This window comes from Myotis daubentonii, chromosome 16 (assembly GCF_963259705.1).
Source record: "Myotis daubentonii chromosome 16, mMyoDau2.1, whole genome shotgun sequence".
Lineage (NCBI taxonomy): Eukaryota > Metazoa > Chordata > Mammalia > Chiroptera > Vespertilionidae > Myotis > Myotis daubentonii.
In genome coordinates, this window is record NC_081855.1 from 38539060 (window position 1) to 38789209 (window position 250150).

Consider the following 250150-nt stretch of genomic DNA (forward strand, 5'->3'; position numbering starts at 1 on the left):
GGGGTCCTTCCTTCACATCCACCCCTGCAACTGCCAAAGGAAGAGAGTTTTTTCTCTTTAAAACTGATGTTACCATTTCGGAGGAAAGAGAGCATTCGATGCTTCAAAGCGGCTTCAAGGAAGAGGGAGGGGCACTTCCTTAATCTGACATTTGAAGGGCCTCACCCAGTGCAGGGCACCTCACCCCTGAGGGGCTGGCAGGGGGGAGCTGCCCGGCTGCTGCACGTGCAGGCTGAGAAGCACCATGAAAACCCAGGTTAGAACCACCCGCTGGCCCGGCCACTCTGGCTGCCAGCCAGGATGACAGGGCAGGGGCTGGGCTGGCTCTTGGGTTACCTGCTCTTTGGGTATTAGTTCCAGAGGTAAGGAGACACCGCAAGTCATGTTACAGAATAACCCCTCCACCTCCTTTCCTGCCAAAGGTGAGGTCCTTAGTCTGGACCCCTGGTGGTCCTACCCTCAGGGGGCTGGACCCCTGGTGGTCCTACCCTCAGCACCTTGTCCTTTCCAGCCCCAAAGTGTCTGGATGGCCACAGGCTAAAATGAACAGTCTCTAATTTTCAGATAGTTAAGAGACAAAAATCTATTCTGGGCTGCAAGAAAGAATTGGTGTGCTGTGAGGCCGTCTGCTAAAGAAAGGTCACGGCTGTGCTTCCGTAAGCACCTGTGGCACCGCTCTCAGATGGCAGGGCCCCGGGTGGAATGAGACGTGGCTGAGCCTGTATGGGCGACACACAATGATGCACTCCCCAATGGGTTCTCTGAAAATTTTAATTTGTTCTGACAATAAAACAAACACGGTGTAAGGACTTACGCCCTCTGGCTAGGCAAGACATTAGGACCCTTAAGAGAAAGCACCAAGGCAACGGCAGGAGGCGGTGGGATGGACTTGGTGGGAAAGGAATGCACTACACAGATCAACTATGGAGGAAGGGCCCAACGACAAGGGTCAGACAGACTGCCCTAGCCTTGACCTGGTGCTTAAAAAGAGAATCACACCCTTCCCCCAGTTACTAGGGAGAGGTCCGAGGGGAGGGGGCACAGGGTGCTTATTGCTGGCCTCTTCATGGGCCTACAGCATCTGGGAACACTGGAAAAGAATGGAATTTGGCTGGTAGGAGAGCATGAGTGGGAAGAGGAAGTCACACAGTTCTCTGTGTCAATGAGTCAAACCCTGGACTTGAACTTCAGCCCCCAGGGCCAGGATAGCATCTCTTCCTTCTGAAGAGGTCATTGAACTCCCAGGACTGGGAATATCCGCTTTCTGGCTGGTCCGGATCCCTGGTTGGTGTCTCAGAAGCCTTGGAGCAGTAAAGAAAAGTTTCTCTCCGGGAATTTCTTCCCCACCAGCAAGCAGGCAACTCTCCTGGCAGAAAAGTCCTTTACCCAGTCTGCACCCCGGAGGGTGGGAATGTGGCCAGCCCTCAGGGAGGGCCCCGGAGGCTCGCACGTCCATCCCGTGCTGGGAAATGTGCACCTTCTTCAGAGGCTCAGAACTCCCAGTCGTCCACCTCCAGCTCTTCCAGGTTAGTTACTAGGCCGAAGATCCCACTGTGACCCTGAGACTGGCTGCCCTCAAAACTGGTGATGGGGGTGACAGGACGAAGTAACTCAGGCAAAGCCTCTGAGGCTCGTCGCTTGATCTGGGGGAGGAAAAGGGGAGCGAGGGGTGGATCCTGCTGCTCTGGTCCCAGGACATCCTGAGTGAGGAACCATGGCCTGTGACAGATGGGCCTTTGAGTCAAGAGCTTCTCTAAGAGGAAGGAGCAGCGCCTTTAAGGGGCTTCAGAAATGGTCATTTCTCTGATGCGAAGGAAGGAGGAGAGAATACCTAGACCCCAAAGCTAAGGGTGTTGGGGGAGTCAGAACCATAGGCAAGAAAACGGGGAGCCTCAGCGAAGTGCTACTGTACCTGCTTGAAAAAAGAATGGCTCAGGAGGGTGCTGGCACTTGGTCTGCAGAGAAAGGGGAAGAGAGACCAGCATCACCCCTGTGCCCCAGATTCCCAAAGTCCTGCTGCTTATACCTCACCCTCAAGTGCCCTCTGCTTCATCCCTCAGCTCAGCCAGAAAAGCAGCCAGAGCTACTCAGCCTGGCTTCTTAGCAAACCCTCAGGCCGACTCCTCTGGCTGTGGGGGCTTGGACTCCTCCCCGGAACCCAGACCCTTACAGGACAGATGCACCCTCTCAAACCCTTAACCCCCAGAGCCCACCTGCTCCCTGGAAAGCCCAACCCCAGGTCAGCGGAAATACCTTACGTCCGGGTTGCGCTGAAGGCACTGCTCCACAAAGTGGTGGAAGTGGGGGGAGAAGGTACGGTGGTAGGGGTGGGATAGCGAGTCTCCGTTGGAGGTCCGGGGGGTGCCTGTGGCCAGGCTGTCACTCAGGCCAGAGTTGGCCGCTGAGCGCGAGGTGCTCATGGTCAGCTCCTCGGCAGGGATGGTGCTGGTGTCCAGCAGGCAGGGCACCGAGCCATTGAGCTTCTCCAGCAGCATCTGCAGGGGACAGACCGGGACTGGGCTGGAGGCTGGGAGACCTATAGAGTTTCTTCACAAACACTTTTTCCCAAATACACATGGGATTTGGGGGGAGTACAGAAGAGACAGAAGTAGAATAAGTAACTTTTCCAAAGGAATGCTTGGCAGCCACACCCTCGCTCGGCCAAATTTTTGCAGAGGGACAGCAAAAAAGGGTCCCCTTCAACGTGGCTGCAAGGAAGGGGCTCACAGTCTCCTGTTTATAGGCATCAGATCCTCTTTGTAGAGCCCTCACCCTCGGGTGAAGGCAGCAGCCGGCAGACTTTCTTTGAAGCCCAGCCCCAATTTGCCAAGCCCAGGTGGGTCTGATGGGGCCCATTAGCAGCACCTGCAGCGCCACGTCCTGGGCTGGCCCTGTGGCAGGCTACACAGGAGCAGCACACCCAGGAACAGGCCAAGCTTGGACAGCTGTTTGAAAGCCCTCAGACTCAGCGAATGTAAAACCCACCCCATCTTGGGGATCTCTGTCTGAGTCTGTAGATTGCTGTCCAAGCCAGAAATCTGAAAATCTCTCTCAAGCTGCAATAGTATGGTGGCCACTTAGTATATGTGGCTATTTATATTTAAACTAGAGGCCCAGTGCATGAAATTCGTGCATGGGTAGGGTCCCTTAGGCCTGGCCAGCGATCAGGGCCAATCGGGGCCTTCCGGCTGCCAATCAGGGCGTTCTGGCTGCTGGCTGGGGCCTTCCTTCGTTCCGCGCTGCCCCTTGGTGGTCAAGTGCACATCACAGCAAGCGATCAGTCTCCCAGTCAAACTCCCAAGGGGACACTGCATATTAGTCTTTTAGATATATAGATATATATAGATGAATTTAAATATAATTAGGTTTAAAACTCAGTTACTCAATCTGACTGGCCACATTTTAAGTGCTTAATAGCCACAGATGGCTAGTGGTTACCATACTGGACAGTGCAGATATAGGACATTTGGGTCATCTCAGAAAGTTCTATTGGACCAGGCTGTTCTGGATCTGTACCTCTTATTCACCTTAAACAGCCTTTTAACTCTTTCCTGAGCATCTTTCTGTCAGTGTCTTACTTAGGTTTTCTAGATTCCTAACCTAGATTTCTACACCTTCCTGATCTCCCAGATCTAACCTACCTGCTAGAGTGAGCTTCCTCAAATATACTAGCAGGTCTGATGCTATCACTCTGTGCTTAAAAGCCTTCAGTGAGTCTCCACAACCTTTGCAAGAGGCACCAGGTATCCTGACATGGCACACAAAGCCCTTCATGATCTGCCCTAGCTCCTCCTCTAGCCACATCACCCAGCACCCGCGCCCAGGTGCACCTATACTTAGGCCATTTACCACGACTTGCTATTGCCCAGATCCTGTTCTTTCTTGACTCTGGATCTTTGCACATGCTGTTTCCTCAGCCTAATAGAGTTTCCTTCTAGTTCTCATTCTTCAGTTAGTTCCTATTTACCTTCAAGACTCAAGTGTCACCTCCTCCCAGAAGTCTCCCTGGGCCCCTTGCTCTACAGAGTTCCCCTTTGCCATGCTCTAGCTGCCCTTCTCCACAAAGGGCGAACAGGATGTGGGTTCAAGGGAGAGGCTCACTCAGAACTTGTAATGCACCCCCACTCCCTCCCAGTTCTCATGCTCCGGAGACCGGGGCAAACTTTGCCCCAATGACCCAAGACCACTTCTTGGACTTGATAAAGCCTGGCTTGATAGGCCTCTTCTGGGGTCTGCCTCCCAAGGGTTGACTATGCCACTGGCTGGGTACGCCTAGGAGTGGCCAAAGGCAGGTATTTTAAGTGGCATGAACAGAGGTCTGAGAATTCTGAATTAGAAACTGGCCTTCCACGTATATTTATCAAGGTAGGAGGACAACGTATTTTATACATTTATAAATGTGTGAGCTTGATTTACACATTTTAAAGGCACCTGGTCAGTGGGCCTCCTTTTGCACCCGTTCCAGGCCCTGCAGCTGTTAGCAGTGGGCCTGCTCCTGAGCTCCCCTGCCCTGGTCTGCATTTGCACAGCAGTTACCACACAGAAGCAAACAGTTACACAACCACCTCCCTGGGTGCGGCTCTTGAAGGAAAGGCCTGTCTTTTACCCGAGTATCTCTGCCGGCTCCTGAGTGTGTGGGTAATCAACAAGCATCTGTGGGAGGCAGGCAGGCAAGAAGGAAAGCACTGGGGTGCAGCTCACCTGGGTGGCAGGCATATCCTTAAAGGGGACATGGCCGTTGGCCAGCTCACAAGCTGTGATTCCCACGCTGTAGATGTCGGACTTGGCATCATAACCCTGCAGATTCTAAGTCAGGAGGAAAAGGCCACACATCACTCCATTTGTAGCCTTGGTCATTATTCCTTGAGAAAGAACGGGGTGGAGCTATCACTGAGGAGAGGGAAAGAATGCTTCTCCCCAAACCAGGGCCAGCTGCGATGACTCCTTGCCTACACCACGAAGAGCAGCTGCTAGTTGAGAAGGAAGGACTGTTTGAAATAAGCAGCAGGAAACGGAGCCCCAGGCTCCAGCTTAGTACAGGGATGGAGAGAGTACCAAATGCTCACTTCCCACAAGATGCGGAGATCTCTGAAGGGAATGGAAATGGCGTCAAGCCGTTTAGGACCCCACAGAGGGGCACCTACTCCATCTGCCAGGGGCACATCATTGCCCTGCGAGGGGCCTTCCAGGTCTACCTGCCGACAGGAGAGCCTCCCTCCAGGAGCCCGTACTGCGCTCGGAGGGAGGCAGAGAGCTCCCCCTCCCAGCTCCGGGGGACCCAGTACAGACCTGCTGGAGGACCTCCGGGCTGAGCCAAGGCAGAACCTTGATACTGTACTTGGGGAAATCGTGGACCACCCGCTGCCGCTGCCCGTGGCTGATCATGCTGAGGTTGCTGCGTAAACCAGACAGGTAGACCTTCCCATCCATGGAGATCAGAATGTGGCTGGCTTTGACACTCCTGTGGGGGTGTGGGGTGGCAGGTGGCGGGAGGAGGGTGTCACAGGACAGCAGGAGCCCCTCACACCTTTGGTCTTTACACACTAGATCCAGTCAGCTCTCGCCCCGGCAGCGTGTGTGTGTGTGTGTGTGTGTGTGTATTATACCTGTATATACATATTATATACAAATACCTATTTTTGTGAAGTTTACAACATTCCCCCAAAAGAAAAAATAAGCCTGACCCCACTTACATATCACCAACTTTTTGTTAAAGTTCTCTTATGCTCACAGACCACTGCTTCCTCCACCACCTACTACTACTGACCTGTTCTTTTCGTTTGTTCTTATAAAGTGTATCACTGTTTTGTTTGCATATATGTTCGGTTTACTGAATGCTACTGTGATATGCATCCCATTCTCAGTGCTGTATTTTTGAGATCCATTCATGCTGCCATCTGGGGTGGGGTCTGACACTTACTCATCCATTCTTCCAGCAGGGGACACTCCCACTGTCTCCCACCATGAAAATGAAGTGATGTTGCATACAGGACCCGATGGGCCCGTGTGAGGTTTCTTTGGCGTGCACACGAGGCAGCACTGATGGTTCTGGTTCCCAGTGACCCTGGCTGGCTGTATCAGGCCGTCATCCACTATACAGACGGGCGAAGTCACCGCCTCACCGCATTGGGCCTCCCTCAGCCTCCAAATATGCCAGTGCCTGGTATGTAGACGCACATCCTCCTGTTTTGCTTTTCTGATTGTTGCTCATATGGCTCTTAGCCTTTAGGCTTCCTCTTTTATAAACCTCATATCCTTCACTCATTTTCCTATTGTTTGGCTATCCTTTTCTTGGTGATTCACAAGATTGCCTTGCTACCTACCAACCTCCTGTGTGTTTTAGACAAAGCTAACATCCTCCATGCTGTCACCTAGAGAACAGGTCTACTTACCGAACAGGTCTTAACTTCATTTAAGGTGTCCTTTATTGGAGAGAAATCTTTAATCTTGGTATAATCAAACTCACCAATTTTTTGTCTTATGTTTTGTGCTTCTAAAACATTTAGAAGTTCTAAATATTTCCTTATGTTTCCTTCTAAGTCTGTAGTTTTATATCAACATAAGGCCTTTAATCCGTCTGAAGGGCTCCTTTGTATGGGGGGGTGAGGTAGGGGTCCCGTTTTATTATCTTCCCTACGGTGAGCCGCTTTCCTGGCACCATCTACTAAGCATTGTCTTCTCCCCAGCCTCTCAGCATAGGGCCGACTCTGGGATGCACACACCAGTTTGGGTGCCCCAAGGAAGAAGGGGGAGAGACAGGTGCAGTGGTCCACCTCAGATGTCCCTCTCACCCAATCAATACTCAGGGCCAAACTGCTCAGTGAAGAGGAAGTCAAGAGCTCCAGCACTGACACGTTGGATGCTCTGCCCACCAGCTCAGAGGCAAGGGCAGAATCCCAAGTCTAGCTTCACTAACTTTAGTCAGCCTTCCAGTGTTTACTTGAGGGCTCCTGGGCACAGATCCCTGCTCCTGTGAAGGGTGAATAGGCTTAAGAATGCACCTGTGTACATATCCCATGTGGTGGATGTAGTCAAGGGCCTTGAGCACCCCCTGCAGGATGTAAGCAATGGCCAGTTCATTCATGCCATCCATGAAGTGAGTACAGATGAGATCCTTTGCAGAACCTGAAGAACAGAATTGTGGGGAGGTGGGAAGGGTAACAGAGAAAAAATACAGCATGTAAGCCAGCTGGCAACAGATTCTTAGAACGCCCCTCTGCGGGGAGCCCTTTCCCACTCACCGTATGCCATGAATGGCGTGACAACCCACAGCTCATTGTCTGCAATAAAGGTGGCTCGATAGGGCAGGATATTGGGATGACTGAAGAGTTTAGACACATGAAGCTCCCCCTGCAACCAATGGTAACTGAAGTCAGGATCAAGGGGCACAAGGAATGACACTCAACAGGAAGGTGGCAGCATGAATAAGATGGGTGCTCTTCTGAGAGTCCTGGGAGCAGCAGGAGCCTAAGCAGGTGCCCTCTGGAGTGAGAGAAACCAGATTCTGCTCTCTCTGCCAGCCAATGAGAGGGCCTCCAGAAACAATCCCGCCAACAGGGAGACTGCTGATAACAGTTCCTAACCACGGAGGCGCTGAAAACAAACTGTTGATTGAACATTTCAGAAGCCTAAGCTTAGCTCAACTTCAAGGGCCACGGCACAGAACTCCTCCTCAAGACAGAAAAACAAGAAATGCTTCCTATTGTTAAGGAAAAGGTCATAGGCAAGGGAAGAAAGCATTAAAGAACAAACAACTACTAAACATGGGAAGCTATTTCTCCAGCTAACCTCAGATTGAGAGATCCCTTCCTTAGAAACAGCTATAGAAAGTGTCAGACCTACGAAATTTTAAAATAAATTTGGATTTATTTAAAATAAAAGATGTTTAAAAAAAATGGACAAGAGGACTATAGAAACTAGGGTCCTGGCCTTTGGGATGTGAGCTAAGGCCAGATAGACAGTACCTCCTGCCTGTCCATTGCTCTACAGAATAAGAATCTGGAAGTCCAACATGATCTAGAATAAAGTCAGGTATGTATGTTTTTTTCCCAAATAACTCAGTCAGGACTGACTTTCTGTCACATCCTCAGATCTGCAAAACTGCTCCGAGCCTGTGGAGCAGGATTACAGCACCATTAGATGAGCATGAGTTCAGGAGAACATTGTACACGAAGAAGGGAAGGGGTGCAACTACCTGTACTGAAAATACGCTAACCCAGGCCCTAAATCGAAGGAGTTCTCAGTGCAAGCCTTCATCAGCCAAGGAGAATTCGGTCCCCAGCCAGTTATTAGACCTGTGGTCTCTCCAGTTAAATGAGAGGGTAGCTACTTGCTTCTTCAATAGAAAGGAACCTCAGGCCAATAGGGTGCTAAAAGCAGGAGAGTGGCCTAGCCTCTCTGAATAATAAATAAATGAGGCAGGAAGGAGTCCTTGTAGAAGAGAGGAATATAGATTGGGCTGGGCAGCATTACGGAATCCTCAGTGCCCAATGCCCAAGGTTATTCACTGAGAGCTTCCGTAGCTTATCGGCGTGGTCTACCTTCATTTCCTGCCAGCTGCTTTCAGAAGATAGAGGGAAGAGATGCCTTGTAATTACTACTGGAGCAAAGAGCCCACCCTCCAAGTGTCACATCCACAGTCTTTTTTACCTGCAAGAACGTCACCATCTCATTGGAACAAGCTTCTAAGTTAATCCTTCGTACCGTCACATACTCTCCCGTTGATTTGTACCTTGCTAGATTCACTGTCATCAGGTCCTCAAATCCTTTGCCTAAAAGAACAGAGGAATGCCATAAGTAAGGTGAACAACAGCAAAGGTTTCCTTCTTCCTTCAAGAAACTTGATTTCAAAAGAAAATGCAAGTTAAGACTTGCACTACTGTTACTTTCATGGCTGACAGTTCTTGACTCTTCTCCTAGTACTTCCTTCTCAGCCAACCATTCTGACTGACTCTGGCCCAGGACACCAGAAGCATTCAGTCAAAAAGAAAAAATTATAAGAGCTCCTTTCTTGGGAACATGATCTCTTTTCCCATACTAGGAGAAACAAACCCAAGAAGACACAACAAAGCCAGTTCTGTCACCACAGTCTTCTAAGTAGCTGACAGCCTCAGGCACACATTCATGGCGATGAAGGGAAGCTGCAGCACCCGCCCCCTGGAGCTCCAAGGTCCTGGCAGTCCCTGGACATTACCTATAATGGTGAGCAGCTCATAACACCCTCCCTCCGGCAGAAAGCTACTCATGATCTCCTGCTTGGAGAAGGATGCTATTGACTCTGAGCTCGCTTCATTGGTCTAAAGAAAAAGAAAAATCGGTTAATAAGAGAAAATTGGGGGTGGGATGGGAGTGGGGAGGCAGTAATTCAGACCCACGAGGAGACTGGCATCTAAACAAGCAGAAATTCTGGCTCTGGTGCCAGCACTCTGATGAGGAATGTGAAGTAAAACATCAGGTGTTTGATGTAGCACCATCCACAAATGTGGGTGGGGGACAAGGGCCAGTTCCAGCCAGCTGTTGATTTGCTTGTCCTTACAACAACTGGCGCATTTGCTAAGAACTATAAATTTCTTTTAAAAAATTGTAAAAATGGCCGAAACCGGTTTGGCTCAGTGGATAGAGCGTCGGCCTGCGGACTGAAAGGTCCCAGGTTCGATTCCGGTCTAGGGCATGTACCTGGGTTGCGGGCACATCCCCAGGGGGGATGTGCAGGAGGCGGCTGATCGATGTTTCTCTCTCATCGATGTTTCTGACTCTCTATCTCTCTCCCTTCCTCTCTGTAAAAAATCAATAAAATATATTTAAAAAAATAAAATAAAATAAAAAATTGTAAAAATGTTTTTCAGTTACCGATGACATCCAATATTAGTTTCAGGTACACAGCATGGTAAACACGATGAAATTCCTACTTGGGGGAAGGATTTCTGGATAAAGGACATTTACAGAAGAGAAGGGGGATGGAGAGGTGGGAGGTTCTCTTGAGTTTCCTGTTGCATGAGGGTTCTATTTTTAAGGTCCTGACTATAAGATCCCAAAGATCAAATGCTGAACCTTACTATAGGGAAAATGTGGCCATAAGAAGCCCTTTCTCTAGCAAACCAAGACCTCAGACCAATCAGTCCCTCAGACATTTCCAAGGGAAGCAAGAACACAGCCAACACACTGGGCTGCGGGCGAGAGAGAAAGAGCTGTCAGGTCTCAGCTATCATCCCAGGCAGCAAAAGTGACCTGCTCCTCATTCCTGCCCATTCGCGCTGCAAATGATGCTGGATCCCAGCCATTTAGGATGTGGGCGTCACACCATTGGCCTTCGAGGTACTGAAGGAAAGCGTCCAGCAAAATACATGGCCGACCAGCAGCTCTTCTTTCAGTTTAATAGGCTCAGTTCCTTCTTCCAGACTGAAATGTATTTGTATGACTGGGGGACTGTGTATTTTTCTGAGTATTTTCCTTTCTTTTGGATCCTCTTTCTTTGGATGCGTGTCTAACTGAAATGGAGAGCCTCAGGCCAGCTCAGATTTCGTATGCTGACCTCTAGTCAGGAAAAGGTCTTTGTGAACTACGAAAGGACCTTGGATCAGCACTAACCAGAGGAGTGTGAGCTGAGAATGCTCTAATATGGCAGAACCTCCGTGTTGGGGATCCCTGATGTTTCAAGTGCACCTGGTTTCAAAACAGTTGACACTGCCAATAAAAAAAGAAACTAAGTGGGGTTCTGCCTCCTGTACCACTTACGCTGACAGTAGAGGAGCCTAGTCAAGCAAAATTGAGCTTTGTCAGCAGGTTATTATTCTAACTCAATTTCTACATTCCTAAGATTCATTCCTGTTGTTGTATTTAGCCTTTGATACACCCATGCTGTGTCATGTTCATCTTGGGGACCTAGCTCAGTTTATCCATTCCAATGCTGATGGGCTTTTTGGGTAGTTTTTCAGTTCTGCTACTCTGAACTGTGCTACTAGAAACATTTGAATGTGTCTCCTGTTCATATATGCAAGAGTTCCTCTAAAGCTTGTACCTAGGAGTGGAATTGCTGGGTCACAGAGTATATGCACAATCAACTGCAAGATAATGCCAAATTGTTTTCCAAAAACGGTTATACCAATATATACTCCCACCAGCAATGTATGTATGTTCTTGTTGATCCATCTTTTCCTCCCCAACACTTGTGTTCAGACTTAATTTTTGCCAGTCTCATTGTGGGTTTGATTTACATTTCCTTGATTGCTAAAGAAGTTGAACATCTTTTCATGTATTTATTGGCCATGTGGGTTTTCTCCAAGGTGAAAGTGCCTCTTTCTGTCTCTTGTCCGTTTTTCTACTGAGTTGTTTTAAAGTAAGATTTCCCCAAAGTTTACAAGTCCAATTAAGTTAGCAAATGCAAACATTCTCTCATGGAGAATCACCAGGCATACCTACATATTCAAGGCTCTGAGAAGTCCTGTAGTAAGGAAACTTGTTCAACTTTGTTCAGCCTAACACTTCCCCAAGGTACTTGTCCACAGAACCCTTTTGTGCCTAACATCTGTTAAATGTTGGAAAAGATAATTTGGGAAAGGCTACTTTAAGTAAAACATACGGTGTAACACAAAGACCATAGGCTTAGGAGCCAGCCAGAGGCAGAACTTGAACTCAGGTCTATCACATGTTCTGTGATCCTGGGTAAGTTACTCTACTCTCATGGGATCTCCACTGTCTCATCAGTGGAGTAATTCCCACTTCATAGTGTTGTTGTGACAATGTAATGAGATACAATATGTAAAGAGCCTAGCACCGCCGGGTTTTCAGTAAATGTGAATTCTGTTCTTCTCCTCCCTCTTTGGTGCTGCTTTTTGGGCACTCTCCTGCTCAACAAATAAGGTGGAACAGAGAAAACAGAATCCTAAGCAGAGCCTGATCAACAGTTAAGGTTGGTTTGATTTTGTTTTTTACATTTGTGTTTTACCTGTGTTTTCAAATGTTCTGAAATCAAATTCTAGGATCATGTAATAGCCACTGTAGCTTCTTGAAACTACTTTGTCTTTGGAACAATCTGCAGATACTGGTTACTACATGCTGGGTGCCTCACACAGGTGAGAGAGATAAAAATGGAGTAGCAATTTGAGCAAAAAGCTTAAACCAAGAGCTCTGAAATGATGACTCCCCCTTTATTTAGCATTTACGAGCTGCATGCTAAGTTATTCTTGAAGAATCCCATCTTTTTGCCATTATACCTCTAACCGCCTGCACAGTCTTGCTCTGCAAATCCTGTGTTCTCAAGTATCAATCTACTCAATTAAACCCGCACCACCCGTCAGCATGAATCCAGGGGTTGCTTTCAGACCCAGCTTCCCCCTCTGGCTGTGAGTGCCCATGAGCTGGATCCTCCCCGCTTCTAGGACCTGCCGCCAAAGCACCCTCCGTGACTCTGTTGCTCCATCTTAGGAAACTTGCCCCAGCTGCCCTGCCCCTGCCCCTGCCGTTTTCTCATGGCTGGTTATCCTTCTTACTGAGGTCTCGACTTAAACGTCATTTATTCATTGAAGACTGTCCAGCTAAAGTAAAATAGGCTCCTAGTCACTTAATTATCTTGCTTTCCTTTCTTCATAGTAGGAATTACTGCAGTTTACCTATCGCCTGTCTCTCTACTAGGATGCAGGCTCCATGCGGCACGGACCTGATCGGTCTTGTTCACTGATGTATCATTCCCCAACGCCTACAACAATGCAGGCATTGTCTATGGAGGCCTCAGGCCAGCTCCTATTTCCTATGCTGGTCAAATACAACAATGCTGGAACACACTTAAAAAGTCATTTAAACAAAGTTTAATGAGGAGGTTTTCTGCCCATGATCTCATCATTCCTACCGGCTGAAAAGGAGAGCAGGGTAAAGGTGCCAGCCAGTTCCATTGGAGACAGGCTTCAATATAAGGACCTATACCAGAAATGCCAGCCCTCATATAACACGTTCACTAGGGGCATGTTATAGATCAGAATCTGTACCTGCATGTGAGAAAGTACAGCAGGTCCTCAAAGAACACTGTTTCATTCAACGTTGTTTCGTTATAAAATTGATGAGATGCTGTATGAACTTAACTCTTGTGTTTATCAGTTAGCCTATGGTAATACGCTGTTTCTCTTAAAGTTGCAGAGCCTATTGACAATGTTAAGTGAAGACCTACTGTACTGCATATGTTAGCAGGTAACAATATGGTCTCAACGAGGACAAATCTAGGGCTACTTTGAAGTTCTTCTCTGATCTTCAGGCAAACTCCTTAATGTTTCTCTAATTTGAACGAGACTACAAAGTTCAGCTGGAGTCCTGAGATTAAAATATTTACTACATACATTTTAAATAACTCCCTTTGGAAAACTACAGATAGATACTTTTTTATTACCCGTGTCTCTCTTCCTTGCTAGGAGTGCATATAAAACAACTGCTACGCTAGGCTACACTCTAAAGACACACACTTGTTGAGTCTATGTAGGGGATGATTCATTAAACTACTGATGTGAATAGTTAATAACTTGACAAATATTTCTACTATCTTTGTTGACTATAGAAAACTACTCAATGAATTCTTGGGCAATCTGCAATTGCATGAAATGAACTAGCCTAGTGGTTGCTGTGGTTCCTCGACCACTCTGTCCCCAGCCGACTGGAAACGGCACTGCATTGAGGCTTTCTACTTTGTGGAGGTCCTCTAGGTTTGAGCTCAGAGAAAAACCAGCCTTTACTGAGGAAAACAAAGGCGGTATTTTGAAAGGAGGAGATCTGGTCTGATATTGCCTCATTATGTTGTTTCAGATTTAGAAAAGGTCAAAATTCAGATGAAAAGGATGAAATACTTAGTCCATTTTCTTTAAACACAGCACAGCATAGGTTTATTCGTGTAATGCGTAATCTCAAGTTGCCTAGAGAAAGAAACTGATTCTAGCAAAGCCTAGTCTTAGTTCCCCCATCATGAAAAGCAATTTTTTCATTTTGAAACATTTAAAAAATACATAAGCTACTGATATCCAGAAATGACCATAACATAACTTTGTTTAAAGAGTTCAGAACAAAATACAACAAAGGACACAAAGACAATACTGCTACCAAATGATCACATTCAACCACAGGTTTCACACAGGATAACTTTTTGGTGTAACATCTGCAGCTGTGAAAATAGAAATATTATATATAATTGGCACTGCATTCTGGAAAAATACCCAATTGAGCCTATAGAAAACATGTTTGGTCTCCTGACTGGAAAATATTTGGATCTGAGAGAGAGGTGCGTACTCTTGGCTAGCAGACTAAGTAAGCACAGCCATAGCTTTCCTCAAAATTCCTAGTCAACATCATCATCCTTCACTTGACTGTGGGGCTGCTCGCAAAGGTGCACATGTCTGTCATCTGGAAAGTGTAGGAAGTCGCCCTGGCCGGTGTGGCTCAGTTGGCTGGAGTGTCATTCCGTGCACCTAAAGGTCGCAGGTTTGACTCCCGGTCAGGGTACATGCCTGGATTGCAGGCTTGGCCCCTGGTCGGGGCTCCTGTGAGAGGCAGCCGATCGATGTTTCTCTCTCTCCCTCTCCCTTCCTCTCTTTCTAGAATCAATAAAAATAAATAAATAAATGAATGAAAGAATAGGAAGTCTATTTAGAAAAGGCTTCTTACCCTCTCCCTGATTCACATTATCAAAAATAGCTTAGTATGCTATGTGCATTGTGTGTTATTTCCTTAGGTAAAATAAGCTAGAAGAGTTGGAAGGAGGGCAGGTCTTGTAGCTTTCGCTAATGATAAAAAATGCATTTTCTGTTTTATAGTTTTTAATTTTGGGCTTTGTTTTTCAGGTAGGAGATTTGAGGTCCTGCCTTACAATCTAGACAGAGATCAATGTCATCGCTGTGGACTACCATCTATTATTCATAGGCTAAGTGTGGAAAATGTAATACCACTGGCCACTAAAAGGTAACCACATTTCAGATTGTTGAAACGTTCTCCTTTTCTGGAGGGGTGGCGGGCGACTGGGAGGGCTGGGAAGGGGAGGAGACCTTAATCCCCAGGAGAGAGGCAAAAAGTGCCTGAGATTTTTTTTTTTTTTTCCAGTTTTCAAAGTCTACATCAAAATCTTTCCAGGGTGAAACCTGAATCTCTACAAGGGAAAGGATTACACTTAAAATAAAGCTCAATGACAGATAAGCAGAAACATAAAATGATAAGCCAACAAAACACATGAATTGCCACAAGAAGTCATCTCCATGCAGCAGCCACAGGGGTAGAGCCTAGAAAGTCACTTACTTTTCTCCGAGTGTCACCCGGAGGCTGCTCTGGAGTAGAGAAATGGGTTGTTGGCATTTTGTTTTTTAGTAAAAGACACACCCACATTCAGAACAGCAACTATTGCACTCAGGACTACATTTATTAATAGAAAACACTTAAGAGTCATTACAGCGAAAAGTGCCTGCAGTGCTACATATAAACACACACACACACACACACACACACACACACACACACACACACAGTAAAAATGCTGCAGATAAGATGGGATTTTAAAATGAATTTATGGCTCTTCAAAACTTGACCAGGGAACTATTCTATGGGTATATTTTACTGAGTATAACTCAACTGCTATAATTCTGGTCATACATTGACTTTTCCTCAGCATTCAATGTTACTTTCAATAACCTGGTTTCAGAGTCTAATACTGTGAACAAACAATTCATTATAAAGTTAAAGTGTTAGCTGGCTATTTCCCAAGGAGTGCAGGACGACAAAACAGGTTTTCTAAAAAAAGTTTTAATACAGCAACACGTGTATGTGGGACCATTACCCAATTAGATTCTCTAGTCAGACATTCTATTCTGAATGCAAATAGAGCACAGGCTTTGGAGCCCTCTGCTGCTTTTGGTGAAAACGAAGAAAGCAAAAGACAACTGAAACAACTTTCTCCTCTTAAAGTGGACAAATTATGTATCTGTGCTTTTGATTTTCTCCATTCTGTAAAAGTGATAAAAATAATCAAAGCAAGATTTTTAACTCTAAAATATTGGAATACATTTCCAAATATTTTATATTAGAAATTATATAACATCCAACTGTGCTAGAGGAGAGTGGCTGCAGAGTCAATTAGCCTCAATTTATCAAAATAATATATATATATATATATATATATTTTTTTTTTTTTTTGCCTTGGGCATCAGTTTTCTGGTACACAAATGGCAGGAGCAGTGCTTGCTTAAGACAGTCTGCCAAAGGTGACTAGATTAAAGGAAATCAAACCCAATCTTCCAGAGTAGAGGGCAAATTCCAAGTTGTACAAAACTTGGTAACATAAGTATGTAAGCAATATACAGAAGAATCTCTTCATCCGCCTCAGATGAGAGACCAGGGAACTGTAAAAAGATAGCCAGAGATCCTACACTCAGGATCCTATACTGAAACCAAAATCCATAAATTCAATTCACATACACTGGAATATTTTAAACTAATTGATTATACACTGGATTCCCAATTCAATTTCCATCAATGCCAATGTTTACTTTTTTTTAAAACCATTGTATCCCCATTAATGATGGGAAGAAATTGAGGATAGGACCAGAATGTAGTATTTCTGTTCTGTTAGCCTTTCCTTTATTGTACATCTAATTTTTGTTCTTTATAAGGAACACAAAAATAACTCATCATTTTTCTGAACTCATTTATCTAAAACACAATCCTTTGACAAAGTTGATAAAAAATACTGCTCCAGAAGTATGTTGAGTGGCATTAGGGAAAATAAATTCATAGGTATCACCTAGTAATTAACAAGTTTGAGTTTTCAATTACTTAGGCCTATTCAGGGTATTCTGGATCTGTCACCAAATGCATTCAATCTGATAACCTGTTTCTTTAGCTACAGGTGCCAACGAGAGTATCTTGGTGTTCAGACACAAAGAATGCAGCCCTGCTGCTATTATTTTTATATAAAAGGATTTTATTTACTGTAAATTAAGGTCACAGTTCCCCAAATGGCTCAGTTTGAAAATAGCCAAAGGAAAATGCCTGTGCCTGTTAAACCTCCAAGTTGCAAACCTAAATAACTTCTGAAATCAGCATTTGGGTTTTCCAATAGGAAGTTAATATTTTGTTCTGATGGATCTTTTCCTTGGTTCTCTTAAGTCTCATAATTTCTGCCATGAAAAGGTGAGTCAACTAGACTGATCAGTAAAACCAGAACTTGCATACCATTGCTACCTTCATCCTAACTAAAATTTTACTTTTAAAATCTTCAAGGCTAGCAACTTTTAAACACTTATATTTTCCTTTAAGAATATGAATTTCAATTGGACAAATACTTAGGAGAAATACATGTGCCTTTGAGTAAATACTGGCTTTCTAATAATCAAGACAGGCTAATGACAACTGCCAGATTAGTCCTCAAGTTTTTGGGAAACCATGGATTCAAAAGGAGCCAAATAAATATAGCAACTATAGTGTGCACTTTCCCTTAGAATTGTTAATTTCTGTGAATTGATTTAGTCAACAAAAGAGCAGTGAGATTTATCCTGAAGTGATGGCTAAATGCCATACTGTACTTACCTCCAAATAGTTCCAAATCTCTTAAGCCCTCAACAATGAACTTTTCCGAGACCCACCGCTAAAGAGGAAAACCCCAAAGAGAATTAGTATTTCTTCCAAACCACAAAAAATTAGCTCTCAGCCGTTAGAGAGACAAACAAAACACAACTACAAAAACAGAATCATGCATTACAGTTAAGATACATTTCTATGGAAAAGTTTTGAAAAGAATCTTGAATTTAACAGCAGAAAACAATAGATGAATTCCTTTCTCTATTCCTCTTTGCCTAATTTGATGAATTATTCTTAAATCTGGCAAACTGAGAAGAACCCAGTACTGGCCCTGATAATGAAGAATGTTTTTCTCCTTTCTACATGTAAAACAACCTTTTGGCTCCATCTTACTCATTCCATGGCTACTTATTACAGATTCTCAGGCCAATTTGAAAATTACTAGAATTCACAATATAGAAAATAGGGATGAAACAGAAGTTTTTCACAAGCCTCTAATAGTTTGTAAAAGAAAATTACTAGCTGCATATCCTTCATCCAGTAGGATCTCTAAAGTCATTGCTGCTAACATTTGCTACCAAATGCTACTTTTACAAGGACGGAACTAACATGATCAATCTATGGTTCACTTTACTGGCCTATTTCAACCGAGTATTGGGTTTCCACATACTGATCAGTGGTCTGGTTTCACCTGTATCAGAGTGGGCTGAAATAGAAAAGAAGCTCACATTTAAAAGCAATGGAATCAAGGTTGTATTTCACATAAGGACTGGTGTTAAAGTTTGGCTTGGACACATTCTTTCCACTGGGCAGAGTTCTGGCTAAGGAGAGAATCTGTTTTTCCTCTCAGCTGACAGTGAAGTTTACTCTTTACAATGTAAATTGTTCTTATATATATAAACATAAGAAAAAAGATTAAGCAACATTCAGAAATAAGCTGCATAATACGAATTATAATTTGGAACTATAACATCATTCTCTCCCCTTCTCCAAATTAAATTTTTTTCCAAATTAAAAAACACAACACTATCAATTAAAAAACACTTGATATAAAAAAATCACATGCACTGTGCCACAAGATAGTAAAAATAAACAATCACTTTAATATTTAAAGAAAGTGATATATTCATCATGTATCATAGCATTTATACATTGTTGCAAGATTTTAAAATAATTACTATTGCATTCAGAAATTAAATACTTGATAAAAAATAAAATATACTCTTTTATGAAATCATGGTAGCTTGTAAAGAGGCTAAATCTAGTATTCATTCTCAAGGTCATTTTAGCTGGTGAAGTTTTTGGGTATAATAAATTTTTTCACGTTAAGAAAGTTTTCAATGAAAACCTTTGATTATATTTAGAAAAAAGTGTTCCAAGGATTACAATTTGATACTGATTTTTCAAACACACAAACTCGCTGAAAATACATAGGAAATGGGCAGATGGTTAGTGGTTACATACCTACACATTCAACTAATTTAATGTTGAATGATGGATATTCACAAAACACACCACCTTGTTTCTTCTCTATCAGACAAGCTGGTGGGTGTATTCTGTGTCTCTGGTCAGCCTCTGCCTGCAAGCTCTGTTCTCCGAGTGGAGGCTGCGATACCCGGTTTACTTCCCACATCCCTCTCTTCTGCATGATTCTGAACCTCATATAACAAACCACCTACAGTACTGCCAAAACACTTTGCTCTTCAGGAAATAAAAACAGTAAAGCCAGAAGAATAGAAACACTCACCCTAATTCGCTCTGGTTTACTTACAAGAAAAGACATGAGTTCCTAATGTGTAGGCCTATTTCAATTTCAAAAATTTAAACCTAAAAGGAAAATAGAAACAGGTGGAGTTAGTCAAATCTCCTTTTGTAGAAATATCTTTTGATTAATAAAAACTTACTGCAACTCTACCATTCAAAGTACTGTACTAAGCCTATAAATTGTAGATTCCAAAGATTTGCTTAGAGAAACTTTCAGTGACAATTGACCTGGATGTACTTTGGCCAAGTACAATCTGAAATACTGCAACTTCTATAAGAAAGAAGTTTATTATATGGTTTTCTTCTTTAATGTTTAAACCTCTCTTGGCTCAATCCCCACTGACTCCTTCCCAGAAATAATTATCTTCTATTCATGTGCCTGTTTAACATCATCATTTTTTAAAATTTTTAATGTTTTTATTAATTTTTTTACAGAGAGAGAGGGTGAGGGCAAGAGAGAGACAGAGAAACATCGATATGAGAACAAAATATTGATTGCCTGCCTCCTTGCATGCCCCCTACCGGGGATCAACCCAGGCATGTGCCTTGATCAGGAATCTAACCAGCAACCTTACTTTCGGTGCATGGGATGAAGCCCAACCAACTGAGCCACATCAGCCAGGACTCATCATCATTCTTCGTGTATATATGGCCATGATTTACCCATTTTAGACATTTATCTTCTAACTTCCTACCATGGTAGATGGGGACTAAGCCTCCTGTGTCACCTTCTTGCACTCCACTTTCCTGCCTTCATTCTTCTGATGCTGGCACAATGTTTGATTAAATCGGTGTCCACGTTTACATGACTGTGACTATGCAAACATGGTTTGCAGCTGGGCAAACAGGTAAAGATGACCATGTCTTCTTTCTTTATAAACATTTAATCATTGCCTCATTTTTTTCACTCTCTTGGTTTTCCATGAAGCTATTAAGTTTTTCCAAATATTTCAACATCTCTGCTATTTGTCTTACCAGTGTATTTTTCCATACACTCAAACTCCCCTGGAGAGTGCCTTCCAGGGCCCTCCATCCTCCTCCTATAATCTGAACCAGCTGCTTTCTAGCCCATCTGCACTTTTATATTTGAAAAGTTCTTGCATTATTTCTTTTTTTATTATTGTTGTTAATCCTCACTCGAGGATATTTTTTTCACTTATTTTTTTTAGAGAGAATGGAAGAGAGGGAGGGCAGGGAGGGAGAAGGGGGGAGAGAGAGAGAGAGACAGAGACAGAAACAGAGACACACACATCTATGTGAGAGAAACACATCAATCGGTTGTCCCCCGTTCAGGGATCAAACCTGCCACCTAGTTATGTGCCCTGACTGGAAACTGAACCTGCCACCTTTTGGTGTATGGGATGACGCTCCAACCACTGAGCAACCCAGCTAGGGCAAAGAGGTGTTTCTCTCACTCTCTCTCCCTTCGACTCTATCTAAAGTCAATGGAAAAATACCTCCAGGTGAGGATTAACAAAAAACAAACAAACAACCTATGGATGCCTGGCCCACCTTTAAAAATTTTAAATCAGGAGGTTGGGGATGCACAAGTAGAAATGGGCAACTCCCTATGGAGCAGAGGTGGATCTGCATGGTTTCATGAAGGGGTGGGGCTTGAGTGAATTCTAAGCATGAAATAGGATTAGCTGTTGTCTGTTGCTTACTCTGTCTTGTCCAGAGGCGTATATATCTCCTAGTTTCTAGAACAGTGCCTACCACATAGCAGGCACACAGTACTATTGAACGACTGACCAAATGTGCCGAGAAGTGTGTCAGCACCTCATGGGGGGCAGTTAGAGAAGTAGAATTCCACATATAGGAGAGCAATGAGTAGGTCTTAAGTGATGCTAGAGTATGGATTTTATTCAGCAGAAGAAAGTCACTGTAGGTTTTGAACAGAAAGGGGACAAACACAAAACTGTGGTCTAAGGTAGTGTCTCTCAAACTTTATTGTACATGCAAATCACTTGAGGATCTTGTTAAAATGCAGATTTTTATTCAGAAGGTCTGGTGGTTCTAACAAGCTCCCAGGTAATGGTAATGTGCTGATCTGTGGACCATTACATCTGAGAAGCTTTGTTCTAAGGAACATATAAGGAATATTAACTTGAAAAGGGATGGGGGGCGGGGGAGGGAGAATGGAGTGTAAAAATAACCGAGAAAGGAATGCCAGTTAGAATACAATTATAGTGGACCATATTTGTGGTGAAAGAGCCTGTGGTAGAGGGAATGTTAAGAAATTGACGGATAGGGGAGAAGAAAAATTAAATGTATTTAGTTAGTAAGGACACCATAAGTTATCTAGCCCATCCTGCACCCTTTGGAGGAATAGCTTTTACAGACTCCTGGATATAAGGTTATCTAGCCTCTGCTTGAAAATGTCCCAGGTCAGAGACTCACTACCTTATCAGGGAGCCCATCCTATCTGTGGACAACTCTGATGACTGATTTTTTGTGTGAGCTCAAGTAATTGGGAAAAGAGTAGTGTGTCAACAAGAAAACAGGAAAGCTCAGAGGTGGAAGTGGTTTTGGTGGAAAGATGAGTTCAACTTTTTAAATCATATTTCAATTGAGAAAAGTTATATATTCCAAGAGGAAATATATAGCATTCAGTTAGAAAAGTTAAGACTGATGCTCAAGAGAGGTTAGAGAAGGCTACGTGGAGTCAAAGTTAGGAGCTAAAGCTATACAAGTGACAGGAACTCACTAAAGGAGAAAATGGTGAGAGAAAAGCAGAAGGCTGGGAAGAGCCTTGGGAAAGTGAGGACATGGCGCTTGAGAGGCAGGGAGGAAATGGAGCCCAAAGGAAAACTTTCAAGATCCTGCTTTCTGCCTGGCTGGTGCGGCTCAGTGATTGAGCATCGACCTATGAGCCAGAAGGTCACGGTTCGATTCCCGATCAGGGTACATGCCCAAGTTGCGGGTTTGCTCCCTAATGTGGGGCGTGCAGGAGGCAGCCAATCAATGATTCTCATCATTGGTGTTTCTATCTCTCTCTCCTCCCTTCCTCTCTGAAATCAATAAAAATATATTTAAAAGAAGAAAGAAAAAATATCCTGCTTTCCCTTCAGATCCACCTTCCTTCCTAGACCTGTCCCTCTCAGTTGTCCGGTGCTATGGGAAGTCCTCCCTCACTCCCCTCCCACCTATGGTAGATGTTTGGCCTCTGTATTATTTAATATGTTTTTATTGATTTTAGAGAGGAAGGGAGAGGGAGAGAGATGGAAACATCAATGCCCCATAATGGGGATCAAGCCAGCAACCTGGGTATGTGCCCTGACCGGGAATCTAACCAGCGACCTCTTGGTGCATGGTTGATGCTCAACCACTGAGCCACACAGGCCAGGCTGGCCTCTGTATTCAACCCTTACACCTATCACACTCTTAATTCCCCTGAGGGTAGTGAATAATCTTGTTCACTGTTGCATTTCCAGGGACTACTGTGCCCAACACATAATATGGGCACTCCCGTATCTGCTAACTTAATAACAGTAAGAATAAAAGCAGCAAACATTTGTGGTGAACTTACTGTGTGCCAGGATCTGTGCTAAAAGCTTCGCAGAGATCAGCTCACAATAAGTATTATCTTCCCTGTTTTATAGATCAGGAAATTAAGGCTCAGAGAGGCTCAACACCCAGAGTCACACAGCCAAGTGGTAAAGGACTGATGAGGTCTGTTCCAATGCCTGTGCCCCAGAAACCTGTCAAGAGATGCCGGGGAGACCTGTCAAGACTGTGTGTGCAAAGGCATAATGATGACTGAGAAGGCACCAACTGATTGGACAATGCTGATGACCAGGCGACAAATGGTATAGCAAGGAGGATTCATTTACCCATCCCTCCCCCCCACCCCCTATATTTGACACTGGTTTTCTAAACTTCCTCCATGTCGGAGGTTACAACTATAAATACGGCATTTGAGCCACAAAACCTCTAAGAAACCTGGTTAAAGGCTGGGGGAACCGATTAACTAGCTCAGCACTGTAACTAATGGCGGGAGAGGCTCCTGGCCGGAGACAGGTAATCGGGTAAGATTCAGGGAGAAGAAAAGGCCCTGGGTGTCCCTAGAACACACCAATCCCTCCATGAAGAGCTGCCTAATGCCGCAGATGCCTACTGGAAGATGGTTCTATTTCAACAGCCGTTGCGACAAGAAAGGGACCGATTCGAACGGTTTCTCCCCTTTGGGGGATACACTTAGGCTGTGTTGGGACGTCTTGGCGGAAGGCTGGGCAGGGAAGTTGGTCGCCCATCTCCCGGGAACTCGGACTATTTTCGTTAGCCACGCCCCTTCCTCGCACTCCCTTCCATACCCCCGCCCGCGGTCTCCACCCCAAACCTACCGCGGACACTGCACATACTAGCAAAACAAGACGCTGGGGAGCTCTTTGTTTTCGCTAATTCGGGGAGTCACCCGAACCTCTGTGCTTCCAGCGTCTCGACCCGCTGCCTGTCCAGCCTGGGAAGATGGGGATGAGGGCGAGGGGGCGGAGAGGCAGGATCTGCCGTCTCTGGGCTCGAGGAGGACACACTGAACCTGGGCCCCGAGTTCGCCACCTGTACGTCAGGGGGGGACGAGGGGGCGGGAAGGCAGGCGCTCGCCTCTCCCGCCCGGTAACTCCGCTCCGGTGTCGCCCCGCCAGGCCCAAGCCTATGCTGCTCTCGGGATGCAACGGCTCACGGAGGGAATGGAGTTGGACTCGCTGAGAGGGGGCCCGGGATGGCCGATCGGACGAAGGCCCGCCCGGAGGAGATGGGGTCGGAGGCAGGGAGAGGATGGACGGATGATCCCTGGACCGCACCAGACGGCCGGCCAGCCCGGTACCTGGTCCTGGAGTTAGCGAGCCGTCCCGATCGCGCCTCAGCTCCGCCTCCTTAGTTTATGGCCTCGCCGCCGCCTGGCCGGTTGCTGGGAGGGAGGGACGCTACGTGCCATGCGCAGTCGAGGGGCCCGGGCAGAGCTGGAGCGCCCCGCCACGCCCCGCCACGCCCCGCCCCGCGCGGGGGAAGCCCCGCCCTCCCCGCTCGGCCCACGCGGGTCGGAAGCTCCGCCTGGTTCCCCGGTCGCTCGCTCGGGCCGCCCCCACCGGCTCTCGGTGCGAGTCATCTCCTTCCGCGCAGACGTGCGGGAGGGCACTCCGTCTCCAACGAAGGGACCCGTTTCCCAGGTGCGTGGAAGCCACAAAGACCGAGCCTTTGGGGTCGGAAAAGGGCTCCCCAGAACCTCTTGCCGCCACAGCAGGAAGGAAGTGGGATGGTTTCAATAATGAAGAGTTGGGAGGACTAGACTGCTGACTGGGCTACTTTGAGAATTTTACTTCCGAGTGGTGGGACTTAAATGGGACCACCTGCCCTACACTTTAGAGAGAGGAAAGGGAAGGGAGACACACCTGTTCCACTTATGGATGCACTCATTGGTTGATTCTTGTAGGTGCCTGACCCGGATGGAAGCGACAACCTGCCTGGGGGTCCACACTCTAACCAAATGAGCACCCAACCAGGGCACACTTCTTTATATATATATAAATAGATATATATAGATATATAGGTATATAGATATAGATAGATATAGATATAGATAGATATAGATAGATTTGATTTTTTACAGAGAGGAAGGAGAGGGATAGAGAGTTAGAAACATCGATGAGAGAGAAACATCGATCAGCTGCCTCCTGCACACCCCCCACTGGGGATGTGCCTGCAACCAAGGTACATGCCCTTGACCGGAATCGAACCTGGGACCCTTGAGTCCGCAGGCCGAGGCTCTATCCACTGAGCCAAACCGGTTAGTGCCAGGGCACACTTTAAAAATATTTTTATTGATTTCAGAGAGGAAGGGAGAGAGAGAGAAACATCAATGATGAGAGAGAATCATTGAGGGCTGCCTCCTGCACGCCCCCTACTGGGGATCAGCCCGCAACCCAGTCATGTATGTGCCCTTGGCAGGAATGGAACCCGGGGACCCTTCAGACTGCAGGCTGACGCTCTATCCACTGAGCCATACCGGCTAGGGCGAGGGCACACCTTTTAAAAAAAGACATCGCAAATGCCCCCTCACTTTGGCCTCTAGGGTAACAAGCTGACAAGTTGCAAAGGGAAACCCACACTTTCTATGCTTCAGGTTACTTATCTGTAAAAGGAAAACAGCTCAACTAATGGGACTATCATTTTCTTTTTTATTCCCTTGATTTTTTTTCCATTTTTTTCTTTTATTTATTTTTTAATGCTTAAAGTATTACAAAGGGTATTACATATGTGTCCATTTCCCCCCCCCACCCTAGACAGTCCCCTAGCCTCCCCTATCCCCCAGTGTCCTATGTCCATTTGTTATGCTTATATGCATGCATACAAGTCCTTTGGTTGATCTCTTACCCCCTACCTCCTGCCCCCCAACCCTCCCAGGCCTTCCTGCTGCAGTTTGACAATCTGTTTGAGGCAGCTCTGCCTCTGTATCTATTATTGTTCAAAAGTTTATAATGGTCTCTATTATCCACGAATGAGTGAGATCATGTGGTATTTTTCCTTCATTGACTGGCTTATTTCACTTAGCATAATGCTCTCCAGTTCCATCCATGCTGTTGCAAATGGTAAGAGTTCCTTCCTTTTTAGAGCAGCATAGTATTCCATCGTGTAGATGTACCACCGTTTTCTAATCCATTCATCTACTGATGGGCACTTAGGCTGTTTCCAGATCTTAGCTATGGTGAATTGTGCTGCTATGAACATAGGGGTGCATATATCCTTTCTGATTGGTGTTTCTGGTTTCTTGGGATATATTCCTAGAAGTGGGATCACAGGGTCAAATGGGAGTTCCATTTTCAGTTTTTTGAGGAAACTCCATACTGTCTTCCATAGTGGCTGCACCAGTCTGCATTCCCACCAGCAGTGCACAAGTGTTCCTTTTTCTCCACATCCTCTCCAGCACTTGTCGTTTGTTGATTTGTTGATGATAGCCAGTCTGACAGGTGTGAGATGGTACCTCATTGTTGTTTTGATTTGCATCTCTCGGATGATTAGTGACTTTGGGCATGTTTTCATATGTCTCTTGGCTTTCTGAATGTCCTCTTTTGAAAGGTGTCTATTTAGGTCCTTTGCCCATTTTTTGATTGGATTGTTTATCTTCCTTTTGTTTTTTTAAAATATATTTTATTGATTTTTTACAGAGAGGAAGGGAGAGAGATAGAGAGTCAGAAACATCGATGGGAGAGAAACATCGATCAGCTGCCTCCTGCACATCTACTGGGGATGTGCCCGCAACCCAGGTACATGCCCTTGACCGGAATCGAACCTGGGACCCCTCAGTCCGCAGGCCGACGCTCTATCCACTGAGCCAAACCGGTTTCGGCTATCTTCCTTTTGTTAAGTTGTATGAGTTCCCTATAAATTTTGGAGATTAGGCCCTTATCAGATATGACATTGGCAAATATGTTTTCCCACACAGTGGGTTTTCTCGTTGTTTTGTTGATGGTTTCTTTTGCTGTGCAGAAGCTTTTTATTTTGATGTAGTCCCATTTGTTCATTTTCTCTTTAGTTTCAAGTGCCCTAGGAGCTGTATCAGTGAAGGAATTGCTTCGGCATATGTCTGAGATTTTGTGGCCTTTGGATTCTTCTAGAATTTTTATGGTTTCCTGTCGTACATTTAAGTCCTTTATCCATTTTGAGTTTATTTTTGTGTATGGTATAAGTTGGTGGTCTAGTTTCATTTTCTTGCATATATCCGTCCAATTTTCCCAACACCATTTATTGAAGAGACTATCTTGGCTCCATTGTATGTTCTTGCCTCCTTTGTCAAATATTAATTGAGCATATTGGTTCGGGCCGATTTCTGGGCTCTCTATTCTATTCCATTGATCTATATGCCTATTCTTGTGCCAGTACCAGGCAGTTTTGAGAACAGTGGCTTTGTAATACAACTTGATATCTGGTATTGAGATCCCACCTACTTTGTTCTTTTTCAGGATTGCTGCAGCTATTCGAGGTCTTTTTTTATTCCAGATGAATTTTTGGAGAGTTCATTCTAGATCTATGAAGTATGCCGTTGGTATTTTAATGGGAAGTGCATTGAATTTATAGATTGCTTTGGGTAGTATGGACATTTTGATGATGTTGATTCTACCAATCCATGAACACGGTATGTTCTTCCATCTGTTTATGTCTTCCTCTATCTCTTTTTTCAACGTCCTGTAGTTTTCTGAGTAGAGGTCTTTTACCTCTTTAGTTAAGTTTATTCCTAGGTAGCTTAATTTTTTTGGTGCGATGGTAAACGGGGTTGTTTTTATAATCTCTCTTTCTGAAAGTTCACTATTGGTGTATAGAAATGCCTCAGATTTCTTGGGGTTAATTTTGTATCCTGCTACATTGCCAAATTCATGTATTAAGTCTAGTAGCTTTTTGATGGAGTCTCTAGGGTTTTGTATGTATAATATCATGTCGTCTGCAAATAAGGACAGTTTTACTTCCTCTTTTCCAATTTGGATGCCTTTTATTTCTTCTTCTTGCCGAATTGCAATGGCTAACACTTCCAGTACTATGTTGAACAGGAGTGGTGAGAGGGGGCATCCCTGTCTTGTTCCTGTTCTTAGGGGAAATGGTGTTAGTTTTTGTCCATTGAGTATGATGCTGGCTGTGGGCCTGTCATATATGGCTTTTATTATGTTGAGGTATGATCCTTCTACTCCCACCTTACTGAGAGTTTTTATCAAAAATGGGTGTTGAATTTTGTCAAATGCTTTTTCTGCATCAATTGATATGACTATGTGGTTTTTTTTCTTTCAATTTGTTTATGTGATGTATCACGTTTATTGATTTGCGGATATTGTACCATCTTTGCATCCCTGGGATAAATCCTACTTGGTCATGGTGTATGATCTTTCTGATGTACTGCTGGATCCGATTTGCTAAGGTTTTGTTGAGGATTTTGGCATCTATGTTCATGAGGGATATTGGCCTGTAATTCTCTTTCATTGTGTTGTCTTTACCTGGTTTTGGTATTAGGGTGATGCTGGCTTCATAGAATGAGCTTGGAAGTGTTCCTTCCTCTTGAATTTTTTGTAATAGTCTGAGGAGGATAGGTTTTAGTTCTTCCTTGAATGTTTGGTAAAACTCCCCTGTGAAGCCGTCTGGTCCTGGGCTTTTGTTTGATGGAAGCTTTTTGATGACTGCTTCAATTTCTTCCATAGTTATTGGCCTGTTGAGGTTTTTAGATTCTTCCTGATTGAGTTTTGGAATGTATTTTTCTAGGAATTTGTCCATTTCCTCCAGGTTGTCTAGTTTGTTGGAGTAGAGCTGTCCATAGTATTTTTTAACAATCATTTGTATTTCTGTGGGGTCTGTTGTTATTTCACCTCTATCATTTCTGATTTTGTTTATTTGGGTCCTCTCTCTCTGCTTCGTGGTGAGTCTGGCTAGAGGTTTGTCAATCTTGTTTATCCTTTCAAAGAACCAGCTCTTGGTTTCATTGATTTTCTGTATTGTTTTTTTGGTCTCTATGTCATTTATTTCTGCTCTAATCTTTATTATCTCCTTCCTTCTGCTCACTCTGGGGTTTTCTTGTTGCTGTCTTTCTAATTCTTTGAGTTGTAGAGTTAGATGATTTACTACCATTTTTTCTTGTTTTTTGAGATAGGCCTGTAGAGCTATAAAATTCCCTCTCAGGACTGCTTTCATTGTGTCCCATAGGTTTTGGATTGTTGTGTTTTCGTTGTCATTAGTTTCCAGGATGTTTTTTATTTCTTCTTTGATCTCATTGGTAACCCAATCAATATTTAATAGCATGCTATTCAGCTTCCAGGTGTTTGAGTATTTTGGGTTGTTTTTATTGTAGTTTATTTCTAATATTATGCCATCGTGGTCTGCGAAGATGCTTTTTATGATTTCAATCTTCTTGAATTTGGGGGTACTTTGCTTGTGTCCCAATATATGGTCTATTTTTGAATATGTCTTATGAGCATTTGAGTAGAATGTATATTCCCTGGCTTTGGGGTGAAGTGTTCTGAAGATGTCTATTAAGTCCATCTGATCTAGTGAGTCATTTAGGATTGCTGTATCTTTGCTGATTGTTTGTCTAGCGGACTTATCCAGTGATGTCAGTGGTGTATTTAAGTCCCCTACTATGATTGTATTGTTGTCGATCTCTCCTTTGATATCTTCCAGGAGTTTTTTTATGAATTTGGGTGCTCCTGCATTGGGTGCATATATGTTTACCAGAGTTATATCTTGTTGTTGTATTGATCCCTTTAGTATTATGAAGTGGCCTTCCTTATCTCTTGTTATGGCCTTCACTTTGAGGTCTATTTTGTCCGATATAAGTATTGTTACCCCAGCTTTCTTTTCCTTTCCATTGCCTGAAAGATATTTTTCCATCCCTTCACTTTCAGTCTGTGTGAGTCCCTTCTAATGAGGTGGGTCTCTTGTAGACAGCAGATGTATGGGTCATGTTTTTTTTATCCATTCAGCCACTCAATGTCTTTTGGTTGGAGCATTTAGTCCGTTTACATTTAAAGTTATTATTGAAAGGTACTTGTTTGTAGCCATTTCTTTTTTTGTGTGGCTGTTTTCTTTCTGAGTTTTTTTTTTTTTTCATAGAAACCTAGGTTTATTTCGATAGAGACATGCTGAATACAAAAAAGCTAAAATAAACGAGTAATCGTTAACATAAAATAATAGAACATTTTAATAAAAATTAATATTTTTTCTTGAACATTAACTTTTTTTTCTTTTTTTTATTAAATCTTTATTGTTAAGATTATTACATTTGTTCCTCTTTTTCCTCCCCCCATAACTCCCCTCCTCCCAGTTCCCGCCCCACCCTCCGCCCTCACTCCCCACCCACTGTCCTCATCCATAGGTGCACGATTTTTGTCCAGTCTCTTCCCGAATCTCCCATACCCCTTTCCCCCCCAAGGATAGTCAGTCCATTCCCTTTCTATGTCCCTGATTCTATTATAATCACCAGTTCATTCTGTTCATCAGATTATTTATTCACTTGATTCTTAGATTCACTTGTTGATAGATGCATATTTGTTGTTCATAATTTGTATCTTTACCTTTTTCTTCCTCTTCCTCTTCTTAAAGGATACCTTTCAGCATTTCATATAATCCTGGTTTGGTGGTGATGAACTCCTTTAGCTTTTCTTTATCTGTGAAGCTCTTTATCTGACCTTCAATTCTGAATGATAGCTTTGCTGGATAAAGTAATCTTGGTTGTAGGTTCTTGGTATTCATCACTTTGAATATTTCTTGCCATTCCCTTCTGGCCTGCAAAGTTTCTGTTGAGAAATCGGCTGAAAGTCGTATGGGTATTCCCTTGTAGGTAACTGGGTTTCTTTCTCTTGCTGCTTTTAAGATTCTCTCTTTGTCTTTTGCTCTTGGCATTTTAATTATGATGTGTCTTGGTGTGGTCCTCTTTGGATTCCTTTTGTTTGGGGTTCTCCGCGCTTCTTGGACCTGTAAGTCCATTTCTTTCACCAGGTGGGGGAAGTTTTCTGTCATTATTTCTTCAAATAGGTTTTCAATATCTTGCTCTCTCTCTTCTTCTGGCACCCCTATAATTCTGATGTTGGTACGCTTGAAGCTGTCCCAGAGGCTCCTTACACTATCCTCGCATTTTTGGATTCTTTTTTCATTTTGCTTTTCCGGTTGGGTGTTTTTTGCTTCCTCTCATTTCAAATCATTGACTTGATTCTTGCGCTCCTCTGGTCTGCTGTCGGGAGTCTGTATAATATTCGTTATTTCAGTCCGTGTATGCTTAATTTCTAGTTGGTTCCCCAACATAACATCGAGGGTCTCATTAGTTTTCTTGTAGATCTCATTAAGTTTATCGGCGGCTTCTAAACAGTTCTTGAGAGACCTTAAAAGTGTGGTTCTGAACTCTATATCTTCCATTGACAATTTTGTCCTGTTTCTTTGTCTCCGCATTTTGTTATGCTTCCTTGGTGCACTCCCTAGTGGTCTTTGTTCGCAGTCTTATAGTTAAACCTTGATTGTTGTAGCTAATACCAGGGAGGGTTTGACCTCCAGGCCAAGTGGCTATGAGAATCAGCTGTGTCAGCAGTGAGAGAACTTCTGTCCTCTAGGGAGGTGCTAATCTAGCCTTTGCCTGAGGCTATCCGGCAAATGCCTCTGTGCAGGGCTTGGGTAGGGCGGGTCGCACAGGATCAACAGGGTGGGCCAGAGAGAGCAGTTATGGCGGCTCTCAGTCCTGTCCCCAGGGGCTCTGCCTCTCTGTGTCCCAGCACCCGCTGCAAAGCTCAGAGAGAAAGCTGCACTCGCTCTGACTGAAGCCAGACAGTCCCGCTTCTCCCGTTTTGAGTCTGGGTCCCTAAAGACTCGCCTGTATCTGGAGCTCAGAGTCTGCGACTCCCTCCCGATTGAAAACAACAACCCCGCCCTCCGCCACCATCCCGCTCTGCGCACTCCGCACCTCAGAATTTGACTTCAGCACTGCGCCTCCTCTGAGTGTCCATATGCGTTTCTCTTTCCTCCTAGTTGTAGGACTTCCACTCAGCCAGCGTTCCTGTGGTTCTGGGTGATGTCCCTTCCGTCTTTTAGTTTCACTTTTGAAGTAGTTGTTCAAAGCAGCAAACTCTGGCGTTAACCTATGCCGCCATCTTGGTTCTCCTTCTCTGAGCTTTTTAATTCTTCATTTTACACCAGTCCCTTTAGCATTTCTTGCATTGCTGGCTTGGTGGTGATAAACTCCCTTAGTCTTTTTTTGTCTGTGAAGCTTCTTATTTCCCCTTCAATTTTGAATGATAGCCTTGCTGGATAGAGTATTCTTGGATTCAGTCCTTTGCTTTGCATCACTTTGTAAATTTCCGTCCATTCTTTTCTGGCCTGATGTGTTTCTGTTGAGAAGTCATTTGATAATCTAATGGGAGATCCCTTGTATGTAACTTTCTGTCTCTCTCTTGCAGCTTGTAAGATTCTCTCTTTGTCCTGAACATTTGCCATGGTAATTATGATGTGTCTTGGTGTGGGTCTTTTCGGGTTCACCTTGTTTGGGACTCTCTGGGCTTGTGTGACTTTTTTCTTCCCCACCTCAGGGAAGTTTTCTGATATTATTTCTTCGAGTAGGTTTTCTAATTCTTGTTCCTCTTTCTGTTGTTCTGGCACCCCTATTATTCATATGTTGTTTCGTTTCATGTTGTCCCAAAGCTCCCTTAGGCTCTCCTCCTGTCTTTTAATTTTTTACTCCAATTGCAGTACAGTTTTGGTGTGTTTTGCTTCCTTGTCTTCTAATTCACTAATTCGGTCCTCCGCTTCTCCTAGTCTACTGTTGATACTTTCAATGGTGTTTTTTATTGCAGCTATATCACTCTTCATTTCTTCTTGGGTCTTACTTAAGTTGTTGATTTTTTCATCTGTTTCTTCTAGCTTCTTGCATATGTTATTGATTTTTTCCTCCGTCCAGTTTATGAACTCTAGGACCCTTATTCTGAATTCTTTTTCGGTCATGTTGCATGCCTCTGCATCACTTAGCTGCTTTTCTGGCGAGTCCTCTTTTTCTTTCCTTTGGGGGTTTCTTTGTCTACCCATGTTTGATCTCACTGACATATCTAGACGTTGAGTCATTCAGTGGCTGCTCCCTTGGTGGCAGTGACTCCTTGGGCTGTGGTTGCTCTTCGGGCGGTTGAGGTAGCAGCTGCTTCTCAGTTGGCAGCAGCTCCTCTGGTGGGTGCTGTTCACAGCTGTGGTAGCTCTTCTGGCTGGTAGGGGGAGGTTTCACGTACAGCTGCTCTTCCTCAGACAGAGGGTGTGGTGCTCAGGAGGCTGCTGTTGTTTGGATCTGCTGCGTTGATTTAAAGGCACAAAATACAACACAACAAGGCACCACGTACCAGGCACCACTCTGTGGGACTATCATTTTTATCTTCTTTCCCCCTGGATCCTTCCTCATCTGCAGCCCTTAGCAGTGGTTCTCAACCTGTGGGTCACGACCCCTTTGGGGGTCGAACGACCCTTTCACAGGGGTCCCCTAAGACCATCAGGAAACACATATATAATTACATATTGTTTTTGTGACTAATCACTATGCTTTAATTATGTTCAATTTGTAACAATGAAATTGGGGGTCACCACAACATGAGGAACTGTATTAAAGGGTCGCGGCATTAGGAAGGTTGAAAACTACTGCCTTAGAGATTTGCTGTTTGCAGACACCTGTAAGGTTTGCCTTGATGAGGAAGCTAGCCTAAGCCAAGTGCAGGGCTTGAGAAATGATGAAGCAATTTCAAGTGATGGAACAAACCTTCCTTTTGTGCGTTGTTTTGTTTTTTCAGTGACTTACTCCAACGGGGGGGGGGGGGGGGGCGATTTTTCTAAAATTGGATATATACCCAGAGGTCCTCGGTTGGATTCCCAGTCAGGGTGCAGGGATTTGGGCTTGGTCCCCAGTAGGGGGTAAGCAGGAGGCAACTGATCTATGTTTCTATCTCTCTATCCCTCTCCCTCTGTCTCTAAAATCAATAAAAACATATTTTAAAAAATATCTAAAAACAAAAAGGTATGAATGCCTTTTATTTTTAAAACTTTATTTTGATATTTTTAAAAATATATTTTATTGATTTTTCACAGAGAGGAAGGGAGAGGGATAGAGAGTTAGAAACATCGATGAGAGAGAAACATCGATCAGCTGCCTCCTGCACACTCCCCACCTGGGATGTGCCCACAACCAAGGTACCTGCCCTTGACCGGAATTGAACCTGGGACCCTTGGGTCCGCAGGCTGACGCTCTATCCACTGAGCCAAACCAGCTAGGGCTATTTTGATATTTTTTATTGATTTTTAGATAGAGATAGAAACATCGATGACACATCGCTCACCAAACTCCAGAAACTAAAAAAAATACTTTTTGCTATTGTTTTAGCAGTCTGTAATAGAAGCCACTCCTATGGGTATAATTGTCTCCCCCTTACATCCTTTCAAATCATTCAAAATGAGTGAAGGCAGGAACAGTAAAGGAGAGAGAATCCCAGATGATAAACTACCATATTTCACCCTCCCCACCAAAATAGATCCTGTAGACACTGCTCTAAATAATTTTCACATTGCCCATTTCTATTGGATGCGTGGAGTGAGAGGACCAGTCAATGGATTTCTTTGGTCTAAGACCCATCTGAAGGAAAGAGATTCACATCTCGGTGCTTGACAGGAAAAGGTCGTTACTAAGGAAACAGAATTATAAACGATTGTCCTGCCCCACAAAAAAAGTCAAATATTGCAGATAAAGTTAGAGAACTCTGAAAGGATCTGCTTGGTTTCTATTAGGAGAAACACGAGAGGAAAGCAAAAATGCACCACTTGGAAAATAGTCCTAGGTGATTTATTTTTTTGAGAGAGGGGTGGGGGTGCAGGGGAGACATGGATTTGTTGTTCCACTTATTTATGCATTCACTGGTTGATTCGTTTATGTGCCCTGACCCTGGATGGAACCCCAACTTTGGTGTATTAGGACATCGCTCTAACCAACTGAGCTACCTGGCAAGGGCACAATTTAATTTTTAAACTTCATTTAATTTTTTTTCAAATTATGAGAGGTTTTTTTAGAAAGTTACATAGATGTGAGCCAGTTGGGCTGGGCAGGCTCAGGAAACAAGTTATAGAAGCAAAGAAGAACCCTTGAAGCGGTTCTCAACCTTCTGGCCCTTTAAGTAGAGTTCCTCATGTTGGGACCCAACCATAAAATTATTTTCGTTGCTACTTCATCACTGTAATGTTGCTACTGTTATGAATCGTCATGTAAATATCTGATATGCAGGATGGTCTTAGGCGACCCCTGAGAAAGGGTTGTTTGACCGCCAAAGGGGTCGCGACCCACAGGTTGAGAACCGCTGGCTTAGAGGGAAAAGCAAAGGTAACACACTGGGGGAAGAGGGGAATGGGAAAGATGCTGGCGTGCTTCGGACAGGGAGAGCCAGACGCCACTAACATTTTTTTGAAAAGCCTCACCTGAAGATATGTTGTATTGATTTGTTTTATTGAAAGAGAGAAAGACATCCACTGGTTGCCTCTTGTTTGCTCCTTTACCGGGTATCAAACCCGCAACCTAGGTTTGTGTCCTGACTGGGATCGAACCCATAATAACCTTTGGGTGCATGGAACTACACTCCAATACTGAGCCACCTGCCCAGGGCACATCCCTAACATTTTTACAATGCTATCGTTTAGAAGAGAATTTTACAGATACTATCTCTTGGTGTTGATATACCTGTGAGGTAGGTAGAGAAAATAATTACTATCCTTACTTTGTAGAAGGAAGAACAGAACAGAGACTCAAAGAGGTTAAGGACTTGCCCTAAGTCAAAGGATTTGTTATTGGTTTTGTTGGCACTAAAAACCAGGTTTTATTTCCCAGTCCAGCGCTTGTTTCAGCATTGCTAAGTGCCCAGGCAATGCAGACAAGATTGGAGAGCTTAGTGGTTTTCCAATGTGACAGTTAACATTCTCTTCTCTCTGTCCTCTGATTCCTAGAAGATAATGGTGTCCTCTAACTCAAGAGGGGGACTTCAGGGAGTAGCCGATCAATAACAGATGGAGTTCTAAAAATAGAAATATTTAAAAAAATAACTGGCAACAATTACGGGATTCTTGTCAAGGCCAACTCTTGAAGGAAAAGCATTTAAGTGATTTTTATTGAACAGAAAAAACATTCCTATGGGCTTATACTGTTGTAGAGAAACCCGAGAAAAGTAAAGGCGGCACTCTGAGATTTTTGTCAATGAGTTTAATATATGTCCATAGGTTATCATTCATATGAATGCTTAAATTACAAAATTAGCTGCCATGGCCCAAATGTGTGGGACTTTAAGAAAGCTTTTATTAAAGATAGCTAAGCATATCAATTTTGATTTCTAAAATGTATTTTAAAGGTTTGTAAAACAAGGCTAATTCTAGAATTATATAGCATTAAGTTTTGTTATTTTTAATAACTTAATTTCATGAACTGTTTTAAAAAATTACATTTGCATTTCCCAGCTGACACATTTCTGCATTAACTAAGAGAAAACCCATGTGAAAAGTTTCCATGCAGTTTCAAAGGCAGCAGCACATTCTGTTTCCACAGCAACTTGTTATTGCCTCAGAACACACCTGCACATAAAGCATCAGCAAAAATATACCCGCCCACCCGTCTCCCACCAAAAACCCAACCCTTTCCCATCCCCAGCAAAAATTACCTGGTGAAGCAGTGACTTAAAAAAATGCTTTCTTACTAGGAAGCATTTATAAAATGCAGAAATCTGAACAAGCTAAATGCTCGTGCAGATGAATGGGCCTCCCCCCCAAGAGTTCCTTTCTCAAGAGCAGGGGTGGGGATCGTCTGGCCCAAGGGTTGTATAAGGCCCATGAAATCATTTGGTCTGGCCCTGCCAGGCATTAGGGATGAGTTAATTAAATGCCTGACCAAATATAGCATGATAATTTTAAATATACATATTTTTATTGATTTTAGAGAGGGAGAGGGATAGAAACATCAATGAGAGAGAATCATTGATCAGCTGCCTCCTGCACACCCCATACTGGGAATCGAGCCCGCAACTCTGACTGAAATCAAACCTGGGACCCTTTAGTCCGCGGGCCAACACTCTATCCACTGAGCCAAACTGGCTAGGACAGCATGCTAATTTTTAAGTTGATAATTTTGTATGGCCCAAGAACGATATAAATATCCAAACGGCCCTTGGCAGAAAAAAGGTTCCCCACCCATGCTCAAGAGGCAGACAGAACTCTCAATAGTTTAGGAAAGCTCATTTTTAAAAGTGTATTTATGCATATTCATGGCTATTTCTCTGAAAAAATATACCCAGCCTCAGCTGTGGAAGAGATAAGAGCAGGAGAAGCAAAGGGACACAGCCACAACACAGAGAACTTCTCCATGAACAGCCAATAGGGTGAGGAAACCAAGAAGGAAAACATCTTCGACTTCACGTAGACCATTGATCTGCTCTAGGTAAAGCAGGTAATTTTTCATGCATTTAACTCAAGAAAAACATACAACCACTTAAAATACAGCATTCACAATGTCATTAGCTTATGGTATCAGGTAAGGAGAAAACTGTGCTCCTGTACTATCTGTAGAATTTTCCAGTACATGTCAGTACCCTAAAATCTGGATACCCTATAATACTGTCATCAGCACCCTCCACCTACAAAACAGATAGAGTGAACTACACTGTTCTGAGTCCCTGAAATTTCAACACCACAGATAGTGTTCTAAGTTTTATTTTTTTACAAGTTTAATGTAGACACACAAGAAAACAAGCAATGTTTATTGTTATTTGTGGAATCTTGGTTTAGGGTCATTCTTTATAGCCATTTCAACTGCCTAGTTTAAACAAAAAGCAATAATCTAATTGTTTATCTATAAACTCATGATATTTCTTCAAATATAATAGCACTAAAAGCACTGATGATTCATGTTATAATTTTAAAAGAATTTTAAAACTACAGAGTTCATATATCATTCCTTTTGTAAAATAATCAAAATAATGTGATTATCTGGAAGAAAATTACTGAAACAGAGTCCTTCCAATGTATTTCTAACTTCTGTAAATTCCAAACCAAAAACGGAACAGATGATGAAATAAGGATTTCTCAGTCACTGGGAGTGTTTAAACTTTCCAATGAGAAATGGACTGATATTTTTAACGCTCCCTGTGAATACAGAGCTTATAGGTGGCAGCAGGACTCAGATCTCTGGGATGACTTTACATGGCTTTCACCTTGATTTGTTTCATTTTCATTTGCTTCTTTTCCAATTTCTTTTGCTCACGTCTCAAGGCAGCTTCCTAGAGAGACAGGCAGACAGACAGAGATAATCCAAACTAAGCTCTAAGCACAGATTTTTAAAAAATCAAAACTAGAATACTGCCTATAATATTATTCAAAAACCTAGACTTGCACTAGAAACAACATTCCAGAAGATAGTTATAAAAATTGCTAATATCTACATTGGTTAACAAAAATTAACTTGAAATGAAGCAAAGGTAACTACAATATCAAATCAGAAACTAAATACTATATTTAAGTTGGCTTTGTTAGTCTGGTCTGATTTTTCCTATACCCAGGAAACACTAGGTCCACTTTCAATATAACAATTATATGAATTTACCAAGGCTTTGTACTTCATTTCAGAAAAGCATAAGATCTTTTTTTAAAAATTTATTTGAGAGAGAGAAACATCAATTTGCTGTTCTGCTAATTTATGCACTCATTGGTTGATCCCTGTATGCACACTAAACGTATATAGAGTTGGGGAACTAAAGAAGCTATATTTAGTTACAAGCTAAAAGGTAACAGTGGTTACCTTTAGGCATGAGAGTTGTGTAAAGGATTATGTTACTTTTACATGGTAGAATTAAGGTTAGTTCACTTCTGACTTAAGTTCTGGGCCCTCCTTTTTCTTAAACCTATTGTAGTTTCAAACCCTGGAAAGAACTAGAAAACTTTTTTCATAGAAAAATGAAAGGCATTATCTATTAGTGATTCCATGTAGAGTGTTCCAGTGTATTAATTAAAAAGCCATTTTTATTTATACAGAAGGTTGCATAAACACAGAGCTCTATTTTCAGAGGAAAAATTCCCATAAACTAAACTAAAGAAAAAATGATGAGAAATGATAAGATGGGAGGAGGCCTGTGGTATCCTGGGCACTTGGCTCAACAGCTTTAATGACTCTACAGGCAACTAAAGTGCCACATCACCCAGAACTTTGTTCTCCTCCTCTTTTTCTGATCAGCATTTATAAGATTTAAAATTTTAGAGCTGGACTATGGTATCTTATTTCACAAAAATGTGAAAACATACTGGTATCTGAAACATAATATACCACAGTCTAAAAAGCTCTGAAGTTTGAAAATCTAGTTATGTACAAAATAGACACCAAAAATACAAAAAAATAATTTAAGTCTCTAATTCTATAATGAAATTAGAAATGTTATAAAACAAGTTTATTTGAACCATAGGGTACATGTGCTGGCTTCTATTAAAATTCTTACTTTCTACTTCAGTAAGTATTTGGCTTGAAAGATGATAGTTTAACTTGCAAAATGAGATTGTGCAGGGGAAATAGGGTAATTCAGATCATTCTCCAGGATCAGACTCACTCTAACATGGTTTGAAGCCCTATTCTTCAAGTGCCACTAACTAACTGAAGGTCCCAAGTACTGAGAAAATGCTAAACTTTTAGCCTGTGTACATTCCTCCACAAAATTACCTTAAGAGCCAATTTGGTACAAATAGGTATCCTTACAAACCTTAGTTTTTACCCCAGTAATAAGAAAAGCTGGTCTTACCTCGAGCCTGCGCTGTTTCTCAGGATCCTCCTCATTCATGATCCGCTCCTTCTCTGCTCTTTTCTTCTCTTCACGCCGAGACTGTGCAGCTTCCTGTCTTTGCACATGCGTCAGCTTCAAGAATTTCTCTTCCACTCTAGCTCGGTTCTTATCTGCTTTTTGTTTGCCCTTTCCCCAAGAAACAAAGAGTTTCATAAGAAATCCATTTTAATTCAACAGAAGCAAAAGCCCATTTAGTATTCTTTCATAAAACTACTCCCATTTAACACTTTCAAGTAAAGTAGCAAAGATACAATCACTGAAATCCTCGATAGATGATTCCCCCAGAGGAAAAAAATAACAGGTGCCAACTTATGATAAAGGCTGCAGTCTTACTTCTCTGTTGAGTCGGAACTTTTTGGCTTTGTCAATAGAGTAAATCACCATGTTCATCAGGGGTAGCAAAGCTTCCATATCCTTTGGGTAAGTGTTACCTGAGCCAGGCACTGGAAAACAAAGCCATTTCCTATTGAGTTAACAGAGCATTAATACTTCTGAGTCGCCAACTCCCTCTCTTTTTTTAATTAATAAACTCCTTTTTTCTTAGGCAGCTAAAATGCAACAGAAAATATAAATTAAAGTATATACAAGGATCTCTTATTGAAGAAACCCAACAGCAATAAGAAGGCATGGGGTTTGTTTTAATATAGTTTGTTTTTTAATGTATTTTTATTGATTTCAGAGAGGTAGGAGGAGAGAGAGAGAGAGAGAGAGAGAGAGAGAGAGAGAGAGAGAGAGAGAGAGAAACATCAGTGATGAGAGAGAATCATTGGCCACCTCCTGCATGCCCCACACCGGGGATTGAGCACGCAACCCAGGCATGTGCCCTTGACCAGAATCGAACCTGGGACCCTTTAGTCCACAGGCTGACGCTCTATCCACTGAGTCAAACCAGCTAGGGCTAATAATTCAGTTTTTAAAAATATATATTTTATTGATTTTTTTACAGAGAGGAAGGGAGAAGGATAGAGAGTTAGAAACATCGATGAGAGAGAAACACCAATCAGCTGCCTCCTGCGCACCCCCTACTGGGGATGTGCCCGCAACCAAGGTACATGCCCTTGACCGGAATCGAACCTGGGACCCACCCTTCAGTCCGCAGGCCGACTCTCTATCCACTGAGCCAAACAGGTTAGGGCTAATATAGTTTTTTTTATAGCTGTCACTTAGGAGGGAACAATACTCTCCTTAAGGTCATCTCTCAGAAAACAAAGAACCCAGACAGGACATGGGATACTTACCATTAAATGTAAACAGTAGTGTCCTCTTAGTTTCAGGTAGCTTTAAAGGCTGACCTTCTCTGTCATGAAAGAAAAGGCTATTTAGAAAGAACACAAGAAAGATATTCTCTACGCATATAAATTACCCAGTTCACTTAGATGAATAGATACCTACAATTAATCAGCATAGTATTTGGCTTGGCATCCCATAGTCAAATATAATCTCAGAGCCTGAAGGAGCTTTACAGGTCACCTGATCCACTTGCCTAACTGATGAATGCATTCCCAAGTGACCTTTATCCTATACTTGAACATCTCCAAGTGATATCCCCTCCAGGCAAGGTATATTCCATCTCACCTGGGGAACCAGAAATAAGCCTACATTTAAGTAAGAGGCCCATATTTTAAATAACATTTCTGCTTATTTTGATGAGTTTCTATGTTCTATTTCCAACTCCTATTTTAGCTTCCTTCCTATAATGAAGTATCTTATTTTTGAGCCAGGCTTAGAATAAGTTTAGAAATCATCAACTATAGCATATATAATTTAGTTTCGACTCACCAAAGATTCCCTTGTAATCTTTGACTATCAACTCGCCTCTCCCCCACCCCAAAAGGTTCCACAGTTACCATAATGTGGTATTTTGCCCACGGTGTTGATACTGAGTAAAGCAAGGCAAGGATGATGCAACACCATCTAAAGGCAAAAGGACCTGAGTAATTCTGACACACAATGAAAACCCAGAATGGCTTTTAATTGTACTCAACTCCACAGCCTATGAGAGAGTAACCCTTAATCAAAAATTTAGGCCAGAACCATTTCTACACCAAGGGTGAACTTAAAATAAGTATGTTCTCCTGAAATGGGAACATACAACAAATCGGAATTCAAACAACAAATTCAAGCCCTGAATATGTACATTTGAAATATATTACTATAAATATTACTATGGGTATTTAACGTGTTTGATAATATACTAGGAAAGAATATAAGCATCCCCTACACAAAAACAGAAGCCAGAAAAGGCCAGATTTGCAATCAATCAAACATTACAGATTCATATCATAAATTGAAAAAGGAAAAAAAAGAACATAGACTACAAAGGACAGAGAGTAGCAACTGCATTTTCTTATATGAGCCATTTTGTAAGATTCTCTTCCACGTCACTGAGTGCATGGTGCACACGTGCAGCAACACATGCAAACTGAGGAGGCTTGTTTATCTCCCATAGGTTTCCAACTACCTTCCTGATGCATGTAGTCAAAGCAAAAGGAAACTTGGGCTTCATGAACTTCCCTCACTCATATGGCAAGGGAAATTGCAGAAGCATCTTGCAGGTGTTTCAACACAGAAAGATAAAGAAGAAAATCATATTTAGTATTTTTATTTCATACGTACTCTTGCATAATTTTTGGACCCGAGAACTGGTCTGAAAAATGAACGGATTCAATCTTGTCAGCGTAGTGTGTAAGAAAATGGACCATCTGAAATAGAGAAAATTATTATATTTTAAAGTAGGGTTTGATGTATTTCCCTTTTTTCATAAAGATATCTACTCTTCAGTCCTCCTTGCTATTGTACAAAATGTCATTAAGGCTAAAGCTTTTAAAAAATTAAATTTAAATAAGGTAAGGAATTTCTCTATAATGAAACTTGTACCTTTTCTTTAGTAACACCAATGCTTAAATATTCTTATTGAGCAGCTGAAAATATGTCTCAAACTAATGTTCTAAATAAGAATAAAAGCATGGAGATAAAATCTTAAATAATTTTAGGAGATTCTTCATGAACATATCACCTTGAACTTACATTTATAACTGTCTTTGAGCTAGCCTACATTTTTATGATATTAAGATGTACTGTTACCATTATACAACCAATAGAAAAAAAACATGGCTCTTTATACATCCCTCTTCTCTTACACTAGTTGAGACTAAAATAATGGACTAAATGACATGGTGATAAAGATAAAAGTTGTAGTCCTTTTTTTAAAAAAAAACAAACTAAAAGCCATCAGCAATCCTAGGAACAATTTGCTCTGGATTTAGAGAGCATTCTTCACTAAACAATTTTTTTTGACAAGTTAATCTATTGCTTAAAGAAAGAATTAGAGTGTTTTTGGGAAAGGAACACATAATCAATACACTGTGATAAATGAAGAACTCGTACAGCAGTGGTTCTCAACCGTCCTAATGCCGTGACCCTTTAATACAGTTCCTCATGTTGTGGTGACCCCCAATTTCATTGTTACAAATTGAACATAATTAAAGCATAGTGATTAATCACAAAAACAATATGTAATTATATATATGTTTTCCGATGGTCTTAGGCGAGCCCTGTTAAAGGGTCGTTCGACCCCCCAAAAGGGTCACGACCCACAGGTTGAGAAACGCTGTTGTACAGCGTGAGTTTTAGGGAGAGTACCTTGCAAATGCCAAGGTCTGCAAATGTATGCCTTCCATCACACTTACCTTTGTATCCATCATTCCCTCTGTGACTTCTCCCATCTCTGACAGGATGGCTAAGGAGTCTGGCAGTCCATACTTTGCGCCAGACTTAGGTTTGTCACTACAAAACTCACTCTAGAGGAAGAAGTAATTGAAAGTAAGATGTGACATTTTATTATGCACAGAAGTTTTCTTCTCAAGAGAATATGTACTGACCTATTTCAAAGTGATTAATTATGCTATGCTCTGAAGCTGAACATCTATGTAATAATTAGGCACAATTTCTATGTATGTTTGAGTTGTAATAGTCAACATACCAGATCCTGCATCTCTTTCTGCAGTCGTACCAGGGCTTTCCGAGTACCAATAGCAAACACATAGGTATCCATGTCTTCATCATTCATGGTTACTTTTATTTGCTATTAAAACAAAAACAAAAACCACACAAAACTCACCTGTTAGGTTCTGTGATAGGCCTATTTCTAAAATGGCCCCGAAGATTCCCCTGGTGTATGCGTACATACTCCCCTTGAATGGGAACAGGACTTGTGAAATGATGGGATATCACTCCCATGACTCTGTTGTGTTATGTAGCAGAAGGTCCCTAATCAGCTGACTTTGCTATCAATCAAAAGAGACATTATCCAGGTGACTGACCTAATCACACGCACCTCCACTCACAGCTACACACTGAGTGGACAATGATCTGTGCAAATAGAGAAGGGCCCATTTTCTGACGAAGTACACAAGTTGTCTGTAACTCCAAACGGAGTCTAAACAATAAATGGAATAAGCTCTAAGAAATTAAGAATTCAATCTGTAGAGAGAAAAACAGCAAGAAGAACACATACCACTTGATCACTTGCTGGCCTCATCATACGGGCCAGGACGTTCAATAAGTCCTGTCTCTTGAGGAACTGGGGGGAAAAAAAAAGAACAGCTGTAACCTCCACTAACTACAAAGAAGAGACCCTGGAGGGGGAATCAGATGTATCAAATATACTTGACATTTGCCAGTTAGTAGTAGAAGATGACTTTTAGACCTCCTTGAAGACACTAAACTTAGAGGATTTTGAATCATGCTGGAAAAAACAAAAGGTAGACATATACGTTGCACCAGAAATTCCCTACTTACCCTGAGCTGGATAAGCATCCCTTCACAGCACACTCTACCAGAACACCACAGGTTGTAGATATGCTCGTTCTCCTGGTTCAGCTTTCCTGTACTTGTGGCTTCTTTGTTCGTTCCATCATCCCCTAGGAGTAAACCACTTAATGTGATTCCCTAAAAGTGTTGAGGCCTAATTACCACTCCCTCCTCCACTCTGACCCCACAATGATCAGAGTTTTAGGGTGGCAATACTTTGAGATCATATAGAACTCTCCTTTGAACATACATGACAACAAATGGGCATTGTTCCTTTTACTTTTAAAACTCTATTGTCTCCATAAAAAAATCATACTCTAGCATTACTACTATGTTCTTGTTAGTTAGACAGTCAGCTTCAGTATAAGTTTCTTAAGAGTAGGTAAAAAGTGGAGCAAAATCAGTTTAAATGTTTTTCCCCAAAGTTAAAAATACTACCCTAACCGGTTTGGCTCAGTAGATAGAGCGTCAGCCTGTGGACTGAAGGGTCCCAGGTTCGATTCCAGTCAAGGGCATGTACCTTGGTTGCGGGCACATCCCCAGTGGGGAGTGTGCAGGAGGCAGCTGATCGATGTTTCTAACTCTCTAGCCCTCTCCCTTCCTCTCTGTAAAAAATCAATAAAATATATTAAAAAAAAAATACTCCCAATGTAATGAATAAAAAAAAAAAAAAATACCATCACTACAAACTATTTAACACTCCCTCACCATATGTATGACTTAACTTTGATCAAGTTTGCTTTTTCAACAGCAAAATAATAGTGGTATTAAGAGCTGTATTTTAGATCTAGAAAAAGCTAAAATTCCAACCATTCTCTCACTTCATTTAATTAAATGTACGGAAGAAAGTGCAGAACCTCACAAGGTAAAGCAAGACTGACACATCAAATGAAAACACATGAGAGAAGTCGAAGGCTTAAAGGCGGCTTATTATTTTCCTAATGTCCAGGTGAATAAGTACTCTGAAATAATATGGTACAGCAGAGACAGCATGGAATTTGAAAGCATGTATACTAAGTTTAAGTATATCATGGTTACAAGAAAATAGCATTTCTGGATTTCAGTCCCCTCCTTAGGAAAAAAGAAACTTTCCAACTGACAGTATTCTTACAAAGTTTAAATGAGAAACAATATATGCAAAGTACCTAGCACAACACTAAACAGTCTGCTAAAGAGCAGAGCAGATGCATACTTGCTTCCTATTAAAGGGAAACAAAGTGTTAAATGCCAAACAGAGTTGAAGGTGGGCAAGTCCACCTTACCCTTTACATTATACAACTGCACGGGCTCCTCTCCTGTACTTCAGTGTACATACCTCTTCAGTGGATCAGAAAGAAACTCAAGTGCCTAGAACCTGAGAGAATTCTAATTTCTAAAAGATGAACTGAAAGTATTTATCAAGCTACTTAAAATGTTAAAATTCCTTGCTTTCAGCCAGACTCTTATCCAAATGTGTTTTGAAACAATTGCTCTTTAGCAAATGTTGATTAATAGCAGATGAGAAAATCATTTCATAAATACAATTTATTCAGCATATAAAACCTAACAAAAACAGGATCCCTTGAAAGAAAATAAAAAAGCACCCTCTTTGGCAGTCCCTGAAAGCAGTTAGGTACTTATACTGAGGGGAATAAACAGTTCTTATTAGATGTTGTCCAAGCCCACAGCAGGACTTCTATTAGCCTAACTTACCTACTAAGGTAAAGTTACTCTCCAAAAGTTCTCTATGAGAGTTAAACCAGGCCTGAGCAAGGCGACTGTTTTTATTCTTCCCGATGATATAGTTCATGATGTAGGCGAGCAGACCAGTCACCATCAGAATTTCTAGATAATAACTCTCCCAACTGTTCTGGAGGTGTGCAGGAACCTAAAGAAAAACAATTATTCCATTGAATGTTAGTTGAGGCTGAAGGATGGAGTCTAACTCATGGAATGAAGGACAATGAAAAAACCCATAAACAGAAGTAGATACTTTAAATAACTGTCACTAAATATGATTATACTTTGAAAAACATGCCCATTTTGATTTTCCAGGCTGGCTTTGTAAAAGACTCTTTAAGGAAATGTGAAGACAGTCAAGTAGGATAAAAGGATGGAAAGCCCTTTGTATTAAACTTGATTCTGACTCCCACCCCAAAATAAATCCAATGGCTATCATCTTCATCATTCCTTAATAAATAAAACTATGAGGACTAGAACAAAAACACAGGGATTGCCTCTATAGGTGTGGAGTTTTATGAGAAGAATTGATGTCAAACTCTTTCACACCTACCACTATTATATCAACACCATCTACATGTCACTGATTATATTTCTGGGATTAATAACAGTAAGATATTTTGTTGGTTAGTTTGGAATTTAGAATCCTGTATACCTACATCAACAATTGTTATTGGGTCTTTATTTTTGCTAGAAGAAGTATCTGGTTTGTCTTCATAACCTTCAAATTCTTCATCATCATATGGCTCACCCTCGGTATCTCCCTCCTACAAAAATGAGGCAGCAATCTGTTTTTCTCTACACATGTCACCAGCAATTATATCTCTTTCTTGTAGGCAACAATTGTAGAGGAAAATAGAACATGTTAGCAACAAGTACAGAACACAGAGATATTACATGTTTTTAACAAATGACTCTCCAATGCTCTTGAACCCTGAGTTCAAAATGATATAATTCTCATTCAAACATAGAATCCATCCTCTATCACTTCCAACCCCCCACCCCATGCTTTCCAAAGAGGAGAAAGACAATTCATTTTTCCATCAATGCGAAAGGTGGGAAAACACCACAAAACATTTAGAAGAACTCCACATACTAAAAAAAAAATAAAGATACCAGAGAGTAAACGTCTCCCTAGACCTGGGTTTTACTTTTAAAGTTTGGGAAAAGTGCTAGTTAAAAATGTTCCCATCCTTCCAATTTCCCAAAAAATCAATAAAAAAACCCTCACCTGGGTATCTGCATCTTCAAAATCTCCTTCTTGGTTTTCATCCTGCCCTTCTAACTCCACAGTGGTCTCGTCTTCGTCATCTTCAGTGGTAATCACCCGTTGAGGAGATTCAGTAACAGAATCTTCTGTGACATCTTCAAATTCGGCAAAGTCATTATCATCATACTCTACTATGTCTTCCTCATCCTCAAAATCATCAAACTTAGCTTCAGAGACACTCCCGAACACCAAAAGGACAACACAGAAAGCAAGGAAGACTTTCATGGCACCTTAAAAAAACACACAAAACCTAAATGAACTGCTACTCTATACACTGATCAAATTTGGAAACAAAAGATATGTCTATGACACTCTCCTACTTTTCTCTTAATATTATTCATTTTAGAAAGCATCACAAAAAACAATGAGGTGGGGGTAAAGAGGCCTAGGTTCTCATCTGGATTCTGTCACTAATTATCTGTAAAATCTTTTACACTATGCAGTCAGTAAGCATTTTTTGAAAAACTTTATATAGGAACTGGGGAGGGATATAATAAGAATGAGATGCAACTACTTATCTGTTGGTGGTAATGAAAACAATACATGAGCAAAATAAATGAACAAACAAAATAGAAACAGACTCCTAGATTCACAGAACAGACTGATACTTGCCAGAGCCTGGGGGGGGGGGGTGGGGGGGGGCGGTTAGAGGAGGGGATTGGGAGTTGGGCCTGAGGGAAAAAGTGAAGGGATTAGGAACTACAAATTGGTAGTCACAAAAATAGTCATGGGGATGTAAAGTACAGCATAGGGAATATATTCAATAATCCTATATAATAAAAACGTAATATGCTAAGTGTCTGACTGATCTGTCAAACTTTTGGTCAACACCTCGACTAGTCGCTATGATGCAGACTGACCACCAGAGGGCAGATGCTCCAACGGTTGGTTAGCTTGCTGCTGGGGTCTGGCAATCGGGACTGGGCAAGAGGGCCTGGGCGAGAGGGCTGGACATGCCCTGGAGCCCTCCCGTGGTCCCTCCTGGGCCAGCTGACCCCCATCAGCCTCAATTGGGACTGGGCGATCACCAGCCAGGCAGAGGGACCCCACCCGTAATAACTATTATTGTAATAACTATATATGGGCCAGGTGCGTACCTGAAATATTGGGGGGACCACTTTGTAAAGTATATTATTGTCTAACCACTATGCTGTATACCTGAAACTAACACAAAATAAAATGTTTATAAAACCTTTTAAAATGGGAAAAACCACTCTTAGTTCACAGGCTGTACAAAAAGAGTCCACATCTCAGTCTGCAGATCCCTCCTCTACAACTGTCTTAAAATCAACAGGTACCTGAATATCTCTATTTTTATATTAATAGTAACCCCATTTTCCCAATCTTACTTACTGAAAAAAAGCAAGATATCTAATTTTCACTTTCTTTTCCCTTTGAAATCTAATCAGCCACCAAATCCTGGTATTTCCTTTGATTCTCAAAGCCACCATAACCTAAGCTACCACCACCTGCTGAAGAACCGCAGTATTTTCCTAAATGGTCTCCCTTGTCTCAACTTTCCATAAAAATCATGGCCATTTTTCTAAAGTGCAACTTTTGCTACATAAGGATTCAATAACCATCAAAAGCTAAGCAAGTCCTGCAGAATAATATAAGAATTCTGGCTTTTACTGCTTTTCATAAAATGATCCTACCATATCTAAATGTACCTTCACTGAACATACTACCATGTCAGATATTAAGCCAAGAGAGTAAAACATGACTCCTGAATAATTGTAAATTTGCACAAGAATTCAGCTTCAAGGATATGTGTTACAGGATTACTTATAGCAGTGGAAAATTTGAAATTGTTTGGTTAAACTGTGGATATATACAAAAAGCAAATTTACTTTTTGTCCATTAAAAATTGTTACAAATGAAGTTAGAATCCATATTATTTTAGAAGCGAATATGTGTAAACAAAATAGTTTGGAAGGATGTATATACATCTACATATAAATAATAATTACTTTGTATGGTAGGACTATGGGCATTTTGCCTTATTTTTCTTTATGTTTTCTAATTTTCCTATGATGTGCTTTTGTAATAAAAAGTTCTTTAAAAAATTAAAAGCATGGTTTCTGCATGCAAGAACAGGCACTGCAGATGGAAGAATAGTTATGCATAAAGGCCTAAAATAACATATTGTAGGAGTTTGATAGGATGTTGGGTTTATAGACTCAAGAGGGGGAAATGAGGCTGGAAATACCACACTAATAAGTTTGAATAATTAGAATCAACTAAAGAATTTAAGTAGGAGAATGACACTATCTCTGACAGCTCATACACAAGGTGAACTGGAAAAGGGCACCTGAAGCAGGAAAAATTAAGTGGTTGAAATAATTAGATAAGAAAAAAAACAACGGCCCTAGCTGGTTTGGCTCAGTAGATGGAGCATCAGCCTGTGGACTGAAGGGTCCCAGGTTCAATTCCGGTCAATGGCACATGCCTGGGTTGTGGGCCCTATCCCCAGTGGAGGGTGTGCAGGAGGCAGCCGATCGATGGTTCTTTCTCAGCAATGATGTTTCTATCTCTCTTTCCCTCTCCCTTCCTCTCTGAAATCAAAATATATATTTTTTTAAAAGAAAAAAGCACACGATTGAACTGGCAGTGGGATTGGGAATGAACAGGAAAACAGATCTGACAGATTTAACACTTATACTTATCAGCATTGCCCTATCAGCGTGGCTCAGTGGTTGACCATCGACATATGAACCAGTAGGTCACAGTTCAACTCCTGGTCAGGGCACATTCCTGGGTTGCGGGCACATTCCTGGGTTGCGGGCTCAGGCCTAAACCGGCAGTCGGACATCCCTCTTGCAATCCGGACAGCTGGCGCCTAACCACTCACCTACCTGCCTGCCTGATGGCCCTTAACTGCTCTCCCCTGCGGGCCTGATTGTCCATCTATCCGGTCTAATTAGCATATTACCCTTTTATTAGTATAGATAGTCAAAAGTAGAAGACACATGAAAAATAGCAAGCATTTGGTATAGTTAGATTTGGTTTAATGTCAGCTCTACCATTTGCCAACCATATGATCTTGGGTTAATTACTGAAAATTTCCTGCTCCCCACTTACAAAAAAGAGATACCACTGCATCACAGGGCTGTAGTGTGGGCAGTACAGACTTGTGCCTGGCACACAGAAGGTACGCAATAAATATTAGGTCCCATTACTTCCTTCCCCTGTGCCTTATGAACACTCTTTAAGATTTAAAAACTTCGTTTTTAGTGTTTTTCTTTTCAGATCTGGTTTAAACTTTTTCAAGTAGAAGCAGATAAAAGTTACCACTGACACAATCAATTGCCTGCCAAAAGGTCTGATCATTTCAAGCTGGATTTCCACGTAGAATGTTCACACCATAGAAGCATTTCTAAGATAACTCAGCACTGTAACATAGAGCCTTCTAGGTTATTTAGGTTAAAATTATCCAAGCCATTTGTGCCTTGGCCTTCCCTATCAGGTCTCTCTGCTCCACCTGTCAATTCATTTCTCAGTTGCACAATTCCCTGCCAGGCCACCAGGCCTGAATGAGACGCCTGGGGCAGGGAACACAAACACTAACAAGTCTGGTTTCATTACCTTCTGCAAGCTCACTCGGCAGCCTCTCACAGGTTGGGTCTGGACTTACAAAACCAGCGGGGAATAAGTGGGGGAAATCATTACTTGTTCCAGTGGTTCTCAACCTTCTGGCCCTTTAAATACAATTCCTCATGTTGTGACCCAACCATAAAATTATTTTCGTTGCTACTTCGTAACTGTAATGTTGCCATTGTTACGAATAGTAATGTAAATATCTGATGTGCAGGATGGTCTTAGGTGACCCCTGTGAAAGGGTCCTTCGACCGCCAGAGGGGTCAGCCGCTGGTTAGGCCTTTCTGACAATGGCCGGACTTCTGGAAGCCACGCACACATTGAATGAAAACCCGTTTCGTGTTAGAACCCTACCGAGAGGACCAGTCAGAGGTGGTTGCTTCTGTCAAACAAACCACCAGGGTCCATTCCCCACCATGGAGAATCAATTCATCCTGACATCTGTACTCCATACTTCCTGCTGCATACTGGAAGCTTCCTCTACCTTTGTCCTTCGGGTCGGCATCTGCTCACAGATCTGTGGGGAAGTGCCGCAGAACCGTTCAAAATCACCCCAATCCGGAAGACCCACAGAACATGGGCCTTGGAGTGGGCGAAGCTTGCTTGTGTGGTTTCAGAAAGTCGGGAGAAGTGAGAAGGAACGGCGGGGGCCGGTGCATGTCACCACAGGCCTGACGTAGGGGTGTGGGTGGGAAACCGGACCGGGCTAGGCCACGCAACTCAGAGAGCGACCACTTGGGACTGGCCGGGCCCCCACCGACTCACACGCCATGGCCCGCTTCCTACCTGTACCGGGGCTAGAAGCCGGCTCAGCGCTCCTGCGTCTGCCACCTCTACCCCACGGGCCTCGCGGTCTGGCCGCCGCCTGCGCGGTCACCGCGGTTTTGGTGCCCCTGATGCCTCTAGGACACAGCAATACCCGGTAGCTCACTCACGCCGCCCCACTCGTCACGTCGCCTCTGCCATCCGTTACGTAGGCTGCGTGCAGCCCGTCCGCGCCTGCGCGCGGCGAAGGGGCGGGACGCAGCTTCCGGGACCGCGCGAGACCTCCTCCACCTACGCCCCGCAGAGGTGAGGTGGGGCTGCTGGGAAAATTACATAATCTCGGCCCCGGGGCCGGAACTGCTCTCGCCAATCCCATCCCTCTCCGCTAGGATTCAGTCAGGTTGTCATCACGCTGAAGTGGTGCTCCGGAAGCTGAAGGTGGCCATGCTCCATGGAACCACGCGGCCGGAGGCACGCGGAGAGATGTTGCCCAGGTCGGATTTGCAAAGGACCAGCGTTTAGGGGATCGACGGTCTCATGTCTATGCGGTTTCCGCCCCAGCCCCTTTTCTTGGAATTTTTGGGCGGCTCCTCGTCATTGCTACTCTTTCTCCCCTCCTAGGCCCATCTCCTATACAGGCTATGGACACCCCTGACCCAGCAGCAGAACCCCGTCGAACGGCCTGAGAGGTCTGCAAGGCATTCTGGAGCATTAAGGCCAGGAGCCCGCGGCGCTTTCCGGGAATCGCAGACCCAGACCCCGCCCTTCGGCCCGCGCTCTGCATTGCGCATGTCAGGTGTGTGCTCCCCTCCCCCAGTCAGCAACGGGTCGAGTGGCGGCGGCGAAAGGGGCGGAGAAGGAGGAGCGCGGCGGGACGCGGCCTGGACCGCGCGTACTCCGGGACGTGGGACTCCGCGCCGGCGGTAGTAGTTGCTGCCGCTACTGCAGCAGTTTTGCGCGAGGTGGGTCTGGACGCGGGGCCGCGACCCCTTGGTCGCCCCGGAGGCAACTGCGGGGCCTAGCGAAAGCCAGGGGACCGCGGCCTCAGTTAACAAAGAGTCGGCGGAGCCCCTGGGAAGACGGGGAGGGGCGGGAGTGCGGGGCTGAGGCCTGGAGGGGTCCTTCCGAGCCGGGTCGCCCTCCCCGGCTCCCGCTTCTCCCGCAACTCCTACGGAGGCCCAGTTGGCGGCTTTCCGGAGGCAGCGCCCGCCCCCTCGACTACGGAAGAGATTTCCAAGTTGCCGAGCTCCGAGGCTGGGATGGCCACCGGGAGGATTCTGACCCTAGGCGGCAGCAGTTGGCGGGCGCAAGCCTCCAAATCGGGGGGATCCCATCGGCAAAAGTTGCCAAATCGGAAGACAGTAAATGACAAAGTCTGTGCAGCCTTGAGTAGGTGGTGATTAGCATCGCCATCGTCACACAAACTTTTTTGCGGCCTACCCGATGTGAGTAAATAATTTATGTGGAGTTGCAAGCATACGTACCAATAATATAAAGAGAAACTACCTGCTGGTCGAGAGTTTGGGGGAAAATGATAGCTTCCTTGTCACTTTGGTGAAGCATTCCCCTTTTGCCCCTCACTCCTGTAGGCTCCAGTTTCCTTTGGCTTCCTTGAATGTTGCTTTTTGTTTTTGTAATGATGTTTCTGTATCTCTTCTCCCCGCTGTATACGCCCCGGAGTTCCTACAAGGCAGAGATTATTTCTTAGTCACTGTAACTTTTCAGAGCCAAGCCCAGTTCTGGCACATAGGAGGTGAGCAGTAAGTATTTCAAACAAAAATTAATGTTCAGACTCTGAGCGGTGAAAAAAAGGTATATTGTGTTTTCCTGTACCTAGAAGGGGCATTATATGGCCTCATTTGCAATTCATGCATTTAAGAAATATTCTTACTGATGCCTACTATGTGCCTATTCCTTAGGCCTGTTTTAGGCTCTGGTGCCCCCCCTCCACCGGCCCTCATGAAACTTACTTTTTTTTTTTTGAAACTTACTTTCTCGTGGAGGGAAGCGAGACAAATAAATCTATAAATTATACTGTAAGTTAGAAGATTATTAGTGCCTTAGGAAAAAATACAGCTGGGATGAAAGATGGGAAGATGTTGCATTTTGAGGTAGGGTGGTCAGGGATAGATAACCTAATATTTAAGCAGATTGAAAGCAGGTGAGGGAGTGTGAGCCCAGCCAGTGTCTGGGGAAAGGAATGTTCTAGGCAGAGGTTAGCACCCGGTTAAAGGCCCGGCAGAGGACCAGTTCGAAGACCAGTGTGCTGTAGCGCTGTGAGCAAAGGAGGGAGTGGTAGGAGATACGCTCAGGGGAGGAAAAGAAAAGAATTGGGGATGGGAGCAGAACTACTGGGACCTTAGGCTGTTGTGAGGATTTCACTTTTGCTGTGCTGGAGATGGGAACCATCTGAGGGTTTTGAGCAGAGGAGTGAAAAGATCTGACTTAGATTCTTTTGTAATAATTGAGTATAATTCATGGAGGAGTGCAGCTGTTTATATTTTAGTTTTTATCAAAATGATACTAATATAATCAGCTCTTATTTTCCTCTTTAAAAAGAAAAAAGACCTTAGGATATGTTTTTCACTGATTCCAGAGAGAGAAAAATGGATTGTTACCCCCTCTACCCCCCTCCCCCATGCACCCGGAACCAGGAATCAAACTTTGACCCGTCTGTGGAACTAAGAGTGGCCTAAGATTGAAGATTGGCATAGCATAAATCAAATTTAATACTAAAACTGAACTAAGTGCTAACAAAACCTGTAAGATATATGGGGGAGGGGAAGAGAAGCAGAAAAGTAGAGCATGTTGTTCTTGGTCCGTCATCATAAAGAGCCATTTTTGGAACTCTTTCTACACTTGCTTCAGAGCCCATTATAAGTATTTTAATTTTTATTATTAGTTGTAAACTTTAATACAAACATGAAAGTAAAAATCAAGTAACTGCAGTTAACATTTTGATTAACAGCCCTCCAGCTATCTCTGGATATGTTATACATGCTTTCACATTGAATTATGTTGAATCATATCGTCCACCTTGTTCTATGCCCTTTTTATTTGACTTAATGTGTAATGGACACTTTTCCATAAATGTAAGTTGTAATTAAACATTTTTTAAATTAGAATGCATTTTCCCTTTGACTAAGCAATTACATTTTAAAAAAGGATCCTAATGAAATCAGGGTACACAAAGATATAGCTATATGATGTTTCACAACATTATAAAACTAGTAGAGAAATATATTTATTGATATTCAAAGATGTTCATAGTGTATCATTAGGTGAGGAAATCAGTAACTAAATGTACAGTATGATTTTATTTTGTTTCAAATTGTGTGTGTGTGCCTATACAACTTAAAAAATAGTGGAGAGCTCTAGCCGGTTTGGCTCAGTGGATAGAGCTTTGGCCTTCAACCTGAAGGGTCCTGAGTTGGATCCCTGTTAAGGGCACATACCTTAGTTGCATACCTTAGATGACTGTCCTGTGCTGAAGGCAACCAATCAATGTGTCTCTCTCATATAGATGTTTCTCTCTGTGTCTTTCCCCCTCCCTTCCACTCTCTCTAAAAGTCAATGGAAAACTATCCTAGAGTGAGGATTAGCAACAACAACAAAAATAGAGTAGAATACATAGCAAAAGAGATCAACAAAGTTACATATCTGGGAGAGGAAATTTCAGGTAATTTTAAGTTTTGTTCCTTTATGCTTTCTGAGCTTCCTGCTTTTCTACAAAACTTAGGAAACTTACGTATATAAAAACATTTTTTTGGAGCCAAGACTAATAAGATGCTATAAAATATTGTTTTTAATTTGATTGAATTGAAGCTCAGGAAATTTCTTTGTAATCCTTAATCATAGGATTAACTGAACACATAAGGCAACATATCAATGAATAGGGGTTTCTTCCTAGTTAGTGTTCTAGTGTGCATTTGCTAAATAAATGCATGGTTCACAAGTACCCTTCAGAGATAATAACAGGTAATTTCTACAAATTACTATTTTTTAAATTTTGATTCTTTGAGTCTTCGAGGTGTCATTACCAGAGGAAAATCATTAATTTTGGGACAGCATTGCTGATAGCACCTCAGTCTCTGTTATAGCAAGCATTACATTAATTGTAGATTGTTTTAGTGGCTTTTGTGTGTTTTTCTTTTTGTCTGTTTTCCTGGTAGACTGTAAACCTCTTGAGGATAAAATTTAAGAGCTTAAGTCTTTTCAATTGATCTTCCAAAATATTAGTTGTCTTAGGAGTATTTTTGCAGCTTACCAAATATTAAATTAGCAATCAAATCCTTTTAAAGGGGATGATATTAAATGTTGCATCCCATTTAGATTGAGAGTCCAATAAAATAAAAATTTCTTCAGTGTTTTAGAAAACGTGACCATTTCATTGAAGTTAGCATACTGCATATCTGAAGTATAAAGTTAAAGTTAATTGAGAGGCACAAGTTGAGAATGAAATTGTTGGTAGAGGTTGGGAGAGACATAAAGTCAATGGCTATTTACTTTATAAAGTTAATTTTCTATTAATGTATCTTGTTCCTAACAGATCAATCATTGACACCATGAACTGGAATAAAGGTGGCCCTGGCACTAAAAGGGGATTTGGCTTTGGAGGTTTTGCCATTAGTGCTGGAAAGAAGGAAGAACCAAAACTCCCACAACAGTCCCACAGTGCCTTTGGGGCAACCAGCTCTTCTTCTGGATTTGGGAAGTCAGCTCCACCTCAGCTCCCTTCTTTCTATAAAATTGGATCTAAACGGGCCAATTTTGATGAAGAGAATGCGTAAGTGGTAACTTCTGATAATTTAACAAAGGTTGGGCTTTGAGATAATTCATTCCATCAACAGAAATTAAGGCAAAGAAACACTTTGTTTCCAGAATAATAACTTCTAAAATTGATTATCTCACTGAGTTGTTGCTAATAAGTTAAATTGTCGAGTTTACTCATTTGTAAGGAAAAATACTTGTGTGCTTACTTGTACCTTTACTTGTTCCAAAAAAGATTTGAGGCCAATGAGACCTAAATATGGCTAAAGAGATTTTAAATAATTCACGTGTTGTTGTTTTTTATGTTCTTTACTGAAGTCTTTTATTGACATCATATAAATTGTTTTGTAAACACAGGCTATTGTGAGAACGTAGGGATGGGATACAGTTTGCCTCAACACCCGAGTTCTTAAAGCTGTTATGTTTTAAGTTCTTAATAGTTTTATATAATACTTTAAACAATAAAGAATTTAAATTAAAATAAAAAAATCTTAATAGTGGTAGAAAAAAAATCTCAGATTTTTGCCCACAGTTCTCAGGAAACATATTTAGCAGTTATCTTTTTTTAACTCTAATAAGGTAGTTATTATAAAAAGATGGGTTTTGAGTTCTAATTCCTATAGATCAGTGGTTCTTAACCTTCTGGCCCTTTAAATACAGTTCCTCAGGTTGTGACCCAACCATAAAATTATTTTTTTATTTTTTTTTCTGTCTTCAAGTCCATTATTTATTTTATTTTTTTAATTAAATCTTTATTGTTCAGGTTATTACAGTTGTTCCTCTTTTTTCTATTAGCTCCCCTCCACCCGGTTCCCACCCCACCCTCTGCCCTTACCCCCCACCACTGTCCTCATCCATAGGTGTACGATTTTTGTCCAGTCTCTTCCCGCATCCCCCACACCCTTTCCCCACCCCCAGAATAGTCAGTCCACTCCCTTTCTATGCTCCTGATTCTATTATAATCACCAGTTTATTCTGTTCATCAGATTATTTATTCACTTGATTTTTAGATTCACTTGTTGATGTGTATTTGTTGTTCATAATTTGTACCTTTTTCTTCTTCCTCCTCTTCTTAAAGGATACCTTTCAGCATTTCATTTAATACTGGTTTGGTGGTGATGAACTCCTTTAGCTTTTCCTTATCTGTGAAGCTCTTTATCTGACCTTCAATTCTGAATGATAGCTTTGCTGGATAAAGTAATCTTAGTTGTAGGTTCTTGGCATTCATCACTTTGAATATTTCTTGCCACTCCCTTCTGGCCTGCAAGTTTCTGTTGAGAAATCAGCTGACAGTCGTATGGGTAACTCCCTTGTAGGTAACTGACTGTCTTTCTCTTGCTGTTTTTAAGATTCTCTCTTTGTCTTTTGCTCTTGGCATTTTAATTATGATGTGTCTTGGTGTGGCTCTCTTTGGATTCCTTTTGTTTGGGGTTCTCTGTGCTTCCTGGACTTGAAAGTCCATTTCTTTCACCAGGTAGGGGAAGTTTTCTGTCATTATTTCTTCAAATAGGTTTTTAATATCTTGCGCTCTCTCTTCTTCTGGCACCCCTATAATTCGGATGTTGGTACGCTTGAAGTTGTCCCAGAGGCTCCTTACACTATCTTCATATTTTTGGATTCTTTTTTCTTTTTGTTTTTCCAATTAGGTGTTTTTTGCTTCTTCTTTGACTTGATTCTTGCAATCCTCTAGTCTGCTGTTGGAAGTCTGTATAATATTCTTTATTTCAGTCAGTGTATTCTTAATTTCTAGTTGGTCCTTTTTCACAACCTTAAGGGTCTCACTAGACTTATTGAGGATCTCATTAAATTTATCGGCAGTCTCACTAGATTTCTTGAGTGTCTCACTAAGTTTATTGGCGGTTTCTAGAAAATTCTTGAAAAACCTTAAAAGTGTGGTTTTGAACTCTATATCCAGTAGTTTGCTTTCCTCCATTTCTGTCATTTGTGACCTGTTTCTTTGTCTCCGCATTTTTTATGCTTCCCTGTGTTGATAGAGTGGCTTTCTGTGCTAGGTGTCCTTTAGGGCCCAGTGGCTCAGCCTCCCCAATTACCTGAGGTGGACACTCTTGGTGCACCCCCTTGTGGGCTTTGTGCAAAGTCTTTTTTTAAAATTTTTTAAAAATATATTTTTTATTGATTTTTTTACAGAGAGGAAGGGAGAGGGATAGAGAGTTAGAAACATCGATGAGAGAGAAGAGAAACATCGATCAGTTGCCTTCTGCTCACCCCCCACTGGGGATGTGCCTGCAACCAAGGTACATGCCCTTGACTGAAATCGAACCTGGGACCCTTCAGTCCACAGGCCGACGCTCTATCCACTGAGCCAAACCAGACAGGGCATTGTGCACAGTCTTGTTATAGTTAAGCCTTGATTGTTGTAGGTATAACTGGGAGGAATTGACCTCCAGGCCAGTTGTCTGTGAGAATCAGCTGTGTCTGCAGTGGGAGAACTTCTGTGCTGGAGACACCCTTCTGGGGCAAGACTTGCTTCAGTGGGGCTTTGGTGCTCACTGAGTCTGCCCCCTGAGTGTGTCCCTTATGGATCTGAGGAGTTGTAATTGGATGGTCCCACTCTGACCACTGGGTACACTGGCTCTTGGATCTCTAAGGAGTTGCTAATTTAGCCTCTGCCTGAGGCTACCCTGCAGGAGCTCAGCTGTGAAGGAATGCAAGCTGCTGTGGGGCCTTTGGCCAGCTGCAGTTGGTTAGGTAATTTTCAGATTGCAAAGGGCCAGGCATTTCATATGCAAAAGCCGGCGCACAGCTTGGGCAGGGCGGGGCCCCAGGGGATCAACAGGGCAGAGCAAGCAGCTATGGCTGCTCCTCAGTCCTGCCCTAAGAGGCCCTGCTTCTCAGTGTCCTGGTAATCGCTGCAAGCACCTCTGAGAGAAAGCCGCCCTTGAGGTCCGACCCATGCCAAACAGTCCAGTTTCTCCCCGTATGAGCCTGTGTCCCCAGAGACTCACCCAGGACTGGAGTTCAGAGCAGTCGGGAGCTTGAGACTCCCTCCCGATTGAAAAAGACAACCGTGTCCTCAGCCGCCAGCCCTTTCCGCATGCGCCTCGTACCTCTGCACTTCCACATCACACCTCCTTTGAGTCTCGGTATGCTTTTCTCTTTCCTTCTAGTTGTAGAATTTCCACTCAGCCAGCCTTCCTGTAGTTCTGGATGATGTCTGTTTTATCTTTCAGTTGTATTTTTGAAGTGGTTGTGCGAGGCAGCAATTTCTGGTGTTTACCTATGCCGCCATCTTGGTTTCCTTCCATAAAATTATTTTCGTTGCTACTTCATAACTGTAATGTTGCTACTGTTATGAATTGTAATGTAAATATCTGATACGCAGGATGGTCTTAGGTGACCCTATGAAAGGGTCGTTCGACCAGCAAAGAGGTCGCAACCCACAGGTTGAGAACTACTGCTATAGATTATAATTTCTGTCTTTGCTGAGTCTAAAGAAATCTCTTAATTTCTTACCTGGTTGAGTGACACTGTTTGAGGTTTTTTGTTTGTTTGTTTTTAACGAAAATACTTCTTAAGATCAGCTTTTTTTAAGTACATGCTGCTGCTATGTTATTCAGGAATTCAATATAGAAGTAAGTGTTTAAAGTTCAGCAAAGAATCATTATTCTAGAGAGCAATTTACCAGTTCTTTAGTTAAATGAAACCTATATAAATGAATATGGGCACGTGCGTGTGTCACATAAAAGCTTTTAAAGTAATTCCTATAAAGACTTGAAGTGCTTTAAAATTTTAAGCTGCAGCTATTTAAATTTACAATTATATTTGTGATATCATACTATATTTAAATTTATTAAATAATTTGGTTATATGTTTAATTTTGAGGTAAGGCATAAATAATGTTTTTGCTTTGGTTTAGTTTATAAAGAGCTGTATCCTTTTCTGGGATTTTTGTTAGTGATAAAGTGATATTTTCTCCCGACTTTGAAGTTGTCGTTTCTGAATACTTAAGTAGTATGATGAATGGTTTCGGATTGAGAATTTATTACAGTGGTTCTCAACCTTCCTAATGCTGCAACCCTTTAATACAGTTCCTCATGTTGTGGTGACCCCCAACCATAAAATTATTTTCGTTGCTACTTCATAACTGTAATTTTGCTACTGTTATGAATCGTAATGTAAATATCTGATATGCAGGATGTATTTTCATTGTTACAAATTGAACATAATTAAAGCATAGTGTTGAATCACAAAAACAATATGTAATTATGTGAAATATTTATTTCTGATTACAAATAAATGAAATTTTGTCTTGAAGCATGGTGTAGCATGGGTAACAGTCTTAATATAACAACAGTAAACTACATTGCTACATGTTGCGACAGTGTGCATAAAAAGCCAACGTCAGTGCAAAGGTTGAGATTGCTTCTTTCTCACCAGATCAGAAATTCTTGGGGCAGTCTTTGTAAGAGCACAACGAAGATCATCTTCCACAACAAGTCTACTTCTGTATTTAGACTTGATAACCAACAAGCTGGAAAACCCTGTTTCACAAAGATATGTTGTTGGAAGAAGAAGGCGCAACACAGTCTCAGACAGAACAGGATATGACTGCAAACACTTGATCCAGAATTTTGTAACTGGCATTATAAAGAAATCAGTTCTCACTGCATTGTTGTTAATAAGTTCAATGAACTCCTCTTGTGATGTCTCGGGAACATCTTCAACTTTGTGAGTGGGCTTCTGGCAAGTGCAAATGGGGTGTCAGATTTGGAAAGTACGATGAAATTTCGCCTGCAAGTATGTGCAAGTGTTCTTTCACAGAAATTATCATAATCCATTTGTCTGGTTCAATGTCATGTTCCTCAAAGAAAGCAGATAAGGTAGGCAACATGTAAATTTTATTTTCATCTTTTTTTTTTTTGCCAAAGCTGAAGTTTCATTTGGAATGATAGGATCTTTTCAGACAAATTGAGGCATGTTGCATTTGGTCCTTGCAGTGATAAATTTAACTCATTCAAGATGGCAAAGATGGCAACCAAGTAAGCTATTTTCTGCAGTTTACTTTTATTGCTGAAAAGTGCTTCGAATTGTGGTCTTGCTTTCTGATTAAAAAACGTTTTGAGTTCATCACGAAGCTCAAAAACACGTTTTAAAATTTTTCCTCTCGACAACCATCTCACTTCAGTGTGAAATAGCAGAGCATTGTTCAGCGCATCCAACTTGTTGCACAGTTGCGAAAACAGTCGACGGTTTAAAGTGCTCGCCTTTACAAAATTGACACAACTTATGACACTTTTCATTACTTCTTGTAACTCTTGTGGCAGCGTCTTTATTGCTAATATTTGCCAATGAATCATATAGTGATGACTTTTGGTGACTCATTCCATACCAAACATTGAAATCCAGATCGACATCCTAGCATAGCTGGAGCACCATCTGTGCAAACACCACAAACCTTTTCCCAAGAGATCTTATGCTCTTTCAGAAATGAACCAACTGTGTTAAATACATCACGTGCAGTAGTTGTCGTTTCAAGAGGTTTGCAAAAAAGAAACTCATCTTTACAGTCGCCATCATTAATATACCTCACGTAAACCAGTAGCTGAACAGTTTGCAACGTCTGTAGATTCATCAAGCTGGATATTAAATATTGGAAGTGGAGCAGATTTAATTTCCTGGATTACCTGATCAAGAATATCAGCAGACATGTCATCTATTCTTCTGTGGACAGTGTCGTTAGATAAGGAAATTGCACTCAATTCTGTAACAAATTTGTCTCTCCAATCATAACTCAAAACAATGTCTTTGGCCGCTGGCAACAGTAAATCCTCAGCAATGGTGTGAGGTTTCATAGCTCTGGCGATTCTGAGTGCCACCAAATATGAAGCTTCAACGGCTGCTACATTTTGTTTGTGGTACTTGCCACCAGTGTCAAGTCTGGCTTTCTTGAGTCCATCAGCTTTGCTTCTAAAATAGTTGGTATCCTTGCCGGCAAAGCTCTGACGCTTGCTATCAAAATGGCGTTTTAGTTTGTTTGGCTTCATAGATTTGGCTGATAGAACTTCACAACAAATAACACATTGCAGTTTCTCAATTCCTGCTGTAATTATTGAGGTAAAACTGTAAAGTAAAAAAATCCTCACTATATATTTTTTTCTCACTATATTTTCTTAGCGTTCTTCTCTACACGATCCATTGTCATGGGATGGTTTGCAAATGAAAATAATATATAACAATAGCTTTAATAATACAAAAGATGATACATGGCATAGTTCAGTCAATTCAGTTCATTAAAGTTTCCTATGATTTATCATTGTGTTGTTGTTTTTTTTACATACCTTTTACTATCACAAGGGGGCAGTATTCACATCAGCCACAGCTGAATATAAAAAGACCGATCAGCATCCAGATTAAGTTCCCGTGGTACAGATTTTTTTTTTTTTTTTTTTGCAATAGTTGATGATTTTACATTTACCCAGTAATTATAATTCATGAAGTGTCGTTTTACCTCCAGTACTGCTGCTTTCAACACAGTAGCTGCTTTTAACAGAGTAGCTGCTTTCAACACAGCAGCTGCTTTCTACACAGTAGCTGCTCTTTACACATTTGTGACTGGTCTGCATAAGTACATTATGGTGCCAGCCTTGTCACATACACCTGTATTTGTACAGGGTGTATGTGATGGGGTTGGCGCGATGGTGTCATCATGCCGTGTACTCGTATGTGGGCATATCTGCATGTGGATGGACCCGCCTGGAGACAGATAGAGGAGCTGTGTCTCGGTTCCTAAGACCGTCGAAAATATGTGTTTTCCGATGGTCTTAGGCGACCCCTGTGAAAGGATCATTCGACCCCCAAGGGGTCGAGACCCACAGGTTGAGAACCACTGTTCTAGAAGTTTTCTGTTGGTCCTCAGGAAATAGCCCAGAACTTCTGATAGAAGTCCCTACCCTTATGAATATTTCTCTAAGGATTAAAGGATTAAAAAAATCTGCAGTTACTCCAGATTTATTAATTAAATTTTAAAGGATTATAAGAAAATTTTAGAGGTTTTTAATATTTCATTTGAAAGTAATTTTTCCCATAGCATACATTCTTTATATTTGCTGTATCTATTCAACAATAATATACTAAATTTGTACTGAAAACCTAACAGAACTGGAAATTGATTTGAACAGACGCTATTGAAATGGAGAATCTGCTGTGACTTTTTTCATTAATAAGTAATACTGAAGTCTTTAGACAAAGCCTGAAGGTCTCTAATTTGACCTGTGTAGTTTAAATCTCTCAATAGTAACATAATATCATAATAAACATTTCTGTTAAATGAAAGATTCATTGACCCCAAACTAAACATTCACTTTACCAGTCACACATCTTAATTTTCAGATACTTTGAAGATGAGGAAGAAGACTCTAGCAATGTTGATTTACCTTACATTCCTGCTGAAAACTCCCCTACCCGCCAGCAATTCCGTTCCAAGCCAGCAGATTCTGACAGCGATGATGATCCCTTGGAGGCATTCATGGCTGAAGTGGAAGCAAGTATCAACTCTGTTTTGTTAAAATTCTCAGTAATTAGAAATAGCCCAAAGTAACCTAGCGCTTCAGTCCTCATTCAGAATTTGTTTTCTGGCCTTTTTGGGGGGGAATTTTGTTCTTATACTCCAGTTTCTTAAATATACTTCCACTTGCCCTGTAAACCTTGAACATAGTAGCTCAACATTTTTGTGTGTGCTTTAATAATTCTTGGTATATTCTTAAGTGGAATGAACATCTCATTCAACCTATATTTTATTAAATACATATTTAAGGCAGTTACATTTAAGGAACTTGCTAAAATCACAAATTTTGTATTCTCTACTTTTAATGTTTAGTATTTCTTACTACCAACATTATCATCAACATTCATGACTTCCCTGTAGAAATTGAAACTTCTGGCTACTCCATAAAATTCTTCTTACTAGGCTCTTATGATTTTGCATTTTGTCCTTTTTTCCCCCCATCTCTGATTTTTCTTTTTACTTATTTACTTGTTATTAAGAAAAATTTTAAACACATACAAAAGTATAATAATAAAATGAGCCTCTAACACCAACCAAAACTATTCAGAACATAGATGTGCTTTTGCATCATGGTAGCAAGTTAGTAAATATATTAAATGATTCTCTCTAGAAGTAAAGGCAATAAATGGTTTTTCATGTTTGAGATATCTTTATATATGTATATAACCTTCAGATATGGACATTTCTCAAAGGAGTTTATTTCTCATTATTTCTTGAGATATCCTTAGTGATGAATTAGAAGAAAAATCAGCTATTTTCTAGGTTTAAAATTAGGTTTGATTTTTGGTAGTGCAAGCTGTCATCACCCTTTTTGAGTGGGAGTATCCAAGCATGGCCTAGATTCAGTTGCTTGGCATTTCAAGTAGTTGAAGCATTTTGGAGATTAAATCTTTTTGATATGGTATCATTCTGAATATTTTCTGGTGGTGTATCTAAAAGGGTCTTACTGGTTTTAGGACAGAGATTGGATATTGTCTGATCTTGGAGAAAGTGTTGTTGCCAAAGTATACTGATCTTCAGTATAAATTTTTCTATGATTGAACTCAAAGTGAGGATTTTATTTTACTTTTTAAAAAATATATATTTTATTGATTTTTTTACAGAGAGGAAGGGAGAGGAATAGAGAGTTAGAAACATCGATGAGAGAGAAACATCAATTAGCTGCCTCCTGCACACCTCCTACCGGGGATGTGCCCGCAACCAAGGTACATGCCCTTGACCAGAATCGAACCTGGGACCTTTCAGTCCGCAGGCCGACGCTCTATCCACTGAGCCAAACCGGTCAGGGCTTATTTTACTTTTTGAGATATGATTTTTGTTTTTCTCTTCTCAGTCATGTGAGGATTTATTTTTAGCCAGTGTTTCAATAAAGGGTTTATGTGGGCTTAACAAATATGTTCTATAAGTGTTTGCCAGCCATTTCTTATGTTACATTGTTTATGTCGTCTTCACTTTAATTATAGCCTTAAATGCAGGTGGATCCAAAGTAGATTTACAGTTGTCCGTATGGAAAATAATGCAATAACTAATAATAATACAAAAATAGTCTGTTTCACATACAACTGTAAACCTACTTTTTGCCCCACCCTGTATATCTTATATGTGGCTCAATCCCTTGAAAAATAGATTGTGTATAATATTTTTTTAAAATATATTTTTATTGAATTTTACAGAGAAGAAGGGAGAGGGATAGAGAGTTAGAAACATCGATGAGAGAGAAACATCGATCAGCTGCCTCCTGCACACTCCCTACTGGGTATGTGCCCGCAACCAAGGTACATGCCCTTGACCAGAATCGAACTTGGGCCCCTTGAGTCCGCAGGCCAATGCTCCATCCACTGAGCCAAACCAGTTGCAGGGGTCCTTAAACTACGGCCCGCGGGCCACATGCAGATACAAATATTGTATTTGTTCCCGTTTTGTTTTTTTTTACTTCAAAATAAGATATGTGCAGTGTGCATAAGAATTTGTTCATAGTTCTTTTTTTTAACTATAGTCCGGCCCTCCAACGGTCTGAGGGACAGTGAACTGGCCCCCTGTTTAAAAAGTTTGAGGACCCCTGGTAGGGCTATAATATTTCTTTTAAAAGTAATTTCTCTTTGTCAGGACCACTTGATTAAATAGGATGCCAGGTTTTTTACACTGGCATTTTTTAAATGAAAGAAGTCAGAAAAATTCATGTTACTTTATAATAAAAAACTTGTGCAGAACGTGTTTAACTTTGCGAAAATTTAATTTTTCTAACCTTGATATTCACACATAAAACAAAGAATTAATTTAGATCAGTGATTATAAATTTTCTTTGTATAAGAATGTGCCTGTGGAAAATGGGAAAACTACATGCAATTTACTCTATCCACAAGGATTCTGATCTAGGAGGTTTGGAGCAGGGTGTTGAGCCCCAGAACTATTGGGGCTCAGTCATTCTTTGTTGTAGTGACTGTTCTGTGCATTGTTGGATGTTTAGCGGCATCTGTGGCCTTTATCCACTAGATATTACTAAAGGCCTCTCCTTCACTCCTCCTGCCCCCAAGTTGGATGATCAAAAATGTCTATAGACATCACCAAAAGTCCACTAGGGACAAAATGTGACCCTTCTAATCAGTGTCAACTTCTAAACTTGGATTGACAGCAACCTTTCCTCAGCCAGATCCAGAAATCTGCATTTTTTACTATCCCCAGTGATAATGTGAAGCAAATTTTCTTACGCTGCACCTTGAGAAAGCCTGATTTGCCTAAGTTTAAGGTCTTTTACAGCCACTAATAGTTCATTAACTTAAAAAAAAAAGTGACCAAGCATTTTTACTAATTTTTCTATGCATGTTATAAATTGCAAGTAAAAGTCATCCACGTGATGTATAGCCACGGTTTTATAACATTTGGGTATTTCTCTGGAAAATTGTCAATGTAGTTTGATTGCATCCAAATGCAATTGTCAAAATGCATAGCTAAAAGTATGATGGCATTTGTTTGAATCTAAAAATTCTTTGTAAAGAAATTTCTTTTTTAGTTGCTATGATTGTATACATCCTTTTGTTTCATTAGGATCAGGCAGCAAGAGACATGAAGAGGCTTGAAGAAAAGGACAAGGAAAAGAAAAACGTAAAGTAAGTTGTTTTCTTCTCCCTCACAAAGATTATATAAAAATCAACTATTGCAAAACCTATATCTCTTAAAATTTATAGAGGAAAAATTAAAATACATAGATTCTTGACTTGAAGTTACCCCTGTATCTTGAATAACATTTCTGCAGATAGTAGAAATGACAAAAGTCTTTAAATTTGCAGTAATTAGCATTTTTTTTTTTTTTTTTGGTAAAATGGTATTTGATGTTCTGTAGTTTTTGTTCATTTTTTGGTTTGTTTTTTGGTTTTGGTTTTAGTAAACTCAAGAATGAGTTACAGTTGGAGTTAAGAGCGCATGATTAATAAAGTTTGGGTTCACTGTTCTGAGTTTTGTTCCATAATTAATAAAGAAACAGGTAATGCCTATAGGATTGATTATGAGAAGTAATGGTGATTATGCCATTTAAAAACTATGTATATTGTTAATAAATAACAGTCTAATTTATTTAAGGAGTTACACCATGCTTTAGCAATGAGTCAGAACTTGAAATACATTATTTTCTGGAAAAATGAGTTTTCCTCTGTCCCTTGCTGAATATACTCCTCTTAAAGTTTTTGCTACCAGACAAAATAGGCATGGTTGGACTTTTCCCTCTGCTTGGTAATCAGTGCTTCAGGCCCTCTCCAAGGTTCCTGTGCCATATGGAGGTTCAGCCCTCTCTTTGGTGCTTACTGTGTGTTCATCCTCTTTCAGTAAGCCTACACTGGCGGTGTAGCTTGCCTTAGGAAGAGTAAGTGCTCTAGATTAGACAGAAATGGTTGATTAGAAAGAGATGGTTGTGGGAACTAAGCAACCACACTTTCTAAAGCTCCTGATAGAGTCAGCAAAGGGACGTTTATCCCCTTCTCTAGGTGAACTGCTTAGGAGTTTTAGTCTCAAACTTACCAAGAATTGATTTAATTTTTTTTCTGTCTCCAAGTATTCTATAGCTGAATGCAGTTACTCCAGAGCTAGGGGACATTAAGAAAATTGTGACCTATTTTAGTGTACCAAAAGCAGGATTTTTTTTTTTTTTTAATATAAAATGCTTTTCACAACTGCTTGGTGTTTGTTGTATGGGATTGACAAGGCTAGGGTCCTTGTGTATATATCTTCAGAAGTTTTTTACTCCTTATACCTTGTTAGTAATTGATGTTTCTAGGGGTACCCTAGCACCCCATTCAAAAGAAATGCAAACTGCCACATATAGAGTGAAATTACACATATATGATGGATGGATAGTTTACAGTGTGCTTATTGCTGCTTTGTTGTTATTAGTGTTGAGAATTCCTGTGCTGTATGGAATTCAACACTAATCTGCTATAAGTATGGAGCTGGGTATGTGGAACATTTGCAGGGAAGTTTGTTTCTCCGCTTGTTTTTCCAGGGGTATTCGAGATGACATTGAAGAGGAAGATGACCAAGTGAGTTCCTATGCAGATTTCTATCTTTTATGTTTACCCCACAAAGTCTACACTGAGGACAAGCTAGAGCTTGCCTTCACTGAAATGGCCATTCCTGATACTCAGCAGGGAATGTCATTTGACTTGCTCCTTTTCTACATGTGTGACCAATTGGTAATACAAAGATTAACATGGCCTTCCTCCATGTTGAAGATGGAACTTTTGATCGACTATGACGTCAAAAACAAATATGAGCTTTATTCAGCTTGATTTTTTACAATCCAACCTAATGTGTATTCTCATAAATCAAGAAGTAGAGTGGTATGGGATCTTCTGAGGCCTCTAGCAACATCCAACCTCTACCTCTTTCTAGGGGTTCTGTTTGTGATTTTTATATTTCAAGATGGAACATTAATGACTGTCCTTTAGTATTTTTTTTCTCATTGGTCAGTTATGGGATGGTGAGAAGGGAACCAAAGTGAGCAGTAGCCCTTTCCAGGTTTATGACCCTTCTAATTAGTGGCACCTTCTAAAATTGGATCGGTAAAGCCACAGCATGTGTTCCCACAGCTCTGGGCAGGGTAGGTAGACACCCCACCCCAGGAACGCTGTGCAACAGACAGATTTGTAAGTCTTCTGTTCAGTTAAATCATTTTGTAGTACTAACTGTCTCACTCATTTCTTCTGATTGTCCCTCCGAGTACTGCTATTGTTAAAGGAATCATTGCTAGTAAAAGTCTTCTTACTTGGTAGGTATTTAAACTGCAGTTATCTGGTACGCAGTGTGCACTAATTACAGGAGCAGAAATGTTCCCAGTTGTACTTGGTATGATTATGTTCCTGTGCTTTCCTGCAGGAAGCTTATTTTCGGTACATGGCAGAGAACCCAACTGCTGGTGTGGTTCAAGAGGAAGAGGAAGATAATTTGGAATATGATAGTGATGGAAATCCAATTGCACCTTCCAAAAAAATCATTGATCCTCTTCCTCCCATTGATCATTCAGAGGTATGGTGTTTTTTGATGAATTTGATTCTTGTTTCAAGCCAATAGTTTCTTCAGTGTTAAAAATATCTGAGTACTCCTGATTTATACTCCTTATATCATAAGAATATTTGTTCTTTGGGATCTTGTCAGCTCTGCTAAGTGGTTGAAACAAAAAGTAACTGAGTGATTGAGGCTTTATAGCCTATGTTGTTCAAGGTACAGCTGAATTGCTTGTTCACATTCAATTATATGTGAAGAATTTTTTTTCAATAAATTGTACTTCTTTTCTAGACCAGTGGTCGCCAACTGGTGGTCTGTGGACCACTGGTGTTCTGTGAGATCATTTACCCATCTTCCTTTCAAAATGGACCGTTAGGCCTGCATTTATTTTATAATTGCTGTAAACCTTTACTATTTCTCACAGATATGGAGCAGATAAGAGACTGTTCTTTCAAAGGGGTACCAGGAATTACAGGTTCCTTAAATCAGGAAAAGGAAATGAGGATATCAGTATATTCACTTGAAAAAAATCATATTTCATCGAGGTTAAACATCAGACTAGACCTTTGATACCCTAGTGATTCTAGATCTAGAACAATGGTTCTCAAGTGTGGTCCAAGGATTCCTGGAACGATCTTTTCAGGGATTCTACAGAGTCAAAGAATTTTCATAATGTTAAGATTTTTGCTTTTTGTTTACTGTGTCAGCATTTGCATCAGTGCTTAAAATCAATGGTAGATAAAACTATTCTAACACCTTAGCATGAATCAACAGTGGTAACTAGCCCTGGCCGATTGCTCAGTGGTTAGTGTCAACCCCTAGACTGAAGGGTCACAGGTTCAATTCCTGGTCGAATGCACATATCACAGTTGCAGGCTCAATCTCCAGCCCCGGTCTCTTTCACGTCAATGTTTCTCTCTTTCCTCCCACTCTACCCCACCTCACTCCCTTCCACTCTTTCTAAAAAATCAATGGAAAATATATCCTCAGGTGAGGATTAAAAAAGACAGTGATACCAACTGTTCTTGTAGTCAGTATACTCTTTCCTGCTAGACCAGTGGTTCTCAACCTTGGCTGCACATTAGAATCACCTGGGAATCTTTTTAAAATTCTGATTTCTGGGCCTCATCCTCTGGAAATTCTGTTTCTTTGTTACTAATGTTGTGGCCCCACCCCATAACAAGGAAACAGAATTTCTGGAGGATGAGGCCCAGAAATCAGGATTTTAAAATGATTCCCAGGTGATTCTTATGTGCAGCCAAGGTTGAGAACCACTGTGCTAGACTATCACAGTTTTTTAAAAAAAAAGCCAGCTTCACTTAAGAATATCTTTGAAACAGCCCAGCTGGTGTGGCTCAGTGGTTGCGCATCAACCTATGAACCAGGAGCCCACGGTTCGATTCCCAGTCAGGGCACATGCCTGGGTTGCAAAATGGCCAGTCCATGATGTTACAAAATCATGCATGAATAAAGACTCCCATTCAAAGTGTATACGTTAGATTCATTGGTTATAATGTAACAGACTGTAAAAGTTCATGATATGATTTCAGATTACGCAGTGAAAATAACCTGTAAGAAATGACCTCTTGTCAAGTTTTAGTATAGAATTGAAGAAGAATAAAAATCCACTACAATCTGTAAAGGCTGTTAATAAATACTTAATTCCCTTTTCCAATCACGTATCTCTGAGGAGCCAGATTTTTTCCTGGGCTGAAAGCAACCATTTTCTTTTGTCAGACATTAAAGAGATTTCTAAAAATGTAAAACAATGTTGTCAAAACTTATTTTTATTAAAGCATTTATGTTAAAGTGTAATGGGTTTATTGTAAATTTTTTAAAAATCTATTTTTATTGATTTCAGAGAGGAAGGAAGAGAGAGAGAAATATTAGTGATGAGAGAGAATCATTGATCAGCTACCTCCTGCACCCCTTACATTGGGTATCAAGTCCACCACCAGGGCAGTTGCCTTGACCAGGAATCGAACTGTCAATGCTCAACCACTGAGCCATGCTGGTCGGGTCGTTGTTATTTTTTAAATGAATAAATTTAAAAATTTTTTATTTTAATGTTAACACAGTATATATCAATAGATATAACCCACATATCTAGTTTTGTTAAGTGTAAAGGGTACCTGAAGCTAAAAAGTTTGAGAACCACTAGTCTATTCAGTTTTCTAAATGTTTCCTTTTGCATAAATGCTATCACATAATGCCTTCGTATTTTACATGTGACAGATGAAACGAAATACTTGAACCTGATCTAGGAAGAACTATCCATGATAAAGAGTGAAAATTCAATAAGGAAAAACATACAAGTACTTGAAATAATCATCTAATAAAAAAATCTTTGACAAAGTGCTCAAACTTCGTCATCCTGGGGTATTCCCAGTTCTTATGTAATGGGTAGTCTGCCAGGAGAGACCAGAAGTAAAGGAAGGCTATCCCTTCTACTGAAAAGTAGCTTTCTTCTCATTCTGTTTCTTAATATAAAAATTTACATGTTTATATGTAAAATTTGTGAACAAATATAAAAATTCTTGCTCATGGAGCTTCCATTTTGATAAAGAGAACTAAAGGAAATGGGTAAAGACTCCATTATGTGCAGCAGCATTGTGGGTCTCATAACAAAAGTTCCCGCCTAAAAGGCAAACTGTAAGGCTTTTTGTTAACAGTGCTATAGAGAGATAATTAGGCTGTGTCCAGAATTAGGAAGTTTTTGACCACCTAGTAAAGACTTAGAAGATTCTCCTTAAATAAGTTGTGGACATACCATGTTGTCAAAAAGAAAATCATTTAGCCAAATTCATATGTGGTGGTTTGCTTCTGTTCTGTATTATTAGTACAGTAAGCAATGAAGAGTAGCAGAAATTACTTATTCCCTTCCTGGAATTGGAAATGCTTGGTCATTCCTTTTTTAAAAGTTATGTAAACAGGTCCATGTTTTTAAAAAGAATAGAACTTCCTCTACACACAGATCTGTCCCCAAAGGAAATATTGGAAATATTTTTAAATGCTTAGAGCTAAGTGAGTGAACAGCTTACTCCAAAACGTTTAAATGTTATAGGGTGGGCTATTTTCTTTTAAAATCTGAAGCCTTTGGCTTTGTAAATTCCTTAGTCTTCATCAGAGTTGTTAAAAATCTTTTTTTTATTATTTTTTAAAGTATTACATATGTCCCATTCCCCCCCTTGACCCCCTCCACTCTGCTTCCACCCTTCACTCCCCTGGAGTGTGGTGTGTGTTTTTTGTGGGTTGTTTTTTTTAAAATATATTTTTATTGATTTCAGAGAGGAAGGGAGAGGGAGAGAGAAACATCAATGATGAGAATCATTGATCGGCTGCCTCCCGCACACCCCCTCCTGGGGATCGAGCCCACAGTCCAGGTGTGTGCCCTTGACTGGAATTGAACCTGGGACCCTTCAGTCTGCAGGCCAGTGCTCTATTTACTGAGCCAAACCAGCTATTGCTGAAGTGTGTTCTTACGAGTCTCTTTAGAAAGCAGGTTGGTATTTATATTGAAAATGGGATTAGGGAATGATACTAGTTGTACTTTGGGGATGTTTGTCATGAATGAGTGAATTCCTTTGTTCTCTGGTTATGGCTTTACTTGTGTAATATTTGTAAAAGGTTATTTTGCATTAAAGTCAAACTTACAGGATTGACTCTTGAATTCTAGACTAACTTTGAATAATTGGACCTGCAGATTGACTATCCACCATTTGAAAAAAATTTTTACAATGAGCATGAAGAGATAACAAACCTCACCCCACAGCAGCTAATAGATCTCCGGCATAAGCTCAATCTTCGGGTAAGTTCAACCATTAAGCTAGATATTCTTAATCTTGAATTTCTTTTCTAATGGTCTCTGGACTGTCTTTGTTAGAGCAATAATTATATCCCTTGGGCTCATGTGTCTTGTTTTTATTGTATTAGTCTTCCAGCTCTTTGAAGATAGGATTGTATTCTTCCTGCATGTGACACACATGAATGCTAAATGTGTTCAGTCAACTCTGTATGTTGTATGGAACAATATGTCATTGCACTCTTAAAATTAATCAAGTATTTCTCCAACGAATAGTGTTTTGAGAACTGTGTTTGGTGGGCTAAAAATGAATGGCAGGAAGAGAAGACAAGATCAGTAGATGTGATCAATACATAAAGTCAGAATATTTCAAAATTAAGATACACTTGCTTCTCAAATTACATACAGCACAGTTGTGTGTTGTTGTTTTTTCAATTAGAAGAAATGAACACCTTTTAAAAACATGAGTGCACTAATTTCACAGTAATAGTTTAAATTGCCCACCCAAAAAGTTTAGGTTATACATTGGCCATGTTGTTTAGGGTGCTGCTAGATGTTAGTAAAGTGAAACACACACAGGTAATATGGTGATATCTTCTCTGGTGTGGACAGCTTTTTGGCCTATACCTTACCAGTTGTTATGTGTTATTTGAACTTCTGTTTTCTGACAGTGTATATATGTGTGTCTATTTGCCAAAAGTACCCCCCCCCCCCAAAAAAAAAAATACCTTTTACGCAAAATTCTGATTAGAAATAGATAGATAGCATCACCAGAGGAAGCACTGAGAGGTTATCACTGTTGGAATCAACATGGAAATTATAAGCTTCATTCTTTACCTGGGTACAGTGTAGTGCTTGACAATGTCTGGACCATCACTAAGTGGAGCATTAACTCTTCAAGCATGACTAAAAATGGAGATGGCAGGTATCTTTGTAACCAGTGGGTTACAAAGGCATACCATATCTAGAGCTCATTTGCACTCTTTATTTTATTTTAAGAGCAACTTTTATTTTTTTCTACCATCTGGCTAATAGTTATGCAAAATGGTAAAAAAATAAAATGACATTTTTCAATGAATTGAACAATGATTTTTTAATTTCTTACAGAAGATTAATTTTTATTAAAGAGATATCTAGGCACTTAATCAGTTTAAATCATGACATTTATCTCAGGAATATTTATCCTGGAGTCTTTTATATAAGGTTTTAGATCTGTTATTTTCTTACCTTTTTAACAGCATATGCTTTTGGCTACAGGCGTACATTTTCACATTATATTCAAGCTAAATGCTAGGTTCAGGTAAATATTGTTGAACTTCCAGTGCTGTTGATTTTGAAGTACAAATCATTCCTAGGAGTTGTCTTTACCTCTAGGTCTCTGGTGCTGCACCTCCTAGACCAGGAAGCAGTTTTGCTCATTTCGGGTTTGATGAACAACTTATGCACCAGATTCGGAAATCTGAATACACACAGCCCACTCCAATACAGTGCCAGGTAAGTAAAGCATACTGATAGGAAAATGAAGTAGAATGATAGTCAGTGACTGTGTTTATTTTACAAACAAGTCAAGTCAATAAAACACTAGTTAGTGCAGCCCTGGCCAGTGTGGCTCAAATTGGTTGGAGCATCGTCCTATACATCAAAAGGTGGCAAGTTTGATTCCCCATCAGGGCACATACTCAGGTTGTGGGTTCAATTCCTGATGTTTCTCCCTCTCCCTCTCACCCTCTCTCCCACTCCGTCTACCTCTCTCTAAAATCAATTTAAAAAACAAAACACACTGACTAGTACAGAACTGTATTGACATGAGTAGAATGTATCCATATATTCCCTCTGTAGCTTCGTCTTCAACCTTTGCCCTAAATAAGGGGAGAGGAGGGAAGACATACATGAAATAAAGAGTCTAATAAAAAAGATTATGTGTGGCCCGGCCAAAGATTTCTGGTTGAGTGTCTTTCTGTGAACCAAAAGGTTGCCCGTTCGATTCCCCGTCAGAGCACATACCCAGGTTGCGGGTTCGATCCCTCTTCCTCCTCCCCCCATCAAGGTCAGGGTGTGTACAGAAGGCAACTGATCGGTGTTTTTCTCTCACATCAATATTTTTATGCCCCCCCTCCCCCCACCTCCAGTCATGTCCTCGGTTGAGGATAAAATAAAAAATAAACATTTCTGTGGACAAATTTAGTATTCCTCAGTGACTAGGATCCCTTTGGCTGTGACCTGAAAATTCTCATTGTAACTGAAAGTAATAACTTCTTTTTCACATTTATATACCAGATTTATTCATTCCTACACCAAAATTGAGAATTTTATGTATGTGGATGGGGCAGTCTGTACCTTCTTAAGGGGACAAGATCTTAAAAATTTTAGTAATGTACTTATAAATTACAATTTTTTTATTTCTATATTTTAAGCAAAATGAAGTCATTCATATTTTGTAAGTGGTGGCTGATCCATATGAAGAGAATGATAAATATTTCTTCCAAATCAAGAAGTTTAGGGGAATGCCATGTATTTTTTGTTATTTCATAGTTGGCATGCATAGCCCAGGATAATTTTGTTCCAGTGAAAATGAATGTCATTAATAGTCATTTACTCCTTCCCCAGAATTTCCTTCAAAACATCTTCACAATAGAAGGTTGAAAGTGGATATACTTTCTTTTTCTCTAGGGTGTGCCTGTGGCATTAAGTGGAAGAGACATGATTGGTATTGCCAAAACAGGCAGTGGAAAAACTGCTGCCTTTATCTGGCCCATGCTGATTCATATAATGGACCAGAAGGAACTGGAACCAGGTGATGGACCAATTGCAGTGATTGTGTGTCCTACGAGGGAGCTCTGCCAGCAGGTATGTGCTTTGTATGGAATGCCTCCTTGCAAATGTGAACTAGCAAGGGACCAACCAGTCAAGTGGGTAGAATTACAAGAAACTTCTGTTTCAATTGTGAGAAAATACACATCAAATTTCCCATTTTAACCATTTGTAAATGTGCAATTCAGTGGCATTAAATACATTTACATTGAGCTACCAGGAAACTTTTGGATAATATTGTTATATACTTTCTATATGACCAAATACATACTTTCCTTTGAAAAACTACTCTTTTAAGACTTTTTAAAATCCTATGAGAATTGTTTAAGTATTTTCTAGCATTTTATTTTCTGACATTTATTCTGTGTTCTATAACTCCCTTTTTTGTGGTGACAAAGGTTTTTGTCAGAGTTTGTTAATGTGTCATTATGTCCACAACTTTTTAGATCCATGCAGAATGTAAGCGGTTTGGAAAAGCATATAATCTTCGATCAGTGGCCGTGTATGGAGGAGGAAGCATGTGGGAGCAGGCCAAGGCCCTTCAGGAAGGGGCAGAGATTGTTGTGTGTACCCCAGTAAGTATGTCTTGGATTTAATGGCTTCTCGGCCTCTCTTTGTATGGAAAAGTGGTTAGTTATTAGAGGGAATTCCCCCTAAAACGTGGTAGAGCATGGTAGAGAATACCCTGATGAGTCACAGCCTATGGCCATGGTTGGCAAACCGCGGCTCGCAAGCCACATGCAGCTCTTTGGCCCCTTGAGTGTCGCTCTTCCACAAAATACCACGTGCGGGAATGCATACAGTGCGATTGAAACTTCGTGGCCCATGCACAGAAGTCGGTTTTCGGCCTGGGCGAGTCTATTTTGAAGAAGTACTGTTCATATTTGGCTCTATTGACTAATGAGCTTGCCGACCACTGGCCCATGGCATTGGTTTAATTTTGATTAATTGACTAAAATAGCAGTCCAATAAGATTCTCTGATCTATATATTAACGAGAGGCCTGGTGCACTTGCAGGGGCGGGGTGTGGGTGTGTGTCCCTCAGCCTGACCTGCACCCTCTCGCAGACCAGGAGCCCTTGGGGGATATCCAACTGATGCGGGGGAGGGGAGTGGGCCTAAGCTTCAATCTGGCCTCCCTCTGCGGGAGGTGACCCGCAGGTCGATCGGGGAACGGCTCCAGCCAGTGAGTGGCAGCCCCTCCGCTCCCCCCCACCATTACCGTCCCCTCCCTCTGCCTGCTGGCACCTGCCTTGTCTGGCCTGGTGCCACCTGCTCACCAGCCCCGCCCCCTGCCAACTGGTCATTCCATCATTCAGACCATTTGCATATTATTAGGCTTTTATTATATAGGATAACTACAAATTCCCCTTTATTTAAAATAAGTTTTCTTATGTTTTCCTAGAAAATGGATGAGGTCACTGAGAGCATCAAGAATCAGAAAGGCATTCAAAGTATAGTCAGGCTGTCTAGAAGAGTAGTCTAAACATTAAAGCCCATCAGTAAGGTTTTAAATTAGGTCATTTCAGAATGCCTCACAAAAATTGTTCTGGCCATTTTCCCACAATTTAAATCACAATGTAAAGGAAGAATCTAATGGAGTTTTCAAAATTTCTGGGGTTTTTTAGGCTTTGTCAGGGCTGTCAGAACAGGGTCTGTTATAGTCTAAGACATATTAATACTTTTGCCAGGAATGCAGCTCTAGAAAGTTGTTGCAAATGCCTTTAATTATATTTACTATTCATTTTCTGGGTCTCATAGGGTCGACTGATTGATCATGTGAAGAAGAAAGCTACCAATCTTCAGAGAGTCTCTTACCTTGTATTTGATGAAGCAGATCGAATGTTTGACATGGGATTTGGTATGCTCTGAATACCAGTTTCTTCTGTCCCTGATCTCATGATTCTAGTTTTTCCCATGTCTGGACTTAGCAAATTTTTTTTTTTTCCTGTGAGAGGAGCTAAAAATATTCCTGAAGAGGGTTAGACTGTAGAGCTACAGCTAAAATATTAACTATTTTTAGGAGTTCCCTCAGGAAAAGTATGTTAGGTGTGATTGGGTTGAGGACAATTGAAAATGCCTTTGTATGTAGGGGGAATATTGGTTTTATGTTTTATTTTTATTCATATGCCTTTGATTGTGGATGTCAAGGTCTGAGTTCTTAGTTGGGTGGATGTCATGTCATTCAAGGCCCTTTGCTTTCCTGTCCTCCTTCACTTAACCTGGTTGTGTGAAAATTCTAGCTGTCTTTATTGATTGAAACACTACTGGGCCTACCCCAACTGGGTGGAGGACAAAATGTTTTCTGCGTTTCATACTGAATGATAGATCTAGGAGTTTCAAAGTTTCCTTATCCCCCCTCCCCCCCCCCCCCGCCCTTAATTCTTATAACCTTTCATATGAAGATTTTTACTAAAATGACTTTTCCAGGCATCCCAAACTGTATTGCAGAGTTATAATAATTGTACTGTTCTACTTCTTCCAGAGTACCAGGTGCGGTCGATAGCCAGTCATGTCCGTCCTGACAGACAAAGTATGTATGAAGCAGTTTATTAAGCCACATTTGTACTCAGAATAAGCTCCTCTATTTATTTTATGAGCACTCAGTTGTGGCAGCAAAAGTGATCATGTGTGTGTCCTGGTGAGAACTATAAAGGGTGAGTTAGTGACAGTTTATCTGAGCTGCACAGGACCTTAGAGGTCATCGGTTATAATTCACTCATTTTTATAAATGAAAATACTAAGGCTGAGAATTGAGTGACTTGCTCCAATATATACAGTTTTATTGGGTAGAGGCAACGCACAGTGCAGATCTGATTTCTGACAACCCTGTCTTAACAGAAAATGTATAAAAATAGAGTAAGATCAAGCCCTTTTTCCTTAGTAAATCAGTTTTTTTGGTTTGCTTTTGTTTTAACTAAAGTTAAAGTTCAGGTAGGCTTATTTTTTAAAAACAATATTTTTTAAAAACTATTTTGAATGTCAGTAGGAAGCTTAATGGTTATTCAAAAAAGAAGTCATAATCTTTAACAAAATTTAATTTACCTTTTAGCTCTCTTATTCAGTGCAACTTTTCGGAAAAAGATTGAAAAACTGGCCAGAGACATCCTGATCGACCCTATTCGAGTGGTGCAGGGAGATATTGGAGAGGTAACCTTAGCAGGGTTGGATGGGACTTCAGTGATTATGGAGACATGGAATGAATTTCTTAACTACTGAGAGGAAAAATATGTATTTATGGATGAGGCAGCATGTTTCAAACTTGATTTAAAGTTAAATATCCAAAGAGAAGGGACGTCCTGTTGGTTAGAGTGTGGTCTCTATATAACAAGGTTGTGGGTTTGATCCCCGCCAGGGCCCATATAAGAATCAACCAATGGATCCATAAATAAATGCATCCATTTTTTTAAAAAAATATTTGTGGGGAAAAGAGAAATAAGCTTTGCCTAGAAGACTACCACTCAGGATAGATCTGACATTTAAAATGATGGAGGGAGGAGACCTGCACAGCATGAAGTGGGGGACTTGAATGGCCTGGTGAAAATGAGTTAAGGGTTTTTTCCTTACCTGTATAGATGCGCTGTGTGGAAAATTTCTCTTGAATTGTGATTTGGAATTGAGTTAAGGCAGCCTTGAGAATTCCTTAAGTTGCTTGCCATGTTTATTAAAGTTCTGTGCAGTTAGCATTTTGACAGTGTCCATTCTTCACTTTTGAGTGCCTTCTGTGTGTGTGGATGAATTCTAGGAACAGTGAGTGGGAGGGGCAGAAAAGGAGCTTAATTTATTAAGAATAATCTGAGTAGTGGGCATATAAAAAATATTGCGGTTAGCAGATTAGTTGGTACATGTACGCATTAGGGGAGATAGAGAGCACAGTGATTTGAGAAAGGGACCTAAGTTTCGAGTGCACTTGACTTGCTGAAGGAAGGCCCAGGAGAAGAGAGATTGTTTACGGTTCTGCTAGATGCAGGTAGAAAATGTGATGTCTGGTCCTTGTTCAGGTGCCCTGTGGCACAAATGTCACAATCCTGTTTCATTTCTTCCTTTTCAGGCAAATGAAGATGTGACACAGATTGTGGAAATTCTCCATTCCGGGCCTAGTAAATGGAACTGGCTTACCCGGCGTCTGGTCGAGTTTACCTCTTCTGGGAGTGTCCTCCTGTTTGTTACGAAAAAAGCCAATGCTGAGGAGCTGGCCAATAACCTTAAACAGGAGGATCATAATCTCGGGCTGCTTCATGGGGACATGGATCAGAGTGAAAGAAACAAGGTCATTTCAGACTTTAAGAAAAAGGACATTCCCATCCTGGTGGCCACAGATGTTGCAGGTAGGATATGAATTTCCCCAATAACCTTAGGTTTCTGTGCTGTAAGGATGTTCTGTCTTGCTGTACAAGACCTGTAATACCTGATCAAGCTGATTGAGGGTGCTCTGCTGGCCTGGCTGGCCATACCCCATGGAGCAATTTAGAGTACACTGATCATAACCAGAAAGAGGTTAATTTCTCAGCCTCAAGGCATATTTGAAGCTGATTTTAATTTTTTATATATTCCTGGTACAAGAGAGGCAATGGCAGGTTATGAGGGCAGATGTCATAAACCTTACAGTAGGTGGCCCTGCGTCATAGAATCTATAGTAGTGGCATTTGTTCTAGAAGGGTAACTTGTATCTCAGCTCAGCAAACTATGCACTTTGCCTAGATAAGAATGGAATTTGGCTGCATAGATAAGAATAAGAATGGCTGCAGTGGCTCAGTGGTTGAGGGTCAACCTATGAACCTGGAGGTCACAGTTTGATTCCCAGTCAGGGCATATGCCTGGGTTGCAGGCTTGATCCCCAGTAGGAGGCTTGTAGGAGGCAGCCAATCAGTGATTCTCTTCATTGATGTTTCTATCTCTATCTCCCTTCCTCTCTGAAGTCAATAATATATATGTAATATATATGTAAAAGAATGGAAGCTGAGTTCTTAGAGATTTAGCATTTGGGGTTACTTTGCTTTTTTGTTGTTTTTTTAAAATATATTTTTATTGATTTCAGAGAGGAAGGGAGAAAGAGAGAGAGAGAGAGAGAGAGAGAGAGAGAGGAACATTAATGATGAGCCTTGACTGGTTTGGCTCAGTGGATAGAGCGTTGGCTTGCAGACTGAAGGGTCCCAGGTTCAACTCCAGTCAGGGGCATGTACCTTGGTTGTGGGCACATCCCCAGTAGGGGGTGTGCTGGAGGCAGCTGATGTTTCCCTCTCATCGATGTTTCTAACTCTCGATCCCTCTCTCTCCCTCTCTGTAAAAAATCAATAAAATATATTTTAAAAAAGAAACATCAATGATGATGAGAGAATCATTGATCAGCTGCCTCCTGCACGCCCCCTACTAGGAATCGAGCCCACAACCAGGCATGTGCCCTTGACCGGAATCGAACCTGGGACCCTTCAGTCCGCAGGCCGGTTCTCTATCCACTAAGCCAGACCAGCTAGGGAGGGGTTACTTTGGTTTTTGACTCCTGATGAAGAATAAAAGAATTTGGTTTATTATTTCAGCCCGTGGTCTGGACATTCCTTCAATTAAGACTGTCATTAACTATGATGTGGCTAGAGACATTGATACCCATACTCATAGAATTGGCCGCACAGGACGAGCGGGTGAGAAGGGTGTGGCCTATACCTTGCTAACCCCCAAGGACAGCAATTTTGCTGGTGATCTTGTCCGGAACTTGGAAGGAGCCAATCAACATGTTTCCAAGGAACTCCTAGATCTGGCGATGCAGGTGAGGGGCTGGGCACACTTCAGGTTGCTCCAAGTTGTAAAACTAAACTAGGTTACCAAATTCCAACAAGCCTGAGGCAGATAACCTAGAAACATGTCAAGAAAGGAGGGGGAGTGGAGGGAATAGTGCTTAGAGGTACTGATCAGTTTTGTAGGGCATTAAAATTCATCTGGTTATCTTCTCATCCTCTCCTTTCAGCAGCATCTATGTAAGTGTAATTTCAAAGATGGCTTCTATTCCTCCCAAACAGTCTTCTCTTTTGGGGGCTAAAAATGTGTGGCGTCTTAAAAAATTATGTATTTAACTATTCCTCATAGACTTAGATTTCAGATTTTAGACCACAATGATTCCATTCCAAAATTGAGTGAGCCATTCTACCGAATTAAATCTTAAGTCGTATTAATACATGCAGTCCCCAAATTACAAATGTGTTCAGAGTACACATTCTGATATCAGAGACTTACGTGTTTTTCACATAGGCCAGCCTACAGCACTGTTACCCATAATGCGGTTGTCATGTGGTCCTGAGAATAAAGGACCTGTAAGAGTAGTTTCCTTCCCTTTGCTGGGTGTAGAGAGCCAATCCTAAACTGAAAGTTTGAACAAGATACATCTCTTTTTGTGCCTCTGGCTTCCTGTGCTCTCATACTGTCAGCTTCTCATCACCTTTACCAAGCTTGCCCTGCCTCTCAAGAACTTTGGCATGTGTGATTGTCAGTCAAAGCTCTAACCTCCCCCAGAGGTGTTTGCATTCTGAAGAGAATGTGAATAAATCTGATTAGTAATATTCTGGCAGTGATCTAGTTCAGTGAAAACTTTTAGGCTCTGTGGGTAAAATTTTATTTTTATTTATGTGACTATCAGTCCTGGGCCTAGAGTTGATTCTAATAAACCTCACTTCACATAGTTTTTCCTCTACTTCTGAACCTAGTAATTCTTTAAAAGCTCTGAGTTTTTATGTGCAGTGGTTTGTATAGGTAAATTGCAAACTAGAAAACAAATTCACTTTCCTCAAGGAAGTTAGAAGTGGCCAGCGTAGCTAATCACTTCCCTTGGAGGCCTGGGGGAAGGAGCAATAAAGGAAGCCTTAGATAAAGATCTAAGCCGCCTGAGAAATTGGTGGATTAAACTACCTACAGGAAGAGAATCTGTGGTTCTTGGCTAAAGATGAAGCAAGAAGCTCTTCCCTCCCACTTAGTTTCCTCTTCGATCTTATCCTTTCTCTGGCCCCTTCTCTCTACCCTGGCTTAACCTTGAATTGTGTTCAATGCAGAATGCCTGGTTTCGGAAGTCCCGCTTCAAAGGAGGGAAAGGCAAAAAGCTGAACATTGGTGGAGGAGGCCTGGGCTACAGGGAGCGGCCTGGGCTAGGCTCTGAGAACACGGTGAGTCCATACTACAGTAGTGCCCTGAAGGCTGGTCCTGAGTCCTGAGTAATGTGGGACTATTCTCCTCTACCTGAGAAAACCTCAGTGAGTTCGGAACCCTGTCAAGAAGGAAGCTTGTGTTCAATTTGCTGGCTTACCTCTACGTTAATGCTGGTTCTTCGTGTTGTAACTTCTATTGAAGAAGCACCTTGATGTGCTCAGGAAATCAGTCTAGATTAGCAGTGGTTCCTGGACTAGCAGTAAATGTAGACTTATGCCTCCCGCAGACCTGGTGAATCAGAAACTCTGGACATGGGACTCCACAGTCTGTTTTCCCAGCACTCGCCTAGATAGAGCCTGCTGCTAGACATGCCACAGGGTCACTGTGTAGATTCTAGTTGTATCTTGTAACTAAACTCAGGAATGATTTCTACGTTCTCTGGGAAATTTCATCAGAGAGAGGAGAGAGAGAGCTTTTCTCACAAATCAGGTAACAAAAGCTCTCCCTGACTCGCTATCTTAACTGCCTGTTTCCTGTTACTCTGATTCCTAAGCCAAGTCTACATTTCTGGATCATTATAGTTAGCTTGGTATCCTTGATAAATAATCTGTTCCCACATTACAGTATTGAACACTTACTATATGCCAGGTCCATTCCAAGCAGGCATGCATATTAACTCAGTCTTCTCAGCCACTCAGTAAGAGTGAGTACAGATAAGAAAACTGAGGCACTCAAGGTTACACACTGGTAAGTGACAAAGCTAAGGTTCAGACTCAAGGGTCTGGATTCAAAGTATGTGCATACTGCCATGTCGCCTTTCCATCTTTAATATAATCTATACATATAAAAGTCTAAGCGACCGTTATGACCAGATGACTGGCTGGTAGCTATGATGTGCACTGACCACCAGGGGGCAGATGCTCAGTGCGGGAGCTGCCCTCTGGTGGTCAGTGTGCTATCACAGCCAATCTCCCACTGCCAGCCAGCCTCCCGTGATCCCTACCCCAGCCGGCCCAATCAGCCTTGATTGGCCCTGATCGCCAGCCAGGCCGAGGGACCCCACTGTGCATGAATTTGTGCACCAGGCCTCTAGTTTTTACATAATTACATAAACATGGTCATGTTTGTGTATAATGCCACATAATCAGCTTTGGGCATAATCTGATCTCATTTCTCATTATTTATGGTTAATTTCCAGAAATAGAAATACTGGGTTAAAAGGCATAGTGTTTCTGAATTATTCATCATTACCACACCTTTTCTCACAAAACATAACTTCCTAAAAAAAATCCTGTTCCCTTTCCCACTCGTTTTCAGTATGTTGAGGCCTAGTCTATAGCAGGGGCTCTCCTACTTTGCATCCATTCTTACAGTGTGCTTATTTTTTAGGACCGAGGAAATAACAACAATGTAATGAGCAACTATGAGGCCTACAAGCCCTCCACAGGAGCCATGGGAGATCGGCTGACGGCAATGAAAGCGGCTTTCCAGGTATGAGATCAGCCTTTAGTTAAAAGAGCTTCAGCAGTAATTCTTGGGCAATGACAAGGGGGCCTAGCCTTGAGATGTAGCTGGGCTTGTGCACTTGATACTGGATTTCTTACACTGCTTTCCATTTTGAACATAAACTGTAGCTAATCTAGAGATGCAGGTGTAGAGGCTACAGAAACCCCTCTTGCTGTCGTCTCCCTCAGGCACACTGAGCCCAGGACTGTGGCACTGCAGCAGGATTGCTGTTCCCGTCTGCCTCACCATCCTACTGAGTTGTCCTCCTCAAAGGCTACTGCTGTCTGGTTGACAGTAATATTTTAGCTAAGACAAATTTGATTCTGTATCTAGAGAACTCTTCTACCTTTACCCCTCCAGTTAGCTGGCCTTAATTTACATATTTTATCCATCTCCAGATTAATATGCACAGAAGCCACAGGATTGTGGGGCTGTCAGGATGCTAAAATCACAGGGCCAAGACAGTATGGATACTCTCGTGTGTGTGAACACCCTAGTTCCTGTATATCATTGCCAAGCTTATAAGTTTCTTGAACTCACCATCATAACTATTTTCATTCTTTTTCTCTCTTAGTCACAGTACAAGAGTCACTTTGTTGCCGCCAGCTTAAGCAACCAGAAAGCTGGAAGTTCTGCTGCTGGGGCAAGTGGATGGACAAGTGCAGGGAGCTTGAATTCTGTACCATCTAATTCAGCCCAGCAGGGTCTTAACAGTCCTGATAGCCCCGTTGCTAGTGCCACCAAGGGCATCTCAGGCTTTGGCAATACTGGGAACCTCAGCAGTGCCCCGGTGACCTACCCCACTGCCGGAGCCCAGGGAGTCAACAACACAGCTTCAGGGAATAACAGCCGAGAAGGGATTGGGGGTAGCAATGGGAAGAGAGAGAGATATACTGAGAACCGGGGTGGCAGCCGTCACAGCCATGGAGAGAGTGGCAGTGGCAATCGGCATGGTGATAGCCCACGTCATGGAGACAGTGGTCGCCATGGAGATGGATACCGCTATCCAGAAAGCAGCAGCCGTCATACTGATAGCCATCGTCATGGGGAGAACAGGCATGGAGGAGGTGGAGGCCGACATGGAGAGAGCCGAGGTGCAAATGATGGCCGGGGTGCAAATGATGGCCGGAATGGTGAAAGCAGGAAAGAAGGTTGTAATCGTGAGAGCAAGATGGACCCCAAGGTGGATAGCAGTAAGATGGATAAGATGGACGGCAAGACAGATAAGACAGCTGATGGTTTTGCTGTCCCCGAGCCACCCAAGCGCAAGAAAAGTCGATGGGACAGTTAGATGGTATGTGCTGAAGTGTGAAATCCTTTGTTATTTTTAGAAAGATTTTTGGTAATTAGGTGTCTCAGGGCTGGGTTGGGTGGGGCCCAAGATGTAAGGACCCCCTTCCCTTAGTGGGTAGCTGGCCCTTGGAGACATTACCCCTTCATCTGGATCGTTTTTTGGATTATTTTGGGGGGCTGCTTTGATCATAAGCAGTGAGAGCTGGGAAGCTTCTTTTGGCTCTGGGTTTGTTGTAAGGGCCTTATAGGATATAAAACTCTAGGTTTATATCATGTAGTGTGTATTTTTTACGGTCAGCTTATAAACATCTATAAGTAAAAATCTTTTTCTTAGCCATGTGCCCAGGCAGTCCCTTTTAGGAGTTGGCTTCTGCAAAGCCAGTCCTTTGAGGTGTTAGGGATGTTTGGGAAGCACTTTGGTGCTTCCATACATTTGCAGGGAAGGGAGGTATCTGATTCTAAGTGGAGTTGATGCTCAGGTTTGTATCCAGCCCTGAGACAGGAAGAAGCAGCCTGTAGTAGAAGCCCAGAGCCACTACTATTAAAAGGTGAAAGATGATCCTAAAAACAGGATTGCTCCAGGTCTGAAGTGTTGCTAAATTTAAAACCCCAACAGCTTTTAACTGTCTTCCCCTATTTCATTGTGTGTTGTTTTTTTTAACTTGCCACAATGGTAGAAAAATCTTTTGCTGAGATGATTTTGATGATTTTTGTTCTATGTTGTTTATAAAGGAAATATACATAATTCAAATTTTGTGACTTTGTGAAGGTTTCTTTAAGATGTGCATTCTTTTCTGCTTGCTCTAGTAAATGTTTTACTACTGGGACCTGTGAATTGTCTGTCATTTCTACCTCAGGAGTCAGAACATGCTAAATAGGATTTAGAACAGTGCAGCACCTAAGTTAGCACTTAATGGGACGGCAGAAAAGACATCTATAATCATGGTTTTATTTAAATGTCAATGGAAGAGGATGGAGAGACCTGAGAGGTCCAGAAATAGACTAGAGTGAATGCCACCTCAACACTCAAGTTCCCTTTCATGATTTAAAGAAGTACCGTCTTCTTCATGGAAGGGTTGTGGAGTCCAACAGGGCACTTCGGCAGTGCTTTCACAAGAGGCAGATGTCCTCAGAGCACCGTGAGAGTTCTAGGTACCCCACACCTCACTGTCTTTTCAGATGACTGTGATGCAAGCAGGGTGCAGCTGGTAACGGAGGCGGGAGTAACCTGCAGTCGCTTCTCCATACACTGCCTTCTCAGAGGCCCTGGTGGCTCTGCTTACTTCCGCCTGTTTTTCTTCTTCTGCTCCTTCCGTTGCTGTGCTCTTTGGTCTTTCTTCATCCTTGAGTCCACCACTTTGAAATGACCTCTGACTCCAGCTGGCCGGCGCACTTTGCGGCCCACACCTTTTTTGGCTACGACATAGGTGACCTGGCGTTTCTCCTTGCCAAGCCCAGCCTTCTTGTAGAGGCTGTAAATGGAAGGAACAGTTAGCTTTCTGGCACTTTTTAACCCCCGTGTATCTTTGTGGGTGACTTCCCCCAATTACCTTCGAAGCTGTGCCACCTTCTCTCGTTCTGAGATGTCCACCGTGTTCACCACAGCTTCTGCTTTCTTCTTGGTTTGTTCCAGCTTCTTCAGCATCTGTGTGAGGCCCTCAGTCAGGTTAATCTCTTCCCCACCCCTGCCCCACCCACCCCTCATCTGGGGCAGCCCCAATACCTACCCTGCGTTTCTTTCTGGCTTTAGCCTCAGCCACTTTCTTGATGGGACGTGCATTAATTTCTCGCCACCGTTTCCGATAATGCTCCACCTCCTTCTTGTCAATAGGCAACTGCCGTATCCTGTGCTGCTTTTCCTCCTGCACAAACCACTCTGGAAGCTCGCCTTCATCCTCATTAAATGTATACCTAGGTGGAGAGGATACAGCCCTAATGACACTCCATGCTTTGTAGAGAAGAAACCACCACTTACCCCCCACACTGGGCGACTTCTCGTGATTTTATTCCCCTTACCGGCTGAAGGAATTATCTATGAGGTCTCTCTTGGCCTTTTTGGAAGAGGCAATAATAGCACCTAACGCAAGGCCTTCAGGGTCCAGTATCCGATGTTTCACTACAGGGGGAGGAGAAAAGTCCAAGTTCGATTCCCAAACATCCATGGTCTCCTCCCATCCCACTGGGTGCAGACCCACTCACCTGGGTCCTCAATAGGCACTATCTCAAACCCATCATCCTCTGACTTGGACCCACGGCTTCGCTTCTTACCATGGCGTGGTTCCCAGCTGCAGAAGAGAAGAACCATGTGTCCACCATCACGCCACATCACTCAGACCCACTCCCACCTCGCCTCAACCTGGGTTCCTATTTAAGACTGCGTGGATAACTTCCAGAAATCCTACCATGGCGGTACCAGTTAAATCAGAATAATCAGTATTTTTAAAACTCTCAATCTACAGGCAAGGTTGAAAACACCCAACTTAGAGAAATGGTTAGAACCACTGCTTCCTCATTATCCCTTCTCCCATCAGCTGCAACCACTCACCTCTCTTCATCCTCACTGCTGCTACTGTCACTGTCGGAGCTGTCATCTTTCTCCCCACCCCCAGGGCCAGTGGCAGCCTCTGTCCCTGGTGGAGCCTGTGTCTCCTTAAGGGCCTCATCCGGGCACTGGGAAGGTTTTCTCTCTGTCTTCAAACCAGAAGATGGTGGTGGTGGTGGTGGCAGCTGCGACCGCCCCTTCCGGCGGCTCTCATACAACAGCTGGGCCTGACGGATCTCCAGAGCCTCGTCAGCATCATCCTCAATCCCACTGAAGCCATCCTGTGATAGGGGAAATCCTCAGGTATCCTTCAGCAGTGAATGCCAATTCCGAGTCTTGACCCGTAGCCTCCTCTTACCTTTGAGAACCACAGGCTGGCTTGTTCTTCCTGCAGGACTCCCTTTTCCTCCAAAGGCACCAGCAATGGGTTCTCTTCTTCATCCTCCTCTGCTTTATCATCTTTTGCTTTAGCAAATCGTACACTGTAGCCCCAAGGAAAGTGGGTTAGTGGACCAGTACCCTGGAGAACTCACACCCCTCCCCACCCAGTGCCTTTGGCAACACCTGCAGACCAGCCCCCACCTTACCACTTTTGGTCCTTTAGACTCTGAGGATCTCTGACTCCTGCCAGCTCCTCTGGATCCAGGTCACTATCCAGAGATGTATCATCCTCATCCTCACCATCTGACACATAGATGTCATCTCTTGGCAGATCGGACACAAACATGTCTGCAGCACTCATATCTCCTTGTGTTACCTCCTCTAACAACTAAAGTTTGACAGAGAAACAGATCGAGGGTACTTAAAAGAACATACTGCTTTTTTTGTGTCCATTATCTTGGTTTTAGCAAACACATTGTCTCCTTTTACAGACATGGAAGTGATGGGGTTGTCAAAACCATCCCATTCCAAACCAGATCACTCATCTGTTCCACTCAGTCTCATCTTCAACGGTAGCAAAAATAGGTTCATGGAAAAGTATCCATAGCCTATATAGCATCAAATTTTAAAATATTCTAACACATTTTCTTTAAAAACATTACCTCAAGAAAAAGGTTCCCCATCACCTTCTGAGAATGATATAATGTACGAATTTTGTTTCCACTGAATAAAGGAGCCCAGGCAACATTTTTATTCACCCCCAAGCCCTAGTAGGTAGGTTCTATTATTCTCTTTTACAGATGAGGGAACTGAGGCAAAACATGGATAAATGGTAGTCTGCTCCAGAACCACTACACTTTCCTGTACAACAAAGAAGACCTGGATCCCATTCCCACACAAAAGCCACAAATTGCCTGTGCCACTGCTTTTATTTAAAAGTCAAATTCCCTGTATTCACCATCCAGCAGCCAAGTGCGCCAAGGTGCTACCTTGGTCTCGGTGAACTGAGGAGCGTTGCTCCCCTCCAAGGGACGCACTCCATCACCGTGCTGGTAACCCAGTTACCCTGACTGCAGCTACCAGAAACAGCTTCTTGAAAAGAGTGCCTCTTGGTTCTTCTATTTTTACATATTATATGTGATACACATATGTAATATTCTTATAGTATTCACAAATCTTCCTGATTTCATGTTATGTTTATGTTTCTTCCTGGCCTTTGAAACAAGGCTCTTGCTTGTTTTCCCAGTCACCCCTCACCGAGTCATATATTTATGGGTGGACACAGCAGCCATGAGCGGTGATCACTTAAGAAACACTTAAGAAAATGTTTAATCCCCGATCCCCTTCCAAATACACAAACAGATCCTCTGGTCTCCTCAAACTGTTCCAATCCGCCTCACCTGGTGACCCCGGATGGTGCGCAGGGAGAACATGCCAGTCTCCCCCTCATCTGCGATGGAAACCCCGGGAAGATCCATCTTCAGCTCCACACGCTCCCGCTGCTTTCTCTGCTCACGCAGCAACTTCTTTTTCTTCCTGAGGGGACAGGTGGAGGAATTACACCTGCCCAGCTCTGAAAATTGCTCAACCATTTCCTCATTCTCTTCCTCCATCCCCACACAGAAACTCTGTGGGAGGTGAGGGGGGGCAGTTCCCCAAACTCTTCCCTGCTCTCCTCACCTCTTTAATTCTGCCACCTCCTGGGCCTTCATCTCTGCCAGGGTCCGATTCAATTGTTCCTCCTCTTCCTCCTCCTTGGAGAGCTGCCTCGGGGTCCCAGCTGTTGAGTCCTCTTCATCACCTTCCTCCTCCTCTCCTGAGCTGAGGCTGACAAAACAGCCCAAGGAGTTTGGTTATTTCCTAGACACCCCCCCCCCCCCAACACCCAGTCAACATCTACTGTGCTTCAGCTCCCTCCTCACCTGATGTCCAACGCCTTTGCTTGCTCTTTCAGCTTCTTGGCTACATATCGCCGAAGCTTCGTTCTCCAGTTCAGTAGGGACCTGTTCCAGAAATACCATTACAGACCTTCAATCTCCCTTTGTCCCTGCTTCCTCCTCTGTCATAGGCCCACACCCCAAATTTCCTATTTTGAGTCACAAATCCTAGGGCTCAGGTTCCCAGCCCAAACCTCTAGCAAACAGCATTCTGTTCTGAGATCAACGTCATGGCCTGCAAAGGCCTTTCCCTGCCTTTGGCACCTACACCACCCTCACATCATACCTAAGCTCCTTGCGCCCCAGCACTTTGATATCCTGACAGCACACCCGTATATCCTCAGTGGTAGCTGGATGCTGTGCCAACTCATCATCATCTAATGAAATCTGTTTGGAAGGGAAAGGAGTTGGGAAACATTCAGGCCATGTTCCTGAGGCTACCTTCACCCTCTCCCAAGTCTGGGACTCACTTCACTGGCTTTGGAGAGGAAGTCAACCGGATTGGCAGCTCGGAGGAAGTCAGTGACTGAGGTTCGATGATAGAGAGTGAGGTCACCCTCAGCATAGCCTTCAGCCTTAGGGAGGGAAATAAAGAAGGTTGAGTGGTCCCTTATGTGGTGTCTATTGGACCCATCAGGCCCAATCTCCCCAGAGATCCAGGACCTGAGAGTGACCACATTACTCAAACACACCTTTGGTTTCTTCTTAGTCACTAATTCAGTAACTGTCTTGGCCTGAACTTCAACCTCCTTGAAGGCAAATTTTGGGTCAAAGAATTTACTGTCAACCTTGTCAGGAGCCAGGTATCCTAAGATGATAGGATATATAAGAAAGTGTAAAAAAAAAAAAAAAAAAAAAAAAAAGTGTGCTTTGGTAGTTAAGAAATGAGTCATGAGAAAGATGTGGTGCCCACTCACCTTGGCAGACTACAAAGATCTCTGCCGATTCATGGCGAGAGGCCTGGGGCTTGGTGGCCTGGACATGGCGGAACAGCTGCTGGAAGATCCATAGCAGGGGCTGATAGTCACGGGAACGGAAAACCTTTGTGATGAAGCAGCCACCACGGGCCAGGAAATCACAAGCCAAACGGAGAGCCATCAGTGTCAAATGGGCTGTGGGAGAGAGAGAATTAGCCAAGGACCAATGCAGCCTGAAAGGGCATGCCCACCTCCACCATCTCCACGCCCCTGGCACCTTGTGAGTAAGCGTCATGGACCCAGCTAGCCCCGACATTGGGGGCCCCATCATTGAGCACAACGTCCACTTTCCAGGTCTTCAGCTCCTTCCTCAAGGCCTACAAAAGAGGGAAGGGGTTATAGCAACAGAAACACAGGAAGAGCTACAGAAGGAGGAGTCCCTGATTCAGTCATTTGTCCACCCAATCATTTGTTGAGTGCCCATCAAAGGCCAAATACTGTGCCTGGCACAGGGGATAGATATAAGACGTCTGCCAGGGTGGCGTGGCTCAGTTTTTGAGCTCAACCTATGAACCATAATGCCACAGTTCAATTCCCCATCAGGGCACATGCCCAGGTTGCGGGCTCCATCCCCCATGTGGGGTGTGTGGGAGGCAACCAATCAATGATTCTCCCTCACCATTGATGTTTCTCTCTCTCTTTCCCTCTCCCTTTCTCTCTGAAATTAAAAAAAAAAAAAAAAAGTAAAGAATACTAGTGAACCTTCCTGGAAATAACATCACTGAAATCTCCACACTTCTTCCAATTTCAAACACCTCATTCCTGACCAAATAAAGGCGAAAGTGCACGAGGCATATCCCAGGCTTACAGACATCATGCAAACACTGCCCAAGGCACAGTAAACATGAAAAGTCTCGCCTTCAGAAAATCTGGGTGAGAAGAGGACCCAGGTGGATGTTTGCATAGAAAGGGGACAGGAAGAGAGAGATTCTTATCACCTGCCTACAGCGTTCCGTTGTGATGTCCTCTTGGAGTGTCACCACATTGGGAAGAGGCTTGATTGGTACCAGATCCACCCCTGGAAGAAGTCAGGTCAGAGTATTCCAAAAGGTTGCCTCAAGCATGAAGAAAGGAAATGTAGAGCACAACGCCTTGTACTCCCACCCCTAAAACATCACTGAACCACTGTCACTCACCCACAATAAGACTTGATACAGGCATAAACTTGGCAGCCACCTGCAGCCTATGAAAGAATAAAGATTAAAATACCCAGGACTATCTATTCCTTCCCAACCCTTGACAATATAAACTCTCCTTCGTGTTAGAAGGAGCCCTGCCAAGTGCAGTGTCCCGAGCACGTCCTGTGTACTCGTTCCAAACCTCTGCAGTGCACGTTCTGGGGAGGAAGAAGCTGAGGCTGGTATTACTGGATCCCCCTCCCTTCCCCCAATGCAGCTCAGTCATCCCAGGCCGGATGGAGCCCAGAAACCAGCCGCCGGGAGTGACAGGTGCGGGAGTTACGCACCATCCCCCCGGCGCAGCACACAGGTCCAGCAAGGCTCGGGCTTTCTGCAGGAATTGAAAGCGACGGTTCAGCTGAATCAGCTTGAAGGCAGAGCGGGAACGATAACCTGGGGGCGTCAACAAAATCAAGTCCACGGGGTGCTTTCCCGGCGGGATTTCTGCGGCCTCACAACCCACTGTCTCTTTTGCGAGAAAAATTCAATGTTCGGAAAGGGGGGCGAACCTGACAAGTCGCCCGTCTAGCTCGCGGAAGGCGCGACTGTGGCTCACCTGTCTCCTTTGCCAAGTGATAGAACTTGTCCCGCCGGCTCTTCCCGACTTTGCCCTTCTTGCCCATGGTGGGGCGGGGGAGTGTCACTCAACCTGGGGAGAAAGGAGAAACCGGACGTCTCTTCCCGGAGCGCTAGACTCCGCTCGCCGTAGCAATCACACTCAGCGCCTTGCTGCACATCACTCGCTGCCAACACGGATTCCCCAACTCCAGGAGCAGCACATGGAGGCAGCAACGTACTTCCGCTTCCGCTTGCGTAGCACGCGTCCCCGGCTCCACGTTTTCTGTCACTTGGAGCGTGGCCCCAAAAAGTATTTTACTCTGTCGCCAGGTTTTATATAAACTGTAGGTTGGGACCAAGAGAGTAGACCACGTGAACTAAAACCGAGTTTCTAGAGACATTTAGGAGTTCTGTGCCTTCCCAAAGCTCCCGGCCTCTCGTAGCGGCGCCGAACCCCGGTCCCTCAGGGCCCTTGTTATTTGTTATCATTTCCGCGCGCACCCGGCCCATTGACCCGGAAGCACTCTCTGCCCCGGCTTCCGGCTCCGAGTCCCTGCTTCTGCGCCTGCGCGCCGAGGCGGCTGGGATGCCGGCGATCTCCACTACGGAAGAAAGATGGCGGTTGATGGGCCAGAGCAGGTATGTGGCGGCGGCGGCGGCGGCGGCGGCTGGGCGGGGGCCAGGGCTGGCTGCGGAGCAGGAGTGATCCGAGGTGGGCCGCCGGCTGGGGCAAGAGGTCGGTGGGTCGGGGGTGGGTGGTCCAATGCAGATCGGGCCCTGCCTGGGACCGGATGTGCTGTGTCAGCGGAGCCCCCGGGGGGTCAGGGCCGGGCCGGGAGAGAAGACACGGCGGAGGCGGAGTGACATGAGCGATGGGAGCGGGAACGGGCCCGTCTGCGAGTCGCAGGAGACAGGAAACGCGTCCATCCTCCCGGTTCCGCCTGTGGTAATAGCACCCGGGTCGGTAAAGCGCCGGGCTCGGGACAAAGCGCTCCGTGCGTGTCTGTCGTCTCTGGGTCGTTATGGTTCCTATGAGGGAGGCGGCATTCGCATTCTGCTTTTAGTTTAGTCATGGGGTCAGGGAGGGCTCTGAAGAAATGCAGGAAGAGTTAGAACCCAAATCTGAAGCCTCCGTCCAGGCTGGAAGTGGCTTGGCTATGTAGCCTGTTGTTTAATAATTACACTGTGTCATCAGATGGAGCTGGAAGAGGGGAAGGCAGGCAGTGGACTCCGCCAATATTATCTGTCCAAGATTGAAGAACTCCAGGTGAGACGGGCTCCAGAGGGACAAAGGGAGCTGGCAGGGGTATAATGGTTGAGGAATTTCAACAATCCATCCAATCCCACTGGGGCCAGTGGGAGAATAGTTTGTTACACATCTTCCAGAGTCAAACAGAGGAGGCCGTTCCTTTGGGTAGACGCCTGATGGAGAGGATTTCACATAAAAGGGAGGACACGGGCTCAGGAGCTGAGGTTTATCAGATGGGGGTTGGGGTAGAGTGAGCGCAAGGGGAGACAGAATTGAGTCTGAACATTGCTGACACCAGGGGACTGAAAAAAGGAATTGGCAACACAGTGCTCTTGCCTAAAGAGGGAGCGGGGACCACAGAAATGAGAATAACGAATACGCATTGGATGGAGGAAAGCCATAGGGAGTTTCTAAACTCCAGGTACATTTGTAGGTATTGTATATGGGTCTCATTTTTGAAATGCACTTGTGATTTCATACAACAGTCCTGAAAAGAGGCATGGTGTAGAGATGCTATGCCCACTTGCAGTTGGTAACAGAACTAGATGTTTTAAATGGCTCTACCTAGCAGTTACTTGGCAGCAGGAGGGCTAGAACTTAGGCTTCTGACTCAGAGATCTTCCCACTGGAGCATGTTGATAGGCCACCCTGCAAGAAATTGTCTACATGAGCCAGTTGTACTGTTGCCCCAGTAGGGTTTGTTCTTCCTGGACCAGTGTTAGACAAGTAGCCTTTTTTGATCAGAGGGGCTGCTGGAGGACAGGCCAAGGCCATCAGCATCATGGTGAATCTGAAACCTGCAGATGCTTGTCCTCTTCCCTCACTTGGTTCATACCAGCCTGAGGGTCTTGACCAAGATCTTAACCTCCTACTTTTTTCTGCCTCTTGAAACTTCTTGTCCTCCGCAGCTGATTGTGAATGATAAGAGCCAAAATCTCCGGAGGTTGCAGGCACAGAGAAATGAGCTTAATGCAAAAGGTGAGGGGGGAAAGGAAGAGGGAAGGTTGGCTGTGGGCAGTTGGTCTGACTTCTGACTGTTCAGATCTCCTTGAATTACCTTCACATTGGTGCTTTTGTTTTCTCCCAGTCCATGGATATGGCTTGCAACGTTATATAGTTATACACATGCACATCTCTTTCCAAGCCCCATAGCAACCCCCTTAAATAGAATTTGTATTTTCTTTTTGTGGCTTTCCCTTCAAAATGTGCTTAGTTCCTGGGTATTGAATTATCGGGGAGGGAACACCAAAGAAGCTGGGTGACCACTATGTCTGTCTCCCATCCAGTTCGCCTGTTGCGGGAGGAGCTACAGCTGTTGCAGGAGCAGGGCTCCTATGTGGGGGAAGTAGTCCGCGCCATGGATAAGAAGAAAGTGTTGGTTAAGGTAAAGGCAGCATCACCCCAGGCACCATCCGCTGCATTCCCATACCTTTGTGTGGCCTTCCAAGGACAGCATTCTGTCACATTATTCTAGGACTTATGGGTCTCCCTGGGGGGGGTTGGTGGTTTGGTGACGTCAGGAAAAGTCACGAGCCCTGTTTCTTTAGGTGCATCCTGAGGGCAAGTTTGTTGTAGACGTGGACAAGAACATCGACATCAATGATGTGAGTGCAGCAGATGAGATGGGAGTTGGGGTCAGTTCTCCCCACACAGCTTCCTGAAAGTCTCTCCCCTCTCCCAGGTGACACCCAACTGCCGGGTGGCTCTAAGAAATGACAGCTACACTCTGCACAAGATCCTGCCCAACAAGGTAGACCCACTGGTGTCACTGATGATGGTGGAGAAGGTGCCAGATTCCACTTATGAGATGATTGGTGGACTGGACAAGCAGATCAAGGAGATCAAAGAAGTCATTGAGCTGCCTGTTAAGCATCCTGAACTCTTTGAAGCACTGGGCATTGCACAGCCTAAGGTGAGAAGTAGGGCTTCTGTGGGAGGGCCATGCTGTTCCTCCTCACCTGTCCCAGGCAGGCTGGGTGCAGGGTTTGGGGAGGGATAAGTTGGCCCTCCCCACTCAAGAGGGCTGGGGGAGAGATACTATCAGGGCACTGAGGACGTTTGGATAGAAACACCAGAAGGGACCTTGACATTCATTCTTTTGTATCTCTAAGCTTCTAGTATGGGATCCAGCACAGAGCAAGCAGTGTGTGTTCATTGAATGAAACATGGGGCTGGCTTTCTGCCCTGAGACCTGCTGTTTCCCTCTAGGGAGTGCTGCTGTATGGACCCCCAGGCACTGGGAAGACACTGTTGGCCCGGGCTGTGGCTCACCATACAGACTGTACCTTTATTCGTGTCTCTGGCTCTGAATTGGTACAAAAATTCATCGGGGAAGGTAACTGTGGCTAGAAACATGAAAACCAAGCAGAAGGGGGCGGGGGGGGGAGGTAGGGTAAGGGTAGGGAACTCAACTCCTAATGCCAGCTTGGCCTCGGCACAGGGGCAAGAATGGTGAGGGAGCTGTTTGTCATGGCACGAGAACACGCTCCATCTATCATCTTCATGGACGAAATCGACTCCATCGGCTCCTCACGGCTGGAGGGGGGTTCTGGGGGGGACAGCGAAGTGCAGCGCACCATGCTGGAGCTGCTCAACCAGCTGGATGGCTTTGAGGCCACCAAGAATATCAAGGTGAGGTGGTGTTAGAGATGGGAGGAGCTGAGGGAAGGCCATGGGTGAGGTGCAACCTGGGGAGGAGCCTAGCTGATACCACATCCCTTCTCCACTCAGGTTATCATGGCTACTAATAGGATTGACATCCTGGACTCGGCTTTGCTTCGCCCGGGGCGCATTGACAGAAAAATTGAATTCCCACCCCCTAATGAGGAGGTTTGTGATGGGCAATGCTGGGCAGGATCTGGCTGAGGGGGTGGACAGTGGGGCTCAGGTTTTTCCTCTCATCTCTAGGCTCGCCTGGACATTTTGAAGATTCATTCTCGAAAAATGAACCTGACCCGGGGGATCAACCTGAGAAAAATTGCTGAGCTCATGCCAGGAGCATCAGGGGCTGAAGTGAAGGTAATCGGCGGGCCCAGGAAAAGGAAGGGGCAGAGGCAGGAAGCTCTGGGTTCAAGGACACAGCAACAGCCTGTCTTCCTTTCCCTGCTCAGGGTGTGTGCACGGAAGCTGGCATGTATGCCCTACGGGAACGGCGAGTCCATGTCACCCAGGAGGACTTCGAGATGGCGGTAGCCAAGGTACGGGTCTCCATCTCTTCTGCCTTTGCTGAAGGTGGCTCTAGAGCAGTGGGGATAGGGCCTGTGTTCACCCAGTTGGTAACTTAATGTTTTCTCTCTCTGCAGGTCATGCAGAAGGATAGTGAGAAAAACATGTCCATCAAGAAGCTATGGAAGTGAGGTGGATGGTGCATGTAGATCCTCAAATAAAGCTCTGCAGGACAAGGCCTTTAGGACTTCGGTTTATTAATGAGTGGCCGCACTGTTCAATGACCAGGTCTGGGCACCACCAATAAACAAGGATTTATTTGGAAATTTCCAAACCTGCCAGAAGTGGCACTTTCCAAGCCCTAGGCCCACCCTTCTTACCAGGCTCCAAATGGCAATGAGTTCCCCCTCCCCCCTGCCCTCCACCAAGCACACACACCCATGCCTCAGGCCAAGCCAGAGAACGGGAGTGTCCCCTTCCTCTAGGGGGCTTTATAGCCCTGGGCCCAAGAGCTGGAGTGGCAGCCCTCTGGCATCCCAGGAGATGATGGCGGCCAGAGCCGCTTGCATAGATTGAGGAAAGAAAATAGGGAGGAGGCACCAAACAGGGCTCCCTGAAAAACCCCAACTTGCCCCCTGTACAAAAAAGTGGCTCCCACATAGAAGAACCTGCTCCCCAAATAGTGCAAATACCCAAAGAAAAGGAAAAAGCCAGCAGCAAGGCTGGGCTGGTTGGAATGGCAAAGAACTTTGGTTTAGAAAGGGTAGGAAGAGTGAGCTGAGTCTCTCTTCCTTGCCCAGCTCCCCAGAGCCAGCTAGGGCACTTGCCCCAAGGGGGAGTCTGTAAACAAGCAAAGCCAATGGCCTTTGGTTCTGAACCTTCTCCCTTACAATGGCAAAGCCAGGCCCCCAGTAGTCCTACGTGGGCCTGCCTGCAGGGAGCAGAGGCATTTATTGTGAACCCAATTAAAGCCAACGCGTAAAGTAAGTAATAAGGCTTTGGGGACCAAGCAACAAGGAATCCTACTGCTACATTTATGAAACTAACGCTGGGAAGCTGAGGGTAACAGGACAAACCCTCACCCTGCTCCTTATCCTATGTGTCTGCAGCCTCAGATGGTGGTCCCTTCCAGGCTGAGAAGGGGATGATGCCTGGGCTGGGAAGAAAGGAAGGGATCCCTGAGCAGTTAGGTCAGGCGAATTCCCAGCACCTGTTCCAGTTCCTGCCTTCGCTGCTGCACCTGGAAGAGAGACCAGCAGCTCAGGCTTCTGCTGCTCACAACCACAGGAGGGCAAACAGGGCAGAGTCTCACCTTGGCAAAGATATGCCTCCCCACTGCTTCCTGGGCCCAGGGCTGGTGGTAGAAAGCAGCTCGTCTCTCCTCCTCAGGATTCCCAATCACATCAGTGATGATCTGCAAAGAGCCAGGAAAAAGTGGTAGCATAATTCCCACTCCTGAGCCCCTGGAATCAATAGTGATGGGGATAAAACCACCCAGAGTTTAACCTGGTCTCATCACCAGGAAAGAGGACCACACCTTGAGGTCTCGGCGCTGGGAACGGAGCCATTCCTGGATGAAGTCCTGGGGGTCAGTGCTAAAGCTGAGCATGAAATCCCTCTGGGTCTTCAGCTGGTTGATGGACTCGATGGTCTCATGGATCTGGGGGGGAGGGGTGTATATATATATGTGTCAGACTGGCCCCCACTTCTAAGGGGTCTATTTCCAGACCTAACCACAAAGGACTTGGACAGAAATCCTATCCCAAGGTGCTACATGTATAGAAATGCCCAAGAGAATGCCCACCCCCAACTTGGGCCCCAGAGGAGGTGAGGGGGAAGGTGCAGAGGGCCAACCTTGACATCAAGGGAGGCAATCTCCTGCTGATTGGTGGTAGAGGCCAGGAAATTGCTCATCTGGGCCTTGAGTGGGTCATCCACCTCCACATCAATGTCATAACAGGCTGTCTTCTTCTGGTCATTAGGGTCCACGCTGTAGGCAGCACGCAGAAAGGGAAGGATGAGTACATAGCAGTATCCATCCCACCCACCTGGGCCAAACCTACACACACTTGGGGAGCAAGAAACCAGACCTGCTGCTTCTCTTTAGATCAATCCAAAGGTAAATTGCTCTTTGCTCTTAGAAGAGCCTTCCCAGTGCCCTCTTCCCACTGACCTAATGACATGGTTGATAACAATGGGGTCTGGATGCTGCAGCAAGCCAGCCAGCTTCATGGGAATCTCGGAGAACCGGAGACGACCACAACTGAAGATCTAGAGAGAGTACCAAAGGTGCCTTTCAGGGCACGGGGGGAAGCGGGTCCTCGCAGGGGGAGTGTGAAGAATGTGGCCAAGAGCTAGCTCAGTGGGGCTCTGGGACAACAGGCAATGCAGGGGCTGCAAGACCAGGAGGAGTTCCCAGCTAACCTGGCGGAAGTAACGGTTGCAGTTGATGTACTCGCGCTCATGCCCATCCTGCAGCTGGTTGTGTTTGATGTAAAGCCACAGGGCCTGCATGATGGCGGCCCTTGTCTGTGTGTGCACTCCCAGCAGCCTTGCCAGTCGGGGGTCCAACTTGTACTGAGGAGGCTGGGGATAGAAGGAAGTCAAAGGAGGGGTTCTTGTGAAAAACCAAAGCCACAGAATAGGGCAGGGACAGGAAGGGTTTACAATAAACCTGCCCCTGTCCCTGAGACATGGCCCCAGTCACCTGATGATCCAGCATGAGCAGGAGGGTACACTTGACATTGAGGTCTCCAGGCCGTTTCACCTGGAAGCCATCCGTTTCCTGGGTGGTGGGCATCCGATGCCACTGGCAGGGAGGAAGGGAGCACAGTTCATCACCAAGGGGTGGGCATGAACATACACTCGGCCCTCTCCAAGGGGACCGAGCCTATTTCTCTGTGCACCTGGCACATCAGCCTGTGCTCCCATGCCCAGGTCCACTCTCACCTCCACCAGGTGGTTGTCAGGCCCGTACAGCTCCTTGTCTAGCTCAATGACGAGGCTCTTAAAGAATGAAGAGAACTTCCTCTTCTGTTTGCTAGGCTGGGGAGGGAAAGGGGTGAGATGGGAGTGCTGCTGAGCTGTCAAAGCTAAGCTATGCTAAGCCCCCAAAAGAGGAATACTGTTTCAGCCCTGAAGTTCAGGGTACTGAGGATTCTTAGGCCCTGAAGGAAGCAGGGAAGTGTGAATGACTGGAAGTAGGAAAAGGACTCTCTGTGCAGCCCCACTGTTAGCCAACATAGGATTTTTAATTAAAAAAGGGACACCCTAACTGGCTTGGCTCAGTGGATAGAGCGTCGGCCTGTGGACTGAAGGGTCCTGGGTTTGATTCCAGCCAAGGGCACATGCCCAGGTTGTGGGCTCGATCCCCAGTGGGGTCATGCAGGAGGCAGCCAATCAATGATTCTCTCTCATCATTGATGTTTCTATCTCTCTCTCCCTCTCCCTTGCTCTCTGAAATCAATAAAAGAAATATATGTGTGTGTGTGTGTGTGTGTGTATATATATATATATATATATATATATATATTTTTTTTTTTTTTTTTAAAGGGAACCCCTTCAAGACACTTTACTGTCACCTGTAGGAGAACTGTTGTAATAACCATACAAATCTCCCAACCTCTGACTGGCCTGGCCCAGTGCAAAGCTTGACCAGGAGCATTGCCCTTTCCCTCTGGTAGGACTTCCCAGAAGTGCCCAAGTGGCTGGCCCCAGTCTTAAAATCCACACAGGCCATGTCCTCTCCAGACAGCTTCTTCCCCAACTCACATCATCCAGGAGTTTTCCTTCCACTCGGAGTTCCCAGGAAGCCACCTTGTCCCCTGATGGGGTTCCCCCAGGGGTCCCTGCAGTTCCTGCACTGTCACCTTCCGCCTTGCTGGGACTGAACGTATTGGAAATGTAGATCCGCAGCTTTCGTTTTTGCTGAAAAGAAGAAGACAGAGGTGGACCAACATGTTAGAAAACAATGCTACCCCTGTCTTCCCATCTGAGCTCATTCAACATCAACACTGGTGGCAGCTATGGGCCAGCACCTTGTTAGGCTCCTTATCTTGGCCTTCAAGGGACTTCCAGTTTTATGGGGGGAACAGATGCACTATCCACAGTTCCAACACTGTGGAATCAGTGGACACACAAGGTGCTATCAGGCAAATCAGAAGCCTCCAGCTCTTAGCTACACTAATAAAAGACAAAGATGCTAACTGACTGTACCTTCGCTATGCCCTAAGCCACACCCACCAGCAATCAGAGTGACTATATGCAAATTAACCCAACCAAGATGGCGGCCAGCAGCCACGGAGCTGGAGCAAGCAGGAGACTTGGTTGCCTGGGCGATGGAGGAAGCCAAGCTTCCTGCCTGCCCTGAGCCGGCTGTGGCCTCTGCTCATGGCAACAGTTTCAATTATAGAAGACAAATAAATCCCAGATACCTGCTTCCAGCCAGCCTCCACTTAGAGCTTGTGACCAGCCTGCAAACAGCCATCAGCCCCTCACCCAGGATGGCCACACCCTCATGGGGTGAGGGTCCCTGCTGGGGGGCTTAGCCAGCCTGAAAACGGCCCTCAGCTCCTCACCCAGGCTGGCCAGGCACCCCAGCAGGAACCCCCACCCTAAAGGGGCTGTGGCCAACCTGCAAACAGCCATCAGCCCCTCACCCAGGCTGGCCAGGCACTCCTATATAATAAAAGGATAATATGCAAATTGACCCTAACAGCAGAACGACTGGGAATGACTGGTCACTATGACACACACTGACCACCAGGGGGCAGATACTCAATGCAGGAGCTGACCCCTGGTGGTCACTGCGCTCCCACAGGGGGAGCTCTGCTCAGCCACAAGCCAGGCTGCCGGTTGCCAGTACAGTGGTGGTGGGAGCCTCTCCCGCCACCTCAGCAGCGCTAAGGATGTCTGACTGCAGCTTAGGCCTGCTCCCTGCTGACAAGTAGACATCCCCCAAGGGCTCCCGGGCTGCCAAAAGGATGTCTGATTGCCAGCTTAGGCCTGATCCCCCAGGGAGCGGGCCTAAACCAGCAGGTGGTCATCTCCCAAGGGGTCCCAGACTGCGAGAGGCACAGGCTGGGCTGAGAAGGCACCACCTCCCCCCCCCGCCCCGAGTGCACAAATTTTTTGTCCCCAGGCCTCTAGTTTTAAATAAAACTCATCATAGCCCCAAAACATTCTCGTCTCCTAGAAAGCCTTCACCACTCAGGGGACTGTGCTAGATTATTATTAAAAAGAAAGAGGAAGAAGAAGAAAAAGAAAAGCTCTAGGGATGGGTAAGGAGAGAAGAATTATCCTAATCCTCCAGTTTTACCTTTCAAACTTCTGACCATGATCAACATGATTTGCATTTTATTTACTTTTTTTAACTTTTAAAAAAAGTATAGCCCTAACCAGTTTGGCTCAGTGGATAGAGCGTCGGTCTGCGGACTCAAGGGTTGCATGTTCGATTCCGGTCAAGGGCATGTACCTTGGTTGTGGGCACATACCCAGTAGGGAGTGTGCAGGAAGCAGCTGATCAATGTTTCTCTCTCATCGATGTTTCTAACTCTCTATCCCTCTCCCCTTCTCTCTGTAAAAAATCAATAAAATATTTAAAAATAAAGTATATATTTTTTATTGATTTCAGAGAGGAAGGGAGAGGGAAAGAGAGATAGAAACATCAATCATGAGAGAGAATCATTGATCAGCTGCCTCCTGCATGCCCCCAACTGGGGATCGAGCCCGAAACCTGGGCATGTGCCCTTGAGCAGAATCGAACTCAGGACCCTTCAGTCCACAGGCCAACACTCTATCTGCTGAGCCAAACCGGCTAGGGCAGTGGTCGGCAAACTGCGGCTCGCAAGCCACATGTGGCTCTTTGGCCCCTTGAGTGTGGCTCTTCCATAAAATACCAACTTCTGCGCATGGGCCACGAAGTTTCAATCGCACTGTATGTGCACTCCCACACGTGGTATTTTGTGGAAGAGCCACACTCAAGGGGCCAAAGAGCCACATGTGGCTCACGAGCCGCAGTTTGCCGACCACTGGGCTAGGGCAACATGATTTACATTTTAAATCATGACCCAGAATCCACACACATCAATATAAACACCTGAAACAAAAATGTTATGAATAATACCTCTACTACTCTGATAAGTACTTTACTATGGAGAATTATTTTAATTTCTACTATTTTATATTTCATAAAAAACATGCTGGTCCCACCACATTAACTGAGTTCATGCTCCACTAAAGGCTGCATCCGCAGTGAAAAATCCTGCTCTACTCATCACAGACCCTCACTTAGCCCCCAAAAAACCAGGCCGAGGAGAGGCAGAGAGCGTGGGAAGGCCCAGGATTAGCCAGGGCTGCACACACCGTTAGAGGCTTTTTGATGGCCTCCTGGATCTCCATCCGCTTGCGAGCAATGGTCTGGTCCAGCTTCCGCTCAAAAGCCAAGAGGTCCATGTACGCCTGAGACTCTGGGACAAGCTCCCGAATCTGGAGGAAGGGGGAAGGAATTCATCCGTTGTTTCAGCTGCAGCTCTGGCTCTTTCTTCTCTCCCTTCCCCATCACAGGGCTGGGGGAGATTGACTCCATCCATAGCCAGCCCTTGGGTGAGCCCCCTAGGCCCCTCCCAACATACTCACTCGCTGAGGTAGAACCTTATCTGCCATCTTCCTCCTCTTTAACCTGGGGAGGACAGAAACTCAATTAACAGGTCAATGGTCCAAAAGACCCCCAACCCCATCCATCCCTCCAGACCCCAGGATCCTCCCCCAGGAGAACAAGGAGCCTTCCTCAGTCATAGCAGTTCTTAGGACGGAGGAAAGCCTTCTGTTGCCACTACAGCTGTGCTAGGTAGAGTGGGAAAAACAGGCTTACCCCCGGCGCTGGGCAGGCATCGGGGGCTGGGCCTGGGGCACAAGCAGGCGTTTTCGGAATGGGTCCATCATGGTGGGTGGCATGCCAGGTCGAAGTGGAGTAGCTGTACCAAATGGGGAGCCCGTAGGGGGTCCCACCTGCAAGCCAGCCATGGGCATCCGGCTCCCTGGTGACATGCCCGGCCGCTGGGGGAAGTGAGCCAAAGGGGGTGCACAGGTCAGTGGCAGGGCCCTGTGAGGCCCAGAGCCCAACCCCTCCATCCCTGTCCTCGGCCAGGTCCAGCCCTGAACAGCACACCGCAGAGGCCAGGCTGAAGTGCCAGAAACAAAGGGAAGCAGGCGTCTGGTAGCAGAAGTGTAAACCACACCTGCCCCGCCCCTTCAACCGCCCTGGCAGCTGTGCCAGCGAATGAGGCCTGCAGAGCCCGGGGGGGGGGGGGGGGCGAATCTTGCCTGCAGAGGGAAAGGCCTGGGGGAGTTTTCAGGGCCTAATGCCGCCTTCCAGCCCCAGCAGGCTATGCCCCTGCTCCTTGGGACTAGCCAAGCATTCCCATCCTAGGATGGAGAAGCACAGCACAGGAGCCCGGGGTGGTGTCACAGCCAAGCAGCAGGGTGCAGTGTGTGGTATGAGCAGGCTGAACGGGCAGAGCCTTTAAACCCATCCCGTTGCCAGCCTGGTGCTGTGCCTGAGGGGAGAAAGAAGTTCAATAGGCTGGCAAGGCCATCAGGCAGCAGCACTCCAGGTAAGCAAGCTGCAACAGGATGGCTTGGACATGTCTCAATTGGTGGGGGTGGCCGCAGCACAGTATGGAAACATCTGGTCACCATATGGCCTACTCACAACCCAGAACTGGACTCTTCGCTCACCTCCCTACTGCCCAGCCCCCAACCCCCTATACCAGAAGATCCCAAAGGGAAGCTGTGGCTCATGGGAGACAGAGCAGCTGACACCTGGACTCTGCCTATGTCCACACACCACCTGGCTCTTAAGCCCTCACAGTCCCAACCTGGAGAATGGAGATAAGATTATCCTGGGACACAAGGGACAGAGTCATAGGGGCAGCAGAGGAATCTGGGTGACAGAAATGACCCAGAGGTCCAGCTCCCCAACATTTATGGAGCCCCTCCAGGAGTAACCAACCCTCTTCCCACCTCCCTTCCCATGGCTGCTGTCTGCAAGGCCCGTTTGGCAGCTCTGCCTCACACACAGGCCCTGGCAGCTTCACAGGGCTGGCCCCAGGGCCCAGATTATGCAACCAGCACAACCAGCCAACCAAGCCAAGCCGGTGGGGACTCGCACCAACTCAAAGGACCCCTGCCCCAGAATCACGGAGATGAGATTCTTCCCCCCATCTCTTCATCTAGCACAAAGTCCATGTTCTCACCACAGAGGGTCAGATTCTTGACCAGATGGAGAGACGGAGAGAAACATGAACCAAAAGCATGGGGAAGGGAAGAGTAGGCAGGGCGGGAAGGAAGCGTTTGGGAGAGTGGAGAGTTAACCGTGGGGGTGGGTGAGAGCTCTGGGGCCTCAGGATTCCTGCCATGAGTCTCTCCTCATCAGAGAGATTTTCACCGGAGCTGCTGGGAGGCGAAAGACAGCCGTTTCTCTGCCTTAATGAGCCATGGCCAGGGATTGCAGAAAAAAAGTCAGTGTGGCCACAGCTGTAAGCCCAGCCCCCGGACATCCCAGATGTGTTTTTCCCACTCAGTGCCTGATCCGAAGGGGAGGAACAACTGAGGCAATGAAACCAGCCGAGTGCGAGCGAGGCCCCTGTGCTCCTCACTAGGGCGTTCACAAAACCTCTGCAGCACCACCCCTCCCGGGCAGGTGCTCCGGTAACTCAAAGTTCCAAGACAAGGCAGCACAGGCAGGCCTAGAGGAGGCCCCTCCCAGACATCTGCTCCAGACTTCCCAGGCGCAGAGCCCCCAGCGCACCCCAGGCCCCTGGCTTCCTCCAGGAGGGGGAAGGGGCCCAGGGGAGGGCTGCTTATAGTTCATGAAATCCCAGCTTGGCCCTGCCAAGCTCCACCAGTAACTCTTCCTCTTCCAAAAAACAACCCAAGGATTATAAAAAAGGAAAAAGAATGCAACCCAGAACTTTCAAGTTCCCTACCTCCCCACCTGCAGCAGGGCTAGGAAGGTCTGGCTCAGTGCCCTGAACCCCAGAAGCGCGAGGTGAACTCCTGGCCCTGTAGCCTAGCACCAACCCACATTCTAAGCTTTATTTTACCTCCACCACCCAGGAGCAGGACTGGGCCTGATGCTGCCCCCTCCAGGCCTCCAGAAAGCATGTTCAGCCCTGCCTCAAAGCTGGTGGCTGGGCCGATGGGCCTAGAAGAAGACATCCCCCTCCACAAGTGAAAACTATTTTAAACTCTCTGGAGTGAACACAGCAATGTGTTTCTTTGTTGTCTGCATTAAGCTCCTCAGCTGCGAGCTTGGCTATCTGTGATCCACAGCTAGGACCACGCCTGGAGGAAGGTGGGTCATCACTTCCCTTCTTTCAATAGGCTCCCTTGTTGCTCAACTTGGGCCCTGAAATCTTTGCTCGTCCAGCTCACCTCCTGTGCCCTAACAGACAGGACCCCCCCTTGCTTCTCAGATCTCAAGTCCCTTCTCCTTGAGCACACACCTGGACTTGGTAAGAGGCCAAACACGATCCTCCTTCAATTCAGGCAGAGAGAACTGGGTCTTCCCTCCCATCAACCTCTACGGCCTCCCCCTGGAAAAGGACGAGCTGGTGGGATGGGCAGCCCAGTGCCTTCCCCGTGAGCCTCATCCCTGTTCCCACCCCCAGCAGCCTGCGGCTACCTGACCAGCCTGCTCAGTCTTGCCACTGGCTCAAGGTCACTCCTACGTCAGTGATGGCGAACCTCTGACATGCGTGTCAGAGGTGACACGCGAACTCATTTTTTTGGTTGATTTTTCTTTGTTAAATGGCATTTAAATATATAAAATAAATATCAAAAATATAAGTCTTTGTTTTACTATGGTTGCAAATATCAAAACAATTTCTATATGTGACACGGCACCAGAGTTAAGTTAGGGTTTTTCAAAATGCCGACACGCCGAGCTCAAAAGGTTCGCCATCACTGGCCTACGAGTTGCTGTGGAATCCATCCTCTCAGGGGCTTTCCCCAGGGCCCATTTCCCATGGGTTGCAAGCTGAGGAACTGGAGAGGCTCCTATCATCCCTCAGATCCTTCTCGGGCCAAAGGCCCATAGGAGGGCGCCCAGGCCAGGGCTCAGCTAGCTGGCCCAGGGCGGGAATGACTGATGGAGGCATCCCTTCCGGGCACCTTGGGCCCATGAAGCCCCATGGGGAAGAGCAAGATGAGAAAGACAGACCCCAGCTGGAGTCCGGACCAGGTCTGTCTCTGTCAGACAAACCCTTTGTTTTTCTTTTGTTGTTTTTTTAGAGGGAGCAGGGAGAATGAGTGGTAAGAGGGGAAAATCACTCTTCCCAGGTAAGCATCTCTTCAGAAAGTGGGGCCCAGGGCTCCTGGGGAGACATGCGTACCCTATTCGATGAGGACCCATTTCGAGGACCTCCACCTGGGGACATAAAGGAAGAACAGAAGCCCCGGCTTCCTTCTTTCCCTCAAACTTGCAGGAGCCAGTGCCAAGTGGCACATGGGTTGGAATATGGCATTGCTAGAACGTAAAGGCTAAATAAAAGTGGAGCGGGGACAGGAAACAGGATGGGTGCAATCCCCAAGCGTTGTGGGACAACCAGAAACAACGGCTGGGGGCTGATGAATCCCACCAGCAGAGTCAGGCTCAGTTCCTCACGCAGGCTCCCGGCCTCTGCCTCTCCATGGCCTTTGAAGCTGCAACCTGAGACGCTCTCTTCCAAGCCAAGCCCCAAAGGGCTCTGGATAGAACCCTTTGAAGCAACTCTCCCAGGATCCTCCAGCCCCAGAGCAGCAGGGCTCGGCGGAGCCTCTCTGCTCCTCCAAACAAATCAACTGCTGGACACTGCGACACCGGGCGCAAAGCCAGAACGAGAGTCTGCCCAGAATGGGCCGGGCTGTGTCCTCCTTCAGGCCTGGCCACCACTGTCTCTGGTCCAACTCGGAGTCATCCCGTGAAAGGCCTCCTGGGCCTGACCCAGGGGTCGACTCGCCACGGCACAGGCCGACATCCCCTGGCCCCATCCTGGGCCTCCGGTGCCCGTGGGAAGCCAGGCCCTGCCTCCTCGTGAGCAGCTGGGAGCCATCTCAGACTGGCTAGGACCCTGCCAGTTCCCAGCTACAAACAACAGTGCGGACTTGGCGTGGGACCGAGGCCAACTGCAGGGTAACCCTGGTTTCTCGGTGGGGGCCCTTCTTCAAAACTTTCGGATCACTTCCTAGGACCCGCCCCCACCCTCCCCCCAGGACCTACACTATTTCTCAGCCCACCCGCCCACAACTCCTCCATCTCTCGGCTACTCAGAATCCCCTCCACCCTCTTACCCTGTCCCCTAAGTGCTCCACCACCACCTCGCCGATTCCGAGGGCCCCTGGCCGCCTTGCCCTCCACTTTGTCCCGTGCGTTCCACATGCAGGGCCCCTGTACTTCCAGTCCAGGAGGTCGCCCCAGAACCCCCTCCCGTACCCTGACACCCGCGTGCTCGCGGCGCCGCCCGCCCATCCCTGCTCACCTGGTACTGCGCCGCGGGGCCCGCGGGGCCCATGGGGCGGAAGGCAGCGGCCCCCGGGCCCCCCACGCCTCCTGCCGGCCCCGGCCCTCGGAGCGCCGGTCCGGGCAGCATGCCGGGTCCGGCAGGCGGAGGCGGCGCTCCCAGAGCTGCGGCAACGGCACCGCCGCCGGGACTCAGCGGGGGCAGCGGGAACCCGCCCGCGCCACGGCCAGACATCACTCCGTCCCGTCCGGCGATGCAGCGATCCGGACTCCGGGCTCCGCGCCGAGTCCGCTCCGCGATCCGTGCTCCGGGACTTTCCGCTCTAAATTCCGGTTCTGGTGTTTGTTGATCCGGGTTCCGGGATTTCCTAACCCAAGTTCGCGAGTTCCTCACAGACTGGTTTGGGGCAGGGCCGGTCCTGATTCCGGTCCGGCCCGGAAAGTCCTAGATCCGGGATCTGCTACAGGCCGGCCTGCCTCCCCCGGCCTCCGGAGGTTTGGCCGCCGGAGTCCAGTTAACCCAGAGGCGGCAACTCACTCCCCGCTCCGTCCAACCCAGCCCTGCGCTAGGCCCCGCCCACACCCGGCAGCCCAATGCGGGGATGCCTCCTCAAATCCCGCCCCTCGCGAGACCCGCCCCCAACAGGCACGGCTCCTAACCGCCGGCTCCAGGGCCCTGCCCACATCCCTTGGGCCGGCCCTTCGCGGGAGGGGCGGGGGCGGAAGCTGCGCCAGGAAGCGCCGAGCAAGGTGCGGGTCATAGGTCGAAGGTCACCTAGGGCTTCAACCGAGGGTAGTTGCTGCTCTCTCCTCGGTGCACGCTACTCGCCGAGAGACCTGGCCACCACACTCCCCGGAATAGTTTTGTCAAGTCTCTACATTTTCAGCATTAAAGACTCAACGTAGAGCTGCGCTCAGGCGCAGAACTGCCACCAGCTTAACTTTCTTTAGAAGTCCGCGTTGGCTCAGACCTGCCACGGGACCTGGGCTGCCTCAGACCCGATCCAGCTGTGTGAAGGGTGGACCTGGCCAAGCGCCGGCTTCTTATCGCATTTTTGTTAATGTGGCTCCGCTTCAGTTTAAGGAAGACGAGCACTAACTCCACAGGAAATGTTTCTAGGCGAAGGAATTTTATTATGACAAAACTCCCTGCAGTTAAGTAAGGTCTTTCTCGAGGATTTATAGCACCTAATTTTCAAAAATTAAATACCTTTTCAGAAACCACTGCCCTGTCTCAGAAGGTAGTCAAAATAAAGTGCGTCAGCTATGCCTGGGAGCCTACCCTCTTGGCTGGTGATAGGGGTTTTTCTTCCCATGATACAGACCAGTGCTGCTTAAACCGGAATGAATATAAGAAACATCTGGGACGCTTGTCAGAAATACAGATTATGGCTCAGTAGGCTTGGGGTCTGGAGTAGGGCTCAAGTTTCTGCATTTCTAACAAGCTCTTAGATTGAACGTCCCAGTCCCTCCCATGAACTATAAGGTTCTGCAGGGCCTGGCTCCTGCTTACCTCCTCCGGCTCATTTTAAATCTCTGCCTTTGGCTCTCAGAGTCAGTCTAGAGCAGTGGTTCTCAGCCTTCCTAATGCCGCGACCCTTTAATACAGTTCCTCATGTTGTGGTGACCCCCAATTTCATTGTTACAAATTGAACATAATTAAAGCACAGTGATTAGTCACAAAAACAATATGTAATTATATATGTGTTTTCCGCTGGTCTTAGGGGACTCCTGTGAAAGGGTCCTTCCACCCCCAAAGAGGTCTCAACCCACAGGTAGAGAACCGCTGGTCAAGAGGTTCTTGTGACAATTTCCCAAACTACTAAGCCCCTTCCCACCACAAAACCTCTCCGCCCTCAGCTCTTCCTTAACTTTTCTCCTCTCTCCCTTTATTACTTCCACCAAGTGATGATCCCATTATATAATTACTTGTTTAAATATTTTTTAAAATCAATTTCAGAGAGGAAGGGTGAGGGAGAGAGAGAAACATCAATGATGAGAGAGAATCATCAGCTGCCTCCTGCACGCCCCCTACTGGGGATCAAGCCCGGTAACAGAGGCATGGGCCTTTGACGGGAATCGAACCTGGGACCTTTCAGTCCATGGGCCGACACTCTATCCACTGAGCAAAACAGGCTAGGGTAGGAACTGTCTCTTTATTTTTTTTAAGTGAGGCTTTTTATTGTTTTTCTACCTTTTTTTTTTTTTTTTTTTTTTAATTAAGGGTCCCTTACTGGTCCTGCTTCCAGTGGCCGAGACCAGGTGGAAAAGGGGAGGGGAACCAGGCAGCATAAAGAGGGGTTATTTTAACAACATTCCATTTATACACAGAACTAAACAGACAAGTACAGAGTCACTATTGCAGTTAGAAGTTGGCAGCATGGGAAAGCAGGGGGAACAGGTTGCAAGTAGGGGTGTCGTTAAAAATAATACAGGCCCTCTCCAGAACTGGGGTGCCTGAGGTAGGGAGGACTTGGTCTGCTTCAACCCAAGAGGAATCAGAAGATCAAAAGCTGTTTGGGAAGGCCAGAACCGTCAGGGGTGGAGGGAGAAGGAAGGTCCAGGAGGTGGGGGACTGGCAGGAGGGGGGCAGTCTGCAACCCCCTACAGGCAGGTCTGGGGCTGCCAGATGCTCCAGGCAGGGGGCTGGAGGGGGCTCACAAAGGCTTGCCCTCCAGGGAGATGACAACACTGTCCCCCAGCTTCTCTGCCAGAGTGCAACGGTTCTTGACCTCCTCATAGCAATTTGCTTGTAATTCATGCTTGATTCCCGTAAGCTGCTTCTTGATGGCATCCTTGGAGCTGGCATAAATCATTTTGCTCTTAAGAGGTGCAGACTCAGAAGCCCAGAAGATAAACACCAGCTCCTCCTTCTTGCTCTCCTTGGTCTCATAGGTTGCATCATACAGGGCATAGCGGCATAGCCCAGCAGCATCTTGATGAAGGTGGCATAGGGGTCGTCTACTGTCTGGCCCACATCACCTACCAGGATCTCCTTGCTCTCTTCCAGAATGTTCTTCTTGTCTTCACTCAGGCAGAAGAGCACCGCCTGCTTGCGCTTCTTCACCTCCTCTGGTGTCGAGGACTTACGTACCTTCATGTCATTGAATACTTTGATGACTCCATCAGAGACAGGCACACCAGAGGCCATGTTTCCGGAAGCTAAAGGAGATAGCAAGAAGAGCCTGGAAAGATGAGCGCCGCTGTAGCTGCTGCCGGGATCCGACTCTCTTTATTTTTATTGAAGTGAGATTTACAATACCTAAAATGAACCCTTTTAAAGTAAATGATTCAATGGCATTTAGTACAGTCAGTGTTGTGCAACCACCACCTATATTTAGTTTCAAACCATTTTCATCACCCCAAAAGAAAACTCCATACCCATTAAACAGTTGCTTATAAAGCCATATACTTACATTTTGGTAAAATGTAGAGAAATTAGCATCTAATAAAACAAGAGGTCGCCAGGCCATTCCTGTACACAGCACACCCATCAGGTGCTGTTACTGTTGTCCAACAGCGAGGCAGGTCTGAACCTCGTGGAGATAGCAGGGCTCTGTGACTTAGGCAGGTCCTGGTGCCTTTAAATCTCAGGCTCCACAAGTGTTAAATGGGGTGAGTGTGCCCACCTCACAGGATCACAGGCATGAGTGAGTGCTCAGTGTCTGGCACAAAATAGGTGCTCAATGAAGATTGTGTCTTCTTTCTTTATAAGCAGTCAGGCAGCTTCTTGCTATGCGTATGGAAGGAGAAGGATTGGCTTTGCCAAAGTTGGACCTGTCCAAGTTCATCCACAGCTGCTGGTCCTTGATACTGTTGCAGCTGTCTAGCTGGCAGCCACCACTTATCTACTTGGAGCCTCTGCTGCCCCTGGAATTTTCCCACGCTCCCTAGAAAGACCCTGGCTTCTCATCGACACAACCTGCTGACTGCTAATCCACACAACTTATATCCACTGTTCCCCGATTGAGTCCTTCCTACATAAAGAAAGGGCTTGCAGTCTTTCTAAGCTACTCATTTATATATATAAAAGGCTAATATGCTAAGTGTCTGACCATCCAACTGGTCGCTATGATGCACACTGACCACCAGGGGGCAGATGCTCAGCACAGGAGCTGCTGAGCTGCAGTGACTTGGCAGTGGTGGTTCTTGGGTGATGCACCTGGAAACCAGAGAGGAAGGAGCCTGATTCCTCATGGGGCTGCGCAATTTCACCTTCGGCTGTGAATTATGTTGTTGCTGGAACACTGTTGACCCCAAATTTGGTTTACTGCACACTTGCGTTTGTGTTCCACACCCTGTACGACAGCAACTTTGCAGAGTGCCCTCTCACACTCTGAGACCCCTCGGGGGATGTTGGAGAGTCGGTTTCAGCCCGATCCCTGCAGGCCAGGTTGAGGGACCCCACCTCCCGGAGGGACTGGACTCACTCCACAGATGCTGGGGAGGGACCGCAGGAGGTTGGCTCCAGGGCGTGCCCAGCCCATTTCACCCAGTCCCACCCCACCGGCCACCTTCTAATTAACTTCTTTTCAATGTGCACAAATCCGTGCACCGGGTCACTAGTCTTTAATAAAAATGATAGTAGTAGCTGCCATATATCAACCCTACCTGTGCCTGGGCTCACACCCTCTATCTCTCTGCCTCCTCTCTGTAGGGTGAGGCTCAGAGAGGTGGAGGAACTCAAAGTCACAGGGCCAGTAAGTGGCAGCCTAACTGGCTCCCAAGTTTCTCTACTGTACTACACTTCCTGAGCTGTCTCCATTCCATCTTCTACCTCAAAAGGTGGAGGTTCCATAGTTGGTTCTAACATTTGACTGTGGCATCCAAATGTGATAAACATTGTAATAAAACAGTGATGGACCTCTGACTCCCCTGGAAAGAATTTTTAAATGCCAAGGTTGTGGGTTTGATTCCTGCTCAGGGCACATACAAGAATCAACCAATGAAAAAAAAAAAAAAAAAAGAATCAACCAATGAATGCCAAAATAAGTGGAACAACAAACAGCTCTCTCCCCTTCCTCTCACTCTAAAAAAAAAAAAATCAATCAATAAAAAATTTAAATATATGGTAGCACAGGGAAGTCTCTTGGTGTTGAGGGGCCAACAAGGTGGAATCAGAAACTAAAGAGACCTCATCCCAAATCCCAGCTCTACTACTGTATAAAATGGAGATATTGCCCCCCTCTTTCCAGCCCCCCTCCCCCCCCATACACTTCCTGGGCATGGGCCGCTGCTGGCCTCTAGTGGCCACTGGATAAATTGCACAGTGAGTTGGCCTGAGACTAGAGACGTGTGAAAAGCTTTTCTGAATCTACCTGATGGGAGTTCTCAAGCTTGACAGACCCCTAACTCCCTCTTCCATAAACTGTTATCAACACTCTGATTTCATAAACTTTGTATGTTAATGTCATTTTCATGGTTTTAGAAACCTGTTATTCCAGATTTTAATTTGCCTTTGACCCAATATTCAGGAGGGAAGTGTGTGTGCGTGCGTGTGTGTGTGTGTGTGTGTGTGTGTGTGATTGTTTTTTGTTTTGTTTTGTTTTATTTTTTTTAAAATATATTTTATTGATTTTTTACAGAGAGGAAGGGAGAGAGAGAGCTAGAAACATCGATGAGAGAGAAACATCGATCAGCTGCCCCCTGCACATCCCCCACTGGGGATGTGCCCACAACCCAGGCACATGCCCCTGACCGGAATCGAACCTGGGACCCTTCAGTCCGCAGGCCGACGCTCTATCCACCGAGCCAAACTGGTTTCGGCTTGTTTTGTTTTAGTTGTTGCCAGAGTATGGAGCCTATATAATTCCTCCTTTGGAAGGGGAAGTTGAGTATTATTTGTAGTCTATTTTATAAATGATTTGTAAAAGTATTTGAAAAGGGATATGTTCTGTGGGGTAAAGTTTAAACCTGATGATAAAGCCAAACACTCACAGTCTTATATGGTTTGAGTATGTCTAAGCGGTGACTGTCCTTTCCTGGGACATAGGCTACCGTCAGATCTGCACCCACACCTTTTTCAGTGCTGGTGTCTTTGGCCCGGTTGAAGTCTGTAATCTCCGTCGTCCATATCCATCCTCTTTGTCTCATCGATTCCCCTGTGTCTTTCTGCTCTGCATGTGGCGAACTTCTCAAATGTGCGACTTCACCCTTGAGTTTTCCGCAGGGTGGAATCCGCTCCTCTGCCGTCAGCTCAGATTTCATCTCTGTCACTGATTTTGGTTCTGTGTGTTCTGCATTTCAGCAGGCTGTATCATTTGAGGCTTTTCTTGTATCTTACTGAAAACATAGAACAGACATTTCCTCACATTTTCCATAGCAATTGATTTCTACTGTCTTTTCTACTATCACCTTTAGAACTGGCAAGAGGAGTCCTACCTGGGCCCTGTACTTTCCAGTCCCTCTCATACAAAATAATTAAATGTATCAAGGACCACAGACACCTCTGTCACTCAGGATCTGGCCCACAGCCTGGCACAGCATGAGCTAACTAAACACCCACTCTCTTGACTGGGAGGTGCTGCTTCACATCTTACCTAAGTCTATGGGGGCAAAACTGCAACTGTCTCCGCAGATTTAATGAAAGCTTAATGGGGCCCACGCTAGGTACTACAGTGGGGCCTTGACTTACAAGTTTAATTCATTCCGTGACAGAGCTCGTAACTCAAATTACTCGTATGTCAAATCACTGTGACGTTTGCTGTGCCAACTAGCGGTGGGGTATCTGAAGCTGGCTCATACGTAACCCGAATTTTAGCTCGCAACTCAAAGCAAAAAATCGGCCGAGAGACGGCTCATATCTCGAAAAAACTCGTTAGTTGGGACACTTGTAAGTCAAGGCCCCACTGTATTTGAAAGTGCAAAGAGGCTTTGAGTAGAAAAGTACTTAAGTAAGAGAAAAGACAAATTAATGAACTTGTCAGAGCTTTCCTCTCAGATAGCAATAGAAGTGAGTGCAATGAAATAGCATTTTCTAGTAATGCCGAGTGTACAATTTCTTCTTGTTCTTGTGTTCCTGTTTGTGGTTCTGGAGGCACCTGTGAATTAGTACAGTATTTGCCTCAGTTGTAAATGGAAGCTGAGGACATTTTTGCAATATTACATAAATCACATTACACATCACTCTTAAATTTGTCTACATGTCTGCACTTTAGAAATAACATGATACTAATTATTTACACTGGTAACTAGATGGACATTGAATGCTAGAATTCTAAATTGTAATATTTTTGCATAAAAAGTTACTTAAGTTTTAAGTTAAAGTTTTAATTAAATTTATAATTTAAAATTTAAAGTTACTTAAAATTGAATTAAGCTTTCAAAGACATAGTCAGTTTGCATGGTTAAGACCAGAGTATTTCCAAGAGAGTGATGATGTCACAGAACTGGGGTTCCAGGAGGCAGGGGGTGGGGGATGGGGGTTGCCCAGCATTCCCACCTTCTTTAGAACAGGCAGAGCTATGAGCTGGGCGGGGCTAGAGTATAGTTCATGAGGAAGAGGAGACTCCTACCCAAACAGCTTTGTTCTACAGATTCTCACAGAAATTCCTGGGCCAGCTGGGACTGGAGTCAGAGAGGGGTAGGAGAGAGGTAAGCTTCAGAAGGGGAGGTAAGAATGCACCTGCCAGAACCACTGTCTTCCCCAAGGGGACCTCAAGAGTGGACTTCATTGCTTTCCAAGGCTCAGTGACCTGCGTCACTGAAGGAACCTGCTCAGTCAGGGCAGGATAGGGTTGCATGAGACATACTTACACTAAAGAACTATTCGTAGTTTGTCTGAAATTCTCGTGTAACTGGACATCCTGTGATTTTATTTGCTAAGTCTGGCAACTCTAGGGTGGGAGACAGAAACAGAAGAATGGTTGCAAGCTCAGGATGGCATGGAGTGAGTCTTAGAAGACAGAACAAAAGATCTGTGAGGAGACAAGGCCATCAGGGTAGCCACCTTGTTCAAGCAGAAACCGCTTCATGTCTGACTCAGGGAGCTGGTGGATAGAGAAACCAAAGCTCTTGCTCTCAGGAACATATACCTAGTTTAAGGGGAAAGATACACACATACACACACGCACACGCACACGCACAAACACCACTAGTGTCAAAAATAGCCCCGTTCTTTGTTTTCATGGCATTGGCTGTTTTGAAGACTATAAGCCAGTTATTTTCCAGAAGTTCCCTCTGTTTGGCTTGTCTGATGTTTCCTTGGGATTAGATATAGGTTATGCATCCCTCGTCAGAATAGTACATACTATTTAAGAAGAGACGAAGCAGCCAGGAGGGGAGCAGTGAGTGAGTGAGGATGTTTGGCTTCTCTTTCTAGATTTCTCAGACTTTCAGAGAAAGCCAGCAGGAAGTCTGTGAGACCCTAAGAACCACGGGCCCTCAGCTAACCTTCCCCCTCCGAGGATGACAAGGGCGTTATTCATCTCCTTGTTCAGCTGCCTTGTTGCCATAACCCAGGCCAGCCTCATCAACCGCTGTGACTTAGCCAAGCTGCTGCACCAGGAAGATTTGGATGGGTTTGAGGGCTACTCCGTGAGTGACTGTGAGTGCCATTTCCTCGTCCCCTCACCCCCATTTCTCCTGTCCTGGTCATCTCCTACTTGGCCATCTTTCTTTCTCTCTCTCGTCTTTGAAAGCCAAGCTCAAAAAGCAGCCCCCTCCAAGACACCTTTCCCAACATTCCATATTAATTCAACAATTATTCATCGAGTATTTATTATATACCAGGAACTATTTTAGGTGCTAGGGATATAAACAAAGCCACTTCTCTCATAGTGTTCACATTCTGGGGAAGAGACAAGCAATTAACAAACACAAAAATATACAAAGTACTTCCTGGTGTTGACAAGTGCTATGCAGAAGAATAAAGCAGGGGGCAGGTGATAGGTAACACTGTACTGGAAAGGGAAGTCAAGGAAGGCCTTTCTGAGGAGGTGGCATTGAACGGTGCTGCCTAAAGTAAAGGGCATGGTCACCCAAATGTCTAGGTGAGCATTCCAGGCAGAGGGAACAGACAGTGCAGAGGCTTCACACTATTGCATGCTAGGGATATCTCCATTTTGCCCAGAATTTGTGCACGCCTGTCCTACAACACTTTCATCTTTTATTTTGTGGTATTTGTAGCTCCGTATCTTCATTCTTGTACTATAGGCCATTTGAAGGCGGCATCTGTCTTTGGACCAACTAAGTGTCCCTTGCTGGGCTTTGCACAGTTCCTGGTACCCAGTAGGTGATTATTAAGTGCCCGAAGCATGGATGGAAAGATGAATTGTTAAATGATGGGTGGGCTGATGGACCAAAGGATGGGAGGAGAAGCTGGGAGGTGTTTCTAGCCCACGAGCCCCATCTAGCCTCTTAGCCCTTGTTTCTTTTGAGTCCTCATTTCCCTTTCTCCTTCATCTCCCTTCTCCCTCAGCTTGGCCTCCTCTAGCACCCTCTTCTCTTTTCCCCTAAGGGCTGTGCCTAGCGTTTGTGGAAAGCCATTTCAATATGTCAAAGGTAAATGAATATGCAGATGGCAGCTCTGACTATGGCATCTTCCAGATCAACAGCCACTACTGGTGCAACGATTACCAGAGTCACTCGGAAAACACTTGTCACGTGGCATGTCAAGGTCTGGCCAGGCCCCGGGGTGGCGGGGGGTTGGAGGGGATGGGGGTGGGGTGGAGGGGGGGGGGGGGAAGAGATGACCAAGTTCTACTCACAGCACTTCTCTTTCCACCTGCAGTCTGAAAGTGTCCCCAGAGGGATGGCTCAAGGAATCAGGGGCTTCCTTTACTGAGCAGGTTTGACTAGTGGCCATAATGCTCATCCGTTAGGAGATTCTTCTGTGTCCTCGAGCAGGGTCCAGAAGGGGTCTGCACAGCCCGCAGCAGTAGAGCAGCAGCCAACATCTATTGAGAGCATGTTATGTACTAAGCACTTTACATGCATAGCTGATTTCATCCAACTTTCCATGCTGTGAAAACCAGTATTCCCACTTTACAGAAGAGCAAACTGAGGCTTATCGAATAAGTGGTGGCCAGACTGGTGATCCTGGAGGCTAACCAATAAGTGTCCCTCTAATTAAACCAATAAGTGTCTTTGGCTAATGATCTGACCAAAAGCCAAGGGCAAACTCTCCATTTCAGAGTTGATCTAGTAGACTCCACAGGTGCATAACTCTGCCCCTCACCTCATCTTTTGTATTCTGATTCATGTCCCTGGATATTTACCTAAAGAGTCCCCTCATTCGGCAGGACTTCACTGTGCTCTCTGTGCTGCCTGTTTTGGCATTTTCTTTCCGTAGAAACTCCCAAAGTTTGGGTGAACCACCCTCTACTCTGGCTAAAAACTATAATAGTAAACAGATTCAAATTTCAGTCTTCCTGTCCCCACCTTTGGCCACCCCGACCTCCAGCAGGCATTGTAGGGATGTCTAAATGGGCATCTAGGAGGGAGGCCTCGCTTACTCTGGAAGTACTCAGCCCCCAGGAAACACACGCCTGGGCGGGAGAGCACGAGTCTGCCTCAGTCTCTGGGACTGTCCTCTGCTCTCACAGGTACTCTCTTTCTCCTTTTCAGACCTGCTGAGCCCCAATCTTCTCGCAACCATCCACTGTGCAAAAAAGATTGTGTCCGGAGCAGGGGGGATGAAGAACTGGTGAGGAGGACACTGTAGGACTAAGTTAGCGGGCAGAGCCCCAACAAGGGTGTGGTGACAGGGAAAGGGGCAGTAGGCAAGGACCAGACCTTTTCTGCAGTCTAGACTAGTGTGGGACAGTGGCAGGGCTTGGAACTCTGACTTGAAGACCTGGGATCTAGTTCTTTCTCTGATATTAAAGAAAAGTCTTTTGGCTGCAGTAACAAAACAACCTGAGCTAGCTGAGGGAGAGCTGATCTGAGAAGACTCGGTGACTTGCTGAGCCCGCAGAAGGGGGGCGGCTGGGCCTCAGGAACACGGTGGAAGTTGGGCTGGAAATTGGCAGGTTTCTGCTTCTCTTGGTGCATTTGCTTCACTACTCCCTCTGCAGACCAGCTTTCTCTGCTCCGGGTCTACAAGACAGACTACGCCGCCTACGTTTAGGGTCTAACATCCTAAGCAACCACTGGGACTGGCTAAGCCCAGGCCCCGGCTAAGTGCCTGGGAAAGAGAATCCGATTGGCTCAGCTTCGACCCCATGTGCCCACTTGGTTCTATCAGCCGTAGACACGGGAACAATTAAAATAATGCAATCATGGCTGCCACAGGGTTTCTCTCTTCATCACTGGCAGCAACATTTCCTATAAAAATGTGTTGCTCATCATCTGGCAGTCAGCCCCAAAGTTGTCAGCTTACCAACACTGGACGTTGGGATGGTTACTTAACTTTCCTGTGCTTTAAACTGAATACATAGATAATGTAAAAGGCTGCCTCTGCAGGCAGCTGTGCGGATGGAAGGAGTTAAGTGCCTCGCATCCTCTAAAAATGCCTTGCAAAACAAGGGGCATGATGACTGTTAGGGCTGAGCCTTTCTGGAGGGAGAGTCAGTGGTTGCACCTGGGATATTTATATATTAGTAACTCTCAGCCCGTAAAACAGTGTTCTCCCCCTTCAGAAAGAGAGAAGGATTTTAAAATGTCAAAGCATACTGACTGGGGGGACAGTACAAATACCGTGGACAAGGGAAACTTAAAGGCAGAATCAGAGGGGCGGCAGAAAGATAGATGAGAGAGCTAGGCACCAAGTTGCTCTGCATGGAAGACTCACTAAGAGCTGGGTCACATGTGTGGGAAGCAAGAACCAGTCTTTTTCTCTCCACAGGGCAGAATGGTCGATACACTGTGCCGGCCGGCCACTCTCCTACTGGGTAACAGGATGTCACATGGGATGAGGCAGGGTGCAGGCCTGCTGTGGAGTCATTCTAAAACTCCTCTCCTCCCGTGGGGATTCTGCCTCTTGCCTCCACTTCATGTTATTTTCTTCCCTTCCCCTTTACAAATAAAACTGACCAGAGCCCCAGGAATAAATGGTTTTCTCGGGCTTACTCCTTGTTCCCATCCAGCCCAGGACCCTGGCTGCTGATTGTCATTTGTAAACCAAGAGGACCACAATGAAGATGTTTCTGTATTTGGGGAATTATTAAAACATTCTTTGTGCAAAGAATGTGTTAAGTACTCATGATTAATTCCACATATCTGAGAGCACCTAACGTAGTTGGAGTATGTTAGGTACTAGAAGAAGGAAGATGAAACCTAACCATTGTTCTTGAGGTGTTCATAATCTAGGTGGAGAAGCAGAGACACACAGGAATAATGGATGCACAAATGAACGGATACATACATTCTAGCCCCTTCTCCCAAAGCACCCCCACATCAATGGCACCTAGCACCATTTCTCCACTCCACCACCACTTTCTTCACCTTAGTACACCTGACTCTCAGCCCCACCCATTACCGATTTCTAAGCCTTTTCTTACTTCAAAAATAGTTGGCTGTGGAGGAAATACTGGGGTCCTGATACTGTTTCAAACCAGTAATTATAGATTTTATTCTCCATTTTGTTATCCATCGTATCCTCCATTCTCTCCTACTGATAGAGGATGACAGGGGTGGGATGATGAACCAAGCTTGCTGGTCGGACAGATCCAAATTCTCATCGCCACCTTTGGGACAAGGGGTGGTAAACAGATAAGTAAATAGCTATATACAGCGGTATTCTAGCAAAGGCTTAACAACCAGTACTCGAAAAGAAAACTCCCCTCCTCCCTAATTTGTAACCTTTGACGATGTTAGTACTTCCCCACCATGAATGTCTTCAAGCCACCAACCTGCTATCACTACATGCCAAGCTGGGAAGAGATGGGCTAACAGAAGCTAGTGGAGGGCACCACAGGATGGTTCCCTCAACGCCGGGTAGTGATACATGCTATAAAGAAAAAGAAAGCCCAGTAAGTACTCTGAGAGAGAGTAGCCAGGAAACACCTTTCTGAGGCTGTAGAAGGCAGACAAGACTACCATCCATTGCACACCTGAAGGTGGAAGCTGCACGCGCCCCCTCCGAGCGCCAAACGGGTTTACGACTTACATAGATGAACCAACCTGAAGGGCCAACTGAAGCCCAGCTCAACACAATTGCTATAACCAACGTTTTACAGAAGAAGCCACATAGGGACTGAACAATATTGAATGTAAACTGTAATTGAAAAAAGTTTTTTTAAAAAATGGTCCTCTCTATATAAACTAAATGTCATTCCCTTTGACAGATGAGAAACTAGGGACAATGTTCTGAGACCCAACCTGGGAAGACATTTGACATGGAAACTCAGGAGAGGGGAACAGGGTGGAGAGACGAAACAGGTGGGTTTACTCTCTCTCTGCCACTCCCATGGCTCCCTCGCGGTTGGGGGAAGCGAGAACACAGGCCCGGTTGGCAGGAAATGAGGAGAGTCTAGTCCGCTCAAGCCTGTGACTTGCATGTGAAGGCGGCACACAAAAGTGACTGTTCGGATGCTGGCTGAGTCTTGCCAAACCCATCCTCGGCACATCCAGAAACGGGGCGAGGGGGCCGGCCAGGACCTGGAGCCCGTGAGGACCGAGGTCCAACGCCCAACGAGCTCCGCGGCCCAAGGCGGGAAGGCAGCTGCGCGCGCAGCTTCCTCCGGCGCCAAACGGCTCGCGTCTCCAGGCCATACCACGAGAGGAACAGGCGCAGGGGAAGACCATCCTTGGTTTTACCGATGGAGCCATTATTTTCTGCAACAAAATTAAACCCTTTCCTTTTGTTTTAATTTTTATGTAGTTGCGATGAACTTGAGCCAAATAGGCTTTCTCTGCCGAGCAGGATCCTGACTTGCCTACCTGGATCTCCCCCGCGCACCCCTCCTCTCGTTTTAGCTTCCTGCTCGCCTCACTTGTTTCAGCCAACCCTGGCGAAGTTTCTGCGTTACGTCACGAGTTTCCAGGCAGATCAGGAGCGCCCTCGCGCGCCCCCGCCTGGTGGCGCCTCCTCGAGCGACCAAACGGTCTCAGCGCGTGGCGGCACCCGAGAGCGCGGCAGGCGAGGCGTGCGAGACGGGCGGGCGAGTGGACCGAGCGACCCGAGGAGAGGAACGGCGGGAGCGGCCCTCAGTGAGGATCTAGGCTTGGTTCTGTTTGCTCGGGTTCATGCCGGTGTCTCCTCGCGGATCCTATACAGATCTGGCCTCAGGGCCAGCTTCGCCTCCTCACGCGTTCGTGGGCTGGAAACCCTAAGGAGCACTTGTCTTTTTTCACCCCCACATATATTTTTTTAATGTTTTAAATGCCATTCCCTTTAAAAGCCTTTACGGTCTGCGGGGCTACGAGCGTGAGAGCCACCCTCGAGAGGAAACTCCTTCGGAGCCAGAGCTGGCCTTCTGCTCTGTGCAGCCAAATGGTGGGCGCGGGTCCTCCCACAAGTATTTGTAAATATCCTCACCGGTGGGTTGGCTGGTTCGTTCATTCCTGGTTGTTTAACTCCTACGACCATTCTGGACGTGTGGGATCCATCAGTGACACGCACACGCACACGCACACACCCTGCGCTCACAGGCCTGCGGTCCGGGGAGGGGGGTGGACATACTGAGAGGCCTCAGAGGTAAAGGGGAGGGTGCTGGGCGCTCTTAGATGACCCTCCATTCAGAGTTGTTCGTGATGCTGTGGCCCCATCCAAGCACAGATAAATAATACGGACTCACAGAATATCTAGAAGCGGCGAAGTCCTCAGACCGTCGCCTGGGTTTGAATCCTGCCTGAACCTCTTAATTAGTTGTGTGGTTTGGAATAAGTTATTTTACTTCTCCTAGCCCCCGTCTCACCTGTAAAAGCGGGGGTGATTAAAGCAAAGCACTCAGTCCAGTGTCGGGAGCACCATATACATGTTTTCCCAATGTTAGAAATTACTAGACAGGATGTGACTGAGAACGTGCCTATAGGTCAGCAGTGAACGCCCAGCTCGGAGTAGGTGTTACGAAGAGAGCACTTTGTGACAAGGAATTAGAAAGTTCATCGGGATTCTAATAGTGCCCACAATAAAAAAATAATAAAAACGTTAATTGGCATTCTGCAGTGTATGAGTTAATGTGACTGACATGAAAAGAATCATACCGCTAAATAATGTTCTGCATGCCCTTGAAACAGTGAGAAGGCCGTTTTCCTGTGCCCTTCAATATGAACAATGGATATTTTCTAAATCCTACGTGAGATGTGAAAAATACTTAAAACACTGCTATTTTGATTGATCTGTAACATACACTTCTAAGTAAAACCAATATGCAAGCACAACCTCTAACCCCCATTTCCAATGAAAACCATACTCCCTAAACGTCTTCTATCTGGACTTTTTAATATCCATGAGCTGTAGGACTCATGCTTTGCATAAAGTGAGGCACAGATAATGTGAGTAAGTGAGGGGTTGTGAAGTTGGACAGGGTCTGTCAAGAAACCTTTCTCAGGAGAAAAAAGCTTGAATGAGGTTTTGAAGGAAAATGCTTATGGTTTGGTGGAGAAAAGAGAAGTGGACACACTACATTTAACTCAGCCCAATAAGTAATCCATTGGTGAACATGGAAGCAGATCAGGAAAGACGGATTATCTTGAGGGGTGTTTCATAGAGATCATGAAGAAAGAGGCCTGATGAAACGTGTCTCCCTTACATCAGAGGCTGGGACTCCAGTGACCATTTTCTAGATTCAGGGTCACTGTCCGCAGGACAGCGCTAGATAAACACCATCAGATTTTATCCCTCTAAACCAGGGGTGGGCAAACTTTTTGACTCGAGGGCCACAATGGGTTCTTAAACTGGACCGGAGGGCCGGAACAAAAGCATGGATGGAGTGTTTGTGTGAACTAATATAAATTCAAAGTAAACAGCATTACATAAAAGGGTACAGTCTTTTTTTTTTTAGTTTTATTCATTTCAAACGGGCCGGATCCGGCCCGTGGGCCGTAGTTTGCCCACGGCTGCTCTAAACCTTGTTTTTAATGGTTCCATGCTAACAGCCTTCTGTTGACTCAAATAGAAGCAAACATGTAAACAGACAAGTGTGATACACGCTTATACAGGACTTCCACTTAATCTAATATTCCCTATTATTTTCCTGCGTCTTTTTGCTATATGCATAAACCAACCCAAAATACAAGCAAGATGTTCTTTTCATATCACCCACACCACTGACACTCTTGCTGCAGCTTCTCCAAACTATGTAAGGTTTCAGGAGCTGGCTTTAAAAAATACCAAAGAAATAATTTTCTGTATCTTTTTTTTTGGTCACTTTCTCCAGCATTGTTCTTTTCGTTCTCTCCAGCTGTCGGCCTTTCTCATAAGGATGGAAATGCTACTCTTTGGTGTCTGGGCCCTGCTGGCTTTGATCTCTTTCCCAGGTGAGGCTATTTGGAAAAGTTTCTTTAGCTAGTATGTGTCAGGACACAGGTGGCTGGTCAATGAGGGAAAGGACAGGAAGTCCTGAACAGGGAAACACTCTAGTATTATTGCCCCCTGGACTCTTGGGAGAAATATCTATTCCTTTCATCACTAGGACACAGAATCTAGGTGTCTCTGACTGTATTGGGATAACCCAGGGCTGTCCTACTTTTCTGCTCTTAAAAAAATAGTTTTACTTCCTTGTTGCCACCCTCTGTGTCATGAAGAGCCACAATAGGACTTTGATAGGATAGTGCCCATAGCTCAGTTATGAGGAGTGAGTTCTCTGAATGATTAGAAAGGAACTGAGCCTTAGTGGGTAACATTGCCACGGGAGTGCCTATTCCCAGAGGGGACTGGTATTTGGGAGATGAAGTAGGTGGGCTTGGAGTAGGTAAAGGGGACTATAGGGAAGCTTTCATCAGGCATCTAAAATTTCCCTGAGCGAGACCTTTCTCATTGCGCCTGAGATTTCCCTAACAGACTTAAGCATTCAAAAACATCTGTTGCTTTAGCACCAGAGCAAAATGGAACAGTCTCACTTGGAGAAGAGGTGAAAAGTGCCATGGAAAATGAGTGACCCTGGGAGTCACGTTTAGAAACTCGTGGTCCTCATAACTTAGTGTGCATTAGGGTCGCCAGGAGTGCTGGTTTTGTTCACCTGCACATTTCCAGGTGCCACCTTCACGAGTTTTTAACCATTCAGTCTGAGGTGGAGCTAGAATTTGTAGTTTTACAAGCATTTCAGGTGATTCTGGTGATGGTCATTTTTAGGCCATATGGTTTGAGAGAAACACTGCTTTGAGATAAAACAAAGCTCTTTTTTAGGGGTCTAATAACCCCAGCAGCCAGTTGGGTCCTCAGCAGCCAATCCTGAGAGCTTCAAAGATTTCCGGAAATTTAGGAAGAGAATGGCTTCCTGAGCATAACGTTTTAGCAACTCCCTAGTTTCTACAGTGACACTAATGGGGAAATCAGATCCCAAGAAAGATGATGAGTGGAGGGAATGATGGTGGAATCAGGGTCCTAACTTGTTCATTAAGGGTCTTTTTGTCTAGTCCCCGTACTTTTTCATTCAGGGCAGGTTTCCCATTCTCTGTAACTAGATAACTAGGCTCTGTAGTTTGAGAGGGTCTTGTGGTCTTCACCAAAGTCTTTGGCATATATGATTGATCATTTCAGGGGCCACAGAAGGGCTATTTGAGGTCTCTGTTTGGCCAGATCCGGCTCTGGTAAAGTTTGGAGAATCCCTAGTGGTCAACTGCAGCACTAACTGTCCAGACCCAGGACCCAGCGGAATTGAGACCTTCTTAAAGAAAACCCAGGTGGGCAAAGGGCCTCAGTGGAAGGAGTTTCTGCTGGAGGATGTCACCAAGAATTCCATCCTGCAGTGCTTCTTCTCTTGCGCAGGGATCCAAAAGGACAGAAGCCTGGGCATCACCGTGTATCGTGAGTGGGGCTGAGGGCTGGGCAGGAAGAGAATGGGGGAACGTGACTGCCTTCTTTAGGGAAACATTGGACAGAGATTTCTTTCAGAGGAGAGAGTTAGGGCTCTTAGTAAAGATTTCCATCATATTGTAGGAATTATAGAGCCAATTACTTCTATTTACCTTTGGTGTAGGCTTTTAAATTAGGAGCATACCATAGAGTGCGTGCAGACATCTGTGCTGGAGAATACATTCACATACAAGGGGAATATGCTAATAATGCTCACTTACAAATAATCAAAGAAGTATAAAATGAGTGCTGAATTATTTGCCACAAATCCTTAGAGTAATTAGGGCTTGGAGATGGAGTGTCTTTGTGAGCTGGGTTGGAGAAGTGTTCATGGGAGAGGAGACCCTTGAGCTTCACTCCTGCAGACTAGTTAGGATCGGAAGTGATGGAGGTGGTGAGAAGGGTCTTTCAGGTGGGCAGATAGTATTGGCAAAGACGTGGCTTTAAGAATAAGTGTGCTCACTGTGGGGGTAAGAACATGGTTAACTTGGGTGTAGTCTTTGTGTGATGCTAAGGAGCTCCTCAGAAGCTGCTCACACCTCTGAAGCACTCTGGTAAGAGATAAAAGCTCTCCGGATGGCAGCAACCATCAAAGCAAGGCACCCCTCTGCATCCCAGTTCTTGGTTACGGCTGTAGCCACCTTTCATGGGCAGAAGAAGAGCCAAAGGCTAACTTGTCCCGTCTGACACTGTTGATCAGATGGTTTAATGGTAGCAGTCACCTTCTAGCACAGGCTGCCTGTCCTATACCATTTCTTTCTGGAGAGGTGAGTAGCCTTCTCTCATCAAACCTGCATTTTTGTCTTAAAGAGCCACCAGAGCAGGTGATCCTGGAGTTGCTGCCTGCGTGGGTGGCCTTGGACGAAGTCTTTACAGTGAAGTGCCATGTGCCCAGGGTAGCACCCCTGGAGAACCTCACCCTGACCCTTCTCCAGGGTAACCAAGAACTACATAGAAAGACCTTTATGAGTTTGGCTGTGGCCTCCCAGAGAGCTGAGGTCACCATCATTGCCAAAGCACAAAGGGAGGACCACAGGTGCAATTTCTCCTGCCATGCAGAACTGGACCTGAGGTCACATGGTGGTGGGCTCTTTCACTCCAGCTCAGCCAGCAAGCTGCTCCAGATTTTTGGTGAGTTGGAGCTCAGGCGTGGAAGGAATCCTGAGGCTCATTGTCCTCATCTTACCTTGGCCTTGAGGACTAAGTTCCCATAGGGTTTAGGACGAGGGTGTGAGGGTAGCTGAGCTTCACCTCATCTTGGGCTTTAAACTCACCCTGGGGGACAGAGAGCTCTTTGCCCTCCTCCCTTCCTACATCATGGGGTCCTATGTGACATGATTTACCACGGGTTTCCTCCTTTCTTTCCTTTTCCTCATTTCTTGGCAGAATTTTCTCAGCGTCCCCAAATCTGGGTCTCCCCACTTATGGAGGTTGAGACAGCAGAGACTGTGAGCTGTGGGATGGCGAGAGTGTTCCCAGCCAAAGAGTTAATGTTCCAGATCTTCTTGGGGGACCAGGAGCTGAGCCCCTTCCTCTCCTGGGAGGGAGACACCGCATGGGCCAATGCCACTGTTCGGGCCATGGAGACTGGTGATCAGGAGCTGTCCTGCCTTGTATCTCTGGGTCCGATGGAACAGAAAACAAGAGAACTAGTGCATGTCTATAGTAAGTTACCGGCTTCTTCCCTTCCCCGTAAGGGTTCTCTGCCCCTGAAAATGCCTGCAATAAAGCCTTGGGGATTTTCTGATCAGTGCAGGCAGATTGGAAACATGCATCGAGACAGGAGCTTTTTGCAGCCTTCATCCTGTTTGCTTAGGCCAGTGGTCGGCAAACATTGGTCACCAGAGCCAAATACCAACAGTATGACGATTGAAATTTCTTTTGAGAGCCAAATTTTTTAAACTTAAACTATATAGGTAGGTACATTGTTATTAACTTAATTAAGGTACTCCTAAGGCTTAGGAAGAGCCACACTCAAGGGGCCAAAGAGCCGCTTGTGGCTCACAAGCTGCAGTTTGCCGACCACGGGCTTAGGCCGTGCTACTCAAATGCTTGAACTCCTTTCTAGAAACAGTCATCTGAGTGAGGAGGAAATCTGTAAGATGAAAAGACATCCTGCTATCCTTGCCAAGGGACGTAGCCACATGTGGGCACGCCAATTTGTTGTAGGAAAAGCTCTCAAATTCCTAAAGCACCTTATTGCTCCTGCCATTCAGCACAGAGCAATGAGTCTCCACAGCCTTCCCCTTGCTGTCTGTCTACCCGAGGGACGCCAGCAGCAGCAAGAGTGCCCAAGGCGCTGCCAGTTTGGAGAAAGATGTGTGGTTGTCTTTTTCCTTATAGGCTTCCCTCCACCAATCCTGGAGATAGAAGAATTATACCCACAGGCAGGGACAGATATTAACGTGACCTGTGCAGGGCATGTGTTAACATCACCCAGCCCTACTCTTCGACTACAGGGAGCCCCAGACCTCCCTGCCCCCGGGGAGCCTGCCTGGCTTTTACTTACCGCCAGGGAGGAAGATGATGGCCGAAATTTCTCCTGTGAGGCCTCTTTGGAGGTTCAGGGTCAACGGTTGATCAAAACCACCACAGCCCAGCTTCATGTCTTATGTGAGTACCGGCCCTATCTTTCTTTTCAAAGCAAGGAATATTACTGTCCCTTTTCCAGAGATCTTGGCCAGCGGCTTTATTATTAGAGTTCCCACATTTTTTTTCTCATTAAACAATCAAAAGAAAAAATTAAGTTAAAGCTCTCCATGCTGACCTTACCCCCAGCAAAGTGAGTGGGGAGAAACGTGAGGGAACTGGGAACAGAAGAGAGAATGCAGTTACAGTAATCAGGTGTGTGTGTGTGGGGGGGGGGGGGGGGGCAATGACTGAGAACCCAGGAAGTAATAGTTAAGAGTTTATGCTGAGAAAGGAAATTTCCACCTAAAAATCTGTGCTTTGAAAAATAGAAAATGCTCATATCTGGTTCACCACTATCCATGTTCTCACTCACTAAGAAGCAGGGGCCCCAGAGCCACCATTAATGGAGCAGTCAGATCATTTAGTCACAGTCCGTGAAAATGCGTGGTGCTGCACCTCAGTCAGACTCCTTGGCAGTAGGGACGGAAGAAAAGGAGAGAGGCTCAAAGCCGGGAGTGGATGGTCCTCCTCTTGGGTGGAGGGGAGACAGCATTTGGATTAGAGGGAGAGGTGAGCATGACTAGTGAGGAGGGAAGGTGCACACTGAACTCTGTTTCTTCTGGGACTCTCTTTTCCCCAGACAAGCCTCGGTTTGAGGAATCTGATTGCCCTGGCAACCAAACATGGCTGGAAGGCATGGAACAGAAGCTTGCCTGTGTCCCAAAGGGAAACCCAACTCCATCGTTGGTATGTACCTGGAATGGAGTGATCTTCGACTTTCAAATGCCACAGAAGGCAACCCAGAACCACACTGGAACCTACTGCTGCACGGCCACTAACCAGCTGGGCTCTGTCAGCAAAGACATTGCTCTCTTTGTTCAAGGTGACCATGGCTCCCCTGCTGCTAGGCCCAGGATGGGAGTCCCCCAGGGGGTGGGAGTCTTATCCAAACATGGAAAGAAGAAAGATTTCAGTGGGCTGGGGAGGAGGAGACCGAGAACTGGGCTTGGTGGGCTGGGGCAGGGTGATCCTCCTTGCCCTTGAACCCTTCCAATTCTCTGTCTTCTGTGCTTGGGCAGAACTGAATGAAGACATCAGCTCCATCGTCATCATTCTTATTGCCGCCCTTGGAATAGGCGTATTCAGCATTGCACTGTATTTTAACTATCTGCCCTGCAAGATAGAGAGGAGGAAATCGCCCTATAGGCAGAAAGAGGAGGAAAGCCAGTTTGCTGTTCAAGCAGAGACATGCAACGCCCATGACTGTTAAGTAGAACAGCTGTTTGGTTGAAGGTGACCTCTATTACTGGGTTTTCTAAGGGAGGAAAGGGGGTAGAGGAGAAAGGAAGAGACATCCTCTGTGTTAGGCAGTCCCATAAAGCATGCTGTGGGCCCCATGCCCCTTGTATCCAATCCATTCACAAGCTGCACTCTCCAACTTCACTGTAGTCACTAGGAATTTCAGTCTGTGTTCAGCTAGAGAGGACCCTCGATCCTTGCTGTATGCCTCACCAGTCCCCCAGATTAAAGAAGATGATCCTGTCTGTGCCTCGTCCTTCCATTACCACTGCCCTTTGCTCCCAAATATCAGGCCGAAGAGATAGAAATGTCTCAGAAATGCACCTCATTTCTCGTGGGCTCCTCATAACGAAGTGGGGACCAACGGGCCACCACCCAGCCTCCCGGGCTCTCAACCAGCCAGAAGGCCAATAAGTGGGAAACCACCTCTCCCCTCGGGCCTCCCCGCAGGAGGTGCCCTGACCCAGCGTGCCCTCCAGACGGGAGACCGGGCGGAGAGGACGGACTCAGACCCCGGAGGCCTCCCGCCCCCTCGCAGCCAGTGCCCGGGGCAGGAACCCATGGTCCCTGCGGGGAGACGAAGGCCCTGGCGCCGCCGCCGGCAGGGACTTACCGGACAGGGCGTGGCCAAGGCATCCCTGAACCCCTGAAATCTCCCAGGAGCCGAGGAGAAAGCCGCGGCTGTCGCTGCGGGCACGTTCAGTTTCCACGCCCCCAACCGCGCCGAAGCAACACCGGTCGCGTCCCTGCACCCACCGCGGTTAAAGGAGACCCGGCTCCTTGGCTGCAGGGCAGGCTCCACGGTCTCCGCTCCAACCTTTGCCAGGCCAGGCTGCCCAAGGCCTCTGTCCACTGTCGCTCATCCTCTCTGAGAATTTTCAAAAGTTACCATTTTATTTATTTTTAAAATATATTTTATTTATTTTTTTTATAGAGAGGAAGAGAGAGGGATAGAGAGTTAGAAACATCGATGAGAGAGAAACATCGATCAGCTGCCTCCTGCACACCTCCTACTGGGGATGTGCCTGCAACCAAGGTACATGCCCTTGACCGGAATCGAACCTGGCACCCTTCAGTCCTCAGGCCGACGCTCACTGAGCCAAACCAGTCAGGGCACCATTTTATTTATTTAAAAAATATATCTTCATTGATTTCAGAGAGGAAGGGAGAGGGAGAGAGATAAAAACAGCAATGGTGTCCTAGCTGGTTTGGCTCAGTGGATAGAGCGTTGGCTTGGGGACTGAAGGGTCCCCGGGTTCCATTCCCGGTCAAAGGCACTTACCTGGGCAATCGGGGTGCATGAGAGGCAACCAGTCAATCTCTCTCTCTCACATCAAGCCCCCCTCCCTCTCTTCCACTCTCTTTGAAAAGCAATGGAAAAAAACAGCCACATGGCTGAGCATCGACCTATGAACCAGGAGGTCATGATTCGATTCCCAGTCAGGGCACATGCCGGCTTGCAGGCTGCATCCCCAGTGCGAGGTGTGCAGGAGGCAGCCGATCAATGATTCTCATCATTGATGTTTCTATCTTTCTCTCCCTCTCCCTTCCTCTCTGAAATCAATAAAAATATATTTAGAAAAAAACATTAAAAAAACAAAACAAAACACCCACAGGTGAGGATTAACAAAAACCAGCCAAAACAACAAACTCTTGCCTGGATTCCTCACCAGACCAATCAAACCAGAATCGCAGGGAGTGGAGGCTACCACCCAAGTTGTTTAGAAAACATCCCAGGCGTTTATAACGTGCACTGGAGGTTGCCATTCACTGCCAAACTGAAGAGCTGAACGGCAGAATAACATTGTTGTTTTTTTATCGAAGAGTTTAGCGTAGATGGCCTTTAAGGTCTTTTTAAATTCTAAAATTTTTACAAAATCAATTAACATCTTTAAAATTCTCAGCCAGCAGGGGTGGAGTTGATTCAGCTATACCCGGAAGGAATTGAGCGGATACTCTCTGGCGTGTGGCGCCCTCTGCAGTCGATTGCTATCATGACACTTTAGAATCCTCTTACTAGTAGTGTTCCTCTCCTGCCACATTCATTCATTAAATACAGTAAAACCTCAATATAACGGACTAATTCAGGAGAGGGTGTGTCCGTTAAAGCCAAAAGTCCATTATATAATAAAAGGTGGTTTTCCGAATGGGTATGTTAAAAAAACTGACAAATTAGTTTACCTGCTTTTACTTATGCAGACACCTTTATGTAATTAAAATGAAATTACAGAAAAGTCTATATGTATTACTATAATTTTAAATTTATGCTAAACAGGTCTAGTGGGGTATGCAGGAGACAGCCGATCAATGATTCTCTGTCATCCTGATGTCTCTCTCTCTCTCTCTCTCTCCCTCTCCCTTCTTCTCTGAAGGCAATAAAAATATTTTTAGAAATGCTTAAATTCTGATTAAAAAAAAATAAGTCTAGTAAATGCATGCATATTCACCAGTCACCTTGAGTAAGCAAATGCACATGGCTGAGGTGGGGCCTAGCACTTCTCAGAACACCTGCCAGCACGCATTAAAACTGCTGCAGAAAGTCACGCCAGGTGATAACAGAACCAAGTACCGCACATGATGCAGTGTGATCACGTGCAAATCATTCGTCAAACATTGTTTATGAGTGACTTGGATTTAAATATGTAGACGATAGTTGTAGTTCTGTAAAACATTTCTTTCTGTTGGCCAAATTACTACAGTGTTTCCCCCCCCCCCCCAACATATGGCCTATTGCTAAAATTTATTAAAAACGACAGTGACTTAATAACAAAAACAATAACCTGTTAATTAAAGTTTAAGCAAATCTTGGTTAAAAGCATTTTATAATGAACAGGGTGTTAATCTTCACATAAGACATATAGACTGGAAATTTTGTCCGTTAAATTCGAAGTCTGTTAAATCAAGATCCACAAAATTGAGGGCTTACTATACTTCTTAAGATGGCTCACATTTTCTTTTAAAACACTTATTCAAGGCGAGACATAATTATATATCTGTGCTAATGACATCAACTTCTAAAGACTGAGATTTCCAACAATTCTAAGGTCAAATGAGGCTCCTTGCAGAGAGATGGATTTCAGCTCAATGTAAGATAGCAGTTCTCAACCTGTGGGCGAGACCCCTTTGGTGGTCGAACGACCCTTTCACAGGGGTCGCCTAAGACCATCCTGCATATCAGATATTTACATTACGATTCATAACAGTAGCAACATTACAGTTATGAAGTGGCAACAAAAATAATTTTATGGTTGGGTCACAACATGAGGAACTGTATTTAAAGGGCCAGAAGGTTGAGAACCACTGAAAGAGATACTTCTCTGAGAGCAGAGAGATTTAGTGGAATGAGTTACCTCATGAGCTAGTGATTCCCTTCACGCTAGTGCCTCACAAGTCAACACCATCTGCAAGGGATGCTATAGAGCAGCGGTTCTCAACCTTAGCTGCACATTAGAATCACCTGGGAATCTTTTTTAAATCCTAATTTCTGGGCCTCATCCTCCGGAAATTCTGTTTCTTTGTTACTAATGTTGTGGCCCCACCCCATAACAAAGAACAGAATTTCCGGAGGATGAGGCCCAGAAATTAGGATTTAAAAAAGATTCCCAGGTGATTCTAATGTGCAGCCAAGGTTGAGATCCACTGCTATAGAGTAAGATCCTTACCTTAGAAGGAATTAGGATGACCTAAGAGGCCCGTCTAACTCCAAAACGTCATGATTTTCAAGTCAGACAATAAAAGAATAAGGCAGATGAATGGTTTCTGAGCAATAAAATGAAGCTGATTTATTCCAACTTTCACCCTCTCCTCAAAGACTTATGTTACTAAATATAAAATATTGCAAGTGAATACCGGTGAGTCCTATTCTAAAGAAAATGCATTACAGCACATACAAATCTGAACTTCCCAGGAAGACTAATTAGAAGGTGATTATTTGCAATTTAGAATCTCTCCCCCACTTTTCTTGTCCCAATTCAGATCCCAAACATTCGATTCTGTTTGTCCCAAAGCCATGTTTGCCTTGTTCCCATTTCCCAAGGGTCGTGGAGCCTGATGTGTATCCCCCTTCAGATTTCTGCACGAATGTAATTCTATGGTTTCTCTCGTTTTCTCACATGTCAGGGTATTTTGCTTCTGTACTTAACAGCTGTCAGGCTTTCGTTTCTTCCCACTCTTGGGGGCTAGGTTTGGGTTGTGGTGCTGGGGTGGCTGGCGGGAAACACTCCAAGTACTTTCTAGGGGTGGCCCTGACCTGACTGCCCAGTAAGCAGGGACCACGAACCTAGCAAGTGGACTTGGCGTGTAACAGAGAGGAGTGAAGGTATCAGCTTCTTTCTAACTCAGGAAGAACCTGGCCAGTTATTCAGCGGCCTGTTTTTGTTTTTTTTGGTAAATATATTTTTATTGATTTCAGAGACAGGAAGGGTGAGAGCGTTAGGAACATCAATAATAGAGAAACATCTATTGGCTCTCTCCTTCACACCCCCTACTGGGAATCGAGCCTGCAACCCGGGCATGTGCCCTGACCCCGGAATGGAACCAGCAACCTCCTGGTGCAATGGATGACACTCAACCAACTGAGCCACAGTTGGGTGCGGCCTAGTTCTCAATAGACCCCCCAGGTTTCCTGCAGGTTGTCCTCCCAACCTGCCACTTGCCCTGTTCGAATCCCCCACCCCCTTCACAGTAGAATGACGTCTACTCAGACATTATGATGCAAATGTATTTTATTAGGAAAGGATGGTGGGCACTGGAGGGGCCCTTTCCAGGGTCAGGGGAGGCACTGGGGAGGGCCACAGAGATGGCCAGCAGCTAGAAGGCACAGCCGCTTTCCATGAAGCGGCGACACTTTGTGAACCGCAGGTACGTCTCAACCTTGTGCAGGTCCTTCTTGAAGCAGGAGAGCAGCCCGTAGTTCTTGAGCACGGTGTCACCACTACGCAAGTTTGTGTCAAACCTGTCGTAGGTTTGCGTGAGGATCAGCCCCGAATGCGAGCTGCCGTCATCCAGCTCCTGCAAAAGGGAAGGAGAGAGAGAAACTCAGCCCTCGCCTTGCCAGCTGCGCCTCCCTCTCCCTCCATATTCCTCCCTCCCCTCCAGGGCTTAGAGGAGGACGGGGAGGGACCCAAAGGGGAAATGAGGAACAGGGTTCCTCCTGGGTCAAGGCTGGGCTGCTGCCAAGAGAGCGGTTGTATCTCACTTCTCCAGCCCATGTAAGTCCCCAACCCCTCAGCTGAGCCAGCTGGGGCTCCAGGCCCAGGGAAGGGCGAGCAGGCCCCGGTGGGGGGATAGGGGCGGGGGACGGGACCAACAACACCATCCCCACCCGCATCAGGGCTTGGATGCCCTCCTCCAGGTCCTTCAGCTTCTCATAGATGCCGTTGGAGATGCCCAACAGCAGGCCGCTGGTGAAGGCCCTGCTGAGGGCCTGCATGGGCCCGAGCCACGACTGGATGAGTAGCAGCGAGAAGCGGAGCAGCTCCGTGTCCTGCGGGGAGAGGGTGGACGGTGGGCACCTGGCAGCCCCGCCAACGCTGGCTTCTGCCAGCCTCCCCCACCGTCCCACCGCCCTCTGCCACCTCCGCCACCTTGAGGAGAAGGCAGCCCAGGGCCCGGGCGGGGGTGGGGGGGGTGGGTGGGGAGGCCCTGCTCCCAGGCTGGGCTATGGAGGCCACTCACGGATTTCTGCCGGGCCTCCTCCTTGCCCGTGGGGGCCGGGATGGTCTCCGAGAAGCAGTAGGCAGCCTGGGCGTTCTGGATCGAGTATCTCTGTCCCTCTGGGATGTAGGAGCGCTCCTGGGAGAGGGAATGTTCGCCCAGGTCTGAGCCGGTGCCCGGTTCTCACCATCGCTTTATCGAAACCCACCCCCGCTCCCAGTTGACAGCATCTTCACGTGGATAAAACCACCCTGAACTCATCCGTTTTCTCCCCTTATGCTGGGCAGGGTGGGGGGAGTGGGGAATTCAGCCCTTCCTGCCACCGCCCCACCACCCGGCTTCCCGGGTTGCTTACAAAGTCTTTGTAGGTGTCAGCAGCCAGTTGGTGCAGGTGCTGGGCCCGGAGCACAGCGTTGGCAAACATGCTGGACAAGGACATGGTGGGGAAGGCAGCCACCTCCTGGGGCCAGGGCAGGCAGAGGAGGGCAAAAGCCAGGAGCAGGGAGGTCCGGGGGCCTAGAGGGACATGGAGGCCGAGGGTGGGGTCCCAGAGAGCAGGGAGCCTAAGTCCCAGCCAGGCCTCTCCCTGTCCCAGGGGCCTTCCTTTCTCCTCCACCGCCCCCCACCCCCAGGGACTGAGAACATTTTAAACTTGGCCAAATGTCTGGGCATGGATGTCTCATGCTCTCTTTTAGAATCCCCAAAGCCCAGGGTCAGTGCCCCATCCACCCATAGGGCTCCCGTGTTGCCCCCCAGTACACAGCAAGCCCAGGGGGATTTTCGGGGTGCCTACCTGCAGCCATTACAGCCGGGTGAGTTGTCCACAGGTCCCTGAGCGGCTTGGGAGCTGGGTCCTAGGATCCTGGAATGGGTCCCTTGCGGACCCTTTTTATACCCTGGTCCCATCTCTCCCCTCTGCCCCCGCCTGTTTTTTCTATGCATTTATGTATAGGCCCACTGACAGGCCTCTGCTGATGGATAATTTAGAACCTCCTCCCACGCAGCCTGTTCCCGCTCCTCTCCTGGGGTCATGTCCCCAGGCTTTTCCCCTCTCCACCGTCACCGGCCACGTGAGGGTTGCTTACACAGGGTCTCACCTAGGGAGATTACCCAATCTGTCCTCTTTTTAGGAGGGGTGTGACAGAAGGGAGTCGTCTGAGTCCATGTAGGGTATTGCTGTGAAGTTGTCCACCAGGTGAGGAGGGCCCACCTGGTCCCCCAAGGGGGGCTATGTCAGGATGACTGCCTGCAGAGCTGTGTCAGCCCTTCCTCGCTATAGTCCTGTCCTCTTCCGTTCAGTTCCCTCCACCCGCCACAGAGAATGTGTGTGTTGGAAAAGGGATCAAGACAGCAATAGTTTGGGGGCGCAGTCCAGCCCAGATTCTACCTTGGCCTCTATCACCATCCTCAAGACCATCTCACCTCCTGGTCCCTTGGACAGCTAGATGCAGTGCTAGTACTGACCACTAGAGGGCATTGGCCCGACACACTGCCCTCTCCTTTCTCTGGGTGTTGGGGCTCCCCCAGGTGGCTGGGCAAAGGACGGAAACTTTAGGTATGGGTGCTCCTTTGGACCTACACAGAGATGCAAACTAAGAAGCAGAAATCCAGGGAACAGACAGGTACCACAAGTACTTCCTCCCGCAGGCCTGTCACCAGCAGGGAATCTCAAAGTTGGAAGAGAACTTGAGAGTCTGAGCCTTGTCCCCAGTGCTAGAACTCAGGGTACAGCACCCTAAAAGATGCTCTCTCCACTTATGGTAGCTTTCTCCATTCTGTCTTCGTTTAATATTTGTATGAAGCTTATCAGATTGTGAAGAGCATGTCTATGCCTTCTCACATTTGACCCTCTCGCCCGTCTTGTGAAGGAAGCATTATTATCAGCCCATTTTACAGAGGAAGAGACCGAGGTTCAGAGAGCACCTATACCTAAAGTTTGACTTGCACGAGCTACCTTGGCCAAGGCAGCAGATATCCAATATTGCCTCATCCCAAGCCCCTTCTCCCAAGCTGACTGGGTGGGCACCACTGCTATTTTAACTTCACATCTCTCTGAACACGGGGATCCTGCCCCTAATGACGAGGGTCCCTTTGCCTCATTTTGTCCTCTCCTAAAGGGCAGATTGTTGTCCCTTATTTCCCAGGTGAGGATGGCCCAGAGACACAGGGCGCATGTTGGAGACCACACAGCAGGCAAGGCTAGGGCCGGGCAGGCTAGCACTGCTGCCTTCAGCCTCCTGCCGCCCAGGGTCCTGGCTCTTTCAGCATCTGGAGGTTACCAGCATTAAATCGCCCCCAGGGATAGGAGCAGGAAAGAACACTTTCTCCTTCCTTTAAACCCTTTGCCCCTGAGTCTGAGGACATTTAGCACTTGACCTGTGGGAAAACAAACAAGCAAACCCTTATAGAGGTGGTTGGTTATGCTGTTGACAGACAACATTGAGAAGTCACAGCCACAAGGTGAGTGCTTGCACCTTGCCACCTCCCTCTCCCAGGACCAGAAGGTAGAGCTCCCTTTCCTCCCATCCTTCCTGAATCGTTGCCCAGCCATGCCCTGGGTTTACTATCTGCTAGGGAGGACTCGGGGGCCTGTGGGAGCTGTTCACGCAGGACTGTCAGGTCAGCCTGAGGGGGACGCCAAGCCAGAGGCTCTGAGGAAGGGGGAGGAGCCAGGTGGGCAGTGGAGGAGGGTCTCTGAGCTCTTCACGCCTTCTGCCTCCCCTGCCACTCCTTCCTCCCGCTACCTGGGGGAGGGGCACTGGTGTGGAACCCCTCACGACAGGTTTCTAGCTAATGCTGGGGAACTTCTATGTGAACTGTGCCCCTTGGGAGAAAAGCCCAGGCCTCCTCCAGGTGTGAGGGCATAAAGCTCAAGCTGGGGAGTGCGTGAGAGCCACCCGCGCATGGCACGGTGAGGTGTGGCTGAGGCTCCACCAGGCAGGTCACCGCCAAGAACAGAGGGGACTGGCCAGGACACGGAGCGTCTCCTCTCACCAAACCCACTTCTGCTGACCCCAGAGCTAGGTTGGCCCAGGGGACTCTGGGGACCTCCGGGGATACACCTTTCCAGAAAGGTGACCATGGTGGCAACTGTTGGACCCAAAGAGGGAAGAACTGAAGGGTGTAGGGTGGACATTGGTGATCCTCTCCTCTGGTCTGGACCTTTTCAGGGCCTTTAGTGATGGAGACCACAGACATGATTCATCACTAGTAGAAGATAAACTCTGAATGAGACAGAATTTTCCCTTCGGTGCGGGGAGTCACCTACCCTTTCTTGGGGCACCACCTGGGGCCAGAGCCCAAGCTACTCCAGGTCCAACATGGTGGCCAGTGGGGACGCTGTGCCCAGCATCTCTGAGGTCTACCTTGAAAGGCTCGGACGAACCCCCCCCCCCCATTATCTTGGAAACCATGAATTTCAGGGTGTTTCCCTTCATCTTTAAGATTGGGCCATCTCTGGGATCTCTGTACCTACTGTGGGAGCTCTCATGTCTGTTCTTGATCCAAAAGTGGCCTCTTTCAGGCTTCAGGAGCCACTCCGAGGTTCAAGGCCGTGGGGTTCACAGCCATCTCCTTGTTCACAGTCACACTCGCCCTGAGCTTAGGCACAGCCTCAGAGGGACTGGTGCAGCTCTTTCCGCTCCCCCTTGGTCACTGGAGACCCACACTTGCCACTGCTCACTCTGTCCTGCCTTCCTCGAGGCCAGAGTCTGGGATGATCCCTGGGGACGACTTGATCCTCTCTGCTTCCAGGGTGGGTCTGAACACTGTGCTCAGGGCATTGAGTCAAAGTCTTTAGAGAATATTATGTGGGGACTCCCACGGGCTCCTCCAGGGGACATGAGGAAGGAGATCAACATTTCTGAGTGCCCACCATGTGCCAGGCGCTGTCCTGGGTGGCAGAGGGGTGAGGCCCATTTCATAGAGGACACTCAGGCTCAGAGAGATTTGCCTGGAGTCTCCCACTCCTAAGTGATGGCTGCCCAGGGCCTGGTGTTCCCACTGCGCCAGCTCTTCAGAAGCTCATTTAGGAAAGACGGCGGGGCTGCCAGGCCAGGGCAGAACTTTCCGCAGCGCAAAGCTAGCGGGGCAGCGTCTAGTCTCCGCACAGATGTTCAAGGCAGGTGGGGGCAAATGAATGCAAGGACCTGTAGCCCAGCATGAGGTCCATAGGCACTAAGAAAAGTGGCAGAAAAACAACCCGATGGAGCGTGATTGAATGAACCACGCCACATCATCCCTCACATGTGCATTGCACGTTTCAGTGTGCATTGAGTTTTCACTTCCCTTATCTCAGCGGACCCTGGGGCTAGCCAGAGGGCTCAAGCATGGAGGACGGGTCATGGAGGGTGTTGTTTACAACTGGGTGAGGATCTCTGAGCAACCTGGAAGTGCACAGCAAGCTGCATCACTGGGCCTACGGAGTAATTTCCACTGGATGGATTATTCTCCAGGGAGACCGGCTGATAGGGAAAGAAGTAATAAGAACCAAGGTGTGTCCAGCAGCTGTGGGAAGCCTGGGGTGCTTTCCTGAACGGCGATCTCAGCTGGAAATAACTTCTGTCTCCTTTTACCTTATTTTGTGGCTAAGTGTGGACATTTTATTCCCCTTATGGGACTGTAGGCACTTTGAGAGGTGAATTCATGCCATTCATTCATTAATTCATTCATTCATTCTCTTATTCATGTACAAACGGATTCAACAAGCAGTTGTTGCTCTTCCATATGCCAGGCACTGTACCAGGCCAATGGACATGCAGGCATACCTAGATAACAAAAGACACGATCCTTTCTCTGCCAGAGTGTACAGCCTACGCTATGGGAAGAGAGACAAGAGCAAACAAATACATACGTAATGGTAAAATCTATACAGACATTTCACATAGGGAAAACTGCCATGAAGGAAAGAGCCAAGACATAGGGCTGAGAGGACAGTCTGAGGGTGTGGGGGGAACTGCAGCTGGCACAGTCCCAGGCTCAGGAACTCAGCAAGCACCCGCTGCATGGATTGAATGGTTAGAAGGATGGTGCCATGGAAAGAGCTCAACTACCCACCCAGCCAGGAATGACAAGGCAGGCCACACTGTGCCTCGATGTCCTTCACATAGCACAGTGATTTAAATGAACAAGTAAAAAAAAAACAACCCAAAACCAAGTTCAGGATCTCGCAATGTACGGCTATACTCCCACGAAAACGTTTAATTGAAAGAAACCAGACTCAAGGCGGGCGTGCAGATGCTGATCCCAGTGCACACGCATGTTCCACACGGACTCACAACGTTCAGAGCGTGAGCCCTAAGCAAGGACTAGCAAGGGGCCCGTCCCTCCCACTCGTGCCATGTGAGAAAGGGGTGTTAGGGCCCAGAGAAAAGTGTCTCTCTCTCTTTTTCTTCCTTGGAAATTTGCATTAGGATCCATCGAAATGTGTTTTCACAAACCACTCTGAACTGGGGACTGAATGCTGGTTGCATTTCCCGGGAGAGCCTTCTGGGTTGGCGACGGCAGCCGGCTGAGGGGTTCCAAGTGGAAGGTTTGTGGTGCTGGTTGTTGTGTTTGTTTGCAGCTGAGTCCCCGGCAGGTCCCTAGGGGCCATCACCAGGTGCAGCGCGGACAGCAGGGACCGCCTCGGGAAGGTCATTGTCGTGAGCCTGAACCCGCTACTGAGGTCATCTAAGGAGAGCCGAGCCCGCGGGCAGGATCCGGCGTCCCACGCCCTGTGTGCCGAGATGGCCTTTGAGGCCCTAAACAGAGGACCCCGCCGGGCTCGACACCTGCCCTGGGACCAACCCTCCTTGCCAGTGACACCCGAACAGGGGCAGCTTTTCGCGTTTTGTTTTGTTTTTCTCTCACCTCCAATCTGCTGGAAAAACACCCAAACCCTCGGTCAGAGGGGCCCAGGCCTCGCAGCACCTGCAGCGAGAGGGCCGGAAGCCAAGCTAGCAGAGGAGGAAGCAGCCTGCCCTTGCCCCAGGGCCCCAGGGACTGGGCTGGATTCCCCCAGTGGGCAGTGGGGCATGTGCCCACCCTCAGGGCTGCATTCTGGGGAGGGCGAGGGCCAAGCAGCGGCCCAGCCAAGGCTGGGGTCCTGGAGGACGCCAGGGGGGCCCTCCGGCCTGTCAGGGAGGAGCGGGGCCTTCGGGGCTTTGGGTCTGGTGAGCGATGGAGAACTGGCAACGAAGGCAGCCCTCCCAGGGAAAGCTGAGCCAGATCATGTAAATGGGCATGGAGATGCCCAATAAAATTGCATTGGCATTACGCGGTGCTCAATTTGTCAATATCTGGGGGGGGGGGGGTCCCAGTAAAAGATTTTGGATCATGTTCTGAATCTTGGTGGTGGTGGTGGTTAGACAAACCTGCATGCGTGCTACAGACTGCACCAAAAGAAAACAAAGCCACTTTTACTGTAAGATAGTTTAAAAGACACAGAGCACCTGGCTCAGTTCCCTGCCCTCAGCAAAGATTCCCACCTTCGTTCCCGCTGCCTAAGCCAGACGTGACGACACCTTAACACAGAAAAACAGACCAGGGAGGGCTTCTCTATCATAACCGGGAAGGCAAATGCCCTTGAGGGGGGCGTGTCTGGTGGAGGAGGCAGGCCCCGCCCCCCAAGGTCACTGCCGACAACACTTCAAAGCGTTAGGGAAACTCAGATATTCAAAGGACTTAAGTTGCTTTTCGGTAAAGCCAAGGCCTCCCTTAACTCAGGTCGGCCCCAACAGGGGGAGACCCTGCTGGGGGGAGAAGTGAAGACTCCCCCACCCCCAGCCCGGCTGGCTGCTCGGGCCCCTGGCGGAGGTAGGAGGACAGAATTAGTGCCACTATGCAAAGCAGCCAGAGAGGAAGGGCTCCAGCTCAGTGGAGGCAGATACCAAAACAAGCCAGTTCCCTGTGGCAGCCCAGACACCAGGGAGGGAGCCGGCCCGGCCCAGGCTGGCTCCAAGTGGGCATCACTGAGCGATGGAGGGTGGACTGGAAGCCCCAGGGCTGTGTGCCTTAGCCACCTGCCCCACCCCCAGTTCCAGGGGGAAGCTGCTCTCACTGGTCCTCCCGCTTGCCGCTTGCCGGTGCCCACCTTGGCTCTCCGGTTCCCTGAGGGCAGGGATTGCTCCTGCCTGAATCCAGAGCACGAATGGCAAAGAAGTGTTTTAGGGTCTCCCCAAGGGCAACAGGAAGTGGTGCGCAGCCTGGCTTTGCACACTGACATTACTTGGTTAATTGCACTCGAGCTCCCAGCTGTGAGCTGCTCCCACTCACTCCAGCAGCTGGCAGCTTGGGGCCCTAATTGGTAGGACCCTAGGGACCATGTTGTGGGGACCTTGTCACCCTACGGGGCTTCTGATGTGATGATTGGAAAATGAAGGGGTCACCTGACCAAGGCCCCCACAACATTTGCCACCACAAAGCCTCCCTCTTTAGGAGTCTCTCTTACATGGCTCTGGGTCAGACAACAAAAATATAAATGTCCAGGCTCAGTGGGGGCCAGCGGGGTGGGGGTGGGGTGGGGGTAGAGGCAGGGGAACCCCTGCCCTCAGGCAGCTTCTAGTTTAACTGGAAAACAAAGCCCGTGAGGGCAGCACAGGCTGTAGCTAAGCCAGAGCGGCAGAGGCTGGGGCAGAGCAGGGAGTGGGCAGAGACTGAGGCACTTTGGGAGGGCTTCCCGTAGGTGGAGGGCTTTGAAGGACAGTAGGATTGGGATGGGGAGTACTGCTTGTTGGCTGCAGGGAATTTAAGGAGAAGGGCCAGTCCAATCAGCCTTTCCGTGGCTTCTCTGGGCCCAGCCGGGGTCAGAGCAGGGGACTGGAGGAGGCCATGTCCCAACTGACCTTCAGAGAGAAGTAGCAAGTGAGCCCAGGAGAGGTCCCTCAGCCCCATGGCAATGGTCCCCTCCCACGCCCCACAAGCCCACAGGTGCCAAACATTTGTGCTCAAACAGATACTCTCATTCACCCCATACTCAGAGATGTCACAAGCCTGGGTGTGGTTTCTTAAGACACATTGTTTATTCCATGGGAGAGTGGGCTCAAGGCTAGGAGCCCGTGGGGCGGGAGAGAGTGGCAGAGAGTGGGAGAGGGGTGAAGCTCTCGGTGGCTTATTCCTGGCCAGGCTTCCTAGGAAGCTCTCTGCTCTGAGTCCATTTGCAGGTTCCAGACCAGTCCATGCCTTCCCTGTCCTGAATGCGGGATAGATCCCCGCATAGCACCCCGAGATAGCTGGGCCCAGTCTGTCACCAGACAACTCCCGGCTGCAAATCACTGACCTATGGCCCTTCCACTCCAGTCCCCTTGGCAAGAGCTGGGGGCCAGGGGCCGGAGGGGCAGGCAGATCTGGTGGGCCAGCTTTGGAGGCCAACAGGGGATCCAAGGGAAAAGGGATGGACTGGGAGCCAGGCGGCTCTGAAGCAGTCAATGAGGCCCAGCAGGCTGTGCCCAGGGGCATGGGGAGGGCTGGCCTCACTCCTGGCCTGGGTGCTCACCCACCGACCACTTCACCTCCCCTGTCCGCAGAGTCACTATGTCCTCGTAGGTGGCCGTCTGGTCAATGTTCAGGCCCTGGAGATGTGGAATGGAGCTCAGGCCTTGGCCACTCCCCAACCACACCAACAGATGCTGCTGCTGACCACCCCGCACCCTCAGAGCTAGGGGTCCACACTGCTCCTTACCTCATAGGTGTGGTCTTCCTCCATCCCAGCCTTACTGTCATCCTGGTGGGGCAAGAGATGGAGAGCAGAGTGTTGGCTCACTCCTCCCCCATCCACTGCTGGGCCAGGATGGGGAAGGCCAGGGAGATTGGCCTGGGGCCAGGGGTGAGGGGTGAGGGGACAGGAGGTGAGGTACTCTCTGCAAGAACAACTGAAGGAGTGAAGGAGTGATGGAACAGGTCAGTGAATGGGCAGACTCTGGGGCTGGGGAGATGGAGACCCTGTCCATGTCTGGCCTGCCCATGGTGGCCTCCCCGCCCCCCAAGGTCACCTTGTCCAGCAGTAGGAAGATGGGCACGGTGATGAAGAGGATGATGAGCAGGGTCTGGATCATGATGATGCCATCTTTCAGTGTGTTCCGCCGCTTCAGCTGAGCCAAGGTGCTGAACCCTGGGGGGAGGTGGGGCGGGGACAGTGAAGCTGGGGCCACACTTGGGCCTGCACCCCTCGAGACCTCTTCTCCGCGGCTGTCCTGGGTGCTCCAGAGCCACGGCCTCCTCCACAGTGTGGCCCTCACTGGTGGCAGGCTGGGTGGGGCGGGCTGTGGACGAACACCTGTGGCCCCGCCCACTCCCACTCCCCTCCCTGCTGGAGGGCAGGCCCCGCACCCACCCATGACTCGGAGTTCACTGCCGCAGCCCATCTGAAGGGACTTGTCTGGACATCGGTGCTGACAGAAGTAGATGCCGTTGTCCTGGAACTGGGCGTCCTGAATGATGAGGGTGGCGTTGGTGTTGGTCTGGGTCTGCTGGATGCGTCCCGGTTTCACGGGCAGTTCCTTGGGCTCCGAGTCCATATCCTGTTTCCAGAGCCAGGTCACGGGGCCCGTGACCTCCAAGTGGCAAATTATTCTCACCACGGAGCCCCGCTTCTTAGCCATGAAACGTGGGTACTGCCCGATCCCACAAGTGCTTCCTGTGGGCGACAAGGCCAGGTTCAAAATCCCACCTTTCCCAGCATCTTTCTGGCTGTCAGCCCTGCCACCCCCCCTCCTCCCCCCCCATGGGTGGCACATACCCTGGCCCAGCCCCCCAGGTCTGTCCTTGCTTCCCAGGGTGTGGGACAATCAGGAGGCATTGGTGTGGGGGAGCGGAGCCACGTGAGAGGCCACAGGCCCAACCACTGGGCCCGCCCCTTCTGACATCTGATGTTCCTTTATTATTTATTTATCCTCACCCGAGAATATTTCATATTTTTCCATTAATTTTTAGAGAGAGTGGAAGGGAGGGGGAGAGACAGAGAGAGAAACATTGATGTCAGAGAGACACATCGACTGGTTGCCTCCCATGCGTGTGGCGCCCTGACTGGGGCCGGGGATTGAGCCTGCCACCGAGGTACGAGCCCTTGACTAGAATCGAACCCGAGGCCCTTCAGTCTGCGGACCGACGCTCTATCCACCAAGCCAAACCGGCTAGGGCTTGATGTTCCTTTAGAAGGGCCCTGGAACCTTCGATTCCTTTCCACGGCCATTACAGCAGCCTGAACCTGGCCTCACCCCCCACCCCCAGCCTCCCACCTGGCCTGTACACCCACCTCTCCCTGGCCTGGCCTGGGCCACCCGGCACCAGTCTGAAATCCTCAGGGACGTTCCACAAACCCTTAGCCTGGCAACTGAGGCCCCCACATTGATCCCCTGCCCCTCTTTCATCCATTACCCCCCTCTATCCCGCTGCATGGACCTGCTCCACTTTCTATTCCCAAACCTTCTTTCTCAGCTTGGCATGCTCTCCCCACCCACTGCCTCACTGGTCCCAGCGAGAGGCCCCCAAGGAATCCCCGAGCCCCTGCGTCCTGTCAGAGCCCCTGAGGTTAGGGGCTCCTGCTGGGGCTGAACCTGACCCCAGTTTGACTAGCCCAGTCCCCCGGGCACTGGGCCTGGGACACTGTGTCTAGTGAAGATGACAACTGGCAGGGGATGGGGGTGTGGGGTGGCAAGCAGGCCTCAGAGCCAGGCTTCGGAGAGGGAGACAGGCTAGGGATGGAGTTCTGGGTGGGGAGGCCCAAGGGATCAAGGGCACAGGGTCAGGCATCAGGACAGTGAGTGGCCTTGGACACAGGCATCCTCGCCCTCAGAAGGGGCAGGGGACGTTGCTGACCTTGGGAAATCCGTTGCTGGTCCTTTGCTTCCGCGAACACAGCCTCACCTGCTGGTTGGGAGGAAGTGGGCAGGGCCAGGTCAGGACCTCTCCTTGGAGCTGGCCGCCCCACCCCTGCACGCCCTCCACCCTCTGAATTCTCAGACGCACTTCCTCCTCCCGGACAGCAGCGTCAAGACCCCTCAGCCCTTCCCACCCCTGCTCTGAAGACAGGAGTGGGGTGGACAGAGCGAGGTGGGGTCCCCAGCAGGTCTGCCTCCCAGCCCCCCCTTCTGCTTTGACCAGGCACCTGGATGAGACAGGAGGGAAGTCAAAATTACAGAGCTCCCCGGTCCTCCAGGGAGGTCACCTCTGGAATAGATATGCCCCAGGGTCTGGCTGGGGGCAGCCTCTCCCCTGCCTCAGGGGGCGAACCACACTCCTCTCCGCTCTTCCTCCCTGGCCTGGCTCTTGTGTGGTTAGAACCACCAACCCCGCAGGCCTAGCGCAGCCGGATAATGCAGACTGGCGCAGGCCTAGCGCAGCCGGATAATGCAGACTGGAGCGGGCTGGGTGGGGCGCAGACCCCTGAGTTCATCGCAGACCCCTGAGCTGATCCCCACACACTCAGGCCCCAGGGCAGCAGAGGGAGACCGAGGCAGAAAGCGTGAAACAGGAGGAGGGTGGAGAGAGCAGACAGACCCGGTGGAAAGAGAGTGGCAGAGAGTGAAAGCAGCAGGCCTGCTGGAGGGGCTGTACCTGACAGAAGCAGCAGCAGCACCACCAACCCGTTGCTGGGCACAGGAGACAGCGCCAGCCTGGCCATGGCCACCCCTCGGTCTCTGATCCCAAGCCCGCGATGACGACGAAGGCTCCTGGAGGGAAAACGTGTAACTGCCTGGGCTGTAGCCTGTCCCCTCCCCGCCTCTTCCCCACCAGGCCCCTTCCTGCCATGCAAATCGGGACCCTGGGGAGGCACCAGCTCCCTGGGGACCCTGCGGAAGGGCGGGCTCTCTCGTCAGCTGTGCTGCTAAGGTTCAAGAGCCATCCCAGCTTGACACCACAGCTCAGGTCTATAGTGGGATCCCTGGGAGGCCGGGACCTCTGAGTCTTTCCAGGACAGCTTTCCTGCGTCTCCACCCCACGGGGGCCCTGCAGCCTCCCCCCTGAAGCCTGGATTCCCAGGCACTTAGCTGAGTACACATGGGGCCTGTAGATGAACTTGAGAGTGACCCCTCTGCCCTGGACCAGCCTGCGCCCTTAGGGAACAGGAGCACCAAGAAAGGATGGTGTGGGGCCCTAGCCGGTTTGACTCAGTGGATAGAGCGTCGGCCTGCGGACTGAAGGGTCCCGGCTTCGATTATGATCAAGGGCACATGCCCGGGTTGCGGGCTTGATCCCCAGTAGGGAGCGTGCAGGAGGCAGCCAATCAGTGATTCTCTCTCATCACTGATGTTGCTGTCTCTCTCTCCCTCTCCCTTCCTCTCTGAAATCAATAAAAATATATTTTTAAAAAAGAAAGGAAGGAAGGAAGGAAGGAAGGAAGGAAGGAAGGAAGGAAGGAAGGAAGGAAGGAAGGAAGGAGTAGGGTGAAGGGGAACAGCCACGGGGTCCAGGCCAGGCACTGGGAGGGCCCAGAGCACAGCTGCTGGCTGGAGTGCAGGCAGCCATGTTAGAGGTTGAAGGAGACGTGACCCTGTGGCGTAAGGGAGCCACAGAGGTTCTTGAGCAAGAGCAGGCCAAGTGCGGCGGCCCCTTGGGAGGAGTTTTGGTCCAGGCCCTGGTGTGAGGCCTCCTTCCCTCACTCATTGGTGGGAGATTTTGCTGGGAGCTGCTGAAGGGGGTGGACTTAGGAGGAGGCGGCGTAGAGAAAACCCTCCACTCAGCCTCAGGGACTCCCCGGCACTGAGTGTTGTCCATCGCTCCAGGTGTCTTTGGGAGGCGGACAGACAGGAGGCGACAGTTGGGAAGGCTCAGGTTCTGAAACTCGAAGGCCCTCTGGCTTTTCTCACCAGTCAGCAGAGTGGTGGGTGGAACGGCAGTGGTCAGTAACCTGTCTAGCTTCGTAAACCTGTACCTGTGGGTCAGACACAGCCTGTGCCCCTGAGTGGTGGCGGCAGGGTGCACAGCGGTGCGGGCAGGCTTGCTCACCAGTCTGCAGCCCAGCCCGGCCCGGCCCGGCTTTATGTTTCCTGGCAGCCTCTTTTCTCTCTTGTCCCCTCTCTCTATTCTCCTAACCTCCAGGAGGGAAGAAAGATGCCTCGCGTCCTCTGCCTGTGTCTTCTTCTCCCCACCACCCTCCATTTTTCAAACAGCCTGTGCGCCGGTGGGTCTGGGTTCCAGGAGCTGTGGACCCGCCTCTCATGCCAGGCTTGGCAGCGAGGAAGGCAGCGGTCTGCAGGCTGCCCTCTCGGCCCCAGGCCTCGGCCTCACCTGGCGCAGTGGGGGCCGCCCCCGAGGAGCAGGGGCCAGGACCCGCGCTACGGAAAGTGGGGACAGGAGGGTTTGGGTTTCATCCAGGGAGCGGCTTGTTCCCCACAGCCCCAGATGTTCTTGCTGTTTCCAGATGTTGCAAATGAAAAACATTTCCCTGAAAAGGTGCCAGATGTTCAGTTCACAGAACAAACAGTCCGGGACTATAAACATCAACTGAGGTCAGCGTGGGGGCCACCGGCCTCTGGTGCTGGTGGGGTGTTTGGAGACCCCCCAGTGGAAAGGGGGTCGATCCGGGGGGTCTCTTCCCTTAGCAAAGTTCCTCCTGAAGATTTAGGCCTTGGTTAGCTTTGGGGCTTGTGTCCCCCAAAGTTGGAAGGATAATTGGGGAAGGCTTGGGGTACATGTGTGTGTGTGTGTGTGTGTGTGTGTGTGCATGTGTACCCTTGCATGGGGGTGTTGCCAGGCTGTGTGGCTTTGGGCCTGCTCAGGGGCTGGTCCTGGGGCTCAGGGTGACTGTAGGGGCACCAAGACTACGAGAGGCAGTTGGCATCCTCCAAACACACACATCCATGCCCCCTGGAGGGACACAGATGCAGATGTGTCCTTTGGGCTCATTCCTATTCATGCCAGGCAGGGATCCACTTTCAGGAGGGGTGGGGGCGGGGCCACCGCCTGCAGGGTTATTTGTCGTAGTTGGGACCGTGCTGTTCCCTCCCAGGTGACAACAGTACCGAGCTCTGTCCGGGCTTCGTGATGCCTTTTCTTTCCGGGAACACGGGGCCTCGGCTCCCCTGGGCTGGGCATCCCGACATCTGGCAGCCTCCGCCCCACTTTTCCAGGAAGGTGGCTTAGAAACAACAGGTGGGGCCCCGGCCGGGTGGCTCAGTGGTTTGGAGGATCGTCCATACACCAAAAGGTTGCAGGTCCGGGTCCCAAGCAGGGCACAGACCTAGGCTGCAGGCTTGATCCCGCATCGGGATGCGCACAGGAGGCAACTGATCGAGGTTTTACTCTCACATCAATGTTTTTCTCTCTCTCACTTCCTTCTTATCTAAAATCAATAAAAACATATCCTCAGGTGAGGATTAAAAAAACACACCAAGAGGTGAGGGGGAGGGGACCAGGAGCACAAGAGTTTGGGGAAGCAAGCGGGCGGGGGCCCCCCGTAACCCTGGGAAGATGGGAAAGGTAGAACCCCAGCTCGGAAAGCAGGGCTCAGCCCCCTGCCCTCTGCCCTCCACTCTCACTGGCTCCAGGTGGTCCCCACTGACCGCAGGCGAGGTTCGCATTCCCGGGCTGTTTGTTCTGTTACTGGGAGGAGGCGGCTGGCTAACAGGATGCAGGGTGAATCCTGGCCCTGCGATGTGCCAGCCAGAAAGGCTCCTCCGGCGACCAGGCAGTTCTCAAAGAGGGTGGCCCCGCGCCGCCCAGCGAGCATTTCAAGGGTCGCGGGGACCAGTGGGCACTCCGGGCCCCTGGTGCCAAGGACGCTGAAGGTCAGCGGGGGGCCAGTGTCTCACAAAGCAGAGTTCCCCTGCCTCACACGCCCAGTGAGGCATCACCTATTCTTAACCCTTCAGAAACCAAATATCCTCATTGGTGTAAAGCAGAAATCACCGTAGTAATAGTTCTTCATGGGGCAGTCGTGAGCTTGGAAGGAAATCCTGTGTCTGCTCAGGGAGGTACCCGGACCACGGCTCACCCTTCAGAGGTGACGAGTAGCATCGCTACCTGCGGGTGGGGCCGATTCTGGAACATTAGCCCATGTTATCTGTGTTCTGCCTTTTTCTCTGTCATTCAAAGCTCAGGGGAAAGGTGGGCTGCGGCGCCTGCCAGCTCTCCTGTCCTTGGGCCCGGATACAGCGAGGAGCCAGGACCCAGGGAGGGAGGTCAGCACCCTGAGCGGGGCTCAGAGAACCCTGCAGGGATGCTGGACCCCTCCCCCCCGGAGAGGAGAGCAGCAGGTGGCGGAGGCCTTGGGGACAGGGCTGAGGGACACGTGAGGGACCTCAGGGAGGTCTGTGTGTGCTGCTCCCCAGCCCCCATGGGGGTCTTGTAACCTCTGGACCCAGGAAAAGGGGGTGCAGAAACCCTGAAAAAGACTCAGTGTTTACTAGTTTGGAGGCATCTAGCCCTGGGAGGCAGGAATCAAGTCGTAGAAAACAAATTATATACAAAATTCTAACTCACCCGCTGGGATTGTGGGCTGAGCTCACTGCATATTACTCTTCGTCACAGGCCCGTGGGACTCTGGGCTTTCTGGGGTCGGGGGTCAGAGGCAGGGTCCTGGGAGGGATGGAATCTCTGAGGAGAGGGAGGGGCACCTTGGAGCCTCTGAGGGGGGCGGGTAGAGAAGTGAAGGGGTTTCCGGAGAGGAGCGCTGGGGAGGCGGGATCCGGACAGCTCTTTGCTGGGTGCTGTCATGGGTGGGAGTGGAGGGATGTGACCTCTGACCTCGTGTGGCCTCCAGCCGGACCCCAGCCTTCCTTTAGGCGGGGCAGGAGGGAGCCTGAAGGGCCAGAGGAGGAAGTTGGGAGCATCCCGCCCTCCCGGACCCCGGCCCGAGACCCCGCCAGCCCTCCCTGCTGGGCTGCAGTCCCCCCCAGCCCCTCGGCCGCTTGCTGCCCTCAGCCCCCCTTGACGTCTGCACTCGGAGCTGCAGAAGGACGAAGCCCACACACCAGGGGCTCCAGGGGGAGGTTTATTGTAAGAACTGTACAAAGGGGCCTGTCTGCTGGCCTGGCTTGGGCCTGTGCCTACCCGGGCACGGCACGGACGGGTGTGGGTCTGCCGGTGCGGAGGGGGCACGGGCAGGGGGAGGCGCTACAGTCTGTACACGGTCTCCCCAGTCCAATGGACGCGGAGGCTCTGGGGCCACGCCGTCCAGGCCCGAGGAGGGAAAGGCAGCGGGCAGGGTGCTGGCCAGGGAGGAGGCTGCCCCCTGTAGGGTGAACCTTCGGAAGGAAGAGCCGGACGGAGTGGGGCCCCTTCCACAGAGGACACAGGCAGGAGACACCGAGCAGGGCTGGGCACTGGTGTGACGAAGACAACCAGCAGAAGGGAAGATCACGGAGTCACAGGGAGCGAGAGGGGGACGCCCAGGCTGGGCGATGAGGAGGCCAGAGGGCGGGGCAGACAGAACAGAGGGCTCCGGCCTGTGGGCCATACACACACACACACACACACTTGCACTTTGTTTTGGAGGTTTGGCTGCTTCCTGAGTTGTAATCAAACTGTTCACAAGAAACAAGAAAAAGAAGAGGAACTAAGGCCAACAGGGACTCAAACTTAGCACATGTGTTCACACTCGTACACACTCACACGGACAGGCCTCTACAGAAGACACACACACACACCAGCCAGACACCACAGGGGCCCACGGACACACATGTACACAAACATACCCAGACACACATGCATATGTAGGCATCGTGGGACACAATGGTGTACACACTTGAACACACACAAGTGAATCAATCCAGTGACTCCTCCTCCAAGCTCAGCCTCTGAGTGTTCTCCGGGTGCCGGTGGAGACCTGGCACTGCCGTGTCCAGATCGGCTGTGCCAGCAAAATGGCTCCCGGCATTCCAGGCAGCAAGAGGTTGGAAGGTTGGGCCTGAGCCAGGTGAGCTGGGCATGGCCCAGTGTGAAATCTCTAACATGGGCTCAACTATAACATTCTTAGGATCACTTTTTGAGGCGGGGGTGGTGGTAGGGAAGGCTGAGGAGTGAGGAAGGGAGGGAGGGAACAAGATGTTTCCTCCTGAGTGCCGGGGTTCCCACCCTACCCCAGGTCTGGGAGCTCAGGCCAAGAAGAGCCCCCAGTGCCGTGAGACTCTGGTGGACACGACCTAGAAAAAGGCAGGTCCCAAGTGGGGTCCTCCCTTGTGCTCTTCCCTCAGGGGCCAGCCCGGGGCTGGAGGTCTGGACAGTGGACACACCAGGAAATGGCTTCAGGGGCCACAACCCCAGCCCGATGCACCAGGATCCAGTGGCCAATGAGGCTGGTGGAGCCATTGCAGACCAGCAACGTTTCCCTTTTCCAGGGAATTCCTGAGCCGCCGGGGAAACTATCCCAGAGATGGGGTGGCTGGCGGGCCCTGGGGCCAGGTGTCTGCTCTCCCTGAGGGTAAGGCATCTCTGGAGAGGCCAGCAGCCTGTCAGACTCTGGTGGCAAGAGGGCAGCCAATCCCTCCATCGCAGGCTGGCTCCTCCCCCAGAGGGGCAGAGATTCTGATGTTCCAACCGCCCTCCAGGCCAAGAGGAGAGGCAGCAGGGCCCCGAGGAGGTGAGAGCAACGCGAAGGCGAAGTCACAGAGGCAGGGGTCTTGGGCCCAGCGTGGAGCCTCGGATTGCAATTCCCATTCTCCATGGCCGGGGGAGGCAGGGGCTCTGGCCTAGGTGTTAGCCCCACAGTGGCCACGTCCTGTCCCCAACAGGGACCTGGATCAGTCCTCGACTCAAAGTCCCGCTCCCTCAGCCTGCAGGCAGCTTTGGGGAAACTTCAGGGCTCTACCAGCCTCAGCTGGCCACCTCACCGCCACCTGCTAGACCAGAGACTCTTTGACCCCTGGGCGTACTGTTTGCCCTGGGGGTGGGGCGGGAGGGAGGGCAGCGTCGGAGGGGCTGATGGGCGTGAGTGGCATGGCAGGTCCAGCGTCCCCCGTGGAGCCCGTCTCCTCACCCTTGCCCTGCACATCGCTGTCCCCGTTCTCGGGGCCGTACAACTTGCTCATGGTGTTGACGATCAGCCCCTCCTTCTCGGGGGCCCCGTCCCCACTACCGTCCTGGCTGTGGCGGTACATGTAGGACGCCTGCTTCACCGAGCGCTGAAGCAGGTGCCGGCGGTAGGCCCTCTGGATCTTGATGGCACATACCTCCTCGTGCTTCCTCCTGAGGGTGGTGGTGATGGGCTCATAGGAGACCTTGGAGGGGTTGGCGGCCATGAACTTCTCCTCCATGGTCTCCTTGAGGGCGTCCATTTCCCCCGAGTCTCCCAGGACCTCTTTGGTCAGGGCGAAGAGAATGTCCAGGCAGTGGATTTTGTCGCCTGGCACCATGGGCAGGTCCAGTGTGATGAGCTTGATCTTGTTGGGCTTGGCGATCCTCAGCGGCTCCTGCAAGGTGTCCACGAAGTCGGAGAGGCGGCTGTACTCGATGAACTGCGTGGCGTCGGGGTCGAACTTCTCCCACGTCTCGTAGAACATCTCAAAGTCGTCCTCGCAGAGGGGCTCGCCGCTCTCCTCGGTGGCCACGTTGAAGTTCTCCAGGATGATGGCGATGTACATGTTGACCACGATGAGGAAGGAGATAATGATATAGCTGCAGAAGAAGCAGATGCCGACGGAGGGGTTGCCACAGTCACCCTTGACGCTGCTGCCCGGGTTCTCCAGGGTGGGGTCACAGTCGGGGGGCCCGCTGTTGAGGATAGGGTTGAGGAGCCCGTCCCAGCCGGCCGACGTGGTGATCTCAAAGAGGCAGATGATGCTATTGCCAAAGGTCTCAAAGTTGAACATGTCATCGATGCCCGACTCCTTCTTGACGTAGGCGAAGTTGGACATGCCAAAGATGGAGTAGATAAACATGACCAGGAAGAGGAGGAGGCCGATGTTGAAGAGGGCAGGCAGCGACATCATGAGGGCAAAGAGCAGCGTCCGGATGCCCTTGGCCCCACGGATCAGTCGTAGGACACGCCCAATCCGGGCCAGGCGGATCACACGGAACAGTGTGGGGGACACGAAGTATTTCTGGATCAGCTCAGAGAGTGCGAGACCTGCAGGGAGGAAGTGGTGAGCACTGCTGTCCTAGGGTGGGGGACTGGGTTAGGGAGTGAGGGGGGCATGCGGGCTCAAGGGGGCTGGCCTGGTGCGCTCAACTTTTGGAGCACAGCCCAGATGGTCTCATCCATTAGGCCAGGCCCTCCCAGGGTCTTGGGGCAAAGGGTTACATCTTTGTCCCCACACAGCTGGATGGAGGTGAGGTATGCTAAAGTTGATGGGGCGAAGGTCAGGCCTATTCCCAAGGCTGTTTGCAGATGCCGTAGATGAGTTACTATCATGAGTACATACATGTCCATGCACTTCTCCAGTGGGTATGGATATGGGAACCCGAGTGTGCAACTACTTGTCAGGTAAATGTTCCTTGAGGTGTGTACAGTGTGCCTTTGTGCATGAGGTGTGAATGGCAGGTGCACACGCACGTGCGTAGGTGTGATGATGTGTATACGCATGCCGGGTGCATGTGTCCACGAGGGCAGCCTGGCCTGGCCCTGCTCACCTGCAATGGACAGGATGACGACCACAAAGTCGAAGATGTTCCAGCCGACGGTGAAGTAGTAATGGCGCAGGGCGAACATCTTGAGCACACACTCGCCCGTGAAGATGATGATGAAGATCATGTTGATGTTGTACAGGATGTCCACCTTCAGCTGGCTCTGGTCGTCCGTCTCCACCATCATGGTGACCATGTTGAGGCAGATGAGGATCATGATCACGATGTCGAAGACCTGCTTCGTCACAAAGTCGTACACCACGCCCTGGATCTTGTTCTGCAGCACAGATGGGAGTGCAGGGACACATGTGGGTGCACAGTGGGGGGAGTGGTCAGGGCCCACACAGGACACGGACAGGCAGGAGACACAGGATACACAAACATGAAAGAGAGAGGTGTGTCAGGGCTTATGGTGGTGTTGGCCAGGAAATGGAGGGCAGACCCATCAGACCAGGCCATTCTATGGGGTCCCTGGGCATCCTTCCTTGCTCTGAAACCCTTCTACCTGCCAAGGTCCTCAAGCAGCCCCTCGCCCTTCCCCCAAGCCAGTGGGCGGCAAACTGCGGCTCGAGAGCCACATGCGGCTCTTTGGCCCCTTGAGTGTGGCTCTTCCACAAAATACCACGTGCGGGCGCACATGTACAGTGCGATTGAAACTTCATGGCCCATGTGCAGAAGTCGGTATTTTGTGGAAGAGCCACACTCAAGGGGCCAAAGAGCCATATATGGCTCGCGAGCCGCGGTTTGCCGACCACTGCCCCAAGCCATCACTCACTGGGAAGAGTGTCTGGCCATCATCTTCCTCCCCCTTCTAGGGACCCCTGCCCCAGAATCTACCAACTGAGGAGGTGAATGGACATTGAGGGGCTGTGTAGGGCCGGGTGAGGGGTGAACCAGGGACTGGAGTTTAGCGGGCAGCTGCTGCCTGTGCATATAGCGCCTCAATACAGTTACAAAGAGGCACCCCTCCCAGCCAGTGGACCCAGCCTCCCAGCCAGTGGACTCAGCCTCAGGCCAGGGACACGGCCTGGAGGGCCGAGTGTGGGCTGCATTTGGCCCTGTGGGCCCCCTCAGGCGGGAGCCTCACAAGCTGTGGGAAGAGAGGCCCAGAGGGCAGGTACCTGGGGCCTTGGAATTGGCTTCTGAGGTTTCTTGGAGCCAAGCTTCTTCATGGCATTATAGTATTTCTTCTGTTCCTCCGTCATAAAGATGTCTTTCCCTCCAAAGTATAGTGGGATGGAGCCCGTAAGGTTGGGAGGTCCCCCTTCTCTGCCTCCAGGACCTCCCTACCTCAGGTACCACCCTTGAAGCAACCCTCACCCCAGCAGGTGCCCCTGGTGGAAAGCGGGAGAGGGACATGGAGGGGCCAGAGATGGGGGTTGAAGAGGAGGAGGAGGGGCGATGACAGAGGGAAGGGAACCTGTGCTGCCTCACAGTCTGTTTTGGGCCACTTTCCATCAATATCTCATTGGGTCCCCAGAATCACCCAGAGAGGTTGGTAGCATCCTCTCATTTGATGGATAAGAACACCGAGGTTTGGGGAGGCCAAGTCACTGGTTCCAGGTTGCCTGGCGGGATCTGAACCCAGATTTGCTGCCTCAGCTGTGTTCCCAGCGACAGCACAGGGGTGCCGAGGCAGCGTCTGTGAACTATAAGGGCTGAATGGACCAAGGTCGGGAGGAGGGAGGCCCAGGGAAGGCGGGGCTGGATACTCATCTTCTTCTTCTGCTGGTTGAAGTTGTCAATGATGACGCCGATGAAGAGGTTGAGGGTGAAGAAGGACCCGAAGATGATGAAGATGACGAAATAGAGGTACATGTAGAGGTTCACCTCGTACTGCGGCTGCTCCCCTTGCTGCAGGGGCCACAGGGTGTGCTGGGTGGGCGTGGGGACACACGTGCTCCCTGTCCCACTGTGGGCAGGAGAGGCTTGGGGCCCAGAGGTGAACCCATCCACCCTCGGAGTCTCAGGGTCTCCCGAGGAGGCAGCATGGGGGTGGGGGTGGGCGGAATGTGCTGCTGTGTCTTTGGTCTAGTCCTCCCCTTGGCTCATTCATGAGCCATATCTCGTTGACCCCCACTCACCTCCCGGGAGTCCACGGCTGCATACATGATGTCCATCCAGCCTTTGAAGGTGGCCTGAGAGAGTGTGGTTGGGTGTAAGGGGTGGGGCTGCTTGCTGCCTCTATCATCCAGCCTGGTCCTCCCCCTGGGCCACCTGCCCACAGCCCCACTGGGCAGGTATCAGATAGAGACCAGAGAGGTCTGGGCACTACTTCAGGGTCCTGCAGCTCTGGGAGCAGGGTGGACAGTCCCCTAACAAGGAGTGGCAGAAAGATGGGGGCACCTCTATCCACGTCCCTGCAGGGCCAGGGGTCGCACTCACCACCTGCAGGAGGGAGAGGTAGCCCAGACCCACATTGTCGTAGTTGACCTTGACGTTGAGCCAGCGGACCTGGCCCGTGTACATCAGGCTCTCACACTCAGACTTGTTGTTGACCTCGGAGATGTCGAACCTCTCGGAGGTGGTGGTGTTGATGCAGTAATAGAACTTGCCGGCAAACAGGTTGACGCCCATGATGCTGAAGATGAGCCAGAAGATGAGGCAGACGAGCAGCACGTTCATGATAGAGGGGATGGCTCCCAGGAGGGCATTCACTACCACCTGGGTGGGGGTGGGAGGGAGTCATTGTCAGATCTTCTCCCAGGCAGGGGAGCCCATCTCCTCTGGGAGACCAGGAAGGGCTGGGCATGGCTACTCAGGGAAGGCTTCCGGGAGGAGGGCGCTCTGAGCCAGGCCTGGGGAGAAGTCTGCTGGGCTGTATGGTTGGGGCCAGGGGGGCAAAGAGTAAGGATGGGGGCTGCCAGCATGGTGGTTGGAGAGGACTCTCTGCTTGGCTGGAGCTATCAGCCCAGAGTTGGGGCCCCGGCCTTCTCTGGAAGCAGCCTGGCCATGGGTCACCAGGCAAGAGACAAACACTCTTTCCTCGGCCCCCATAGGAAACTCAGCCCCCGTGACCAGCCCCTGCTCACTTGTTCACGGTATTAGAGACACAGGCATCGAAAAGAAGCCACCAGACTCGTTAAAGCAGCTGGACCCTGGGACCAGAGTCCTGCACCCCACCAGCCCTGGCCACACAGGCCACCTCACTGTTCCAGGCTGAGCCCAGTCTGAGAATTGTTCCTTTTCAAGCAGAAGCCATGACATGACCTCCAGACAGAGTGGGTGGCACAGGCCTGGTGGTGACCAGGGCTCTATTCCTGGCTGGGGTACCAAGCAGCTGTGTGGCCGTGGGCAGGTCCTGTCCCCTCAGAGGGTAGGGGTCGGCCACTCTGGAGCCGGGAGGGCCAGCACTGGCCTCTTGTATGAACAGGAGGGAGCCACTCAGGCTGAGCGCACTGATGGGCTGCAACCAGCCGATTCACAGAGGTTTGTCCCTCTGGGGCTGGTCATGTTCCCAACAGACCTTTCACTGGGGAAGTCCCATTTGTCTTGCCTAAACCCTGTGTTTACCAGTCACTTCCACCCTCAAGAGCCCGAGGGGATCTTTCCAAACTTGCATGAACCTGAGCTCAAGGGTCAGTAGGCTCAGAGCCCTGGGCATAAGTACTTTCCTGTTTGCTTGAGTCTCAGAGCCATGGGGAACCCCAGTCTGAGTTGGAGGGGGACATCCATAAATACACAGACCTGCTTTCGGTCCACCCTTCTCCCTGCCCTGGCGCCCTCACGCCCTCCTGGGAGCTGCCGCAGCCTCTGCTGCCCCCCAGTGGTGGCAGAGAAGAGCTAAGGCGCAGGACTGCGGGCAGGAATGGGCACTGGGCTGGTTCAGGAGGGTGTCTCAGGCCCCAACCTCGCCTACAGCAGGACCCTCTGCTTCCCTGGTGGTGGCTGGAGTACAGACATGTGGTCCCTGCCCCTTGCCCTGTGGTGACTGCTCCCCCCCCCTCCTGCTCAGAGCCCCCCCCCAGCACCCACCCGCATGCCCTCGAATCGGGACAGTGCCCTCAGGGGGCGCAGGGCCCGCAGCGTCCGCAGGGATTTGATGGGTCCCAGCTCCGAGTAGCCCATCCAATTGGCCACCAGGCTGATGATGGAGACCTGTAACGGGAAAGGGGGGTTGGGGTGTCAGGGAGTGCAGGGCCCCTGGCTCCCCCCAAAGCTCCGGGACTCAGCCCTTGAGGACAGGTCTGCCACAGGGGCCTCCTAGACTCACAGCTCTAAGGGGTCTCTCCCAGGCCCCTTCCCTAGTGGCTGGTCCTCTCTAGTGGGAATTGTCCCAGCGCCTATAGGAGCCTGGGCTCTATCTCAGCGATGTCATCAATTAAACGGTGGCCCTGTGCCCGTCAGAGAGGTTACAACAGTGGTCCTCAACCTTCCTAATGCCGCGACCCTTTAATACAGTTCCTCATGTTGTGGTGACCCCCAACCATAAAATTATTTTCGTTGCTACCTCATAACTGTAATGTTGCTACTGTTATGAATCTTCATGTAAATATCTGATATGCAGGATGTATTTTCATTGTTACAAATGGAACATAATTAAAGCATAGTGATTAATCACAAAAACAATATGTAATTCTATATGTGTTTTCCGATGGTCTTAGGTGACCCCTGTGAAAGGGCCGTTCAACCCCCAAAGGGGTCGCGACCCACAGGTTGAGAACCGCTGGAATACAACATCTTCCGCAGATATGGGCAAGGACGGTCATCACCCTCCTACTCGCCCTCTTGCCCCCAAGGCTCCCCTTTCTCTCAGGGAGCGGAGGTCCCCCCAGCCTGTTGGTCCCCTTCCTGGCCAGCTGTGTCCGAGGAGCCTGAGCCCAGTCTCTGCGAGGGCAGGACCGCTAACCAGGGGTCTGACCGCTCTGTGACCTCGGGCCACTGCTGCCCCTCGGGCTGGGGCTTCCTAAGGTCCATGGCCACAAGGACGGCCTCCGGGTTTGGCTGCGGGGCGGGGGCGGGGCCGGGCCGGGGCGGGGGCGGACTCACGCCCACGATGAGGAAGTCGAGCCAGCACCAGGCATTGGTGAAGTACACCTTGAAGCCGTAGGCCACCCACTTGAGCAGCATCTCCAGGATGAAGATGTAGGTGAAGACCTTGTCGGCGTACTCCAGGATGGTGCGGATGGTGGGCCGCTGCTCGATGTAGATGTCCTCGAAGGCCTGCGGGCACCAGCACGGGGTGGCCAGAGCCCAGGAGGCCGGGCAACCATGTCCCCAGCCCTGCCCCACGCTGCTGGTTCCCAGGGGCCTGGCTCGGGGCCAGGCCGGTGGCTTCTCCCAGACTCCCCGTGCCCATCATGGGGGTGAGCGAGTTTCCCGTGGGGAGAAGCTCCTCGGGGAGTTCCTCGAGGGCTCTGGGCTGGAGCCTGTCCAGGCCGCGTCCCTCCCGCAGTGTGGGAAGGAGGGGCCCCGAGGGCCTGCTTTGGGCCTGGCACCTGCCTCGGCCCATGCCCATCCCCAGGGCGGTGCCTACCAGGGCGCCACTGCTGAGCAGGATCATGAAGACGATGAAGGTCTCGAACCAGTTGTGCTCGACGATCTTGAAGCAGGCCCTGCGCAGGGTCCACCACGTCTTCCCGCGGCCCTGGGAGACGTCCACGTAGAGGCAGGGACAGCGCTGCACACAGGCTGGGGAGCACAGGGGCACCACGTCACGGGCCCGGTGGCTGCCTCGCCATGCATGCCAGCATGTTCCCGTCACCTCCCAGGATGCCCCCTCCAGACCTGCACCTCACTTCCTCCCCATCCCCGGCCTCATGTCCTCCACTGCTGGTTGGAGATGGGCCCGGCCCCTCCCCTAGAACGGGGGTCCCAGGCTCTCCCCCCACAGCCTTCTCCGCCCATGTGCCAGCTGCTGCCAGAGATGCATGTGCAGCAGAAAGACAAGCAGGGGTGTGGGCCCCCAGCTCAGGGACTGTCCCACCCTCCCCGCTCCGCCAGGCAGCCTTCACTCTGCACAGCCGGGCCCTGTTCTCCAGAGCTGTGCCCTGAAGGGCTGAGCAGGCCTTTCTCCCCGAAGACTGACTCAGCGCTGCCTTCCCTGAGCCCCGCTTCGTGTCCAGGGCTCGATGGGGAATCGGCAAGGCAGCCCTCGGGGTGCTGCCGGCACCCGCTGCACACACTGAAGGCTCAGGTCAGGGCTGGAGGCACCCCGGCTCTGACACCCCTGCCTGGTGCTGCAGGGCGGGGTGGCATCAGGGGAGAAGGTCCCACATGCTTTTGGTGACATGCATGCCCCCAAGAGGTCCCCAAGGAGGCCATGGGCTGGGGTCTGCTGGGCCGGGGGTGCACCAGGCGAGGTGGGGTGCACGCATGCGGGCTCACCCTCGGTGAAGCACTCCTCAGGCTGCTCCCCCTCGGGGTTCTCCTCCACCTGCTCCTCAGCATCCTCCTCGGGGGGCTTGTAGTCCACTGTGCTGCAGACGGAGGAGTTCCTGTCCAGGGACTGGGGCAGCTTCTGCAGGGGCCACAGGGTCATGTGAACCCTGGGTCCTCCCACCAGGCGGGGCAGAGGAGGTTAGGGTGGGAGACCAGAGGGAGAAGAGAAAGGGGATTGGACAGACCTACTCACTCACTCACTCACTCACTCACTCAACCACGGATTATGGAGCGGGCACCGTGGCTCATGCAGAAGAACCAGTTACCAAGGCAGCCGTGGTCCTGCTCTTGTGGCACTTAGATTTGGAGCAGGGTAGGGCTCAGGCCTGGGCAGGGGCCTGAGGATGTGAGTGGACATGTAAAGGCCTCAGGTAAGGGAAGAGGCTGGGAGAAAAGCAGGCTGGGGTGGCTGGGGATGGCTCAGGCTGCTGGAAGTTCTGGGAGGCGTGGGAAGGCCTGAGGAGGGCAGCAGAGGAATAAGAAGCCTAAAGGTACTTGCGACAGGCCTGAATGGGGGTCAGAACAGACTGGGGCTGCCACAACCCCAGATATCAGTGCGTGGTGTCCCCAGGCCTGTCCCTAGGGGCCGTCTGGATGAGGAACCTACAAAGGACCAACAATTTTCCCAGCTGGTGCTCCAGCCTGGGGCCAAGAAACCTGATGGGAGTGGAGCAGGCGGGGAGGCTGGACTCCCCCACCTCCTCCTGGTGCCGCCCTAGGCCAGCTCCCGGGCCCAGATTCCCTCAAGGGGGGACCCTCCCATGGCTGGGGGTGAGGCCCCTGAAGAGGCAGATGGAGAGGGCAACTGGATGTCAGCTCTGGGTCCAGAATGGTGACTAGAAAACTAAGAGAGTCCTGGTGTCCAGTTGACAGAAAGGGAGACTGAGGCACGGGGCAATAGGTCAGCCAGGGCATCCACGGAGTCAATTGTTCCGCCCATGTGCCCCCACTCCCGCAATCCCCCTTGGAATCCTGCTTTCCTGGCTCTAGAGCGTGCTCAGAGCCCTGGCCTGGGTGTCTCCAGCCCTCCCCCACCCCCGCTCTTCATACCGAGGTCCGTGTCATAGTCCCGGGTATTTATAGCTTGGCAGGCACTCGGCCCTCTGGAAAGTCAGCGTGCCACATATTTGGGGGGAATAAGAAGTCAAGAACTTTTAGGGCAAAGTTCATTTGGGCCCCGGTGCCCAGCCCAGCCCAGGGCCCATAGGGTGCCGGTGGGCAGGGGGCTTATGCTCATCCTTCCCCAGCCAGGCCGCAGGGTGGGTGAGGGGCTCAGAATCAGCTCCCCGAGGAGGCCCAGGCAAGGCCCCAGAGCTTCCGGGGGTGACCACCAGCCCCTCACCATCCTGGGAGGGAAGGAGCAGGAGCAGGGGACATTTCAGCCCAGCCGCTGCAGGGCCCCTACAGGGGCTGGGTGGGTGGTCAGGGCTCTTACTGAGGCTCCCTGCTCTCTCCCTACCCAAACTCCTTGCTCCACTGCACCTCTCCTCAGAGTCCCCAGCCCAACCTGGCACTCTGGCCCACCCTGGGGAGAAAGGGACCAGCCCTGGGGGGGGGGGGGGGGCTCTAAACAGAAATCGGTAACAATGGCAAGAACGCAGAGTGGACTTAAGAGAGCCCTGGAGTAGAGGTTTCACAGGTAAGAACAGCCTGTCCGAGATCGCCACCTGCTGGTGAAACAGGGCCCTGCCGGAGTTGTGGGGGTGGAGCGAAGGGCGTCAGGGCAGGCAGGACCTGTCATACTAATCATGTCAACAACAGCAGTGACCGTCACCATTTACCCAGCGCTCACTATGTGCTGTACACACGTCCTCTCATCTAAGGTCACCACCACAGTGACCCCAGGTAGGCACCATGACCCCCATTTTTCAGATGGAGAAATGGAGGCTTGGAGGCTTGAATAAAGTCATACAAAAATGTGAAGCCGTGACCGCTGACCCCCCATGCCAGGCTCTGCGACGGGCTCACCTTGACATCCTCAGCCTCCGAGAAGGTGTCAGTCTCCTCCTCTGTCGGCATCTCCAGGTCGGACTCCTCGGAGGCGATGGGCACGTGGATGGTCAGGTAGGGGTTGTTGATGAAGTTGAGGTGGTCCAGCTCAATGCTGGGAGTTGGCCCGTCAGCCAGGCCCACGTGGTTCAGGATGTGATTGTCCTTCAGGTCCTTGTCACCCTCCTTGGGCGGTGGTTCCTTCTTCTCGTCCTCGGGGGCGCTCTCCCCGGCCTCCCCGGCCTCTCCAGCCTCCCCGGCCTCCCCGAGCCTCCCGATTTGGAGTATGATCTCCTTGGGGCTCAGGATCTTGCCGCGCAGCAGCCCCAGCAGGAAGGCTTTGGCGAAGCTGATGCCCCACTTGATGCGCCCGATGGCGATCTGCAGGTTGTTCATCTCGCCGTCCTCGTCCGGGGCTGCCAGGCTGTCGGCGCTAAAGGAGCTCAGCAGCAGGGCCAGGAAGAGGTTCAGGACCTGGGAGCAGGGGTTGGGGAGCCTCAGCTCAGCCTCCGGGCCCCTGAGGGTCCTCAGGCCTCCTGACCAGATCTACCCCATATTGAACATTTAAAACAGCGCCACCTAATGGAGTCCTCACGACTGCTCATGGAGGTGAGGCCTGCCACTCTCATCCCCACTTGGCAGGTAAGGAAACTGAGGCTTGGGCACAGGCTAGGACGTTGCGGACCCAGGCTGAGGCAAGGCTTGGGAGGCCCCTGGGTGACAGGGACTCTTTCCATGACGCTGTCCTCCGCCTCCACTACCAGGGGACGCAGAGCAAAGACCAGGGTGCATGTCTCCGAGCTCTCAGGACTTACTGGGAACCACTTCTTTGAGCCATCTTTTCTTTCCTGATAAGTGGGATTTTAATAGACCCTGTGCTCCCAGTGCTCAGAGGCATGTCCCCTATTGCCCTGGAAGGGGCAGTGACCCCTTTCTCCCATGGGGTCCCCTGCTCCACCTGGTTCTCTTCCCATAGTCCTGCTGAAAGGGACTTTAGAGGCTTCTGGTCTACCCACTGCCTCCCGTCAACTTTATCTCCCACTGGCCAGACATTTACTGGGCCCCTCCATTGAGCACAGGAGCCAGTGGCCTGAGGGAGCTCCCACCTGCTAGAGACAGACATCTGATCAGAAAAATCATATGCAGTGAGTTTGCACGGCCGTGGAGATGGGCACGGAGGCTCTGAGACCATGCTGCTTGGTTTCGAATCCTAGTTTACAAGCTGTGTGTCCAGAGGCAAGTCAGATCTCTGCTGTGTGCCTCGGCTTCCTCATCTGCATATGGAGATGTTTCCAGTCCCTGCCTCCTCGCATGGTGGTGAGCACACAGTAGGCATTCCAACATGTTGGCTGTTATGTGTGCAATATTGGAAGGCAGGGCCAGGCTCTTTCTCTGGGGGCCTTGGGGAGGCCCTGGGAGCCTGTCCATGGGAACCTCCCACCCTGGCCCATCTTCCCCGCCCGCCTCTCACTGTCTGACTTTCACCAGCGTCCTCCGAGGGCCTTTTGTCATCGTCTTAACCATCGTGTTAACATGATACCTTTGAAATAGACAGGGTGTCCCCACAAAAAAGTATACATTCTTTAACAGCTGACAGCTCAAATTTGAGAAAATAAATACTGCCTTGATGATTATTCAAAGTATGTATATACATTTTGGGGACACCCTATATATATGTGGTGTCTCGTATATATTATTTCCTTGGGGGAATGTACTGGGGGGATTCTGCCCCATCTCCACACCCCTACCTACTTTGCTGCCTTTGCCCCCCACCAACATTTCTTGGTCTTTTCTTCTCTCTCTTGGGGGGAGGCATCCAGTTGCCAGAAACACATCTGAGATGGGAATTAGCTGCTCTCTGGGTCAGCAGGGTTTGCACACGGCTCTTGCCTGGGACAGAAATAGCCTCCTCGGGCAAGGCGGGAGCGGGGGGACTGGAGGGGAGGGGAATGGACATCGTGCCCCCTGGGGGCTCTGAGGGGTGGGTTACCTATGACTTAGTCATTTCCCCTCCTTCACAGGAGCCCAAGGAAGTGCCCAAGTGCCATGGACGCGGGGGACATGGGTACCCACACTCCCTGGCAGGGTGCCCTCATGCCCTCTGCAAACACCTGCCTCCATGAGCCTGCGGGGGGGGGGGGGGGCGGGGACCGTGCCCAAGGAGCTGACATTGCCACCTCCCTCGGCTGCTCCACTCCCTCTGAGCAAAGTGGGAGAACCACAGAGCTGGACCAGAAAAGGGTGTCAGCGGTGGGTGAGGGAGTGCGTGCGGGGTGTGTGTGCGTGTGACACACACACAGACTCAGTGCGGGGGGGTTCCAGCCTCGAGCCAGACTGCTTCGGCTCACAGGTGACGGACTCACTTCCCGGGGCCTCTGCTTTCTCATCTACAAAGCAGAGCTGAGCACACGGAGCGTATTCCGAGTGCCGGATGAATGTAAACGGAGGCCAGCCGTCCCCATCCTTGCTGGTGTGGATGTCATCACTGTCAGCACTGCGGTTATTATCTATGTTATTGTCACGGGAGTTCAGAGACACAGGTTCTAGTCCAGGCTCAGCTTCTCACTAGCTGTGTGGTCTGGGCAGTGCCTCCTTGGAGCACAGAGCCAGCATCACCGGCCTCACAGGGTTGTGGACAACATCAAGGATGGTGCAAATAAAGCCCCTCACGCAGGCACCGGCTCCTGGCAGGAGTGCGAGGCCCCCGATGGGTATCTACACCACACACGCCTGTGACATGTGAACTCCCCTGACCTCGAGGGCCAAGCGCTTTGCTGATCACTGAGGTGTGTGTTGTGTAATCCTCAGGACCACCCGGTGAAGTGGGTCATCCCCATTTTCCAGACGAGACAAACTGAGACCAAATAGGTTACTAACTTGCTCAGGGTTTCCCAGTGAGTGCTGGCAAAGTAGGGGCTTGACATGATTTTGAGTTTGCACACAAAACCCCCTTGCAGAGCCTTTCTGTCACCCCCAGGTCCTCAAACTACATGACAAACTGCTACTCAGAGACTGCTACCCACACCCTAATCCTGCCCCCGAGGTCTGCCCAGGCATCTTCCCTCTCTTTCTCTCCTCCCCAAGACCTCCCTCCCGGGGACAACCAGCCTGGGGCCTCCTGTCTAGCTGTCCCTCATCCCAGGGTCTCCTCCTCAGCTGAGGTGACAACCCACCCCACCAATCTGCTCCTGCCCCCAGCCAGAGCTCAGCGATATCTGAGAAGCGCTGACCCAGCAGCCCAAGGATTCCACAGGCCTTTGCAGAACATGTTGGGGAGGGAGGGGGATGGGACGGGCGTCTTCCCGCCTCTGTTGCCCAGGGCAGTGCCTGCCAGCCACCGCAGGGGGCAGCTGAGCACAGCACTCTGGGTAGGACTGACCCCCACGCCACCCAGAGAAGGGGAGGAGTCGGGGTCGGCAGGGTGAGGATAGATGCCTGCCAGGCCCGAGCCACAGAAATGCTGGTCAGCTGGACCACAGCCCCACAGCCTGTTTCTCATCAGCCCCTGCACCCCTTCCCTGCACCAGCCCCCCACAAGCCAAGCCCAAAGTGGCAGGATGGATGCTGTTTGTGCCATCTAGGGATTCTCCCAACACCCGGGGCCTGATTCCCAGGTACAGAGGGTGAGAGGGTGGGAGAAAGCCAAGAGGCCCAGCAGCCTCAGATGCCAACTCCACACTGTGCCTTCTTGCACACTGTCACATCACTCCTCCCAGCCACCCTATCAGGGACCCACTATTTTTCTTTCATGTAAAATTGGAGAATCTAGCCAACCAGAGAGCAGTAATTGGTTCAAGGTCATGCAGATGGAAAAGGAGCTGGGATTGGAACTTAGACCTGTCTGATTCCAATTATTATGTTACTTTACCCAAAACACTAGGTTTCAACAGCACTAATCACAGTGCCCACCCTGGGCCAGCAGCAAGAGCATCTCCAGAGCTCGTTAGAAACACAGATTCCCAGGTGCTGGCCCAGAGCTGCTAGATCAGACTGGGGTGGGTGGGAGGAGGCGGCAGGTTCTAAGAAACTCCCAAGCAACTCTTAAGCAGGTTAAAATTTGAGAATCGTTGGATTAAACCACAAAAATTTTTGCCATTTTGAGGGAAACAAAAGAAAAAATAAACAAATGGGACTACATTATACTAAAAAGATTTTACACGGCAAAGGAAACCATTAATAAAACAAAAAGACAACCTACTGAATGGAAGATTTTTGCCAATGATATCTACGTTGATAAAAGAGAAAGATGCAAATTGACCATACCTTCGTGATGCCCACCAGCCAAATCAGGAGTGAGTATGCAAATTAACCCAACAAAGATGGCGGGTTAATTTGCATACACAGGCGCTGAGCAGCTGGGGCGGGGCAGGATGCTTGCATTGTTGCTATGGTGACAACACAGGCGTTCTTCATCGCCCCAGTTGCTCCCGGCCTCTGGGCAGTATGGGAAGGCGGAAAGGCGGCTTCAGCCTGAGTGAAGGCAGTGCTGGCAGCCAGGGGAAGGAAGGCCCATTCTTGCACGAGTCTTCGTGCATCGGGCCTCTAGTATCTTATAAAGGGCTAATATCCAAAATTTATAAAGAACTTATACAACGCAACACCAAAAAAACCAAACAAATCCAATCTTAAAAATGGGCAAAGGACTTCTCCAAAGAGGACACACAAATGACCGATATCTGAAAAGATGCTCACCATCACTAATCATCAGAGAAATGCAAGTTACAACCATAATAAGATATCACCTCACAACTGTCAGAATGGCTATCGTCAATAATCCATAAACAACAAGTGTTGGAGAGGATGTAGAGAAAAGGGAACCCTTGTGCACTGGTGGTAGACTGCAGATTGGTGAAGCCACTATAGAAAACAATAGAGAGCATCCGAGAAAAATTGTGGCCCAGAGATTCCACTTCTGAAGAAACCTAAAACACTAATTGGAAAGAATATATGCACTCTTATGTTCACTGCCACATTATTCACAATAGCCAAGATATGGAAACAACCCAAGTGCCCATCACCAGAGGAGTGGATAAAAAAGTGGTGATGCGTAAATACAACGGAACATTACTCGGCCATAAAAAAGACTAAAATCTTATCATTTACCACAGCATGGATGGGCCTAGAAGGTATTATGCTAAGTGAAATAAGTCAGTCAGAGAAAAACAAATATCATATGATTTCACTTATACGTGGACTCTAAAGAACAAAATAAACAAACAAAATTGAAACAAACTCATAGAGAACAGACTGATGGTTGCTAGAGGGGAGAGGAATTGGGGGACTGCGTGAAGGAGGTAAAGGGATTAAGGTATAAATTGGGCCCTGGCTGGTGTGGCTCAGTTGGTTGGGCATCATCCCATGCACCACAAGGTTTCTGGTTCCATTCCCAGTCAGGGCACATGTCCGGGTTGTGGGTTGTGGGGCTGTGAAGGAGGCAGCCAATCCATGTTTCTCTCTCTCCCTCTCCCTTCCACTCTCTCTAAATAGCGATAAAAAAATATATTAACAACAACAATAAAAAAGAAGTACAAATTGGTCGTTACAAAATAGTCACGGGGCTGTAAAGTCCAGTATAGGGAATATAGTCAATACTATTGAAATAACTAGCTATAGTACTAGGTGGGGAATGGGAATATCAGGGGGGAACACTTTGTAAAGTATGTGAGTATCTAACCACTAAGCTACACACCTGAAACTAATGCAAAATAATACTGAATATAAACTGTAATTGAAAAATAAAATTAAAGAAAAAATTTGCCCTTTTGGGGGGTTGAGGGGGCAGGAAGGGAAGAGCCATGTATCATGCAGTTCAACTCATAGGAAAAGGGCCCTCGCATGACAGCCCCCTTCAAAGGGAATAACGGAGATAAAAGAACGCGTCATGTCTTGGACACTTGGATTTCCTGGGCAAGCGGGGGGGAGCCACCCAGCCAGCCTCACTCACCACTAGGTTGCCGATGACCATGACCATGAGGAAGACGGTGAGGCACATGGCCTGGCCGGCCACCTCCATGCAGTCCCACATGGTCTCGATCCACTCGCCACACAGGATGCGGAAGATGATGAGGAAGGAGTGGAAGAAGTCGTGCATGTGCCAGCGGGGCAGGCTGCAGTCCGAGGCGATCTTGCACACACACTCCTTGTAGCTCTTGCCGAACAGCTGCATGCCCACCACGGCGAAGATGAACACGATGATAGCCAGCACCAGCGTCAGGTTGCCCAGCGCCCCCACTGAGTTGCCGATGATCTTGATGAGCATGTTCAGTGTGGGCCACGACTTGGCCAGCTTGAAGACCCGCAGCTGCCGGGAGGGAGGAGGGCAGGGGCGAATGAGGCGCAGGGACCCACGGTCAACCCGGGGGAGCCCTATCCTTAGGGGAAAGAATCATCTTGAACAGCTCGAGTCCCCATTCCCTGAGTGATTGGAAGGCCTCAGGTTGCCTCTCTGTTAAATGAGAACATTCATATCCTACTACCTCATGCTCTTCATATGTTCAAAAGGAAAAAAAAAAGTCCTTATTTGTCAAAGACACAGATAAAGCTTCCAGCCAGTGTGAGTCAGTGGTTGATAGTCAACCTATGAACCAGGAGGTCACGATGCCTGGGTGGGCACCGGTAGGGGGCATGCAGGAGGAGCCAATCAATGATTCTCTCTCATCATTGAGGTTTCTATCTCTCTCTCTCCTTTCGCTGAAATCACTTTAAAAAAATGCCACATATTTAAAGATACAGATAAAGTGTTTACAAGTGAAATTATATGTTGGGATTTGCTTTAACATACTCTCCTCCACAAAAAGTGGGGGGACAGATGAAACAAGAGCAGCAGACTATTGATGGCAATTGAAGCTGGGTGATAGGTACACAGAGGTTTATTATACTTTACTAGAGGCCCGGTGCATGAATTCATGCATGGGTGGGGTCCAGCCAGCCCGCTCTGATTGGGGCCAGCCACAGGGAGGGTCCAAGGGCAGCTGGTGGGCCGGCCCCACTCCCGATCTGGGTGGGGGGGCCGACTGGGGATGGGGCCAGCCAGGGGAGGGTCCGCAGGTGGTTGGCCAGCTGGTCTCGCCCCCTGGTTGAACTCCCGGTCGAGGGGACAATTTGCATATTAGCCTTTTATTATATAGGATACTTTTGTGGATGCATGAAAGGTCCCAGAATAAAGTTTAAGAAAATAATAAAAGTGCTCCCAGGGGGTGGTGGAAGGGCACTAATTCAGAGCTCCGATTCTATCACTAGAGATCCTCCCAAGCCTTAGCTTTCAGGGCTACAGTCCGGGCCAAAGTGCCCGTTCCACAGCCACCCAAGGTCACAGGGGTCAAGCTCCTGGGCTGTCATTTTGTCCCCCAGCAGCCCTGTGCGATAGCGGAGGGGGCTCCCTTCCTCCCTATTTTCAGTAAGAAAATCCCCACCCTGCCCCTCTCCCACCCCGGCCCGGGGCTGACGCACCAGCCGGAAGGAGCGGAGCACCGACAGCCCCTGCACGTTGGCCAGGCCCAGCTCCACCAGGCTGAGCGTGACGATGATGCTGTCGAAGATGTTCCAGCCCTGCTGGAAGTACTCGTAGGGGTCCAAGGCGATGAGCTTCAGCACCATCTCTGCTGTGAAGATGCCCGTGAAGACCTGTGGGGTGGGGGGCGGCCCCGTCACAGGTCACAGAGCTTCCGGGAGCACAAGGCTTTGAGAGTCCCTACCCGACTCCCACCTCCTGGCAGAGCCTGTGGGGCCCAGAACCCTGAAGAGGCAGGTAGTGGTGACCACGGCACCCGCGCGTGTGTGAGTGAGGAGTGGGGTGGCCATTCCACAGGGGAGATGGGGACCAGCCAGAGACCTGGGCCCTTCCGCTTTTGGCCATGTGACCGAGGGCCAGCCCTCAACGTCTCGGGGCCACTCACAGAATAATTAGCACTCACAGAGGGCTTTGTGGTTGCCATGATAACCTCATTGGTATGCCGGTTTCTGTGTCATTGGAAGGGATTATCACACCCGTCTCAGGAAAAGGAAACTGAGGCTCAGAGAGGTTAGCGGGAAGTGCTCGGTCGTGCTGCCCACATGGGAACGAGTCAAGTCTCAAACCTGCTTGATTCAGTGTCCTGTTTCTGCTCCCTACAGCCTCTCTACCCTCCCTGGCATGGGTCTCAGGACCCAGCCTCTTGGTGGGCTTGGAAGTCTAGGGCAGGGGCCAAGAGAGGGCAAAGTTGGAAACAATGAGAAGGCCAGAGCTGCCTCACCCCCAAACACAGCCCTCTATATGGCGTCTGAGGGCTGCAGAGTCCCTGAAAACTACCCCCTCTCCCCCAGGGCACGGCCCCCCTCCTGCCAGACACCAGCTGCCCTGGGTCCACAGCTTGCCCTGGCACATGCTGAGCCCCGCCCAGGAGCTGTCTCTGGCCATAGCAGGTGCCCAGTCGGGAGCAGAATGTGGGCAGGGGGTGAGCAGGCTGTGGGCCGGCCCCATCACGTACACCCCAGCAGCTGCACCAAGTCCAGAGCACGCCCTGGCCCCTCCAGCCCAGCCATTGCTGCTCGGGCATCTCCACGGAACACACTTGCCTGCCTCCCAGGCTGGGGACTCCAAGGTCCGAATCCCTTGCTGTCCACCCTTCCTCAAGCCTCATATCTCACTCTCCTAGCCCCCCCTGACCCTCAGGGTGCGGGAGTGCCTGGCCCATTTGCCATCCTGAAAACATTTGAAGGAAACTGAGAAGGGCGGGCAGGGCTGGAGGAGGAGGCGGCTTTTTCCCTTTGTCAGGCTCCACCGTGGCTGGCAACGAGGTGATAATGCTCCTAATGGGTAGGGATAAGCAGGCGGATCAGTGTGTGTCAACAATAGCGGAGCAGGCAGGGCTGCAGAGGGTAGTAAGCCTGGCCATGCTGGAGAAAGGGTAGCGGGCAGGGGGCTGAGGGTTGGGAGGCTATGCCCTGTGGCCTCCAGGATGAGCTGGGGCCTCTTGGGCCAGGGTGCCCATGGCTATATGCCCTACTTCCAGGTCCCGTAGTCCCTCTTAGGCCCACAACAAACAATCTCTAAAGGTGCAGAGACTTGTCACCCAGTCCCCCCACCTCCGTTGCCCCAACTCCCCCATATCTGCATCCATAGCATGACCTGGACTCCAGATCCCCGGAGTCCTGATCTTAAGGATTCCAGAACCTCATCCCCACTCTCTCTGCTCCCAGCTATCCTGAAACCCAAATACATCCCGTGGATCACCCCATATACCTTCCTTGTACATCAACTTATGTCCCCCACATGCTGGGAAAATAACCCCAGCCTGTCTACGTATGCCCCCAATAGTGCCCCATATTTCCACACAGCTGAGAGGGCTCCATCAGGCCCCGTGTCCTCTTCTGTCCTGCCTGGGAATGACCACCCCTCCCTTGTCCCCTCCCTACCAGGTTGCCCACGCTGAGCACGTGGTCAAACTCCTCTGTCATGGGGTAATGCTCCATGGCCATGAAGAGGGTGTTGAGCACGATGCAGATGGTGATGCCCAGGTCCACGAAGGGGTCCATGACAATCAGGTGGATGATGTTCTTGAACTTCATCCATGGGGCGCAGCAGTTCCATATGAGCACTTTGTGGGCACACTTGTACCACCATGGTGGGCACTTCTGGTGCGCCTCTTCCAGCTCTGGGGGTAGGGTGGAATCAGACAGGTGATGTGGATCCCCCTCTCAGTGGCTACCTTCCTCCACTTGGTCTTTGGGGCTCCCCAAGCCCTGCCCCTTGGATCACATCTCAAACCTCACCCCTCAGGGCCCCCTACTCGAAGCGACACCTCTCACTGCATCACCCTCAAAACCCAACCCTTTAGACCCTGTCCCCCAAAGACCTGCCCTTTATCGGCCTTTGCCCCAGGCCCCTTCTCTCAATGGGCTATTTCAAGCTTCGGCCTTCTTGACACAACCCACAAAGCCCTGCCCCTCAGTGACTGCCACCCCCGCCAGTGGCCCAGGACAGTGATCCTGCACCCTGCTCTCGCAGTGCCTGAGGGTCCCTGGTTGGAGGTCACTGCTGGGGGTCGGTTCCCAGGTCCTCCTGCTGCTGGCCAGTGCCACTGGGGAGCAGACTGGGATCCCCCTGTGGGCTCTTTATTGCTTTGGCAGCAATGCCGGCCCCTCCAGACTGTTCCCAGCCCATCAGTCACTTCCCATCAGGGTGGCTTTCTGGAAATGTCCCCCGTTCTTGCCGCCCTTGCTCAGAAGCCCGTAAGGCCCATGGATGAAGCTGCTCCTCCACCTGGACTTGCAGGCCTGTGCTGCTGTGGGAATCCCCGGCCCAGGCATGATCTCATTTCCTTCCCACCAGAACGTCACACATGCTGTTAGCGCGTCCATCTCATAGAGGAGGGAAGGGGACTGGAGTGGGGCAGTCCCATGGATCCTTGGATTTGCAAGCATGATTGGGACACCCCAGGGGTGGGGGTGGCTGACTCTCACCCCCACCCAGGAGTTAGCAACCTGGGCCACTCATACAGGCTACACATTCTAGTCCAGCGGTTCTCAACCTGTGGGTCGCAAACCCTTTGGGGGTCGAACGACCCTTTCACAGGGGTCACCTAAGACCATCGGAAAACACATAGATAATTACATATTGTTTTTGTGATTCATCACTATGCTTTAATTATGTTCAATTTGTAACAATGAAAATACATCCTGCATATCAGATATTTACATGAAGATTCATAACAGTAGCAACATTACAGTTATGAAGTAGCAACGAAAATAATTTTATGGTTGGGGGTCACCACAACATGAGGAACTGTATTAAAGGGTCGCGGCATTAGGACAGTTGAGAACCACTGTTCTAGTCTGACCTTAACAACGCCACCCCACCCCCAACTTGGCTGCTACTGCAGGTGCTACTGCCAAAAATTCTCACAAGCATCCAGCAAGGGCAGTGTTGAGTGATCTCCTAGGCCAGCTCTGCCCAGCATTCTCTGGGGCATTCTCTGGCAGGGCACCCATACCTGGATGCCTGTCATACAAGGTTAGGTGAGATGGTGCCCTCTAGAGGTGTGCAAAGTCCTCTAGAATGGCGGTCGCCAACCTTTCCGACCTCATGGACCACCCGTTGGCAACCGTTGCTCTAGGACCTCCAAGTCCTTCCTGACACAAGTGGCCTGGGAAGGGAACCAGATCTCTTCTATGACAGATTTCCTTCCTTCCCTCACTCCCTCTCTCTCTCTTTTCTTCCCTCCCTCCTTGTCATTCATCCATATACCCATGTGTTTCTTCCCATTCATTAATCTTTCAGCCCATCCATCTATCCATCATCTATCCATCATCCATTCATCCATCCATTCATCCACCCATCCATCTATCCATCCATTCATCCATCCATCCAATTGTGTAAATCTATCTACCTTCTTTTTATTAACTCATGCTTATCCTCCTCCTGAGACTTGGGGAGCAGCATGGGCATTTGAGGGAGTCTGTGACTCTCCCTAGGCAGAGTCTGGCCTTTGGCCTTTAACTTTTACCCAGAGACATTTGAGGAGCAGGATCTCCCGTTTCCGGAACTTTGGGCCTTCCTGGTTAGTATTAGTATCCTGTCCTCCATTGCCTTGGCAGTCCCCAAGGTCCTCCCGGAAGCCCCCATTTCCCGTGGCAGCCTGGCCTTGCAGCCAGAACTGGGCAGGGTAAGCCAGGACTATATTTATCATGGCCATTTCTTCGATGCCAATATTAAGTTACTGTCCTCCTGAAGCTGGGCCCAGCCAGCCCCGCCCTCACTTCCCCAGGAGCCCAAGTGGCCTGATGGGCAGGACATGCAGTGTAGGATGGGTATGGGGGAGCCGGGCACTCACCTTCCATAGCATCTGAGATGGCGCTGTCTGCGCTGCAGCTCGGCCTTGGGGGCCCCTTCTCCCCTGGTGATGTGTCCAGGCTGCCATTGCAGTCTTTGCCATGGGCTGGGTCACCATCGGCCTCCGCATCTTCCAGAGCCTGGGCAGCCTTGGCCTGTGGACCAGCAGGGTGATGGGCATGAAGTCCATTTCTGAGCCAGGAGGATGGACTGATTGACTTTCAGAGCTTCCTCACGAACCCTTTAGGATGGGGCCCCTCTTCTTGGCCTGCACTGAACCTAGTGGTGGTCCAAGGTGACAGAGGACCCTCATCCTTGGAGACCCTCCACTCTGAGCCGTGACTGAGCCTGCGCTTTGTGAGATGATGAGAGAGTGGGCACTGCTCCCTGCAGCCTCATTAGGACCCGCCCCTCTCTTGACAGGGACCCATATTCTGCCCAGAAAGAATCACAAAATCATAGATATTCAAGCTGGCAGGCTACTTCTGATTCCTTGTCACATATGGGGAAACTGAGGCACAGAGCTGCAAAATACTCTTTCTACTGCCTGGATGTCTCCCATCCAACCAAAGCCCCCAGCCCGGGGCCTCTACTCCCCCTGCCTCCAAGCCCCGCCCCTTCCTCTCCCTCACCCTCAGCCTGCCCAGGAGAACCCAGGCTGAGGGGCAGGGAGATAGATCCCTGGGTCCTCGGCCTCCTCTCTCTGAGTCCAGACCTTCTCCATTTCCTCCTGATGCTTTTTGTATTTCTCCAGCAGCTGCTGAAACTCCTCTTCTTTCTCCAGATCCTCAGCCATGTTGGCCTCGTTCTGCTCAGCGTAGGCCATGGCTACCACCGCCAGGATCAGGTTGATGAGGTAAAAGGAGCCCAGGAAGATGATGACCACAAAGAAGAGCATGTAGGTCTTGCCGGCTGCTCGGAGGGTCTGGGGGTGGGGGCAGGACAGGAAGTATCACATGGTGCCTGCCTGCTTCACCCACCACCCCTCTCCACACACCCATTGCCCAGAGAGGTCAACAGAGAGGGTCCCTCAGAGAGCCTGGTGATTTGAGGCAGGGTCTGGTCATCCTTGACAGGCTAAACCACACTCTGGGGAACTTCCAAATGTATACCCAGGACCCAGACTTTCCTGGTCTCCTGACTCAGAGAGCCCTGAGGACCAGCCAGACATCGTGAAGTCAGAGAGCCAGGATAAAAAATGGTGAACATGGGCTATGGGGGCTTGAGTCCTAGCTTTGCAATGGTGCCTGGTGTCTAGTAAGAGCTCAACAGATAATGGTTATTATTATTATTACTATTTTCATTAATATCATCAGTGTTAGAAGTATCACCAGGGACCAGAAGACATTGTCGCTCCAGTAGAAGCTACTGCAAACAGTAGAAGCTAAATAATTGTGTCTGGGGCCCTGGCTGGTTTGGCTCAGTGGATAGAGCTTTGGCCGGCAAACTGAAGGGTTGCAGGTTCAATTCTGGTCATGGGCAACTACCTGGGTTGCAGGCTTGATCCCCGGTCCCAGTCAGGGTGCATGCAAGAGGCAACCAATCGATGTGTCTCTCTCACATCGATGTTTCTCTGTCTGTCTCTCCCTTTCCCTTCCACTCTAAAGATCAATGGAAAAATGTCCTCGTGTGACGATTAGACAACAAGTTAAAAAAATAAAAAATTGTATCTGGGTAGAGTTGAATTTCTTTTTTTTCTTTTTTTTAATTTTATGTGCCTCAGGCATGAAACAGCTCTGGCCACCAACACAGACATCAAGCTAGGATGAACTAAGGACTGTACATCTGCTTTGCCCCTGATTGATATAAGAGCAACACCACCAATCAGGTGTCTCCTTGCCCATTGCCCATTGCCCATTGCCAGGGGGTCTTTTTTTTAAAATATATTTTATTGATTTTTTACAGAGAGGTAGGGAGAGGGATAGAGAGTTAGAAACATCAATGAGAGAGAAACATCAATCAGCTGCCTCCTGCACACTCCCCACTAGGGATGTGCCTGCAACCAAGGTACATGCCCTTGACCCGGAATCGAACCTGGGACCCTTGAGTCCGCAGGCCGATGCTCTATCCACTGAGCCAAACCGGTTAGGGCAGAGTTGAATTTCTAAGCTGCCCTGTGGTACTTTAAGGACTGGGGATCTGTGCCAGGCCTGGATCTCAGCAAAGGTGGAGAAGGATAAAGAGGCTATGGCTCAGATCTGGGCAGGTACCCAATGTGGGGGGCTTTAAGAAGCTGTCTGTATGTAGGGGCACTGAGGGGGTCCCACAGGTGAGACAGCCCTGCTGGGGGTCCTGCCAGGCGACGAAGAGGCCGTGGGGATGAGGGAGGCTCTAGGGCTGGAGAGCAGGGCGGCGCAGCAGTACCAGCTGGAAGAGGTTCTCCCAATAGTCCTGTGTCATGAGGCGGAAGAGAGACAGGAAGGCCCAGCTGAAGGTGTCATAGCTGGTGTAGCCATAGTTGGGGTTCCGCCCAGCCTTTATGCACTGGTAACCCTCGGGGCAGCGCCTGGGGATAGGATGGGGTCTGGTTTTAGGGAAGAAGGAGAGCCCCAACTGGGGGGCCAAGAAAGGGGGGCATCAAGCAGGGGGAAATGCTTCATTCCTGTGTCCCAGAAACAGGGAGATGTTCCATCCACGCCCATAGGTTTCCCTTCTATTCCCATCCTCCCCTGGCCCTTGGCCCTGAGCAGCCCCCCGTTTTCTGACACCCCCGGGGCATCTTTTCCCATCGCCCAGCATCACTCACCCAGCGTCGCTGCTGTTCCCACAGAGCAGGGCGTCGAGGGCACCCTCCAGGAAATAGAAGTTCCCTTGGGGTCAGAGGCCACAGAGGATACATGTCACCACATGGACACACCGTGGGCACATGTACCCACTGCACACCTGGGGACACATCTGTGTGGACCGCACCAAACAGCTGCTTCCTGGTACCCCTCCCCCTCCTTTAGGGGCATCCCCAAATCCTAAGATCTCTGGGTAGATACACGGCAGGGAGCTCAGCTCCAAGTGGTGTGAGCTCGGTGCCTGGTGTGGTTGCACAGTCAGAATGAGCCGGGACACAGAGAGACGGGAGGAACATGTATGTGTGTGCATGGGGCTGCCATGTGTCTGCCAGGGCCCCTGACCGAGGGCTGAGGCTGGGGGACGAGGAGGCCAGACCCCAGGGTACAGGCTGAAGAAGGGGTACCTGTTTCTAATTTGCCAGAAGGCATTGTGTAGACGAATGGTGGCCGTGGGAGAATGTGTGCCTTGTGTGTGAGTATGTAAGGTGTGAGTATGTAAACAGGATGTGGGTGTGTGGGTGCCTGGTGGTGGCCCTGGCAGGGAGTGCATAGGTTAAGGACGAGGGAACACGGACTGCTGCTTTATATAGTGGAAGCTTCAGGATTTTCTAAGCAATTTGGCATCTGTTGACCTATTAACCCTTTGAGAAAGGTGTTGTCATCTCAGTTTTCCAGGTGAGGACTCAGCATCAGGGAGACCAAGTGACTTGTCAGAGGCAAGTGGTAAGTGATGGATCTCAGCTCAGGTCCTCTCCTGTTATTTATCTCACAGGGGCTGCCCTCGGGACTGGGACTGGCCCCCCGGCCTTCCAGCCTCCATCCTTACCTTCATCACTGATGTAAGCATCCCAATCGAAGGTGTAGTTGCTGGCCCTGCTCTCCGGGCTGTCCCAGGTGCCGTTGCCGTACCACGTGTCGTTGCTGCCCCAGGTGTCGTTGCCGTACCACATCTCATCGTCGTACCACGTGCTGTTGGTGTCGTTGAAGGGCGGGGGCCACCGCACGCACTTCTGCCGCAGATTCCCCATGAAGAGCTGCAGCCCCACCAGGGCGAAGACGCTCAGGCAGAAGACGGTGAGGATCATCACATCCGAGAGCTTTTTCACCGACTGGATCAGGGCTCCCACAATCGTCTTCAGACCTGACCGTGGGTGGGTAAGAGTATGGACGGGGAGCAGGCAGGGCAGGGTGCTAACTCACTCCCTCATCCTCCAAGCCTCTGCCTACTCCATCTCCTCAAGACCTGACTTACCAGGGGCACCACTTCCCGGAAAGCTTCCCCAATTAACCCCACGCTTCTCTGATCACGTGCTTAAGCAGGAGCCTTCGATGGCCACAGAATCTCAGCCACCAGGAGAATGGGCTATCAAGACTTCACGGGCTGCTGCCTGACTCACGGAACAGCACACAGGGACACAGTGGAGCGTAATAAATGTCACTAGGGCCTGGCTGTTTGCTCAGTGGTTAGAGCATCGGCCCGAGGACCAAAGGGTCACAGGTTTGATTCCCGGTCAAGGGCATGTATCTGGTTGCAGGCTTGATCCCTGGCCCTGGTTGGGGCACGTGCAGGAGGTAACCAATGATGTGTCTCTCTCACATTGATGTTTCTCTCTCTCTCTTCCCCTTTTCCCTCCCCTCAACTCGAAAAAATCAATGGAAAAAATATCCTCAGGTGAGGATTAAAAAAAAAAAAAAGTTAAGAGAGAAATATACATTTAAAAAATAGATATAGCCGAAACCGGTTTGGCTCAGTGGATAGAGCGTCAGCCTGTGGACTGAGAGGTCCCAGGTTCGATTCCGGTCAAGGGCATGTGCCTGGGTTGCGGGCACATCCCCGGTGGGGGGTGTGCAGGAAGCGGCTGATCGATGTTTCTCTCTCATCGATGTTTCTAACTCTCTCTATCTCTCTCCCTTCCTCTCTGTGAAAAATCAATAAAATATATATATTTAAAAAAAATTAAAAAAAATAAAAATAAAAAATAGATATAAATAGAAAACAAACAAAAAAATAAATGTCACTAGGTCAGCATTCCCAAAGTGTGTTCCACAAAACACTAATCTCCCAAACTGTGCCCTAAAGGGGAGCTGGTATTCAATTATGTTCGGGAAAGGCTGAGCTGTGTATTTCTCTTGGAGAGTCACTGTGTAGATCATCTAATCAAAGGTTCTGACAAGTCCTCCAGAAACAAACAAAAACTTCTAATACCATGTTTATTAACGTACTCAGCCACAGAACCCCTTTCCCGATAATGCCTGTCAACCCCCAAGGAATAGCGGGGTTCACGCTGAGAAGCTCTAGACCAGCTGTTCTCAACCTGTGGGTCGCGACCCCTTTGGCGGTCAAACGACCCTTTCACCGGGGTCGCCTAAGACCATCCTGCATATCAGATATTTACATTTCAATTCATAACAGTAGCAACATGACAGTTATGAAGTAGCAATGAAAATAATTTTATGGTTGGGTCACAACATGAGGAACTGTATTTAAAGGGCCAGAAGGTTGAGAACCACCGCCCTGGACTGACTTTGTATGATCATTGCATTCGGCCCTTTGGATGGACAGCGGCATAAACAAAACTTAGGGAATTCCAGGGGCCGATTCCCATCGTTTATGGAAGAGCCCTTCCCTTGGGCCTAATCATAGCGTCTCTCGCTTCAGTATTAGTTTATTTCCTTTTCTTATCCTGGCATAGACAAGAGATGCTCAGCAGCCTCCTTATAAAAGCCCGCCAGAGCTCCGAGGATGCTGGGAGTGTGGCATCGAGGAAAGGTGCCGTGGCCTTGGCTCCGTGGCCGGCGTTCGGCCTTCGGTCAGCACTTGTCCCTACTGGGGTCTCTTGGGGCCCCCTTCCCACACCGCAGTGTGAGGCCTTCGGTCTGGAGGAGAACTCGGGTGCTTTCTAGCATTAAGACGGAGCCATTGCCCCTCCTCCCAGAGCCTGCTCGCCATCCCTTATCGCCTTTCTCTCCTCTAATGAGCCTTCTCCAGTTTCTACGCGTGCTTTTTTTGAGGGTCTGGATGATCTGGGTTCTATTTATTTCCTGCTTCCTGATGCATTACTTTGGCATTGCCCGGGCCCATGGCTCAGTGGGCAAGCAGTGTGCTCCCTGTGGAGCCTCAGGGCCGGGACTTTCCACACGGATCCCTGTGTGTCTCGGCTGGAGGTCGCTGCTCTGCACACTGGCCGTGCACTAGTGCTCTAAGTACCTTACCGATATTAAAGCATTTGATCCCCATAATGGCCCCAGGCACGGCACTGTTATTATCCGCATCCTACAGATACTGAGGCACAGACAGGGTCAGCCACTGGCCCAAGGTCAAAGTTAGGAAATGGTGGAGGTGAGAGCTGACATAGGCAGTCTGGCTCCAGAGTCTGTGCTCCTCCCCCCTTGCTATGCAGCCTCTCAAATGCCCATCCTCCAACGGGGCCCTTTTCTCCTCTCTGGCCGTGGGACACCCTCTCTGTGTCCACGCTTTGGTGTGTGTCTTACACACTCAGCCTGGGAGTCTTGTGACCCTGGGTCAGGCTCCTGGAACTTGGGCATGAGGGTGGGGGGGCTGTTGACCCCAGCGGAGGGTCCCTGCACCTCCCCAGTACCTGGGATGACTGTGATGGTTTTCAGGGCCCGCAGCACCCGGAAGGTTCTCAGGGCGGAGATGTTGCCCAAGTCCACAAACTCCGTCACGTACCTGGGTGGGGGTGGGGGTGGGGTGAAGGCTGTGTCAGAGCCGGGGGTAGGCGAGAGGATAGAAATCAGGAATCCTTGTAGTTGGGGTTCCCACAGGGGGCTGGGGAGCAGGTCACTCCGAGGTTCCTATGGGAGCCTGAGAGTTGGGAGAGAGGGCAGGAGCTGGGCTGGGGAGTGGGTATGGCCTCCCAGTGGGTGAGGCCTTGGGCTCAGGGCTGTTGTAGGCTCAGGGCTGCTGTGTGAGGTTGTACATGGTGTGTGTGCGGGCGGCAGCAGGAAAGCCTTCAAACCAGACCCTGGGATGGTGGCTCCGGGAGTTGTGCGTATAGCTCACTGTCAGCACCCTGCCCCGAGGCCCCTGCAGTCCACCCTCTGAGAGGGTGAGCCCACTCAGCTGCTCTCTTTGAGGCCTGGCCCTCTCCACTCCCCTGGCCACAGCCTCAGGACACCCCGGGCCCTGCTCACGCCATCATGATGACGCTGAAGTCCAGCCAGTTCCAGGGGTCCCGGAGGAACGTGAAGTCGTCGACGCAGAAGCCTCGGGACAGCATCTTGATGAATGACTCGAAGGTGTAGATGCCCGTGAAGGTGTACCTGCGGGGAGAGGGCCGGCCAGGGCCACGCGTGTCATGCCTGGGTAGGGGTGTGGGTGGCAGTGATGGACCTCCCAGGATGGAGGGGCATAGAAGTGAGCTATGCCACCCGGGGCTGAGGACGCTGGTGAGAATGACAGTGTGTGCCACCTGGAGGCTTAAGGTGTCGATGGGGTGATAGTGACAGTATGTGTCCCCCTGGAACACAATCCTCAGAGTGCGGAATCCCAGGGCCCGAGGGGTGGGGCTGGGGAAGGCTGTGGGAGGGGAGGGGAGACTTACTCCACGTTCTTGGACCAGGGGGGCGGATCACTCATGGTCATGAACACGCAATTGGTCAAGATGGTGATCATGATGAACATGCTGAACAGCGTTGGGGGGAGGGTCAAGGAAAGTGAGGGAGCAGGTGGGGAAGGGAGGTGGACAGAGGGCCTCCTCGCCCACAGCACCCCATTTTGCTGATCCCTACCCCCGCCTCTGCCTCTTCCCCCCCCTGCGCTCGCCCCTCTCAGCAGGATATGAGTGGATGAGCACCTTGATGGCGCCGCGTCTGATGATGTTGAAGGGGCTCAGCAGGTAGAGGGCGGGGGTGGCCGAGAAGCGGAAGATGGACTTGCCCTTGTTGAGCACGATGAAGGTCTGAGGCAGGGAGAGAGCTGTGAGGCCTAGGGACAGGCAGACAGGCGGACGATGCACAGACAGGCAAAGCAAAGCCGCCCCCACCTTCTTGTCACTGTAGTAAGGGTCCAGGTCCTCCAAGGGGATGCCGATGACCTCTGGCGGGGGGTCCCCATAGATAAGGGGCAGGTTCTTGCCAGCCTCCAGGTCGCCTCGTGGCTTCCGTTCAGGCTCCGAGATCTCCAGCTCTTTGTTCCGCTGCTGCCTGGCCGCCTCCTCCACTATCCGCTGTTCTATGGCTGCCAGGGACTCCTGGGTGAAGGGGCGCAGGCTGTGGGGGCCCACAGGCACCACGGTGGACAGAGACAGGCGGGCCATCCTTGCATCCTGGGTTCAGGGGCCAGGAGGGCAGTGGGCAACAAGGGCAGCTGTAGCGTGCAGGCCCCCAAATGCTGGGTGGCCACCCGCCCACGGGCCAGGCTGGGGGGGGGGGGTATGTGCAGGTGCTGCTGGGATTGCAGGGTGTGCCTGCAAGGCCTGAGCGCTGCTGCTGTCCAGGTATTGGACACAGGAGCATCACCCCCGAGCCCCACGCCACATTCTCCCCAGCAGGGGTTGGCTGCCCTCAGGACTGATGACAAACCAACCAGATCCTCTTCAGCCTTGGGGACTTGGGGTTAATGCCCCAGTGCCCTCAAATGCCTCCTGGGCCTGAGCTCCGGGAACAGTGTGGCTTCAGCCTACAAGGAGAGAGAGAGTCACAACAAGCTATTATACACACAGGGCCTCCATGCCCACATGGGGCAAAGAGGAGTCAGGTGTGAAATGTGCTGGTGGCCTGGTGGGATCAACCTTAAGCACGAATACGGATGGATTTCACCTTGAGGGTCAACTTGGGTTGGCTGCTGTTGGCTGCCAGGAGATGTGAACAGAGACCGTTGAGGTTGCAGCCAGACTCAGTGCAAAGAGACTGCTGTGATTGATTAGTGATGTCTGCCAGGGGCACGGGAAGGAGAATGTAGTGCATCTGCCTGTGTTTGCCATCCCTGGCCAGGAGGGAAGGGAAAGGTGTGGGTGTGGAGTGTCCTGTCCTGAGCTTTGGGGAAGTGTGATATTGGGCTGGAAGGGGGAAGAAGGAAAGGTCCTAGGCCCTGCGGAGGGTCCCACCAGCTCCCTCCCACATGACCTGTGGAATCTAATCCACAGGCAGGCAGGGCAGATGGAGCAGGAAGATGCAGGGTACGTATTGGGGGGGGGGGGGGCTGCAGATGCTAACATGGAAAAGATGGACACACGAAAGGGCACAAGGAGATGGACAGTTTCAACGGTGGGGGCAGGGCTGGAGCTCCCAGCGACTGTCTTTGGCTGGTGGTCCCTGTATGAACTGGGTGGATAAAGGGCACCCACCAGGAGCTTTAGAGGCCTGTGAGCTCTGTGTGGACTGTGTGTCCTGGGCCAGTCCCTCGGCCTCTGCTGGCCCCTGCCCAGCCATCGTGAGCCTGTCCCCTGTGGAAGGGAGGTAATGGGTCACTTATCTCAAAGGCCCTGGGGAATGACCCACATCAGCAGGGAGACCCCCTGCAGCCTGGTCACATGTAGCCACCATGGGGCCCACATAGACAGCCCCCACAGAGCCACCCAGAGCCACACTGGGGGTGGCAGCCTTCTCACAGTGGGCCCCCACGCCCCAGCAGGATCCCTGGCCCAGCCAATGCGGGCACTTCCTCAGGCTTGGTCAACAGGTGGGAGGGCGGCCCAGGGAGCGGCCAGAGCCATTGGGCAGAGCTGGCCACGCCCCCGCCTGGCTGCCCAGCTGCTCTCTACCATCATCACCCGGGGAGTCGGGGAGTCGTGTTTCCACAGGATGACTCTGCTCATTCCTGCTGATCCTGGCCCCCAGCTGCTCATTGGCCCCATCGTGTGTGTGGGAGTGTGGATGCGTGAGCCCACGTTCACGCACATGCAGACACGCACACACATCCAGCCTGAAACCACCCTCGCACGGGTGGTCCCCATAGTTTGTACCCTGCCCCTTAGCACACACCGTCCCACCTTCATCTCCAACACCAATCCCACACACACTACCCACACAGAAGATGCTGACCTGCCAGGTGACCATGGAGGGACCCCATGGCCGCTGGGCACCCTCCCAGTTCACGGGCCCCAGTTGGCAACAACCCGCTGGGCGATGCTGCCCACTCTCGCCTTTGCGGAGCCCAAGAGGGACCGTAGACGCCAGAGTCAGGCTGGCTCCGGCCCCAGCTCTCGAAACTATTCTCAATGACGCTCACCTGAGGCCCCCAGTGGACAGCCCCAGCGGTTTCCACTCGCTGGCCCTCCCTCCAGCACTCACACCACCACCGAGAGAAGAACCAGACTGTCCTTCCGGCCTCTCCCTCTGCTCTGAGCTCCTCCTTCCTGCTCCTGGAAGATGCTGCTTCCCGGGGCCCCGGTCACAGCCGCACCTCCCCCTCGCCACAGTCACATCCACCACCCGCCTCCTTTCCGTGGCCTCTACAGCTTTAACACGTCTGTTCCCACGCCCCATGGCTCAGACCTGTCAAGTCACGGCTCCCTTTCCTGCGCAGCCACAGCCTGCACAGCTCTGAGGTCAATGGTCACTTGTGCCCCGCTTGTGTGGTTGTCTAGTGGTGTCTGTCTCCCCCATCAGTCTCCTTGCGGGCTGGGTTTGGGGTCACCACTGAATTTGGTGCCTGTGGTGTGACCCACAAATGGCAGGCAGCCCAACACCTCCTCCTGCTGTTCCCCAGCTGGCCCCACTTCACCTAAATTCCTCTCCTCCCACCTGAAAGCCACTTTGCGTCTGGATGTCTTGTTATGTGAGAGGGAAAATGTCCTCATTGGCCAGGCCAGTTGAGGCACGGTTTTGGTTGGTGGCTGCTGAAAGCATCTTGGTGGTACGCCTGGCCAGTCCCCATGCCCTGCTGATGCTCCCTCATCACTGCTTACCTGCTCTATTCAAATAACCTCCCATCTGCCTCTCTACCTACCGCTGGGCTCCCCTCTAACCCACCATCCACATTTCTAAAATCACAAATCTGATCATGTCACCCCCTGGTTAATCCTTCAGTGGCGTCCCGCTGCTTGATAGTGTGTCCCCACTCCTCCACGGGGCCTTCCTGACGCCTTCCATGATCTGATTACCTACCTTGCCACTGACCCCCTCCCCCCGTCTGGCCATGCGACCTCCATTTTTACAAATGGCCCAAGCTAGTTCTCACTACCCATGCCTTTGCTTATGGTCTGTTTGCCTCCTGGAGCACTCTTCTTTTTTGTCTCCCTGGAGAGCTTTGATTTGTCCTTCCAGACTTCACCTACACAAAAACACTGCCTCCGGGAAGTCCTCCCTGGGTACCCTGGCTGAGAGGATCAGCCCTTGGTGCCAGCAGTGTGTCCAATGCTCATTATTGAATGACTGAATGAGTCCCAAGAACACTCTGCCTTCGCCCTTTCTCCTTTAGGCGCACCCTGAAGCATAACCAGAAGCTGTCTGCCCTGCCCCCTCCTTCCTCCACCCAAAGGCCAGACCTTCCGCTTGGGCTCCGGCCCCCACTGTCTATGCTTCCCAAGGACCGTATTCTCCAGCTGTCTTCTCTCCACCACCATCACCGCCTCCCTTCTTCAAAACAATGGCAGCCTCCTGGCCTCCCATCTCCTTTCATCTGTTGCCCTATCTTTCTGGTCCTCTTCACAAAGCAACTTCTTGGAAAGTGTCTACACCAGCTGTCTGTACTTCCTTACCTTTCATTCACTCTCCAACCCCTTCCAACCTGGCTTCCATTTCCCCAACTCAACCGAAGCGGCTTTTGTCAAGTCACTAGCACCCTCTCTGTTGCCAAGTCTGCTGAACAGGTTTCTGTCTTCACCTTCCTCAGCCTCTCAGAAGCATTCAACCCAGTTGGCCACAGCCCCCTTCTGGAATGCTCTGTTGTCTCGACCTCCGTGAGAGCACGCCCATGGTCCGCCCCCCCCCCCCCCCCCCCCCGGCTGTTCCTTCTCAATTTCCTTTGCTCGTCCCTCTTTCTCTCCCTAATCCCTCAAGGTTCTCAAGACTCAGTCTGGGTCTGGATCGCATCATTCCTATGACTGTAAATAGTGTGATGAACTTCTCCTTTGAACTCCAGACGGATACATCAACTGGCTACTAGACCACTCCATGTGTGTGGCCAATAGGCATCTCAACCTATGGTGTCAGAAATGACACATGTGTGTTCTTCCCAGTCTGTTCCACCCACAGTCTTCCTCAACCCAGGAAACGGCACCATCCACCTGGTTGCTCAAGTCAAAATACAAGGCATCTCTGAATTCTCCTTTTTTTTCTTCATCTTCTACATTCAATCTGTCCAAAGTTCTGTTAATACCATCTCTGAAATATCCCTAACCTCGCCTTTCCCCCCGGTCCACATCACAATAATTTCTTGCAATAGCCTATTTCCTGCTAACTGCTTTTGTCCTGACCCTCCAAACCAATTTCACAAAGCAGCTGATGATCTTTTAAAAACAAGAAAGGAATTCTGTTTCTCCTGCTTAAATTTCTCCAGTAACTTCCTGTCCCACTTAGAATAAAACCTAAATGTCTTACTAGGTGTACCGGTTAATAATGCGGATTTTTTCAATAGATGGAGTTACACATATGTTGATATATATGCGATTTGATACGTATGCTATTTTGTTGTATTACTCCTCCAGGTTACCACTTGTTCCGAGCGATGGCACACGCACTCTCTGAGCAGCACTTCAAAATGTACAAAGAAGTGGAAAATTGGGTCTCTGAATGGTCTGCCTCAAAACAAGAAAAGTTCTATTGGGACGGTATCCACAAATTACCTGAAAGATGGGGGAAATGTGTAGCTAGAGATAGACATTACTTTGATAAAGCACTTTTGATGTTTCTCTTGAAATTATCATGTTTTCTTTGATTACAAAATCGGCATTGTTATGGTTAATAGTGTGGATTAACTATGAACTGGTGCCTTTGGGCCATGGCTCTCCCTGGAGCTCTCACCCCCTCCCTCTTCACACGCTGTTCTTTCTCACCCCTGGCCTAGACTCAAATGTCTCTTCTCCAAGAAGTTTTCTCCTCCTCTAGTCTCTATCACAGTCCCCTGTATTTTTCTTTGACCTCATCATCATAATTGGTAATGTCTTGTTCATTTGACTGATTTATTTGTCTGTCTCCTCCACTGGGCTGAAATGTTGAGAGGACAGGAACTGTGTTGGTCTAAGTCATCATAGCCAGTCCCAGCCTGGGGCACACAGAAGAAACTCAATAAGCGTTTGCTGAAAGAATGAGTGGATGTGGCCTTGGCTATAGACCTTTCCAGGGATAAAATGGATTCTAATATATTTCATCCATCCATCCATCCATCCTGTTCAGAAGCCAGGAGCTGACCTAGCTCTGAGGAGGACACAGAGATGTCCCAGTTGAGCATTCTGCCTTCAGAGAGCTGATAGGGGAGAAGGTGGACATGGGCGCACGTAACTACGATATGAGGAGAAAGCGATGCCTGCCCTAAAGCGGGGAGGTGATTGTGCTACGGGAATTCAGGGGGAGGTGGGTTGGAAAGCTGGGCCAGGGCCTTGAATGACAGGCCTGGGAGTCTGGATGTTGTCCTGCAGCCTTCGAGGGCCCCTCACAGGGGGGGGGGGTGGAGGTGGGCCAGCACGTACCTGTCTTCTGCCCACCCTCTCAATGTATCTAGAATAGAGGGGACAAGCTGTGTTGGGCACCAGTGGAGGAACGAAAGGACACCGGGGACATTGCACAGTGGCTTCCTGGCTGAGACAAGCATGGCAATGCCTCCTATCATGGTCTGGGTGTCTCACTGGCAGATCTCCATGTGGCTCCTCCAGCCACAACCTAGAGTCAAAGGGGCCAATGGGACAGCTCAAACCCTCCTTCTCCCAGCCCAAGACCAGACTCCGGCCTCGGCCCTGTTCCTCACATGTGGCAGCTAAAGGCTTCCAGGGGGCTTCAGGTAGCCTCTTCCCACTGAGTTTGAGAATATTGGAGTTGCAAGGACCTGAGAAATCAACGAGTCCAACTCCCTCATTTTACACATGGGGAAACTGAGGCCTAGCGAGGAACAAACTCTCCCAAGATCATACACCTATTCATTCAGCAAACATTTCCTGAGCATCTGCTCTGTGCCGGGCTCTGTTCTGGGAGGCGGGGATATAGCAGCGGCGAAGTCCCTGCCCTCACCATGCTTGCATTCCAGAGGGAGGAGGCAGATAATAAATAGGGAAGCAAATAAGATAATTTTAGAGAGTGATAAATGAGAGGCCACGCCAAAATTAAAACCCAGCTCCTTGGGTGGCAGGACCAGAGCCCATTCAGTAAGTGAGAAGCCCCGTTGGAACCTCTGTCGAAACGGAAGTTTGGGTAGAAGTGGTGGGTAAAGCCAGGCCACCTTGGGGGCCTGGAGGTGGTGAGCAGACGGACGGGTCGGGGAGGAAGGGTGGGGAGTCAGGGAGCCAGGTGGGGCCAGCTGTCCATAGGCAGGGAGCCCAGGGTGAGGACACTGGAGGGTGAGGCGGCTCTTGGCTGGAGCTGGTCCAGCCCAGCATTGTCTCTCTCTCTCTGTGGGGCTGCCAGATCGGAACACCCAATTCCAGATATAGTCTGACCACAGAGAGAGGCCTTTCCTCCATGGCCGGACATCCTCCCTATTCATTCATCCCAATATGGCATTTGCTTCTTCAGCAGCCATGGTGGTGGAGCTTGCAATCACCCCTGTACTTTTACCCCCTGAGCTGTGGTCAAATTAGGTCTTTCCCATCCTATCAATAGTGCAATTGATTTTTTTTTTCCTTTTAAATCCTGGTGGACCTCAACAAAATATTTTCAAATTGAACCCAAGAGTACATCAAAAGAATTATACACTAGGACCAAGTGGGATTTATCCCAGGTACATAAGGCAGGTTCAACATTAGAAAATCAATTGATATGATTCGTCACATCTGTAAGCTAAAGAAGAAAAATCACATGGTTATATTAATAGATGCAGGAAAAAAAAGCATTTGACAAAATCCAACACCCATTCATGATAAAAACTCTCAGAAAACTAGGAATAGAGGGGAACTTCCTCAACATGATAAAGAACATTTACAGCCCTAACCGGTTTGGCTCAGTGGATAGAGCGTCAGCCTGCGGACTCAAGGGTCCCAGGTTCGATTCCGGTCAAGGGCATGTACCTTGGTTTCGGACACATCCCCAGTAGGGAGTGTGCAGGAGGCAGCTGATCGATGTTTCTCTCTCATCGATGTTTCTAACTCTCTATCCCTCTCCCTTTCTCTCTGTAAAAAATCAATAAAATATATTTTTAAAAAAAACATTTACAGAAAACCTACAGCTAACACAGTACCTAGTGGTAAGAAACCAGAAGCTTTGCCACTAACTATATCAGGAACAAGGCAAGGATGCCACTTCTCACCATTCCTTTTCAAAATCTTACTGGAAGTCCTAGCTAATGCAACAAGACAAGGAAAGGAAATAAAAGATATACTGTTTGGGAAGGAAGGAATAAAACTGTCTTTGTTTGCAGAGAACATGATTATCTACGTACACAATCCAAAATAATTGATTAAAAAAACAACAACAAACTCCTAGCAAAAACAAACAAACCCCCAAACCTCCTGGAACTAACAATGATTATAGCAAGGTTTCTAGGATGCCAGGTTAATATGAATCCAGGTGTAGGCTTTTACATCTACCTCTACCTAAGTTCCTCTTGTTCATTGTATGTCTTCACCCCCAGTCTTTTGTGAAAACCTGTTGGAGCTTGATGTTTCTCTCTTAGTTCAAGGCCATCCTTCACAGCTGGGTGTCTGTGATCCTGATTACCTCAAATTATTGGCCAAACAAGGCTCAGGACAGACACCACCACTCCCCTCCCTCCTGCTGACGTATGCTTCTAGAATCTTCTCTCTTAGAACACATATGCTTTCAAGGTGGCTCCTTCAAACATCCAGAAACCCACCTAGCTGCACTGCATCAGCCTGAAATCCCCCGAGAGGCCTCAGCCAGGCCCCTCCAGCCCAGGTGCACAGGCCGCTGTGAGAAACCCTCCTGAAGACGGAAAATGGGTGTGACTGCCCCTCACGGCGGTCCCCCAGGGCATATCCCTGAGGATGCAGAGGTAGCTTGCTGACCTCGCTCAGGCCCCAGTCACCAGCCTTCCTGCCAACCACGCATGCTCGTCATCTCCAGCACAGCTTCTGGTCGCCCCCCAGGGCCCGGCTGTTGATTTCTCTGTGGATTTGGAGCAAAATTACCTGGAGCTGTGTGCGGCCAGGGAAGGCCCCGCAAGCTTCACCTGCAGAGGGGGCTCGGACTCAGAACTTCCTGGGAGACTGACTGAAACAGGTCCAGACCCTTCTGTCCTGGCCAAAGACAGCATCCGGCATCCCAAATTCCTAATTCCCACTGTGGCCTCGCTCCAAGAATACAAAATGGATCCCCACGACCCCCTAGTAGTGAATCTCAGGGCACAGCTTTTTCTCAGCTCGGGCAGGGGTGGGAGGGCAGGGGTGAGGGTGGGAGGGCAGCCGTGTTGTTTCTTTGCCAGCACTTAGTGCCTTGGCTGGACGGGCCAGGGGCCTGGAGGAAGTCACAGGGGGTGGCCCCCCTCCTGGTCTGACACTCTCTGCAGAGGAAGTTGGCTCCAAGCGGTCTTGGAGGGCGGCCTGAAGCCCAGAGCCTAGTGCAGAAACCTCCGGACTCTCAGGAGCCCTGAGAGTTCTGGAAATAATCAGGGTCGCCTGGGGTGCTCCTGGGTGAGGGGTGGGCTGATGCTGACTGCATTTTCCCTGCGAGGTTCACTGGGTCAAAACAAGCCCCCTTTTCAGGCACCTGATTCCACCAGCCTGATGATTTGTCCTTCCCGAGGGGTGAGAATGACAGTGGTGGCCACTTCTATTGTGCACTTACTGTATGCCAGGGCTGGCTTCCTGTTCAGGATATATGGGCAACCCTTTCCCCCACAATCAGCTCTGTACTCTGCCGCGTCCCAAAGGCCCTCTAAGAACATTTGGTTAGTTTTCCCCCAACTTGCTTCCTCCTCCCAAACCCGACCTTTCCCTCCACCCCGAGGGCTTCTGGTTGGTGAGGGGCCCGATGAAATAAAAACCCACAAATGGGCTGTGTTTGGGTTTTGTGAGCTGTGCCCACTTCCCGCTAACCCTTCCCAGCTCAGCTGTGGGTCACGGAGTCTTTTCTTCCCAGAAGCAAAGGCCTGAGAGTGAGTTTTTGCATCCAAGGCTGAGCCTTAAATCACACCTTAAAATACAGAATTCCAAGCCTCAGCCAGCTTGGGAGTGAGTGAGTCTATTTACGGTGGAGGGGTGGGTTCTTCGGGTCCCCAAATCTCAGCACCATTGTGCTGACGTGTCCAGGCCCACAAAGTGGAGGCTTAGAGATACTTCTTTATGAACAGCAGTCATGGGGGGCGGCAGGGGGGGGGGAGCAGTCACGGATACGTTCATTTGGTGCTTACTGGGTGCCAGGCACTGCTCCACGTGCCTCCAATTAGTCCCCGCTAACGAGCGCAGAGCAAGGATTCGAATGCAGCTCTTTGATGCCAAACCCATGTGCCTGTGCCTACAGATGCCACCTCCTTCTAGCCCAGGGGTGGGCAAACTTTTTGACTCGAGGGCCACAATGGGTTCTTAAACTGGACCGGAGGGCCGGAACAAAAGCATGGATGGAGTGTTTGTGTGAACTAATATAAATTCAAAGTAAACATCATTACATAAAAGGGTACGGTCTTTTTTTTCTTTTTTTAGTTTTATTCATTTCAAACGGGCCGGTTTCGGCCCGCGGGCCGTAGTTTGCCCACGGCTGCTCTAGCCCCTTGGAGAAGTCAGCTGGGCATGACTGCCCGCCCCATACAGGGCACACCAGGTTGAGGTCCCATCCAGGTTGTCCCCCTGGGTTGGTCTGATCCTCATCTGTCTGTCCTCTGCGAAGGACAGACCAGAGTCCTTGGGCCAAGGCCCTGAAGGACGTGGTTGGGGTGGGAGTCTGGCAGGACCAGGATCAGGCTTCCTAGAGCCTCCGGTTGGGAGCTCTGGGTGGTGGGGCCTACAGGTTAATGGTTTGATGAAGAGATTTCTCCAAGGTTTGGTTTTTATTTGCACTAATCCAGTGGTTCTCAACCTTGGCTGCACATTAGAATCACCTGGGAATCTTTTTAAAATCCTGATTTCTGGGCCTCGTCCTCCGGAAAGTCTGTTTCTTTGTTATGGGGGTGGGGCCACAACATTAGTAACAGAGAAACAGACTTTCTGGAGGATGAGGCCCAGAAATCAGGATTTTAAAAAGATTCCCAGGTGATTCTAATGTGCAGCCAAGGTTGAGAACCACTGCACTAATCGATCCTCATATAACCCTAACTACCCCTGCAGCCCACTTGTGTGCGCACACACACACACACACACACACACAGACACACACCCCGGCCCTGCTTCCATGAGTCATTGCCCAACTGCCCCAAAGGGTGGGGAGGCTGATCAGTTCAGGCCTGGGGCTTCCTACCCGCTGCTGGCTCAGCAATTTCCAAGGAGCCGGCAAGCATCATGCCCCAGGCTCCACGCATGATCCCCCTCAAACCTGTGTGTGCACCCATCTCCTACACACATGTCTACGGCCACTGCACAGCCCGTGGCAGAGGCACACAGGACACAGGGCTGCCTCCCTCCACCTGTGTTAGCCTCCAGATGTTGGCCTCTGCTCTCTCCTGTCTCTACCCTGCACCATCACCCCTCCCAGACCACAGCTGACAGGCCTACTTCCTGCCTTGAGTCCACCAAGGGGACTTTGCAACACTAAGCCTGAGCCTGGAGGATTCCAGGGCCCATTGCCTCCCTACCTCCTCCATCAACCCTTCACCATCTGGGCAGGGTGGGCCTTGAGCTCGGGCCCCAGCCAGGCCCCGGGAGTTGGGGTCATGGTTGCCAGCACCGGGATGAGCGGTGCCCTCTAGCTGCCCGAGGACCCCGGGGCCTAGGACCTGAAACCCCCAAGAAAGGCTGACGGACTGCATCCTGCCCTTCAGCCAGCCACTCACGGGAGGCCACAGGCTCAGAGAACTTTGCTCAACCCATGAAACTGCGCCAGGGATGTGTTCTCACCAGCTACCCGGGTCAAAGATCCTGCTCCACAGTGAGGCTGATAGAGAACGCAGAAGCCTCAGAAAAAAGGAGAGTCGCCGGCAGACCTTATGAAAGTGTGAGCCGAGGGACTCCGCTCCGCCCTTAGGCCTTCACAGCGCCCAGCTCTCCCGGCAACATTTGCAAACGTCAGAACTTCAGACTCTGCAGGTCTTACATAAAGGCTCTCCCTCCCCTGAAAAATACACCCGCCACCCCCAGCTAAGGGGATAAGGTGGCCCTGCTTTCTGCCCAACAGCCCCTTCCAGGCCTGTTACTCCCCCTCCCAAACCCCCAGCAGCGAGACGTTTGTTGCAGAATCACAGCCTGGTACCAACCACAATGGTTAACTCCTGGGCAACACTCCACGGACCTGGCTGTTTGCCGCACCCTGTCCTGGGCCCCTCCCATGTCCTGAGCCCATTTAATTCTCACCATGGTCCTGTTGTTATCACTGCATTTCACAGGTGAGTAAACTGAGGTGCAGGGAAGGTAAGGAAACCCCCGAGGTTATCTACACAGCAAACTAGGGCTGGAAAGAGACCTTGGCTCCTAACCACCAAGCTGCTTCGCCATGACCTTCCCCGGCCTGTCTGGTGGGAGGGTCACAAGCCAGTTCGAAAACAGAGTGGGGCCGGTGACGATGGCACTTTCCATCTCTGCTAGGGGCCCGGTGGGGCGGGCCAGCCTGCTCTTGGAGGGGTACAGCCTGGGCCCCTCCTGCTGACCCATATCCCCAAGGAGGGCTGTTGACTGAAAACTGCAGGGAATAAAAATAGCCGTTGCTGATGAGGCAGATCGGGGGCCAGAGCACATGAAAGGCCTGGGGCAGTGGAAGTGGAGGTGAGGGAACCTGGGATTCCCCAGCCCCATAAGCACCTTCTGATGGAGTCCCAGGGAGACCTGGCCTGCCCCTGCCACTGCAAAGCTGGGGACACACAACTCTAGGGCTACCCATTGAAACCCACTGCCCCCCGGGTCTCAGTAAGGAGCTCTGCCCCCACCCAGCCTGTGCCAGGGTCAGCTCACCCCTAGGGAGCAGTGGCCCTGGCCGCTGTGGACAGAGCCCTGCTGCTCACCAGGTGTGCCCCCTTGGGTGACAGCACCCTCTGGCCTGAGCCCTGCTGGTAAGAGGAGCCGAGGGACCGAAGGTTTGTATCACCTGCACTGTGGTTGTTGACACCACCCTCCCCTCCCCCCTCCCCCATCTCTCCGCGGCCCCCAGGCTCAGGGGTTTTACTTCTCCCCAACTCTCTCCTGTCACCTGGAGAGCCCTCTCACCCCTCTCTGTAAGGTCCACCTCTCCTCTCCTCTCTGAGGACACCTCCCCCTCCAAGCTTCCCTAACCTCACCCCAAGCTGTGCCCCTGCCCCTCCCTGCCATTGTCTACACTTTTCTCTGTTCTGGTGGCAGGAGTTGCCCCCAAAGGCAGGGACCTTGTCAGGACCACCCCCAACCTTGGCCAAGAGTTCTGTCGTCAGCATCCGCCTCAGGGCTGCCCCTTGGCCTGGGCCTGGGCACGGGCACAGGACCGGACCCTGAGCGATGGAAGCTGCTGGGCAGCCCTGACACTCAGGTCAGCCTGGGGCTGGGAAGGTGACCTTGGGTCCCGACCCCCGGCCCACACAGGTTCCCAACCAGAAATGACCAGCAGGGCCCGGCTGGGACAGGCTCACCTGGAAAGGACCCTCATTACCTCCCCCAAGCCCTTGAGAGATGCCTGGGATGCAGATGAGGGTGGACGCTCACCTATGTCTGGGCCCCCCTCTGCTGCCCCCCCAAGGTGATGTGACTTCAAATACTAGTGCGATGACCACAAGTGCCCATGCCCCTGCCCCACAGAGTGAGGCCGCTGCCACGGGCAGGGACTGGGGATGAGATGACTGCAGAATGTGGAGGGTCCTGGGAGAACCAGCCCTCTCTGCCTTCAACCCCAGCCCTTCACGCCCAGGACTGGGCTCAGTTCAGGGCCCCAGGGCAGTCACAGCCTTGGTCACAGATGCTAGACAACAATGCCCACCCCTGCTCCACCCTGCCTCTCTGCCAGCCTCTCCCCTCTCCAGACTGGCCAGAGCTTGTCTCTTCAGCTGGCTCTTCAAACGGCCTTCAAGGCTCCTTTGGGCTCTAACCTTCACTGGCCCGGGAGGGGCTGGGATTTATTTCTGTCAGAACTCCGCTGTTTGAAAGGGCGACAAGTCTAGTCCCACCTGGAGGGCCACCTCCCACCCTGGGGGTCTGTGAGCCCTCATCTTGACCTGGCCCCTGCCCTGACCCAGTACCCAGGCGATGGGCAGCCAGACACAGAACTTAACCCGGTGGACCCCTCCCACCCAGGGCATTCTTGGGAAGCCTCAAGCAGCCCCCCCTCAGGGCTCTCTAGACGGGACTTCCCAACCTTTTGAACAAATGCCCCCTCTGGGCAGCAACCACCCTCACACCCCACTGCCCTTCGGCTCCGCAGGCCCCTCGCTGCTTCTCTGCTAGCCACTGCCCACCTCCCTCCCAGGGTCCCGGGCGCCCAGCTCTGCCAGCGGGAGGGGGCTGCGCTCTGTCCTGGCACAGCACCCCTGCCCCCAGCTCCTGCCTCCAGGCTCCTCCCGAGACCCCCAGAGTCTTCTCAGGCTCCCCATCTTTCCCCCCTCACTGCCGGCATTCTGGCCGCTAAGTGGGGCCACTCCTCTGGCCCCCTCCCCTTCCCGGCTTCTCCAGGAAAAGAGCCCAACTGTGCCCCCAGCGGGCGGGCTGGGCAGAGAGGCGGCGGGCAGAGCCTGGAGGGCGGCGCAGCAGCCCGAGACGTGTCCTCTGCTGGCATCTCACAGATTCCTGTTGCAGAGAGCAAAGGAGCCGCCGCCGCCTCCCCCCCCCCTCCCCCCCCTCCCCCCCCCTCCCCCCCGCCGCCTCCTGCCGCTCCCCGCACCCCTGCCTGGCTACAGGCTGAGCAGGGCACTGCGAGGCTCCTCCACTCCCTCCCGAAGAAACGCAGCCCAGCCTCCGTCCCGGTCACCCCGTGCCCTGCCATGTGTGAGCAGGGTGAGACCCTCACCAGCCGAGGGCAGGACAGCCAGCCAGGCCGGGCGCACAGGGCAGAAGGCAGGGCAGAGAGAGGCGAGTTCGGGGCCAGAGGGTCAAGGCACCAGGACCTTGGGCACGGGCGGCCGAAGAGGAGGGCCGGCGTGGGCAGGACGGCAGTGCCCAGAGCAAAGTGGTGACTTCCTCGGAGCCAGGCTGGGCTTGGGGCCAGGCGGCCTGCCCCTGGGGTGGCCTGCCCTCGGGGCGGCGGCCAGGCGGGGCGCGGAGGGGCGCGGTACTCACCGTTGGACGGAGCGGAGCTCGCTGTCATGCCCACCTCGGGCCGGGCCGAGGCTGGGACTCTGGGGGACTTGGCCGGGGGGCCGGGCCAGCGGGACAGCTGCTGCGCTGATGTCACGGGGTCATGAGTGAAACCTGAGGACCGGGCCAGTCTTCAGGTGGGAGCCTCGGCCGCACTGGCCTCCCCGGTGAGCGCTGGGCGCAGCCTGGGCCGCCGGGGCGGGCGCCCACGACCCGGACCCGCAGTGCGACACGCGCGCCCTCTCACACACGCACGCACACTCCCGGGCACACGCACGAGCCCATCCACGCACTCCCTCTCGTGACCAACGTACATAAACTCATTCTGGTTCGCAAACTTCCTTTCAGACCCATTTTCAGAAACACTCCTGTGGCACACACTCACACACGCGGACACACTCATGGACACGCCCCCCGTGTTCACACACTCACACTCTGACCACACTCGTGCACACGCATCCAGTACTCACACACACACATGCTCAGCCTGACACGTAAATCACCCTGCACACAGTCACACAAATGCTTCTGCTCGTGTCCCACCCATGCACACACGTGTACTGCTCACACCTCAGACACACGCCACACGCACGTCCGGCTCCAGCATATATGCGCATTATTACGTCATGCAGCTCTAGGTGCTCTCCCGCCAGATGAACACGAAGGCCACGCGCCAACGGACACGAGACTTGTAGTGAGTGTGCGTCTGTGCACACACTCCCATTCCCAGGCGTTCACGCATTTCCACACACGTTACCTATACCCAAGCAGTTGTCTGCCCACATACACCCTCCTGTTCACATGTACACAGGGACACCTATATGTGCTTACGGTCACTAGACTTTTATCAAATGTATGCCTATCTGTACACTCACACCTATACATCACACCCAAACACACACACACATCACAACCAAACACACACATCACACCCAAACACACACACACACATCACAACCAAACACACACACACATCACACCCAAACACACACACACACACCCAAACACACACACACATCACACCCAAACACACACACACATCACAACCAAACACACACACATCACAACCAAACACACACACACATCACACCCAAACACACACACACACACACACACATCACACCCAAACACACACACACACACATCACACCCAAACACACACACACACACACATCACACCCAAACACACACACATCACACCCAAACACACACACACACACACACCCAAACACACACACACACACACCCAAACACACACACACATCACACCCAAACACACACACACATCACACCCAAACACACACATCACACCCAAACACACACACACACACACACATCACACCCAAACACACACACACACACACACACATCACACCCAAACACACACACACATCACACCCAAACACACACACTTCACACCCAAACACACACACACATCACACCCAAACACACACACACACACACACACACACACACACCCCAGTCTCAAGGGTCATTTCTCCACCCCACCACCCCCACCCCACTGGCTAACCATCTGTCCCTCGGAGCTTGGGGAGGGGCTCTGGTGGGGGAGGGATGCTGCGGTTTCGCCCACCTCCCTTCACTCTGGGGCTGTGGTGACCCCTAGTGGAGCAGCTGTGAAATGCCCCATCTCACAGCTCTCCCACCAGCGCATGCCCAGGAGACACAGAATCCCGGGGTGAATCCAGAATCCTCCCCGAGGCTCATCCCCGAGTCTGTCTTTTCTGGCAGCCAGAGCCCCAGCTGAGCTGAGTCCAGCACAGAGTGGACTTTGAGAGGGGCCCTGGGAGGCCTGGGGCGGGGTGACCCTTCATCCTGGGGGTGGCCCAACAGCACCTCTCCACCCAGGGGCTCTGTGTGGACACAGCCTCAGCAGGTGGACCTCCTTGGGGGCCAGGCCTGGCTGTGGTTTGAGCAGCAGCTCACACACTCAGAGGTGTGACCTCTAGGCCAAGGAGGGAGCTTGGCATCGTCTAAGCCGCTCTCTGTCCTGCTGTGCTCACTGGCCTGACACTTTCCTGGAGCTTGACTGCTAATGCCATGCAGGGTCTGCTGCTTCTAGCACTCAGCGGAAAAGCAAACATTTTGTCTCAGATCCTTCCCAAGGGGTCTCCCACAGCTGCTCCTTGGGGTCCTGTCATCTCTCCTGGCTCTGCTGCTGCTCGTTTGCTTTGCTGATGGCTCCTGCCTGGCACCCCTGGCCGCTGTCCCCCTGCTATCACTCTGCTCCGTTGGGTCCTGGAGGAGAGGTGGCGGGAGGCAGCTGACATTCCCATTTACGGCTCTGCCCTTTGGTCTCTGCCTCGCCATGCCCAGCGCTCTGTGGGGTAAGGCTTTCTGTAGTGAGGGATGGAATCAGTGAAGGGACTTGCAGCACGCGAGGGGCAGGGCTGCTGCATCCGGCTGTCCAGTTGTCCACTGCACAGTTCTGGGCACCAATCACGTTTGTCGCCATTACAGCTTCGTGCATTTAAAAGGATAACTTTCTAGCAGACGGCAGCGAAACGTCTAGAACAGCGGTTCTCAACCTGTGGGTCGTGACCCCTTTGGCGGTTGAACGACCCTTTCACAGGGGTCGCTTAAGACCATCCTGCATATCAGATATTGACATGACGATTCATAACAGGAGCAACATTACAGTTATGAAGTAGCAACGACAATAATTTTATGGTTGGGTCACCACACGAGGACCTGTATTTAAAGGGCCAGAAGGTTGAGAACCACTGCTCTAGAAGGAGAGGCTAATTTTTCTAATTTGCACAAGGTGTCTTTCGGATCAGGGATGGGGCTGGCTGGAAAACAAAGCTGTATGTTAAATGTGACTTGTTCTCCACAACCACAGAGGGATGCATGCTCCTTCTTGTGATAATTTTCCTCCTTCCTTTGGGGAAGGGTCCCTACTCCAAATATGTGATTCTGGTGGGGCTGCTGCCTGCAGGACTGCCACCCTGTCCCGGCCACAGACAGGGCCATGTTACCTGGGCTTGGCCAATCCTCTTGGCCACAGTGGTTGGTCCAGAAGCTGAAGGAGGGCCGATCTTAGTCCTCCGGGACTTGTATGTATTGATACAAAAGAAAGTGATCTCGCCCGGCCGGCGGGGCTCAGTGGTTGAGTGTCCACCTATGAACCAGGAGATCAAGGTTCGATTCCCAGTCAGGGCACATGCCTGGGTTGCAGGCTCAATCCCCAGTGTGGGGCGTGCAGGAGGTAGCCAATCAATGGTTCTCTCTCATCACTGATGTTTCTTTCTCTCTCTCCTTCTCCCTTCCTCTCTGAAATCAATAAAAAATATATATTTTTAAAAAGTAATCTCTCTCTGCCCAGGACCCTCTAATTGTGTCTAGAGCAGCCGTGGGCAAACTATGGCCCGCGGGCCGGATCTGGCCCGTTTGAAATGAATAAAACTAAAAAAAAAAAAAAAGACCGTACCCTTTTATGTAATGATGTTTACTTTGAATTTATATCAGTTCACACAAACACTCCATCCATGCTTTTGTTCCGGCCCTCCGGTCCAGTTTAAGAACCCATTGTGGCCCTCGAGTCAAAAAGTTTGCCCACCCCTGGCTCTAGCTCCTTCCAGTCTAGCTCCTTGAGGGACTGAGCCCAAGAAAAGGGCCCCCGGCTGGGTCATCTCTCTGCTGGCTGCGTCCTCACTGGTGCCGAAAGAAGCAGGGAAGTTTCCACGGGACTGCTTAGGCGCGGCCCTTTTCTCTCCTTTTCTGGGGGAGTACGGCGGGAGCTCTTTTTTCCAGTCCCATAAATCCCCTTGATTTTACACACACATTCCCCTATTGGTAGATACGGGGTAACATTCAATGTTCAATTCTTAAGAATAATGCTGCGATGAACACATTTGATGAGCGATCTTTTTCCATGTTTAGCTTAGTCCCAGGAATAGATTTTTACCACGGCAACAGGGAGGACTTTGGGTACATATTATCTTGGGAGACTACAAACAAAATCCGCCAAAACAAAAAAACAAACAAGTGAAAAGGAAGTAGGTGGAGTGGTCCCCGGCTCACAGGAAAGAATAGTAGGAGGGGCAAGTAGCTGCACACACCCCTCCCGGCCAGACTGATGCTAGATCTTCTACAAGCAAAATAGCTCTGGCAGAGAGACACACGGCGTTTCCTTTCTTCAAATAGCAAATGCTTCCGTGTCCTCTGACCAAGAACTCCGATCGGATAGATGCAGGATCGTTTTAGGTCAGCCCTGTCTTCCAAAGCACACGATTCGCGTAGGGTTAACGGGCAGTCTTCTATCGAAGGTATTGAACCTGTCACCTCCAGCCTGCTCTGGGCTCCCTTTAGAGGGGGGAGGGTGACGGCCTCCCTCCTTGCTGGCCTCCCTGCCTCCAGTTTGCCTCAGCTTAATTCACTGACCACTATATTCCTAGACCCATTTTCTTTAATGTTTACTGCAGTGTTTCACTTCACCAAACACACATTTGTCCTAGAGCTACTAGAATAGCTTTTGCCTGGAGTTTTCAGCAGCCTGGGGGCAGACAGGGAGAGAGTGGGAGGCTGGTGTCTCAGTTTGGATTCCCCCAAAGGCCTGGATTTGGGAGCATGCGTTTCTTTGGAAGGAAATCTCAGGAAGCACAGTGAGGGAGTGGAGAAGAGGGAAGAAGAGAAAAGCCAATAGGCTGTGTGTTTGTGGAGCGAGCCGTCACTGGGACCACTGGGGCGCAAGGCCACGGGGAGCGCTGACAAACGGTGGGGATGACCCCTCAGAGTTGCCCCACGGAGGCCAGGAGGCTGGGGAGCTGACCATCAACTCCTGTCCCTTCATGCTTCAGGGTTGCTCCTGGGACAGCCTCAGGACGGCCTCCCTGGGGCCAGAAAATGCCCCAGGTGGAGACGGTAGATGAGTGCAGGGATCAATTGCAGGAGCCCCTGGGGGAGCTGGGAGGTGTGGTCAGGCCTGTAGTTGCTTCTCTCTCTTCCTGCCTACCTCCCTGTCTCTATCTTTTCTGTCTTTTTTCCTTCCTCTTTGCCTCCCTCTCTCTGCACACACACACACACACACACACACACACACGCACGCACACGTACGTGCATGCGCGCGCGTGCACACACACACACAGATATACCTGTGATCTTAAAAATAGAAATAAGATCTTACTATGCTTATTGATTGTTTTCTCAGCTCTTTTGGACATCATTCCACATTAATACAGGGTGTCTCCCAAAAATGTATACACACTTTGAATAGTTATTTCCAATGGGATAAATCTCAAAAGAACGAACCATTGGAATTAATAATTACTCAAAGTGTGTATACACTTCTTTGGGACACCCTATGGGTACATTCTGTACCAAGCATGTCAAACTCAGAGGCTAACACGGGCCAAATAAACAAGGTTTAAGTGTATGTGGGCCGCAAAAAAACCAAAAGCTTCAATTTTCATAGAAATGTAGGTTTATTTTGATAGAGACATGCTGGATACAAAGGGCTGAAATAAATGAATCATTGTTAGCATGAAATAATGGAACATTTTAATAAAAATTAATATTTTTTCTTTAACATTAACTTACCAGACACTGAATAACTGCACAAATGAATACGCGTGAGGCAAATAAACCTATTTTTCTTGTTCTCCGAAAGCGAAGTATTTCCTGTTGCGCACAGCAAACAAGTCAGTCCAAGACTGAAGACGTGGCAATCGGCTGCTAAAATATTCGTGGCTAGTATTAGTGGAGAGAAATGGTGGGTCTGCGCATAAGGGAAATGAATGCAACACGATGATAATAATCAGTCATTAGCGAACGTTGTAGTTCGTTATTAATAATTATGAATAACAGGATATTGTAAAAATTAAGTTACGGAATTTTTATTAAAACGTTTCTTACATACCGTTATGTTGGCTGGGCCACAAAAATATTCACTGTGGCCCGCATGCGGCCGCTGGGCCACTAGTTTGACATGCTTGTTCTCTACAAACATTGTCATTGTATTCCATTGGGAAGATACCCCATCGGACATTTGTTCTCTCTAATCCTGGTTGACAGAAGCAAAGATGTGAGGAACCTGATGAATCCTCCTAAAACCTGGCTGTGTGCACGTCGCCCCCTTATTTCTCTCGTGCTCACATCCCACCAAGAGCTCTCCATTACCCACAGGGTGAATCCCAAATTCCATAGCCAGGCCTTTGAGTCTGACCTGTGTCTGCCTGGGCTGCTGGGGCCTCCCGCTGCCCAGCTCCTCCAGCTCAGCCAGACAGTTTGACTCACTGGATCATCGCAGGCCCTGTCCACACCCTGCACCTGCACCTCTGCTCGGGCAGTGCCCCAGCTTGGGGTGCCCTCTCCACCCACAGAGGGCCTCCCCTCCCTCAGAACTCATCCCTCAGTGAGGAGTCCTCTCTCTTCAAGATCCACGGCGACTTTGCAGTCTTGTATCTTCGCTCTTTTCATGGGTGGGTCTTCACTCCCGACAGCGCTGAACCAGGAGGCTACACTATGGTGTCCCCGTGTTCAGAAGGTGCCTTGCACACACAGGCACCTCTCGGTGGAGGCAGCTGATGGTGAGCTCAAGGACAGGTGTGTCTTTCTCCCTGGAAGAGGGTGGAGCGGGAAAGGTGCCCTGCCACTCCCCGGGCCTGTGACCTCAGTGCCCCATCTCTGTTTGTTGGTGGCTGTTGAAGTCATCAGACCAGTGGTTCTCAACCTTCCTAATGTCGCGACCCTTTAATACAGTTCCTCATGTTGTGACCCAACCATAAAATTATTTTCGTTGCTACTTCATAACTGTAATGTTGCTCCTGTTATGAATCGTAATGTAAATATCTGATATGCAAGATGTACTTAGGCGACCCCTGTGAAAGGGTCGTTCGACCCCCAAAGGGGTTGCAACCCACAGGTTGAGAACCGCTGCATTAGACCCACAAGGGCAGCAAATGCCCTGTCCACAGACCTCACCCCCTCCCCTGGAGACAGGGACTGAGGCTCAGAGGAGGAGGTGGAACCGGTCTTTCTGATTTTAGACGCCAGGACTGCCGGGAAGGGCTGCTGAAGAGACGTGGGGGATGGGGGCAGGGCGATGCACGGGGTGCTAATCCCAGCTTCCTGTCCTGATTTTCCTTGACTGCTGCTCAGGGCCTATCTTACGAAGTTCACAGCTACCGAAATAGATCTTTCCTCTCACCTGTTCTTGAGCAAAGAAGGCCTTGGTGACTTCCTGTCAAAGAATGCAGGCTTTGGTAATTTTTCCAGGAGGAGGGACAATAATGGGCCTGCTGCCGCTGCACTCCCAGCTTCTCCGCCTTGGCCAAGGAGCAGGGGGCAGACAGCTACAAGGGGAAGTGGGTGGGGAGGTGGGAGTGGGGGTGGGCCAGGGGCCAGCCTTTTCCGTGGACTTGGTGGATGTTTCCTTCCATGGTCTGCTCCAGAAACCACCCTCGGCCCAGGATGCCCCTCTGACTCAGAGAGACAGACAGCAGGTCCTCTGCCCACCTCACGCCCCCTCCCCTCGCCCCTGGCGGATCCTACAGAACTCTCCACTCCTGCTTAACTCATCATCTGGTCATTGGAGCTTTGGGGCCTGAAAACCAAGTGTCTTGAGTTAGGGCCACCTCTCCGGCCGCTCACTCATTCACTCACCAAACACAAGCCCCCAGGTCAGGGGCTGGGGTGTGTGGGGGTCAGGAGTTACAGGGAGGAATACGGCGTGATACCCAGCCCCGGCGCAGGGGGCTTGGGGTGGACATCGGGCCTCTTGGGGTTGGGGGGCGTCCTGGGGACCCCACGTCCTTGGAAGTGGAGAAAGGAGAGCTGAAGGCAGCGACTCAGGGCAAACGCCCCAGGCGTCCCGAGCGGGTGGGGCGGGACCTGCGGTTGCCAGGGAGGAGACTTTGGCGTCGCGTCACCAAGGTAACCCTGACCGAAGGAAGCCGGCCATGGCCTCTGGGACTGGAGGGAGCTGGGCTCATCCCGCACCGCAAAGGGCAGCCCCCATGGTGAGGCTGAGCCAGGGAGCAGAGCCTGCCTTTCCCGCGAGGCCTGCGGGGCGGTGGCAGAGTTGGGGAGCGGTCACGGGGTGGGCGGGCGGGGGAGGGGTGAGAACTGGGGGTGGGGGTGGTGGGGGATGAGATGAGGAGAGCGACCCAGCTGGAGAGGAAGAGACTTGGCAGGGAGCGGGGAGGCCAAAGGGGTGCTGAGGGGTTAGGGAGGCAACTGGGGCGCCAGGGGGGGGGTGGGGTTGGATCCCAATCCCTTCTCCGCTTAGCCTGGCTGATCACCCCTTTCCCCAGCCCTGGGTGACAGTTCTGCAGCCCTTCCCATGGGCGGTCCCACCGCCACCCCCGCAGCCAGGACGTGTGAAGGAAGGTGAGACTCCGGGCTCCCTCCTGCCCTGTGCCTCCCTCTACCCGCACCTGCCTGGGCACTGAGGCTGCACCACCACCCGCTTCTGCGCCCCAGGGCTGGGTGTCCGGGAAAAGGCCCTGGTGGGGGCAGAGGGCTAGGGTGGGGGTAGGGGGCTGGGGTGGGGGAAGGGGGCTGGGGTGGGGGCAGAGGGCGGGGTGGGGGCAGGGGGCCTGGGTGGGGCAGAGGGCTAGGGTGGGGGCAGGGGGCTGGGTGTCCAGGAAAAGGCCCGGGTGGGGGCAGGGGGCTGGGGTGGGGCAGGGGGCTGGGGTGGGGGCAGAGGGCGGGGTAGGGGCAGGGGGCCTGGGTGGGGCAGGGGGCTAGGGTGGGGGCAGGGGGCTGGGGTGGGGGCAGGGGGCTGGGTGTCCAGGAAAAGGCCCTGGTGGGGGCAGGGGGCTGGGGTGGGGCAGGGAGCTGGGGTGGGGGCAGAGGGCCTGGGTGGGGCAGGGGGCCGGGGTGGGGCATGGGGGCTGGGGTTGGGCAGGGGGCTGGGGTGGGGGCCAGGAGCTGGGGGCCTGCCTGCTGAACCTGCGGAACCTCCGTTCCCTAGACCTGATGGAGCTGATGCTGCTGCAGAACGCACAGATGCACCAGCTGATCCTGGGTCGCCTGGTGGCAGCAGCGCTCAGCCCCTGGCCGGCCTTCTCTGGCCCGCAGGTGGGAGGCTGGGGGGTGGGGCTGGGGGTCCCTAATCCAGACCACGCAGGCCTTGTTTTCAAGCAGGCGTCCCTGCAGTGTGTCCCTCCCTGGGCTGCAGGCCCAGGAGGATGGGCGCCATTGCACCTGGACCTGCAGGCGCCTGGTACTTAGGGGCTGATGTTTGCTGAGAAGCCAATGAATAAATGAATGACTATGAACACCAGGCAACTTTGGCTGTGCCGGCACAGGAAGGGTGCCCTGCCTGCGTGCCCCCCTGGCTGGGCATGAGGAAAGGCTCCGTGGAGGGGCAGGTGGCCTTAGAACAGTAATGGCGAACCTTTTGAGCTCGGCGTGTCAGCATTTTGAAAAACCCTAACTTAACTCTGGTGCCGTGTCACATGTAGAAATTTTTTGATCTTTGCAACCATAGTAAAACAAAGACTTATATTTTTGATATTTATTTTATATATTTAAATGCCATTTAACAAAGAACAATCAACCAAAAAAATGAGTTCGCGTGTCACCTCTGACACGCGTGTCATAGGTTCGCCATCACTGCTTAGATCCAGCCCTTGACAGCCAGCCACATGGGGTCTTGATGGTTGGAGGTGAGGGCGTGTCCACCACCCAGGCTGGCAGAGCCCTCCAGCGGCCCTGGGAGGAGTGGCTCCAGGGCCTGGGGCGGGCCAGGGGCAGCTTCCTGGCTCCCACCCAGCTCTGGAGTCAAACCTGGATTCTTCCAGTCCCTGCTCGCCTCTCATTAGCTGGGTGACCTCGACCAGCGGCTCAGGCTCTTCAAGCCTCAGGTTCCCACCTGCAAAATGTCTCCAAAGTGCCTGCTTACATGGAGCAAATACCAAGAACCAGTTGGTGATGCAGATCTGGAAAAATAATTTAGAGGCACGGAGGAGTGGGGGTGGGGAGAGCCTGACCCTGTGTCACCCGCCCCCCCTCGCACCCCCAGGTCCACATGGAGGGTCCGAAGGAGGAGAGTGAGGAGGAGGAGGAGCTGGGAGCCCAGGAGGAAGAGCCTCTGGTGGTCCACCACCACTACCTGCCCTGCCCGACGCCCGCTCTGGGCCCCCAGCCTCCCTGGCCAGCGCCTTTCCTTCCCCCTCCGCCACACCAGCCCCCCTTGCAGGATGCACCCAGGATCCAGCAGCGCCCTCCTGCCAGGAGAAGGGGGGTGTAAGTGAGGCGAGGCCCTGCTCTGGCTGGGCTGGAGGAGCTGCCTTGGGGCTGGGGCGGGTGGAGATCGCTGTGGGTCAAACCGCAGAGGTCACTTCTGATGGGGCATTTCTTTTCTCATCCCCATCTCAGGAGAGCCGTGCCCCCACCCCCACCCCCCAGTGCCACGGGGACTGTGGGTGCGGATGTACCCCCGGCTTCAGGTAGGGGCAGGGGGTGTGGGCAGCAGGCTCCAGGCCTAGGGATGGGTCAGGAGGCTAGGGGGGTTGTCTTCCCCTGAGGGCGGGGGTACTGTCACTGCTGCAGGCAACTGGCCTGTCCCCTTTCCCCTTTCCCTCCTTGGGGTCCACTGAGGCAGGAGGGAGTCAAGATGAGGGTGCTGTCTCCCCCCACCCAGATTACTATGACGCCGAGAGCTTACTATGAAGACAGACGCTGGCCCAGGGACCCACCCCAGCGGCACTGCGAGGCTGGATACAGCCCCCGAGGGCCCCTCTGGTGCTCACAGCCACACCTGACAGCCCTTCTCTGCCTAACCCCAACCAGGCCCTCCCCTCCAGGGTGAATCAGTCTCCTTCCTTCCCATTAAGACCTTGGGCCAGCCCATCTCTTCTCTGGAGTAAGCCCATTAGGTTCTTCACTGTTCAAGGCCCTCGACCCACGTGAACACCCACCTCTGCCCCACTGTTTGCTTCCCGGGCGAGGGGGAGGCTGGGAACCAGAGCCCCCCCAGACCTCAGTCCCTCACCCCTCTCTCTGGGAAGGCCAGGGCTGCGGGGTCTCCGATGGCCTAATCACGGAGCAGGAGGCCAGAGAAGACTGGTTTTGTTGTCCACAGCTCTGTAAAGGCCAAGATGCAGAAGAATCCTGACTGGGAGGGTCCTGGAGGTGCGCCAGGTCCCTGGGGGCCCCACCCTCCACTCCACCAACAGGAAGCTGGCTCTGTGGCCGTGTCCTGCTCCGACAGGGAGTGGCCCCAGTTCCCGAGGGCCGTGTGGGAACAGAGTGTCTCTGCCCGGCCAGGCCAGGGCACACCGCCCCAACCTCACCGAGGAGGCCCTTGTCACTCGGCCAACGAGGGTGGGTGCCCGGTGCCAAGGCTGGTCAGCATGGGGGCGCCTCAGGGCTGGGCTGGCCCGAGGCCTCTGTGAAGCAGAGGGTGGAGGGACACTGAGGAGGCTTCTAGGGAGAGAAGTATCAGCCCGATGCGTCACCTTCCCGGCCGCTGAGTACTCTCCCAGGAGGAGACGCGAGGCACAGGGTTAGGTCCAGGCGTTTGTATTCAGACTAGAAAAGGAAACGTCCCCCAGGTCCTCTGCGGCTTGTCACTGTCCTCCTGCCGTGGCCGGGCCACATCGCTGAGAGCCACACTGAGTTCCAGTGGCTGCCGGGGCCGGGGCCACGACCCCACGCAGGCTATGCCCGGTAGGAGCGTCTCAGCCTCCTCCACGCGGCTTGTACCCCGTAATTGCCTCTCCGCCTCTGGTGCCACTGCTGGCCGAAGACAAAGCACAGCAGGACGGACGCCACAAACAGCAGCAGCAGCACCGACACGACGGCGATGATGATGACCATCTGGTTGTCCGGCATGGGCTCTAGGGGAGAGGGCAGTGGTCTGAGAAGGCCTCCGGGCCTGTGTGCACATATGCATAACCCGTGGACGCAGACAGTGGGGTGGTGAGGGCTGGGGGCGGGGGGGCAGAGAGAGGGGGCTGAAGAGGGTCGATGGGGGAAAAAGGAGACACGTAATACTTTCAACAATAAAGATTTAAAAAAGAAGAAGAAGTGCTCTGGTCCTAGGTGCCAGGGCCCAAGGGGGAGTGAGGTCCACCCCCATCCATCCTGCAGTCACCCGGGTCACAGAGACGAGTGACAGATGGTGTACTAACTAGGGGAAAGGTGAGCTGGGGTCTGGGCTACCAGCCAGGCCTCGGTGAGACTGTGAGGGCAGCCTGTGGGCTCTGGGCACCATGGTCTGGGCAGTGCACGCCAACCCCTCCCTGGGCAGAGCCGAGTGAGTTTCTACCAAACTCGCTAAAGACAGGGAACACCTGCCATCAAGAGTCACAGAACCGCCCTGGCTGGTGTAGGTGAGCAGGGAAGGGTCGTGGGTTTGATTCCTGGTCGGGTCGTGGTGTGCGCGCAGGAGGCAACCAATAAGTGTGTCTCTCTCACATCAATGTTTCTCTCTCTCTGTCCCCTTCCCTCCCTCTCTCCCACTCTTTCTAAAATCATTGGAAAATATCCTCAGGTGAGGATCAACAATAACAAAAAGAATCAAAGAACAGTGGAGTTCTAGAAGACCTGAGGGGTCGGTTAGGTCAAACTTTTCATTGTAGAGAGGAGCCAGAGAGAGCAGGTTGACTTGGTCAAGGCCACACAGCTCACTAACGGCCAAGCAACTAGTCCAGGTCCACGCTGGGGCTTGGAGAGAGCTTCAGGGAGGAGGGAACGTAAGAGGGACCCCTCTCAGGACCCAGTGTGGGGCCCCTGTTGCCTCCCCCCCGAGCTGGCAGAGAGTGGGCTGAGGTTCTGACTTCCCTCAGGGCCTAACGTGAAGGCCCTGTCCTCGCCCCTCTCCGGGCCAGGCCGGGGCCTCCTCCTCACCATGGATCTCAAGCACCTGAGGCTCTGAGGTTCTTTGGATCAAACCCCCACCACGAGGTTGCAGGTCCAGCTCAGCCCGGCAGGAGAAGTTGTGGCGACCGTCTTCCTTGTGAGCCGTGCTGTTGTGTGTGATCATGGCTTCTTGGGGGGCAGCTGTTTCCCCCTCAAATCTCTGCATGTGCAGGGGCTCCTGGCCACGGAACAAGGTGAGGGTGAGGTTCTCAAGGGGTGCCACCGCCGGCACCCTGCACTCCATGGTGAAGACTTTGCCCACAGTCACCCAAGTGGGCTGCAGCTTCAGCAGCACTTGCTCTGGGGGGTCTGCAGGGGAGAAAGTGGGGAGGTTGGGGGCACGGTCCCAGCGGGCCCACCCAGCCAAGAGCACCCCCTATCAGCACCGTGTGCTCAGGTCCCCGGCTGGACTTGCGGAGGCTGGGGCCTGGCCTGCTCCAGAGTGTAAGAGAGGAAGAAGGAGGCCTTTAGGGTGTAGGGTGTGCCGGGTGGTAGTTTTACGAACGTGATGGGTTCTGCCGTGGACAAGAATGGAGGTGGTTAGGTGTCTCCAAAGAGAGGGTCAGAGACTGTGCAGCCAACTAGAAAGATGTACATGTTTGCACCTGTCTCCTTCCTCGCCAGAATTTTAAAAACTAAACAGTTGGGCACTTATGTTCAGAGAGACTTAGAAGGGAGCGCTCACTGGAACTGGGCATGAGCTGTGAGCTCTCACTTAGCAGGTGGGGGCCAAAGTCAGACCTGCCTTCCTCCTCAGGGTCAGGTTCACGGCCCCCTCAACCCCTTATCCAACGGAGCCCTGGGTGCGGCCTGCATTTCCCTCTGAGCCAGACATCTCACCCCAATCACACCAGGATAGGATGTTGGAGCGAGGGCGTCATTTATTTGATCCGTTCACGGGGAGGATCCCAGCAGCACCCTTAGTGCCGAGATGTTGGGACTCCGTGGCTAAGGGCAGGTGTGTGTGTGATGGTCTCACATTTGCCGAGGGCCCTCAAGGGAAGAGAAAAGCACCTGGGGACTCCTCAACCTCCCCTGGAGAGCGTGCCGCCCTCCTGATGGTGCCCCCACCACTTGTCGTGTCCCCGGCCGGGGCTGCTGCTGAGCTGGGAGGAGGCTGTGAGCACTGCGATCGCCCTCTTCGGAGCAAGCCTCAAAGGCGGGGTTGCCACAGGCCCACGGAGGCCAGCGAAGGGTGGGAGCAGACCCTGAGCCCAGGGCCTCGGTCCTGCTCCTTGTCACCCCAGGAGCCCAGGGAGGAGCGGAGCACCCAGGAGCAGGCGCTGCGCTGGGGGAGGAGGGCGAGCGAGAGGCACTCACAGAACATGGTGATGCTGGCATTCCTCTGCACCTGCCTCCCGGAGCAGGTGAAGTGGCAATATACGACCGTGTCCGTGGAGACGTTGAAGACCTCGTAGAGCTCCCACTGAGGCTGCTTGTCCAGCAGAGTCTTGCTTAGGGTGGTCTCCAAACCGCTGATGGTGGGCTGCAGACAGCTGGTGCTGCAGTTGATCTCAGAGGACCCTCCGTGCTTCACCACCAGCTGCTCTGGCGACACGTAGACCTCGAACGCCTCCTCGCCAGACCCTGGAAGACCGGAAACTCTGGGCAGCAGATGTCCCCGCTGTCCTGCCCGGTGGAGCTGCCCACTCTGATCGAGGGGGCGGGGCCAACGAAGAAAGGCCAGGGATGGTCCCTCTGCTCCTAGACCCGTGACCCTTGTTCAGGCCTCGTGGGCTGTCCCCCTGCCCCTGGGTGCCCCTCCTCCAGCCTGTCACCTCCAGGCAGAGTCCTCTTCCTCACGCACTTCTCTCTCCACGGAGGGGGACCCCATTCCACCTTCAAGGCCCCATGTGCCCTCCCTCCTCCACCAAGACCTCTCTGAGATGGAGGTGGACTGTGTCTTCGGAGCTCCTGTGGCCCAGGGTTCAACCCATCCCTCCCTCCTCTCCTTTCTTCCTCAAATACTGTCTGAACGCCCGCTTTGTGCCCGGTACTGTTCTAGGCTCGCGGGAGTGAACAGAGCAGACCAAATCCTGCCTTTACAGAGCTCACATTCTAGTGAAGAAAAGAGACAACAATGAACAAACATCCAGCCCATTGGATGGTGGTAAGCGCCTGGGAAAGGAAACAGGGGGGTGTAGGTGTATGTGTATGTGGGGAGGGAGGGGCACTTTAGCACAGGCCTCACCGAAATAACAACATCTGAACAAAGACATGAGGGAGGTGGGGGTGAGCCCTGCCGTTATCTGGGGGAGTATTTCTAGGAGACGCCCTGGGTCGGGAGTGGTGTGCTGTGTCTGCCTGCGGAAGAGCGAGGTGTCAGGACGCTCTAGCTCAGCGAGGAAAAACACAGGGGAAGCGAGGTCAGAAAGGAAATGGGACCACCCTGCCCGTGGCCTGGGAGTGTCCCAGTGATTCACACTCCTACGCACTCTCCCTTCGCCATTTTAGAGCTTCTAGAAGGCAGGACCCTGTCCCCCACTGTCCTGTGTGTGACAGACTCAGGAAGCCTTTGATGCATGGAGACTGAGCCCTCAGCACTCACCTCTCTCTTAGCAACGACCAGGAAGGTCCTCGATCCCAACCAGCTGGGCCCAGCCTGGGTCCTGTGCTAGCACCATGCCCACAAGCCCCACGCAGCCCCCAGATGGTAGAACATAATGAAGTGGCAAGAGACGGGCTTTGCAGGTACATGGAGCTGGATCTGAATCCTGAGTTCACCGTGTGCCAGCTCTGAGCCTCTGTTTCTTCATCTGTGAAATGGGCTAGTAATTCCTGTCCCAAAGCTGTTGTGAAGGTTCAATGAGATGGCACTTTAAAAGCATCTGGCAGGTTGTGCAAAACGGGGTGCGTGGCACCTGGTGGTACTTCCCCTCACCGTCCCCTTGACCCACTGGCAGGGCTTTCACTTTCGCTCTGAGGCTAGCCAGAAGGTGAGGCCCTCTGCTGCCCTCTTCTGTCCCCTAGGCCGCATCCTAAGACCAGCTAGGCCGGGCGTGCCTTCACCTTCTCTTGAACCCCAGCACCCTTCACCTCCTGAGGCCCCTACTCAGCCCACCATTTAGTCTCCATGACCTGCCACATCCACACCATGAAGCGGTGGGGCTATTCAACCTGGTGTCCCAAAGGCCAGGCCCCTCACCTGCTCCCAGGTATCCATACCATCCTGTGCCCATGGCTGGGGCCACTATGTCAAAGCCTCCGAGACTTCAGGGTTAGCACCCCGCCCCTAAAGCCGGGGGAGCGGGCAGCCCACCCTCTGGGCTGGCACAGGCCCAGTCAGGAACCCCAGGCACTGGCTCACCTGGGCAGAAGAGCACAGCAAGAAGAGCTGCGGGCAGGCCCCAGCAACAGAAAGGGGACATCTCAAATGGCATCCACGGGCTGGCAGCTGAGGGGGCCTGCAGAGATAGAGAGTGGGGTCAGGGAGTGGTGGCCTGGCGTCGCGGCGGAGCCGCCAGCCTTTTGTAAGCTGGTGACTGCATTTCCTCTCATTATCTGAGCGGTTCTTGGGAAGCCACGTGGAAGGCAGCTTCCTCCGCCTGGGCTGCAAGAGTCCAGGCAGAAGAAGGCGGAAGCTGCTGCTAAGCGGGGCCACAACTTGACCCTTGGGCATGCTCAGTTTAGAGGTGATGAGTGCCCACACGTGGGCAAGCAGGTACACGTGTGTGCGTGATGTGCGTGCACACAGGATTCTGGCGCGCTGTGTGGGCACAGAAGACAGTGATGACTACAAGCCCCAAATCTCACAGGACACACTGTTGGGGTCCCCTCTGGGAAGAAAATACCCTAAGTCAGGACCTGTCCAGAACAGGGTCACCCTAGCAACGCAGATAAAGAGCTGGGCTTTCCTAGGGAAACGTGGGTGGGACTTGGAGGCTTCCAGCTAACAGCCCAGCACTATCGACTTAGACCTTCATACCCGCATAGCTTTCAACCTGGACGTGTCCCGACCCAGCTGATACAGGGACAGTCTGAGGCCCAGAGCCTCAGGAAATTTCCCAGCCCTCAGCAGCCCAGGCACAGACAGAGGTTATGGGATCAGTCCGACCGTAGCCCAAATCCTCAGCCTCCATTTCCAGACCTGGCTTGTGGGGTCTCCCCTCCCCATCCAGGTGGGGAACAGAGGTTGGGTTTAGGGTCTGACAAGCTGCAGTGTGTTTCCTGGAGGCTTTGTCACCTGTTGCAGGATCCTCAGACGCAGTGAGCAGGTGAGGGGGAGTCCGATGGTGGGGAGGGTCTTGCCAGGAGGCTTTTGGTCCTGACACTTCCAGCCTTCTTGCTCCAGCTGTGGCCAGGAGGCTCAGGGGCCAGCTGGCCTGGGAGAGACAGGACAGCAGCAGGCTTCCTTGCTTTCTCAGCCCCCTCCTCCCACAAAGATGGTGCCTTGCCAAAGGGATGCCTCCGTATTTTCAGGGCTCGGGCCAAACCTCGTTCCTGGGTTGGGAGGGTGGGGAGAGGCCATGCCCTTCTCTTTGGCTGCTGTTACTATAGTATGTGGCTGTCGAGGGCAGCCCTGTCAGCAGGGACCCGGGGAAGCCCAAGACAGGCCGCTCGCTGGGCCTCGGAAGGATACAGAGAGAAGATGGAGAAGAGAGTGGAACTGAACTCCAGCCCACGGTGCGGCTGCAGGAAACACTCCCCCAATCCAAGCTAGAGGCTGAGGGGGCGCCCCAGGGGATCAGACAATGGGCCCTGCTGAGGTGGGGGCTCTGTGGTCTTCACTGGGTCCGAATAATAATAGTAACAACAACTACAAAAATAATCACAACAGTAACACAATAAAGTGAACATTTACTGACTGCAGGTCACAAGCACTACACAAAGATTAACTAATTAATCCCCCAACTCTACGAGGTAGGTACTGTTACTGTCCCCATCTTACAGATGGGGAAACTGAGTCACCGTTGGGGCAAACCAGGCCTATGCCCATGGCTTTGTTAGACATGTGTACTGCAAAATGCGATCTTACATGTCAGTCTCCCCTCCCTCCCCACTGGCCTTTCCATCCATGAAGACAGAAGCTACAGCCACCAGGAAGTAACACTGCCTGGCACACAGTAGGTCTTAATAACTGTTCAGTCAGTAGATGGATGGATGGGTGGATTAGCAAATGAATGAGAGACGGTCTTGATAAACAACCCAAACGACCTTTCTGGTGGGCCCACTTAGCATATCTTTCTCCTTTTGGTGATGTCTCTGCTGCCCCCCAGGCTACAGCTGGGCTATAAACAGGGACAACCAGGGTCCCATGATCTTTACAAATCCTCAGATTTTTAATGTGATTCAGGCTGGTTCCCTTGGAAACCACAGTTTTCCATGTGACTAGCAAATGGGCGTGACCCGGATCTTGACACAGGAGTATGGAATGGTTGAAAGTCAGAGGGTGGAAAAAGACAGCCCCGGCAAACAGTAACCAGGAGAAAGCCAGGAAAGCTGCGCTGATATCGGACATAGGGGACTTTTATGATAAAAATACTAGGAACAGGGTAAGTGCCTAAATGAAAAGGTCAGTTCACCAGGAAGTTAGGATAGTTCTAAACTTGTAAGTATCTAGCTTCAAAGAACGACAAAGAGATAAAACCACCATCAAAACAAGAGGTTTTAATACACTTCTTTCAACTATGAATAATGAAGCAGACCAAAAAAAAAAAAAACCCCAGTAAATGAATAGAAGAGCTGAAACACAGTTTAAAAGCTTGATAGGTACCTATAAATCAGAGAATACAATTTTTTTAAAAGGTTAGTTTTAAAATTCCATATATTTGGTAATGTAAAAACATGCCCTAAAATAACCCATGGGTCAAAGGAAAAAAGAGTAATAACAGATTTAAAAAGATTTAGAATTGAATAGTAGTGAAAAAACATATATTAAAAATTTATGGCCAAAACTGGTTTGGCTCAGTGGATAGAGCATCGGCCTGTGGACTGAAGGGTCCCGGGTTCAATTATGGTCGGGGGCATGTACCTGGGTTGCGGGCACTTCCCCAGTGGGGGATGTGCGGGAGGCAGCTGATCGATGTTTTTAACTCTCTATCTCTCTCCCTTCCTCTCTGTAAAAAATCAATAAAATATATTTAAAAAAAAATTTATGGGATGCATCAAACATGGTACTTAGAGGGAAAGTTATAGCCTCGATGCTTGTACTAGAAAATAGTCTGAAATAAACACCCAATTTAAGTAAGTAGTCAAGAAGTTAGAAAAGGAAAAAACAAAGTAAACCCAAAAGTAAACCCAAACAGAATAATGAGCAGAAATCGATAAACTAGAAAACAAAGTAGACAGGATGGATAAAGCCAAAAATCAGTTCTTGAGAAAACGAATAGAATGGGCATATCTATTTATAAACAAAAGAAGGCACAAGTAATTATTATTAGGAACGAAAACAGGAACATTATAAGATTAAAAAGAAGATGTTTTAATGCTTTAAAGAGCCAACCCAGCGGCATGGCTCTCGGTTGAGCATCAACCTGTAAATCAGGAGATCATGGTTCAATTCCTGGTCAGAGTACATACCCGGGTTGGGGGCTCGATCCCCAGTGTGGGGTGTGGGGCGTGGGTTGTGCAGAAGGCAGCCAATCGATGATTCTCTCTCATCCTTGGCGTTTCTATCTTTCTCTCCCTCTCCCTTCCTCTCTCAAATCAATAAAAATATATTTCAAAAAAGAAGACGTTACAAATTCACAGAAAAAGAAAGCAGAACAGTGGTTGCCAGGGCCTGGTGAGTTGTTTGATGGGTTGAGTTTCCGTTTTGTATGAGAAACCTCGAGGTTGGTTACAAGAAACCACGCATGTACTTACCACAGCCAACTACTGCTATCAGGCAAAGAGGACTTTTAGTACAAAGATATTGATAAGGGATAAAATGGGTGCCTAAATTAAAGGATCAATTCATAGTTCTACATGGATAAGCATCTATCTTGAAAAAACTACAAAGAGATCAAACCACCAGCATAGCGAGATATTTTAATACACGTGTCTCAACTATGGATAAAGAAGCACACTAAAAATGGGAAAATGGTTAAGATGGTACGTTTTGTGTTATGTGAATTTGACCACAATTAAAAATGTCTACAAATAGCCAAAACCGGTTTGGCTCTGTGGATGGAGCGCCGGCCTGCGGACTGAAGGGTCCCAGGTTCGATTCCGGTCAAGGGCGTGTACCTTGGTTGCGGGCACATCCCCAGTAGGAGGTGTGCAGGAGGCAGCTGGTTGATGTTTCTCTCTCATCGATGTTTCTGACTCTCTATCCCTCTCCCTTCCTCTTTGTAAAAAATCAATAAAAATATATTTAAAAAAAAAGTCTACAAATAATTTGTGCCAAGAAGTATGAAACAAAATAGAATAGGCATGCATATGTGATAAAGCACTAAGAGCATCGGGAGGGTGGCCACATCTGGGTGGGAGTGGGGAACGCACAGGTAGATGCAGGACTCAGGAACATTTCATGCCTGTGTTGAGTGCTGGCTTCAGGCCTGTCCATACTACCCTGCTGTATAGAATGTACATGTGTGCTACATATGTTACGTTACGTGCCACACATTAAATGTTACTAAAAGGATGCCAGGAGAAAAGAGAAATTCCCACGAGTTAGACAGAAGAGGAGGCTCTATGGCAGCGGTTCTCAACCTGTGGGTCGCGACCCCTTTGGGGGTCGAATGACCCTTTCACAGGGGTCGCCTAAGACCATCGGAAAACACATGTATAATTACATATTGTTTTTGTGATTCATCACGATGCTTTAATTATGTTCAATTTGTAACAATGAAAATACATCCTGCATATCAGATATTTACATGACGTTTTATAACAGTAGCAACATGACAGTTATGAAGTAGCAACGAAAATCATTTTATGGTTGGGGGTCACCACAACATGAGGAACTGTATTAAAGGGTCGCGGCATTAGGAAGGTTGAGAACCACTGGTCTATGGGAATGGGAGGGAAGTCCCCTCTCACGGAGGAGGGAGGATTTCACTGGGATTCATCATGAACCCCAGATGCAAGCCCCAGAGGTTGGGGACTGTCCCTTCCCAGGCTCCAGCCCAGCTCAGAGGGCCCAGGACATACCCATCTGGGCCCCTGGACCAGAAGGCAGCCCCGCAGCTCTAAATCTGTCACTGGGACAGAGTAGGAGAGGAAGCAAGAGAACAAAAACAGGAAACTACCACAAAGTGCAGTTCATGAACTCAGAGAGCCGACAGGAGCTCCGTGGAGCTGGGGACCTCTGCGATCTCCAGCCTCGTCCCCCAACCCCGCGCTTAGAGTGTGTGTGTGTGGGGGGGGGGGGGGGCGGGGGGGATGAAGGTCAGGGAGGGGGAGGGATTGAAACTCAGGCTTTGATGCTCCATCCCAAATCCTTTCCACTCTGCCCAGGGAGGTGGGAAGTGTGGCCTTACCTGTCATCTGCTGGATGGAGTGAGTGATGGGAAGGAGTGGTGGCCAGGGGTCCAGTACACCCCGAGAGGTGGAAGCTACATGAGATGCTGCCGCTGGGTGCCCTGGTGTCTTGGGGTCTGACGGATTAATTCAGGTTTCTTCCTTCCTTCTACCCAGAAGTCACGTGCTTCCTGTGCCTGATTCTCATCGCTTTCCGTCCGCTCCCCCCGCTGGAAAAAAACAAAATGGTGGTTAAAACACACACAGCCAACGATGTCAGCACGTTAACCTTTTCTGGTGTACGGTTCTGAGGCATTCAGTACTATCGCACGCTGTGCCACCGTCACCACCACCCATCTCCAGGACTTTCCCATCTTCCCAGACTGGAACTCTTCCCCATGAAGCACTACATTCCCCAGCCACCCCTCCCCCCAGTCCCTGGCAACCACTGTTTTACTTTCTGTTTCTATGAATTTGACGACTCTAGGGACCTCCTATCAGGGGGATCTTTGTCCTTTTCCGACTGTTTGTTGCACTGAGCGCAATGTCCCTAAGGTTCATCCATGCTGTGGCACATGTCAGAATTACCTTCCTTTTAAAAATTTTTAATTAAATTAAAATAAAAAACTTTTGCTTAGAAAGAGAAACATCGATTGGTTGTTCCACTCATCCACGCATTCATGTATGTGCCCTGACTGGGAATTGAACCCATAACCGTGGCATAGAGGGATGACGCTCTAATCCACTGAGCTGCCCGGCCAGGGCAGAATTACCTTCCTTTTTAAAGCTGCATAATATTCCGCTGTGTGGATAGACCACATTTGTGTCTCTACTCATCCGTCGACGGACACTTGGGTTGCTCCCACCTTCTGGCTGTGGTGAATAATGCTGCAATAAATGTGGGTGAACAAATCTCTCTTCCACTCCCTGCTTTTGACTCTTTGGGGTTCATACCCAGAAAAGAGATTGCTGGTTCACATGGTAGTTCTGTTGAATTTTTTTGAGGAACGGCCATACCATTTTCTTCTCTCTTTTGAGGTGTAGTGTCTGCACTACTTAGGGCCTTTGATGAATGATAGAGTTCCAGGGTGAACCCCTGCAGGAAGCTAGTCAACATCACAGAGCTGGGTCTTCCCTGTGTGCGACATGCCCCACCACGAAAACCTGTCTGTGACCAAGAGCCATCGCTTTCTCAGATCACGTCACATCTGCCACCTCGCCTCGCAATAAAAAACACACAAAAACAAACAAACAAAAAACTACCCTAGCAGAGTGACTGTCCCAATAGGCAGAAAGAATCAAAGCTGGGTGCAGAGGTGGGTGCTGGGTGGCCAGCGAGGCTCGCCCACAAGCAGGGATCTCGCCCCCAGAGGCCAGCCCCATTTTAAACTCCTGGCTTAGCCAAGTCACAAAGTAGACGATGTCAGGGACCAACAGGACAGTTAAGGCCATGCCACCCAGGGTCTTCTAGGCCCGAAGCCATCTCTCCCGGTGCTTTTGTGTTTCGGGTTCTTCACAGAAGTTTGTTTTGGAAAGTTCCTGTCTCATTGCTGCCAAAACACAACCAAGGGAGGACGTCGAGGTGGGGGCATCAGGGCCGAAGGCTTTGCGGAGCCCGTGTGACGGTAGAGCTCTGATGGTACCTGCGGTAGATACACATTAGGGCCCAGCCAGTGTGACTGAGTGGTTGAGCATCAGCCTATGAACCAGGAGGTCGGGGTTTGATTCCCCATCGGGGCACATGCCTGGGTTGCAGGCTTGGTCCCCAGTGGGTGTGTGTGTGCAGGAAGTGGCCTATAGATGATTCTCTCTCATCACTGATGTTTCTATCTCTCTCTCCTTCTCCCTTCCTCTCTGAAATCAATAAAAATATATATATATATATATATACTAGAGGCCCAATGCACAAAATTCGTGCACGGGTAGGGTCCCTAGGCCTGGCCAGCGATCAGGGCTGATCGGGGCCTTCCAGCTGCCAGCTGGGTCCTTCCTTCTGGCTGCTGGCCAGGGCCTCCCTTCTCTGGCTGCCAGCCGCCGGCCGAGGTCTTCCTTCGTTCTGTGCCACCCCCTGGTGGTCAGTGCAAGTCATAGCAAGCAATCAAACTCATGCTCTCCCAGTCGAACTCCTGAGGGGACACTTTGCATATTAGCCTTTTATATATATACTAGAGGTTCAGTGCACAAAATTCGTGCACTTGCAGGGGGGCGGGTCCCCTCAGCCCGGCATGCGCCCTTTCGCAGTCCAGGAGCCCTTGGGGGATGTCCAACTGCTGGCCAACTCGGCAGTCAGACATCGTTAGTGCTGCTGCAGAGGCAGGAGAGGCTCCCAGGACCCGGCTTCTGGCTGCGTGGCACTCCCCCTGTGGGAGCACACTGACCACCAGGGGGCAGCTCCTGCATTGAGCATCTGCCCCCTGGTAGTCTGTGCCTGACTGGTCGTTCCGCTGTTTGGTCAATTAGCCTTTTATTATATAGGATATATAAAAACTTGTTAAAAAAATTAGGGCACATGTCTGATTCACATTTTCCCCAGGAGTGATGGCTGGCCTTGCCTCTTTTGGAGAAGAATCCCTCCTTTCTCAGGTTTTCTGGGGAGCTGCTGTTCTCCTATTTCACCCACCTCCCTGGCCAAACGATTGCTCCAAAGTGGCATCATGGTATTTCAGGTATTTACTTGAGTTTTTTTTTTTTTTTTTTAAACCAGTTGGGGAAAGAGGGTTTTTTCCTGCCAGGTTGCAGAGGTCAGAGGAAGCCAAGCCTCCCATTCACAGGGCGATGGGTCTGTAAGAGGCGAGAAGGTCAAATGCTCAAAGAAGAGGTGAAAGTGCTCTGATGGCTCCAGTCCTTGGTTCCAGCCATTCCTGAGGCCTTTCCTGCAGGTTGGCGTCCACCAGCCAATTCTTTTGGCCTTTCTGCTCGAGCCAGTTTCAGCGGGTTTCTGTCCAGAGCCAGAGACCACGCATCCCCAGAGGACTTGTCAGCCAGCAGGGAGGCTGCAGAGTGAACTGCACGTGGCCTGCACTGGCCGGGCTCCAGGCCCGACTTTGGTGCTGGGTCTTCATGACAGGAGAGGCTGGGAATGTCTTCCTGGAAAGAGAAAAATAAAGTAAGATTTGATGACAACATGACATTACTTCTGCCCCTCCAAACATCCTTCCTCCCGTCTTTTTAAAATTGCTTTCAGAGCAGAAGGGAGAGGGAGAGAGAGACAGAAACATCAATGATGACAGAAAATCATTGATCGGCCGCCTCCTGCACGCCCCCTACTGGGGATCGAGCTCACAACCCGGGTGTGTGCCCTTGACTGGAATCGAACCCGGGACCCTTCAGTCTGCAGGCTGATGCTCTATCCACTGAGCCAAACCAGCTAGGGCCTTTCCTTTTTGTTTTTTTTTTAAATATATTTTATTGATTTTTTTACAGAGAAGGGAGAGGGACAGAGAGTTAGAAACATTGATGAGAGAGAAACATCGATCAGCTGCCTCCTGCACACCACCTACTGGGGATGTGCCCGCAACCAAGGTACATGCCCTTGACCAGAATCGAACCTGGGACCCTTCAGTCCGCAGGCCGACACTCTATCCACTGAGCCAAACCGGTTAGGGCAGGGGCCTTTCCTTTTTAAAAAATAAATGAAAGGCAATAATTGGAGGTACGTGTATATCCCGATTTGGAGAACAAGCTGTCAGCTTATGAACGGCCTCTGAACAGTAATGCCATCAAAATCTGCAGCTATCTCAGCGTTTCCCAAATTCATTTGGCCATTGAGCCCTTTAACCTAAGTGTACTCTCCTTTGGTACTCTGAGGTGCAAACGCAACTGTCCTAAATGAGTCAACCCTGGGCCTTGTTTCTCTCACCTGGTCCTAGCCACGCTGTAGGGCAGTGATGGCGAACCTATGACAAGCGTGTCAGAGGTGACACCCGAACTCATTTTTTTGGTTGATTTTTCTTTGTTAAATGGCATTTAAATATATAAAATAAATATCAAAAATATAAATCTTTGTTTTACTATGGTTGAAAATACCAAAAAATTTCTATATGTGACATGGCACCAGAGTTAAGTTAGGGTTTTTCAAAATGCTGACATGCCGAGCTCAAAAGGTTCGCCACCATTGCCATAGGGCATGTGCGTCTGGGACATGAGACACCCCACCCGACCCAATGCTCAGCTCTCCTGGCCCCTCCCCTCCCCACTTCCTGTGATTCACACCCGCTCAGGCAGCCTCTTCCAGGAACTCACCATAGGGAAGGGTAGGCCTCAGTCATCTGTGCTTATCTGGAAGGAATCCGAGTCCAACCTCTGACCCCAAAAAACAGTTTCTTCCTAGTCTGTTCAGGATGAGGCCCTTCTCCTCTGTTGGAATACCTCCCCCCCTCCCCCCAAAAAAACAACAAAAACAAAAACAAAACAAAACAGAGACTCCTCACTCACTCACTCACTCACTCACTCACTCACTCACTCACTCACAGAGCCTCCTTTGGCCCCTGGGCAGCTCAGGCCAATGGGCAGCCCCCTCCTGGAGCTGGGTCTGCCCTCCTGGACCCTGTTCCCCTGACTCCCGCTCAAACCTGGACCGAGACAGCAAAGCCAGTTCCTCCGGTGACAGGTGTCTGAGGGCCCAACAGCGGTTTCTTCAAATGTCTGTGAGTTTCCAGGCCCCTCACAGCCCTACCCTTCACCCTCAGCCCCATCATTACGATCAAGGCAGGACTTCCTGTCACTTTCTTGGGTTGAGACTCCGCATTCCAGTTGCTCGGCATCTTCCAGAATCTTGATTGGGCCGCGCTGGTGTTAGTCACTCTTTCCAGTTTTGTGTCACCTCCAGGCACACTCCACAGGCACTTCCGTGGCCTTCTCCAGGTCATGGAGCAGGCCTGGGAAGGGATTCGGAGAGGCAGGAAGAGGAGACAGCAAGGAAGAGCACTCACTGGGCTCACTTGCCAATCCGCTCTGGGGGTCGAGTTGACTCAGTTACTGCCCCTCCTGTTTCTGGAACAGGGGCCCCACCAACCACCACCATCTTCACTATGGTTTCCTGGGGGCTGCTGAGCTCTTACTAGCCCTGCTCCTCTGCCCACAGCAGATGGGCCCAGACACGATTTTGGCCCTGCCGGAGCGTCTGGTCAGTCTCTCACTAAAGTGGAAGATGTCAAGGCCAAGGACCGATCAGGGCACCAATGCTCCAGCACAGTGCCTGGCCCGGTATTAGCTGTTGCCATGATCTCTTGAAGCTAACACATGACCCCAATGAGACAAACATAGAGTCCAATAAGTGCATTCGCTGATGGAATACAGTTGTGTGTGTGCGTATCTATATATATAAAAGGCTAATATGCAAAGTGTCCCCTCAGGAGTTCAACCGGGAGTTTGATTGCTCGCTATGGTGTGTGCTGGCAACCAGGGGACGGTGCAGAATGAAGGCCCTGGCCGGCAGCCAGAAGCCAGGGAAGGAAGGCCCCAGCCGGCAGCCAGAAGGCCCTGATCGGCCCTGATTGCTGGCCAGACCAAGGGACCCTACTCGTGCACGAATTTCATGCACCGGGCCTCTAGTGTTTAATAAAGTGCACCAGACACTAAGAAAACACATTGTCTTTGCAGCCCAAAGCTAACTCAGCATGAAAGCAGCAAACCCCATCTCAGTGCCCGGAGCCCCGGCCCCACTGTGCCAGCGGCCCCACCACCTGCTGGCCTCCTCTCTCTGCTCTCGGAGGCAGCTAAGGGTGCTGCCAGCTGCCGTCCTCCCTGGCCTGGGCCAATTCAAGAGGCAGACGCAGTCCTGGCGTAATAGCTGTGTGGGGGACGCAGGAGCTGTCTCTGCTGTTGCATCAAGTGACAGGAAGCAAGCCTGTGTCCAGAGCTGCAGACGGCAGGCGGGTGTGTCTATGGTTCTCAGGGACGCTCCGGTGCCCTCTGAGGCAGGGGGAGAGGGGGCCACGTGGAAGGAGCCAGTCTTGAAGCTGAGCCCCGGCTACACTGTCTGGGGGCTGATGGGCCCTTCAGCGTCTCCCTTCAGGTGGTGCAGGAGAAAGCAAAGCCCTCTGATTCTAGAGGGGTGGATGGGAGGAGAATGCGTTCCTTGGTGTGCGGGAGGACACACTCCGTGCTTTCCCAGCTCTGTGCTGGCCGAGTCACCCCAGTGGGTTTCTCTCATCCGACTTCTTGGTCCAGCTTCCTATTCACTGTACATGTGCCCCAGATTCTGCTGGAGCCCAAGTCTCACCATGAGGCAAGTCTGTCCCAACTTGGCCACCTTGCTGGAAGTCAGCTCAAACTGATACTTCGGGGGACTTCCTGCAGTTTCAAAGGGTCTTTTCCCACAAAGAGCCACCAAGAAGGACGTCCCAGCCCCACTCCCTGCCGCAGACACCAGTGGGCAACTGCACCCCCCCCACCCGCCTTCCCACCGACTGAGCCAGCTGCTCACCCTCACCAGCCACCCCCTCGCCCCGGAAGGCAGCTGGGATCAACCCCTTGGTCTGAGTGGTGGTCGCATCTTTAAGAAGATGAAACTGGCTTCCAAATCTAAAACTACCTTTATTTGTGGTTGGCTCAACATAAGACGCCATCATCAATCAGCAGAATTATAAAACTGTACAGGAGGTACAAAAATAGGCCATTTAACTTATATAATTACCCTCACATTGTCAAGCTTTAAAAATACACATAAAAATTGTACAATCTGGCAGTTTATAAAATATAAAGCTAAAAAGGAGGATTTTAGGCTCCACAAAGAGGATTGTTTCACATAATTAACACACATTTAACAACTAACCATCCACAGAGAAGACACGATGGCACAGAATTATTTTTAAATCACTTAAAAATTAACATTTTTACCACGACCAAATTATTCACCCTTTACTAACAAAGCCTACTGTAAGGCATCCATCCCGTGGAAGGATACAGTATAACTTTTCCTTTTCCAGTTTTAACATGGTCAGGGGTGTTGTCCAAAACAAATCGTCTGTGCTTTAAGCAAGTGCAATTGTAACTGGGGTATACTTCAGAGTAAAAATTAAATAAATATAAATAGGTTAAATAAATAGGTCATTGCAAAAAGAACACTACGTAAGGTTTGCATCTGAGAACGTGGCAGAGTTGACTGGTAATGCTTCCCGGGTAATGGGGACACCCCCGTCACAGCTTTTGGGATACTGGAAAGGAATACTGCACCCACCAAGCGCAGAGCTCGGGAGGCGGTTGTGGGTTAAGGCTGCCCCGGTGGGAGGCTCCCTGCGGATGGTTCTGTGGTTCTCCAATGATCACAGGAGAGACTTACGTGCTGCTACAGTCAGAACCGGAGTCACGCATGGGAAATCACTGTTTCAAAAGGAAGTACAGAAGAGGATAGACGCTTTGGCTTGAAAGATAACGGTCCAACCCTGGAAGGAGGAAATCTGGCTTATCTGGATGGGACACGCAGTGACTTCCTTGGAAAGGCTGCTGCCAGGCCAGGCACATCTAAACAACTCCAGGACGGCCAGGGCAAAGCAACGCCGGGAGGCATGAAGGAAAGGGATTTCAGAAACCGAAGGAAAGCTAACGAGAATGTAAGGGGGCTCTACAGGGTGCTGGGCTCGCTCTTCCTGCACAGAGGGCTGTGGACGCGGAGCCAGCCCATCTTCCGCAGGAACCAGCTGAGGAGCACATGGAAAAGGGGAACGGTCTTGGGAAACCCAAAGTATCGGGAAGCTGGCCAGAGTCCAACTTCTGAAACGAGAGCAGCCAAGAGGAGAAAGCACTGCTGTCCAAAGGCCCCCACGTCAGCGAGAGGTCAGAGCAGCAATGAGAGGAATCACACAGATACACGAGTCACGTCCACACAAAGCCTTGGCGGGAGGACCAGGGTAAACGCTGATAAGGACCGTTCTTGATGGGAAGAAAATACTTTGCTGGACCCACTGGCCTGGAGCTTTCCCAGTACAACACACGCAGCGGGTCGCAGTGACGTCTCGCCGCTCAGAGCCTCCGATGACTACTGCACTGAGACAGGATTTTGTACGTCGGCGCCCAGATGGCTCAGTGACTTATCAGGTAACACCAGTGAGTCCTGAAAGTGCAAATGCTCGGATGCCTAGTGACATGCGGAGTCTTTTATAAAATGAGTTAGAAAGCTCGAGAAGCAATCAGAGAAAAGTGTCGTAAAAATAAAACCGAATACTTCAAAAAAGACCAACAGCCTTCTAGGACTCGTACTCCACAGCCCAGAGCTCAGCAGCACAGCCGGAAACCTGAATGCTAGAGGCTGAGACGGGATCTACCACAGGGTGTTTCCATGTCAAGTGTCCACGCAAGACCTCTGCAAGCCTCTGAAGGCCTGGATCCCGAAGGCGATGAGGATAAGATGGACAGAGAGCAGTCTGACCAGTTCTGAGGGGTCCCAGGACACGGGCGCTTTAAGACTGAAAAGGTGCAAACCCCAAATCGCGCCCTTCCCCAACCCTGGGCTCCTTCATGCACTGATGTTACCTTGTTGTCTCTCACCACAGGCTCCCATGAGAGCACAGGTTCTATCTTGTCCCTCTCTCTGTCCCCAGCGCCAGTGTCCCCGCATGCGGTGAATCAATGAGTCTCAGTGGGTGGTTAGAAATATGATCAGCAGAAAAGGCATTTTAAAGAGAAGTTGTCCTGCAGGCAAGTTGAGCCAAAACAGAGAGACGACAAGTATCGGGCGGCTAGAAACAACCTGGCTACTCTGCAAAGAGAACGCTCAGCAGTGCGGTACAGCCGCACCCGGCAGCAGAGAGCCGGCAGCCGGGAGGTCCCTCGTGGCACCTTCCCGCCGGTCCCTCGGCTGGCGGCACAGTGACCCGCGGAACGGAGCTGGCACAGGCAATGAGAGCGGGGAGAAGAACCCGCCTGGCTGTGCGGGTCTGAATGAGGTAACTGGTGAGCTTCACAGAGGTGGGTGCTGTTTAAGAGAACAAGAGATCTCAGGCATCATGGAGGGAACGGGCGTCTACAAAGGCAGAACCAGAGCCTGTGCTGCGTGGCCTCCACACATGAGCACCACGAAGACGTCGCACAGTAAGAAACAGTGACTTCCCCTCAGGCAGTGACCTCCACGGTGAGTCTCCGAGTTCACCGGGCGGACCTGCATGAGCCGCTCCCCCGGCTGGAGCACGTACAGGAAACGCTTCCTCACGTGGGACCCTCACTGCATGTAACCACTAAGGCTCTCGGTAGAGAAAAGATAGGAATTGATTAAAACGAAAATTAAAAATTACATTAAATTTAGGGGGAGAAAGGACACGGCGATTTAGGGAACATTACTCTGAGGATGACGTGCACAGTGACGCTGTAATGCTTGCTCTTCACCAGCTGGAGAATGTTCTGAATATGAACACTCTTCCTGGCGGGGGGGGGGGGGGGGGGGGGAGGGTACCACACAGAATAGATGTATTGCATTTCTTCTTCATGAGCAAGCTTCACGTGACGCGCAGCTCACTTGTGCTAATGTGGCATTCTACAGTGTGATCCAACTATAACATTATTAAAATCTGCCAAGAGAAACAAAAAATCCTGCCCACGAGGCACGTGGGGAGCCTGGCCTTGGCCACCAAGCCCCTGGCCACCCTGCTGGCTGCAGGGATAGAGGCCTCATCGCCTGCCCTCTGGCCCAGGGCTCTCCCGGGATGGCCACAGTGGCCAGGTAGGCCCTTGACCCTCCGGTTCCGAAGGCCTGTCCCTGCCTGGGTCCTTGATGGCCAGGGAAGTATCACTTCTTGCCCCCAAATGCTCCTAAGCATCCCTAAATGGTCCAGGCCACAAAGCCACCAAAAGCCACCATGGAGGCCACCAGCACATGGGGCCGCAGCTGCCATGGAACCGAGCATCTTCTCTGTTTCCCACACCTGCAGCCGTGGCCTCCCTTCCGGCGTGCGCTGACCTGTCCCAACACCACTGCCCTGAGGAAGCACTGGGTCCAGTGACCTGGGACACTTGGGTGCACCGTGCTCGGGGACCAGTGACCTCCGTCCCTCCGTCGGTGCCCCTCAGCCTGCTGGTCGGGGAGAGCGGCTCCGGCCCCCGCACACAGGCAGAGCTTAGGCTTTCTTCCTCCCGCTTCCTTCAAGGCCTGCAGGCTGACATCGAACAGGAAGTTTATAAAGAAACGTGTCTGAAGCCAGTCTATCCAGGAGGTGGAGGTGCCCTGCTGCTGCCTGGGGACGGCCCTTCCCGCAGCTGTTCCCTGGGGGTGAAGCTTTCACCCCCACCTTCCCAGCTTCCTGCAGGTCAGGAGGGGTCACCTCTCCCCATCTAGGGGTCAGACCCTCCTCTGCCAGCTGCAGAGCAGGCAGCTCAAGGCACTGGTTTGGGAGCCTGGTCTTCTTGCTAAGTGTGGCCTCTGGCCCTGGATTGCAGACAGGGGCGCTCAGTCACAGCTGGGGCCACAAGACGGAGTCTGGCCTGGCTCAGGGGCGTCTGCAGTCAGGGGGGCCTGAGGCTCGGGGGGCGGGTGGAAGTAGTAGGGCTGGAAGAGCCTCTCGTGGCTGCACAGCTCCATGGCCCGGTAGGTGTGAGAGAGGAGGTGGGGGAAGCGGGACGTGAAGTAGCGCACGAAGTCGTCGGGGAGGGAGCCCAGGGTCTCCCGCACCTCCACGGGGAGCTCCCGGTAGTGGTGCTTCTGCAAACAGGGCGACAGACACAGGCCATCAGTTAGGGAGCCCAGGAAACGCTGGTCACTTTTGTTACTCAAGGAAGAAAACGTTAGTTAGTTCTCTGTAAAGGAAAGGGGGAAGGGCTAAGCAGCCCACAATCCATCCTGCTCACCAGGGCTGCTTCCTCTCACTCGGAGACCTCGGAGCTGAGCAAGGCCCAGCGTGGGGAGTGGGTGGGGACCTAGCGAGGCCCCTGGCAGCCTCAAGCGGAATAAAGTCGCCTGGAACTGAAGTGTCTGCCCCAATGGGCTTGGAGGCCTCGTCTGGGCCTGGGCCATGTCTGAAGGCTGCTCAGTGACAGCTCAGGCCAACACCCCCAGGGCCCTCCAGAGACAAGTGGGGCCCCTGCCCAGGGCCCTGGAGACAGGCCCCGTGTGGGAAGTGCCCAGAGGGCCCTCTAGGGGTGGACGTGGTGCTGGGTCGGGCCGGCAGAGGCACCACAGTCAGTGGAGACCACAGAGCCCACCTCCCAGGTGAGCTGCTTGCCTCAGGTCCCCGAGGACGAAGCCCGTCGATGGGAGGAAAGTCTCTAGTTTGCCCCGTCTGGCTAAGGCCGCCCAGCCTCTGCGAGGTCAGCATTCCAGGCTGGGTGAGAGGGTGCATAGAGAATGGACAGGAGGAGAGGGTGCTGAGCGGCTGGGTTCACAGCCCTCACCTTATTTCTCATGGCTCGGAGGAGGTCTCTGACAGAGCCGCCTTTGTAGGTTCTGAATTTACGCAGATCTAGAAAAAAACAAGGAACGCAATGGAACAAACACTTTCCACAAGAAAACAATTCCTGAGGCTCCTGGGGACTAAGCGATGGGACTGAAACATCACTGCACTCTCATCGAGGACGGGAGCGCCCAGACTGAACCCAGGTGGGGCTCGTCTGCATCCCACCTGCTGATCACACCCCGACCACAGACAAGCCCCATCCACCACTGATCCGTCACTCAGACAACAAGGAAACACACTGGTGTCACGGTCTGACATGCATCTAAACCAGTCGACACCCACAGAGAGCCTCCACCCTGCATGTGGTGCTTGGAGCTCAAACAGCCTGCGGCTGCCATTTCCACGTTTGCGTCTCAGAACCGGCTGCAGCTTTGGGGACATCGGTGGTCACCTGTCTGGAGGGGGACGGTGATGTTCTCCCTCCAGTCCATCTTCACCACGGCTCGCCCGCCTCTCTCCAGCTGCTTCACGATCGGGCCGTCCAGGGACTCCTTTTCTATCCGGTCACTCACGTCCTGCAGGGAGACGAGGGCCACAGGCGGTGGTCAGTGTGGAGAGAAGCTGAGCTGGAGGATCGACACCCAGGCAGAGCGGTCACTGCCTCCTGAGTCCTCAGCTGGGCTGAAGCCGGCCTCAGGGCGGGGCAGCTGGACTTCTGCCTCCCCCACCCCAGTGAGTTAACATTCCCCTGGGAGTGGCCACGTCTGCTACTCACTGCAGAGAGGCCCACATGGTCCGTCTCCATGACAGAGATGACACAGATCATACCTGTCCACAGACCCTGAGCACCTCACCTGCATGTCACACCAGGGAGGACTGAGAAACACATCACCTTCCCCAAAGCCACCTGGCAACACTAGGAGGCCTTAAAATAGCCATAACTTTACAGGAGTTCATGTCCACTGATCCTGTAATTTAACCTCAGAATCTATCTTAAGAGCTGGGCAAACAAACAAACAAAAACTCAATATAAGGAAATGTTTAAATCTGTGAAACTTGAATGAAACTGTATGACGCCTGAGGTTTGCTTCAAAATATTCTGGGGCGGGGAGGGGTGGAGAGAGGGCCAAGGCTGAGTTAACAATTGCTGGACCCGGCTGATGGCTAACCGGGAGTTCATGATCATATTCCCTCTACTTTTGTGTGCATCTGAAAGCTCCCATAACACAGGTTTTAAATGATGGCACACACATATGATAGAATGCAACAGTCATTAGAATTTTAGAGCTTTAACATGGAAAAATACTTAAAATAGTATATACAGTAAAAAACAAAAAGGCAAGATACAAAACTGTATATATAGCTTGATCCTGATCTCACTTTTATTTTATGAAGAAAATATATTGCTGAAACCGGTTTGGCTCAGTGGATAGAGCATCGGCCTGCGGACTGAAAGGTCCCAGGTTCGATTCCGGTCAAGGGCATGTACCTGGGTTGCCTGCACATCCCCAGTAGGGGGTGTGCAGGAGGCAGCTGATCGATGTTTCTCTCTCATCGATGTTTCTAGCTCTCTATCCCTCCCCCTTCCTCTCTGTAAAAAATCAATAAAATATATTTTTAATAAAATATATATATATATATTAAGCTGCCAGGCCGACTGCCTCTAGGTATGGGATCGGGGTCATGTGTCTTAGTCCTTGTCCTGCTGCCTCTCAGCGCCTGGCGAGCGCTGCCCCAGTCTGCATGGAGCCAGGCCCACCTGGAAGAACTGGAGCTGCTTCTCGAGGCTCCAGAAGAACGGGTGCTTCAGCACATGCTTCGCTGACGGGCGCTTCTGAGGGTCCATGGAGATCATCTTCTCTATCAGCTCCCGGGCGATGACGTCTTCTGCGGAGGAAGACAACAAGCAGCGACGAACACATCACCACCAGCCCAGCGCCACGGCGGACCACCCCCACCTGACCCATCCGCACGCCCTTGGACTGAAGACTCCACGGACAAGAATTCGTCTGTAATTTAACGAAGAGCTTGCCCAGGAATCTTCAGCGGATAAGGAGAGTCCTCATCACAGGGTGTGAAAATACCCACTCAGAGGCTCGGTGACAGCCATGCCCCCTACCCTGAACTGGGGGCCACGAGAATGAGGCCCCGGCTGCACACGGGTCAACATGGAGAGAGAGTCAAGGTGAAGCTAAGAACCGAGCATGTTGCAAAATAGTATGTACCTATGCACATATGCCTAGATAGATGACCAGAGTAATATATACAAAGGTGTCATCAGCACGCATTCATCACTGTATAATGGAATTATGGGCCTTAAACATTTCTCTACTGGGAATAAGGGAAATTAATCCATCAGCAAAAATGTAAGTTTTTAATTTTAAAAAGTTAAAGACGTTTTTAAGAACTGGGTGTCGTGGGTAAATTATAACACAGAAAAGCCTGAGGTCAGGAAGAAAGACTTGCTGCACCCAAGTCTTTCTGGAGAGTGAGGACCTGGAGAGTAAGGACCAAGCTGGCCTGTCCCCAGCCCCGCCTGCACCCGCTGACCCTGGAGAGTGAGGACCAAGCTGGCCTGTCCCCAGCCCCGCCTGCACCCGCTGACCCCTGGCGCAGGCCAGAGCCAGTCCAGCGTATGACGCATGGGCCGCGTGTCCTTCCGAACGTTGGTGCAGGAAAGACCTCAGATTATATAACCCTCACCAGTCACGAGCTGGAGAACACAGGTCCCCACAGGGGCTGCCCAGGTCATACAGGTAATGGGTGACCTGACGGAAACTCAGCTTCTTGGCTCTAGAAGGAGGTGCTGCAGGAATAGTCCCTCCAGCCACAGGTGGGCTCCTGGAGAGAGCATCCCTGGGAACACAGAGCTGGCACCATCCCAGCGCAGGGGCCTCCGGGCAGCTGAGGAGCAGCTCCTTCCCCTGCACGCCCTGCTGCCCGCTCACCATGCTTCTCGGGCTGTAAGCAGTCGAGGCTGTAGGCGCCCAGGAGGATGTTGGCCTGTCGCTGCAGGGACTTGCCGAAAGGGTGGCTGCCCTCAGAAACCACGTAGTAGAACACGCAGCCCGCAGAGAAGATGTCCACGGTGTAGGTCTGAAAAGAAGTGCGGGGTGTGAGAGGCCTCCGGGAGCCCCTCTCCCAGCAGCAGGGGGGCGCGGCTGCCACTTCCTCCACGTTGAGCATGTCGTGGAGGACGGGCTGACGTTTGGGAATTGCTCGGAGCGGTGCTGGGCCCTGCAGGGGCTGCTTGGGTGGCGTGTTCACCTTCAAGACAGGGGCTCTGGGGCCGACTGCCGGGACCCGGCTCTGCCACCGGCCAGCCGGAAGCCCCGTGACCACTCCGTGTCTGTGTCCGCCAACGGAAAAAGGAGAGAACATGCTATGTTCCTTGGGGTTGTGAAGATTACGTGCACTAATACGTGAAAATTCACTTTAACTGGTGTGTGGCCAGAGGAAGCGCCCTCCTAGCCATCAGCTACTCTTCCCCCAGCCGGCAGGTGGCTCCTTGGAGGGGGGATTTCTGTGCCTTTGCTGCCTGGTGTACCCCAGGGCCTGCTTATGTTCGGCTTTAAAACTTAGTTAATAAAGGAATAAAACACTTGCTGCTTCAAAAATAGCCCCAGAAAGAAACTATGTGACAAGTTTCCAGGGAGGTCATTCTGATGTTCGCGTGCACCTCTCACTGATCCCACAAACCCGTTCTGTGTCTGCGGGGACTTTGGGGAAACGTGCAGTGTGGTTTCCAGCCTGCACTACTTGGATGTAACACTAGGTGGCTCCCGAGCATGGCCTGCCGCCAGGCTGCACCACTGATTCTCCAGCAGACACCTGAGGACCCGGGAGGGACCAGGAGCCCGGCACCTTCCACTCTGGGGAAAACACTCCTGTAACAATAACGACCTGCCATCCACCCTCAGCACAGCCCCGCGGGGTGAGCACAGCGAGTGGCATAAAGACCTGGGCAGAGAGGTCCAACGACGACCAGGGCAAGGTTGTCCTAGTCAAGGACGAGACTCAGGTCTTCCAATTCCCAGGCCCGACCACCTTTATCTCATCAGATTGTCCTCACGCGGGTGACAGATTCGGGACAGAGGAGCAAGTCCACCACAGCTGAAGCGCTCACCTGCCACTTCACCTGCTCGGTATCATTCAAGCTCCCCGTTTGCCACAGCCTGCGCTGCCTGACGCCCCCAGTACTCAGCACTGATGCCGGGGCGCTCTTGTCCTACACGCCTGGGTCCCCTGCTCCCACCAGCTCATCTCTATGCTCAGTTATGTTCTTTCCCAACCTTATTATTGCCACTTGTTCTTTAATTTAAATATCCCATAAGCTGTTAAAACACGGCTGCCACCAACTCTGAGGTGAGCTGAGTTTTGCAAAGATTCAATAAAGGGGAGTGGCTACAAACTCCTATGAACTGGATGTGGGAGACTCCACTGTAAGGGACTGGGACATAAATAGTGAACTAGGATTCTGCTCTTAGGACGGGTGTGAAAAGCCTAGGTCTCAAACTAGAAGGCACAGAAGTGGCATTGAGGTGCTTTATACAGGAGAGGAAATGAACAACTCCATTCAGTTGGACCCGAACGCGAAGAAAAAAACCTACGTCAAAGATTCCTATTACTTAACGAATCACAGTACTTGCTTTAAGTTAGTGTTTAAAGTGTGATGAATTTTCTCATGACCTTCATCATAACTGACTTCTTTGGCTCACTGACCAGCTGCTGGTCCCCTGTGAATGGGGTAAGAGGGCTCGACGGAATCTCATCTATGTCAGACTGGCTGATCCCATCCGGGTCTGGATCGGGGGATAAAGGTGCCAAGACACGACGGGCTCTCAGCTAAAGGATGAAGAAGCCAGCGGGAGGGCTCCTGTTGAATCAATTTGAGTGTCAAAAGGAGAAACAAAAAGAATAGGAAGAAAAGGGACTATAATGGATTATAACACTATTTAAAAAATCCATGAATTCATAGTGACTCAAAAAGAGAGAAAGGGGATCAGAAATAAAACTCCTCTTTATAGAAAAATGTCAGCTAATACATGCAGAAGAATTCCCACTGAGTTAAGGAATTCCGGGAGGGACTGTCAGCGGACGCTGTGCCATCGGGTGAATGACTGTTGGGAAAGAGGACACCATCCACGCTGTGCCAGCCATCGCCCCACAGGGAACTAACAACGAAGAGGAAAACGTGGTGGAGGGAAAAGCAGGCGCCACCTGCGCCGAGTGAGCCGAGCTGGCATCACTAGCGGGGTCAGTAACAACGGTACAACTGCCGTGCCGTGCCGCCTGATGCCGTGGCCTGTGACGGCTGCTGCAAGAACACGTACCTTCAATCCATTCGGTCCTTTGGACCTACTTTTAGTTCACAGGGACACAAGGACTACACAGGCGAGTTAACACCACCACGAAGAAACGAGTGAGCAAGCCCGAATGGGGCTTTCTCCAGACGAGCGCCTCACTCTTCAAACGTCACTCCCAGGGAGCAGAGAAGGTCGGGGACCGAAGCAGATTACAGGGGAGAGCGTCACATGCCATGCGAGGCACCTGACTGGACCTGGTTTGCAAACACCAGCTCTGTAAGCGGGATCTGGGGCAATGTGAATGTGGACTGAGTGTCAGAGGTCAAACGTTAGTTGTTGAGGTGTGATATGGTGTAAAGCTTAGGACTGTGCTTGTTCTCGGAAGACACCTGCTAGGGTATTTACGGGTGAAGGACTGGGGTGCTTCCCTTTTATATTCAACTGGTTCAGCAACAGAGAGAAAGTGAAAAATAACTAACAAGTGTTGAATCTGGACGGAGGTACAAAGGTATTTTCTGCACATCTTAAAAATCCTCAAAATGAAAAGTTGAGAGAAAAAAACAAAAAGAAAAAGAATACAAACTGGAAGTGCGTTCACCTTATGGAAGCTCTGAGTTCCCAAATACGGAGGAAGTGACTAGGGAAGGAGGGGAACCCCAGACACTTGCTCCCATTGGCCCCTCTCGTCCATCTGGTTGTGAGACGATACGAAGGGCCAGCGGCGTGCTGTTAAACACGTGTCACCGCCCTCCAATCCTGACAGGAGGCTCCTAGCCCCGACAGTGTGAGAGGCTGCAGTTTTCGAAGGCCTGTGCCCGATACTCACGGGGTTCTCCTTGCAGTCCTCACTCAGCATCTCCGGGGCGATCCAGCCTTCGGTGCCGGGCACCCCCGAGCGGCGGCTGAAGCTGTGCCTGCCCACTGCCAGCTTCTTGCAGAGGCCGAAGTCGGAGATCATGGCCTTGATCCTGCCATGCGCATTGGGCATGGAGAGGAGGATGTTGTGGGGCTTTAGGTCTCTGTGAACTAACACAAAACTCCGGATGAGCCCAGTGTGAACCACGGGCAACACCGGGCCTCCTCCTGCGATGGGAGCGCACCCTCCTCAGACTGCCCAGCGCCCTGCGCCTCTACAGGCTTCAACTGCGTAAGAATCCTCCTCAGACGCTTACACAGCGTGCACACCAGCGACGCAGCAAAGAGCTTCGGCGGAGGCCAGGCCCACCTGGGCAAGCCCGTCACCCGGTCACCCCGCCCGGGCCACGCCCCGTGGGGGAAGCCTCTCACCGATGTTGAGGGAGTGCAGGTGGGCCAGGCCGGAGGTGGTCTGCTGCAGCAAGGTGATGGGCTCCAGGCCGAGGTGGGCAAAGTCCTTCTGCTCCACGTACTGCAAGAGACACGAAGGCCCGGTCGCGGCTCAGCCCCAGGACTCGGCCCCTCAGTGCATGCTCCTCTTTCTCTTTTTAAAGTGATTCAATTTTATTTAGAAAAATCCTGCCTCCAGCTTTCTGCTTTAACATTTGGTACTGAGTCAGCTCATTTTCTTTTATCATATTTTAAGAAAGGGAAGTTTTACTGACAATATTCTGTCCAAATCCTTATTTTTCCAAAGACTTTCTCCTCAACGAATAGGCTAATTTAAACAAACAACTAAGCTCCAACTTACTGGTTTACAGTGGGAAAGACAAGAGGGTAAAACACTCAAGTTCACTGCCTCATACAGGTAAACCTACGAGTGAATGAGTGAGACAGTTTCACGGCGAGTTGGAAACTGAGCAGAAGGAATTATGATCCTAACGACTCGGGTCATCAGGAAGCATCCTCCCAGCCCACACCAGCCCTGGGATCGGGACCGGCCAGGTGTTCCAGAGGCCAAGAGGGAGACGAACGCTAACCACAGATTGCCCCAGGCAGGCTGAGGGACACCCCAGTTTAAGGTGGGTGATAAAACTGCTCCACATTTTGACTTTGTTTAAATGGGTATACAACTTGGCAAATGCATCAAACTGTCTGTCTAAAACGAGTACATATTATAACTTCAATAAAGTTAATACAAGGAAATAAAAAGGCGACTCCGGCCGTCCCTGAAACCGTGCCCCAGGTGCCGGGAGGAGGGAGGCTGCGTGGGCGCGGGCACCCACCTCCTGCAGCGTGGCCGCGCACAGCTCGATGGCAATGTACTGGAACTGCCGGTCCTTCTCGGTGCAGAAGTAACGGATCACGTTCGGGTGCTCATCAGACTCTCGCAGCAGCTGGACCTCGCGGTCGGCGAAGCTGAAGCACTCGGGGAGGATCCTCTTGACCGCCACGTCGCGGCTGTCGAACATGCCCCTGCAGGACGAGGAGTGGGTTGGGTTGGGAGGTGCAGGGGGCTGTGGAGACGACAGGAGGCCCGTGGACCCACAGTGTTCCTTCTCCTCTGACACAGCGGCCACCCATCTGCCTCAGAGCCCAGGAGGTTCCAACCAACCACCCGTGGTCACCCCTCCTCTCGCTGGAGGCGGCACTCTTCCGTCTGAGTCACGGCTCTGACCCTGCTGTACTCTGGAGCCTGGCAAGCGACAGGCACTCCTGTCTGTCGTGGTGAAGGCACAGGGGTCTCCATGCCACTCACCGGTACACAATTGTGCCCTCCGCTCCGTGGCCCAGGACGTCCTTGGGACAGAAGGAAATTTTCCCAACCATCACCATGCTGGTTTCCTCATCTGGGACAAAACGGGAAAAAGGAGGGACTGTGTTAAACAAACCCAACCTAAACCTGGAGGTGAGAGTGGCTACAGCTTCCTGCGCTCAGACTGAGACATGCATCTCAGACTCTCTATGCCTGTCCCCTGGTGAGAGACGCTCTATGCCTGTCCCCTGCCCCGGTCCTGCCTCTGCACTGCTGTGAGAATGAACGTCTTACACCTTCCCGAAGACAGGGGCTCGCTACAGACCCACCTCAAGGATTTGCTCCTGAAACGCCCGTGTGACATGGGGAGACCAGCTGCAGAGTCTCCAGCGTGAGACTGAGGACTCTGAGGTCTCCTGTCCTGACACGAGCCTGAGCCACCCTCCAAGGGAAAGTGGACCAACAGCTGCACTTTCTTCCCTGGCCCCTGGCTAGCCTCGGGAATGCTCTCAAGCCAGGGGCCAGTGCACCTCTGGTCAGCAGTGACTGCCAGCCCTTGTGGGGCAAGATGAAAGGGGACCCCGGGGGCTCCCAGAAGGCCCTCTGAGAGGAGAGGCCACAGATGGGCAGAGCCCCGGCCTGAGAGCGGGAGGGAGTCAGGTGAGAACATGTTGAAGCTTGGGAACTTCGTAACCCCATGGACACTCCCAGGAGGGCCATGTGCTGTGTCTCTCAGGTGATACTCCAATGAAAGAGAAAACGACACCAAATGGCAAATGGCCTTACCCTCCTCGTCCTGCTCCAGGCAGGGGCTGGTGCCGGCCCTGGAGGCAGAGCTGCTGGAGTGCAGCGAGTGGTTGGAGGCTCGGGGGGACGTGCTGGGGCTGCTGGTGCCCGAGCTCTCCGAGTACAGGCCGGACGAGTCCAGGAGCTCGGCGTCCTGAGCCACGTCCCCGGGTGCGTGGAAGGGCAGCTGCTGCTGCTGCAGGAGCTGGATTTTCTCCAGTTCCTTCTGGAACTGCCGGTGCTGGAGCTGCTGCTGCTGATGCATGCTCTGGGAAGAGAAACACACGTCCAGACACGTGCGGCGTGTCCCCTGGGCCCCGGGGGAGGCAGGGCTGCCTGTACCAGAGAAGCAGGTGCACCTTATGTGACCCCACAGGCTGGTTATCTCCCTGGCAGTTAGACTTCCCAGGACAGCCCATTCTTCCCACTGGAGGCTGACGGCCACCAGGCAGGGGCAGCAGAGGTGGACCCGCTTAAACAAGTGGAAAGCACCCCCAAAGTAAAGGGTTTATATGCCCATTCCTATATGGGCATGCGCTTCCCGGGCACTGTGAGCTAAGGTGATAACATTTCAGGGCTCGGAGCAACCTGATGAAGGAATATTCCTCTGGTACATGGTATCCAACGCACAGCCTACGCGACTATGTGACTTTAGCTCACTTATTTCCAACTAGAAAGTGGGAGGGATGACCAGGCCACCTTTCTCACTCTCACTGATATCTCTAATAGCCAGTTTTTAAGGGAAGAAAGTTAAAGGGATTTTCACCTATTATGGCTATTCTTTAAAAAGGAAAATGTAGTTAACTATTCAAAAGGAACTGTAAGCAAGGTTTACAAATCAGTTTGTACAGTCAAACCATAAGATCTTCTCATTTTTTGAGAAGCCAGTGTCTCTCTAATTATAATGCTTTTAAAGATTAGCAAATATGGACTTTTACTTGTGAAAAGAAACGTATATGCTTGTTTGCTGTGTTTTCCCGGGCCTCACCGTCATCAGGTGACAGGCACAGAAGCTTGGAAACATGCGGGTGGGCCAGGGGGAGGGGGCCGGGCCTCACCAGGGGGTAGGTGATGATGAAGGCCACCCAGCCGATGAGTAGGAAGGTGCTCAGGACGATGGTGGCAATGTCCTTGAGCACGGAGTCCACGGGGGCCTCGGGCTTGGCGGGGGCGTGAGCGAACTTCTCCTCCACACCCTGAGAAACGGTGCTGGGCGCATTCTCTGAAGTCTGGCCAACCAGGTGGATAACCTTGTGTGGGAGAGAGTGGTTACATCTCTGCAACATTTCCAGCAAGACAAACGAGCCAATGAAGAGAAGCACTGACTGTTCACAAGGAATATGTGAGATGTGCTGGATTTTTTTAAGCCCTCCCAGAGAGCACAGGGCCTGACAACCGCTGCCTGTCCCAAAGCGACTGCCTTAAAAATTACTGCTGTGATGTTATCGTTACTCAGGCTGAGCAGCCACTGGACTCTGGTCTCCCCACTTCCTCTCTCCGTCTTCCCTCTGCTGCCAGGGCTGACCAGGTTTGGTAACATGGTTCTTCTGTAGCCAAGTGATCCCCTTTCCCACCGGTCCCCACCTGGTAGCCTCAGATCCGGTCAGGCCTGTCTCCTCAGCCCCACAGCTGGACACACAGATCAGCCTCACCTCCAGGCCTAAGCTCTGCTGCTCTCCCTCCAGCGGCCTCTGCTGCTGTCCCAGCCTTCGGTCCCACTGCCTTTCCTGCAGCTTTTGCTAACAGCCATCTCCTTCCTCCCCTCCGTCCCTACCAACTGTCATTTGCCGTGGACTCCCCAGTGGAGTCGACTGTAAGCTCTAAAGGCAAGAGGAATGCCTTATTCCCACCACCCAACCCGAAGAGCCGTCACTACTCCCTGCCCCACTCACGTCCTCAAAGCTCTTTTTCTCAGAGTCGGCAGGAATCACATTTTCCCGGTGTTTGGGCAGATTGTTGGGGAATCTCTCCAGCATCTTGGTAGACGCAGACAGGGGCGTTTCATGGTGTCCTGGGAGAGGAAAGGACACTTTCATGAGAACAGCGTCCAGGTGGGGGCAGCCCTCACGGCCCAGCTGAAGCAGCAGTCGCTATCCACAGAGAGGTCCGCAGTGCAAACACTCACGTTTGTAAAGGGAGAGAACGAACACGAGAGGCAGGTGTCAGAAATGTCTCATCAAGACAGAAGTTTTGCCCAGCGGGTGTGGCTCAGTGGTTGAGCATCCACCCATAAATCAGGAGGTCAGCAGTTCGATTCTGGGCCAGGGCACATGCAGCGTTGTGGGCTCAATCCCCATTAGGGGGCATGCAGCCAATTGATGTTTCTCTCTCATCAATGTTTCTCTCTTTCTCCCTTCCCTTCTTCTCTCTGTCTAAAATCAATAAAAACTTTTTTTTTTTTTTAAAGACAGACATGTTGTTACTTAATGGCATGCATCCAGTCTTCTCAATCTCATAATGAGGGGCGAGAAGTCTCCTTGTCAGGAGAGGAGTTAGGGTGCTGGGGATACGTTTCAGAGCAAGACTTGTGTGCGTGGTCCTAACAGGCTGTCTGCGGCTGAAGCGTTAGGAGGCTTTGTTCGACGTCCAGGGAGTTCGCCCTTCAACGCTTCCCCTTGTAACATCACTCCACTAAGAGTGTCAACTTCCCACCTTGGTTTTCAATTGCCCCGGGAGAGCTCTATTTCTTTTACCGCAACGTGAGCTTCCATCCGGGGAGTGGTGAGCTATTCGCGAGAGCAACAGGACATATCTGCTAGGAGGACAGGGTCAGGTGCTCTCAGCGTTCACTGGTTCTCCACACGACTACTTCGTGACTACTTAGTATTCATCACACATTTATTGAGCATCTATTGTGCGCAAATGACCCCACACACCGCCAAGTGTGCCAGTTCACCTCTCCCTGGGCTGCTGGCACCCTGGCCCCGGACACTTTCCTGTTTGTTCTCTCACTGAGATCGGGTCCCACTGCGATCTTTCTGCTCTTCTATCCAAGGTTTTACGATGTATTGCTAAGATACAAACAGCAGCTAGTCCAAGCTACGGACATCTTTTGACCTAGAAAAACCCTAAGTCCCTCGCTTTAGGTCAGTTCTCTACCAACAACACAACACTGCTCTTCAAGGGAAGCCTCACTTTGGTCTGATCTGCCCCTAGTTGCTCCTTGCTGGCCGAAGACCTCGGAGACAGGCTTTGCTGGGGAGTCGTACTTCCTCACGCGAGGTCTGCAGACCGCGGACTCAGATTTGCTAGTGGGGCCCAGGGACCTGAACGTATCTCCCGGCCCCTCTAAGGCTAACAGAAGACCTTCACTCTAAGAAATCAAGCTGTGCCTTCCACGAGCCGCCATGCCCTGCCCGCCCCACCCCTGACGCCCGCTCTTAGTGCTCCAAGTCCCGACCCTCCTGTAGGGCACCTCGCAACCCACTGCCATGGAAGTGATTAGCCCCAATTCATTCGTCTTCCTCCTGTAGTTCCTATGCACAGGCTTCTCCCTCAGCTCGGTAATAACATGCTTCACATGCTGAACCAAGTATGCTCCAAACGTACTCACGAGACCCGGAAACACTTTCACGTAAATGGTACCTGCGTTTTAGTGATTATCTACCATCAGCAGTTATGTCCGGACTCCAGAGCAAAAGCAGAGGCTCTGCCCCGGGTCTGCTGATTCAGGGTCTCGGGGGCTTGAGTGCCTAATTGACAAAGCCCCCAGGGGAAGCTGAGAGCACCCCAGGTTAGCACCGCTGCTCTGGGCAACCCCCAGACCAAGTCCCTCAAGCTAAGAGGACTCACTTTATTTTCAAGATGAATGTGATGTGGGGATATCCTTAGTTTCTTCCACAAAAACCAAATAGAAGAACATAATAGTTCAACATGAAGAGCGTATCCTTTGGCCTTGGCCCCAGTTTACACAAAGACTATTTAAAATGGGGACGCGTGGGAGTTCCTCAGAAGGGCCTTCAGAACTGAGGATGCTTCCCCTAACAACTTCTTTATATTTCTTGGGTTTTTCAGTTTTCTTACTTGAGCAAATTTTCCTTTTTAAAGGGATATCATTTTGCAATGATAAAGCCATGAAGATTTTTTCTGTGTTTTTGTAATAGTCTTACATACACCTTTCCTTAATTTCCAATACTTTTTTCACTTCTTAACCATTAGTAGGCAGTCTGTGTCCCCTTAACTGGTACATAAAACAGAGTTGCCTTATCACTTTAGTGGCCGCTGCTCATTAGCTATTTTTTCCCTTACTGTGAGCCCCTTCACACAAGTTTTCCAAACTACTTCTGTTAAAAAAAAAAATACAGAATTATTTTGCCATCTCCTTTGCCCATTTTTTGGTAAAGATAATGACTAAGAGAAAAATGGCTGCAAGGAGTCAGGATGAATGAGAAGAACAAGACCTGCGAAGCTACAAAGGGAATGGTCAGGGCTTGAACACACCCAGGTTCCTCTCTGCACCACCAGTCACACCGCTCCCAGGCCAGCCTCCTAGGCCCCACTCCCCAAGCCCCTCCACATTCCCTACCCAGTACCCCGTCTCTGCTCTCTCTCTGCCCAGGCACCAGTCAGCAGAGATCAAGAGGGAAAATGGCGAGGAGAAACCTCACGAGCCCCTGTGCACTCTGGCACCCCCAGTTCCCTCCTGCCCACCCCACCCCCTGCAGCTGCATCCCCGCCTCTCACCACCTCTGGGGCTCGGAGGCAGCAGAACTGGGACACAGAACGGGCAAATCAGATTCAAGAAGACTCGGTCCTGCTCTAACAACTTGGGACACTTGCCAGAGACACAGCTCTCTCACCTCTGCCTTCATCTGTCACACTCACTGCCTCTGGGTGTCATCTCGATTCTTATCTGGCTGGCTGACAGCGGAAGAGTGATGGCAGCAACAGCGGAAGAGAAGGAGAAGGGACTCCCCACACACACACCCAGGATTTTTGCCGTGGCTCCTTGACCCGGATCCAGCCTCTAACTCTTCACCTCCCTCAGTCCCTGCTGGTCTTCAACCCTCGCCTCCCCCACACCCACGCCAACTCCAAGTGAATTCTCCCATAGAAATCACTCCAGTTTCCTTAACTATCAATGGAAGTAACAAGGGTGCCTACCTGTGAAAAATAGGAAATGTATTCTAAAGTGCTTAGTGCCGATGCCTGGCACATTACAGACATTCAGTGCATGAGATGGCTGCACAAAGTTTACATTACAGTCATGTGCTGCCTAATGACATTTTGGTCGTTGCCCGATTGCATTTATGAAAACGGCCCCCAAAAATTATAATAGAGCTGAAAATTTTCTATTGCCTAGCAACGTCGCCATCATGATGTCACAGCAAACCCATTACTCACAAGTCTGCGGTGATGCTGGAGTAAAGAAACCTCCTGCACTGACAAGTCATATAAGTGTAACACAGACAATTATGTACAGTACAAATATTGACAATAAACACCTATGTTACTGGTTTATGTATTTACTATACTATCCTTTTTGTTATTTTGAAGTGTCCTCTTTCTACTTATAAAGTTTGCTGTCAAACAGTGTTCCACGTTATGCCAGTAGCAGCCTCATACATCTTGTGCTTGCTGTGTCTCTGGATGGCATCATTTCTCGTGGGCTTGATTTAATCTCGTGCTGCTATGTGCAGGAACACGCTGTGGAGGCTTGTAGCCGTATAGCCTAGGTGTGTAGCAGGCTGTACCTTCTAGATTTGTGTAACAACACTCTGGGATGTTTGCAAAATTACAAAATCGCCCAACAACGCATCTTTCAGACCGTATCCCCGACATGACTGTACTTAGTACTTGAGTTTTGGAATAGTCGTTAAGCAATTTTTGGGAACTGACTTGGCAACACAGCTGCCCTGCTCATTTCCCTTGGGGGTAAACAGTTCAAGGTCTGGAAGGCTAGGACACCAGCTAAGCACAGAGCAGTTGACTGTAACTAGCAAGGTCGGCTCTGCCCGCCAGGAGGCAGCACATGGCAGGGAACCACTCACCGATCAGAAGCCAGTAGTTCCTCAAGTAGTTGAGCTTGTTCTTCCCTTTGAGCCCAGGGTTAAGCTTCAGGTCCGTGCTGGGTGTGATCACACACTCCCCTTTGTCCCCAATGGTGACGCCGTCAGTCTGGGGGCCTTCCAGCAAAGGAAGGGTGCTGCCTCGGGGCTGTGGACAGAGCTGAAGTGAGGCCTGGGCAGCCCTTGCAGGTGAGCAGGCCTTCTCTCCCTGTGACTGTCCTAAGGCACTGTCCTACCTCCGGTTGGGGCTGGTCCAGGACAGTCAGAGCCAGACACAAAGGCCATGGGACGGCAGGGGGGCTCCCCCCTCAGGGCGTGAAAGGCTGTGCTGAGGTCTCTAACATGGACACCTTTTCAAATTCTTTAGTCTAGGAACTGGGGACGGGAAGGGTGTGTGTGGAGTTCCCAGCGGCTCCTGTGAGCAGCAGTGTAAGTGAAGGAGAACGCCAGGGCACTGAGCAATCCACGGTCGAGGCACCAGACCAGGGTGGAGTCAGCTCCCCCAAGGAGCCCGCTGCCGGCTGGGCACGGCTGGACCTCAAGTGAGGCTGCCCTGCTCACAGGAGCCGCTGAACAACCCGCCTCACTGGAAAGACAAGGGATGCCAACCAAACACCTCAGACACCAAGTGAGCCGCCAGGAGCATGGGGTTTCAGACGCCCAGAGACGGTGCACTGACCAGGTCAGGAAAGGATGAAAAGGATCTGAGTAGCGAAGAGGAGGAAGGGGAGGGCCGGAGTGTGAGGTGCAGCCTGACTCAGGCTGAGAGAGATGGACAAGGAACTTCTGAGATCAGCGCCCGGGTTGGACCCCAGCAGTGGGGAGGACGGGCACTGTGGGCCTGGGCTGAGGAGAGCTGTGACCTTCGGCTGGGGGTTTAGACTTCAACACCCAGGCCAAGGGGATGACCAGGGCTTCCTGGGCCTAGCAAGCTGTTTTGTCACGCAGCTCTCCTCGAAAGGAGAAGGTGGCATGTGCAGGAAATGTTTTTGAGGATCTAAGATCTTAACCAACAGATGTTTATATATGATTCAAAGTCACTTTTTGCAAAAATGGAACAGGAGCAGTTAGGAGGCTGTATCTGTGAGCCTCCCCCCTCACCCTCTCGCAGGGGAACTTACCACAACAGCAACCCCCTCGTGGACCATTGAGGGGGAGGCATAGAGGCTAGTAGAGTATTTCCCAACGTACAGGGTGGGCCTAGGAGAAAAACATATGCATTCCACAGTCCTTTAAATTCTGGGCTTTTTAGAGAGAAGAATCACAGCCCCAGCCCCAAATACCACCCAGAAGAATAGCCAGATGAACTCTTAAGCACTCTGGGGTGTGGAGGCGAGACTCCTGCCCTGGCAGCAGGAGAACTGACTGCAGGCCCCGGCTGCCACTCACTGCCTGGTGTCCTCGTCTGCCACGGGCAGGGCTATGCTCAACCATCCCCACGGCGCCTGCAGAAAGGACTGCGTGCAGGGATCACCCGCGAGAGACTGATGCTTGCGGCCACGGCAAAGCCCCTGAGACGGTGGTGTATAGTTTAGAGAAAACATTCCTGCATATTATCTCATTTGCTCTTCTCCAAAAGCTCTCTCAAGTGGGAAACTGAGGCCGAGGTGGGGCTGGAGAGCACAAGCCTGCTGAATCTTAGACACATGCACCCTAAGAGTGTAGGCCTGATTTTTAAGTGGATATAACTTACAATAAAAACTTAAAAAATACATGAAATGGGAAAATGAGTACATCTCTTATAGTCCCACTACCTGAGATATATCCAAATTGTACTATGAATACTAACTGTCTCTTTCCTATCCCCACCCATCATTTTAATTCATTTAATACTTAAGAATTGTGAATCGCCAGGGGACGCCCCCGGGTTCTTATATTCTGGGGTTTCTGAATGAGCCAGTTTTAGCTCTCTGTTTTCCTCACGGCTTCAGAGTCAGCTGCCCGAGCCCTGGCCCCGTGTGTGGTGTGGCACGCTGCGGCCGGCCCAGAGTGTCAGGGTCACAGAGGCCCTTTCTGCCTGAGCCCTCCGACTCACATCAGCTTGCTCTTAGCCTCCGTCTCCTTGGGGAAGGGGTACTTCCACTTGGTGATGCGCCCCACCTCCCCGGACATGAAGGTCAGGTAGCGCAGGGTCTCCACAGCGACGTTGATGTGCATCACCTTCCGCAGCCCCTCCCGCTGCCAGACGTAAAAGGCCACCACAGGGGAGGCATAGTTCTGGATCCACAGGACGTCGCCAGACTCACTGTCCACAGTCACCACCAGCCCATCGCCATTGGACACAAAATGGGACATCTCTGCACAGATCAGACAAACAAAGCCACATCGAGTCTCGCCCTGTTTTGCAACCACATCCTCAGTCCCGGCAGGTTGTGGCCACTAAGCTAGAGGAAACAAGGTTTCTGGAGTATTCTCCGATCTCCCCCGAACAGTTTCACTCGTTTCCAAGGAGCTCGCTCAGGCTCTACCACAGCAACACACTAGGAGCTGCCTGGTTTGTAAGCCTACGACAGGATCACCCTCTGGAAGGTGAGTTACTTAGTGACGTTCGTCAGCGTTCCATTCGCTTAGTGAGAGCAAAGGGAGCCGATGGGAATGCATTTGATAGCAATCGTTTCAAACCTACTGATCAGGCTCAAAGTCAGGGCTGAACACATCTGACCACAGAGCTGGTTTCTATCAGACTTCCTGACCCCGGTATTAAGTTGGCAGAAGTGGTTTTTAGTTTTCATTTGAGTTGGGGGAATGTTTACTAGAGAAATAACTGGAGGGTGAGCCACATGTAGGCAGTGAGTTGTTACTGTCACAGGTGATGCTTTTTCCTGCTTCCCATTGGGCTTCTAGCAAGTTCCTTCTGAGACAAGAGGGACTGGGCAGAGTGCACCTTCCCTCTTCTCAGGCTACCTTGCACCGTTTTACTTGGCTTTCCCTCCTCACTTCTCACCAGGACCTGCCTTCAGTGCTGCCTGTTGAAGTATTTACTCTAATTCCGTGGGGAGTCCAGAACCTGCTGACCAAGACTCGCAAAGATCGAGCTTTTCTCCTGGGTCACAAGGACCACCCCGCCTGGCACAGCCACCCAGAGGACTTACTGTAGTCCACGTCGTCCTCGGGCAGCGAGGCTGCGTAGTCGAAGTAGGTGGCGTTCCACCGGAGCTCTCGGGTTTTGGTGTCGTACATGGTGATGGTGTATTCTGAGGACACACACCAGCCCGTTACCAGAAGGGCCACACACCCACCGACGTGCTGACCTTATCTAAATTACAACAGACAAGTCCTCCCTAAACTGCCCGCAGAAAAGGCCAGGCCGTCCATGTGGAAAGAGAAAAGGCCGTGTGGAGAACTGAAGTCTCAGACCCATGAGTGAACCCAGTCAACAGCACATGGAGCAGAGACGAGCCACCCCCGTGGTGCCCTTGAACGCAGGACTCACAGGATCATGACCAACACTTAGATCACAGTGTTGTTCTAAGCCACTGAAGTTCTGGGGTGGTTTATTATATAGCAATAGACAGATGATGTTAGAAATTGGTACCTAATGAAGTGGGAAGGTGTTATAACCCAAACCCAAAACATGTGTCATTGACTGGGACCAGGTGCCAAATGGAGGCCGAAAGGTCGATGTGGAGACTGAAAGAGCAGGAAGAAAACTGCTACTGGAAGCCGAAAAGGGGTAACCCAGGTTATGGGGGGGTGACACAATTACCCAATGAACTTGTGGATCTGGCTAAAGAGATTTCCACGCAGAATGCAGAAAGTACCGAATGGCTTCTCTCAACTGCATGTGATACATTGCAAGACAGATAAACTAAAGAAGAAACAATTTGGTTTTTGAACTGAATAGAGAGGAAATATAGAGGGTTCAGAACTGACATTCCAGCTGAAAAAGATTCTCGATGTAAAAAAAATGGCTTTAGGGCAAAGATGAAGTCCAGGGTGCTACCAGCAAAAAATGGCCTCGGGGT

At 49.7% G+C, this 250150-nt stretch overlaps 14 protein-coding genes and 2 pseudogenes across 36 annotated transcripts in view; 5 read left to right on the forward strand and 11 right to left on the reverse strand.

Annotated features, from left to right (window-relative positions):
* Nucleotides 1–753: 753 nt before the first annotated feature.
* On the reverse strand, nt 754–24246 carry STRADA (STE20 related adaptor alpha). Of its 11 annotated transcripts, none has more exons than XM_059669922.1 (13): nt 24125–24221; nt 19283–19362; nt 17545–17602; nt 15262–15290; nt 9194–9296; nt 8650–8771; nt 7242–7350; nt 7002–7125; nt 5290–5461; nt 4702–4806; nt 2254–2495; nt 1913–1955; nt 754–1643 (listed from the first exon to the last, which is right to left on the reverse strand). In XM_059669922.1, exons 2-13 carry the CDS (start codon nt 19316–19318, stop codon nt 1491–1493), a joined length of 1296 nt encoding a protein of 431 aa, XP_059525905.1. In that variant the 5' UTR covers nt 19319–19362; nt 24125–24221; the 3' UTR covers nt 754–1490. The 11 variants fall into 11 exon arrangements, with proteins under 11 accessions (XP_059525905.1, XP_059525907.1, XP_059525906.1 ...); XM_059669924.1 differs by having other exon boundaries at nt 19307–19362; nt 24125–24218; XM_059669923.1 differs by lacking the exon at nt 24125–24221 and adding an exon at nt 22829–22966 and having other exon boundaries at nt 19307–19362.
* A 13256-nt stretch (nt 24247–37502) lies between these two features.
* Nucleotides 37503–52011, reverse strand: CCDC47 (coiled-coil domain containing 47). Its single transcript, XM_059669945.1, has 13 exons — nt 51817–52011; nt 47395–47663; nt 46823–46930; nt 46137–46311; nt 44433–44554; nt 44149–44214; nt 43615–43716; nt 43322–43432; nt 42249–42334; nt 40871–40929; nt 39966–40075; nt 39591–39758; nt 37503–38084 (listed from the first exon to the last, which is right to left on the reverse strand). The coding sequence occupies exons 2-13, from the start codon at nt 47656–47658 to the stop codon at nt 38004–38006; spliced, it is 1452 nt and encodes a 483-aa protein (XP_059525928.1). The 5' UTR covers nt 47659–47663; nt 51817–52011; the 3' UTR covers nt 37503–38003.
* Nucleotides 52012–52151: 140 nt separating this feature from the next.
* Nucleotides 52152–86952, forward strand: DDX42 (DEAD-box helicase 42). Of its 7 annotated transcripts, XM_059669936.1 has the most exons (19): nt 52160–52289; nt 52417–52591; nt 56345–56581; nt 63916–64066; nt 67136–67197; nt 68583–68619; nt 69455–69604; nt 73287–73391; nt 74760–74879; nt 76056–76232; nt 76643–76771; nt 77957–78056; nt 78681–78728; nt 79248–79345; nt 80247–80523; nt 81733–81959; nt 83233–83343; nt 84716–84817; nt 85407–86952. In XM_059669936.1, the coding sequence occupies exons 3-19, from the start codon at nt 56361–56363 to the stop codon at nt 86121–86123; spliced, it is 2832 nt and encodes a 943-aa protein (XP_059525919.1). In that variant the 5' UTR covers nt 52160–52289; nt 52417–52591; nt 56345–56360; the 3' UTR covers nt 86124–86952. The 7 variants fall into 7 exon arrangements, with proteins under 7 accessions (XP_059525918.1, XP_059525919.1, XP_059525917.1 ...); XM_059669935.1 differs by having other exon boundaries at nt 52152–52591; XM_059669934.1 differs by lacking the exons at nt 52160–52289; nt 52417–52591 and adding an exon at nt 52602–52757.
* Nucleotides 86169–94120, reverse strand: FTSJ3 (FtsJ RNA 2'-O-methyltransferase 3). 2 transcript variants are annotated; one of them, XM_059669942.1, is made up of 21 exons: nt 93938–94120; nt 93697–93789; nt 93428–93533; nt 93099–93145; nt 92901–92980; nt 92180–92279; nt 91903–92097; nt 91678–91793; nt 91456–91560; nt 91272–91372; nt 90971–91051; nt 90729–90875; nt 90449–90584; nt 89255–89436; nt 89026–89149; nt 88671–88948; nt 88325–88410; nt 88142–88241; nt 87853–88036; nt 87676–87770; nt 86169–87597 (listed from the first exon to the last, which is right to left on the reverse strand). In XM_059669942.1, exons 2-21 carry the CDS (start codon nt 93761–93763, stop codon nt 87405–87407), a joined length of 2523 nt encoding a protein of 840 aa, XP_059525925.1. In that variant the 5' UTR covers nt 93764–93789; nt 93938–94120; the 3' UTR covers nt 86169–87404. The 2 variants fall into 2 exon arrangements, with proteins under 2 accessions (XP_059525925.1, XP_059525924.1); XM_059669941.1 differs by lacking the exon at nt 93938–94120 and having other exon boundaries at nt 93697–93928.
* Nucleotides 94121–94205: 85 nt separating this feature from the next.
* On the forward strand, nt 94206–98356 carry PSMC5 (proteasome 26S subunit, ATPase 5). Of its 3 annotated transcripts, none has more exons than XM_059669947.1 (12): nt 94206–94337; nt 94894–94965; nt 95856–95925; nt 96234–96331; nt 96495–96551; nt 96629–96859; nt 97156–97282; nt 97388–97578; nt 97678–97776; nt 97855–97965; nt 98058–98144; nt 98250–98356. In XM_059669947.1, exons 1-12 carry the CDS (start codon nt 94314–94316, stop codon nt 98301–98303), a joined length of 1221 nt encoding a protein of 406 aa, XP_059525930.1. In that variant the 5' UTR covers nt 94206–94313; the 3' UTR covers nt 98304–98356. The 3 variants fall into 3 exon arrangements, with proteins under 3 accessions (XP_059525930.1, XP_059525929.1, XP_059525931.1); XM_059669946.1 differs by lacking the exon at nt 94206–94337 and adding an exon at nt 94511–94644; XM_059669948.1 differs by lacking the exon at nt 94206–94337 and adding an exon at nt 94634–94658.
* Nucleotides 97451–110176, reverse strand: SMARCD2 (SWI/SNF related, matrix associated, actin dependent regulator of chromatin, subfamily d, member 2). Its single transcript, XM_059669944.1, has 13 exons — nt 109632–110176; nt 104984–105168; nt 104749–104791; nt 104476–104598; nt 101884–102039; nt 101062–101157; nt 100820–100921; nt 100537–100698; nt 100286–100383; nt 99967–100102; nt 99650–99772; nt 99425–99526; nt 97451–99352 (listed from the first exon to the last, which is right to left on the reverse strand). The coding sequence occupies exons 1-13, from the start codon at nt 109845–109847 to the stop codon at nt 99299–99301; spliced, it is 1596 nt and encodes a 531-aa protein (XP_059525927.1). The 5' UTR covers nt 109848–110176; the 3' UTR covers nt 97451–99298.
* Nucleotides 110177–111813: 1637 nt separating this feature from the next.
* Nucleotides 111814–112850, reverse strand: LOC132217843 (cofilin-1-like; annotated as a pseudogene).
* Nucleotides 112851–117953: 5103 nt separating this feature from the next.
* Nucleotides 117954–121727, forward strand: LYZL6 (lysozyme like 6). The gene is made up of 4 exons (XM_059668272.1): nt 117954–118157; nt 119070–119228; nt 120179–120257; nt 121398–121727. Exons 1-4 carry the CDS (start codon nt 118019–118021, stop codon nt 121465–121467), a joined length of 447 nt encoding a protein of 148 aa, XP_059524255.1. The 5' UTR covers nt 117954–118018; the 3' UTR covers nt 121468–121727.
* A 4192-nt stretch (nt 121728–125919) lies between these two features.
* On the forward strand, nt 125920–131487 carry LOC132217845 (intercellular adhesion molecule 5-like). The gene is made up of 7 exons (XM_059668273.1): nt 125920–125974; nt 127197–127463; nt 128322–128642; nt 128898–129176; nt 129855–130124; nt 130783–131025; nt 131222–131487. Exons 1-7 carry the CDS (start codon nt 125920–125922, stop codon nt 131410–131412), a joined length of 1626 nt encoding a protein of 541 aa, XP_059524256.1. The 3' UTR covers nt 131413–131487.
* Nucleotides 131488–136167: 4680 nt separating this feature from the next.
* GH1 (growth hormone 1) lies at nt 136168–142734 on the reverse strand. Its single transcript, XM_059671676.1, has 5 exons — nt 142535–142734; nt 137452–137659; nt 137118–137234; nt 136765–136926; nt 136168–136451 (listed from the first exon to the last, which is right to left on the reverse strand). Exons 1-5 carry the CDS (start codon nt 142732–142734, stop codon nt 136251–136253), a joined length of 888 nt encoding a protein of 295 aa, XP_059527659.1. The 3' UTR covers nt 136168–136250.
* Nucleotides 142735–145074: 2340 nt separating this feature from the next.
* Nucleotides 145075–148799, reverse strand: CD79B (CD79b molecule). Of its 2 annotated transcripts, none has more exons than XM_059669950.1 (6): nt 148629–148799; nt 147891–147938; nt 146407–146709; nt 146066–146184; nt 145756–145797; nt 145075–145645 (listed from the first exon to the last, which is right to left on the reverse strand). In XM_059669950.1, the coding sequence occupies exons 1-6, from the start codon at nt 148693–148695 to the stop codon at nt 145547–145549; spliced, it is 678 nt and encodes a 225-aa protein (XP_059525933.1). In that variant the 5' UTR covers nt 148696–148799; the 3' UTR covers nt 145075–145546. The 2 variants fall into 2 exon arrangements, with proteins under 2 accessions (XP_059525933.1, XP_059525932.1); XM_059669949.1 differs by having other exon boundaries at nt 147891–147941; nt 148629–148798.
* A 4194-nt stretch (nt 148800–152993) lies between these two features.
* Nucleotides 152994–198987, reverse strand: SCN4A (sodium voltage-gated channel alpha subunit 4). Its single transcript, XM_059669952.1, has 25 exons — nt 198923–198987; nt 184544–185178; nt 184341–184459; nt 184103–184192; nt 183693–183821; nt 183137–183228; nt 180364–180678; nt 179501–179564; nt 179119–179260; nt 177470–177679; nt 176756–176909; nt 174339–174577; nt 172395–172568; nt 170890–171246; nt 164925–165419; nt 162903–163035; nt 162052–162206; nt 161565–161738; nt 160551–160673; nt 158961–159239; nt 158660–158713; nt 158292–158429; nt 157697–157801; nt 156582–156852; nt 152994–156078 (listed from the first exon to the last, which is right to left on the reverse strand). Exons 2-25 carry the CDS (start codon nt 184814–184816, stop codon nt 154853–154855), a joined length of 5511 nt encoding a protein of 1836 aa, XP_059525935.1. The 5' UTR covers nt 184817–185178; nt 198923–198987; the 3' UTR covers nt 152994–154852.
* On the reverse strand, nt 178465–178609 carry LOC132219467 (small nucleolar RNA SNORA48; annotated as a pseudogene).
* A 7353-nt stretch (nt 198988–206340) lies between the features above and the next one.
* PRR29 (proline rich 29) lies at nt 206341–210272 on the forward strand. 2 transcript variants are annotated; one of them, XM_059669956.1, is made up of 6 exons: nt 206341–206919; nt 207214–207289; nt 207876–207982; nt 208929–209152; nt 209285–209355; nt 209550–210272. In XM_059669956.1, exons 1-6 carry the CDS (start codon nt 206860–206862, stop codon nt 209576–209578), a joined length of 567 nt encoding a protein of 188 aa, XP_059525939.1. In that variant the 5' UTR covers nt 206341–206859; the 3' UTR covers nt 209579–210272. The 2 variants fall into 2 exon arrangements, with proteins under 2 accessions (XP_059525939.1, XP_059525938.1); XM_059669955.1 differs by having other exon boundaries at nt 206725–206919; nt 209285–210272.
* Nucleotides 210273–210414: 142 nt separating this feature from the next.
* Nucleotides 210415–220533, reverse strand: ICAM2 (intercellular adhesion molecule 2). Of its 2 annotated transcripts, XM_059669954.1 has the most exons (6): nt 220174–220533; nt 215955–216093; nt 215079–215175; nt 213092–213358; nt 211760–212080; nt 210415–210747 (listed from the first exon to the last, which is right to left on the reverse strand). In XM_059669954.1, the coding sequence occupies exons 3-6, from the start codon at nt 215149–215151 to the stop codon at nt 210569–210571; spliced, it is 840 nt and encodes a 279-aa protein (XP_059525937.1). In that variant the 5' UTR covers nt 215152–215175; nt 215955–216093; nt 220174–220533; the 3' UTR covers nt 210415–210568. The 2 variants fall into 2 exon arrangements, with proteins under 2 accessions (XP_059525937.1, XP_059525936.1); XM_059669953.1 differs by lacking the exon at nt 215955–216093 and having other exon boundaries at nt 220174–220532.
* A 6137-nt stretch (nt 220534–226670) lies between these two features.
* ERN1 (endoplasmic reticulum to nucleus signaling 1) overlaps nt 226671–250150 on the reverse strand; it is a 68714-nt gene continuing 45234 nt past the window's right edge. Inside the window, exons 6-21 of the mRNA XM_059671677.1 lie at nt 249278–249436; nt 248221–248482; nt 247307–247385; nt 246168–246333; nt 242070–242188; nt 241236–241427; nt 240178–240445; nt 239395–239485; nt 238922–239111; nt 238068–238167; nt 237607–237806; nt 234423–234570; nt 233234–233361; nt 231926–232049; nt 231473–231540; nt 226671–230783 (exon numbers count right to left, since the gene is read on the reverse strand). Coding sequence (XP_059527660.1) covers nt 230532–230783; nt 231473–231540; nt 231926–232049; nt 233234–233361; nt 234423–234570; nt 237607–237806; nt 238068–238167; nt 238922–239111; nt 239395–239485; nt 240178–240445; nt 241236–241427; nt 242070–242188; nt 246168–246333; nt 247307–247385; nt 248221–248482; nt 249278–249436 — 2546 coding nt within the window. The 3' untranslated portion in view covers nt 226671–230531. The remainder of the gene's footprint in view (nt 230784–231472; nt 231541–231925; nt 232050–233233; nt 233362–234422; nt 234571–237606; nt 237807–238067; nt 238168–238921; nt 239112–239394; nt 239486–240177; nt 240446–241235; nt 241428–242069; nt 242189–246167; nt 246334–247306; nt 247386–248220; nt 248483–249277; nt 249437–250150) is intronic.

Coding starts and splice junctions, on each gene's coding strand:
- PRR29 (XM_059669955.1), top strand. CDS start 206,860: ATGGCCTCTGGGACTGGAGGGAGCTGGGCTCATCCCGCACCGCAAAGG. Junction 207,983..208,928: donor CGGCCTTCTCTGGCCCGCAG/GTGGGAGGCTGG, acceptor TCGCACCCCCAG/GTCCACATGGAGGGTCCGAA. Junction 209,153..209,284: donor CCTGCCAGGAGAAGGGGGGT/GTAAGTGAGGCG, acceptor TCCCCATCTCAG/GAGAGCCGTGCCCCCACCCC.
- ICAM2 (XM_059669954.1), bottom strand. CDS start 215,151: ATGCCATTTGAGATGTCCCCTTTCTGTTGCTGGGGCCTGCCCGCAGCT. Junction 213,359..215,078: donor TGCTGTGCTCTTCTGCCCAG/GTGAGCCAGTGC, acceptor CCGGTCTTCCAG/GGTCTGGCGAGGAGGCGTTC. Junction 210,748..211,759: donor TCAGGTGCTTGAGATCCATG/GTGAGGAGGAGG, acceptor CCTCTCCCCTAG/AGCCCATGCCGGACAACCAG.
- GH1 (XM_059671676.1), bottom strand. CDS start 142,734: ATGACCTTCCCGAGGCGGTCCCTGCTGTCCGCGCTGCACCTGGTGATG. Junction 137,660..142,534: donor TCAGTCCCCAGTTCAGAGTG/GTTTGTGAAAAC, acceptor GCTGGGACTTAG/GCTCCCTGCTCTCTGGGACC. Junction 136,452..136,764: donor GCATCCAAGCCCTGATGCGG/GTGGGGATGGTG, acceptor TCCCTTTTGCAG/GAGCTGGATGACGGCAGCTC.
- SMARCD2 (XM_059669944.1), bottom strand. CDS start 109,847: ATGTCTGGCCGTGGCGCGGGCGGGTTCCCGCTGCCCCCGCTGAGTCCC. Junction 104,599..104,748: donor ATAAGGTTCTACCTCAGCGA/GTGAGTATGTTG, acceptor CCCTTCCTCCAG/ATTCGGGAGCTTGTCCCAGA. Junction 99,527..99,649: donor CCCAGCGCCGAGACCTCAAG/GTGTGGTCCTCT, acceptor GGCTCTTTGCAG/ATCATCACTGATGTGATTGG.
- LYZL6 (XM_059668272.1), top strand. CDS start 118,019: ATGACAAGGGCGTTATTCATCTCCTTGTTCAGCTGCCTTGTTGCCATA. Junction 119,229..120,178: donor TTGTCACGTGGCATGTCAAG/GTCTGGCCAGGC, acceptor TCTCCTTTTCAG/ACCTGCTGAGCCCCAATCTT. Junction 120,258..121,397: donor GCAGGGGGGATGAAGAACTG/GTGAGGAGGACA, acceptor TTCTCTCCACAG/GGCAGAATGGTCGATACACT.
- SCN4A (XM_059669952.1), bottom strand. CDS start 184,816: ATGGCCCGCCTGTCTCTGTCCACCGTGGTGCCTGTGGGCCCCCACAGC. Junction 183,822..184,102: donor CCCTGGTCCAAGAACGTGGA/GTAAGTCTCCCC, acceptor CTCTCCCCGCAG/GTACACCTTCACGGGCATCT. Junction 156,853..157,696: donor AGCCAATTCCAAGGCCCCAG/GTACCTGCCCTC, acceptor TCTGTGCTGCAG/AACAAGATCCAGGGCGTGGT.
- FTSJ3 (XM_059669942.1), bottom strand. CDS start 93,763: ATGGGCAAGAAGGGCAAAGTCGGGAAGAGCCGGCGGGACAAGTTCTAT. Junction 90,585..90,728: donor GAGGTGGCAGAATTAAAGAG/GTGAGGAGAGCA, acceptor CTGTCCCCTCAG/GAAGAAAAAGAAGTTGCTGC. Junction 89,150..89,254: donor AGTCTAAAGGACCAAAAGTG/GTAAGGTGGGGG, acceptor TTGGGGCTACAG/TGTACGATTTGCTAAAGCAA.
- DDX42 (XM_059669935.1), top strand. CDS start 56,361: ATGAACTGGAATAAAGGTGGCCCTGGCACTAAAAGGGGATTTGGCTTT. Junction 73,392..74,759: donor GGCATAAGCTCAATCTTCGG/GTAAGTTCAACC, acceptor CTTTACCTCTAG/GTCTCTGGTGCTGCACCTCC. Junction 84,818..85,406: donor CAATGAAAGCGGCTTTCCAG/GTATGAGATCAG, acceptor TTTCTCTCTTAG/TCACAGTACAAGAGTCACTT.
- STRADA (XM_059669922.1), bottom strand. CDS start 19,318: ATGTCTTTTCTTGTAAGTAAACCAGAGCGAATTAGG. Junction 17,603..19,282: donor GTAAACCAGAGCGAATTAGG/GTGAGTGTTTCT, acceptor TTTCCTCTTTAG/CGGTGGGTCTCGGAAAAGTT. Junction 5,462..7,001: donor CACATGGGATATGTACACAG/GTGCATTCTTAA, acceptor ACACCCCCACAG/GAGTGTCAAAGCCAGCCACA.
- CCDC47 (XM_059669945.1), bottom strand. CDS start 47,658: ATGAAAGTCTTCCTTGCTTTCTGTGTTGTCCTTTTGGTGTTCGGGAGT. Junction 44,215..44,432: donor GGATGCTTATCCAGCTCAGG/GTAAGTAGGGAA, acceptor TTTTCCCCCCAG/TTCCTCAAGAGACAGGACTT. Junction 38,085..39,590: donor AGAAACAGCGCAGGCTCGAG/GTAAGACCAGCT, acceptor CTGTCTCTCTAG/GAAGCTGCCTTGAGACGTGA.
- LOC132217845 (XM_059668273.1), top strand. CDS start 125,920: ATGGAAATGCTACTCTTTGGTGTCTGGGCCCTGCTGGCTTTGATCTCT. Junction 127,464..128,321: donor CCTGGGCATCACCGTGTATC/GTGAGTGGGGCT, acceptor TTTGTCTTAAAG/AGCCACCAGAGCAGGTGATC. Junction 131,026..131,221: donor CATTGCTCTCTTTGTTCAAG/GTGACCATGGCT, acceptor GTGCTTGGGCAG/AACTGAATGAAGACATCAGC.
- PSMC5 (XM_059669946.1), top strand. CDS start 94,564: ATGAGCGATGGGAGCGGGAACGGGCCCGTCTGCGAGTCGCAGGAGACA. Junction 94,966..95,855: donor CCAAGATTGAAGAACTCCAG/GTGAGACGGGCT, acceptor TGTCCTCCGCAG/CTGATTGTGAATGATAAGAG. Junction 97,966..98,057: donor CATCAGGGGCTGAAGTGAAG/GTAATCGGCGGG, acceptor TTCCCTGCTCAG/GGTGTGTGCACGGAAGCTGG.
- CD79B (XM_059669949.1), bottom strand. CDS start 148,695: ATGGCCAGGCTGGCGCTGTCTCCTGTGCCCAGCAACGGGTTGGTGGTG. Junction 146,185..146,406: donor CAGTGAACTCCGAGTCATGG/GTGGGTGCGGGG, acceptor ACCTCCCCCCAG/GGTTCAGCACCTTGGCTCAG. Junction 145,798..146,065: donor TCTTCCTACTGCTGGACAAG/GTGACCTTGGGG, acceptor TTGCCCCACCAG/GATGACAGTAAGGCTGGGAT.